The sequence below is a fragment of the Crotalus tigris genome, unplaced genomic scaffold (assembly GCF_016545835.1).
Source record: "Crotalus tigris isolate CLP2741 ecotype Arizona unplaced genomic scaffold, ASM1654583v1 scf7180000019553.37968852642:3898890, whole genome shotgun sequence".
In the NCBI taxonomy this organism is placed as follows: Eukaryota; Metazoa; Chordata; class Lepidosauria; order Squamata; family Viperidae; genus Crotalus; species Crotalus tigris.
Genome location: NW_024097591.1, coordinates 691,797 through 919,148, shown reverse-complemented (window position 1 = coordinate 919,148; position 227,352 = coordinate 691,797). Strand labels below are relative to the sequence as shown.

General features: G+C 47.9%; 16 protein-coding genes and 2 long non-coding RNA genes across 32 annotated transcripts in view; 7 read left to right on the top strand and 11 right to left on the bottom strand.

Moving 5' to 3' along the window:
- Positions 1–1,308: 1,308 nt before the first annotated feature.
- LOC120317093 (calmodulin-1-like) lies at positions 1,309–7,454 on the top strand. Its single transcript, XM_039363399.1, has 6 exons — positions 1,309–1,466; positions 2,155–2,185; positions 2,920–3,063; positions 4,261–4,367; positions 6,083–6,218; positions 6,753–7,454. Exons 1-6 carry the CDS (start codon positions 1,464–1,466, stop codon positions 6,779–6,781), a joined length of 450 nt encoding a protein of 149 aa, XP_039219333.1. The 5' UTR covers positions 1,309–1,463; the 3' UTR covers positions 6,782–7,454.
- A 707-nt stretch (positions 7,455–8,161) lies between these two features.
- Positions 8,162–12,873, top strand: LOC120317094. Its single transcript, XR_005559132.1, has 2 exons — positions 8,162–11,905; positions 12,095–12,873. It is a non-coding gene; the product is annotated as an uncharacterized LOC120317094 (long non-coding RNA).
- A 144-nt stretch (positions 12,874–13,017) lies between these two features.
- Positions 13,018–35,157, bottom strand: RPS6KA4 (ribosomal protein S6 kinase A4). Of its 2 annotated transcripts, none has more exons than XM_039363392.1 (17): positions 34,832–35,157; positions 30,020–30,094; positions 28,665–28,883; positions 28,447–28,562; positions 28,063–28,170; positions 27,291–27,371; positions 26,615–26,718; positions 25,858–26,008; positions 25,166–25,327; positions 23,079–23,204; positions 22,457–22,590; positions 21,114–21,207; positions 20,083–20,253; positions 18,861–19,052; positions 17,163–17,322; positions 14,789–14,952; positions 13,018–13,808 (listed from the first exon to the last, which is right to left on the bottom strand). In XM_039363392.1, the coding sequence occupies exons 1-17, from the start codon at positions 34,878–34,880 to the stop codon at positions 13,602–13,604; spliced, it is 2,313 nt and encodes a 770-aa protein (XP_039219326.1). In that variant the 5' UTR covers positions 34,881–35,157; the 3' UTR covers positions 13,018–13,601. The 2 variants fall into 2 exon arrangements, with proteins under 2 accessions (XP_039219326.1, XP_039219328.1); XM_039363394.1 differs by having other exon boundaries at positions 18,861–18,974.
- Positions 35,158–36,633: 1,476 nt separating this feature from the next.
- Positions 36,634–55,972, bottom strand: CCDC88B (coiled-coil domain containing 88B). Of its 4 annotated transcripts, XM_039363516.1 has the most exons (25): positions 55,605–55,972; positions 54,932–55,056; positions 54,099–54,201; positions 53,825–53,894; positions 53,062–53,120; positions 52,878–52,961; positions 51,341–51,472; positions 50,489–50,613; positions 49,826–49,907; positions 48,610–48,768; positions 47,675–47,821; positions 46,526–46,658; positions 46,262–46,407; positions 44,592–45,443; positions 43,167–43,270; positions 42,437–42,524; positions 42,053–42,214; positions 41,260–41,510; positions 41,001–41,144; positions 40,162–40,348; positions 39,898–40,043; positions 39,590–39,685; positions 39,157–39,293; positions 38,322–38,606; positions 36,634–37,366 (listed from the first exon to the last, which is right to left on the bottom strand). In XM_039363516.1, exons 1-25 carry the CDS (start codon positions 55,662–55,664, stop codon positions 37,320–37,322), a joined length of 3,924 nt encoding a protein of 1,307 aa, XP_039219450.1. In that variant the 5' UTR covers positions 55,665–55,972; the 3' UTR covers positions 36,634–37,319. The 4 variants fall into 4 exon arrangements, with proteins under 4 accessions (XP_039219450.1, XP_039219451.1, XP_039219453.1 ...); XM_039363517.1 differs by lacking the exon at positions 54,932–55,056; XM_039363519.1 differs by lacking the exon at positions 55,605–55,972 and having other exon boundaries at positions 54,711–55,040.
- A 1,126-nt stretch (positions 55,973–57,098) lies between these two features.
- Positions 57,099–62,831, bottom strand: PRDX5 (peroxiredoxin 5). 2 transcript variants are annotated; one of them, XM_039363419.1, is made up of 6 exons: positions 62,608–62,810; positions 61,299–61,433; positions 60,671–60,802; positions 58,611–58,649; positions 58,271–58,335; positions 57,099–57,761 (listed from the first exon to the last, which is right to left on the bottom strand). In XM_039363419.1, the coding sequence occupies exons 1-6, from the start codon at positions 62,767–62,769 to the stop codon at positions 57,656–57,658; spliced, it is 639 nt and encodes a 212-aa protein (XP_039219353.1). In that variant the 5' UTR covers positions 62,770–62,810; the 3' UTR covers positions 57,099–57,655. The 2 variants fall into 2 exon arrangements, with proteins under 2 accessions (XP_039219353.1, XP_039219354.1); XM_039363420.1 differs by lacking the exons at positions 58,271–58,335; positions 58,611–58,649 and having other exon boundaries at positions 62,608–62,831.
- An 11,625-nt stretch (positions 62,832–74,456) lies between these two features.
- Positions 74,457–77,967, bottom strand: LOC120317135. 2 transcript variants are annotated; one of them, XR_005559142.1, is made up of 4 exons: positions 77,842–77,967; positions 77,348–77,498; positions 76,628–76,729; positions 74,457–75,059 (listed from the first exon to the last, which is right to left on the bottom strand). XR_005559142.1 is itself a non-coding variant. In XM_039363473.1 (4 exons), the coding sequence occupies exons 1-4, from the start codon at positions 77,884–77,886 to the stop codon at positions 74,655–74,657; spliced, it is 777 nt and encodes a 258-aa protein (XP_039219407.1). In that variant the 5' UTR covers positions 77,887–77,901; the 3' UTR covers positions 74,457–74,654. The 2 variants fall into 2 exon arrangements, 1 of the variants encoding a protein (XP_039219407.1); XM_039363473.1 differs by having other exon boundaries at positions 77,768–77,901.
- A 73-nt stretch (positions 77,968–78,040) lies between these two features.
- On the top strand, positions 78,041–81,198 carry TRMT112 (tRNA methyltransferase subunit 11-2). Its single transcript, XM_039363474.1, has 4 exons — positions 78,041–78,429; positions 79,658–79,759; positions 80,165–80,257; positions 80,803–81,198. Exons 1-4 carry the CDS (start codon positions 78,217–78,219, stop codon positions 80,902–80,904), a joined length of 510 nt encoding a protein of 169 aa, XP_039219408.1. The 5' UTR covers positions 78,041–78,216; the 3' UTR covers positions 80,905–81,198.
- A 2,016-nt stretch (positions 81,199–83,214) lies between these two features.
- Positions 83,215–94,092, bottom strand: ESRRA (estrogen related receptor alpha). 3 transcript variants are annotated; one of them, XM_039363255.1, is made up of 7 exons: positions 93,886–94,092; positions 89,299–89,644; positions 87,845–87,961; positions 87,082–87,207; positions 85,960–86,127; positions 84,486–84,711; positions 83,215–84,016 (listed from the first exon to the last, which is right to left on the bottom strand). In XM_039363255.1, the coding sequence occupies exons 2-7, from the start codon at positions 89,630–89,632 to the stop codon at positions 83,806–83,808; spliced, it is 1,182 nt and encodes a 393-aa protein (XP_039219189.1). In that variant the 5' UTR covers positions 89,633–89,644; positions 93,886–94,092; the 3' UTR covers positions 83,215–83,805. The 3 variants fall into 3 exon arrangements, with proteins under 3 accessions (XP_039219189.1, XP_039219188.1, XP_039219187.1); XM_039363253.1 differs by having other exon boundaries at positions 83,769–84,016; positions 84,486–84,755; positions 93,886–94,091; XM_039363254.1 differs by lacking the exon at positions 93,886–94,092 and having other exon boundaries at positions 84,486–84,755; positions 89,299–89,632.
- A 2,350-nt stretch (positions 94,093–96,442) lies between these two features.
- On the top strand, positions 96,443–102,985 carry LOC120317025 (transforming growth factor beta-2 proprotein-like). The gene is made up of 7 exons (XM_039363256.1): positions 96,443–97,574; positions 98,544–98,707; positions 98,864–98,996; positions 99,114–99,224; positions 100,510–100,675; positions 101,362–101,515; positions 102,478–102,985. Exons 1-7 carry the CDS (start codon positions 97,220–97,222, stop codon positions 102,634–102,636), a joined length of 1,242 nt encoding a protein of 413 aa, XP_039219190.1. The 5' UTR covers positions 96,443–97,219; the 3' UTR covers positions 102,637–102,985.
- A 283-nt stretch (positions 102,986–103,268) lies between these two features.
- LOC120317021 (cilia- and flagella-associated protein 251-like) lies at positions 103,269–114,864 on the bottom strand. Its single transcript, XM_039363250.1, has 17 exons — positions 114,850–114,864; positions 114,487–114,557; positions 113,137–113,708; positions 112,740–112,785; positions 112,055–112,125; positions 111,597–111,642; positions 111,006–111,058; positions 110,386–110,431; positions 109,929–109,972; positions 109,082–109,127; positions 108,758–108,798; positions 108,314–108,344; positions 107,358–107,421; positions 105,831–105,919; positions 104,986–105,039; positions 104,344–104,410; positions 103,269–103,711 (listed from the first exon to the last, which is right to left on the bottom strand). The coding sequence occupies exons 2-17, from the start codon at positions 114,544–114,546 to the stop codon at positions 103,611–103,613; spliced, it is 1,431 nt and encodes a 476-aa protein (XP_039219184.1). The 5' UTR covers positions 114,547–114,557; positions 114,850–114,864; the 3' UTR covers positions 103,269–103,610.
- A 1,191-nt stretch (positions 114,865–116,055) lies between these two features.
- On the bottom strand, positions 116,056–131,704 carry KCNK4 (potassium two pore domain channel subfamily K member 4). Of its 3 annotated transcripts, XR_005559120.1 has the most exons (8): positions 131,571–131,704; positions 127,621–127,913; positions 126,555–126,675; positions 124,846–125,006; positions 124,180–124,366; positions 123,502–123,641; positions 118,416–119,142; positions 116,056–116,332 (listed from the first exon to the last, which is right to left on the bottom strand). XR_005559120.1 is itself a non-coding variant. In XM_039363251.1 (7 exons), coding segments are annotated over exons 1-7 (1,395 nt in total). In that variant the 5' UTR covers positions 131,572–131,704; the 3' UTR covers positions 116,476–118,650. The 3 variants fall into 3 exon arrangements, 2 of the variants coding, with proteins under 2 accessions (XP_039219185.1, XP_039219186.1); XM_039363251.1 differs by lacking the exon at positions 116,056–116,332 and having other exon boundaries at positions 116,476–119,142; XM_039363252.1 differs by lacking the exons at positions 116,056–116,332; positions 131,571–131,704 and adding an exon at positions 130,696–130,760 and having other exon boundaries at positions 116,476–119,142.
- A 2,720-nt stretch (positions 131,705–134,424) lies between these two features.
- GPR137 (G protein-coupled receptor 137) lies at positions 134,425–141,773 on the bottom strand. Of its 4 annotated transcripts, none has more exons than XM_039363414.1 (8): positions 141,716–141,773; positions 140,113–140,780; positions 138,325–138,374; positions 137,525–137,750; positions 136,752–136,901; positions 136,171–136,320; positions 135,347–135,441; positions 134,425–135,147 (listed from the first exon to the last, which is right to left on the bottom strand). In XM_039363414.1, the coding sequence occupies exons 2-8, from the start codon at positions 140,476–140,478 to the stop codon at positions 134,985–134,987; spliced, it is 1,200 nt and encodes a 399-aa protein (XP_039219348.1). In that variant the 5' UTR covers positions 140,479–140,780; positions 141,716–141,773; the 3' UTR covers positions 134,425–134,984. The 4 variants fall into 4 exon arrangements, with proteins under 4 accessions (XP_039219348.1, XP_039219347.1, XP_039219346.1 ...); XM_039363413.1 differs by lacking the exon at positions 141,716–141,773 and adding an exon at positions 141,575–141,709; XM_039363412.1 differs by lacking the exon at positions 141,716–141,773 and having other exon boundaries at positions 140,113–140,984.
- A 1,288-nt stretch (positions 141,774–143,061) lies between these two features.
- Positions 143,062–148,637, top strand: BAD (BCL2 associated agonist of cell death). Its single transcript, XM_039363457.1, has 4 exons — positions 143,062–143,166; positions 145,015–145,205; positions 146,853–147,016; positions 148,052–148,637. The coding sequence occupies exons 2-4, from the start codon at positions 145,085–145,087 to the stop codon at positions 148,172–148,174; spliced, it is 408 nt and encodes a 135-aa protein (XP_039219391.1). The 5' UTR covers positions 143,062–143,166; positions 145,015–145,084; the 3' UTR covers positions 148,175–148,637.
- On the bottom strand, positions 148,424–151,177 carry LOC120317123 (glyoxal reductase-like). The gene is made up of 2 exons (XM_039363456.1): positions 151,110–151,177; positions 148,424–149,791 (listed from the first exon to the last, which is right to left on the bottom strand). The coding sequence occupies exons 1-2, from the start codon at positions 151,142–151,144 to the stop codon at positions 148,927–148,929; spliced, it is 900 nt and encodes a 299-aa protein (XP_039219390.1). The 5' UTR covers positions 151,145–151,177; the 3' UTR covers positions 148,424–148,926.
- A 4,044-nt stretch (positions 151,178–155,221) lies between these two features.
- LOC120317178 (sodium/calcium exchanger 1-like) lies at positions 155,222–177,388 on the top strand. Of its 2 annotated transcripts, none has more exons than XR_005559148.1 (7): positions 155,222–155,368; positions 163,869–165,629; positions 170,423–170,529; positions 171,672–171,793; positions 172,418–172,507; positions 173,140–173,412; positions 176,203–176,337. XR_005559148.1 is itself a non-coding variant. In XM_039363536.1 (7 exons), exons 2-7 carry the CDS (start codon positions 163,885–163,887, stop codon positions 176,577–176,579), a joined length of 2,724 nt encoding a protein of 907 aa, XP_039219470.1. In that variant the 5' UTR covers positions 155,222–155,368; positions 163,869–163,884; the 3' UTR covers positions 176,580–177,388. The 2 variants fall into 2 exon arrangements, 1 of the variants encoding a protein (XP_039219470.1); XM_039363536.1 differs by having other exon boundaries at positions 172,418–172,517; positions 176,203–177,388.
- Positions 177,389–179,452: 2,064 nt separating this feature from the next.
- On the bottom strand, positions 179,453–218,713 carry PLCB3 (phospholipase C beta 3). Its single transcript, XM_039363535.1, has 33 exons — positions 218,525–218,713; positions 210,556–210,633; positions 206,729–206,797; positions 205,220–205,363; positions 202,914–202,993; positions 202,617–202,670; positions 202,033–202,108; positions 200,933–201,033; positions 199,663–199,829; positions 199,129–199,275; positions 196,978–197,135; positions 196,222–196,304; positions 196,045–196,129; positions 195,409–195,592; positions 194,377–194,484; positions 193,670–193,734; positions 192,869–192,965; positions 191,935–192,019; positions 190,852–190,976; positions 190,100–190,254; positions 189,296–189,457; positions 188,911–189,010; positions 188,058–188,162; positions 187,067–187,158; positions 186,701–186,836; positions 185,976–186,011; positions 185,183–185,357; positions 184,030–184,189; positions 183,709–183,785; positions 182,840–182,929; positions 182,676–182,733; positions 182,075–182,161; positions 179,453–180,487 (listed from the first exon to the last, which is right to left on the bottom strand). The coding sequence occupies exons 1-33, from the start codon at positions 218,621–218,623 to the stop codon at positions 180,323–180,325; spliced, it is 3,603 nt and encodes a 1,200-aa protein (XP_039219469.1). The 5' UTR covers positions 218,624–218,713; the 3' UTR covers positions 179,453–180,322.
- Positions 218,714–218,944: 231 nt separating this feature from the next.
- LOC120317182 lies at positions 218,945–220,818 on the top strand. Its single transcript, XR_005559149.1, has 2 exons — positions 218,945–219,760; positions 220,210–220,818. It is a non-coding gene; the product is annotated as an uncharacterized LOC120317182 (long non-coding RNA).
- Positions 220,819–223,928: 3,110 nt separating this feature from the next.
- FKBP2 (FKBP prolyl isomerase 2) overlaps positions 223,929–227,352 on the bottom strand; it is a 24,498-nt gene continuing 21,074 nt past the window's right edge. Inside the window, exon 5 of the mRNA XM_039363538.1 lies at positions 223,929–223,995. Coding sequence (XP_039219472.1) covers positions 223,944–223,995 — 52 coding nt within the window. The 3' untranslated portion in view covers positions 223,929–223,943. The remainder of the gene's footprint in view (positions 223,996–227,352) is intronic.

Genomic DNA, 227,352 nt, shown 5'->3' with positions numbered 1-227,352 from the left:
TTCCTTCCTGATTATGAGTATGGTTCTGCAAGGGATAAATATATACAGCATATATAAGCCACCTGGGAAAGCCAAGGGAAATCATCAAAACAATTAAAAAATGGAAGTTAGAATATTTCGGACATGTGATGCGACACCCAGAAAAATATGTTTGTGTGTAGGTGTGTGTGTGTGTGTTCAGCCATGTGGAGCCTAACATTAAGTTGCTTTGAAGTAGACATGTTTGGATCAGCACCTTCTCAAAAAGCTCTGGATTTGCAACAGATGGGAGTTGTAGTCCAATGTATCCCACCCATCACACATCCTGAAATACATTGTGTTGCTCCAGTGCAGCATTTCTCAACTTTCAATCATTACAAGCTGAGGGGACTTCAAATCCCAGAATTCCCCAGCCCCCCTGCAGGCATGCTGGATGGAGGATTTCTGGAAATTGGAAGTTCCCCCATCTTAATTCCCGCAGTTGTGAAACATCGCTCAGGTCGCATTTATTCTCAAGATCCTGTTGGATAAACTTAATGTATGCTTCAGTGGCTGTTTTAAATACTTAGTTGAATTATTGCTAAGCATTTATAATAATCATCATCTTTATTGATTAGCCGTGGGCCATATCAAGTTGCAGAGTTCCAAACACACGTTATATTAAAAGGCAGCGAAAACAATTTAGAATGCAATTAGTTAAACTATAATTCAGGATAAAAGAGAAATAAAATACAATGTAAAATGAAATTGGGGTCAAATACATTTTTAAAATGAAATGGGAATCAAATGCGGCAATTTAAGATGTGGATAGATAAAATAGGATAAAATTAGATTTCATTATATTTCGCTAAGCGTTTAAAATAAGTCAGGCCATTTCCCCCCCTCCCACAAGAATATTATGGGCTGTCTTCTTTTGTAAGTAGCGTTTTGCAAATTTAAGATTAGGGGATTTCAACTCCCAGAATTCCCCAGCGAGCTGGCTTTGGGAATTCTGGGAGATTCAGCTTATCCACCTTAAATATACTCCTCCCCTTTAATAACCACCTTGCTCCTTTGGGTGGCTTCCCCTTTAAATCTCCCTGTCTTTATTGACAGCCGATAGTATTTTCTTCCGGGTCGGACTTCCTTCTAGCCTAGCTCCGCCCTTTTTTTTTTTCTTTCTATCGACTTTTAAGCAGCCCCCTCGACGCAATGCAGGGGAGGCTGGACCAATGGGACCTCGTTCAGCGGGCCACGTGAAAGCAGAGGGGGCGGGGCCGCGCGCGCGGCAGAGGAAGGGCAGAGCCCGGATGTGGAACGGGGCGGCGCCAACGCAGCCGTTGCAAAGCCGGAACTCGTTGGCGGAGCGATTCGCTCGCGTGCGACGGCCGCCGCCTATCGTGGAAGGGCGCCAGGGCGCACGCGCGAGAGAGGCGGTGGCTCTTCGGCACGCGGCGGAATCCTAAAGCTGAGAGATCGCGGCGCTACTCCCTCGCTCGGTCACCATGGTGAGGGGCGACCGAATTGGGGTGGGGGGAGCGTTATCCCCCAGAAGGGGCGGGGCAAGAAAGGGGAGGGGAGGGGCGGGACTTGGAGAAGGGTCTGGCGGAGGCCCTACTTTGACCCCTCCTTCAACAAGAGGGGGCGTCTTGGAGGGCCCCCCGAGACAATAGAGGGGCTTTGATTGGGGGGGGGAGATAGACCCCGCCCTCTGAATTGGGGGGGGTTGAAGACTGGCGGAGAGGGGGGCTGTGCAGTGAGGAGCTCGTCAGAAAAAACAGGGGAATTCTGGGAGTTGAAGTCCACGCGTTTTAAAGTTGCTGAGGCCAAGAAACATTGATCTGTGCTTGCAGGGGTCTTCCAACTTGGCCCTTGTGGACTTCATCTCCCAGAATTCCTCAGCCAGGCATGCTGGCTGTGGAATTCTGGGAGTTGAAGTCCACTCCTCTTAAAGTCCATATCAGGCGTCTTCAAACGGCCCTTTTATGACTTGTGGACTTCAACTCCCAGAATTCCTCAGCCAGGCGTGCCTGGCTGAGGAATTCTGGGAGTTGAAGTCCACAAGTCATAAAAGGAACCCCTATTCTAGATACTCCACACAAGGAACTTTGCAAGCCCAGGAGATACACTAGATGCAAGAAACGGGCATGATTAAAAGGGGATTCAGACTTTTTGATTGTCTTGTTCCTTCCTCAGGCTGACCAACTGACCGAGGAGCAGATTGCAGGTGAGAATCTGTCGGTCCCTGGAAATGTGGCAGAACAGATCCAGGCAGCAGCAACAACTCGAGAACAAAGACCTGATGCTGGAAAACAGATCTCTAGTTGGATTTCTTGCAAACTCAACTGTCTTTTAGACCAGGGCTCTTCAAACCTGGTCCTTTTATGACTTGTGGACGCCTGGCTGAGGAATTCTGGGAGTTGAAGTCCACAAGTCATAAAAGGGCCAAGTTTGAAGACCCCCTGGCCAAGTCAGAAGACCTCTGACTTGTGAGTGCCACAAATCATAGTTGTTTTAAGCTTAACCAGCTTAGACAAAAGAGGCTGCAATTCGCATAATCAGCTACTCTCCATCTATAAAATGGGATCGTGTGTGGTCTCCTTTCTTGGTGGACTCTTCTTGGGAATATACAGAGCCTTGATCGCCCTGAAAGACACCCCCTTTGCTTATTTCTTTACCCTGTCTTTTGTGGCTGCTGTCATACAGTTTGATGCCCTCCAGAGGCATTAAGTATCTGTCCATGATGTCCACCCTGACTGGGTGGGGGAGAGATGGCAGACCTGTAGGGCATCTTGAAACTAGGGAAGGCTGCCGACTGAAGCCAGTAACCGGAACAACAGCTTGGGGAGCGTTTTTTTAAAATCCAACAAAATGGCCTCCTTGGCTTGGTTAAAAGTTTGGAGCGAGGGACGAAGTTGGATCTGACCTCGCCCTCTTTCCTTTTTTGTCTTTTTCTTTCAGAGTTCAAGGAAGCTTTCTCTCTCTTCGACAAAGATGGTGATGGCACCATCACCACCAAGGAGCTGGGCACCGTGATGCGCTCCCTGGGTCAGAACCCCACCGAGGCAGAGTTGCAAGACATGATCAACGAAGTGGATGCAGATGGTGAGCGGGGCTCTTCCTGAATGGCCCTGGAGAAAATAGCAGAATGAAAGAGTTGAAAGGGACCTCGGAGGTCTTCTAGTCCAACCCTGTGCTTTTGAGCACCAGGGACCGGTTCCGTGGAGAGAGTTTTTTTCCCGCAGACCAGAGGGGGCATGGTTTTGCACGCTGCCTACCTCCTGCAGATGGGGCTTCGCTTGTTTGCACGGACCAGTTTCTGGCATGTCATGGATCGGTGCCAGTCCATTAACCGGGGGATTGAGGACTCCTGCTCTTTACCATTTCAGACAAATGGTTGCCCAATCTCTTCTCAAAAGCCTCTAGTGTTGGAACACCCACAACCTCTGGTGGTTAGCAGTTCCGCTGATTAATTGTTCCCACTGTCAGGCTGTTTCTCCTTAGTTCCAGGTTGGATCTTGATGAGTTTCTATCTGTTGTTTCTTGTCCTGCCCTCTGGAGAAGAGGTTTACCCCCCCCCCCATCCCTGAGGCAGCCCCTTACACATTGCAACACTGCTATCATGTCCCCCCTCGTCCTTCTCTTCATTAAACTGGATGTACCCAATTCCAGCAACCGTTCCTTATATGCTTTAGCCTCCAGTCCCTAATCATCTTTGTTGCTCTTCTCTGCACTCTTTCTAGAGTCTCAACCTCTTTTTTACATCGTGGCAACCAAAACTGGATACACTATTCCAAGTGTGGCCTTACCAAGGCATTGTAAAGTGGTATTAACACTTCATGTGATCTTGATTTTATCCCTCTGTTAATGCAGCCCAGCACTGTGTTGGCTTTTTTGGCAGCTGCTGCACACGGCTGGCTCATGTTTTAACCTCAATTCTATCTAATTGGTAAAGCCCAAAGTCAAAGTTTGAGGTTGATAGTGCTATTTCACCGCACCAAAGAAATTAGGAAGTCAATGCCTTTTTTTTTTCTTCTCTCACTTTTCTATTCCGTTTTCCCTTCTCCATCTTTTCTGCTATTTACTTTTGAATGTTCGTTGTGTTGAATATTATAAATTCATAACAACTGACATGCGAGACTTTTCCAGACTTTCAAATTAGGGGAAATCTAGATTTATTTATTGGCAAATCTAGCATGGGGTATGTGTATGTATCTTCTCATGAATAGGTAGCAAAGAGCTGTGTTTTATTTTATTTTATTAGTTGGTTGATCTGACTAAAGAAGCTGGTTCTTTTCCCAGGGAATGGCACAATTGATTTCCCAGAATTCCTCACCATGATGGCCCGGAAAATGAAAGACACAGATAGTGAGGAAGAGATCCGTGAAGCCTTCCGGGTTTTTGACAAGGTGGGTTTGCTTAATTTAAGGGGGGGGGGACACACCCTTGTTGGAAAGTTGTGTCCACTAGTAAGAGGGGGAAGAGATAATAGAAGTAGTCTCCCACTTAGGACCTCAATGAGGACCAGAATTTCCACTGTTAAGGAGGGCGATTGTTAAGCGAGCCACAATTTTACAATCTTGTGTTTTTTTGCCACAATTGTTAAGCAAAACACTGCAGTTGTTAACATGAATCACACAGTCATTAAGTGACTGTGCTTGTCAGATGTCACAAAGGACGATCACGTGACCCCCGAGGTGCCGCAACCATCATCGCTACATGCTGGCCTAAGTAATCTGGGATTCAATCACGTGACCCCACAGATGCTAAAACAGTTTTAAGTGCAAGGACCTGTCCTAAATCCCTTCTTTCAGTGCCGTTGTAACTTCAGTCGCTAAACGGATGCTTGTAAGTTGAGGACTGCCTCTATTCTCAATCAGAATAGAGCTGGAAGGGACCTTGAAGGTCTGCTAGTCCAGCCCCCTGCTCAAGCAGGAGTCCTTCTATCATTTCAGAGGCTGTCCAGTCTCTTCAGTGAGGGAGCCCCCACCAGTTCTAGTGGCAAGCTGTTCCACTGGTTAATTGTCCTCACTGTTAGAAAGTTTCTCCTTAATTCCTGGTTGCTGCTCTCCTTGATCAGTTTCCAACCATTGTTTCTTGTCCTGCCTTCCGGTGCTTTGGAGAATAGGTTGAGCCTCTCAACATCTTTTTTGTAATGTGGTGAACAAAACTGGATGCAGTATTCTATGTGTGGCTTTACTAAGGCATTATAAAGTGGTGCTAATATTAATTCAGGGGCTTTGGAAAATAGGTTGATCCCTTCGTCTGTGTGACAACCCCTCAAAAACTGGAGGACTCCTATCACGTTCCCTCTGGTCCTTCTTTCCTCTAGACTAGCCATACCCAGTTCCTGCAAACTGTTCTTCATATGTTTTAGTGTCCAGGCCTTTAATCATCTTAGTTGCTCTTCTCTGCACTTTTTCCCCAAAGTCTCAACAACTTCTTTGTAACGTGGCGACCAAAACTGGACGCAGTGTTCCAGATGTGGCCTCCTGTTATTTGTTTTTGTTTTAAAAAAAGATTTTATTGCATTTTATAGGGTTAGGGATAGAATAGGGTCGGGATCGGGATTAAGGTTTAGGTTGGGGTTAGGATCAGGATTGGGATTGGATGAGGACAAGGTTGGGAACAACACTGGGGTTATCCCCCAATAACATTTTCAATCTTCACCAAACAGACTATTATTCAGGTACATAATGTTCGATTAACCATAGTTGATAATAGTAATAAATAATTGTAGTAAATGTAATAATCAATAATCCTGTTTTTTGTAAGGCCTGCGGGTCAGTTTGGAAAGTTACTTTGTGGTGCCCAAGTGGGAGACCCCCTATTTGGCCCGGTAGAAATGATTATTTTTTCCGAAAACAGTTGCGAGTTTTCGAAGAAGCGAGGAGGTATTCGTCTCTGTGGTTCCGTCTAGGTCAGTGTTTCCCAAACTTGACAATTTTAAGACGTGTGGACTTCAACTCCCAGAATTCCACAGCCAGCAATGCTGGCTGTGGAATTCTGGAAGTTGAAGTCCACATGCCTTAAAATTGTCAAGTTTGGGAAACACTGGTCTAGGTCCATCTTTGAGCTCACCTTGTCCCAGGTATCTCACCTCCCCGTTCCTTGCCCTATCCAGGATGGCAATGGGTACATTAGCTCTGCCGAGCTGCGCCACGTGATGACCAACCTCGGCGAGAAGCTGACGGACGAGGAGGTGGACGAAATGATCCGAGAAGCCGATGTAGACGGAGACGGACAAGTCAATTACGAAGGTAAAAGGCCAAAGGCCCACGGGCATCCTGGGGTTTGGGGAGGGGGTCGAAGAAGAGATTATTCCAGGCAGCTTTTTTGGGTAGCGAAGACCTTGTTTGGGTTTTTTTTTTTTTTTTTAATGGGCAACTAGAGAGAAGATTAGGTGAAGGAGAGGGAGGTTGGGAGCATCCTTTTCCGATCGGCATTACAGAGGAGATGGCTGTGTTGGTGTGATTTTGGTTCCCATTTGGGGGCTCGTGAACTGCAACGTTTCTCAGTTGGGGCAACTCTTAAGGGAATTCTGGGAGTTGAACTCCGCCCTCTTTGGCTAAGGGGGGACTCTCCTGTCTGTCAAGATGGCCTGGGGGATTCTGGGAGTTGAACTCTGCCCTTCTTCAACTGGCCAAGGTGGAGAGACCCCAATCTGCTGTATGTTCCCAGAAACAGTTGCTTGTCCAAAGGGATTCATGAACGGGGAGGGGGGGGTCCTTTCGCCGGCCCCCTTCCTCGGCCGCACCTGACGCCCTTCTCCGTCCTCTCTCCTTGCTCCGTAGAGTTTGTACAGATGATGACCGCCAAATAAGACAAGCCGCTGCCTCTCTTCCCCCCCGCCCACCCCCCACCCATTCAGGATGGAAGGATGGCCTGCTCCCCCCCACCGGGATCCTATCCAGACCCCACCTGTCTGTCTGTGTACGACTCCTGCCCCATCTGTGCTTTAGCAGTTTGTGGCTGTTCCCTGCTTGGCCTCCCTTTTCCCCCCCCCTCCTCATGTCCCAGGCCGGGGGCGGTGGTGACTGGGACTGTGCCTCAAAGCCCTCGTGGAGAGCGATGGGGCCAGAAGCTCGGAGCCTGGAATGCCTTGGACATGAGGTGGGTGGGAAGGGGAGGCTGCCCCCCGCCCCCTCCCTTGGTTCAGCCCCTGCCTTGCAACCCACGGTCTTCCCTGACCCCCCCCCTCCCTCTTCTGCCTTCACGGACTGTTCTGTTCTCGTATGCAGCAGCCTCCTTGCATACTTACGGCCCGCCATCTACCTTTGTCTTCCTAGGACTATCTGCATATCTTGGATATATTGTCATTCTTAAATCAATACCATCCCTCTCCCCCCCCCCCCCGCATCCCCACCCTCCAGACCCCTTCCATAGCTTCAGGGAATGCTTCTCTTCCATTCCAGTCGATGTAAGATTTCTTTATATTTTTATTTCTTTTTCCTGGTTTGGTTCTTCTTTTCAATAAACTTTGCGTTTCAAAACTGGTGGAGCCAATCTACTTACACGTAGAAATCGTGCCCTGCTTTTTTGGGGTGGGTGGGGGGATGAACGCGTGCGGGTGTTTGTATTTTTGCAGCAGCTTAGCAATTAAGTTCTCTCAAAATTGCCTCCTCCCACTTGAAAAGATTCCATTTTCACCGCCCGGACCGCAGATTCCTTGAAGTGGCCATTCCTGGTTTTTCCTTCGATCTGCCACTTCCCAGATAAAGGAAAACCTTAAGTTTTCAGCCAGCCTCTCTTCCTGGCAGTGGTGAGGTTAAAAGTCCAGCCCCACTGGACTTTAAGGGTTACTTAAAAGGAAGGGTTTTAATTTCTCTAAATGCAGAATGGCGAATGGAAAACCAGTTCTGGCGATTTGTCTGGGAATACTGGGGGGGGGGAGACATACTATTGATATAATTCGTGAAGCTTTGGGATTCCATCCAAACAAAATTCAAAGTAGATAAGTAAATGTGTAGATTTCAGCTTCGGGAAGACTCCACAGTTAGGTTTAGCGTATTTCACTACTCCTCTAAATTTCCAGAGAAGATACTGACTAGCATGAAAGAATGACCAGTTTTATTTGGACACGCTCGACAATCCCCACTCCCTCGTAGCCTGGATGAGGTCACCTAGTTGGGTAACGAAACGTCTGCCCAAACCCCCCCCCCGAGTTCAAAGGGCGCCAAGGACCCCACGTAAACCCGTAGAGCTGAATCTTTCCGAATTTGTACCATCGGCGTTTTGCGCCTTTGCATTAAGCCGTTTTCCCGCAGACAAACGAATCCGAGAAAGAGCATCTGGCTTCAGAGGCAATTTTTTATTTTCAAATAAAAAATACACGTGGTTTGGTGGCATGGGCCCAGGACACACACACACACACACACACACACACCCCGCCGGTAAGTTCTCGGCCTCTTGTGCTACTGAAAAGAAGGACGTGTTAAAAGGACCCCCTCCACTCGCTTCGTCTCCTCCTTGGCACAGAGTGGAGGGCATATATGGCAGTTAAGACATACATACGTATGTACAGACGCGCGCGCGCACACGGATATCCCTCGCCCCAGGGAAGGAGGCGCCTCTTGGCCCCCCCCAGGAAACAGCTGCCAAGTGCAAAAATACTGTAGGAGGGAAGCGGCTGGCCGAACCGCTGAGAAGGAACATTGGTACCCACAGCTAGTCCTCAACTTAACGACCACAACTGAGCCTAAAATTTCTGTTGCTAAACGAGACATTTAGTTCGGTGAGTTTTGCTCCGTTTTACGACCTCTCTTTTTTAACAGTCCTTATCGCCACTTGCAGGTGATAAGTTAACAACCCGGTTGTCCAGCCAATCTGGCTTCCCCGTTCAATTTGCTTTCTCCAAAGATCACAAAAAGGGGACGGCGCGGTGACGGTCACAAGCGTGAACCAGTGAATTTTGATTCGCACGGGCCCTGGGGGACGCTACCAAGATCGTCCTTTTTTTTCAGCGCCGTTATCACTTGGAACGGCCGTTAAATGGATTGTCGTAAATCGAGGACTACCTGTATTTTGAACAGGTTTAGAAACGGGGTGAAATTAGCGTGCCGTTGCTTCCCAAAGGGGGAAAGAGATTTTTTTTTCTCTTTAAATTAAAAAATAAGGGTGCAGAAGGTGCCTTGTGAAGTTGCCTGCCTTTCTTCCAGACTCTCGTGTGTCCGGTTCACACGATTCGGGTTAAAAGATGGCTTAAGGGAGCCCAGGGCTCAAGAATTCCTCCCTGGACATTGAAGCCAAGCGTGGATTTATTTATTTTTTCACGAGAAAAACGGACGGCACCCTTCCATCCCCTGCCAGATATTGTGATTTAAAAGCCTCGGCTCGCTTCTTCCGCCTTAATAGACCGGCGCAAAATATCTGGGAGCGTTTTGAGGAAGTCTCAATTCCATCTTTTGGAGAAAGACATTTGCCCCACGTCACGTTGTAGAAGCAGAAAAGTTCTAGATTGTCGGTCTATGGCAGCGGTTCTCAACCTGTGGTCCACAGACCCCTGGGGGGGGGTCCACGATGTCACGGGGGGGTCCACAAAGGCTTGAAGAAATCTTAAGATCGATATCTTAAGTCTTGGAGTCTGTGGCCACCAAGGATATTTAAAGAGGAGGTCCGTGGGGAAGCCAAGGTTGAGAAGCCCTGTCCTAGAGGAATGTTTTTCACTCTTGCTAGCTTTAAGATGGGTAGGCTTCAACTCCCAGAATTCCCAAGAATTGCCTGGAGAATTCTGGGAATTGAAATCTTAAAGGGTGAGAAACACCGATCTAGTGATCTGCGGTGGGCCTTTCTTATCCTCAACCTCAGCAGAAGGGGAAACACAAAATTTTCCTAGGCTGAGGTTTTTCTCTCTTAACGGGGCCCTGTCGTTATCCCAGTGCAGTCTACAAATGATCAGTTTTAAATGCTGATTTTAAGGTAACATCAAATGATTCCGGTAGCCATAATCTTCCCATTTAATGTCGATTAAGCAGGCAGCCTTTCATAAAACTGAACCCGTTCTTATTTTTTCCCCTTGCTGGGCCCTGCTTTCTCCACTTCCTTCCTAGTTCCCCCTTATCACAATATGTTCCTAATTGCACTTCCCTTTAAAAGTGTCTATATGACTCTCCCCCCCACACACACACCTTCCTCTCTTTTCTTCTTTGCGTAATGCTCTTTGTGCAATTATAACCTTTTTTGCCTCCGATTCAAGAATGGAAAAGGAACCACTCTCTCATTCATCCATCTACCTCTTCAATCGTTTCAGATCGAAATATTCCTTAAACGTGTGCTGCCTCCCACTCTTAAAAATAATAATAACAACCTTGTCAAATTCCCAGCCAGACATTCAGCAACTTACAGTCCTGACTTTCCTGAAAAGCCCCCTTTTTTTTCCCCTACATAAAATACATCGTCCTCAAAACGCTTAGGCAGCGCGTATCAAGTTTCCAAAAATCTGTGCAATAAAATTTCTCTTCGGGACACCAAGACGTAGCACGTTTACAGGGGATTAAACATTTGAAATCAACTTTTTTTTTTTTGCCCTGTTGTAGCTTAAGCAATAGGGAATTTTTAAAAAAAATAATGACAATTAATACTGCTCCAGGAAGATGACGGTTTCGTAGCCAGAGTTGGCGAATTGAATTGAATAAAACTTTAAAATGCTGGTGATAATCCACTTCTTAAGAATTCAACGTCTTTGATTTGATTCAGTTAAAGTAGAAGCCGAGTAGAATTCAGCGGGGTTCTTATTTTTTTTTTAAAAAAATGTGTTTCTTCCTATAAATAAGGGTTTAAATAAAAATCTGATCTCAGTAAGCAAGCCGGTGGACAGAATTCTATTTAATGACGTGATGCTTTTTCCTTCTGTTTTTATATTTCAACGTTGTTGTTTTTTCTATCTCCTACTGCTGGGAGAAAAAGCAACCTTCCACAAAAAAAATTTGAACGTGAAAGACGCTGTCTTGCACACTCACTCACTCCCATGCTTGCCTTCAATGTATATATTTAAACAGACAGACAGACAGACAAATTGCTCTCGCTTTCTTAAAAATATACTCTCCCTTTTCACACCCACCCCCAAACTGCCTGAGCTTATCAGGTTCACCCAGAAAAATAGATCTGACCGGGTCCTAAAACAGCCTACCCCCTCCATCTCTTAAACTTCGAGAGATGTAGAATCTCCCAAGATTCAATTCCATGATTTAAGGGGGGGGTGCCATTTAAGAGAAACTTGCTCTATCCCCGACCCCCCCAAAAAATAACAATTTTCCCGACAGATTTCCTATTTGGCTTCTTTCTCTGGACACAGAAAGAGATGGATGCATCTTATTCTGTGTTTTTGGTTTCTTTTAGGCATATATACCAGTGGGGTCTTCAAACTTGGCCCTTTTATGACTTGTGGACTTCATCTCCCAGAATTCCTCAGCCGGGCACGTGTGCCCGGCTGAGGAATTCTGGGAGTTGAAGTCTACAAGTCATAAAAAGGCCAAGTTTGAAGACCCCTGATATATACAGACAGGCAGTCCTTGACTTATAACCACAATTAGGACCTGGATTTGCACTGCAAAGCAAATCGGTGGTTAAGTAAGTTGCGCCCAATTTTTATGACTTTTTTTTGGGGGGGGGCACGGTTCTTAAGCGATTCGTTGCGGTTCTTAAGCGAATCACGTCACTAAGCGAATCTGGCTGCTTCCACCGTTGACTTTCTTTGTCAGGAAGTCTCAGATGGCAATTGGCGTGTTCCCGGGACGCCGCATCTGTCGTAAAGAGATGCCCATTGCCAAGCACCCGAATTCTGGATCATGTAACCGTGGGAGATGCTCAAAACAGTCGTAAGCATGAGGCTGGCTTTTTTTCAGGGGTGCTGTAAGTCTGAACGGTCCCTCAAAGAATGGCTGTAAGTCAAGGACTGCCTATGTATCCCTTAAACCAGGGGTAGGCAACCTTGGCTCTTTTATGACTGGTGGACTTCAACTCCCAGAATTCCTGAGCCAGCATGGCTCAGCTTGGAAACCTCTCCCTTTCTCCTCAGCATGGCTGGCTCAGGAATGCTGGGAGTTGAAGTCCACCAGTCATAAAGGAGGCCATAGTTTCCCCCATGCTGGCTCAGGAATTCTGGGAGTTGAAGTCCACCAGTCATAAAAGAGCCAAGGTGGCCTACCCCTGCCTTAAACCCTACCATCCTTCTCAGAATAAGATTTAGAGTTTTACCTGTTTTAAAAAATAAAATAAAATCACATTTTGTTTGCTCCTGTGTTTTTAAACAAAAGGTTTCACGAAGCTGCAGCCCCAGATGTAAGCATTGTACCAACCTCTCATGTAACCTGGTTGGTTAGTGTCTGAGTGCGACATGCAAACTAACCCTAAATCATAATTGGAACGGCTTCGTGTGACGTCTGAGCCTCAAAAACGTATCTTGAACGTCAAACTCTGCCGTTAAATTTCTGCACCAGGCACAGGAGTACGGGGATCCAAAAATAAAATACAGGCGGTCCTCGACTTACAGCTTCAGCTGAGGCCAGAATTTCTGTTTGCCACGTGAAACGTCTGTGAAGTGAATTTTGCCCCGTTTTACGACCTTTCCAGCCACAGTTAAGGGAATCGCGACAGTTGTTAAGTCAGCAACACGGTTATCAGAAGGTCGCAAAAGGGGATCACGTGACCCCGGGACACTGCGACCGTCATAAATAGGAGCCACTTGCCAAGCGTCGGAATCGTTAATCACGTGAACCTGGGGAGGCCGCAACGGTCTTAAAGATGAAAAACGGTCGCAAGTCATTCTTTTGAGTGCCGTTGTAGCTTCGGTCACTAACTGGATTGCTGTAAGTCGAGGACAGCCTATAAATCAGTATTCCATCGGAGACCCTATCCTCCCTTCTTCCCCAGAATACAGTTTTGGTCTCAGACTGAGCAAATCCCTTCCTGTTACACTTTTACCAAATAAAATAAAATAAAAAATAAAATGCTATCCATCGTGAATAAAAACAGCCCCTTCCCCACCCATCAGTGATTAGCTAAAATAATTCCTGTCCGGTTCGGATTGCAAAAACGCACTTCGCCACTAGAGGGAGGGCCAGGAGGACCGCGGCCCTCTGCTGGCCGTTTGGAAATCTGCAGCCCTGTCTCTGCAACAGCCTTATTCCGCTCCACCTGCCCCACCGAGGCCTGGAGGGAAGGGGGCCAGCAGCCCCACCCCACCCCACTCCCCGCACGCAGAAAAGCGGCAGACGAGTTGCAGGGGTTAAGAAATAAAATGGCGACGCTTCGCCCGTTTAAAAATGACCAGACGAGCAAAATCTCCCTGGCTTTTGCCCTTGTGGTGCAATCGGATGTCGATTTGGCTCGGAAATGTGGGGAGCCCTTCCAGCCATCAACCCTCCAGAGCCCCCCAGGATCTGCGCCCTAAATCTCTGCCTAACAACCCCCGGGTTTTCCTGGCCTTTCCGACAGAGAACGGTCGCTTTCAACTGGAAACACACACACCCCGCCTCATTCTAAATGAAGGTATCACATCATGGTGGGTGGGTGGGGTGGGGTGGGTGGAAATAAGGGGTGGGGGAGTGGAAGCTGGGCTCCCCGATGCTCCCCGAACAGCAACATAGACAATAAATACCCCTTTTCCCATCCAGCGCTTCAGTGCTCGGGCCCTCCCCCGGCTGCTACGAGGGAGGGTCGTGGCGAATGGTGGGGATCTTGGATTTGGGGGGGCGGGAGGAGGACCCCGAAGAGGAGGAGGAGGAGGAGCTGCTGCTGCTGCGGCGGCCCTCAGCACCGGTGCTGGACATCTTCAGCTTGCGCCGTTTAGCCAGAGGGGCATTTTCCACACTTTTCAGGAAAAACCCTTCGCGCTTCCCCTTGTTAAAGGCCTAGGCGAGAGAGAGAGACAGAGACAGAGAGAAAGAGAAACTGTGATTTGATCTGATCTTTAAATCAAAAGATGGAAATCATAATCGGAATAGACCTTGGAGGTCTTCTCCTGAAGCAGGAGACCCTAAACCGTTTCAGGCAAATGGCTGTCCAATCTCTTCTTGAAAACCTCCAAGGGAGGGAGGCAGGCAGGCAGGCAGGAAGGAAGGAAGGAAGGAAGAAGGGAGGGAGGGAGGAAGGAAGGAAGGAAGATGGGAGGGAGGGAGGAAAGGAAGATGGGAGGTAGAGAAGGAGGGAGGGAGGGAAGGAAGGAAGATGGGAGGGAGGGAGGAAAGGAAGATGGGAGGTAGAGAAGGAGGGAGGGAGGGAAGGAAGGGGAATGGAAGGAGGAAAGAAAGGAAGATAGGTAGAGAAGGAGGGAGGGAAGGAAGGTAGATAGATGGGAAGGAAGAAAGGCAGGCAGGCAGGAAGACAGGGAGGAAGGAAGATAGGGAGGAAAGGAAGAAAGACAGGGAAGGAGGAAGGAAGGAAGGAAAAGAAAGAAAGAAAGAAAGAAAGAAAGAAAGAAAGAAAGAAAGAAAGAAAGAAAGAAAGAAAGAAAGAGAAAATAGTAGAATAACAGTGGGAAGGGACCTCGGAGGTCTTCCAGCCCAATCCTGCTCAAGCAGGAAACTCTATACCATTTCAGGCAAGTGACTGCCCCGTCTTTTCTTAGGATCAGCTTCTATTTTCTAACGGGGATGTCCAACAGATTTAAGACGCAACCAATAATTTCTGCATTTTGGCCTCCTCCAAAGGGTCATTTCCAATCCAGAGGTTGCTTCTGTGTGTGTGTGTGTGTGTGTCCTGACAGTTTTCGATGACACTCAGCGGCCCCAAGGGCCTCCTTTCCCATATAACCGCACGTCATCCATCCCGTCTGTCCCCTGGGGGGGAGAGAAAAACCCGAATTTCCCAAGCTCAGAAGGGGCTCTCTCACCATAAACGTGACGTTCACGCCCGTTCGCACAGCGGGCCCGGAGCTCTCCAGGATGTCTGGCGTCATCAGCGGGGTGGAAGAGAGGGCGCTGCCGTCCTGGAGCCACTCATTATAGCGTAAGTTGGACATTTTCAGCCGTTTGGCAGGGTCCACCGTGAGAAGACCTGGCCGGAGACGGGGAGACGAGATTTAACCACAAAAAAAAAAAAACCCAGCCTCTCGACAAGCAAAACGCCCCCCCCCCCCAATTTTATTACAGGTCGTCTCAAATTTGGTTAACTGGTTGTTATCTTTCGCCTCAAATTTTTCTTCCATTTTTCTCCGCTTCTCTTAATTGTATCAAATTCAAGCAATTGAATTTAATATCTGGTAAAAGAATCTTTTCACTGTGTTATATTCTTGATCTGGTTCTTCCAGTCTTCCCATTTGCATATCTTGATTTTTATTTATTTTTTTAAATTTACTAACCCATTCTTTCCATTCAATCTTAGGGAATGTCTCCCATTTTTACCACCGGTGTTCAAAGAGAAACACTTGGTTTTAACCGATATCTCCGTTTATTCCATGGTTCTGTCAGATTTTTTTTAAAAAGGGGATTTTGAATCCTCTTTCACCATTTTTTTAAATACCCTTTTTAAGCCGATACGTTTCTACAGGATCACCTATTTCCCTTAATTCCTTCAATGCTATATCGCTCCATAATAAATCCCTTATTTAACTACGGTAGCAAGAAAGAGGGCGAAAACTCCCTTAACAGACGTCTCACAGTCACATAAATGTGGGGCTCCGTTGTGGTCTTAAGTCAAGGACCATCTGTATTTGCCAAGTGGCTGTCCAGTCTCTTCTCAAAAAGCTCCAGTGTTGGAGCACCCACAACTTCTGGAGGTAGGTTGTTCCACTGGTTAATTGATTTGGGATTATAGAATAACAGACGGACCTTGGAGATCTTCTACTCCAACCCCCTGCTCAAGCAGGAACCCTGTACCAGCTTAGACAAGTGGTTGTCCAGCTTTTTCTTAAAATCCTCCAGTATTGGAGCATCCACAACTTATGGAGGCAAACCACTGGTTAATTGTTCTCACTGTCAGGAAATTTCTCCTTAGTTCTAGGTTGCTTCTCTCCTTGGTTAGTTTCCATCCGTTGCTTCTTGTCCTGCCTTCAGGCGCTTTGGAGAATAGCTTGACTGCCTCTTCTTTGGGGACAGCCCCTCAAATATCGAAAGACTGCTATCATGTCACCCCTAGTCCTTCTTTTTATTAAACTACAGATACCCAATTCCTGCAACTGTTCTTCGTATGTTTTATCCCCCAGACCCCTAAAATGTAACGAGAAGCTTGGGATCCTCCGGGTTCAAAGCATCCTCTCTTCCTAAACCTCATCCAAAATAACGGCAGGTTACACCGGCCTTGGACGTAGCAGCTCTCCTTTGGGCTGTGCAAAGAAAGAAAGTTGGAAGAACGTTGCTTCTTAAATGCAGAAGCGGCCCAGCTGGCGAAACATCTGGTTCCTCCTTCGCTGTGGGATTTGAGGGGTTTTCCGCAAAACCAAAGGCTGCTTTTGCACAAGACGCTGAACCTAGTTTAACCCATTTTCTACATCTGCACCACACTTTCAGTCGGGCTCACCCAACAAGCACTGCGGGCTGCTCAGCGCGCGCTGAAGCATCAAACCCTTAACCGAGGTTAGCACAGGGTGTTGGGCCAAGGCAAGCCGAGCTAAGCACGTTGTGTGAACACAGCCAGAGGACCCACAATCAGAACACTTCGCTCTCCCTTGGAAGTCCCAAAGGTGCTTGTTTTCAGGAGGCAACTGGACTTTCTTGTTTCGTCTTTGAAGACGTTTTGCTTCTCATCCAAGAAGCTTCTTCAGCTCTGACTGGACGGTGGGGAAGGGAAGGATTTATACTCCTTGCAGACTGCTGGTCATTTGCCTTCTTTGAGAGAGTCGTTGAGGCCACTTGGAGGTTTGTCTGTGTCCTCAGGGCCGCCTGAGTGGTGCAAATGGGTGTGGAGCCTTCCTGGAACTGCTGAAAGGACTGTGTTCCACACCCATTTGCACCACTCAGGTGAGCCTGAGGACGCAGGTAAACCTCCAAGTGGCTTCAACAACTCTCCAAAAGAAGGCAAATGACCAGCTGTCTGCAAGGACTATAAATCCTTCCACTCGCCACCCTCCAGTCAGAGCTGAAGAAGCTTCTGGGATGAGAAGCGAAACGTCTTCAAAGAAAAAAACCAGAAAGTCCAGTTGCCTCTTGAAAAAGCATCGTTCAGACAACCAGGATCTAGATGACTTGAGAATCTCCACAGGCATCTCCCCTGAATGGGTCTCCCCCTCCCCACGCCCAACACATCCCGGGCTGTCCATTCCCCATCACCTCGAACCAGCTCCTTGGCTTCCTCAGACACGTTCCTCCAGGCTTCGCTCTCCAGGGAGAACTGCCCTTCCTTGATTTTGTGCATGATGTCCGCGGCGTGGCTGACTGCGCTTCCTTCCAGGCTACTATGGAAGGGGACCTGGCCGGACAGCATGGTGTACTGGAAGGAGGAGGAGAAGAAACGTGAGCCGAAGGGGAGCCAGCAATACCTCGTTCTCCCCCGTGTGACTGGCAGCCTGTCCTACCTTGAAGGGCGGCGGCTAAAGAGAGGAGGTCTGCCCAGAAGATTTTGCGCTTGGGCTGAACGGTGCCTTCAGCCCTTTCGAGTCTCCTGAACCCCTGGTTTCCCCCCCCCCCCCAATGCCCCCAAACAATTAGCAAAATCCGTGGGGTCCATGAGGCTCGGCTGTTTTCTTGGAGACGTTTCATGACCCAGCTAGGGAACATCCTCAGTGCTGGAAGGGAGGGGGGGAATTGCAAAATGGAGAAGGGTGAGAATGGGAGGAGGAGGAAGAGGACTGTGGGGTGCTTGGTGCTCTCTGAGCTGGGTGGTTTTCTAGCAGACGTTTCATGACCCAACTAGGGAACATCATCAGTGCTAGAAGGAGGAAGGAGGAGGGGGACTGTGGGGTCCTTGGTGCTCTCTGAGCTGGGTGGTTTTCTAGCAGACGTTTCATGACCCAACTAGGGAACATCATCAGTGCTAGAAGGAGGAAGGAGGAGGGGGACTGTGGGGTCCTTGGTGCTCTCTGAGCTTGGAGGTTTTCTTGCAGACCTTTCATGACCCAACTAGGTAGCATCATCAGTGCTAGAAGGAGGAGGAGGACTGTGGGGTCCTTAATGCTGTCTGAGCTTGGTGTTTTTCTTGCAGACATTTCATGACCCGACTAGGTAACACCATCAGTGCTAAAAGGGAGTGGGGTCGGCTGTCATGATCTTTTAATACTGATGATGTTACCTAGTTGGGTCATGAAATGTCTGCAAGAAAAACAAGCTCGGGCAGAAATCCAGTGTACTTTTTATCTAACCGAATTCCCAAAATCTCCCCACCTCCAGTTCTCCCGACAGTAGGAGTCTTAAGCCGTTTGGAGATTGTTAATAAGTAATTATTAGAATCTTGCTTCTTACGCTTTTTTTTTTCCCCAAACCACCCATTTGTATCTATAGTTACAAGCAGGTCTGAATCTTAACCGGGAATCAAATGACACATACAACCGCAAAGTAAAATGCCGCACGCGTGAACACACACACACACACACACACACACAAGCAACCAAGACGATCCAACTCCGCTGGATTTCAATTCCCACAATCGCCCTCCGCTCCCAGCCAACTTGGCATGGCCTTGCTAGCTGGGGGAACGCTGGGTCTTGAACCCCCATACTTCTTGATGGCAAAAAAGCCACACCTCAATGCTTTATACTTATATATCAGGGTTCTCCAACCCCCAGTCCATGGACCGGTACAGGGCCGCAGCATGCCAGCAATCGGTCCGCTCAAAAAAGCAAAGCTCCATCCGCAGGATGCAGGCCGCACACGAAACCACGCACCCTCCGGTCCGTGGAAAAACCTCTCTCCACGGAAGCGGTCCCCGGTGTCCCAAAGGTTGGGCACCTCTGCTGTACATCGTACACAAACTACAGTCCATCGGCTTGGTTGAAGGACAATCCCTTCTCCTTTGGAGCTCGGCTGACTTACCAAGATCACCCCCAGGCTCCAGAGATCGCAAGATTCATCGTAGCCGGCGTCCTGGAAAAGCTCGGGGGCCGCGTACTGGAGGGTGAAGCACGGGGTCTGCATGGGCTGCGAGTTCTGAGGGCAGAGGCGGGCAAAGCCGAAGTCAATCACCTTCACGGGGGCGCCCTCCGACTCGTCTGCGTACAGAATATTCTGGGAGTAAAGTCCCAATGAAGTATTGTTAACCCTTGTGGACAAAAGTCGGGAACCCCCGCTTTTCGTTGCCCCTGGCCTGCCCCGTGGGTTTAACGCGGTGCGCTGCAAGCCGGTTAACTGATTCGGGCACAGATGGTGGCAGTCCACAATGCGCAAAGGCCTGCCTCGTGAAGGGTCATCTCAGTAGGCCAAGTTCCCCTGAGAAAGCCAAGCACATCACAACAGTGGCCAGGGAGTCCTTGACTTAGGACCATAATTGGGATCGGAATTTCAATCGTTAAATGGAGGCAGTCATAAGTTGAATCCCACGTACCCGGGCCTAATTAAATAACAATTTTTGCCACAGTTGTTAAGCGAATCACGTGGTCAGCAGGTGAACTTGTCTGAAATGGTCTAGGGTTTCCTGCCTGAGCAGGGGGCTGGACTAGATGACCTCCAAGGTACCTTCCAACTTATTATTATTATTATTATTCATCGCACAGTCAGCCAGATGCTCAGACTGGATTGTTGTTATTATTGTTGTTGTTATTATTATTATTATTATTATTAATCACATGGTCATTAAGCGAATCCAGCTTCCCCCACTGGAGGGTTTTCTGCCAGAAAATGGCTGGGAAGGTCCCAAATCATGATCATACAACCACAGGACGCCACAACCGGTTGTTTTGAGGACCAAGTGCCCAAACTGCGATCCCATGACCAGGGGAGGGCGCGACAGTCATAAATATGAATACAGGTTGTGAAGCATTTTTTTCTGAGGCTGGCGTAACTTTGAATGCGGAAACAGGGCCCTCACAAGAAGAGCTTCAGACGAGGCACCTTCACTCAACCTAGCTTCTGAATTTCCCACCTTTGATCAGACCGCACAAAACAACCCACCACGTCTTAATCCCAAGAAGTTCGGTTCACAACACGCCCGAGACAAACACACCCCTCGGTTGATTGCACACTGGCCCAGCTTGCATAAATGCAACTTTGGGCCCTCGGAACCTCACTGGGAACCCAGCCTCCCCCGTTTTCCTAGTACCTCGGGCTTCAGGTCCCGGTGCACCACTCCCGAGTCGTGCATGAAGCTGACGGCGGACACCAGGCTCCGCATGATCTGGCTGGCTTCCGACTCGCTGAAGTGCTGCTTCTTCTTGATTCGGTCCAGGAGCTCCCCTCCCCTCAGCAATTCCATCACCAGGTAGGTATGATACTGCGGCGGAGGACAGAAAAAGGACATCTGGTGGTACCTTGACACTCAGCTGCTTTGAAACTCATCAAATTTGGCCCTGGATGCATTTAGACCCAATTTTGGGTTGTCCACCCGGTACTCATTGTTGGTTTGGTACTCAAGGCACAAGCTAGTACTTGTCGTTGTCGGCTTGTGACTCACTACATTATTCCTTAGGGGGAAAAAATGGGTATTTCTCGTTGTTGGTACTCTCGTGCCTCCCGGAACCAATTAATGATGAGTACCAAAGTACCCTGTAAATCTGATAAATTGTGATAAACCATATGTCATGATTCCGATTTGGGGGATATTTCAAAGAACCTTGAGGCATTGTTTACCTTAAAGTCTCTTTATTAGTACAGCACCCTTCTGCACAAACATGGTGGATGCCAAGATCTGAATTCCCCTCCCCTGAGCACATAATATTCAAGCACAATTCCCTCCTCCAATTAGCAGTCATTAAATCGTGTTTGCCAATAGTTTCTTATCTTAACTAATCCCCACATTTATTCTTTCCCCTCCCCTCCCAGCATCATCTAATTTAACTCTAAAAGTACCACACAGCTTATACAGAGAGTGGCTGCCTCTTCATATTTTGTCAAAGCAAGAACATCCAATGTTAGCATATACTAAGAATAATATCTTTTCCTAGTCTTCTCGCCCCTGCAAGGTAGGCTAGTCCTAGACTAAGAGGCTAGCCCCAGAGTCCCCTAACCAGCTTCCATGTCTGAGGTTGCACTTGAATTGGGGGGGGGTCTCTCCGATCTCGGGATCCAACCCTTTCATCCTTAACCAGGTTGGGTTTCTCGAGATGCTTCCTCTTCGAGAATTAGAATCCTCACCTGGTCATGATGAACATCGTGAAGCTTGACGATGTTCGGGTGGGTTTCGCAGATCTGCAAAGCCGCCACCTCCCTCTGGGTGTTCACTTCCATCCTGAATGGGGGTAAAGGAGGAGAAAGATGCCACCGCCCATCGCAGCCGATTCCGCAACAATGAAATCCTTCTTTTCATTTCATTGCCTTTGCAATCCAGCCCACCATGCCTCCCTCCGCTTTTTGCGCAGCACCAGTTTTAACCTCGTGACAGCCTCTTCAGGTAGTATCCAGCCCGAGAATCCAAATAAAACTCCAGGTTCATTCCGTTTCCGAAAATCTTAACTGTTTATTGAATACACTGCTTGGTTATGTTGAAGCGAAACTAACTCTGAGGTTCCACAATTCACAGACTTAAAACGAAAATTTTCCCAGCCAAACCCCCAACTCTTAAGTAACCAACAAGTTCACTTCTTTATGGGAACCTTCCCTTCTGGTGTCCTTCAGGCTCTCACGGTCTTCAGCTGAATCGAAGTAGTTTCGTTTCTCCCATCTACACACTTCAAAGTAACACTTTCCCCCCAATTAAAGCTGCCAAAATTTCATTCTTGACAGTAGCTTAGCGACACAGCTGACCTGACCTTCACAGCCAAAGGGAAAATTCTTAATTTTAAGAGTTTGAACACAAGCCCAATCAGGAGTGAAAAAGTTTTCTCGGTCTTCCCACGCTGTGTGTGGTGTTCTCACTAACGTGGAGGAGCGAGAGGATTGAAAATGGATTTTTCCTTGCTGGCTGATATTAATAGCCCAGGCCACCCACTTAAATCTGGCTCAAGATTTTTCCCAAGCCCTTAGCAGTATAGAAGAATGTCAGCTATTGCAGGCTTGAATAGCAAAACACGCCACTTTCCAGTTAGGGCCTTTCTCCCTTTAAAAGGCGGAGGAGCGTTAGAAGGCACTTCTGATTGGCTGCTTCCATCGGCCCCTCCTGATTGGCTGGGGCCGTGTGTATAAATGCCCCTGCTCACAGCCTCGCTGAGGCATTTTGTGTGCTGCATCCGACCTAGGAGTTTCTGGGTCAGAAATCCGAGATCGACTCGGCATAAAAAGAACCCAAAATAATTAAAATAAAATAAAAATAAGAAAATAAAATAAAATAGAACATTTCTGCGATGTGTACGACTCCAAAGTCCAGGGCTCTTCAAACCTGGCCTTTTTATGACTTGTGGACTTCAACTCCCAGAATGCCTCAGCCAGCATGCCTGGCTGAAGAATTCTGGGAGTTGAAGTCCACAAGTCACAAGAGGGCCAACTTTGGAAGACCCCCGCCAACGTCGTTTGGAGAAAGGGAATCAATTAAAAATGGCTACCTTTTGCTGATGATTTTGACCGCAAATTCCGTCCCATTTTGTCGATGTCGGCAACGGCGACAGACCGAGAAACTTCCCTCACCCAGGGGGGGCTCCACCAGGTCCATCTCATATTTTTGGAAGAACGACGAATCCTGAGAGAAAAAGAAAGAGCGCGAGAAGGAGGGAGTTAATGAGTGAGAATGTTGATCCTTGCTCTTAGTATTGCAAGGACAATCCCTTCATCGGGCTTCTGAATGATCTGGAATCCAAAGGTGCTTTTTTTTTTCACAAGGCAACTGAAGTTCCTTGTTTGGTTTTGCAGATTTATCAAAACAGAAAACGTGAAGAATTCAAAAACCTAACAAAACTAGGGGGAGGGAAGAGGGTGGGGGGGGGAAATTGTGCAAAGAAAAAAAAGGCAGCAACTTCCCGACTCCCTTTAGCGCAGTCGACGATAACATTGCAACGCAGCTTTTTACTTTTTACACCACAAGGCACAAGCCATTTCTATAACGCCAAACCTATCTGATTAACAGAGTTGAAACGAGTTGTGTGAACCAGGCCTTCTGAGTTGGAAAGCCAGGATTTCTTATCGTGGTCTTTACCCCACTGTCCTACAGCTTCCGGGAAGATTCCCTACCTTCATCATGGCACTTCGGGCCACTGCAGAGCTTCCGGGACGTTCCCCATCGAGCGCTGCCTCAAGGACGTCGGCAGTCACAGCGTTGCGGTTAAAGAGGATTGATGGGGCAATGAAGGAATATCCCTTTTGGGGGGAAAAAACAAAACAAAACAAGAGACGGCATGGCAATCGCCCAGCCTCAGAGAGAAATGCATCAAAGAGTTGTGGGAAAAGAGAAGAATTGGGGAGGGGGAGAATATGATAGCCTTCAAATAGTTGAGGGGCTGCCCCAAAGAAGAGCGGGTCAAGCTGTTCTCCAAAGGAGCTGAAGGCAGGACAAGAAGCAACAGATGGGAACTAATCCAGGGTAGAAGCAACCTAGAACTAATGAAGAATTTCCTGACAATTATAACAATCAGTGAAATGACTTGCCTTCAGAAGTTGTGGGTGCTCCAGTACTGGAACTTTTAAAGAAGAGATTGGACAGCCATTTTCTGAAATGGTATAGGGTCTCCTGCTTGAGCAGGGGGTTGGACTAGATGACCTCCAAGATCTCTTCCCCTCTGTTATTTTGACCTTCCTTTCTTCCCTCCTTCTCTCCTTCGTCACTGGAGGTTTTCAAGAAGAAACTGGACAACCGTTTGTCTGTAATGGTGTAGGCGTTCCTGCCTGAGCAGGGGGTTGGACTAGAGGACCTCCGAGGTCCCTTCCCACTGTTATTCTATACTCTGATTTGCACAAATCAGCAAGCAGAGCCACAAGGCACCTTGACACCAGGACGTGAATCTTCCATCTCTTCCCATAAACATACTTATTTTCCTGACCCACTTGCCTCTCAATTGGCTGAATCAAAATTTGTTGGGCGAGTCGAGCACCTGAATTTTGATCCCATGAGCCCAAGAACGATCCAACGGTCATCAGCCCCGTCGTAAGTCACGTTTTTCAGTGCCCACTGTAACTTTGAACGGTTGCTAAATAAATGCTTGTAAGTTGAGGACTTGCCCCTATTGGCATTTGCACACAGAAGGTGAACAATCAAGCATCTGTTTTTGAACTATTAAAAGAGCCCCAATTCTCGGGGTGTCGTTTCACCCAAATTTCAGCCCGGCTGCAAGAGAATCCACGCGAGGAAAAGGAGGAAGTTTGAAGCAGCATTCTGAAACTCGTAGCCAAAACGGCAGGCAAGCAAAACAAAAAAATCTAGTCCTCAAAGATGAAAAAAAAAAAAAAACACAAAAACCATTTTTATTCTGTTCCACCGTCTTTGGCAAAAGAGGAAGTTTGTGCGAGACACTTCCTGAAATGATTGAGATCGTGAAAGAAAGAAAGCTCTATCTGGTTTCTAAGCAAAAACCACAATTTTTTTTTTTTACAACTCAGAAAGATCTTTTCAAAGTCTCTCCGATCTTTTTTTCTTCTCCCTGCGGCTTCTGTTCATTTAAATACCCCTTGTTCCAATTATTTGTGGCCCCTTGCCCAAGAGGTTTGAATATGTGGAGAAACCCACAGCAGCAAAATGACAATTTTGACCGATTAATTTTAATTTGATTACCTTGAACTATGCTTCCCAGGGCACCTGCTCTGGGAGTGGGACCTGGGACTGTTAGCCTGATATTATAACACGCTAGCAACCATTAATCCTGGCAATAATGTCCTATTGGTAATAATATCCTTGGCAAAATGAACTTTAAGGGTAGGGAGAATATCAGGCTAATAGTCCCAGGTCCCACTCCCAGAACAGGCGTCCTGGGAAATGTAGTTCAAGTTCAACAGACTACTGCAAATATTAAAATCTTTCTGCCAGCGTTTCTGCAATTAACTGCCCCCTCCAATTTCAGGCAGTCCTTGAGTTACGACCGTAATGGCTCCTGCCCATTACCGTTGTCATGCTCACCCATTTTTATGACCCTTTTTGCGGCAGTTATTAAGCGAACCCAGTGGTCGTACATCTGAAGGCTGCAGTGGTTAAATGGACCCATTGTTTGTTATGAGGCAGTTCTGCCGTAATCCTACCCTTGGAAAGTGCTGACTTTAAAAAAAAAAAATCATAAAATGAGGTCTGTCACCTGCAATACCTGTGGAAATATGGCATGTGGGGGACGCACCTGGAAGACACGGTCTAGGCTGGGAGGGGTCCCAGCCGGAGAGTAAATGGGCTCCAAGCTGGTGAATTCTTCGGCAAAGTTTCGCACGTCCAACTCGTGGCGAATGAGGGGTTTAAACGGCGGCCTCACCTGGCGTGCTGCTAATTCAACCCAGTCCAGGCCCTGGAGAGGAAAAAAAAGTATTGGCAAGAAGAGATAACTAAACTGCAGAGACAAACCGGCTCAGCGTTTCTCAACTTTGGCAAAATGGATGGAATTCAGTTCCCAGAATCCCCCAGCCAGCAGGCTTTAAGATGCTTGATCTTTAACTCCCAGAATCCCCCAGCCAGCCAGGCTTTAAGATGGGTGGGCTTCAACTCCCAGAATTCCTCAGCCAACACGCTTTAAGATGGATGGATTTCAACTCCCAGAATTCCCCAGCCATCCTGCTTGAAGAGGGCTGGACTTCAACTCCCAGCGTCCTGGCTAGAGAATTCTGGGAGTTGAAGCCCAGGCACCTTAAAAGTCACTGAGGTTAAATATCCCTGCTCTGAACAAAAAGAAAACCTAACCAAACATAATAAAACCAGGCGTTGCGCAGTGGCAATGGGTTGTCCCGATCCGTGCGTTGCAGTTCTCCAGAAAAGGAATCCGGAACGAAAGGCTGGTCAGGAATGAACTCGGCTCCAAGTCTCGGCAGGTGCAGGACTTACCCTGAAAAAGGGGTGCTCCTTAATCTCCTGGGCCCCCGTTGGGCCGGACCCCAAGCGTTTCTTGGGGTCTTTGCACAGGAGCTTCTGCAGCAGGTCGCGAGCCTCGTGGCCAATGAGCGACGGGAACGGCGGGCTGCACTTCAGGATCCGTCTGGAAGTTTGGAAGCAAGCGGGGAAAAACTCATTTTATGTCTCATTTTGTGTCCAAGCCTCCATTTCAGACAAATGGCCGACCAATCTCTTCTTAAAAACCTCCAGCGTTGGAGCATTCACAACTTCCGGTGGCCAGTCGTTCCACTGACTAACTGTCCCCACTGTCAGGAAATTCCTCCTTAATTCTACGTTGCTTCTTTCCTTGATCAGTTTCCATCCATTGTTGCGTCTTGCCCCTGCCTTCATCTGCAGAGGGCCTCAGTATGGACCTGCTTCTGGCTTCATCCTAGCCAGCAAGGAGTCATTCAAATATTTTCTCCCCGGGAATCAAGTTATATGTCCACCAACTTCACGGCTCCCTCCCTCCTTCAGTCACTCCTGTACCTGGATGGATTTTTGCCCCTAGATCAGTGTTTCTCAACCTTGACAATTTTAAGGCATGTGGACTTCAACTCCCAGAATTCCACAGCTGTGGAATTCTGGGAGTTGAAGTCCACATGCCTTAAAATTGTCAAGGTTGAGAAACACTGCCCTAGATCATATCCTGCCCCCCCCCCCGTCTCTTTCTTCCCATTCCTGCTCTTCCGCATTGCCCCCACCTCACCTGGACACCTCCGCTTGCGAGTTCTTCTCCCCTTCCAGGGTGAAAGGAGACGCTCCGGTCAGGAGTTCGAAGACCAGGATTCCTAAACTCCACCAGTCCACAGACTGCAAGGGGGGGGGGGAGAAAAAGGCAAACCAGGACTGAACCAGTATGATACCAGTAATCCTCGACTTACGACTGTCTGTTTAACGACTGTTCGAAGTTGCAACAGCACTGAAAAAAGGGGACACACGAGCGGTCCCCACACTTAACGGCGGTCACAACAGCCTGAGGATCATGGGATGAAAATCTGGGCACAGTGCAACTAGCATGTCCGTTGAGAAGGAATCTGGATTCGCTGAACGACTGCACGGTTTACTTAACTGGGGTGTTGTTGGCAACAAGGTCATAAAACGGATGCTTCGCTTAACAGCTGCCTGGCTTAGCAACGGAAATGCTGGTCCAAGTTTTGGACCTAAATCAAGGCCTACTTCTGCTCCACTCCCTCTGCTTTCCTCCACTTTCTCCCCCTAAGATGTCTTCCCCCTCTGTTAGAAAAAGCTTTCCTTTTCCCACGCTGACTTTATCCAAAGCTTCTACACAGACAGCTAATGCCACCTTTTTTTCCCATACTTGAGAAATCTGCTTTCAGGGCTCTGGCTTGTTGCAGGGATTTTTTTTCCCCCAACCGTCTCACCTTGCCGTGTCCACTTTTGCTGCGGACAATCTCGGGAGCCATGTATTCGATGGTGCCGCAAAACGAGAAGGTCCGTTCTCTCTGTGGCAAGAGGAAAGAAAAAGGAAAGAAGGAAGGGAGAGAGAAAGGAAAGGAAGGAAAGAAAGGAAGGAAGGAAGGAAGGAAGGAAGGAAGGAAGGAAGGAAGGAAGGAAGGAAGGAAAGAAAAAGAAAGTAAGTGGAAGGAAGGAAAGAAGAAAGGAAAAAAGAAAGGAAGGAAGGAAAAATTGAGTTTTGATGACAATAAAGAGATACATTTTGTGCAGCTGTAAGACATAGAAGAAAAGAAACCAGCAACCAGATCAGAACCGATGATTATCTAATCCAGGGGACGCAAAACTTGGCAACTGTAAGATTTGTGGACTTCAATTCCCAGAATTCTCAGCCAACCATGGGGAATTCTGGGACCTGAAGTTCACAAGTCTTAAAGTTGCCAAGTTTTGAGGCACCCCAATCTAATCCTACGTTCTGGGATAACTGCAACTGGCTGAGGCATTCTGGGAGTTGAAGTCCACAAGTCATAAAAGCCCAAGTTTGAAGACCCCCTGTTCTAAATTGTTGGCAAAAGCTGGTCGCTGGAGCTGATTCTCCAAGCAATTCTGGCCTCCTCCACAGAGACGTAACTCTCCCCCCACCATTTCCACTCAGTTCTATCTAAACCCTGATCCCATGAACCAGACAATCCTGGACGCCGTTAGGGGAAGAAGCGAGCTTTCCTGGCAAACCAAACTCACATCCTCCGTCACAAATTCCTTGCTCAGGCCGAAATCGGTCAGCACCACGTGGCCCTCGTTGTCCAGCAGGATGTTTTCCAGCTTCACGTCCCGATAAATGATGCCGAGCTGAGGAACGAGAAAGGGACCTCTTTGGCCCTTGTGCCAGCAAGCCACGATAATCTGACAACTGTTTGATCGCAGGAGCGGAGGAAAGACCAGCCGACTCTTCCCCCTGTGCCTTTTGCGCTGGCTCAGAGGCCCTCTTGCTTTCCCTGATGGAGACCCCCTCTAGCTCCATGTCTTTCACCGTGCAGAAACTTGAGTTTTCATCCAGCTCCTTCCTTCCGTTCCGGGCAGACGGGCAGCCCGAGAGATTTAATAAGTCCTTAAATAAACCCTTACCTTGTGCAGGTGTTCGAGGGCCAGAATGATCTCCCCGCTGTAAAACCGTACTTCCTCCTCGGTGAAGTGGTCCCGCTGGTCCAAGTGGGTGAACAGCTCGCCTCCGCTAACGTAGTCTGGGAAGGACGAGGCTCAGGTTGAACCCTCCGCAGGACCAGCCAGCATCCCCTCCCAGCTCGCCATCCATTCTTCCTCCGGCCCCAATTCTCCCTTCCTACCCAGAATCAGATGGAGCTTGGAGTCCGTCTGGAAGGCGTAATGCAGCGTCACGAGGAAAGGCGACTGGCGCACATGTTCCAGGACGGTCCTCTCCGTCCGCGTGTGTTCGGTCGTCTTGGCTTTAGCGACGATGGCCGCTTTCCGGAGCACTTTCATGGCGTAAAGCTTGTTGGCGTCGTGGCCGGTGAGTTTACGGACCAGGAACACCTTCCCGTAGGCTGAAGCGCAAGAAAGGGGGCTGGATTCAAAGGCAGTCCTCCATTTACAACCATCCATTGAGTGACTGAAGTTACAACAGCAGCGAAACATGGCCGTTTTTCAGACTTAATGACCGTTGCAGCACCCCCAGGCTCACGTGATCAACATGCAGACACTTGGCGACCGACTCGTATTTATGACGGTCGCAGTATCCCAGGATCACGGGGCCCATTTTTGCCACGAGCAAAGACAATGGGGAAGGCAGATTCATTTAACAACCGGGTTATTAACTTAATGACAGTGGGGAAAAAGGTCATAAAACAGGGCAAAACCCACTTAGCAAGGGACATGTTTGACTCAATTGTGGCCGTAAGGCGAGGACTCCCCTGTATGCTCTCGATTAATGAGATTGGGTGGGGCACGTTTGAAATATTTTGCCGAAAGAGTGAACTTGCAAAAGGACAGGAAAGACGGAAGGCCCCCTTTCAAATTTTATTTTTTTTCCCTCCCTCCGTGCAGTTTAGCACATCCTGGATCCAGAGTTAAACGCTCCAGTGTCGCCCTGGGGTCACGTGATCCCCTTTGGCGACCGTCTGACCAGCCAAGTCAATGGGGGAGCCCGATTTGTTTAACAACCGTGTTGCTAGCTTAAAAACGGGAGTGATTCAGTTGACAACTGTGGCAAGAAGGATCGTTCAAATGGGGTGAAATTCACTTAACAAACGTCTCACTTAGCAAACGGAAATTTTGGGGGTCAATTATGGTCTCCTTATTTCTAGAGTGCTTCTCTCCTTGGTGAGTTTCCATCCGTTGCTTCTCGTCCTGCCTTCAACCATGTGACTAACTCAATAGCTGCAATTCGTGGAGCAACAACGGTCATAAAAACGGGGCAAAATGTCACCGGACCAACGTCTCGCTTAGTGACGGAAACTTGGTTTCCAGGGCTCACTTTGCAGTGTTCGTTCCGAGCTCTACTTTTCTCTCCCTCCCCCTGAATCAGAGGGGAAAATAGCTGCAATTTCACGATTCTTAATGTTTTATTTTTTTTGTAAAAAAAAAATGCTGTCTCTATCGTTAGACAGAGCGGAGAAGCAGAGAGAGAAAGGGACGGAGAGGAATGCTTGCTAAAAGCCTTGTAAACATGGTTTCCACTCACCTCCGGTGCCCAGGACTTTGAGCAATTCAAAATTTTCCATCCCCACCTTCTCCTCATCATGCCCGGTTAAATTGGCTAATCAGAGAAAGGGAGACAAAAAAAAAAAAATTAAAAATGCACGGGTTATTCTGCCATTAAAAGAATCCAAAATCCAGAGTTTTCATCCCAGCCCGAGATTTATATCCAAATTGTATTCCACGGACAAAAACCTAAACTTGGAAGGACACACACAGGTCGTGTAACCCAACCCTCTCCCCATTTTCACAGCAAGATCAGCTCTGAAACGCCCAGCCTGTGTTTGAGGACTAGAGTCTTGGCCAATGGTATTTGGACCCGGCTTCTTTTTTTCAGTCTGGGGCTGTTCCAAGTAGCAGTTCCAAGGGTGGGGAAAAAATGATTGGATCATTCTGGAGACAAAAGAACAAAAATGAAGTCCTCAAGCCTGTTTCAGGCTTCTGAGGAGAGCAGAGATAGCAAAATGACCAATTGCAAGGGGGGGGAAAAATGAAATGATTTAAAGGCACAGTTGTCTCCGTTTATCCCCCATGCACAAGGGTTTGCTTGGATGTATTTGAAAAAATGCCTTCAAGAGAATTGTAAAACCAAACATATCTGTGTCTTTTTTAAAAAAGCAACATTTTATTTACATAGGAGAAGAGTGCCAAACCAGGGGAAATAGCTTTCAAAAACAAGAGAAAAAAAGTTTCCTTAAAAACATCATGAAAACAGTTACTTAAGACAAAACACAATAGAAAAAATAATAATGAATAGAATAGAACGGAACAGAACAGAATAGAATAGAATACAGAATAGAATAGAATAGAAGATAGGATAGGATATGTGGAATAGAATAGAATGCAGAATAGAACAGAATATAGAATAGAATATAGGATAGGATAGGATAGAATAGAATAGAATAGAATAGAATAGAATAGAATAGAATAGAATAGAATTATTCTTTATTGGCCAAGTGTGATTGGACACACACGGAATTTGACTCTGGTGCAATAAGCTCTCAGTGTACATATAAACAACAAAGTGATAGGTCATAGAACATAAATCGTAGTTACGATCATTAATCGTAACTTACAAACAAGTGATAAAGATCACTTTATCAACAAGAGCTAGCACAAGCCTCTTGAAAAAAAATCAAAAGAATGGATTGGCTGCTAAAATAGCAATAACAATCGCCACAAATAAGAACAGTGTTATGCTCCTGATAGTCACGCCATTCCTACTGAATGGTGATCGAACCAGCCTATCAGTTTTGTAAATCAACTAAAGTAATATATACATTTGGTGTCCCAGACAACTTTCTAAAGAATCCCAGCAATTCTCAGTCTTTAGGGACATGTTAGTTAATGAATTAGTCAACTTACTGAATTTAGAGGCTACTTCAGTGCCCGATGTTGGCATTTTGGCTTCAGCAGACTGAATTTATTATACTGGCTCTATTTCAGCCATCTGGGGCCTTACTAGTTTTTTTCCTATAATCCTTACTTTCAGCATAATTTTTAAAAATATTAACTGCATCAGACCATCTTTTTCCAGCCTAGCGCAACCCTCTAACCCACTTCACTCATTTATTTGATTAATTTAATTTTCTGAACTAAAACAGACCTGGTCACACTAATTGGCAATGCGTGTGAGGCGACGTTTCTCAACTCAGCCATGTTAAGCTGTGTGGACATCAACTCCCAGAATTCCCCAGCCAGCATGCTTTAAAGATGGGTGGACTTCAACTCCCAGAATTCCCCAACTAGCCCACTTAAAGATATGTGACTGGGGAATTCTGGGAATGGAAGTCCACCCGTCTTAAAAGTTGCTGAGATTGAGAAACACTGGTGTAGGTTGAGCCAGGCACCCCCCCAAGGGATCAGCGCGGGAACCGTGGCCCTTTTATTCTATTCTATTCCTCATTGCTGAAATCTTTGATCACACACAGGTCACACTTCCCCACCCAATTCCCACCCCATTTCCAGGCAGGTGAATCACAGGTTAACCAACATGCAGTCAAGCGGGCCCACACTTGCCCAGGAGACTAGCAGCCCAAACGGCCTCTTTTCAGACCACACACACAACACACAACAGCCCATGCTTCAATCTTTCCCCGCAGATGAAATCCCAAAGGAAGTCGTGGGTTTTCCCCCCATATTTCTTCGATCGGCTTTCAGATCAACGGCCTTCCTTCCCGGCGTGCCACGTGCTTTTAAAATTTAAAAATAAAACCAAAACAACGGGCCCTCTAATCCACCATTTTAAAACCGTTCCCTTCTCCTTCGGGGTGTGTATGTGTGTGTGTGTGTCCCTCGAGTAAAAATCCCTCCACGCTAAAGGCAGTCAGAAGGAGAGACCCACGCAGGCACATTAAACACCCCTCCTGCAGCGGCGGCTGTTTTTTCGTGATTTGCAAAAGTGGGATTTTTTTTTTTACCAAAAAAAAAAAAAAAATCGTTCCGTCAAGTCAATGGAAAGGAGAAAAAAAAATCCTAAATCCAGAAGGATCCCGTTACTAGACCTAACCCAACTCCCTTTCCTTCTGCAATCCATCCCCTATCCAAACACTCAGCAAATCCTTCTCACAAACAAGGTCCTGTCCTTTTAATAACCTTCCCCAGCATGCTCTTCTCTAAGGTAGACTGCCCTGCTCTCTGGAGGCTCCATTTTTATTTTGTTTTTGTTTTGAAATCTGGAACTGACAAATGCGGATAACCAGTATTAAACTTCCTTAGCTTAAAGGGCACGTTCAAGTTGTGTTCGGGCCACAATTATCGCTCTGCGATCCAGAATTATGATAATGAAGGAGCAGAAAGAAAAATCCTGGGGGTGTTGATTGACAAGTGAAGCAAATGGGAGGGGTTGAGGTTAGGCTCTAGGTCAGTGGTTCTCAACCTGTGGGTCGGGACCCCATTTGGGGTCGAACGACCATTTCACGGGGGTCGCCAAACAACGCAGTCCGCCATTTTTTTCCCCTTTTCCTTAGCTGTGCTACTCCCTTTTATTCTATTGGCTTTTGAAAGCCAATAGAATAGACTCTCTTGAATAGAGTCTAATTCTATTGGCTTTCAAAAGCCAATAGGAATTGTCCAGGCTGTCTCTGCCCTGCTGAGCCCGCCAAAAGTCCCATTCTGCAAACGGTGCTCCACCAGTTGAGTAGTCGACTTAACGATCGGTTGAGTAGTCCTCGACTTACGACCGGTTGGGGGTCGCGGCATTAAAAAGGTTGAGAACCACTGCTCTAGGGGCTGAGGATGCATCCGCATGAACCTACAGCTGGATTCAGACATCGTACTTAACCTGGTCACCCAAAGATGAAGGAATTGCATTCACACCTGGGTCACTTTCATTAGGCTTTTGATAGCTGCACTCAGGAAGTGTCTCCGTTCCACGTTAAGTGTGCCGCTGGTCTCTATTTTTTTTTCAAACTTGGCAACTTTGGAGGTGTGTGGACTCCATCGCCCAGAATTCCCCAGCCAGCAAGCCCCCACCTCTCAAAGTTGCCAACTTTGGAAAACATGGACCTTTAGATAACTGCTGAGGAGACTCAGGTTTTCCAAATGGGCATAAGGCAATCTCCTTAATGTGCACCCCTTGACAGCCAGAAAAAAAAACCTGGGGGGCTGCTTTAAGGCTCAACCCCCCCAGCCCAGTGGGGGGGCTCCTTCCCCTGTTTGCACCAGCTCACCCCCACCCCAAATTTAAGGCCAGCCGTACCTTGATCACGCTTTCCAAACATACCGTACAGTTTAATAGTGCTTTGATGTAAGGATGCTTAACTGCTGAAGGCAGAGGGGGCGTTCAGCCCCGAAGCAGCCCCCCCCACCCCGAAACAGCCTTCTGCACCCCTCCCACCACCCACCTGCCGCCGCCTCCAGGCGCCACGGCTGCTTGCTCGCGCCCCCCCACCAGCCCGCCCCCACGTGCCAATCCCGGTGGGGGTGGGCTGGTGATTCAGCTGCACACATAGACCCCCTCCCCAGGACACAGACACATCCCCCGGGAGCCCCCCGGTTCCAGCTGGGCGGGGAGGCGGGGCTTGCATCCATTCAGGGGCGGCGCTTCCCCCACTTTGAAAAATAACACTCGGCCAGGCCTGGCCAGCTCGAGCCCCTTGCTCGCTCGGGACGGGGAAGGGTTAGGGTCGCCTGGGTGGGTGGTTGGGGGGTCTCAGGCCGGGGCTCCTGTCTTTGCCCGGCTCTGGATTCTACTCCTACCTTGCAAAGCTAGAAGTGGCGGGCGGGGGGGGGGATGTGCTCGAAAGAAGCAACTGGTGTCTCTCCGTTCCCCTTCCCGGGCGCCGCATCGCGGAGACGGGGAGAGGGTCCCCCGACGGGGAGAGGGTCCCAAGGGATGCCCGGCGCCTTTGCCCCCCGCCATCTCTTCTGCTACAGTGGCAGCGGGGTGGGGGGGGCACCAGATTCCCTTCCTCATCCCCTCCGATCCAGCTCGCAGCGTGCCCCCCAACTCCATTCCCTCCAGCGCCCCAAGAAGGAAGGGTGCTCCCCCGTCTCGGCCCGCGCTCCTTCCTCCCTGCGCCCCCCAACTCGGCGGGCCGCCGCGGCCGCCTTCCTCCCCGCCCTGCAGGATCTCGACGGTGGGGGTGGAGGGGAGGGGACCCCGTTGTCACCCTGCCATTCCACCCCCCCCCCAGCCCCTTCCCGGGGTCCCCTTTCCCGCGCGCCCCGGCTTGGAGAGGTTCCAAGGGCGCGCGGTGCGCCCTAGGCGCGGCTGGCGTCTCCAAGGTCCCCTTGCGCTCCAGCGGGGGAGACCCTCCGGAGGAGGGGGGATCGCCGCCCCGCGATCTTGGGGTACCGTTGGTAAGGGGCAGCTCCACCGTCTCCTCCTCGGTGCCGTCCCCCATGGCCGGGCCGCCGAGCCGTCGCCCTCCTCTTCTTCCTCCTCCTCCTCCTCCTCCTTCCTTCCTTCCTCGCCTGTCTAGCGCTGCCTCCGCTCGCCTTACATGCTGCGGGCCGCACACGCTTCCTGGTGCAGCGAGCGAGCGAGCGCCCGCCGCCGCCGCCGCCGCCGCCTTCTCCTCCAGGCCTGAGTCAAGCGGCAGGAATGCGGGAGCCCGGCGAGAGGAGGAGAGGAAGCGCAGGCAAAATCCGGGGAGCCGCCCCGGGGAGGGCTACGGGACCCCCTGGCTGCCACCCAGCCCACCCACCCATCCACTCCCCCAAAGTTGCCTGCGGTTGTCACCCGCTGGGCAGGCGGCTCCTAGAAGCCCTTCCCCCTTCGCCAACGCCGAAGGTTTGGGGGGGGCAGTCGGGGCGCCGGGCTTCCTTCCTTTCCCCCTCCCTTCCTCAGTGTGTATGTGGGGGGGGCAGTTTTGGGGCGCCAAGGGTTCGTTTGACCCCCCCCCCTGGAAACAGGCCGAAGAAACAGAACCCCCAAGATTTCTGTTCCTTTGGAAGGACACAGGGAATATAGAATAATAAAGAGGTGGAAGGGACCTCAGAGGTCTTCTAGTCCAACCCGCTGCTCAGGCAGGAGAGATCTAAACCATTTCAGATCAATGGCTGCCCAGTCTCTCTTTCTCTCTCTCTCTCTCTCTCTCTCTCTCTCTTTTGAAAGCCTTCTGTCATGGAGCGCCCACAATTTCTGAAGGCAAGCGATTGCTCAAAAAAGGTTGGGTTTTTTTTTCCAGATTTGGGGAGGCAGCTACTCCCAGAATCCCCTTCCTTTTTTCGGTTCAAAGTGGGAATACAAAATCATGCTTAAATCTCCAACGCCCCTAAGCCTTCCCGCCCTTGCATACCCACACCTTAAAAAAATCTGCTTTATGCAGTATTCAGCCAAACAAACAAATAAAAAGACAAGATGCCTTAGCTACAATCCAGTGAAACTGGCAGGCCAGAGAAAGCTACAGGGGAGGGGGTGTCATGGGGAGGGGGGAGCCAGGAGCTCAAATGAAATTAAATCAATCATTGGAACGATCCTGAAGTTCCAATGGATTTCCATAGATGGATTATCTATTTGCAAGGAGACTTGTTGAAAGCTTCATAGGCGAACGGGTAGTTCTGTTCTCCATCCAGAACTTGCAAGTGGCCACTATGATAAATAATTATTACTGTGCTGATAAAGCGGATTAAAATTGGGATTCCTGACTGCTCTCTGAGCTTGGTGGTTTTCTTGCAGACGTTTTGTGACCCAACTAGGTAACATCATCAGTGTTAGTTGGGTTTGCTGCAGATGTTCCTCGTTGTAGCACGGAAGATGTTACCTAGTTGGGTAAAGAAACATATGCAAGAAAACAACTGCGTTCCAGTCCCGCCTTTGTCATGAAAGCCAGCTGGGTGACTTTGGGCCAATCACCAGGTGATTCTGAGTTCTAGTTCCGCCTTAGCCACAAAAGCTGGCTGGGCGACTTTGGGCCAATTAGCAGGACATTGTGAATTCTAGTCCTGCCTTAGGCAGGCAGGCAGGCAGGAAGGCAGGCAGGCAGGAAGGCAGGCAGGAAGGAAGGAAGGAAGGAAGGAAGGAAGGAAGGAAGGAAGGAAGGAAGGAAGGAAAAAAAAGAATAGCAGAATAACAGAGTGGGATGGGACCTTGGAGGTCTTCTAGTCCAACCCCCTGCTCAAGGCAGGAGTTCTTATACCATTCCAGACAAACGGCTGTCCAGTCTCTTCTTGGAAGCTTCCGTGATGGAGCACCACCATCAACCATGGCCAAAAAAAAAACACAATAAAGGCCACAAAATCGGGCACAACAACCACCTCACTTACCAACATAAATTCTTGTCTCCATTGTGGTCGCAAATCAAGGGCTACCTTGCCTTCGCATGTCCATTGTGTCTTATTACTGTAACGTTTTATTTATTCATTTTTACATATTAAATTCATTCGCCCCCTCCCTCCATCTTGCCATAGGCGAGAGTTGCACCGACCCGCAAAAAAAAAAAAAAAAAAAAAAAGGTGGTTGATCTCTGGACTTTGAAACTCCCCGCCACAAGAAGGGAGACCCAATTAGCTAAAAATAATAATAATAATAAGTCTCAGAAGGGGGTTGAAAGTCCTCCAGGGTTTGCTTGTTTGGTTGTGAGTTGCAAAAAAAAAAAAAGGATCAAGTAGATTCCAGCTACTCTTGGTCTGGCACCAGCCCAGACCGGAAGAAGACCTGGGTTGTTGTTTTCGCGCAGGGTTTTCCCATATCTTCCAGGAAGTGAGTCTTTCCTTGGTGACTTGTGCATCTTTCCAAGGCGGCTTGTGGGTTTTTGTTGTGGGTTTTGCATTTGTTGTTCAGAGGTGGGAAGGGAACACAAGGGAGACTGTCTTTTCTGACCGTTTTTCCTCCAGAAACATCACAAGAGACATTTTGAAGTTTGATCCTCCTCGCCCAGCGGCCGTCCTAAAAAAAAATGCACACGCACACGCGATTCAGAATTATCAGAATAAAAAGAGCTGGAAGGGACCCTGGAGATCTTCTAGTCCAACCCCCTGCCCAGGCAGGAAACAGTCTACTATTGATGTAAACTAACCAAGGAGAGAAGCAACCTGGAATTAAGGAGAATCTTCCTAACAGGGAGAACATTCCAAGTTACAACGGCACTGAAGAAAGTGAATTATGACCATTTTTCACACTTACAACCATTGCAGCATTCCCCCGTGGTCACGTGATTTTACATTCGGATACTTGGCACCTGCCTCCTATTTACGACGGTCGCAGCGTCCCGGGATCACGCGATCCCCTTTTGCGACCTGACCAGTAAAGTCAGTGGGGGAAGTCAGACCCACTTAACCACCGTGTTACTAATTGAACAGTTGCAGCGATCCACTTAACAAGCGCGGCACGGAAGGTCGTAAAATGAAGCAAAATGCACTGAACATAAATTTTGCGCTCAGTTGTGGTCGTAAACCAGTGGTTCTCAACCTTTTTAATGCCGCGACCCCCAAACCAGTCGTAAGTCAAGGACTACTCAACCGGTCGTAAGTCGAGGACTACTCAACTGGTGCAGCACCGTTTGCAGAATGGGACTTTTGGCGGGCTCAGCAGGGCAGAGACAGCCTGGACAATTCCTATTGGCTTTTGAAAGCCAATAGAATTAGACTCTATTCAAGAGAGTCTATTCTATTGGCTTTCAAAAGCCAATAGAATAAAAGGGAGTAGCACAGCTAAGGAAAAGGGGGGAAAAAATGGCGGACTGCGTTGTTTGGCGACCCCCGTGAAATGGTCGTTCGACCCCAAATGGGGTCCCGACCCACAGGTTGAGAACCACTGTCGTAAACGGAGGACTGCCTGTATCTTCATTCTCATCACCAGCCAGGCTCAGCCTGGCTCAATCAATCAATCAATCAAGCCTCACCTCTCTTCTCCTCGCTGGTTGTGGACAATTGGCTTGGGGGTTCCGACTCTCCTGCAGAAGCCGCTGGGTCTTCCGCGGCCCCCCACAACACGCCCAATCGGCGTTGCCGGAAACGCCGCCTGGGGGTGTCCTCCTGGCCCTCTTCATCCCCGACGCCCGAAGGTTCTGTCGCCGGCATCCGGGAACTCAGCCGGGAATGGCAGAAGGGGACCGGCTGGCTCTCCGGGATGCTGAGGTTGCTGCTGGCTTTGCGGAGGAGAAACGGCGAGCTGGGAGCGCTGGAAGCTTTGGGGGGGAACCAAGAAAAAGAGGCAGAGCTGGTTAAAAAAAAACGGCATTCTGGGAATGGAGCAAGTTGTAATATTTCAGCAAGAAGCCAGGTGGATCTGAACATCAAGGAAGGTCCGTGTGTGAGAATAGCAGATTTAGAAGGGACCTTGGAGGTCATCTAGTCCAACCCCCTGCTTGAGCAAGAGACTATATTCCGTTTCAGACAAATGGTTGTCCAGTCTCTTCTTAAAAAGCTCCAGTGACGTAGGAGGGAAGGAGGGAAAACCCAAAACTGCTAGGAGGCAAGTCATTGTATCATTCTGGCCTACAAAGAAATCTTTCCCATGGAAATTAAATTGACTACTGACATAGCTCGTCCTCAACTTATAACAATTCATTTAGTGGCCATTTGCAGTTACAACGGCACTGAAAAAAACCTGACTTATCCCTAGTTTTTACCCTTCAGACTGTTGCAACACCCCCACGGACACGTGGTCAAAATTCAGACGGTTGGGAACTGGCTAGTGCACCCTCCATCCTTTGACCAAGTTGGCCCGGCCCTCACCTGTACTATCAAGCCCATGGTCCTCTGGTCCGGCCAGGCTCTCGCTGCTGCTGCCCGCTCCCTCCGCCATGGGGCGCGGCTGCTCTCTGCGAAGTTTCATCAGCCTCCTTATCTTGCCAGCAATCCAGTTACTCTTCCTGGCCCAGCAGAAGAAGAGGAGACAGGGACAAAAAAAAAAAAAGAAATTATAAACCTTTTCCCAAAGAAGCAGAAGTCTACGGACGTATCCACACGTGTTGTAGTGTACCTTGATCCAGGACGGAGTTGTTATTTTTAACCGTTTCCTAAGCTAGGTGACGCTGCAGGGCTTCTCTCTCTCTCTCTCTCTCTCTCTCCCCCTCCCCCCCGACTAGATTTAAACCTGGTTTTGGGGTCTGCAAAGAATGAGCACCGTACTTCTTTGCATGTACAAAGTTGTGTGTATCACACTTACTTGCCCCGGGGAATGGTGGGCTCCAGCACCCGGTATTGGTCCATAATTTTCTCCACCAGTTTCTGTTTCTCTCGACGCAATTCGCCTAATTTGTCGCTGTGGAAGAAAGAACCGGGGGGAGAGGTTATAATCTGGAGCAGAGAGTTGAAAAAAGCCACTCCCAGATTTTATCTGTTTATCTATCTATCTATCTATCTATCTATCTATCTATCTATCTATCTATCTATCTATCTATCTATCTATCTATCTATCTATCTAGTTGAATTGCTGCTTTTTTGCTTAAGCGACGGCCATTTTCAGCCACTCACTGGTACTGACGCTGCTCCTCCTGAAATTGTTCTCGGTTCTCCATGCTGCGTTCCAACAGCTGTCTGTTCTCCCTGCTCAACAGCTGGATCTCCTGAAGCAGATGCCGGTTCTCTTCCTCCTGTTTGCCCTTCAACTGGACGAGCAGCTGCCGAGAAGAACAGAGGTGCCGTCACTGAAAGGACTATCAGCAAGGCCTCTTGGATATCCAGGTGAGGGCAAACTCACAGGGTGTGTGTGTACGTGTGTGTGTGTGTGTGTGTTACCTCACATTGGGTGCTCAGGCGCCCCAAGGCTGTGTCCAGCTGCTGGTTCTGCTCTTTCAAGGCGGCGTTTTCAGCTTCCAGCTTTGCCTGCTCCAATTGCAAGCCGGTCAGCCGGTTCTGTGTTCCTTGAAGCTCACCTTGGAGGTCATCCTGGGCCCGTTCAGCCTGGACCAATGCTTGTTTGACCCTGCAGGATTTGGGAAGGGCCGTCCTGTTACGAAAGGCGTCCTCCCCTCCTTGACGGCTTGAATAAATCTTAATTACCCCAGTATAATAATATGAAGAAGAAAAGAAAGGGAGGACCAGTGGTGATAGGCGCCTTGGGTGCCACCCCAAAACATATGAAGCAGCCCTTGAACTCTGTCGGCATTGACGCAATCCCCATCGGTCAATTGCAAAAGGCAGCTTGACTGGGAACAGTTGAAATCCTACCAGACCTTTTAACCCCATCAAACCACAACCTCTGCCTGTCCCAGGTCCTTGGGAAGGACTCAGAAGTGGACAAAAAGGGGCCCAGTCCAGGTCTAAACATCTGTCTAACTGTGTGTGACAAACCATAACAATTAGCAATTGAACACTGTCGGCATTGACACAATCCCCGTCAGTCAGTTGCAAAAGGCAGCTTGATTCGAAGCAGCTGACATCCTGCGGACGAGACTTTGAACAGCCAGTTCTTTCAGTCTTGTCGTGACTTCCGACGGTCACTAAACAAATCGTTCTAAGTTGAAGACTGCCTTATTTATCGTCAAATGCACAGGAAGCCCAGGGTTCAAGTCACCATTGAAGGACTTACAAACGGCTTGATAAGTCTGTTGGCTTCCCAATTTCCCCAGCCTTACCGCTCATGTTCTTCTTTTAAATTGGCGTGTTGCTCAGCCAAATCCCGGTGCTGTTGCTTGGCTACTTCAAGCCGTTCCTTCTGGGCCTGCAGTGCCACCTCTTGTAGCTCTAGGCTGTTCTTCTGCCCCAAGAATTGGTTGCACCTGCGGTCATAATTTGAGGACTCCCCGTCAGGGTTTAATTCAACGGCTGGCCACCCTCGATGGGCAATCGCGTCCTAGGCGCGGATTTCCCACAATCCCCCTGCTGCTGCGGCACCTGCTCTCCAGTTCCCGCTGCTCCTTCTCCAGGCCGCGCAGCGCAGCCTTGAGGCCAGCTTGCTCGCTTAGCGTCCTCTCCAGCTCCTCTCCCTGCTGTCGATGTAGCAGCGCCAAGCGGTCGTGATCCAGGCGGAGGTGCTCATAGCGTCTCCGCCAGGCCTCCGCCTCCAGCCGGACCGTCTGAACTTCGGCCTCGTGGCGGCCCGACCTCTGCCGGACCTCGGACAACTGCCTTGCCAGGAGAGAGCGCTGGGGACGTAGAGAGGCAGGCAGGTGAGAAAAGCCCAGGATTAAAGTGGAAGACCCCAGCACAGAGGGGAGGAGAGGACAGCAGCCCCAGTGCAGGCAGTTACAATTGGAAGCAGAATTTCCATCACTAAGCAAGGCAGTTGTAACAGGGAGAAGGACAGCATATGAATTTAATTATCTATCTATCTATCTATCTATCTATCTATCTATCTATCTATCTATCTTTATAAAATGTATAGGCCACCCATCTTACCTCAAGCTAACTCTGGGCTGAGTTTATAAAGAAATAAACAAACAAACCAGCACATTTATTTAAAATGTATTGATTTATCTATAAAATTGACATGCTGCCCATCTCACTGTTAGAACCGCCTGGCTTAGCAAGGGAAATTTGGCTCCCCAAAGTGGTCATAAGTCAAGGACCGCCCCTAATTTATTTACAAGGTTTGAGTCGCCCCCCAATTTAGCGATCTCTTCGTGGCCCCGGTTGTTAAGTGGATCCCGCCGGCCCCTCCCATTGGCCTCGCTTGTCTGAACCTCACCTGCGACGTGCTGTTCCCAGGTTGTGGGTGCCCGTCTCCTTCTCTGCCTTCTGCCTTTTGCCGGGCCAGGCCCAGCAGCACCGTCTCCAGGCTGCTGGCCAGGGACTCCAGTTGGGTCAGGCGCCCGGTGAGCGCCGAATCCTCACCTTGGAGAAGCGTATTCTGGCAGGAAAAAACAACCCAGCGCGCCAAATTTTGAAAAGCTGTCCTAACGTTTAGAGAAAGGGGTCTTACAGGCATCACAGGCCATCCTCGACTTACAACATTTCATTTAGTGACCGTTCCAAGTTACAAAAGCCCTGAAAAAAGGGACCCAGGGCCGCTTTTCACACTTAACGGCCGTCGTAGCATGCCCCACGATCACGGGATTGAGACGGGTCTCACCTGAGGCTGAACCGGCGGTTCCTTGGGGAGGTGCAGTTCCTCGAACTGCCCGATGGGGGCGCTCTTGGGCTGGCCTTTGGGACTGTTCCTGGTTTTTGGGTGGTTGCCAAGACAGAGGGAGCCATCAGCAGAGAAGAGGGCCAGGTGTTTGCCCCCCCCCCGAATCTCTGGGTTGGGGGTCAGCTCATTCCTTCCTTCCTTCCTTCCTTCCTTCCTTCCTTCCTTCCTTCCTTCCTTCCTTCCTTCCTTCCTGTTCTCTCTCTGTCCTTCTTCCACTCTGTTCTCTCTGTCTCTGTCTCTCTTTCTTTTTTCTTTCTTTCTTTTTTCTACCTTTACTTTCCCTGTCTTTTCCTCCTTCCCTCCCTCCCTCCCTTCCTTCTTCTCTGTTCTCTCTCTCTTTCTTTTTCTTTCTACCTTTCCTTTTCCTCCCTCCCTCGCTTCCTCTCTGTTCGTTCTTTCGTTTTCTTTTTTTCTTTTTCTTTTATTTCTACCTTTCCTTTCCCTCTGTCTTTCCCTCCCTCCCTCTGATATAGCTGCCCATTTTATATGCCAGGACCCTCGGCAGTTCACAGAAGAACAACACAACCACCCCCAAGCCATAAAACCATAACAAAAAATCTCCAGCCCTATATATATATATCCCTGTGAAGTTTCCCTGGCTCCAGCCACACACACACACACACCACACCCGCAACTAGCATAACCCCTCCTGTGCAGGGCCCAGCCTGACCTGGTGCTGGTCTCCGGCTGAGGATTTTGTTGCTTCTTCCAGGGCTGGTCCTGGAGCTCGTCCGGATTCTCTCTGGAGGGCCCAGCCTTTTTTCTCACCAGCTCCTGCGGCACAATCAGACATCCTGTGAGCAAAGGGCCTTGTCCTTCCTTTACACCCCCCCCCCGCAACTCCAGTGCAGGCCGTCCTCGACTTACAACAGTTCATTTAGTGACCGTTCAAAGTTACAACGGCACTGAAAACAAATGAGTTACGGCCCTTTTTTTTTCACAGTTACCACCGTTGGTCACGTGATCAAAATTTGGCGGCTTGGCAACCGACTCACATTTATGACGGCCGCAGTCACGTGACATATATTCATGGCTTTGAGTTGACTGCAGACAACAAATAACAACAACAACAACAATACAGGTTAAATGCAACACTTGTTCTTCCAACCCAGTTAAATATTAGGAGTCATCTTTGGCTGTCCTGTAGCACCCCCTGGTGGATGAAGCTGAAATATACTGATAGACCTTCTCTTAACGACTGTAATTGTAATGGCAGTACTGCCATTAAGCGAAGCTTATTCTTCTGCAATCTCTTCCACTCCAATCTGTGCTCTGTGAGGTGTGTGTGTGTGTAAGTGTAAGTCAGTGATTTCTGTCTCTCTCTCCTTTGCCTGGGTCCTCTCCCCCTTGTAGTACAAAGAGATCGGAGAGGAAGGGACTGCAAGAGAATAAGCTATTTGTTCCCACGCCTCTAGAGCAATGCCGTTGCACCAGCAGTGGGAAAGATTCATTGCTGCAAACAGGTCAAAAGTTGAGTGATCACAATTTCTCCTCTTTATACACACACATGCACACACACTCTCCTATACACACATACGATGGGAAATAGCTCATTTGTCACTCTCACTTTCTCTTGCTTTTTTCTCTTCCCTCCACTTCCCTTTTTCCTTTAATGCTGACTCCGATGAGATTGTTAGGGGAGGAGAGGCCCCCCAAAAAAAAAATGCTGCAGGAAAACTCTGGGCGCTTTTACAGCTGAACAACTGGCACTCCCCCCCCAAAAAATTCCAGCTGTTGACCTCAGGACCTTTCTCAGCCGTGCTGTTTATATCCCAGTACAGGTAGTTCTCAACTTACAACCATTTTTTTTTTCCCACACTGACAACCTTTTAACCGCATCCCCACGATCACACGCTCAAAATTCAGGCTGTATTTGTGTATTTGTGACGGTTGCCTTACCCTCCCCGATCTCCTTTTGCGACCTTCCAATAAGTCAGTGGGGAAGCCTTAACAACCCTGTTACTTAACAACTGTGGCAATTCATTGAGCGACTGCAAAAGGAGGCAAAATTCACCCAACACCGGTCTCGTTTAGCAACGGAAACGTTGGGCTCGGTTGCCGTCGTAAGCCGGGGACTGTATCCCGTCCCAGTTACCTGTTCCAGCAAGGCGGCGACTTTCTCCTGGTCGTCCAGTCGCTTTCTCAAGCTCGCGTTCTCCTGTTCCAGCTGGCCAAGACTTTGGAGAACCTCTTGTAGGCTGTTGAGTTCCGCTGCCTGCTGGCACGTTTGAGCCTCTAGGAGGGCCAGGTGGCGGCCCTGCTCTGCCAGGGCCTCCTCTTGTGCCTGGCTTTTGGCCTTCAGCCGCCAACTCTCCTTGTCCCCTTGTCGCCGGCAGCTCTCCGCTTGGCCCAGCGCCTCTTCCAAAGCCCCTTTCTCAGCCCCCAGCTGGGCCAAGGAGACCCTGTGGTGCTCTAAGCTCCGTTGCAGGTTCTGGAGCTCCTGCTGAGCTTCCCCCAACTCTTCCTCTCTCTGTTGGAGTTTCTGGGCTAGCTGGGTGCTTCGAAGATGTTCCTTGCGAAGACTTTGCTGCGCCTGGCTTAGGTGGACCTCGGCCCGGGTGGCCGCGTCTTGCAACACCTGCGATCCGGCTTTTAAAGTCTCCTTCTTATGCTCCAGAGCCTGGATCTCTTCAACCAGGCGCTCCGTCTCCGAGTGCCACCGGTCGCACTCCTCCTGGGCTTCGGCGTAGGCTTCTTGAACGCGCCTCAGTTTCTCCTGGAGACTCGCCACCTGTCCGGATTCCGCCTCCCGCTTCTGCTCAGCCTCCCGCAGTTGAGTCTGCGCTCTGGACAAGGTGGCCTTCGTTTCAGCGAGCGAGGTCTCGGATTCCGGCGGGGGCGCCCGGCCTTCCGCTGTTTGGCTCTTTCGATGCGTCAAAATCCCTGGCTTGTGTTCTTGCGCGTCTGTCAGGTTCTCCTCTTCGGCCTGGCTGGGCCGCCGTTCTGGCTAAGTGGGAGAAAAATGAGAGCTGGAAGGGTGCATACGAAGGGCTGCTTATAGGTTGCCCCCAAAAGATATGCATTTTCAAAAAAAAAAAGTATAGGTTTGCAAAGAGAAGCAACTGGCCTTCAGAAATGGTGGGTGCTCCCTTACTGGACGTTATTAAGAAGAGGCTAAACAGTCACTTATCTGAAATGGTATAGGTTGAGCAGGGGGTTGGACTAGATGACCTCCAAGGTTCTATTCTATTCTATTCTATTCTATTCTATTCTATTCTATTCTATTCTATTGTTTCCTTATTCTGTTCTGTTCTGTGTTTCCTTATTCTACTCTACTCTACTCTACTCTACTCCACTCCAATCCACTCTATTCCATATTTTCTTATTCTATTTTATTTCTATCCTATTCTGTTCTGTTCCGTTCCATTTCCTTATTCTGTTCTATTCTGTTCTGTTCTGTTCTATTCTATTCTATTCTATTCTGTTCTGTTTCCTTATTCTGTTCTATTCTGTTCTGTTCTGGTCTGTGTTTCCTTATTCTACTCTACTCTACTCTACTCTACTCTACTCTATTCTACTCTACTCTACTCCACTCCATTCCATTCCACTCCACTCCACTCCACTCCATGTTTCCTTATTCTATTCTATTTCTGTTCTATTCTATTCTGTTCTGTTCTGTTCCGTTCCATGTTTCCTTATTCTGTTCTATTCTATTCTATTCTATTGACTGCAGCTCTTCCTCCTGTTCCTCAAGGTTATTCTCACCACCCATAACACCCATTTCCCTAATGAGAGGATCGGGTCCCAGAGCTCTTTCTTCCATACCAGCCCATCAGGGTTAGCCTTCTTCAGATCTGCTTCTATATTCTTTGATTTCGACCTGCGACGTTCCCGATTCTCCTTCTCTAAGGCTGGCAGTCGATTGGCCTCCTTCATCTCCGAGACCAGCAGAAGGGGAACTTCAGGGAATTCTGCAACCAGGAGGGAGAAAAAATATATATATAATTTTTGCTTGCAAATGTGCAGGAAACAAGGGCCAGGAGATTTGGGAGAAGAAAATTGAATATCGGGGGGCGGGTAAAACTTAACCATTTGCGTCCCAGTGAGAATCTTCGGAGCACGATTCCGTCCGGGAATTCTTTAAAGTTTCTTGCAGCTGCTTCTTCAGGACCAAATTCTCTCTCAGAAGCTCCTCCGATCGGTAAGAAAGCTGCTCCCGTTCCTGGGGAATTGAAATTTGAACGATGAGGTTGAGTCTGACATTCTCCGCCTCATCCCTTTGCTTTCCACCATTCTCAAAATGTGGAGAACTTAAGAAATTGCAAGATTTCGCCTCCATACATTTTTCCGTCGAGAAAACAAACACCTTTGATTGTCTAATTCAGAGCCACGGGCTGCTTCCAGGAATCTATCCACTCCTGCAAATTTAATTTCTTTTTAAAGAGAATTGTAGTACCAGGTGAGGCCATCACAGCTAAACCTGTATGTGCAGCAAAGTAGACTGTAAACCCCAGTAAGTCCCTCAGTTGTTCTCTAGCCAGTTTCACAACCTGATTTTAGTCAATTGCATAACCTGAGCTAGTCAATTTCACAACCGGAAGCTAGTCAATTTCATAACCTGATCTAGTCAGTCTCACAACAGAGGTGGAAAAAAATCCATCAACTGATTTCCCCCCTTTTTTTTTATTAACATAAGTAGCATTTACTTTAGGGTTAGGTTTTATTTCCAGAGATGCATGTGGGCTCTTAATTTTAAGTCAAGGCTGTGGTTGTGTAAAAGCTTTTTTTTTCTATCCAGCCAGTTTGGATCGTGAAACTTTGTTCCCAATGAAGGGAGGGGCAAAAGGATCCCTTTGCCCCTTTTAATTGCCCGGGAAATGAAAAATTAATTCTTTTCTTCAGCGAATTAAAACCTCAGATTGCTTTCCCAGACTCCAAGTGCAAAGAAAGCTAAAAGGCAACTCTCCGATGTTCTGATTTTATTAAATCAGAATTACGTGTACTTCAAGAACATAAGGCAACTATAAACAGCCCAATTTCTCCAGGGATGTTTTTCCCAACTATGTCTCTTCTGGTCTCTTCTTCTCACCCACTCCCCAAATAGCCCCCCCCCAATATTCCAAGCTTGCCCTCTTTAACGAAGTTTCTCCAGCACGAAAGGGGACAGAGAGGTGTTGGGAATGAAAAAATAAAAATAAAAAATAGCTTAGAAGGAGCCATCTCCTTTTTCAACCTGACCTCTTGGATTTGGTTCAAGTGGTTTTGCAGATTCAAGTTTTCTTTCTCCGCTCGACTCAGGCGCTGGCCCCGGGCGTAAGCGGCATCTAGTTCTTCCTCCATCGTGGCTTTTGCTTCCAACAGGGCCTTGGAGAAGTCGCGCTCCTCCTGAGAATCAAAAGGACTGATTTAAGCCCCAAGGACAGGTCTCGGCTCTCTTCTGCAAAAACCTGTTAATGCAACCTTGCAATAAAAGTTATCCCAAAGATGCCTTTTCAGGAGGCAACTGGACTTTCTTGTTTTTCTTTGAAGACGTTTCACTTCTCCTCCAAAGAGCTTCTTCGGCTCTGACTGGAGGGTGGGGAGTGGAAGGATTTATACTCCTTGCAGACCGCTGGTCATTTGCCTTCTTTTAGAGGGTCGTTGAGGCCACTTGGAGGTTTACCTGTGTCCTCAGGGTTTACCTGAGTGGTGCAAATGGGTGTGGAGCCTTCTTGGAATTGCTGAAAGGACTGTGTTCCACACCCATTTGCACCACTCAGGTGAGCCTGAGGACGCAGGTAAACCTCCAAGTGGCTTCAACGACTCTCCAAAAGAAGGCAAATGACCAGCAGTCTGCAAGGAGTATAAATCCTTCCACTCCCCACCCTCCAGTCAGGGCTGAAGAAGCTTTCCTGGATGAGAAGGATTTATACTCCTTGCAGACAGCTGGTCATTTGCATTCTTTTAGAGAGTCGTTGAGGCCACTTGGAGGTTTGTCCGTGACCTGAGTGGTGCAAATGGCTGTGGAGCCTTCTTGGAATTGCTGAAAGGACTGTGTTCCACACCCATTTGCACCACTCAGGTGACCCTGAGGAGGCAGGTAAACCTCCAGGTGGCCTCAACGGCTCTCTAAAAGGAGGCAAATGACCAGCTGTCTGCAAGGAGTTCCCACCTACCAGATCCGACATTCCCACCTTGAGCTGCGCCCGGCATCGTTCCAAAGCTGGCATCCTTTCCCGCAGGGCCGTCAGCTCCGACTGAAGCCGCTCTGCCCGAAGTGCCTTCTCTCGCAAGGCATCCAATTCATCCTGGTATAGCCTGGCTTGGCGCGCTTCACCCGCCAACGTGCGGTTCTGGGTAAGAAGGGGCAAATTTAGAGACTGCCTGTCAGAATGAGGTTCACACTTGCTGATGACGTCAGGACACGCCTGTCGTTTGGGCATCAGCCTAGAAATTCAAGATTCAAACCTAGAAAGAAGGAGAAATTTTCTGACAGTGGGAACAACCAACGAATGGAACAGATTGCCTTCATCCCTGGAAGCTTCCAAGAACAGGCCGGACTGCCCTCTGTCAGAAATGGTGTAGGGTCTCCAGCTTGGGTGGGGGGTTGGACTAGATGACCTGCAAGGTCCCTTCTAACTTTGCTATTCTATTCTATTCTATTCTATTCTATTCTATTCTATTCTATTCTATTCTTTCCTATTTCTATTCTATTTTTCCTTATTCTGTTCTATTCTATTCTATTCCTATTATTATTCTATTCTAGTCTAATTTCTCTTCTCTTCTCCTATTCTATTCTATTCTATTCTATTCTATTCTATTCTATTCTATTCTATTCTATTCTATTCTTTCCTATTTCTATTCTATTTTTCCTAATTCTATTCTATTTTTCCTAATTCTGTTCTATTTTTCCTTATTCTATTCTATTCTATTCTATTCTATTCTATTCTATTCTTTCCTATTTCTATTCTATTCTATTCGTCCTAATTCTATTCTATTTTTCCTAATTCTATTCTATTTTTCCTAATTCTGTTCTATTTTTCCTTATTCTATTCTATTCTATTCTATTCTATTCTATTCTATTCTATTCTTTCCTATTTCTATTCTATTCTATTCGTCCTAATTCTATTCTATTTTTCCTAATTCTATTCTATTTTTCCTTATTCTATTCTATCCTATCCTATCCTATCCTATTCTATTCTATTCTGTCACTTTGGTTGTTTACAAATTCCCGCACTCAATCCACAAATAGTTGAACTGGCGCTAGAAGATACAGGTGGTCCTCGACCTTACGACCACAATTGAGCCCAAAAATTTCTGTTGCTAAGTGAAACATTTGTTAAGAGAGTTAACACCGAAATAATTGAATCCAGGGCTTCTAACGTCAGATTTAACTAGAGAGGAAAGCACCTCTTGCTGCAACTTTCGAAGCCCTTTCTCCAAATTCCTTGATTCCTCTTGCTGGTCCAGCAGCTCCTCCATCTTCATCTCCCTGAAACAAGAGACTGGAAGGTCACCTCATCGAAATAATGAGTTTAGGGGACAACTGCGTATTGAAACCTCTAGAAGCCACGCCACGAGGAAGCCTCAAGGGGATGTCCTGAAGGAGGTTGATGATAGACAACAGAAAGGCCCGAGTTCAAGTTCCACCTCAGTCAAAGATGGGTGGACTTCAACTCCCAGAATTCCCCAGCCCACAAGACTTTAAGAGAGAATTGGAGGCAAGGGCAAGAAGACAGGAAGAAGGAAAGAAAAAGAATTGGAGAGGAAAGAAGGAAAGAGAAAGAAGGGGGGAGGGGAAGGGAGAGAAAGAGGGAAGGAAGAAAGGAAGGAAGGAAGGAATTGGGGAAAGGCAAGAAGACAGGAAGAAGGAAAAATTGGAGAGGAAAGAAGGAAAGAAAGGAGGGGAAGGGAGAGAAAGAGAAGGAAGGAAGGAAGGAAGGAAGGAAGGAAGGAAGGAAGGAAGGAAGGAAGGAGAGTGGTAGAAGGAAGCAGAATCTCTTCCAGTGACTTCTGTTACCCCAAACCCCCTTCCAGCCCCCCCACATTCCCCACCTCGGCCCCACAACTCACAGCTCGCCTTGTAAGCGCCGCACTTGGGCTTGACGTTCGGCAAGCTGAACCCCGAGGTGGGACTGGTTACTCTCCAGCTGGGCCGCTAAAGGGGGTCCCTCTTTCTGCTGCAGCTCCCACAATTGCTGTGCAGGAAGGCATAGTAATAATAATAATAATAATAATAATAATAATAATAATAATAATAATAATAATAATAATAATAATAGAGGTGGGAGGTCCAAAGATGGCCTCCCTCCCTCTGAGGTACTAAGGACCACGATGGACGGTGAGAATCATTCCAAGGGCCTTTTCTTGCACAGATACTCCTCGAGTTACAACTTACAAATTTGTTTAGCAAGCACGCAACATTTCAACGGGACTGAAAAAAGCGACCCAGGGCAAGTCCTCACCTTTTGCGACCGTCACAGCATCCTCGTGGTCATGCGACCAGAATCCGGTTGCTAGGTAACCGGCATGTACTTATTATGATGGTGGTAGCAGCATCCCGGGCTCAAGTGATTGCCGCTTATGACCTGCCCCGCCAGCTTCCTACGAGCAAAGTCAACGGGGCAATCTGGATTCGCTTAACATCCGCATGTTTCACTAAACAGCCGCGGAGATTCGCTTAGCAACGGTGGCAAAAAGGGGATAAAATCAGGCCTGGCTCTCTGAACTTGCTGAGGAACGGTTACAACTCAAGGACTACTGTAAGATAGAGCTTGCGTTCCTGGTTGTGTTTATCGTCTGGTCTACCTCGCAAGGCTGACGTTGCCTGTGCCAAAGCTAGGATCTGATCTGATGGCTGCACTGGGGATCTGAAGGCCGTCCTTGTGAGAAGAAGGCGGGACAGGGAACGGTCACGACTCTCACCTCCAATCCTGCATCTCGCTCAGAAACCAGCTTTTGAACTCGGACCCCAAGATCCCACAGGAGCTGCTGCATGCTGGCTGGGTCCATCTCCCTCCACTGCAATCCCAGCACATTTTCCGGCTCCTGGCTAACCTGGAAAGAACAGCCAGGAGTTTATTGCTAGAAACCAGATATTTATTTGCACTTCCGTTTGTTGATGTTTAGGCAAGAAAAATGAAACGCACAGGTATAGTATAGGTGGTACCTTGCTCAATAGTAGCAACTGTGAGAGGGATCTCGGAGTCCTAGTGGGCAATCCCTTAAATAGGAGCCAGCCGTGTGTGGCAGCTGCCAAAAAAGCCAACACAGTGCTAGGCTGCATCAACAGAGGGATAGAATCAAGATCCCGTGAAATGTTAATACCACTTTATAACACTTTGATAAGGCCACACCTGGAATACTGCACCCAGTTTTGGTCACCACGATGTAAAAAAGATGTTGAGACTCTAGAAAGAGTACAGAGAAGAGCAGCAAAGATGATCAGAGGACTGGAGGCCAAAACATATAAGGAACGGTTGCAGGAATTGGGTATGTCTAGTTTGATGAAGAGAAGGATGAGGGGGGACATGATAGCAGGGTTCCAGTATCTCAGGGGTGGCCCCAAAGAAGAGGGAGTCAAGCTATTCTCCAAAGCACCTGAAGGCAGGACAAGAAGCATCGGATGGAAACTAACCAAGGAGAGAAGCAACTGAGAATTAGGAGAAATTTCCTGACAGTTAGAACAATTAACCAGTGGAACAACCTGCCTCCTGAAGCGGTGAATGCTCCAACACCGGGAGTCTTTAAAAGCCACGATTGATGGCTTTGGTTGTTTGTATGTACACTGAGAGCTTCTGCACCGGAGACAAACTCTCCGTGTGTCCAGCCACGCTTGGCCACTAAAGAATTTTTAAAAAAGTTTTTCAACCCCCGGCAAAAAATCAAGAAAGTCCAGTTGCCTTTTGGAAAAGCAGCTTTGGGACCTGGAACCTCAATTTTCTCCTTTGCATCTCTCCGGCAATTTTTGTTTTCCAACTGCAGCAAACTCATTTGCAGGGGAGGAATAATTAACAGGAAGCGCAGCGAGAAAGCATATTTCTCCCTTTTTTGCTGCAGCGAAGAATAGAAGGTTTTATGGAACAGCGAGTCAGCTGCTTCATTCACCCTATAACTAAGCAACTGCAGTTCACACATGCCAACCATCTTAATTCTTTCCTTTTCGTCCGCATGCATTTCGTTCAACACCAGCTCCGTTCAGTTCAAGATCTTCTAGGATTTAAGCTGTTCCGAGTCAAGCTGCCATTTGCAATTGACCGACAGTGGATTTGTCCATGCCGACGGTATTCAAACAGTACTCCAGATGTTTTTATTATTATTATCATTTGCATTCCATCTCACTCCCAGCAATTCTGGGCAGTTTACACGTGAAACATTGAAAACATTTAGGAGTAGCCCGGCCTTTCCGCTCCTCCCCTTGGAGATGGAAATAATTACATTTCTTAATTGTCTGATCGTTTACCTCTCTGATCGCCGAAGCCAAAGCTGCTTGCACGCTAATGTCCAGCGACTGGATTCGGCCAATGAACACATCTCGCTCTTCACACTATTGGAAGTTCAAAGAAAAGAGTCAACATCTGCATAAGCCCAGGAAACTGCAAACCGATTAAAGATCTCACCCCTGTTGTTGGATTCCCACAACCTACCTGAACGGCGCTTCCTAGCAAGAGCTGCACCAATTTCTTCATCTCCTGAACGGCCTGAACTGAAACAGGAAGACCAAGGTTAAAACCCTCGTTGCAAATATTGTTTTTTTTCTCTGTCTTTTTTTCCCCTTCAAACCGCTCCTATTTCTCCCCTAACAAAACGGGTTTGCAGCCCTCTTCTTTGGGGCAGCCCCTCAAATACTGGAACTCTGCTATCATGTCACCCCTGGTCCTTCTTTTCATTAAAAGATTTTAATGAAAAGAAGGATTTTAATGAAAAGAAGGACCAGGGGTGACATGATTGCAGAGTTCCAATATTTGAGGGGCTGCCCCAAAGAAGAGGGGGGTCCACCTATTCTCCAAAGCGCCGGAAGGCAGGACAAGAAGCAACGGATGGAGACTAATCAAGGAGAGAAGCAACCTAGAACTAAGGAGAAATTTCCTAACAATTAACCAGTGGAACGACCTGCCTCCAGAAGTTGTGAATGCTCCAACACTGCAGGTTTTTAAGAAGAGACTGGACAGTCCCTGGTCTGAAATGGTATGGGGTCTCCTGCTTGAGCAGGGGGCTGGACTAGAAGACCTCCAAGGTCGCTCCCAACTCTTGTTACTCTGTTAGATTTGGACGAAGGACCCCTAGACTGGCAGCCGTAAAACCAGGCTGAAGGATGTTGCTTGTGAAGTTTTTTGAGTAAGGGAACACAAAGTCTTTTATCCGACTATCTATCACAGCCTAAATTCCTCCCGTGTCCCCGGGCCTTACCTGTGAAGGGCTGTCTGACCATTAGATGGAGATTTGGAGGTGAGGAAAGGATCACCTGGTGGAGCTCATCCTGGGACAAGAAAAAAAAAGTAATCCGTTTTTTTTAGTGACCGTTCCAGGTCACTAAACCTTACTACCGTTTTATCCTTGGTGTGTTACCACCTGTCTTAAAATTGCCAAGGTGGAAAAACAGGACCCTCCATCAAATTTCTATCCTGCTTGAAGAGATCCTTCCAGCTAGGGGGCCCAATCCTAAAATCCCAGTTCTACTCACCCTGTAGAAATTCTGCAGCCTTTTAAGGACGAGTTGGAGCGTCTGCAAGCTGTCTTCCTCCCCGCCTTCATCTCTCCAAGGAGAAGGAGTAGGAATCAAGTCACTAGGGAAGGCACAATGGAGAATTAAAGATGGGTGGACTTCAACTCCCAGAATCCCCCAGCCAGCAGGCATAAAGATGGATGGATTTCAACTCCCAGAATCCCCCAGCCAGCAGGCATAAAGATGGATGGATTTCAACTCCCAGAATTCCCTAGCCAGCATGCTTGAAGATGGGTGGACTGCATCTCCCAGAATCCCCCAGTTAGCAATGTAAAGATTTGCGTTCTCCCTTTCAACGTGTATCTAAAATCTGTACGTTGCTCACCTTGAATTAAGCATCGTTCACGCTGTGCATTCTAACAATGCACTGAACCTGCTAGTTTTGCAGGAAACATACAATTTCTACACACGTATTTATTTAGTTAAACTATCAAACAACAAACCGTGTACACGGCCGGCCAGCCGGCCAGCCAGCCTCCAAAACTTGCTTTTCTAATTTTTATTTTTATTTAAAAAAAAAAGGCACAGGTTTTTTCATCCTGGCAACTCCACACCCCTCCTCGTCTTTACCGGTGGTGAAAATGTCTGGTTTGGCTTTGTCTTGTTTAAAGAAAACGGTGGGTCTTTGAAGGGCAAGCCTCCCATAAAAATGGGATTTTTAATTTTAGAAATTCTGCACAAGAGACGTAAACGTTGGATAATCCTGCCGGAAGCTGCGAGGGTTCAGCCACACTAGGAAACCAAGATCTGCTGTCGTGTTGTGTCTTAGCGCCGGCAAACGCGTGACTCACATCATTTGCATGACTTGGTGGAGGAAATCTCCATTAACCAGTTTTCGGAAATATTTGCTCGCCTCTTCTTCCCGCTGGGGACGTTGGTTGAAGCTCCGGCCCACCAGATCCTCCAGCGTCTGCATCTGTGGGACCAAGACATCAAGGCGACTTCTTGATGGTGGGAAGTCAAAATGTGGTGATACAAGGAAGAAGGGAGGACAGATGGGATGGGGGCTCAAAAATAGGAGGTTGGGTTGCCCAACCTTGGTGGATCTCCAGGCCTCCAAAACTCTTCAGCCCCCCAGACCCAAATCCAAAATAAGTTCCCCCCCCCCCAATCAAGCTTGTTGATCTACGCAATGGACAGAGTTAAGGATATCATCAACCAAGTTCAAGGATTTAGATCAATGTTTATCAATGTTGACAACTTGAAGATGGGTGGACTTCAACTCTCAGAATCCCCCAGCCAGCATGCTGGCTGGGGGATTCTGGGAATTGAAGTCCAACCGTCTTAAAGCATGCTGGCTGGGGGATTCTGGGAGTTGAAGTCCACCCATCTTCAAGTTGACAAGGTGAAGACATGTTGGTTAGATGGAGTCCTAGCAAGGTTTCTGTCGAGAGAATTCTCTGAACAGCCTATCTCTGAACACTTCCTCTCCCCCCCCCACACACACACACAAGTGAGGCTCACCCAGGTGACCAAGGGCCCAGATACGAATTCCTCCATCGCTTCAAGCCCATCTTCATCCATGGTGTGGTCAAGACAATGTCTCCTCCATCTAGGGCTCCTGGAGGCCTTAGGTATGGCTGCAATCGACCGGCATCGCTGGGGTGTTTTACGACTTCCTTCCGTAATCTGGGTTTTTTGGGGGGGGGGGTTAAACGGTTGAGGAGGAAGCTTGGGTTGCTCAGTCAAAGCTCTAAATTACATCCTTCGTGGTGTGGTCTTTCCCAACACGGTAGACAGGAAGTCCTCAAAATGAAACTTATCTTGCTGAAACTTCTGCAGGACTCAAAAGAGACGTTAATTTTCACGAGCGACGGCATCAAAGAGAATTTGCTAGGACTAGTTTTCTGAAGCTGGGCTGACTTTTTTCTTGACTCGCTGCTGGAAAAATGACACAAATTGTGGTCAGGGCCCACACGGAGATGCTCACAAGAAGTTTTCCATCACCTTGAATAGCGTCATCACAAGCGTGGTCTCCTGTTTGTCAGCAGATGTTTTATTTATTGAGTTTGGCTTTCCACCACAAACAAATTCAATTTCTCAGTGCGCTTCACCCTGCGTCAAAAAAACCCCTGGAATTGAACTAGGACACGGGCGCAAATCCATGTTCAGGGAAGATTTGAAACACGGTTAAAGAATAGCAGTTAGAAGACATCACAACGCAGCCGAAGTGATCTCTTTTTAAATTTTTAACAGCATCGGATGTCTTTGTGAGAGCCCTTTCTTTGCAGACGACAAAGCTATGGGTAATCTAAGCCCAACAGCAAGGATGAAACTCTGTGCATGCTCCAGAGCTCTCTCCACCGCAGGACTGCTTTGAAGCTTTCTTCAATGGAAAAGTGTTTTGCGAAGTGAATAGAAATGTAATTTTTAAAATCATAGCATTGGAAGGGACCTTGGAGGTCTTCTAGCTCAACCCCCTTTTCTCAAGCAGGCCTGTTCTTGAAATGCAGCAGTTTAGAGCAGGCTCGATTTGTCAATCCGTCAGAACTTGGCTGTTATCTTTTGGGGGTTCCATTGTAACTCGAGTCTCTGCACACACAATGATCTTGCCGCAGTTGTCATCTACAGAAAATTAATTTCCCCCGTTTCTTGTCTAGCTCAACATCTGTAAAGCCCGATGAGAATAATTCTAGGGAAGCTTTTGCGTCATTATACGAAGTTGTGCCCAAAATGTTTCTTGCTTTTTCACACGTCCACTACCCGTGGTTCCAACCCTCTCACCAAAATAGAACGAGGTGTGTTTCTCCTTTCCCCCCATCAGAGACAGGAACACGTGTGAATAATCCCTCTCGTTCATACATTGAATTCGACACGTTTGCAGTTGCAATAAATTATGATTCTTTTTTAAAGAATGGATGGAAGAGTGTGGCTGGATTGTTATGGGGTTCACCACCTTACTCCCTAGCCAGCGTGAGCCCTTTGATGTAACCCCAAGAAACAGGCTGAGACCTCAGCTTTATTTCAGACTATTTATTTGCAATCCAAGGAACAGAGAAGAAGCGAAAACAATTGTGTAAACCAACAGAAGATAATCTTTCCAGCTCAGGTTTAAACGACGCGGTCTTTGGTGCTCTCTCAGCCTGGTGGTTTTCTGGCAGACGTTTCGTGACCTAACTAGATAACATCATCAGTGCTAGAAGAGAGTGGGGTTTACTCTTTTTTTTTGTAGACAAAGGAACTTGCTGCTATCAGCTACGACAATCAAACAATGAACAGCCTAATCAAGGATCTATCGAAACGAAAACACTCTCCCCAACACTGACAGGGCAAGCTACTAATATATAAACAGAGAGCAATGATGATGTTAGCTAGTTGGGTCATGAAACGTCTTGAAGCTCAGAGAGCACCAAGGACGCCACAATTATGTAAAGACGCACAACTCCCTCTCTGGTGCGTCCCCCCGAGCCAATTCCAAAATCCCGCAAGGGCCATCCATCTGGTAGGAACCAACTGGTTGCGTAGGGTGGATTCCCACTAGGGCTAAGATCAGCAATAGGGGGGGTGTCTGGGCCTCAGAGCTGGGAGACGATGTTGCTGGCCAGGCTGCAGGTCAGTCCCGTCCCGTCCTCTTCCACGTTGAGGGACTTCACCATGCTGTCCTCCACCACCATGGAGAACCTGGAAGAAAGGGAGAAGAGGGTGAAACTGGGAGGGCGATGGGAAGAAAAATAATGGCTGGAAAAGATTTTAAGATTTTTCCATTTATTTTCCGGATTGAGAGACTGCAGGAAGACCTCAAGGTAGAGCCGAGAAGATTCAACCAGGGTTCAGTTCAACGGAGGTGCCCTTGAAGAGAGCCCTTGACTTACAACGGTTCATTTAGTGACCGTTCGAAGTTACAACGGCACTGAAATGAGGGACGTAGGACTGCTTTTCACACCACCGTTGCAGCCTCCCCTCACGGTCATGTGATCCAAATTCAGAAGCGTGCGTGCCTGGCTGAGGAATTCTGAGAGTTGAAGTCCATAAGTCAAGTTTGAAGATCCCTGCTGTAAAGGTTTTGGAAGGGAAGAAATCACACACACACACACACACACACACACACACACACACACACACACGTATATACAGCACACACAAACACACCCATACAGACAGACACAAAATGCAATTTGCGGTTCTCAGACCTTTTGGATCGATTTGTCCCAAACAACTGCCGGAGAGAGTCCTTGTCAAGCAAGAGATTGGTGGCCTGTGGGAAGAAGCAAAATTGGGGCTGATTTGAGGCAGTTTGGTCTAGTGGTTAAGGCACCAGACGAGAAAGCAGGAGACGGTGAGTTCTAGTTCTGCCTTAGGCACGGAAGCCAGCTGGGTGACTTTGGGCCAATCACCAGGAGACGGTGAGTTCTAGTCCCGCCTTAGGCATGGAAGCCAGCTGGGTGACTTTGGGCCAGTCCATAATTCCCACCCCTGGGGCTCTCCTAGCTGAGTGCCCGAACCCCCACACTGCGCCGGGTATTTCCGTACCTTCCCAAAAGCCCCCGTTGGATCAGCCAGCATCCGCACCTGTGAAGAGAAAACAAACCCCATTTTTTAAAAAAATAAAAAATAAATCACAACATGGAGCAATTCCTAGCTTCTCCTTTTCCCCAGTGGAAAACGGGCCAAATTATTTGCAGAAAAGTTTTAAAGGCAAAGAAACAGAAAAACAGGGAATGCCTGGGCATGATTATACGGCACACCTGGGCAAGATTTCCTAAGGTTGGGAGTAGCTAAGGGGCAAACCACATGCCACGGCATAATTTGAAAATCAAATCATTTTGCCTTTGGGAAGGGCGGGCAGAGAAATCAGTGTTGTTCAGTTGCTGAGTTGTGTTGGGCAACTTCTGGGAAACTCCACCGGGAGCTGAAAGCAACAAGCAGCCTCAAAAGCTGTGCCAATTATCCGTAAAAATCTCTTTTCTCCTGGGGTTCGGCCTCTGCCCAGCCCTCTTGGTTCATTAACTCACATTCTTTGCAATTAAGAAGCAACTTGGGCTAGTTAAGAGCCTCCACCTACAGGGACGTGGCCCCGCTGCTATTACTACTACAGCTAGTCCTCGAGTTAACGACGGTTGCTCATTCGTTAAGTGAGCCTTGCCCCATTTTACAAACTTCCTTGCCGCAGGTGTTAAGCTTGTAACACAGCTGTTAAGTGAATCTGACTTCCCCACTGACTTGGCTGATCCCATGACACAGGAACACTGCAACCGTCATCAAGTACAAGTCAGTTGCCAAGCGTCTGGATTTTGATCACGTGACTCTGGGGATGCGGCAATGGTCTTCAGTCTGAAAAAGTCGCTTTTTTCAGTGCTGTTGTAACTTCGGCGACTAAACTATTGTAAGTCAAGAACTTCCTCTCGTCTCCAAGGTGATTCTCACACACCATTACACCACCCTAACCAACGTGACAGCAGAGAAATAAGAAAGTTGTGGCCAATATCTCTGAAAAACATGGAAAAAAAATAAGATGTTTTTCTCCCTCTGTGGCGCATAAAGAATTGTAATTTGGCAGCAACTTTGGTAGACTTCTGTTGGGTTCCCGCTTTGAAGGAAGGAAATAAATCTTGCTGCAAATAAATTCCAGAATGTGTACATAAAGAGAACGAAAAGAACGGGTGGGTGGGTGGGTAGCCAGGTTGTATAAACCAAGATGCCAAGATCGGCAATTCCCTGTGTCTTCCCATCTGTGACATCTGGCAACTGCACGATGAATTATGAATCATGTTCAGTTATATAAACGAATCTTGCATAATCTTGCAAAGAGCAAAAGGTGAAAATGAGTTATTTCTGGCTAATATTTCCATTTCAGGCTCCCTGTATGATCTTCCCAGGTGTTACTCGAAGTCTTCAAAACAAGGTGTAGCTCAGACCTGGCAACTTGAAGATGGGTGGACTTCAATCCCAGAATTCCCCAGCCAGCCAGCTTTAAGATGGATGGACTTCAACTCCCAGAATCCCCCAGCCAGCATGCTTAAACTAAGTGGACCTCAACTCCCAGAATTCTCCAGCCAGCATGCTTTAAGGTAGGTGGACTGCATCTCCCAGAATTCCCCAGCCAGCATGCTTTAAGTTGGGTGGACTGCAACTCCCAGAATCCCCCAGCCGGCATGCTTAAACTAAGTGGACTTCAACTCCCAGAATTCTCCAGCCAGTCTGTTTTAAGAGGGGTGGATTTCAATTCCCAGAATCCCCCAGCCAGCATGCTTTAAGGTCAGTGGGCTTCAACTCCCAGAATCCCCCAGCCAGCCTGCTTTAAACTAAGTGGACTTCAACTCCCAGAAACCCCCAAATAACATGCTTTCCCCTCTATTTGTCTTCATCCACCATTTCTCGGCACGCTGCAGAATTCTGGGACTTGGGGTCCGCTCTTCTCAAAATCGCCAAAGTTAAGAAACACCGATATAAATTTTTGTCCTAATCTTTGTGTCTTGGAAAAATTAAAAAGAGGTGGGGGGGAATTTCCTATCCCCCTCCTTCTCTCTCTCTCTCTCTCTCTCTCTCTCTCTCACACACACACACACACACACAAACACACACTATTTTACCTTTCCTTCCGCTTGGTGAGCCTTTCCCCATTCATTCATGACAAAAATATCGTTGACCGACAGGCAAGCAATGATCTCGACCCCCTTGCCTTTCAGTTGTCCTGCTTTCTCCACGTAGCCGGGCAGATGCGTCTGTCATCAGGCACAAAACGAAAAAAAAAAAAAATTACAGAAAGGTCTTCACCTTAAGACCACAATCCCCCACATTCCTATTGCTAAGGGACAAATGTTGGTTAAGTGGGTTTTGCCCCCTTTTAGGACCTGACTTGCCCCCGTTGTTATGTGAACCATTTCAGTTATCAGGTTAGCAATACGGTTGGTAAACGAATCGGGTTTTTTCCCCACTGACTTTGCTTGACAGACGGTCGCAAAAGGACAACCCCCTGGAAACGCTGCGACCGTTGTAAATAGGAGTCAGTTGCCGAGCATCTGATGTGGCCCACGGTGGTAAGCGTAAAAACGCCATCAGTCCCTTGTTTTTCAGTGCCGTTGTAACTTGGGACGGTCACTAAACGAAGCGTGGTCCACCTTGAGCCAAGTTCTCAAAACTGTGTTTCAGGTGTTATGGTGCTCAGAGCATTCAGATTCTCAACTCCGTGGTGGGTTATAAAAATAGGCTCTTACTCACTTGGGAACAACCAGGGGTGAAGGCACCGGGCACCCCAAAAAGAATGCCCTTTTTCCCCTTGAAGAGGCTGGACAGGTTGACTTTGTTCGAAGGGTCTCCCTCGTAGACTTCCACGTTGGGCAGCTTGTCACCAATCTGTCCCCCCAAAAAACAAAAAAACCAGCCTGACTTCATTTCCCAGAATCCCGTGGCCAGCACACCCTGCCTATCGGGTAGCAAAAGGGGATCACGTGACCCAGGGACACCAATCTTTCTTCTGTTCTGTTTACACTCTTTTCCATTTTGCAAGTGGTCCTCACTTAACGGCCACCACTGAGCCCCCAGTTTGTGTCGCTAAGCGAAACATTTGTTAAGTGTGTTTGGCCCCATTTTTTTTCAATCTATCTTGTTAAGGGAGTCCCTGCCCGGTTGTTTTAAGTGAATCTGACTTCTCCACTGACTTTGCTTGTCAGAAAAGGTGGTCACGTGACCCCAGGACAATGCGACCGTCGTAAATAGGAGTCAGTTTCCAAGGGTTCGAATGTGGATCGCGTGACCCATGGCGGATGCTGCAATGGTCTGTAAATGTGAAAAACTGGTTATAATTCACTTTTTTTTTCAGTGCTGTTATAACTTCGGTCACTCAGTGGACTGTTGTAAGTTGAGGACTGCCTGTCTTATAGATTACATTTTGAAATGTGTTCATTCGTGAGAACTGAATAAGTGTTCTGTATACGGTATTAATATCGAACGAAAGAAACCAAGCTACATTCCAGCTTAGCTAGGGTGAGGGTCCAACATATGGCACGTTTTGTAACCCTGCTTGTGCAACAGCCTAGCATTGCATCAAACATATCCAGTATTGCATGCATCTCTATCACTCATTCACCACGGCCATTTTGGGGGTTCTCGCACCCAGCTGTTGGCACATCGGGAGGCCAAAATACCCCCCCAAGTGTGCAAATTGGACAATTATTAGTGTCCTTTTGCACTGACTCCCTTGTATAGCGGTGATTTTGCAAGGCCAGTTCAAGGTCATTGCAAGGGGGTCCCTGCCCCCAGCTGCTGGCACATCAGGAGGCGAAACCCCCCTCCCTCCCCAAATGTGTAAACTGCACAATTATTACTGTCCTTTTGCACTGACCTCTTACACGTCGGTGACTTTGCAAACGGAGGGCCCTTCCTAACCCCCCCCCTTTGGGGATTCTTGCACCCTTAGCTATTTGCAAATCGGGCCAAAACCCCCACCCCCCGCACCCCCAAAGTGTGCAAATTGCACGATTCGCAACGTCCTTTTGCACGGAGTTTTCTTTCTTTTTTTTGCACTCACCTTAAGGGCCGCCATGGCCGCGGCTCCCGAGGCAAAGGCCCGGCGGGTCGCCCCACAGTTTGCAAGCAGAGAAGACGGGCCGGCCCCCCAACAGGCTCGCCCCAGCGCCCCCGCCCGGTTCCACCCCGTTGCCATGGAAATCCCGGGAGTGACAGCCGCCATGGCAACGCGCAACCTTTTTGAAGTTTTTCGCCCGCTGCGCCGGCCCGGGCTTGCTTGGGCGCGCGCCCTCGACCGTGCACGTGCCCTGGGAGTTGGGTGGGAGGGCTTTTTCTTTCCCCGTGGGGTGGGGGGGAAAGGGGAAGAGAAGAGAGTAGGAATGCAATACATTTGACTTTATTATTGCATTCGTAAACATGATTTGTTTCTTTTTTCTTTTTTTGCAAAAAAAGAAAAAAACATGGGATTGGATTTAGCTTTGCATCCGTTTGGGAATTGCATCACTCAAGAGAAAACATATAAGTTGCAAGCTTGGTCCTCTTTTAGTTGATTGATTGATTGATTCAAATAATAATAATAAAGTTGGAAGGGACCTTGGCGGTCATCTAGTTGATTGATTGATTGATTGCTAAATGGTTTGGCGTCTTGTCAAATCCCCCCCATTCCCAGCCTTTGGAGGTACAGCCTGGTGTAAGATGGGGCTTGTAGTCCAAGATTGTAAGTGGTCTTTGGTGCTCTCTGAGCTTGACTGCTCTCTTGCAGAGGTTTTTGTGACCCAAACTACGTAACATCATTAGTGCTAATAATAATAGAGCTTCTGGGAGTTGAAGTCCATAAGTGCCCTCCTGTGTTATTTTGGGCATAGCAGCCTGAAAGGGACTACAAAGACCATATATAACACAGGGCATGAAAAGAGTGCCCTCCTGTGGTTATTTTGGATATAACAGCCTCAAGGGGACTACAAAGAGCATATATAACAAAGGGCATGCAAAGAGTGCCATCCTGTGGTTATTTTGGGCATAGCAGCCTGAGAGGGACTACAAAGACCATATATAACAGGGCATGAAAAGAGTGCCCTCCTGTGGTTATTTTGGGCATAGCGGCCAGAAAGGGACTACAAAGACCATCTATAGCACAGGGCATGCAAAGAGTGTCCTCCTGTGGGTTTTTTGGCATAACAGCCTGAAGAGGAGTACAGAGCATATATAACCACAGGTGGGCACTCTTTTCATGTCCTGTGCTATAGATGGTCTTTGTAGTCCTGTCAGGCCGCTATGCCCAAAATAACCACGGGTGGGCACTCTTTTCATGCCCTGTGTTATATATGCTCTTTGTACTCCCCTTCAGTGTTAAATGATGTTGGGTGCAGAGACACTCATGATTAGATTTTCCAAAACAGGACAAGTACTGTATTCTACGTTGGCTTATAAAATTCTCCATGGGTGTAGGTGGATGCATTAAGATTGTTTGGTGGGATATTTATTGTCATCCGTTCAGACTAGAAAATGCTCGTGGCTGGGAGAGGGTGAAGTCAAGACTGGACAGGGCAGAGGTTGGACTACGTTTAATAGTTGGGATCTCTGGTTTAAAAATGCTAGATCCTTGCATTCCAAGGGGAAACTGTTTCTCTTCACTTGGTTTTGTGGAATTGGAAACATCTCATTTTATGCAAACAACGCCCTGAACTTGATCCATATTTATTACTGGAAAAATAACTAAAAATGCTTTTTGAAGAGTGGTATTGCCTCCCTTTCTGCCTGTAGGAATGAGTATGGAACAAGTAAATTCCACATTCTTTAAGTTCAGCTTATGAATTTGTGCATATCTGCATTATTTTTGACAGCAATTGTTGGGGCAGATGCCTTAACTTTTCAATTTCGCTTAGAGTCCGGGCTTGTCTCAGAATTCACCAACCAGCTGAAAAAAAAACCCACCTTTATTACTGGCGAAATTAAAAAGAAAAAGAAATCCATGCTGGTTGGGGAATTCTGGGAGTTTCAAAAGTTGCCAAGGTTGGCAATCTCTGCCATACAGCGACCAAAGAAGCGGAAGCTTTAGAGGCAGCTTCCTGTTTCCTCCAGCGGGGGACTGCTTTACGCGGCGTACCGCGCTAAACCGGAAGCAGCCTCGGAGCGGCTTTCACGGAAGTGGAGTTTTTCGGGCAGACGTGGCCATGTGACCAGCCGCAAAAAACAACAACAACCCACTTCCGGCTTCTCTCCAAGTCACGTGGCTACAAAGGCTTGTTTTTGGTCGCGGTTTTTCATGTCTAACAGTAAGTATCCTTTCTGAATTAGTTGGTTTTTGTGAACACTGGTTAAATAAACATTCATACCTGGGGGAATTACCTGTATGTAGCCATTCGTGTTAAAATTAAGAATTAAGTCCCACTTGAATAACTGCGCCTGCTTTTAATTAAACAGCCAGTTGCATTTAAACATGGAGACATTGTTAAAGAGCTCTGGGGCTCCCTTTTTTTCCAGGCACTCAGTGGCAAGGGTTTTTTAATAATAATAATAATAATAATAAAATAATAATAAAACTCCTAGGGTTTTCTTTGCATTTTGTTCCAATTTACTGTACATTTGAATAACTGCACCTGCTTTTAATTAAGCAGTCAGTTGCATTTAAACATGGAGACCTTGTTGAAGAGCCACTGAGGGACTCTGGGGCTCTCCTTTTTTCCCGGGCACCCAGTGGAAAGGTTTTTTTCAATAAAACAAAATGAAATAAATCCCTAGGGTTTCCTTTTCATTTGTTCCAATTTACTGTGCACTTGAATAACTGCACCTGCTTTTAATTAAACAGCCAGTTGCATTTAAACATGGAGACATTGTTAAAGAGCCACTGATAGACTCTGGGGCTTTCCCAGCGTTACTAAGAAAGTCCTGGTTTTTATTATGCCCCCTTAGTGACAGGATAGAGAAACACCTTCAGGAACTGAACTGTGGGTGCTCTGTACAATTGTCCCTTCAGAGCACCCCTCCTCTTTAATTCAAAAAGCGGGAGATGTCAGGACTCACTCTAAAGGGTTACTTCAACCCTCAGGGCTTCACCAGTAAGCCACGGGCAAGGAAAGAGGAATTATCTGCATTACGCGAGCTTCCAGTCCATGCAATGCAACTCTTGATACGTAGGCTGGCTCAGAATCTCTCCTGCCTCTCTCTGTGTCCTTCTAGGGCACGGCAAAGGAGCGGAGCTTTGGCGAGGTGAAGTTCAAGCAGTGTGCTGCTGAAAACATGGCACGGGAGCATTTTAAGAAACACAGCACTGAGCATTATTGGGATCTAGGCTCTGAGCGAGTCAGTCCTAGAACCCACAGACTGACGGCCTTTTCTGAAGCCCCTTCTCACATTTCTGGGCGTTTGACATAAAGGGCAAGAACTGAGCAGAAACATTAAGACTCTAAGCCCCGCCCCCCGCCCCCCTCATTCCCACAAATTCCTCACCGTACAATGCACACAATTAAAGGAAATATTTTTCAGATCCAAAGAATGGCTTTTGATTTTAATGTTTGGCTTTGGACTAACGCGTGAGAGAGATCTTCAGCTTCCCCACTGCCACAAGTACACCTTCACTCAGTCTTGGGGTTTTATTATTCCTGCCCTGCAGGAGTGCCAAGGAGAGGATATTAAAATGGCTCTGGCTCTAAAAAATGCTATTCTACTCTTAGGAAAGCTCAGGTCTTTCAGATACCTTGCTGGTCCCCACACACCCCATTTAATCCATTTTCTTGCTGCAGAGAGAGATTCTGTTAAGCTCTAGCTGGAACTCCACGTCTCTTATTCTGTTGGTAGCCACTTTGCTTGGGTTGGTCGTAGCCGAGGGATATTTAAAAAGAGCGAGGAAAGTGCACAGGAGGCCCGCTTAGGATCCCATCGCCTGTTTCTGGGAGAGGGGAAGTTATTTATTGAGACTAAAGCGGTCAAGTCCTCTGGGAAGAATGGAGTCCTATGGTTAAAGAAGGAATAGCAGCCACAAAAGGAAATAAACCCTATTAACATGATTTTAAGATTATTATTATTTTTTATTTATCTATTGAAGCTATTGGACGCTATTAAGGGTCAAAAAACAGTGCCATCCCGTGGTTGAAGCAGGTATAGCAGCCATTACAAAACTTTCCAATGGCATTTTAAGGCTATTCTTTATTATTAAAACCTTATTAATATGAATAGGGCATCATAGCCCTCCGTAACTAGGTTGAAGACAGAATATCGTAATTTTAAAATGCCATTAAAAGGGTTTCTTTGGGTGGCCGCAATACCCGTTTTTGGCCACAGGAGGGCAGAGTTTTCCGTACCGTAGCATTAACGTTGAGGCCTTTTGCCCAGCATTGGGACACCGAGAAGCTAAGCCCCAAAGCGCAGAGCGTCGCCACTCTATGCTCCTCCGAAAGGGACGGGCCGCTTCCCTCGGCCTTCGACGCATGTCCGCCGGCTGGATTTTCACCCGCAATTCAGCAATCATCCAGAGGCCTTCTCGGCAATTTGGGACTTCCTGTCCCTCGATATCGGCCGTTCCCCGCGTCCTGTGAGAAAAGCGCCTTTCCAAGATGGCCGACTTCCGTTCCGTCCTTAGTGATCCTCCAACTTCCTTTTGCCGCGGCCTTCTGGGCATGGCGGACTTCCCGTCCGAGCAACGAGTTGGGCCGTAAACTTAAAACCCCATTAAAAAGGCTTCTGCCTGTTGGCGGCCATGCCGAGAAGGTCGTGCTGTTATTCCTGCCTGAGGCCGCATTCTGATGCCTTTGGCCCTGAAAGAACAAGCGTAGGCTTTCACCTCTCGGGAAAGCCTGACTTTTTTGCCCTCTTTTGGGCAAGGAGAGAGGAGGGAGGGCCTGACGTTTGACCCATTTTGCGGAGTGAAAAGAGTGAGGTCGACGTAATGCCGCATTCTAATGACTTTGTCCCCAAAATGACCAACCCAGTTTGTGATAGGATAGAAAAGCCTGACTTTTTTGCCCTCTTTGGGGTAAGTCTTGTTTCCTTGGGTGGCTGCTATTCCAAAATAACCACAGGAGGGCCCTCTTTTCATGCCCTGTGTTATATATGGTCTTTGTAGTCCCTTTCAGGCTGCTATTCGCAAAATAACCACAGGTGGGTACTCTTTACATGCCCTGTGCTATAGATGGTCTTTGTAGTCCCCTTCAGCCCAAAATAACCACGGGAGGGCCCTCTTTTCATGCCCTGTGTTATATATGGTCTTTGTAGTCCCTTTCAGGCTGCTATTCGCAAAATAACCACAGGTGGGTACTCTTTACATGCCCTGTGCTATAGATGGTCTTTGTAGTCCCCTTCAGCCCAAAATAACCACAGGAGGGCTCTCTTTGCATGCCCTGTGGTATATATGGTCTTTGTAGTCCCTGTCAGGCTGCTATGCCCAAAATAATGACAGAAGGGTATCCTTTCCATGCCCTGTGCTATAGATGGGTTTTGTAGTCCTGTCAGACTGCTATGCCCAAAATAACCACAGGAGAGCACAATTTGCATTCCCTTTGCTATAGATGGTCTTTGTAGTCCCTTTCTGGCCACTGTGCCCAAAATAACCACAGGAGGGCACTCTTTTCATGCTCTGTGTTATATATGGTCTATGTAGTCCCATTCAGGCTATCACGCCTAAAATAACCACAGGAGGGCTCTCTTTGCAGGCCCTGTGCTATAGGTGGTCTTTGTAGTCCCTGTCAGGCTGCTAAAAGCTCCGGCAAAGCAAAAGCAAAAGAGAGCTTGCAAAATTCACCCAATCTGCTTCGGCCACGTGACCAGGCACCAAAAAAACCCACTTCCGGCTTCTTCTATCTAAGCCACGTGGCTGCAGAGGCCCGTTTTTGGTCGCGGTTTTGCACGTCTAACAGTAAGGATCCTTTCTGGATTAGTTCGTTTTTGGGAACACTGGCTAAACAGTGATTACGTGTATATAGCTATTCGTGTTAAAATTAAGAATTCCCAATTGAATAACTGCCCCCTGCTTTTAATTAAATAGCCAGTTGCATGTCCGCTGCCTTTAAACATGGCGACATTGTTAAAGAGCCACTAGATAGACCCGGGGGCGCCCTTTTTCTTCCAGGCACCCAGTGGAAAGGTTTTTTTAAATTAAAATAAAATAAAATAAACTCCTAGGGTTTTACTTTGCATTTTTTCTAATCTACTGTGCACTTGAATAATTGCACCTGCTTTTAATTAAACAGCCAGTTGCATTCAAACATGGAGACCGTCTTGAAGAGCCACTGAAGGACTCTGTGGCTCCCTTTTTTTTTTCAGGCACCCGGTGGAAAGGTTTTTTTAAAAAATAAAATAAAATAAACTCCTAGGGTTTTCTCCTCAGATCGACCAGGCGATGGACCAGCAACATGCTGAACCTGCTGTTGTTTTGTTCTTTGTATTCATTCTATCATCCATCCATCCAACTCTATTTCATCTATATCTTTATCCACCTTTTCTCTCTTTCATCTTTGTGTCTCTCTTTTGTCTATATCTTCCCATTTTGTATCTCTTTAGCTCATGTATAGTTCACCTGCTTATCCATTTGTCTATCCATCTCTCTCTATATCTCTTCTCTGATTCCTCTTTCCCTCCCTGCAATATCTTTTTTTTTCTTGTAATCTATGGAGAGAGGTGGGGATACTATATGTATCATAAATAGAAAAAAACACTTTTTGTAACATAACTGCTGTTAAAAGTGAAATGAATGCAGTAGAGCCATCATATACCAACTGTAGTAAAAATACTCATCGTATGATATCTCACTGGTTGAATAATTTAAGTTATCCAGTGTGTTAAGTTTTCCTTCTCCCTCCTTGCCTCTTTTTCCTTATGTCATGTCATGCTGACTATAAATGTACAGGCCAAATGGTATAAAAAAGACTTTTGCAGAAATATTAGCAACTTTATTAATAAAAGTTAACAACGCAATCCTTCATGCAACCCATGTAAAAAACAGGCAGGCTTTGACTTTTTTGTGACTTTTTCCCCCCCTTTCAAGACCCCCTGGAGTCTTGTGTAAAGAAAAAAAAATACAGCTTCTTTTATCCCTTTTTCTAATTAATAAATACAAAAAAAGAAAGCACCAATTCTAAAGGGACAAGCTAAAAAAAGAAATGAAAACATGCAGGATATATATTTACAGAACATATCCATAAGCGGAAGTGATGATTCATTGCAGACATTCAGAGCTAATCTATATTCATTAATTGTGCAAACCACAGAATAGTTGCAGCCATATGTTTGTCTTTCCAGGGCTGCCCTTGTGGCTTCTCAAGCATAGGAGCCAGAAGGGAAGATGGGAATCCCAACTATTTTCAGCTTTGTAGGGGTAGACAACCCTGGTGCCTGTTTGCTTAGTGGTCTATTTCAACTCAACTTGAAATTGGAGAAAGGTGTTATAAACTTTACAAGGGTGGTAGGGTTAGGTTAACTGACCCAAGGAAAGCAGAAAAGAATCCTCCTTAAGGGAGGTGGGCAAAAGGTTCATAAGAGGAAGCCACCTCACGCAGGACCAAGGAAAGGTAGGGAAGTCCATGCATCCTCTTTGGAGTGAATCTCTCTCCCACCAGCTATTTTTTGGGAAAAACCTAAGGCCAAGTCAACTGTGAGTCAGCATTCTGGAATGTAACATTTGCTCCTTTCTGAAGTACGACTGAAGATTTGCAAGATCAGAAATTGTCTTCTCCTCTAATTCTGTTTTTTCTTTCCTTCCGACGCCAGATATAGGAAGGAATCGACAGACCATGATGCCCATCTGCTTCCTGACGCTGGAACCCATGGCGTTCTGCTACTGACGGCGGCGGAGTAGCTGCAACCGGGTGGTGGGAGGCTTTGGAGACGGCTGAGCTTGTTTGGGTGGGTGGGAGGGCCACATGTCTCTTGGAGCAACTGCCATGGATCCACGAAGTTCAGACTCATCTGGATCAGCCACATGGATTCCCGTCTTGAATTGAAGACCAACCTTCCAGTGTCCAGTAAAAGGACTGATGCAATGTTGTAGTGTTTGATATATTTGTGTAGTTGTTATGTGTTTTACTTCTAGCTTCCTGGGCTGTGATAAGTCCCCAAACACCAAAAGGACCCCCCACTCCCATGTCATGAGTGACGGGGTGCCCATGGTAAGCTAGCTTTCGGGGCGAATGGTATATATATTACAGGTAGTCCTTGACTTAATGGCCACATTTGAGTCCAGAGCTCCTGTTGCTAAGTGAGGCATTTTGTTAAGTTGGTTTTGCCCAATTTAATGACTTTCTTTGCTACATTTGTTAACTGCAAATGTTGAGTTAGTAACATGGTTCTTAAGTGAATGTTGCTTCCCCATTAACTTCGCTTGTCAGGTCACAAAATGCGATCACCTGAGCCCAGGACACTGCAGCCATAAGTATGAGTCAGTTGTCAAGCTTCTGAACTTTAATCACATGCCACGAGGATGTTGCAATTGTAAGCTGCTTCCTTCAGTGCTGTTGTACCTTCAAATAGTCACTAAATGAACTGTTTTAACTCAAGGGCTACCTATACCAGTTTTTATGTAGTAATATATATAGGCATTCTTCTATGTACATATTAGCTTTTCGTACAGATAGTTCTGTTTACTAAAATATGCTAATATGCACATATATGTGTATGTATATATATGCACGCAGAGAGACATAATTTGTCTATTCCTGGAATAAACTCATTATGCCAACAAGTCTCTGCATGTGTACATATGTATATATACATGCCCCAACGTTTCGCTTCTCATCCAAGAAGCTTCTTCAGTTCTGACTGAATGGTGGGGAATGGAATGATTTATATTCTTTGCAGTCATCTGGTCCTTAGTACCCCAAAGGTAAGTCGTTGGCTTTCTGAGAGTCGTTGAGGCCTCTTGGGGGTTTATCTGTATCCTCGGGGTCACCTGGACCAGTGTGGAGATGGGCCTGGGACCTTCTTGGGACGGCTGCAAGGACCGTGTTGGAGACAGGAGGTAAGTGGTGGCGTATCCCTCCCCCTCTGTTGAGAGAGGCCTGTTCGGTTTAACACAGATGGCCTCTTTGACCCCTCTTTCAAACCAGCGGTCCTCTCTATCCAGAACATGGACTTTGCTGTCTTCGAAAGAGTGGCCTTCGTCTTTCAAATGCAGATGGACTGCTAAACCTTGTCCTGGTGTGCTAGTTCTAGGTTGTGCCATGCAGTTTTGCTTCTCCAATGTGCAGTTCTGTACATGTCTCACTACATTCTACTGCACATTGCTCAGTTTGTGTGTAGGCATTTTATTCTTGGGGGGGTGGACAAGCTTCTGCCTTAGTGCAGTTTCTCAATCTTGGCAACTTTTTAAGATGTGTGAACTTCAGCTCCCAGAATTCCTGAATGAGCATGCTGGCTGAGGAATTCTGGGAGCCGAAGTCCACACATCTTAAACGTCAAGATTTTGAGGTGTGCATGTATGTTGAATTAGTTGAAAATCCTAAGCTTTTCAGATATTCCTGCACTTCATGGATTGATGTTGCTTCGTTTGTTGTTTTGTCCTTATTGGGGGCAGGAGGGGACAAAGGATCCTACTGGATCTTTGTCTGGATTTGATGAAGGCCCAATTAGGATAGCCATAGGTTCTGAGGACTTCTTCAATGTGTTTTAGTCTTTCTTTTCCCTCTGCTGGTAGGTAAACCTTCAGCTCAGCGGTGTAGGATTCTGACGACTTGTATGTTTTTGGTCCAGTGAAGGTAAACACTGTGGGTTTTCTGTATACTTCAGTTTTGAAGTATGAATCTTGTCCTGATGTGTTTGTTCTATGTTGTGCCATGCACTTGTGAAGTAGTTGTTTTGTTCACAAACGTGGCACAACATAGAACAAACCCATCAGGACAAGATTCAGCAGTCCATCTGTCTGTGGAGATTCTTAATCAGCCAGATCATGGTTTACTCCAAAGGTCCTTTCCCAAGAAGCAACTAGACTTCCTTTGTTTTTTCTTGAAGACTTTCACTTCTCATCCAAGAAGCTTGATGGATGAGAAGTGAAACATCTTCAAGGAAAAACAAAGTCCAGTTGCCTCTTGGAAAAGCACATTTGGAACAGCGGTCCATCTGCATTTGAGAGATGAAGGCCACTCTGGAAGACAGCAAAGTCCACGTTCTGGATGGAGGATCCCTGGGGGCTTGAAAGAGAGGTCAAAGAGACCATCTGTGTTAAAACTGAACAGCCCTCTGTTGACAGGTGGAGGGATACGACACCACCTCTCCCACCTCTCCCGTCTCCAACACGGTCCTTGCAGCAGTCCCAAGAAGGTCCCAGGCCCATTTCCACACTGGTCCAGGTGACTCCGGAGATACAGATAAACCCCCAAGAGGCCTCAACGATTCTCAGAGCTAATGACTGGCCTTTGGAATACTAATGACCAGATGACTGCAAAGAATATAAATCGTTCCATTCCCCCCCATTCAGCCAGAACTGAAGAAACTTTTTGGATGAGAAGCGAGGCAGCAAAAAAAAAAAAAAAAAAAAAAAAAAACATAAGCACCTCCCCCACACAGATTCATGTATATAGTTAAGTCAGATTCACGTATATAGTTAAGTCACAGAGTGTCCGGTTCACTCCAATATATTGGGACACCCCCCCCCCAATTACTGTATGTGCCTGTGTACTTTAACATAGATGCACACAGTCATCTAAGATCTATTGGGACCTTTTTTTCCCCAATAGACCTTAGCCTATATTGCTCTGTGCGTCTGTGTTAAGATACAGACACATAGAGCAATATAGGCTAAGATCTATTAGAAAAAAAGGTCCCAATAGATCTTAGCCTACATGACTGTATGCAACTGTGTTAATGTACACAGGCACATACATTAATATTCCCTAATATATGGTATGTTTATACATCTACATATTACCATATATTAAGGTGTACCATACTAAGGTTACCAGCTCTCGGCTGAAAAATAGCCACTAGAGGGCAGCAAATTACATTTGGCACCATCTAGTGGCCTAGCATATTTTTGCAGCCCAGATCTGGTAACTAAGCTTAGAGCAGTCTTTTTCAAACTTAGCCACCTTTAGATGGCTTTCAACTCCCAGAATTACTTGGGAGTTGAAGTCCCCCACATCTGACAAGTTTGCAAAACACTGCCCTGGCACAATATACATCCAGCTGCATGTGTGCATCTTTCTTCTGCAGCTCTACTGCATAGATATATGGACAACCCAGGGACCCTCTATCGTGTCAGTTTGCCTCTTTGGCAAGAGTTTTCAAGAAGGAAGTTCCTAGAAAAGGAAGTGTATTGATAGGGATATCAGGATACCTCCAGAATACCAAAACCATCTTCCTGTTCTGGAAAGATTCCTTTGGGGAAACTGCTTGGATTAGCCCAATCGGCGTGAGGAAAACAAGGACATTTAAAGTTGTCCAGAAAAGACCCTTTTGCCCATATATACCAGTCACTTTTCTCCTGATTGCACAAGGGCTGCAAACTCTCGGGTGCTGAGGCCTTGCCAAGCCGAGTTCTCTCTGGCCACCAAGTCCCATCATCCTCAGTCCATGCTGCAACGGCTGAGGAGAGGAATAACTGTGGTGCTCTCCCTGCTGGTTTGGCAGCTGCCCTAGCCCACCCAGCAGGAAGGCCCCACAAGATGACTTGTGACCAAGCCAGCAAAAACTGGATCAGGCAAAGATCCCCATGCTGCACCAAGTTAGAGATGTACTACAACTCCCAGCAGCCCCAGGCAGCACAGTTAAGGAGGGGTGCTGCTTCAGCAGTCCTGGTGCGATCAGGCAAAGTGCCAGTGGAGCTGGAGAAGAAAGGATACTTACACACATGCTTGACTTACCTGTGGCAGGGTTTTCTCCAACTGGGATGGCCTCTGGATTTTCTCCAATGTGAGATTTCAAAAACCAGCACCCCTGACAATAAAACAGCCATTTTCAAGCACACCAACCCCTCATCCCGAGACCAACGCTTAATAAAGATATTTTATTTACAAGAAAAACGCTCCCAAAGTCTCTTCTTCTTCTTAAGATCTCCAGATGTTGCAGGTAGCATCGGCGCCTGTTCCAGAAAGGCAGCACTGAACTATTTTAGCTAGGTGCAAGGAATGGAAGCCCTCCCTTCTCCCAGAATGATCTCTGCACACTATCTTACTACCTGTCTTACTACCTCCTGATTCTTGGGCTAAAGCCTTTATTATCATCTCCTGATTCTTGCCTATCTATCATGGTCCCTGTTAGCCACCATCTCTTCTTCGTTCCCACAGCACTGTTATTAAAGCTTTGGGGAGACCATGTGCCCCTCCTTATTCTGCTGCCTACTTGGCCAACCCGTGGCTTCCGAGCCCTCCAAAGAGGTCTGCAGGAACACCATCCTTGGGGTTCTCTTTCTCCAGGGTCCAGCTCAGCTGGACTTCTCTTCTTCCCACCCTGCCTAGATGTTGTCATAGGGGACCACAGGGCCAATGTTGTAGCTGTAGCCGGCCACTTTGTTGTAAGAGGAGCGGCAGATAGGAAGGACGCTCTCTGCCACCAGCTTGTCCATGGAGAATTCGTAGGCGTAGATATTGCCTGGTCAGAGAGAAGCAAGGGGAGAAAAGGGAAAAGAAAATTAAGCAGGGCGCTTTTCAACCAGCCTGGTTCCCAGCAGTTCAAAACCCTCTGGAGCAACTTTCCAACCTTGGCAACGTTAAGATGTCTGCACTTCAAATTCAAGCTGGCTGTGGAATTCTGGGAATTGGCCCTCACGTCTTAAAGTTGCCCAGATTGAAGAACGTTGCTCCAGACCAGGGGCCTTCAAACATGGCCCTTTTATGACTGGTGGACTTCAAGTCCACAAGTCATAAAAGGGCCAAGTTTGAGGACCCCTGCTCCAGACTCTGGTTCCTCTCTAGGGCCAAGGAGATGTTAAAATGCAAGCACATCAATTCAGAGTAGGCCCGTGTGCTTGAAGGAGCACCCTGACCGGTTCTGGGATTGAAGTTCAGTCCTCTTAAAGCTGGCATGTCAAACTGCTGGTCCGTGGGCCAGATGCGTCACACCGAAACCATGCCCACCCCATTGCTGGCAATGGGGAACAAGTCACGATACGTCGCGCGACATCACATGATGTTGTGAGTTTGACCTGCCTGTCCTAAAAGTAATGAAGGCTGAGAAACACTGCTCTAGATACCTCAACTGTCTTGTATTCACCTTCTTGGAAGTCAGCTCAGAGTATGAGGAAGGGAGAAGGGGAGCAGAGAGGAGATAAGAGAGGGAAGGGAAGTGGGAGGAAGAGGGGAGGGGAGGGAAGAGAAGGGAAAAGGAGGGGAGAGGGGAAAGGAGGGGAGAAGAGAGGGGAGGAGGGAAAGGAAGGGGAGAGGAGGAAAGGGAAGGGGAGAAGAGGGAAGGGAAAGATAAGATTTAAAACAGGATTTGGATAAGCTAAACTACTCTGTATTCCAAGAAGAGGCGAGGCCAATAGCCATCCAGAAACAATTGGATTTCCCATCAACCTTAGCCAACCCAACCCAACCCATAATAATGGGTGCTGGAACCCATCAGCCATCCCGCTGGGTTTGTTCTTCCAAGCCACTTGCTGCTCACCAGAGCTTGCTTATGACTTATAGCTGGCTACCTTCCTATCCTAAACCCCTGCCTGGCTTGGCCACAACATCCCGGTTCTCTGCCACCATAAGCTCCCAAACGCTCCTCTATTGTGGCTTCTCCTCTTTTCCTGTTTAAACCAGGGGTCTTCAAACTTGGCCCTTTTATGATTTGTGGACTTCAATTCCCAGAATTCCTCAGCCAGGCACGCTGAGTCCACAAGTCATAAAAGGGCCATGTTTGAAGACCCCTGCTCTAAAGCAGCATTTCTCAAACTTGACAACTCTTAAGACCCGTGGACTTCAACTCCCAGAATTCCCTAGCAAGGGCTGAGGAATTCTGGGAGTTGAAGTCCACAAGTCATAACAGGGCCACGTTTGAAGACCCTTGGTTTAAACTGAGGAAGGTCCACTTGGGGGAATGCCTCCCAGTTTCCCGCAACATTGTCTAGCTAAGGCTGCTGGGAATTGTAGTGTAGCAACCCTGAGTGTGGTGTCACAGGGTGCCTTCTGCTGATTAAGATCAAAAGTACCACTGTGGGGGTCAGCTCTCACCTTCGGCGAGTGGTCAAGTTGTCGTCCATGATGCTGGCCCCATTGGGGATGTTGGCCATGATGAGGCTGTGGTAGCTGAAGCGGAGGTGGCGAACTGGGTGCCTGGAAAAAAAGGGAGCCCCAGAGTCCATCAGTGGCTTTTCAATAATCTCTCCATGTTTAAATTCAGCGGACGTGCAACTGGCTGTTTAATTAAAAGCAGGGGGCAGTTATTCAAATGCGCAGTAAATTGGAACAAATGCAAAGTAAAACCCTAGGAGTTTATTTTATTTTATTTAAAAAAAAACCTTTCCACTGGGTGCCTGGAAGAAAAAGGGCGCCCCCGGGTCTATCTAGAGGCGTTTTAACAATGTCGCCATGTTTAAAGGCAGCGGACATGCAATTGGCTGTTTAATTAAAAGCAGGGGGCAGTTATTCAAATGCGCAGTAAATTGGAACAAATGCAAAGTAAAACCCTAGGAGTTTATTTTATTTTATTTAAAAAAAAACCTTTCCACTGGGTGCCTGGAAGAAAAAGGGCGCCCCCGGGTCTATCTAGAGGCGTTTTAACAATGTCGCCATGTTTAAAGGCAGCGGACATGCAATTGGCTGTTTAATTAAAAGCAGGGGGCAGTTATTCAAGTGGGACTTATTCTTAATTTTAACACGAATAGCTATATACACGTAATCACTGTTTAGCCAGTGTTCCCAAAAACGAACTAATCCAGAAAGGATCCTTACTGTTAGACGTGCAAAACCGCGACCAAAAACGGGCCTCTGCAGCCACGTGGCTTGGAGAGAAGCCGGAAGTGGGCTTTTTGATGCCTGGTCACGTGGCCGAAGCAGATTGGCTGAGTTTTGCAAGATCTCTTTTGCTTTTGCTTTGCTGGAGCTGCGTGGAAGATTAGAAGCCTTAATATTAATCACAATAGAGCAACGGGAGGCCCAAGGGCTGCAGAACAGGCACAGAAGAAGGAAACCTGCTTCAAAACACTTAAACCGAGTTAAAAAGGCCTATGATGGCCTAAGTACTAATGCTGTAGGACAGACAGCAGTGCCCTCCAGTGGACAAGGCAGGAATAGCAGCTACACAAGGAAATAAACCTTACCCCAAAGAGGGCAAAAAAGTCAGGCTTTCCCAAGATATGAAAGACTATTTACCTTATTTTAGAGGCAAAGGCCTCAGAATGCAGCCTTAGGCAGGAGTAGCAGCCATACAAGGAAATAAACTTTACCTGCCGACTTCCTGTCACACATGCGCAGTAGTCCTCCACTGCCATACACGCCAACCTCTCCGGGACGGCCAACTTCCTGTCCGTTTCTTTGGCCGTCCTTCCACTTCTATTCAGGACGACCTACTCGGCATGGTCGACTTTCTGTCCCTGAGGAGGCGGCTGGACCACGTGACCCCCTTCAGCGACCTTCTGGCACGTCGGGGGGGGGGAAGCCAGATTCACTTAACGACCGTGTTACTAGCTTAACAATTGCAGTGACTCGCAAGAAAGGTCGTAAGACGGGGCAAAGCTCATTCGACACAAGTCTTTGCAGCCAGGAACCCTCAGAGCCCGGAACTTTTATCGCGCGCGGGTCGCGTTTCCCGGAGGACTCAAATGAGCGTTGCACAAACTCGCCGGAAGTGGAGAGGAAAGGCCGGCGGCTTTTGTTTACCCCATACCGGAAGCAGACCGGAAGGGACCCCCGCGCGCACGTGTCCTTCCCTGCTCGCTCGGCGGACCGAAAACATGAAACTCCTGACCCACAACATGCTCACTTCTCACGTGCGGGGCGTGCGAGCCGGAGGAGGGTTTCCCCTTCTCATAAAGGTAAAGCGAGGCTGGCAAAGCCTTCCCCCTCTCCCTTCATAGCCCATCGCTTTAGTGCTGCACTCCAGCTCCCCATTCCCCCAGCCAAGCTCCCCCAGTTTTGCATTCTCCAGATTACAGCTCCCATCATCCCCAACTCCCCCTCCTTTAGGTTCCTTAGATTTAGGTGGAGAGAAGATGGGCTGGATAGTCCCAAATCTGACATTGGAGCCTTGGTTGAAGGAACTGCATCGTCGTGCTTGTGATCCCATCATCCCCTGCCTGGCTGCTTGTTTATTTGATTTGATTTCTATAGCCCACCCCTCTGAGCCGTTCAATCTGGGTGGTTTATTTATATCGTAAAACATTTTTAAAAAGGTAATTAAGATGGTACAAAATAAATTGGCCCGACCCACCTCACAGGGTTGTTGTTGTGGGGAAAAGAGCATTATATGCTGTATGTTTGCTGCCTTGAAATATGTATTTATTTGTATTCTGTCTCTTATTATTTTTAGAAATTACTCCAGGTGGCAGACATACAGTATACAGTGCTCCTTCCTCCTCCTCTTCCCCACGACAACCCTGTGAGGTGGATCCGACTAAAAGTCACTGGCCCAAAGTCACCCTGCTGGCTTTCATGCCTATGGTGGGACTAGAACTCACCGCCTCCTGCTTTCTAGCCTGGTGGTTTAACCATTAGACCAAACAGTCTCCTGCTTGAGCAAGGGGCTGGACTAGAAGACCTCTAAGGTTCCTCCTCCCAACTCTGTTTTACTGTTATTTTTATTTATACAAATAATAAAGGTGGGATAAACAAAATTATAACAAAATAAAAATAGATGGCCCCAAGTAGAATTGTTACTATGCAGCCAGGAAATGAGACCATTAACCCACTTGGGGTCCGAGGCCTGGACCCTTAATCAAGTCTTCATAGTCTTACAAAAAAACCAAGAGGCAGAACAGTCTAATAGGTAAGGCCCGTGACAGAGAAGGCACTTCTCCTGGTGCCCACAGCTGACAACATGCCTCGGCTGATGGGACCCACAACGTGCCCGACCTGCTTGAGCAAGCTGGACAGGCAGAAACAAACGGGAGGATTCCCAAGGTAGCCCAGCCCCAAACCGCGAAGGTCTGTGGATCGATCTACCTAGGAAGACGGGGAGTAAGAATTTCAGCCTGCTTAGCTGCGCCGTAATCCTTGTTTTAAGGGTTTCCTGAGTCTTAACCTTTCGGTCTTTCCTGCCCATAGGCTACAGAGGTGAAGGTGAACAACATCGACTTCAACCCGGAGTTCACGGCACGGATGGTGCCCAAAATAGAATGGGCAGCTCTGGTGGGCGCTGCAGAAAGTGTAAGTCCTGGTCAGGTGTCGGGGGGACAGGAAAAAGATGGAGAAAGCAGGGATCCAGGCTCCTCCCATCTTCTTCTAGTCAGCTGGTAGTTATTAACATTTTCAAACATGTGCATCTTCCTTCCCGCTATTCCTTCCTTTCCCCTTTCCTTCTATCTTCCTTTCCTTTCCTTCTTTCCTCTTCTCTCCTCCCCTTTTTTAAGTTGCGTTTATCTTTCTCGTGCTGTCCTTTCTTGCAAGTTGCCTAGGAAGTGTGTGTGTTGGGGGGCATCTACATAGAAAAGCCAGATGGCCCTTGGAAGCTTATTGGTAGGAAACAAGCACAGCCTGCAGTCGAGGAGGGAAATATCGGCCTAGGATGATGAGCTGGTGAAAAATAATAACCTGATCTTCTTCCCTTTACAGTTGGGCCACCGCTCAGACCTTCCGTCCGAGGTTATGCCCGATTATGAGCAAAATGAAGATTTTCTTCGGAAAGTGCATCATGTCTTGATGGAGGTTTGAAACTTTACTTCATTTTCCCGTACTTCGTGGAATGCATCCAGCCAAGTCAGGAGAATTCCGTCTGTGCCAAAACAGCAGCTTTGTGTTCTTCTTCCTCTCCCTCCCCTCTATTCCTTTCTCCCTCTCATCTTCCTTCTGTCCCTCTATTCCTTCCTCCTCTCCTCTTTCCTCTCCTTTTTTAAGTTGTGTTTATTTTTCCTTCTCCTTTCCTTTCCTTCTTTCCTCTCCTTTTTTTAAGTTGCGTTTTTCTTTCTCCTTTCCTTTCCTTCTTCTTCCCTCTCCGATTTTTAAGTTGCGTTTTTCTTTTTCTCCTCCTTTCCTTTCCTCTTTTTAAGTTGTTTTTCTTTCTCCTTTCCTTTCTTTCCTCTCCTCCTTTTAAGTTGCATTTTTCTTTCTCCTTTCCTTTCCTTTCCCTTTTCTTTCCTCCTTTCCTTTCTTTCTCCTTTCCTCTCCTCTCCTTTTTTAAGTTGCATTTATTTTTTCTCTCTCTTCCTCTCCTTTCCTTCTTTCCCTCCTGATTCCATTTTTGCCCTCTTTAGGTGGAGGTGATCGAAGGGGTCTTGAAGTGTCCGGATACTGGGCGGGAATTCCCCATTACCAAAGGCATCCCGAATATGTTGCTGAGCGAAGACGAGACGTGAGCTGCCCTACTATCAAAACGCCGCCAGAACGAGTCCAGAGGGACGGAGGAGAAACAGTTAACCTCCCAGCCAGGTTTTTTTTTTTTTTTTGCATTATTGTTGTTGGTTTTGTGTCTGTAAATAAATCTGAATGCTTGAAACCGACTTTGTGACATTGATAAGAGAATCCTAGGGTTGGGGTGTAGGAGATCTGTTTGGAAATTGAATACCTGTACACAACAGCTGGGTTCTAACAACTGTAGCTCTTCATTTAACGACTGTGGCAAGCAAAGTCATAAAATGGGTCAAAACTCACTTAACCGCTCACTGTCTTGCTTACCGACGGAATATTTGGGCTCAGGTGTGGTTGTAAGTCAAAACTTACCTGTTGTTTTTTTTAATGCTGTGTTTTTAATTTCTGTTCCCTGCCCTGGACTCATGACCTGGAGATGAATGAAGCTTATAAATAAATGATGATGATAATAATAATAATGTTGGAAGGGACCTTGGAGGTCATCTAGTCCAACCCCCTGCTCAGGCAGGAAACCCTATACCATTTCAGACAAATGGCTGTCCAGTCTCTTCTTAAAAACCTCCAGTGTTGGAGCATTCACCGCTTCTGGAGGCAGGTTGTTCCACCGGTTAATTATTCACACTGTCAGGAAGTTTCTCCTTAGTTCTAGGTTGCTTCTCTCCTTGATTAGTTTCCATCCATTGCTTCTTGTTCTGCCTTATCTGGCTGCATCTCCTGCTTCTCTGGCTGGCCTAGAGTTCAAGTTCAGCGCAAGACGCTGCCACCAAACAAAGACAGAGGTTAAATGTCGGCAGAGGCTGCATCGGCCTTCTTTTTTAATTCTTTCCATAATAGAGCTCTCTATGAATGTATAACCGCCTATACACAGATCAAAGTATTTATAATATGTACACACACATATAATTTAATTAAAAAAAAAAAGTCCAGCGTCTGTTTTTCCCCACCTTCCTTTATTCCACCCCCCCTCCACACACACACACACACACACACACACACATCAGGGAGAAGATCACACCTGCCTCCTTAGGGAAGAGGCAGGTGTGCCAAAGATGGGCTAAGACCTTTTTTTTTTCCCCCTTCCTTTAAAACTTTTCCTGCGACAAATATACAGTAAAATATATTGCTATGTACACGGCTCTCCCGTTCAAGCCACAGGGGACCTTCCTTCCAAATCTGAGTGGGAAGGAAGGGAATTGAGAGGGAATATATGGTGTGTTGTTTTTTTTATTGCTTTGGGCACAGGTTGGGTCTTGGATTGAAGTTGGGAAAGGAAGCAAGTCACCTGTTCGGCTGAGGGGAGACAGGGCGTCACACCTGAAAACAAAAGCAAAACTGCCTTTTGAACTATTGCTATATGGGACTCGGGTGAAGGACGCAGAACGAAAGGACCGGCCTTTTATTTTTATTTTTATTATTCTGTCTCAGAGGGAAAGGGGCTCGCTCCTTCAACGCAGCCCACCTCTTTCCTGGCTTTTAAGGAAGGTTGCGTGCGAGCGAGGCAATCCCCCTCGGAGACCCCCAGCTCTCCACATCCCGTTTTTTATTATTATTATTATTATTAAAGTTATTGCTTCAAAGGGATAATTCAGGGAAGGAGGAGAGGAGGAGGGAGATGGCAGGAACGGGGCAGAGAATGGCGGAAGAGCGTCCCTCCCCTGAGGTTGCACGGAGACTGGCATGCCAAGGCAAAACGAGGAGGGGGTCCCGTGCCCTCCCTTTTCCCCTCCCCGGCCTCTGCACCCCCAATTCCTGGAACCGTGACTCCCCACAGTGTCTTAAGGTGCTTTGGATCGAGGCGTAGCCCAAACGTGGGAACAAAGAGACCCTGGGAAGGAAACCTAGGCAGCAGGAAAGGAGACCCACCCGAAATAGACCCCCAGGGACGTGCGGCTTGAGCCCCCCCACCCAAATGAGGCTTTCTCGCCACTTCTGGGGTGGGACAGCTCCAATTCCCGCCCCCCCCACCCCATATGCTAAAGAGCTCTATGTCCTTTGTACACAACACTTAAACCCAGGCAATTGCTGGTACTACATTATCTAATCTATTCTGTCTCAACCTTGGCAGCTAAAAAAGGTGGACTACAACTCCCAGAATTCCTCAGCCCACGTGAATTCTGGGAGGTGAAGTCCACCCAGCTGGAATTGTGCTGGCTGGGGAATTCTGGGAGGTGAAGTTCGCCCATGCCAAAGAATGCTAGCTGGGGAATTCTGGGAATTGAAGTCCACCCCTCTTAAAGCACGCTGGCTGGGGGATTCTGGGAGCTGAAGTCCACCCCTCTTAAAGCACGCTGGCTGGGGGATTCTGGGAATTGAAGTCCACCCTTCTTAAAGCACGCTGGCTGGGGGATTCTGGGAGCTGAAGTCCACCCCTCTGAAAGCACGCTGACTGGGGGATTCTGGGAGCTGAAGTCCACCCCCCTTCCTGCTGCCGAGGAGCACAAGCCTTGCTCTAATCTCCTTCCCTGCCCCCCCCCCCAAGTCCCAATCAATAAATTAAAGTATGGCTTCTAAAACATTTGTCCCTGTCTCCACCAACCGGCCCCGGGTGTCAAATCCAATCTGGGGAGGATTGCCGTGGCGATCTGCGTTGCGGTGGGTGTGTCGTTCTCCACTGTGCACGAAGGTTGGGGGGGGGGGAGGCGAGGCGCTGACCGCAAGGTTTGCATATGGTGAAATGCATGTTAGTTTAGCACGATAGCCGTGGCGGGGATTCAGAGGGTGGCAGAATCCGCATCCGGGCCTCTGCGGCGGCTGGTCTCCGATCGCGGGCTTGGCACCCCACCCCGTCCTGGATGCCCGGGTTCCCCCACCCTCCTGAATCCTGGACCCCAATTCTCAGCCTGTCCTGCCTTCAGTCCATCATGGCTTCCAACATCTCCAGGAACAGCTTATGCATGGGGATTTTGCCCTCCAGTTTCAAGCTGTAGAAGTGGTGCAGCACCCGGGTGGCGGTTTGGCGCAGCAGCGGGAGGGTTAGCAAGAGGCGGCCGGCCCGGCGCGGCTCCTCCGGGCGCCGCGAGGCTTCGTACTCCAGCAATGCCTCGTGAAGGACGTCCCGGAGGCGTTGGACGGCCGCCATGTCCTCGATGTGAACGGAGTCTGGGGGGCAGAAGGGAAAGCAACGGGATTACAGAGAGTCCTCCACGGATTCACTTCAGCACTGTGTGCTTTGCTTACGACATTTGGCAAAAAATGTCCTAAAATCAGGCGCAACTCGCTTAACCCCTGTTTTAAGGCAGAACTACAACTCACCGTCTCCTGGCGTTTGGCCAAAGTCATCCAGCCAGTTTTCATGCCCAAGGCAGGACTACAACTCACTGTCTCCTGGTGATTGGCCCAAATTAACCCAGTGGGTTTTCATACCTAAGGCGGGACTAGAACTCACTGTCTCCTGGTGATTGGCCAAAGTTACCTATCCAGTTTTTATGCCTAAGGCGGGACTAGAATTCTCCATCTCCTGGTGATTAGTCCAAATTAACCCAGCGGGCTTCCGTGCCTAAAGTGGAACTGGAACTCACCGTCTCCTCATTCCTTCGCGAGAAGACCAAGCCTTTTCGCTGAGCCTCACCTGAGTTGGCAAGGGCCAACGCCTTCAGCAGCACATATTCCTCCCGCTCCAGGCGCAGCGCCCGGTATTTGCGCACCAGCTGGAGGACCACGCTGCTCAGCTCCAGCAGTCCTGCCGTCCGGGCCGCCTCTTCGTCCAGCGCGAAATCTTCCGCAAACACAATCTCGTCCTCGCAAGGCAGGGAGCGCCAGGCGACGCCGAGGAGCAAAACCTCCAGCCAGACGCTCTGCAGAACAGACATCTGATCGGCCAAGGACAAGGCTGGGAATCCTAGCCAGAGGAAGCAAACCAGGAATGGGGGTTGTGTGAATGCAAGGGCTGATATTTGCCCGGTCACTACAGGCAGTGCTTGAACTTACGACCACGACTGAGCCCAAATTTCTGATCCTGAGTGAGACGGTTACTAAGCGAGTTTTGCCCATTTTACAGCCCTTGCCGCCGCGGTTAAATGAATCACTTGCAGGCCCACGGTCGTTAAATTAATCTGGCCTCCGCATTGACTCTGTCAGAAGGTCGCAGAAGGGGATCACAGGAGCCCTACGACCGTCGTAAATACGAGTCCGTTGCCAAGTGTCTGAATGTTGATCCTGTGACCTTGGTGGCGTAAGCGTGGGAAAGCAGTCCTAAGTAATTTTTTTTCCAGCGCCGTTGTAACTTGGGTCACTAAGCAAACGGTTGTAAGTTGAGGATCCTGCCCAGAAAATGCCAGTGGTCTACAGGCAGTCTTCTAAGGATATATTGAAATAATATATTTTTCCCTGATTTGTAAGATGCCAGGGAATAAAACAGAACAAAAGAAGGCAAAGCTTTTTTTTTTAACGGAAGGTCTCTTTCAGGGGGCAAGATCTGAGGGCAGGAGCTAATAAAATAGAATAATTAAGAGAATATGAGGAAATTAGAAAATAGGGCAGCTCAGCCCACATTTCCAAGATCTGAACTCCTTTTCACTGCATTAATGGCCTTTTGGGAAGGCTCAGATGCGGGCACAAGGGACTTATGAACACAAATGAGGGCAGAACCCCACGGCTAAAGGATGCAGTTTTTTTTTTTTTTTGCTCTGAGTGTTAAGCGAATCACTCCAGTCGTTAAGCGAGTCAGGTGGTCATTAAGCAAATCCGGCTTCCCCCGTTGACTTTCCTCGTCCGAAGTCAACGCAAGTAGTCGCAAAAACGGCGACCCTGTAAGCCATCATAAATACAGGCCGGTTGCCAGGCGCCCAATTGTTGAACCCTTGGCCCTGTGGGGATGCTGTGACGGTCGTAAGTGCGAGGACTGGTCGCAAGTCCCTTTTTTGGGGCGCCATTTGCAGGGGTGCTAAGCGAAAAGTCATCAGCCGAGGACCGCCTGTGTTGGGTCCTCCTCAGAAAAACGGCCCTGGGACGGCTGTTCTAGGAGAACAGAAAACCATCGAGGAGAAAGCAACGGGCACAAATTGGGGCGGGGGGGGGGGCAGATGGGAAATGTCAGGCTGTACCTGGTATATTTTTGGCCCAGCCAATGATGACCACAATCTCTCGGTCGGCCAGATCACACAAAGTGCTTGCGGCTTTCACGGGACCCTCGGGAAGCGCCGGGTCCGGCATGGCGTAGAGTTTTTCCGGTTCGGCTACCAACAAATGGGACACCATCGTGTTCATCGGGGCTGGGCAGGAAGGGAGAGAAAGGAAAAGGGGGCTGGGTGTGGGTTTTTTTTGCTTTTTTGGGTTTGTTTTTTTTGCAACCCGAAAGAGAAAACGAAAATGGATTGAAACGAATCCGAAGGGAGGAGAAAGGAAAAAAAAAAATAAAGGAAGAGAACAAAGACCAAAGTCTCTTTTTGGGATGTGTGTGTGTATGTGTGTGTGTGTGTGAGAGAGAGGGGGGGGGAAATGGAATTATGATAGATGGGTTTGATGATTAGAAAAACAGATGGTAGAGAAAAATGAAAGTAATGTTGATGTAAAAGAAAACCAGAAGTTATTTCGTGATTTTTTTATGCACTTTAGTTTTTTCTTTCTTTTTCTTTCTTTTCCTTCCTTTCCTCCCTTTTATATCTTTCTTTTCCTTCCTTCCTTCCTTCCTTCCTTCCTTCCTTTCTTTCTTTCTTTCCTTCCTTCCTTTTCTTTTTTCTTTCCTTCCTTCCCTTTTTCCTTCCTTCCTTCTTTTTCTTTCTTTCCTTCCCTCCTTTCTTTCTCTTTCCTTTCTTCCTTCCTTCCTTTCTTTCTTTCTTTCCTTCCCTCCTTTCTTTCCTTCCTTCCTTCCTTTTCTTTTCTTTCCTTCTTTCCTTCCTCCCTTCCTTTCTTTTCCTTCCTTCCTTTTCTCTTTCTTCTTTCTTTTTCTTTCTTTCCTTCCTCCCTTCCTTCCCTCCCTCCTTTCTTTCTCCTTCCTTCCTTCCTTCCTTCCTTCCTTCCTTCCTCCCTCCCTTCCTTCCTTCCTTTCTTTCTCCTTCCTTCCTTCCTTCCTTCCTTCCTTCCTTCCTTCCTTCCTTCCTTCCTTCCTTCCTTCCTTTTAAAAGAAAGAAAAGAAAGAGACAATCCAAGGCAAAGAAGTGGAATCCCAAGCTGAGATTTCTGCACCCTGAAATTATGGAGGTTCTCCATTAGTCAAGGCTACTTACCTGACTTCTTGGCGGTAGCTGTGGCGATCTGTGGGGTCACAAAAGTGCTGGGGTAGGGGGCACCCTCCACCTCTGGCCGGCGCTTATATTTCTGTCGACCCCCACGTACCCGATCGAGGCGAACCCCTAAAAATTGGCAGGAGAGGGAAGAAAGGAAGAAAAATTATAACGGGGAAGAAAACATGGAGTTTCAGCCATTGCTAAAGACTTGTGCATTTCTCAAACCATCCAAATTTAGCCTCAAATCTTTGACCCTCCCTAAATCCATCCATCCTTCCTTCCTTCCTCCCTCCCTCCCTCCCTTCCTTCAAAGCACCTGGGATTCAACTGTGGCATGGAAGAGGGAAAAGCAACTCTTGTTATGCTCAGAGGCACTGTCTTCAGAATTCAGCACCCAGCTGGGGCGAAGCACAATTGAAAACTCTGCAGCCTGGGAAAATTTGCCAGCTGAGACTTTCCCTTCTTCAGCAAAATGAGACTAACGAGTGTGGGTGGATTGCAACTCCCATCATCCCCACCCATGGCAGCTGTGGAGGATGGGGATGGTTTTTCATCAGCTGCTTGTGAAAGCCATGTTTGGAAAGGTTGCGGAGAAGAAGGAGAGAAGGCAAAAGGAAGGAAGGAAGGAAGGAAGGAAGGAAGGAAGGAAGGAAGGAAGGAAGGAAGGAAGGAAGGAAGGAAGCTGGGAAGTGAAGTTCAGCAACAATCAATCCATTTGTCATCCCCTCGGTGAGACTGAAGCCCCTTCCCCAAAACAAACTACCTTCCTTCAGCATGCCCACGCGGAGGCACTTGGTAAAACGACACGCCTGGCACGCTTTCCGGCGACGTTTGGTGATTTCACACTCGTTGGTGGCCGGGCAGCTGTATTCAATGCTTCCTGCAGGACAGAGCAAAGGCAGGCACGTTCATCCATTGCAAACGCTCCTCGCTTTACAACCGTTCGTTTAGCGTCCACTCAAAGTTACAACGGCACTGAAAAAAGCGACCTAGGACCCGTTTTTCACACTTACAACCGTTCGTTGCAGCCTCCCCGCGGTCATGTGATCGAAATTCAAACGGTTGGAAATTGACTCGTATTTATGACGGTCGCAGTGTCCCCCAGGGTCACGTGATCCCCTTTGGCGACCGTCTGACGAGCAATGGGGAAGCCAGGTTGACTTAACAACCGAGTTACTAGCTTAAGAACCACAATGATCCACTTAACAACAGTGGGAAAAAAGGCCGCAAAACGGGGCAAACAACTGTCTTGCTTAGTAACCAAAATTTCCGGCTCAATTCTGGCCGTGAAGTCGGGGACTACCTGTAGTTTACTCAAAGGATCAAAAGCAGCATAAATTTAATTACTGAATAGGCCGACAACTGGATGAAGCAGTTGTAACTCGCTTGTAGGCATCTTAACTCTCCCAGGACGGGGCAAATAAAGTTTACACTCCCAATTCAGACAGCTTTTATTGTTCCCTATTTTATATTCCCCTCTAGCAGTAGGGAACAGCGTTAAGAAAACTGGTTCCCTCAAGGCTGACAGGTTTTTAAGGAAGTCTTCCTTTGGATAAATCACATTTAAGTCCTGGAATTCCCCTCCCAGCTCGTGAAGGAACCGGATTTACAATTGGGGAATTTCGAAAGATTCCCAGTTATTTGTCATCGTGCAGACAGGTATAAAGTTAGAGAACAGCCTGGATTTCAAGCCGAGGTGTGCGAATCTAAAGCGATTTAATGTCTTCGGTTTGAGAGAGCATATTTCAACCCTAACAGGAGCAGATTTCCTGCTTGGGTTTCCACAAATCAAGGGGCTTTTAAGAGATTTCAGTCTTGCTTTTTTCTGATTTATTTCTGACGTTTGTATCTGCAGAAATTCAGGAAAACAACTTCGGCTGGAAGTAGGCAAGTGGCATTTAATAAGACAATTTAAAACACAGGTAGTGCTCGACTTACAAGCCTTTGTCGCTCAGCTTGGAAACCTCTCCCTTTCCCCTCAGCATGGCCGGCTCAGGAATTCTGGGAGTTGAAGTCCACGCGTCATAAAAGAGCCCAAGTTGCCTACCCCTGGCATAGAGCAAGGGTCTTCAAACTTGGCCCCTTTTAGGACTCGTGGACTGCAACTCCCAGAATTCCTGCGCAGGCTGAGGAATTCTGGGAGTTGAAGTCCACAAGTCTTAAAAGGGGCCGAGTTTGAAGACCCCGGGCATAGAGCCAGAAAAAGGAAGAACTGACCTTGGATCGTCCGTTTGAAGAACGCTTTGCAGGCTTCGCAGGAGGCCACCCCATAGTGGTACCCCGAGGCGATGTCCCCACACACCAGGCACAGACGCTTGGGCATGGTGTTCAGCATATACTTTCCCCGGCCAGGAGCTTCGTCGGGGTCCTCATCGTGGCGTCGGCGGGAGGCCCCCGTCCCGGCGGGCAAGGTGCTGGCGGTCTCGAGTTCAGCGGGGGCCCCGCTGGTGCTGGTGTCGGAGGACCCGCTGGGGCTGTGTTGCACGAGGCTATCGGGGGAAGCCGGCTCGGTTTTAATGAAGAATTCCGTCCGGCGTTCCCGGGAGGACATGGCTGGACAGCTCTGCAGGAAGGGGGGGGGCAAAGAGAAAACGGGGTACAGTCAGAAGAGTTGGAGTCGGGTGGGGGGGAGGTGTTCACACAACCTGTTTAGCGGGTAAAGGAGAATGTTTGTAGCCCAGGGTTAAGATGTGGGGTCCTTGGTGCTCTCTGAGCTGGGTGGTTTTCTTGCAGACGTTTCATGGCCCAACTAAATTACATCATCAGTGCTAGAAGGGAGGGGGTTTGCAGGGAGGAGGAGGAGGAGGAGAACGACGATGACTATGGGGTCCTTGGTGCTCTTGGTTATTTCTTGCAGACGTTTCATGATCCAACTAGGTAACATCATCAGTGCTAGAAGGGGGTGGGATTTGTGGTGAGGAGGAGGAGGATTGTGGGGTCCTTGGTCTTCTCTAAGCTCAGTTGTTTCCTTGCAAACATTTCATTAACAAGCTAGCTAACATCGTCACTTGCTAGCAAGGAGCTGGGTTTGCTTTATCCAGGTTAAAGACCAAGTTGCATTCACACAACCAATTCAGTTCGGTTCATTCGTGTCTTGGGCAAAAAAGCTAGTCAACCTGAGTGTCTCACCCTAGTTCCTTCTCTTGTGGGAAACCCAAAAAGCCAGTGTAGTAACTGGACCAGCCGACTGGATTACATCGCTCCAGTTCCTTGTGTGAATGCAAAAAAACAAACAAAAAAAACCAAACCAGTTTAGAAATTGGGCTTAGGTTGTGTTGTGTGACCAACCCTACAAAGCTTTTAAATCAAAAGGTAAGCCCTGTAGAGCAGGAATATCTCGGATCACTCAAGACTCCACGATGGTGGAAGGCAAATATTTTCTCCCTCCATTTTAAAATTTGGGGTACAAAATTGAAGAGGTCGCAAAAAGGGATCACGTGACCCCGGGACTCTGCGACTGTCATAACTGTGCGTCAGTTGCCAAGCATCCAAATTTTGACCAGATGACCGTGGGGATGCTTCAACGGTCGTTAAAGTATGAAAAACGGTCATTAAGTGCCTTTTTTCCAGTGCCGTTGTAACTTTGAACAGTCACTAAACGAATCGCCGTAAGTCGAGCACGGCCTGTATTCCTCAATTCCCCCAATTGCATGGCTTGTTCGAGCTGGCGAAGGGGGGGGGGCATATGTCAAGATTCGAACTCAGGTTCCAGGAGTAACTTTGGAGAGCTGAACACCCCCCCTACACACAAAAACGGGGCGATGGGCCCAGCGTCCCTGCAGCCCCCTCCCAGAAAAACTTACGATCGTTAAGCCAACAAGACTCGGTCCTCCCTCTCAAAATTAACCGTGACTTTAAATTTCTAGATCTCAAGACGCACGGTCTCCGCAGTTCAGGAGGGAGGGGGGGTTCTCCGCAGTTCAGGAGGGAGGGGGGAGAGGGGGCGGACGAAAGCAAAGAAGCTGCAGGTTTTTTTTGGGGGGGAGAGTGAATTGGAATGAGCCCCCCCTGCACCTTACAGCTTACTTCTATGACCCCCCCACTTCTTCAGCTATTGGATCAATCTGTAGATCCCGGCACCCAGCCAGGAGAATGAAGCTGTTTCAAGGTCACTCCAGGGAGATCCAATCAGGCATGGCGTGGAGAACGGAGGGGGGGCGGGAGAGGCAGGAATGGAAGCAGACTCGATCTCCTTGGGTGCCCCCCCCTTCTATTCCTCCAAACTTCCAAGGATGCGCTCCCCCCCCTCCCTGGAAATTTAGGGATTCGATCTATCCAATCTATGGTTAAAAACCGCCCTCTTTTCTTCCTGCCTTCCGTAGCTACGAAGTGTCCTTCTTCTCAAGCCGTGGTCTAGACAGACCACGATCAGTCGCAAAAGCATAACTCTGGTTTGGCCCCCACCTGGCCCTTTTCTCAGCCAAGCTCCCTCAGAATCCCTGGGATGGGGGGGGAGAAGGGGCTAGAAATAGGGGTGTCCCGGAAACTTCCAAACAGATTTGGGGAACCCGTTCCCGTATCTAACCAGGGTTTGTTTTGTTTTCGAGCAGGTAAATGCTCCCAGCCCTTTACGGAACTCTTAACCATGCACACAACCTGTAAAACCGATTTCACCTTTTTTTTCCTTTTTTTTTTTTTTTTTTTGCATTTTTGGGTTATGCAGCCGGATGGATCTTTGTCCTCTTCCACATGGGCCAAACTGTTGCCTTATCCGACAGGAGGGCCAAAGTGGAATTGACGCAAGAAGTGTGTGTGTGTGTGCAAAAATTAGGAGCCTTTGGTCAACTTTCTCCCACCCTTAGGGGAGCTCAAGCGTTTGCCAAGTCTTTCTCCAACTTTGCACTTAGAGGGAAAGGGACATTACATAATTCTCCCCCCCCCCCGCATGCAGTCTCCAATCCATGACTCAGGGAAGCTGCAGGGCCTATGTTCCACTCCCCCACCCCCACCCCCACCCAAGCAGTTCCTCCATGGCTGCGCAAAAACTCCCTGCACCCAGAGGGCATGTGAGTTTTGCAAAAGATCATTTCTCCTCTAAAGTCAGCCTCGGCGACCTTTGACCTCCCTGGGAGTTGATTCCCGATAGGCAGGGTGGAGACTGGGTTCTTCCCCCCCCCCAACATGGGCGTGCATGCGCACACACACACACACACACAAGCCACAGTGCCTCTTAGCATGTCGAAATTAAATTAAATTAAATTTCCGAGGTCCCTCTGCACCAAGCCTGCATTCACACGTGTCTTGGTGCCAAAGAGGCCCAATTGGGAGGGGGGGGCTTAGAGGTCACGTCCAGTGGGTGTGGGAAGCTGCCCTCTCCCAGGTAATCCAGGTACACTGGGGATGTGTGTTTCCCCACGCACACATGCTCTCCCACCATGTGCTTTTGGGAAAGAGCAAGCTGGGAGTATAGGCAAATGTGGGAATGAATGCCTGTCTGATCCTCCCATGGACCCCCCTCCCTTGCAAGGAATGGTCCCCTCTTCTTGCCTGCGCCCCCCCCCTCGAACCCCCAGACCTGAAAAGTGACAGTCTGTTTTCACATATGTCCAGGAATGTTCTCTCTCTCTCTCTTTCACACACACACACACTCTCTTTCTCAATCTCTCCCTCTCCTTCTCAATCTCTTTCTCTCTCTCTCTCTTTTTCTCTCTCTCAATCACTTTCTCAATCTCTCCCTCTTTCTCTTTTTCTCAATCTCCTTCTCTTTCTCACTCTCTCTCTTTCTCAATGTCTCTCTCAATGTCTTTCCCTCTCTCAATCTCTCCCTCTTTCCCTCTCTCAATCTTTCTCTCCTTCTCAATCTTTCTCTCTCTCTCTCTCAATCTCTTTCTCTTTTTCTCAATCTCCTTCTCTTTCTCACTCTCTCTCTTTCTCAATGTCTCTCTCAATGTCTCTTTCCCTCTCTCAATCTTTCTCTCCTTCTCAATCTTTCTCTCTCTCTCTCAATCTCTTTCTCTTTTTCTCAATCTCCTCTTTCTCACTCTCTCTCTTTCTCAATGTCTCTCTCAATGTCTCTTTCCCTCTCTCAATCTTTCTCTCCTTCTCAATCTTTCTCTCTCTCTCAATCTTTCTCTTTTTCTCAATCTCCTCTTTCTCACTCTCTCTTTCTCAATGTCTCTCTCAATGTCTCTTTCCCTCTCTCAATCTTTCTCTCCTTCTCAATCTTTCTCTCTCTCTCTCTCAATCTCTTTCTCTTTTTCTCAATCTCCTCTTTCTCACTCTCTCTCTTTCTCAATGTCTCTCTCAATGTCTCTTTCCCTCTCTCAATCTTTCTCTCCTTCTCAATCTTTCTCTCGCAATCTCTCCCTCTTTTTCTCCATCTTTCTTTCTCCCTCCCTCTCTTTTTCTCAATCTCTCTCTCAATGTCCCTCTCTTTCCCTCTCTCTTTCTTAATCCCTCTCTCAATCTCTCCCTCTATCTCTCCTTCCCTCTCTCAATCTCTCCCCCTCTCTCTCCTTGCGCCAGAGGGCGCCCCCCTCTCCGCCTCCCTACCGGCAACCCCCCCCCATTGGGCCCTGACATTCCCCCCCCCCCGAGAGAGAGACGGAGGCGACCCTCCCTCACCCCCTGCTTGCTGGGCAGAGAGAGGGGCGGAGGGGGCAGGGAAGGCGCTCCGGCTCCCCCCTTCCTCTCGCCTGGCGCCCCCACGTGTCCTCCTCCCCCCCCCGGGGCCCTGGGACCCCCGTGTCCCCTCCCGGGTCTGCCCCCCCCCGCCGCTGTCCCGGGGCCGGCCCCACGGAGGCGGTGGGGGCGCTCCGGCCGCCGGCCAGCCTCCCCGCCCGCCGGCTTCGGGTTCGCACTGACCTTGGAGCGGCGGCGCAAGGGCTCTGCGCGGGGGCGGCGGGGCGGGGGCGGGCGGGGGTCGCCGGCGCTGGGCCGCCTCCGGCCGGCTGGCTCAGTGGCCCCGCGGGCCGGGCCCCGGGCGGGCCATGAGCTGGCGGAGCTACGCGCGGGGCCCCGGCTCGAGGACACAAAAGGACATCGCAGCCCACTTCCTACTCTACTCGGCTTCCTCCAGCTGGCGGGGGCGGGGACGGGGGAGGGGTATGCAGAGCAGGGGGCGGGGACACGGAGCAGTCCCGCCCCCCCCCCCAGCCCGGCTCTCCTGCGCGCCGCCGCTTCGGCAGCCTCCCCCTCCTCCTCCCCCCCCCCGCCCGCCCGCACGCGCGCGTGTCCCCGAGCCTGGAGCTGCCGGCCAAGACGCGGCGCTTCCCGCCCGGGATTGCAGCTGCGTTTCTCTTTAGAGGGATGGATGGATAGATTCATGATAGATAGATAGATAGATAGACAGACAGACAGACAGACAGACAGATAGAGATGGATGGATTAATGGATGGATAGATAGATATAAAGATGGATGGATGGATGGATAGATAGATAGATATGGATGGATGGATGGATAGACAGATAGACAATACATAGATTCATGATAGATAGACAGACAGACAGACAGGTACGTAGGTAGATAGATATAGATGGATTCATATGACAGATAAATAGATAAGAGACAGATATAGCTAGACAGGCAGGCAGGCAAGCAGACAGAGAGAGATAATAGGTAGATTCATATGACAGATACACAGAAATTAGATAGATATAGATGGATTCATATGACAGATAAGAGATAGACAGATAGATATAGCTAGACAGATAGATAGAGATAGATAGGTACATAGAGATAGATAGATATCGATTCGTATGACAGAGAACTTCCTTCCTTCCTTCCTTCCTCCCTCCCTCCCTCCCTCCCTCCCTCCTTTTTTCTAGTGATTCTGCTGAGATTCTAAATTCTAGATCTCTGCAAAAAGAATTCCCCGCTGGCTGGGGAACTCTGGGAATCTTTGAGATTGAGCAACACTAGCTTCGATGATTCAGACCGAAAAGCGGCTCTTCGTTTGTTACAGAGCAGGCCCTCCTAGCTGAGGATGATGGGATTTGTAACCATCACCCCTGAACATTCCCAGCTGGTCTCCCGTCTCTAGGCTCTTTGCAGTCCCGACCCTGGCCAGTAGAGGCCGCACCTCCCTCAAAATGGACGGCTCCCTATCTCAGCCAATGGCGGACCCAGTTATTTAGCCCACATTCTCATGATCATAAATTGAGGATTATCTGAAGTGGCTTATGAGCTTGTAGGCATCCTGTTGGCCATTATCTGACCCAGAACGGTGGCCTACATGAGTCTTTGGCTTGATGGCCTTTTCTGAATCGTTTATCAGATATAATGTTTAATTTTAACACCTTCAATCAGAATAGAGCTGGAAGGGACCTTGGAGGTCATCTAGTCCAACCCCCTGCTCAAGCAGGAGACCCTGCAGCAATTGAGACAGCTGGCTGTCCAGTCTCTTCTTAAAAGCCTCCAGTGTTGGAGCACCCACAACTTCTGGTGGCAGGCTGTTCCACTGGTTAATTGTCCTCGCTGCCAGCAAATTTCTCCTTAATTCCAGGCTGCTTCCCTCCTTGATTAGTTTCCATCTGTTGTTTCTCGTCCTACCGTTCTGGTGCTTTGGAAAATAGGTTGACCCCCCTCTTCTTTGTGGCAGCCCCTCAAATACTGGAAGACTTCAACCATGTCACCCCTAAGTTCTTCTTTTCTCTAGACGAGCCAAACCCAATCCCTGCAACCGTTCTTCGTTATGTTTTAGTCTCCAGGCCTTTGATCATCTTAGTTTTTTTTTTTTATTATTATTATTATTATTTTACTTTATTCTTCTTTATTCTATGTTATAATAATAATAATAGTAAAGTTGGAAGGGACCTTGGAGGTCATCTAGTCCAACTCCCTGCTCAGGCAGGAAACCCTACACCATTTCGGACAAATGGCTGTCCAGTCTCTTCTTAAAAACTTCCAGTGTTGGAGCATTTACTGCTTCTGGAGGCAAGCTGTTCCACAGATTAATTGTTCTCACTGTCAGGAAGTTTCTCCTTAGTTCTAGGTTGCTTCTCTCCTTGATTAGTTTCCACCCGTTGCTTCTTGTCCTGCCTTCAGGTGCTTTGGAAAATAGCTTAACCCAGGGGTTTCTAGCTTCCCTCATTCCTGGCCAAACTGGCTGGGGCTGATGGGCTTTGTAGTTCTGAAAACCCCTCCGGGAACCTGGACTCAGAGGAATGCTAGCTGGCTCCATCGGCGTATTTGCTTATTTTCTGCCTCCCGTGAAAAACAGAAGATCTATTTTTCGCCCCGAAACACGCCGGTGTTTGTTCTCACATAAACTGGAAATCCCCCAAAGACGGACGGCGTAATCCAAGGTCTAAAATTATCCAAAAGGCTGGCAAAGAGCAGCCATCAATGGTGGCTCTGTGTGGCCATGTCATGTGGCAGGAAGGAGGTGGAGATAAAATTGGAAGGCTGAAGGGGAGATGTTTTGCAAAGGCGGCTGATGGACGCTGACCAGCCGTGGAGATCCAGGGCAAGAACAATTGAGGGTCCAGGGGGCCACTGAGGGCCCTCAAAAGGTGCTCCTAAGCCTTCCATCTTGGCACAAGAAGTTGCGGTGGTCCTACAAAACCCACAGCTGTCCCTGGAAGAAGCTTTGGAGAACCTTCAGAAAGTCCTCAGCTCCTGCTGGGAAGAGGCAAGGAATCCGGTCATCTAGAGGTGGACAGAGAAACAATTTGGAGAACTTGAGAAGGTCCCTCAACTTCTCCTGGGGAAGAGTCAAGGGTTTGGGTCATCAGCTGGTGGATGTCAGAAGAAACTTTCTGGGAAAACGTCAGAAGGTCCCCAACTCCTTGCTGAGAGGAGGCAAGGAATCCGGTCATCCGGAAGTGGACAGAGAAACAGTCTGGAGAACTTGAGAAGGTCCCCCAACCCCTGCCGGAGAAGAATCAAGGATTTGGGTCATCGGGTGGTGGATGTAAAAAATAATTTGGGGGTGAACTTCAGGAGATCCCCAACTCCTGCTGGGAAGAGTAAAGGAATCCGGTCATCTGGTAGTGGACAGACAAACAGTCTGGAGAACTTCAGAACGTTCCCAAACAGGAACAGGCGAGGACCAGGTTGAGGACAATCCCATCGGAAGAGCCGATACTATTTCCGAAGGGGCAGATTGGGGGGGGTCTAACTGGTCCTGGGTTAGCAAGGGCTCTGGAAGGACTGGAGGAGGGGGGATCTGTGCCCCCCAGCCCCACACCTCTAAGCATGTTCTTCTTCTCTGTGGTGGTGGTGGTGGTGGTCCCATGGATCTTTGCTCCTCACGGTGCTGATTCTGAATTTTCCATGTGCCAGAGTTTGGACCTTGAGGTGGCACGAGCCAGAAGGATTCAGGCAATCCGAGGCCAGATCCTAAGCAAGCTGCAACTGGAGACGCCCCCCAAGGACGACGGGGCGCCCCATCCTTTGCCCCCCGAGGTGATGCTCCTCTTCAACAACACGCAGGAGCTGGTGAGGCAGCTGGCGACCGGCGAGGGACGACGCAAGGCGCTGCGCCAGGATAAGGAATATTACGCCAAAGAAGTCCGGCGGGTGGATATGTTGACTCTCGGGCACGCTGACAGTAAGGGGGGGGGTTTCTTACAAAAGGGGGGGGGTGTTGACCATTGGCAAAGAGAGGAGAAACGGGGAGCACCTTGTAAGGCAGGAAGAGAGAGAGAGAGTGGAACGATGGGGATCAAGAACGGATGGGAGGAGTGGAAATGAAGTCCCGCGAACCTCCACAGCCAGGAGCAGTCTACCAGGTGAGGGGACCAAGCAGAGGAAAAGAGGAAGAATTGCTTCCCTGTTCTGCTTTGCTAGGCTTTTGACCTAGAGGTAGTCCTTGCCTTACCGCAGTTCGTTCCGTGACCGTTTGAAGTTACGACGGCACTGAAAAAGGACCATTTGTCACACTTAACGACCATTGCAGCCTTTCCCAGGGTCACGTGACCAAAATTCGAATGCTTGGCAACTGACTCACGTTTACGACGGTTGCAGCGTCCCGGGGGGACCTTCTGACAAGCAAAGTCAATGGCGAAACCGGATTCACTTTGCAACCGTCCTCCTAACTTAACAACTGCAGTGATGTGCTTAGTAACCGTAGCAAGAAAGGTTGCAAAATGGAGTAAAATTCACTTAAAAACTGTCTAGCTTAGCGACAAACATTTTTGGACTCGACTGTGATCGTAAGTCAAGGACTTCTGTATTCTAGATCATCCTTTTTGCAGCCACAACAGGGATCTGTAGATTTTAAACGGTTGGGTCATTTAAACCAGGGCTCTCCAAACCAGGCCACTTTGAAGACTTGTGGACTTCAACTCCTAGAATTCCCCAGCCAGAAAACATGGCCACTTTGAAGACTTGTGGACTTCAACTCCCAGAATTCTCCAGCCAGCATGTACTAGCTGGGGAATTCTGGGAGTTGAAGTCCACAAGTCTTCACGTGGCCAAGTTTGGAGAGCCCTGGTTTCAACCAATAAACTGAAGATTATATATATATACAGTACATCCTCAAGAATAAAAATTGGTGATGGAGTCTCTTACCCCACAGATTCCATCCCCGGCCCCTTCTCCACTCCTTTCCTCCGATTCCTGCACTTTGATCTCTCCGTTGCGCCCCACAACTTCAGCCACCTCGTCCAGGCGGAGTTGAGGATCTACAAGGTCCCAAATCCTGGATCCCACACCACCGAGCAGCACGTGGAACTCTACCAGGTTAGGACACTTTTGAACTCTGCGGTCACCGATTTGTGCACGGATGCTAAATCTCCTGTTTGGGATTTAGGCTGAGAAACTGACTAGGACAGCGGGCTTAGGAGCTTCAAATAATAATAATATTAATAACAAAAGCCTGAACTCTCTCCTTTCTAGGTGATGCAAGGCAGGGAGCCTTCTGCCCCAACCCAGCGTTACGTGGGAAGCCGAAGTTTACTCCCCAGGCATCGGGCCGAGTGGGTGTCGTTTGAGGTCACTGACAGCGTCCGTCGGTGGCTGCGGACCAGAGGTAAGGGCGTCGCTCAGCGGGAAGACAGCAACAACAGGATGTAAGAACCAGAGGGAAAAGAGATGTTTTTTTTTTCTCTTGTAACTTTTGCTGTGTTTTTTTTCCCCACCCCATCAGGAAAAAAACTCAGCTTCACGCTGGGGTTGGGCTGTCCCTGTTGTAGTTCCACCCCGGCCTGGAACACCATCAATTCCCAGCACAGTGAGCCGCTGGAAGCTCTCTTTGCAGGTATGTGGAGTGCTGGTCTTGGATTATTGTAACTGTTTTACAGAAGAACAGAGCTGGAAGGGACCTTGGTGGTCTTCTAGTCCAGCCCCCTGCTCAGGCAGGAGATCCTAGACCGTTTCAGACAAATGGCAGGCCAATCTCTTCTTGAAAACCTCCAGTGATGAGGGAGGAAGGGAAGGGAAGGGAAAGGAAGGGAAGGGAAGGGAAGGGAAGGAAGGAAGGAAGGAAGGAAGGAAGGAAGGAAGGAAGGAAGGAAGGAAGGAAGGAAGGGAGATGGGAGGGAGAGAGGGAGAGAGGAAAGAAGGAAGGAAGATAGGGAGGGAGGGAGGGAGAGAGAGGAAGGAAGGAAGATAGGGAGGGAGGGAGGGAAGAAAGAAAGAAGGAAGGAAGGAAGAGAGAGAGAAAGGAAGGAAGAAAGTTTAGGGAGGGAGGGAGGGAGGGAGGGAGGGAGGGAGGAAGGAAGGAAGGAAGGAAGGAAGGAAGGAAGGAAGGAAGGAAGGAAGGAAGGAAGGAAGGAAGGAAGGAAGGAAGGAAAATCCCCTTGCAAAAGGGGATCATGTGACCCTGGGACACTGCAACCGTCATAAATGTGAGTCAGTTGTCAAGCATCTGAATTGTGATCCTGTGATTGTGAGGAATGCTGCCAGGGTTTTAAGTGTGAAGTCACAGTTGTAAGTCAACTTTTTTCAGTGCCATTGTAAAGTATAGAACGGAATATGGAATGTGGAATGTGGAATATGGAACATGGAATATGGAACATAGAACATGGAAAGGAGGAGGAGGAGCAGGAGGAGGATTGTGGGATCCTTAGTGCTCTCTGACCTTGGTTGTTTTGTTGCAGACGTTTCATGACCCAACTAGATAACATCATCGGTGCTAGAAGGAGGTGGAGGAGGGAGAGAGGAGGAGGAGGAGGATTACGGCATTCTTGATTCTCTTTGAGCTTAATGGTTCTCTTGCAGACATTTCTTGACCCAACCATATAACACCACCAGTACTAGAAAGATCATTTGCAGCAACTCCCCCCACCCTCTAGCACTGATGACATCACATAGTTTGGCTCATGAAACCTCTGCCAGAAAACCAGCAAGCCCAGAGACCACCAAGGACCCCTCAAAGTAGAAATAACCGTGTCTCCCCTCACATCCACCCGGTAAAGCTGACCGTGAGGATAACTCTTGTTAGTCCAGCATCCTCCCCCTGCTTCACCCTGGCTGTGGATCAGCGACTTTGTCCAACTCTTCCTCCAGACCCCAAATGCAGAGTGTTTTCGGAACCTTTACAGGTCTGGATGACGCCCACATCAAGGAAGCATGGAAAGGCTGGTCCAGACCCCCGGATCTCACCCACAAAGACCCACACCTGATCCTCACATTGCTGCCCCCAAACCAGGTAGACCCTGCTCCGAAGGGCCGGCATCGTCGGGCAGCTAAGCCCCCCAGCTGTCCCAGGTGAGGAACCTTGGTTTTCTCAAAGCATCCAGCACAGAGGCACGGATTCCAACAATTTGCACAATCCTGCTTGATTTGCAAAAAACCCCCCAGAACCTGGAGATTTGGGGATACGTCGTCCTTGATATACAATCGTTTGTTTAGTGACCGTTCAGAGTTACGACGGTACTGAAAAAAGCGGACTTGCGGCCATTTCCCTCCGCAACCTTTGCGGCATCCCCAAGGTCACGTGATCGAAATCCGGATGCTTTGGCAACTGACTCGTATTTATGACGGTTGTGACCTTCTCCTAAGCGAAGCTAGGATGGTGAAGTGAGTCCCTGCAGTTGTTAAGTGAGTAACAAAGTTGTGAAGTGAATCGGGCTTCCCCCATGGACTGTGCCTGTCAGAAAATTGCAGGAAGGGGGTCACGTGGCCCCGGGCGGCTGCGAGCATCGTAAATACGAGTCGGTGGCCAAGCGTCTGGATTTTGATCGCGTAGGGATGCTGCAACGGTCGTAAGGGTGGAAAAACGGTCGTAAGTCGCCTTTTTTTCAGTGCCGTTGTAACTTTGAACAGTCACTAAAGGAGCTGTTGTGAGTCAAGGGCTGCCTGTGTGTCGCTCTAGTCTTGTGGCTGTGAGTTCCACTGAGTAATGCCATGTGATTCAGCCCGCCTGAAATTATCCTTCTTCTGGCTTCATGCAGGAATGCGGATAAAGACTGCTGCCTTCACCCGCTATTCATAGATTTCCGGAAGGATCTGAAGTGGAAGTGGATCCATCAGCCCAAAGGATACAAAGCGAATTTCTGTGCTGGCAGCTGCCAATATAGCCTAACTACCAACATACGTCATAACATGGTGAGAATCAGCCTGCAATCCGCAGGCTGGCTGGGGAATTCTGGGAGTTGAAGTCCACCCATCTGAAATGGTGTAGTAGGTTCTCCTGCAGGGGGCTGGACTAGAAGATCTCCAAGGTCCCTTCCAGCTTCTATTCTATTCTATTCTATTCTGTTCTGTTCTGTTCTATTCTATTCTATTCTATTCTATTCTATTCTATTCTATTCTATTCTAATTTCCTTATTCCATTCTATTCTATTCTATTCTATTCTATTCTATTCTATTCTATTCTTCATTCTTCTCTTCCATTCCATATTCTATTCTATTCTATTCTATTCTATTCTATTCTAATTTCCTTATTCTATTCTATTCTATTCTATTCTATTCTATTCTATTCTATTCTATTCTATTCTATTCTATTCTATTTTCTATTCTATTTTCTATTCTATTCTGTTCTGTTCTATCCTATCCTATTCTATCCTATCCTATCCTATCCTATCCTATCCTATCCTATCCTATCCTATCATGCTGGAATTCTGGGAGTTGAAATCCACAAATTTTAAACTTGCCAAGTTTGGAATCCTCTGTTTTAAAAGAATCTTTTAAAGCCGAAGCTTCCAACATTTTCAGACCAGGGAATCTGTTAGCTAAGAAAACAACAACAAATTCCCAGGACTTTGAATCCAGAGGTAAAACTCTATAGAGTTTAAAATTGGCTGCATTCAGATTTTTGGGGGCCTTTTTTCCTTTCTGACTTTAGGCCGCTGTGCAACTCAAGTTTGCAAACTCTTGTTTCAAAACAAGGGGAGAATTTTTAAAAGAAGGCTTGACGTCTATTTCAGGGAGACCTTTTTAATTCCGGGGTGTGGTGGGGGGTGGCTTAAAGGGGCTTTGAAACCAATGATGGGCTGTTGGGCAGGCTATTGCAATTGAGGTGGGGGAGGTAACTTGGTGCCTCACCTTCTGCACCCCCTTTTCTGCAGGTGCTTCCCCAGTACATCAAGCTGAACCCCGAAGGCTCGGCCACTCCTTGTTGTGTTGCCCGCAAACTGGAACCTTTGACCATCCTATATTATGTCGGCCGCCAGCCCAAAGTCCAGCAACTGAGCAATATGATTGTGAAATCCTGCCGTTGCCGTTAAAATGGGAGGGGGGGGACTGGCAAGGAGCCCCCCTTCCACTTCCATCAGAAGAAAGACCTCCTAAGAATCCCATTTTTTGCTCTCGTCTTCCTTCTTCCCTCTTCAAAATCAGGAGGACTTTTCCCTCGAGTGCAGAAGCCTCCCTAGTATGGAGACCCAAGGAGCTAGTCCTCATGGCCGAGAAAATTCCTCTTTTAGAGCTGGGGATCGGAGCACAAGACTGGCGGTCTGCACATGATCGGAGGGATGGCAGATGAGGAGGGAGAGAAGGAGAAGGAGAAAGTAGCAGAAGGAGAAGGAGGAGGAGAAGAAGGGATGGCAGATGAAGAGGGATAGAAGGAGGAAGAGGAAGAGGAGAAGGATGGCAGATGAGGGAGAGAAGAGGAGAAGAAGGGATGGTAGATGAGGGAGAGGAGGAGAAGGAGGAGAAGGAAGGATGGCAGAGAAGGAGGGAGAGGAGGAGAAGAAGGAGAAGAAGGGATGGAGGATGAGGAGGGAAAGGAGGAGAAGGAGAAGAAGGGATGGTGGATGAGGAGAAGAGAAGGAAGAGGAGAGGAGAAAGAAGGAGAAGGAAGGCAGAGAAGGAGGGAGAGAAGGAGAAGGAGATAGGAGGAGAAGCAAGAGAAGGAGAAGGGATGGTGCATGAGGAGGAAGAGGAAGAGGAAGAGGAGGAAGAGGAAGAGGAAGAGGAGGAGGAGAAGTCCACCCCTCTTAAAGCCTGCTGACTGGGGAATCCTGGGAACTAAAGTCTGCCATCTTTGAGCCGCCAAGCTTGAAAAACGCTGGGATAAAACGGAGAGACTTTTATTGACCAAAAAGAGAACAGGTTGCAATTTAAGAAAAAAAAAAAAAAGCTAAATTTACTCCTTTACTTCCCAGTTTGGGGGAGCTGGCAAGAGCGGAGACCGGGGGCTTCCCGAGACGGACAGACGGAGAAGGGGGAGGCGGGACCCTCCCGGGCCTGGTGGGGGGGCTCAGACGATTCCTCTTCCTTGCAACAGCAGGTGCAGCTTGTCCACCTGCTGCTCCATCTGCCCGGTGAGGGGGTGATGCGCCCCGAGTTTTTTCTGGTAATCTTGAGTAGGGAAGGAGAAGAAAACAAGGACCGGTTGTAATTCAAGGACCGGTTGTAAATTGAGAACCGGTTATAATTCGAGAACTGGTTATAATTGAAGGACCGGTTGTAATTCGAGAACCGGTTGTAATTCGAGAACCGGTTGTAAATTGAGAACCGGTTGTAAATTAAGAACCGGTTGTAATTTGAGAACTGGTTATAATTGAAGGACCGGTTGTAATTCGAGAACCGGTTGTAAATTGAGAACCGGTTGTAATTCAAGGACCAGTTGTAAGTTGAGAACTGGTTGTAATTCAAGAGCCGGTTGCAATTTAAGGACCACTTGTAATTTGAGAACCGGTTGTAATTCGAGAACCGGTTGTAATTCAAGGACCGGTTGTAAGTTGAGAACCAGTTGTAATTCAAGAGCCGGTTGTAATTTAAGGACCAGTTGTAAGTTGAGAACCGGTTGTAATTCGGGGACCAGTTGTAATTCAAGGACTGGTTGTAAGTCCCTTTTTCCAGTGCCGTGGTAACTTTGGATGGACACTAAACAAACGGTGCTAAGTCAAGGACTGCCCACCCTGGCTTTTCGGTTGTACCTTTGATTTCTGCTTTTTGCTAATAAAGATCCGCTCGTTTAGTCAACTCACCCAGCAGCGTCGCCTTTAAAATGGCCAAGATTTCCTCCTCCATCAGTTCTTGCAGAGGCAGAGGTACCTGAGAGAGAGCAAGGCAGTTAGGGTCAAAAAAGTCAAAATGGCAGCCCTCAGCCTCGGGTCAAAGCCAAGTTCTACATTTTGACCCCTGTTCCTCTGCAGACACCCGTTGCGGGGTTAGGAACATCACCCAAGGTTTGACCGACTTAAAATCCCAACATTTCTCCCAAATGGGCACTCCGAATTCTGCAAATTTCAGATTGCGGATCACCGGCCACTTTTAATTTCCAGCCGCAGGTGGGAGAATCGCATTTCCACTTTGCTGTGGGCGATGGGCACTGGGGTGTTTCCCGGGAACTGTCTTTTGCAGGGAAAGGACGAGCGCGTTCAATGGCTGCATCGGATTTGCAAAAGGAATGAAAATAAACTGAAAATATGAATTAATATTCCAATCCCAGCCAGATCCAGAGCTGGGTCTGATTGCGCTACGGATAAAATTGGGGAAGAAAGAAAGCAGAGAGGAAGGAAACTCTATGGCCCCTGGAGGAGCCTTTCGACTGAATCAGGCACGGGGATAGGAAACATCACCAAGAGGAGATGCGGAAAGTATAAATCAGGAGGACACCAAAAACTCACCGACACTTTAGAGTCCCGCTCGTGCTTGGCAAATTTCTGTTTATACGCTTTTTCCTAGAAAAAAGAAAAGAAAAAAACAAATGAAAGCTAATTTTGTATTTGTATTTATATTTATTCAATTCAGCACCTTCCCTGCCTGGTTAAATTCACCACTTTTTCCTCTTAACTCACTATGCTCGTCTATCATTCTAACCTTTTCAAAACACCCAATATCCCATATTTGGGGGGCACTGAAAATAAAAAACAACACAAAAAGAAATTAGCACAATTCGAGTTAAGACCCAACCAAGCTATCCCATCAACTGCCAAATAAAGTCACCAGGCAGATGACTTGGTGTGTGGACTTCAACTCCCAGAATTCTTAAGCCAGGCAGACTGGATGGAGAATTCTGGGAGTTGTAGTCAAGCACGCTGGCTGGGGAATTCTGGGAGTGGAAGTCCACCCATCTTAAAGGATGCTGGCTGGGGGATTCTGGGAGTTGAAATCCATCCCTCTTAAAGCAAGCTGGCTGAGGAATTCCAGAAGTCCACCCATCTTAAAGGATGCTGGCTGGGGAATTCTGCGGGCTAAAGTCTATCCATCTTAAAACAGGCTTCCTGGAGGATTCTGGGAGTTGCAGTCCACCCATCTTAAAAGTTGCCAAGGCTGAGAAACACCTTGAATCTGAAGTATTATATAAATAAAAAATAGCTAAGATCCTTCCAGCTGGAGAAAAATCCCCAGTGAGATAAAATATGTATATATCCATATTTGCCGACTTTCAGAAATGTTCCTCCCAAACCTGCCCCAGTTTTGCCCAAATGTTTTGAAGTCAGGTGCTCTTCTTTTCCCGCTTCACACTCACCTTAAAAACGGACTCTGGAAACTCCCGGGAGTGGCCCATTTGCCTGGGACTGATTCCCTGTCCCATGAACCACGAAGAACTAGGAACATCTGGACAGGAGAGAAGGAGGAGAAAAACTAAGCAAGTTCAAGGGTTCAGTATCATTGGAAGACTTAGGTGTTCCCTTCTCTAAAATGGGCATAAGGCGTCCACGGATTTTAAGGGGGGATTGCGATCGTCCTTGACTTACTGCCTCGTTTAGCAACAGAAAGTTCGGGCTCAGCTGTGGCCTGGAAAAAGAGAAGAGACCCTCCCTAGTGTCTTGGCCTGTAAAGGGGGAGGGGGCAGGGAAGAGGTGCACTTTTAGGCCTGCAAAATCCTGTTAATGTGTTCGCGTCTCCGGTTTGTTTCACCTGGGAAGGCTTACCGGAATGCGGGCCGCGAGCCTTTCCAGGTGAACAGTGCCTGGAAGTCTCTAGCGCATTATGTTGAGTGCAAGAAGTGAGTCAATTTGCAATCGGCCGGCTCTCTCCGCCTTGGGATTTTGTCTGCCCGTATTATGCGTCTCGACATGACGTGTGCAGTTGGCAGACGGGCGCAGAAGCCAGGGAGGACGCTGGCGGCCAAAAGTTAAGAACGAATCGGAATTGGATATTTCTAAATTTTTTGATGCTGGTTTGTTGGTGACTTCATACTTTTATGAAAGCTGCAAGGAGCAGATCTGCTTTGAGAGCTGGAGAATAGAATAGAATAGAATAGAATAGAATAGAATAGAATAGAATAGAATAGAATAGAATAGAATAGAATAGAAATAGGAAATTAGAATAGGAATAGAAATAGAAATAGAAATACGAAATTAGATTAGAATAGAATAGAATAGAAATAGAAATAGGAAATTAGAATAGAATAGAATAGAAATAGAAAATTAGAATAGAATAGAATAGAATATAGAATATAGAACAGAATAAGGAATGAATGGAATAGAATAGAATAGAATAACAGAGTTGGAAGGGACCCTGGAGGTCATCTAGTCCAACCCACTCCTTAAGCAGGAGACTTTGTACCATTTCTGAGAGACGGCTGTTTAGAATTAGCTGAGAATTAGCTGACAAGCCAATTCAGGCGGTCCTCCATTTACGACCGCAACCGAACGCAAAATTTCTGTCGCTAGGCAAGATAATGGTGAATTCCTCCCCCGTTTATGACCCTTCTAACCACAGTTGCTAAGGGGATCACGGCAGTTGTTAAAGTTGTGAAGCGAATCTGGCTTCCCCATTGACTTTGCTTTCCAGAAGATCGCAAAAGGGGATCACGTGATCCCGGGACTCTGGGACCGTCATAAATGTGAGTCAGTCGCCGAGCGTCTGAATTTTGATCACATGGGGAGGCTGCAACGGTCGCAAGTGTGAAAAACGGTCACAAGTCCCTTTTTTCAGAGCCTGTCCTTAAACGAACCGTGGTAAATCAAGGGCTCCTTGTAATTGCGCCGGCAATCATTTCAGCAATATTTTAAATTCTCCGGCATTTATTCACAGATGTTTCTGTTACCTGGATAGGAAAAAATAGACTCATCCTCCTGTTTTTTGGTCTCCTCCTGTGTTTGTTTCAACTCCTAGGAAAATGGGGAAATAAGAAAAGACATAGAAAAAGCATTCAGAAAGAAAAAATTTAAAAAAATATTTAGTATATATACCGTAATGGTAAGGCATGGGGTACTGGGGGAGAGCTCAAGGCTCAGAAAAACGAAATGCAGTTGTAAAAAGGATGGCCCAGTGATAAGATAAAGCTAGTCCTCATTTAACAACCCTAATAGGAACTGGTCATTTGGTCATTAAGTGAAGCAGTTGCTAAGCGAAACCTCGACTGTGTCTTGCCATCTGACTTCAGCTCCACAGACCTGCCCAGGTCCTTAATGAAGGACTGGTGGAAAAGTTCCATTATCATCCCCGTCGCAACGGCGAACGGTCACTGAACGAGGACTCTCTATACCATCGTTAATTTACGCAAGCAGGAATCAGAGAAGGCAGATAATTTGGGAGAGATAATTTTGCAAATTCCGCTGAGAGTTTCACAAAAAGGTCTGACTCTCTTTCTCAATCTCTCTCTCAATCTCTCTTTCAATCTCTTCAATCTCTTTCTCGCTCTCTCTCTCTCAATCTCTCTCTTTCTCAATCTCTCAATCTCTCTTCAATCTTTCTCTGTCTTTCTCAATCTTTCTCAATCTCTCTCTCAATCTCTCTCTTTCTCAATCTCTCTCTCAATCTCTCTTTCTCAATCTCTCAATCTCTTCAATCTCTTTCTCTCTCTCTTTCTCAATCTCTCTCTTAATCTCTTTCTCAATCTCTCAATCTCTTTCTCTCTTTCTCAATCTCTCTCTTAATCTCTCTTTCTCAATCTCTCAATCTCTTTCTCTCTTTCTCAATCTCTCTCTCTCTCTCTCTCTCTCACACACACACACACACACACACACACTCTTTTGGTGGGGGGGCTGGCACTTTTCCTACCTCTTCATTTTGCTGTGGAAAATCCTCAGGACTCGTAGAAAGAGGAGGAGAACAGAGACAAAATTAAAGCTAGATTCTTTAGCTAACGGAAAAGCAGATTAGCAGAATAACAGAGCTGGAAGGGACCTTGGAGGTCTTCTAGTCCAACCCCTGGCTCAAGCAGGAGACCCTACTCCATTCTAGTCTCTTAAAGTGAGGGAGCACCCACAATTTCTGGTGGCAAGGCGTTCCACTGGTTAATTGTCCTCCTGGTCAGGAAACCTGTCCTTAGTTCTGGCTTGTAAGCAGAACCATTCCGTGTCCTAATTAATGGAGTTCGTTAATGCTCGTCAGAACAAACCAGGATGGCCAGTTTCTTCTCCCTCCCTCCCCCCCAACCCCAATTTCTTTTGCCCCCACGAGTGATTCAGGCCCCGAACGCTGTTTGGAGAAAGGTTTGGGTACCTCAGGGGAAGATCTTCATCAAGAACATCTTCAGAGCCCCTCTGCAAGAACACAAAACAGATGAGAAAGACCTTCCCTTGGCTCCTCGTTCTGGGGGGGCGCGCGTCCAGCCTCCCCCCCACAATCTCTTCCCGCATCGACCAGCTTTGCACATTGCAAGGAATTTTGGGGAGGAGAATCTGCAAAATGCAGGACCGGAAGTCGGAAATATTTGGGTGGTGTGCAGTCCTCCCTTTAAATCCCGCAAGAGGACAAATGGAATGGAATAAGAAGAGATGAATAAACAAATAAAAGAAAATAACGCCCACCGCCAGCAAAACATACCTGATCTTGGCTCCTGAAGAAATCCTCGCTGAAGATTTTAGACAATCTTGGAAGAAAAGAAAAGCTGGTTCAAAGTAGCTGGAGAAAGCTGGGTTGTTTTTTTTTTTTAAACCTACAGTGAAAAGTTTTCTCTGCCCATTTTTGTTAAAATATTGAAGTTACTGAAGCGGTTAACAGGAGTAAAAAAAGTGAGTGATAAAGTCACTAACTAGTAGCAGTTAAAACAATGTTTCTCAACAATAGCCCCTTTAAGATGGGTGGACTTCAGCTCCCAGAATTCCCCAGCCAGCATGCTGGCTGGGGGATTCTGGGAGTTGAAGTCCAGCTGTCTGAAAGCATGCTGGATGGGGAATTCTGGGAGTTGAAGTCCAGCCGTCTGAAAGCATGCTGGATGGGAAATTCTGGGAGCTGAAGTCCAGCTGTCTGAAAGCATGCTGGATGGGGAATTCTGGGAGTTGAAGTCCAGCTGTCTGAAAGCATGCTGGCTGGGGGATTCTGGGAGTTGAAGTCCAGCTGTCTGAAAGCATGCTGGCTGGGGGATTCTGGGAGTTGAAGTCCAGCTGTCTGAAAGCATACTGGCTGGGGGATTCTGGGAGTTGAAGTCCAGCCCTCTTAAAACATGCCGGATGGGGGATTCTGGGAATTGGTCCAGCCATCTTAAAGCATGCTGGCTGGGGAAATTACCAATTTTCTGTTTGGTCTGCACCATTAAGTGGATGTTCCAGGCCCTTTGGGTGAATTCCTGGCTTTGCTTAAAAATAAACTTTTCTTAAGGTTTATTTTTGCTTTTTCAAAGACGAAGGAAGGGGGATCCTTCTTGTTTTTTTTTCTTTCAGAGAGGACATACTCTGTCACCTGGTCTCTTTCCAGCTGCGATTTCTTCAAGGATTTCTACAAAATACAAACACATACACACAAAGACAAACACACGCACATACACACAACATAGATGTAAGGAGGACAGATCAGACAGGCAGAGCACCCCAAAAATTAGTCCTGCTAGGAAACTCACTTACGCCAAGTCAGCTTTCCCCAATCTGACGTCCTCCTGGACTACAATAACCATCACCCCCAGGCAGAAGAGTCCTCGAGAACAGCTCAGTCCCATATAACCCCCCCTCTCTTTGCAAAACTCACGTTTATTACTATGAGATTGGGGGAGAGGGGGTGTTACACATCACGCAAACGGTTGAACAGCAATATAGAGATTTACAAACATAATTCCGCTCGCTGTCCAGGAAGTTTCCAGAAACCAAAAATAATTACACCCAAAATAAAATAAAATAAAATAAATCACATCTTACTGTGCGGAAGCCGACCATCCTTTTGGTTTTCGACTTCTTCATAAATCTTCAAGAGAAAAACAGAGGAACGTTTTAAGGGTTCGTTTTCCGGCACGATGCAAAAAAAATGTCCATTCGGGCATTTCAAAGCCCCTTACAGATCCTCCTCGACTTACGACCCAAAAGGTGAGCCCCAAATTCATGTTACTAAGCGAGACATTTGTTTGGTGAGTATTGCCCCATTTTATGACCTTCCCCCTCTTGACTTGGCTTGTCAGAAATGTCGCAAAAGGGGATGACGGGACCCAGCCGGGACACGGCAACCGTCATACATACGAGTCAGTTGCCAAGCGGTTGACTTTGGATCACGTGACCATGGGGAGGCTGCAACGGTCGTAAGTGTGAAAAACTGTCCTCTTTTTTCAGTGTCCTTGTAAGTTTGAACGGTCACTAAATGAACCGTTATAAGCCGAGGACTGCCAATAACTTCTAAAAGGGTTTGGGGAAAGGCTGATGAAGCCCTCTCCCATCAGATAACCCCCACAGCCATCCACATATTCCCAGGGAAGAATGAAACTCGCACACAGGACACTTTTCTGGGTGAAAATCCGAGCACAGCCCGTGGTCAAGCAGTTTCGTACCGTGGCATCCAGTCCCGTGGCTGATCCCGTGGCTCTGCGTCCTCAGAGGTTTGCTGCAATGGAATGGGACAGTTAAAGGAGAAGGAGAAGGGATGGCGGATGGGAGGAGGAGGAGGAGGAAGGAGGAGAAGGAAAAGATGGACAAGAAGAGGAAGAGAAGAAGAAGGAGGTGGAGAGGAAGGAGGGAAAAAAGGAGGGAGAGGAGAACGAAAAGTAGAAGAAAGTGTAAGAGGGGAGGAAAAGTGGAGAAGAGAAAGAGAAAAGAGTGGTGAAGAGGAGGAGGAAGAGGATGGGAAGGAGAAGGGATGGTGAAGGAGGAGAAGAAGAAGGAAAAGATGGATGAGAAGAGGAAGAGAAGAAGAAGGAGGTGGAGAGGAAGGAGGGAAAAAAAAGAGGGAGAATGAAAAGTAGAAGAAAGTCTAAGAGGGGAGGAAAAGTGGAGAAGAGAAAGAGAAAGAGTGGTGAAGAGGAAGAGAAGGAAGAAAGGAGGAGGAGGAGGAGAAGGAGAAGGAAAAGGAGAAGGAGAAAGAGAATGATGCACCCTGTTAAAAAACAAACTGAGGGTTCCAGTCAAGGAATTCCGGCACCCACCTCTTCTTTTTCAGCAGCCCCACTCCTGGTGAAGCATTTGGACAACCTTTAAAGGAGAGACGAAAGTCTCCGGGTCAATTAATGCACAGCGGCTTTGGCTGGACCGTTCCTGTCCAGCGCCTCCGGCTTGGGCTTGGGCATGGGATGGGCAGCCATTCAAGGGCGCCCAAGTCGGATAAAGGAACGGCAAGAAGCGGGAAAAGGAAATAATCCCTGCCAAGTATAAATCCCGATCTTCTGTTTATAAGAAGTTCAAGGTTCCCTCTTTGGCTCTGTGGCAAAGGGCCTGGCAGGTGGGAGAGAAACTGCTGAAGGAGCTTGCACAATGCAGGCCGTCCTCGGCCGGCGACCCCATTTGGGCTCAGTTGTGGCCGTAAGCCGAGGACAGTGCCGCTAAGGGAGACATTGGTGAATTAAAAAATTGCAAAATGCTGCGTCCGGGCTGTGGAGGAACTTACTTGGTGAAATAACCAAGTGGTAGCGTGGTTATGCTTTTCTTCTGGATGGTGTCCTTCAGGTCTTGCAAATGCTGAGGGGGGGGAAAGACATTTGCAAGGATCCATGGCCCTCCCCTCCCTTCCCCTCTTCTCTCCTCTCCCCTCCCCTCTTTCCTCCCCTCTCCTCTCCTCCCCTCTCCTCTCCCCTCCCCTCCCTTCTCCAATCTATCCCATCCTATTTTTCCTTCCTCTCATCTCTTCTGTTTCCTTCCTTCACCCCTCTTCCTTCCTTCCTTCCTTCCTTCATCCCTCTTCCTTCCTTTCTTCATCCCTTCCTTTCTTTTTCTTCCTTCCTTCCTTCCTTTTTTCTCTTTCTTTCTTTCTTTCTTTCTTTCTTTCTTTCTTTCTTTCTTTCTCTTCCTTCCTTCCTCCCACTCTCCCTTCAATGCCCTTATTTTTTCCTCCTTTCACCTCTTCTGTCCTTCCTTCCCTCCTTCATCCCTTCCTTCCTTCCTTCCTTCCTTCCTTTCTCTCTCTCTTCCTTCCTCCCACCCTCCCTTCCTTGCCCTTATGTTGTCCCCTCCATCCCTTTCCTTTCCTCCAGCCTTCCTTACCTTTCTCTTTCTTTTCCTTCCATCCATCCACCCACCCACCCATCCATCCATCCCTATTTTTTTTCCTCCCTCCCTTCTTTTTCCCTCCTTACCTGAATTTTATGCTCAAAGATTGCCCCGATGTTGCTTCGCATGGACCTGGAAGGACAGCAAAGCAGAGGGGGGGGGGAAACCCCCAAAACTCAGCTTCTTAAGGGAATCGCTGCAGTTGGATAAGTCAGTGACCCGGTTGTTAAGTGGATCCGGCTTCCCCCATGGGGGAAGGTCGCAAAAGGGGAATCACGTGACCCGCAACTGTCTTAAGTACATGCCAGTTTCCGAGCATCTCCATTTTGATCATGTGACCCCGGGGATACCCCAAGGGTTGTAAGTGCAAAAAAGGCTCGTTAAGTCACCTTTTTCCTGTTGTAACTTCGAACAGTCACTAAATGAATTGTTGTTCAGTCTGAGGACTAGCTGGATTTTTTTTGTCCCCCTCCTTCTACTCACCACAAGCTGTGCTTGGATCCGTCCTTCAAGTTATCCTCTTCCTCCAGGTAATCTAAGAAGACGGGCTTCAGGAGGTGTTGTCCCCCCTTGGCCGACATCTTGACCAGGCGTTCCTCCTTCTCCTCGCCTCCTGTCTTCTTCTCCTCCTCCTCCTCCTCCGCTGAGATCTTCGCCGCCTCCTCTTGCCTTGAAGGACCTACCTCTATCTCCTTGGTCTTCAGTTCCAGCATTGATTCATCCAACATGGATAAATTGTCCCACTGATTCTCCAACTCGCCCCCGGTGGGCTCCTTGAGGAGGTCCCACGGCTCATCCAGCAAGGTCAGGAGGTCTTCGTCGACCCCCGTTTTCTCCAGCCTGCTGGGTTGCTCCACACCAACCTTGGTCCTCTTGGGAGGTCCCCTGGCTTTCTCACTAGCCTTGGATTCCTGGCTTGTTTTCCTGGGCAGCTGCTCAGCTTCTTCTTCGGGGGTTTCGTTTTCGGCCAAGAGTTTATCTAATTCTTCCTGAAGAAAAAGCTCGACTTCCTTCCTCAAGTTTGCCTCTTCTTCAGCCAGGCCGTCCGCTGCCTCCTGCAAGACGACAAGGGCTCAGAGTTACCTCCGGCGAATTTGGATTTGAAATAAAGAACGTTGGCGGCTCAGGGCTGAAATGACGGGGTCCTGGGTGCTCTCTGAACCGGGTGGTTTTCTTGCAGATGTTTCGGGACCCCCAACTAGGGAACGTCATCAGTGCTAGAAGGGAGAGGGGTTTGCAGAGAGGAGGAGGAGGAGGAGGATTGTGTGGTCCTTGGTGCTCTCTTGGTTGTTTTCTTGCAGACGTTTTATGACCCAACTAGGGAACATCATCAGTACTAGAAAGGAATGGGGTTTGTGGCGAGGAGGGGGGGGAGGAGGAGGAGGAGGAAGAGGAAGAAGAAGAAGGAGAAGGAGAAGAAGAGGAAAAAGAAGAAGAAGAAGAAGGAGGAGGAGGAGGAGGAGGAAAGGAAGAAGGAAGAAGGAGGAAAAGGAGAAGGAGAAGAAGAAGAGGAGGAGGAGGAAGAGGAGGAGGAAAGGAAGAAGGAAGGAGAAGGAGAAGGAGAAGGAGAAGGAGGAGAAGGAGAAGGAGAGGAGGAGGAATGTGAGTCCTTGGTGCCCTCTGAGCTTGGTGGTTTTCTTGCAGACGTTTCATGACCCAACTAGGGAACATCATCAGTGTTGGAAGGGAGTGGAGGAGGACAGTGGGGTCCTTGGTGCTCTCTGAGCTTGGTTGTTTTCTTGCAGACATTTCATGACCCTCCCAACTTTGTTGTTCTGTTAATTTTGTTAATTGGATTTTGGCAGCCCAGAATCATGGAATTCCATCTCTTACCTGAGTTTTGATCCCATCGGAGGCAGACGGCAGTTTTGATTTACTCTCATCTTTTTCCATTTCGAAATCACCTGAGGGGAGACAGGAAGGGGAGTTTGCTGTGATTTTCCAACGTAATATTCCTACCTTGAAGCTGCCACTCCAATTTCCAGACCCTGGCTTCGCTGAGTGGTGCTCGCTCCAAAGAGCAACAATTGGGTTGGATATTTATGCTGCTTGTTTTCGTGAACATTCAGCCTATTTCCTGCCATTCCAGATGTGTCTTTGGTAGTCCTGTTTGGGACTACACGACCCACTTATTCCAGGGCAGGGGGCCACCCTGCCCTGTTCGTCTCAGCCTGGCTAATCAAAATGATTACTTACTGGATGCCTGCACGGCTCTTTCAACGCCACCCCTGCAGAGTAGGTCAGGCTGAGGGGGTAGCAGCTAATCAATAAAGATAACCCACTCCACACAAAGTGTGTTTCTCTCAACCCCATGGCAACAGAATTCCGCAGAACCCGGAATTCCATTTATCGCTCCGTCTTCCATGAGGCTGACTTCCCTTTTTTTTTCTCTTAATCTTCCTGTTCTGCTGTCTTTCCCATCAGCTGAATGTTACTTTAATAATGATGATGATGGTGGTAATAATAATAATAATAATAATAATAATAATAATAATAATAATAATAATAATAATAAAGTTGGAAGGGACCTTGGGGTTCATCCAACCCCCCTGCTCAGGCAGGAAACCCTAGACCATTTCAGACAAATGGCTGTCCAGTCTCTTCTAAAAAACTTCCAGTGTTGGAAATGATAATGATAACAATGATAATAATATGATGATGATGATGATGATGATGATGATGATGATGATAAGGATACTACTAATAATAATAATAAAGATGGAAGGGACCCTGGAGGTCATCTAGTCCAACCTCCTGCTCAGGCAGGAAACCCTATAGGGGGTTGGGCTAGATGACCTCTATGGTCCCTTCCGACTTTATTGTTGTTGTTGTTGTTGTTTCCAACACTGGAGGTTTTGAATGGTATACCATTTCAGACAAATGCCTATCCAGTCTCTCCTTAAAAAGTGTTGGAAACAACAACAACAACAACAAAATTGAGCGCTCTGGTTACAGCAGCAGAGCGCTTCATGTGCCAATTCTTTGAGTGGCATTATTTTAGCCAAAGGCCCCAAGGGAGAAGAATTACAGGTCTAAATAATCAAGAGTCCATTTGGTGGCTGCTGAGTATTCATTATCTCTCTGCAAAACGGGCCTTTGATCTACAGGTGTATGTTTTAATCAATGTGAACCTTGTGCAAATTAAGAAGTTCACGGGGCAGATTCTGAACTAACAGGAAGGCGGTGTAGATGCAAAGGTAGAAGATAAAACAGATTTTTGCTAATTTAACCTCACAAATCAATAAAGGCAGCCTAACGCTTCCATTTTATCTTGGCTGCCTAAGCAGGAGTTCCCGTCAAACCTAAGGGCATTCTTTCTTTCTTTGAGTTTTTAACAACGGTTAAGACCTACGTGAGGTATTATTTCAACGCAGTAATAGTTATATTGTACGGACCACGTCATCCAACTGGCTCTAGACAATTTCACAGGACCATTGCACAAACTGGATCTAGCGAATTTCACGGAACCATTTCGTCCCACCGGATCAAGTCAGTTTCAGAGGATCATGTCACGAACCGGATCCGGTCAATTTCACAGGACCGTTTCATCCGGATGGATCTAGTCAGTTTCACCCTACCTGCTATCAGTTTCAGAACGCAATTGCAACAAGCCGGGGGCCTCTTTCCCACCACTGCAATCTCAGAATTGACAGCCCTGAGACGCACTGGATTTGAAACTCTGTTAAAGACAAGATTAAAAAAAACAAAACAAAACAGTTATATATAAAGAGAATAATAAGTCGGGATAAAAGTAAGCAAATAAATAAATAAATAGAAAACCACCCCCACCCTCCCAAAATCAGGTAAACGAGGGAGGAGAAAATAATGGAAGTTTGAAGGCAAAAGGAATTAAGGCACCATTTGGTCTGAATTTTGAATGAGCGAAGGAAGCGATGCCGGACACAAACACACACAAAAGGCCAGAAGAGCTGTTGTGTTGTCTTAATTTCTTTAATTTTCATCACAGCCCTACTTGATAAAATACACAAGATAAGAACAGGCACATTTGTGAAGTGAAGGATGGAAGACAGGAATGAAAAAGATGTTTGTCTCCTTGTAATCTTTCTCTTTCTTTCCTTTCTCCTCTTTCTTTCACTTTTTCTTTCATTCCTTTTTTCTTTCTTTTTCACTTTTTCTTTCCCTTTTTCTTTCCCTCTTTTTCTTTCTTTCCTTTATTGCTTGCTTGCTTTTCTTTCTTTTTTTCCTTTCTTTCTTTCTTTCTTTCTTTTTCTTTCTTTCTCTCTCTCTCTCTCTCTCTCTCTCTCTTTCTCAGAAGATCCTGGTGCTCTACAATTTTATCAAGTCCACAAAACGATACAGGTAGTCCTCAACACACAACCTACAATGGGGACCCAGAATTTCCTTTCCTTAGCGAACTGGTTACTAAGCGAGTCACACCCAATTTTAAGTTTGTCCTTAAGCAAGTCCCTGCAGTTCTTAAGTGAACCATGTGCTCGTTAGGCGATTCCAACTTCCCCCATTGACTTTGCTCATCAGGAACCAAAAGGACACACTCACACCACCCTGGGGATGCTGTGACGGTCATAAGTGCGTAGACTGGCCGTAAATCTCTTTTTTTCAGTGCCGCTGCAACTCTGAACGGTTGCTAAGCAAATGGTCGTAAGCTGAGGACTACCTGGGGCGCTGAATGAGCCTGTTTTACTCCGAGTCTTGGACAACGTCTTTCGTAAAGAGACCGCTTTCTCCCCCTTTCTTCTCGGAACTACATGACCCAGAATTCCTTGGGGGAGAGGCAGAGAGGGACCGAGGACTGACCCCCCCTTCTTCCTGTTGTGTAGATATGCTCCCAAACCTGACGCCCAAGAGAGGAAAGGGTTGTGTGTATGTGCAGAAGAACATGCAAAGAGAGACTAAACCAACGCTCAGAGCTGGGCTGGGTGGCAGCGGTGCCAATGTGCCAAGATGTTCAATTTCAAAAGCCTGGAAAAGACCCTATTACAGCTACCACAGGCACATAGGTGGAGATGCCCCCCCCTGTAAATTTTAGAAGCGCAAGGTGTGTGTGGGGGGGTCCTCAGGGGGTGCTGAGAAAGAGTAGCCATTGTGCAGAAAGGATCCTGTCATGGTTTGCGGGAAAGACCTTGGGAGAAGGATGAAAGGAGACTGCCTGGGGAACAGTCAAATAAGAGAGGCACTTCCAACCTCCGGCAACTTTAGACTAGTGGACTTCAATTCCCAGAATCCCTCAGTGAGGTGAGTTTTGCCCCATTTCACGACCTTTCTTGCTGCATCGATTGAGTCACACAGTTGCAAAATGAATCTGACTTCCCCACTGGAGGTCGCAAAAGGGGATCCCATGAATCCTGGACGCTGCAACCGCCATCAATAGGAGTCAGCTGCCAAGCGTCCGAATTCTGCTCACGTGATCATGGGGAGGCCGCAACAGCGTGAAAAATGTTGTCATTTTCAACGGTCGCTCAATAAACGGTTGTAAATCGAGGACCGCTGACAGTAGCTGAGGCAAGGGGCTCAGAAGGGACCCTCCCTAGTTTCTCTGGCTGAAAAAGAGACGGGGAGGAAGAATTGGACTTTCAGAGAAAGTAGAATTTCTTCTACTTGGGACATGATAGCAGCGTTCCAGTATCTCAGGGGCTGCCCCAAAGAAGAGGCAGTCAAGCTATTCTCCAAAGTGAATCTTCTGAGCCTGTCCACTATGCAGCCAATGGCTCAGCTGCCTCTTATCAGACTGTTCCCTAGGCAGTACCTCTTCACCCTGTCTTCCGGGGTTCTTTCCCACTTACCATTCCAGAGAGGGGGAAATGCTAAGAACGTGGGCACAGCCCAGTCACTGCCAGGAGGCCCCCGTTGTCGCCGCAAAGAGGATAGACACATGCCAGAGCAGTAAACTCTCGTGCAAAGAAGGACAGAATTGCTTAGGATTTCGCTCCGCCAGGAGGCGAGGGAGAGAATGAATGGATGGATCGGCACCACGGCTCAGACAATCCCTCCGAGTTATGCACGGACCCGCTCCTGTCTTCACACCGATTCGCCTTTGTCCCGGGTCCGGCTCAGAACAACCATGGGTAACCCCGTGGGCACGGCGGGGTCCGTGCGATGCCGTGCCCGTGGGCGCCAGCGACGAGGCAGACGGGTGGAAGGGGGCCCTCCTTCGCTGAGAGTGTCGGAGCTCTCGTCAATGAAAGCCAGATTTTCTCCCGTGTAGTCTATCGGCCGTGGGGAAGCAGCACGGCGGGCGTTCGGTGGAGGGGTGTTTTGTGGAGGGGATGAGGAACGTCCCGGGCAGAGCATCGGGACAGGTGGCGTTACATCCGGGTGCTGCAAGAGAAATGGAGGCGGCGACAAAGACAGCGGGTTTTCCCCTTGTGGCAGGATGGCGGAAGGCGACAACGGCTTCCCTTTTATGGAGGTGACACGGTGCGACTTATCCGGGAAAGCTACGCTCGGGACACGGAGCTGCGATGCCACGTTGCCGGTCCAGGAGGCGGCGTGAGCTGTGAAATCTCCCATCTGTGGAAAAGCAGGAAAATCAAGGTGCAAAAGGGGCCAGGCCACCCAGGCCTCCGCGAACTCCAGAATGCCCAGAATTCCTCGGGGCTGGTTGTCCATGGAGATGCTCCATCCTCCCAGTCAGGGATTGTCCCAAAGGCGCTTTTGCAGGAGGCCCCTGGACTTTCTTTGTTTCTCTTTGAAGAGGTTTCTCTACTCATCTGGGAAGCTTCTTCCAATTCTGGGGAAGCAACTTGGAGGAGAACGCCAGAACCCGAAGAAGCTTCTGGGATGGGAAGCGAAACGTCTTCAAAGAAAAACTAGGAAGTCCGGCGGCCTCGCAAAAAAGCACCTTTGGGATCCCCAGGCCTGGGTTTTCCCAATAATAAAATTAACCCTAACGAAAACTCGATGCAAGCTAATGCTCAGGCTCAAAATGGGAAGGAGAATCTGTCGGGATCAAGTTAAGTTTGAATCTGATGGTTACACATAGTCCTTGACCTACAATAGTTATAACAGTTCAGTGACTTGAAAGTTACAATAAGGTACTGGAAAAGGTGACTTATTGTCCTTTTCACCGTTGTGGCAGCCCCGTGCTCATCTAATCAAAATTCAGACGCTTGGTTAGAGATGGTAGTTTATGAGAGAGGTGCTGCTTGGGCATCTCCCCTATGCTGCGTTCATGTGTGTGAGAGGGATGAGAGGGGAGGAAGGAGTAGGGAGGAAGTAGGATGGTTAGAGGAGAAGGGGAGGGGAAGAGAGTAGGAGGGGAGGAGAGAAAGAGGAGGGAAGTAGGGAAGGTTTAGAGAGGGTGGACGCAGCCTGGGGGGAATGGGCAGGCGGTACCAATGGTCCTGAATTTATTTTATTTTGTTAATTGTATTTTGTATTTTGTACGATGAATAAATGGAAAATTAAAAAAAAAGCAGGAGACCTTAAAAAAAAAATTCAGATGCTTGGCAACTGACTCATACTTATGACAGCTGTAGTGTCCTGGGGTCACGTGATCCCCTTTTGTGAGTTTCTGACAAAGCCAGATTGACTTAACAAGTACTGCGTGTTAGTAGCTTAACAACTGCAGTGATTCCCTTAACAGCTGCAGCCAAGATCGTAAAAAGGGGGCAAAAACTCACTTGACAAATGTCTCGCTTAACGATGAAAAAATGGGGGCTCAGTTTTGGTCGTAAGGCGAGGACTGCCTGTACTGGGGAGACTTTGCGTTGTAGGCTGACTTTATTGCAATTTTAGGGATTGCTTTGTTTCTAAATATTGTGCTGGGTAGAAACGTCAAACCAGTCCTCAATTTACAGACATTTGTTTAGCGACAGTTTAAAGTTCTGACAGTGCTGAATAAAAGTGATTTAATAATCAATCCGTGCTTTTATTTCTTTATTAAATTTAGATCCCACCCCCGTCTCGTTTTCTCGTATCGATGACGGTTGCAGCGTCCCTACGGTCACGCAATTGTGATTCGGGCCTTTGCCAGAGGTCTGAATTTTGATTACATGATGCTGCGACGGGCGTTAAGTGTGAAAAACGGTCGTAAGTCCCTCTTTTTTTTCCCAACGCAGTTGTAACTTCCAGCGGTCACTAAACGAACAATGGTGTAAGTTGAGGAGCACCTGTATTTTAAAAAATGCAATGGGGTAACCCAAATCTGCCTTTTTTCAAACAGGAATTCCATCCCGGATGAATTGTAGGGCAGATGGGGCTTGTAGTCCAAGCCATCCCAAAGGGGCCTGCAGAAAACTAGAGCCGGCTTCTAGTTTTCTAGTTTTAGTTCTAACTTGGTTTGTTTCTCTGTGCTTGCCCTTTGCCCATCAAGCATCAGCAGGAGAGAAACAGCTTTCAATTAAGGCTGCTGATGAACGAGCGGGCGTGGGAACAAAATTAACACCATCTGGTTTTTTTGGAGTGGCAAAATGGCCTGGTGCCCAGCCAGAAGTGTCTCAGTGTGTCTCTCCCCGTGCGTGCGTGCATGTGTGTGTGTGTGTGTGTGTGTGTCAACTCTCCAGCTAGGAAATTGCCAGCTGCAGTTTAAATTAATTCCTCCTTCCACAACGAGTTTGGGATATCGGGCAGATTAGAACAAACGCTCATGATCGTTAAGTGGGCCGAATGCAACAATTAGAGCCAGTAATCCAGTTTTAGCGCCAAAGCATCAATCACTAGAAAACAAAACATTAAAAAAAAAAGAAAAGGATTTGAGATTCCAATAAAGGAGAATGCTTGTAGCTTGGGGATGGAATGAGAGGTGCTTGGTGCTCTGTGAGCTGAGTTGTTTTCGGGTGGCCCTTTCATGATCCAGCTAGGGAACATCATCAGTGGCAGAAGGAAATGGGAATTGAGGAGGAGGAGGAGGAGAAGTAGAAGGAAGTAGAAGGAAGAAGAAGAAGAAGAAGAAGAAGAAGAAGAAGAAGAAGAAGAAGAAGAAGAAGAAGAAGAAGAAGAAGAAGAAGAAGAGGAGGAGGAGGAGGAGGAGGAGGAGGAGGAGGAGGAGGAGGAGGAGGAGGAGGAGGAGGAGGAGGAGGAGGAGGAGAGGAGGAAGAAGAAGAGGAGAAGAAGAAGAGGAGAAGGAGGAGAAGAGGAAGAAGTAGAAGAAAGAAGAAGAGGAGGAGGAGGAGGAGAACGAGGAGTAAGAGGAAGAAGATCAGTGCTAGAAGGGAACGAGGATTGTGGAGAGGAGAACTGTGGGGTCCTTGGTGCTCTCTGAGCTTGGCAATTTGCTTGCAGGCGTCTCATGACCCAACTAGGTAACACCATCAGTGCTCCAAGGGAGGGGGGTTTGCAGAATGGAGAAGGAAGAGGAAGACTGTGGGGTCCTTGGTGCTCTCTGAGCTTGGTGGTTTCCTTGCAGGCATCTCATGACCCAACTAGGTAACACCTTGTTACCCCTGATGATGTTACCTTGATGTTACTATCAAGACCCCCTCAGGATTTGCAATTCTTTTATCTCTCTGTTCTTTCCCGGATCAATGTTTTAAGAGGCGGGCAAGGTGAGGTCAGGGTTTGGCTGAATTTGGCCTGAGGTTTTTGGCTTGGGAACGCTGGACGTTTTCACCAGGCCAAAGCTTCCGTCGGCTTAATGAAACTATTGACTTGATAAACATTTTAGATACCTTGAGGTTGGTTCGTTTGCTTCCCTTCGATGGCCAAATGCAACGGACCTCTTCTAAGGGTTGCAAAATCGAACTGGCGTCCTGAGCGTTTTCCAATGTTCCAGATTAAAACGGAGACGCTTTAAGTGCGGCCTCTGAAACCGGCGTTCCGGTTTTTATGGCTTTTACGATCCTTCTGAAGGCATCGTTTTGGGAGTGCAATCTTGGGGCTGATCCCAGAACTACCCAGTTTCAAATCTGGATTTGAAAACTGCCTACAAAGATTCTCCTTTTCTGGGGAAAAAAAAGATTAAGAGTCGATGGGAGAATCTACTTGATTTATATTTAGATTTTTATATAAAGCAAGCTGATTTTAGTTATGAGAAACCAAGTAATTTTAGGCAATAAAGTAACGGCTTTGGTTTAGCCAGGGCTTAAAGACACAAAAACGTGCCTCTGGAAAATAGGCAAGGTTTACTGGATTTTAACCATGGTCTGTTGCGGAAGGGCTCAACTCCTAACTATGATAGTTATCCAAATCCAGCAACTGGTTTCATTTATCTAACCAAAGTGGTTTGCTGTAATGTGAGGACATTTTCCTGGCTAGGGTGGGTGAGGATTTTTTTTACGTGCACTTAAACCAACTTATTTTCTTTTCAGTTAACTTGGGAAACTTTCAAACGGGGTGGAAAGTTTTGATAGGGTCGTGTGGATCTGCTCTTCAGCCACAATCATACTTTTTAGGAAATAGTTTCCTAAATAGATCCTAAATAGATCGAGGGGTGCACAAGGGACTGCAGCTAGTCCTCAACGTACGACTGCAAGTTGGGAAGAGGGCTGTTAAATGAGTCATGCCTGATTTTACGACCTCTTTGCCGCGGTTGTTAAGCAAATCCTTTCGGTCTTTAACTGAATCATCTAGTCGTTAAGCGAACCTGGCTTTTCCCCTGGACTTTGCTTGTCGGAAGCAGGCTGGGAAAGTCACAAATGATAATCCCATTGTAAAATTCAGGCTGGTTGCCAAGCGCTCAAATTTTGATCTTGGGACTGCGGGGGTGATGTAATCGTCGTAAGCGTGAGGATCGGTGGCAAGTCCCTTTTTCAGTATCGTTGTAACTCTGAGCAGTCACTAAGCCAGTGGTCGTAAGCTAAGGACTTACCTATGCAGTCCTCTCCTTTGTTGGAAATTCTGTGGTAGGGGCACGTCTCCAACACAACCAGGCGGAAAAAACCCTCCCACTTTTAAATAAGGGGGAGGGGGGGTTGCTTGTGGCATGCTCACCTCGGCTCTTGTGCGTCTGGACAACACCCGCAGCCAGTTGCCAATCATGGTCAGAACGGAAGCGAAATACGCCATTCCCAGGAGAATCCAGACTATCACCAGCGGTTGGTACCAGAAGTAAGAGTTGCGTCCCTTGTCACCTGGCAGGTAGAAGGCAGTGGGAGCTGGAGGCTCGCAACCCTTGCTCAACGTCTCGCAACCTGCCAGAGAGGGCCCATCGCCCGCCTGCCTGCCTGCCTTCCTTCCTTCCTTCCTTCCTTCCTTCCTTCCTCCCACCCTCATCTTCCTTCCTTCCTCCCTCCATCCCTCATCTTCCTTCCTTCCTTCCTCTCTCTCCCTCCCATCTTCCTTCCTTCCTTCCTTCCTTCCTTCCTTCCTTCCTTCCTTCCTTCCTTCCTTCCTTCCCTTCCCTTCCCTTCCCTTCCCTTCCTTTCCTTTCCTTTCCTTTCCTTTCCTTTCCTCCCTCCCTCATCACTGGAGGTTTTCAAGAAGAGACTGGACCACCATTTGCCTGAAATGGTCTAGGATCTCCTTCCTGAGCCGGGGGTTAGACTAGAAGACCTCCAAGGTCCCTTCCATCTCTGTTCTTCTGTTGTTAACTTCCCCCAAGAGGACTAAATGCTGCAATCCTGCCTGGCCCGCTTTGCCAAACACGTCCCTCTCTCCTCCGGGCCTCACCTGCCACGTAGTCCCCAAAGCCCACCGTGGTTAGCGTGATGACCACAAAGTAGATGCTCTCCAAGAGGCTCCAGCCTTCCACGTACTGGAAGATGAGGGTGGGCAAGGAGACGAAGATCAAGCAGCCGACCAGGATGAACAGCAGGGCCGAAAGGACGCGGACGATGGTGGGGCTGACCTGCCACTTCTGCGGAGGAGAACAGAACCCAGACTGAGAGGCAGGTCCTATGCAGGGAGTCCTCGACTTTACGACCACTTGTTTAGTCACAACAAGCATTGGGAAAAAAAAGTGACTGTTTTCACACTTGTGACCGTTAGAGCGTGATCAAAATTCGGATGCTTGGCAACTGACTCGTACTTACGACGGTCGCAGTGTCTCCCGGGGTCACGTGATCCCCTTTTGCGGCCTTCCGACCAGCCAAATCCATGGGGGAAACCAGATTCGCTTAAACGACCGTGTGACTTACTTAACAGCCGCAGTGTTCCCTTAACGACGGGGGCAAGAAAGGCCGTGGAACGGGGCAAACAACAATCGCCTCGCTTAGTAACCAAAATGTCGGGCTCGGCTTGACGTCGTAAGTCGAGGACCGCCTGTATAGCACGCTTCCAATGAGTTGCTATTAAAAACGGGTAATTCCTGGAAGAGGATCGCCAGCGAGAGCTCACCAGGAAAATATCTTCTATTTTTCCGATGCCTATTCGGAGAGAGGAACCCAGTTGATCACCGACCCCGGCAAGCAGCATCCCAAAAAGAGGGATTCCAAACAAGGCGTAGAAGATGCAGAAGAGCTGGCCGTATCGGGTCTTGGGAGAGATATTGCCAAATCCTATTTGGATCATGGAGAGACAAGACGAGACGTCGGAAAAAGAAGGGGGGGGGGAAAAAACCAAGAATCCGTAGCTGAATAAGGGTTTCCATCAGAGCAATGGAACGAAGCCTCCAGATTCAGTGGCAGTCTACTTGAAGCCATTTTTTTTTTCGAACTCGCAATTACAACTCCTACAGAATTCCCACGGTCACGTGAGATCAAAAAATCCTGCGGCTTGGCAACGTGGCACGTACTTATGACCGCTGCGTGCGTCATGTGACTACCATTTTTTATTTTATTTTTTTAACCTTTCCAGATGGCCTCGGAGAAGGAAAGTCAATGGGGGTGGGGGGGAAAGCTGGGCTCGCTTAACAACCGCGTGCTTCACTTAAGAACTGCAGTGATCGACGTAACAGCCGTGGGGAAAAAGAATCCTAAAAAATCACTATTTGCCTAGTGTGGGAAATCGGGAACCGTAAGAAGAAAGGAAAGATTTGATGGTTCTAATATTGGACCTAATATCAAAGAAGTTAATATAGATCCCTGAATTACTAATGGACCCAGACAACACGCTGTCTGTGAAATATTTGACTGTAAAACTAGAAAATTAATAAAATATTTATATGTATATATATATAAAAAAGAATCATAAAATCACTATTCGCCTAGTGTGGGAAATTGGGAACAACCGTAAGAAGAGAGGAAAGATTTGATGATATAATATTGGATCTAATATTGAAGACGTTAATATAAATCCCTGAATTACTAATGGACCCAGACAACACGTTGTCGGTTAAGTATTTGATTGTAAAGCTAGAAAATTAATAATATATATATATATATATGTGTGTGTGTGTGTGTAGGTCTTTGGTTGTTCGGGTTTTCTCCCGCGTAAAATTGGAAGTGTCTTGCCGATGTTTCGACGAAGTCCCATTCGTCATCTTCAGGCTGGTGCTTTCAGCTTCGTGCTTCGAGGAGCAATGTGTGGTCTTAGCTGTTTCTTCCACACATTGCTCCTCGAAGCACGAAGCTGAAAGCACCAGCCTGAAGATGACGAATGGGACTTCGTCAAAACGTCACCAAGACACTTCCAATTTTACGCGGGAGAAAACCTGAAACAACCAAAGACCTACATACAAACACCCGCGAAAACCTCAGAAAACACACACACACACACACACACACACACACACACACACACACATATATATATATATATATATATATATATATATATATATATGAATCATAAAATCAGATGTGACACACTTAGCTTAGCTAAGTAATCATAATTCAAGGATGACCTGTATTTGCCTTTCTTTAGGGGAGGGCGTTAAGGGGGAGGCCCTCTCCACTCACTTAAAAATGTGATTTTTCCATTTGAGTCCCGAATTTATCTCTTTTATACAACGTAGCCCAAGCCAAGCTCCTAAACTATAAACTAAGCTAGGTCAGGGTTTCGTTTAACCGTTTTAAATCAAACAATTAGAGCCATTGCACATTCATCAAACTACCCGCCCAGCATGTTTATGCGATCAGCCCAACTTTCAAACAAGGCCTGGGTACCAATTGTGGTGATCACAGTGCCGGCGAAGAAAAAGGCATTGTCCATATCCCAGCGGGAGATGTTGGCATTGCTACCGTTGACCGCCGGATTCACGCCAGCTCCCGTAGCCTCGTTTACTTGCTAGGAAGAAGGATGGAAAGAGGAATTACTGGCGCTTTGGTGTAAATTTCCCAGCAATGCGACATAACTTGCTTTCTTCCACCAAGTTCTTTTTCACCCCCTCCACAATACCTTCCTGGTATAGCCACATGGTGGATTTCCTGGTGGTGTCCCATCCAACGATTAAGCAGGTCCCAATTTTACGTTTTGAGCTCGGCCCAGGTTGGTGAAAAGAATACTTACACTCATTTAATGACAGCTCAAAGTTATGACGGCACTGAAAAGTGAAGGACTACCTGTATAAAACTTAAATGGGGGTTCTTGCTGACGATTCCCTGGCTGGGGAATTCTGGGAGTTGAAATCCACCCATCTAAAAATGGCAAAGTTTGAGGAAAAACTCTGAGCTAAGGCTGGGGGATTCTGAGTTTTGAAGTCCATCCATCTGGAATTTTATACGGCTGAGAAACACTGATCTAGAAGCTAGGGGATTCTGGGAGCTGAAGTCTCTAAAAATGGCTGAAGTTGAGAAAAATGCAAATCTACAGGATGAAGAATTCTGGGAGTTGAAGCCCACCCATCTAAAAATGGCTGAAGCTGAGGAAAAACTCTAACCTACAGATTGTGGGAATCGAAGTCTGCCCATCTAAAAATGGCTGAAGCTGAGGAAAAACTCTAATCTACAGACTGGGGGATTCTGGCAGTTGAAGTCCATCCATCCAAAAATGGCTGAAGCTGTGGAAAAACTCTAATGTACAGACTGAGGGATTCTGGGAGTTGAAGTCCACTCATCTAAAAATGGCTGAAGCTGAGGAAAAACTCTAATCTACAGACTGGGGGATTCTGGGAGTCGAAGTCCACCCATCTAAAAATGGCTGAAGCTGAGGAAAAACTCTAATCTACAGACTGGGGGATTCTGGGAGTTGAAGTCCACCCATCTGAAAGTAACCCACTTGCCCTCCCCTTACCTGGATCAGCTCCGCCAGGTCCTCCAGCGCCACACACTCGTGAGTCTTCAGAAAGTGCTCCAGGTAGGCCTGGATCTTCACCTGTTGGAGAGCTTCCTGAGGCTGCTCCAGCAGACGGAAGACGAAGGCGCCCATCATCAGGTAAAGCACGACGACAGAGACCAGGGTCAAAACCGTCGTCCAGCGCATTACCGTACGGGCTCCCGCGGGCGGCTGGCTCAAGATGGAGTCCTTGGAGACGTAGGAGACTATGGGCAGAGAGCTGTGCTGGTCAGCGGCTGACGGATAACTCACTGCCAGAGGATGGGCAAAGAAGACGGGTAAGCAGGACCGACAGGATCCGAAAAGGTTGGCCTTTGCCGAAAAGCCAAGCCACCCGGTCTTGAGAAGGACCGAATGGGCTGCACGGAGCTTCCCTGTTCAGGAGCAGTCTACCTTCAAAACTCAAAAGACGCCAGAATGGGAGATACGATTGCTCTTTTTTTTTTTTTTTGGAGTTCTCTCTTGGCTCTTTTCTCTCTGGTTTGCTAAGAGGAGCAGCGTTTATCCATCCGTCCGAATAGAATTGGAAGGGGCCTTGGAGGTCTTCCAGTCCAGCCCCCTAGTTCAATACGAATCTAGCTGAGAAATTTCGGCTTGGGGAATAAAGTGGGTGTTTGTTTTGAGGACACCCCCTGACCTTTCCCTTTAAGCCTGAGAAAAATATTCCTTTCCAGCTATGCACCCCGAACTCTTTGTACCAGTTACCCTCCACGGACAATTGGAAAAGCCAGGACCCCCCCCCAACTCGAAAAAAAGCAAGAAAGTAGTCCTCAATTTACCACAACTGGGACTAGAATTTCTGTTGCTAAGCAAGGAGGGTTAATGAAATGATCCGGGCCTGATTTTCGGGCCACTTTTTCCCTTTTGGCTGTTAAGCAAACCACTGCCGTCGTAAAGTGAAACAGGCAGTCATTAAGTGAATCCGTCTTCCCCCTTTGAGTTTATTCGTCAAAGGCCGCCAATGGTGATCGTGTGACCCCAGGTCACGGCGACCGTCATAAATACGAGTCCTTTGCCAAGCCTCTGGATTTTGATCACAGGACCTTGGGGGACGCCGCGACCGTCATTAAGCGTGAAAAACGGTCGTGGGTCACTTTTTCCAGTGCCGTTGTATAACTTCGGTCGCTAAACGAAAGGTTGTAAGACGAGGACTACCTGGAAGTTTTTAAGAAGAGACTGGACAGCCCTTTGTCTGAAATGGGATGGGGTTTCCTGCCTAAGCAGGAGGTTGGACTAGATGATCTCCGAGGTCCCTTCCAACTTTATTTATTTATTTATTATTACTATTACTATTATTATTATTATCATCATCATATCACTCTCAACATCTCCTTACCTTCTAATCTGTGCCGGTTCAGAGTTCAAGAATAAAGCGAAGAGTTGTTATTATTATTATTATTTGCAATGCTGAAGAACAATTTTGCGGTTGAGGCGGGCCTCGGCCGCCTTTGCCAGCAACGAGGAGAGCTTTGCGGCAAAGTGGGAGCCCTGCCAGACCCCCAAACTGAAGCCCAGTTCCGATCAAGAGGAGAGGATGCAATTAAATGCCATCAACGGCATCAAATGTCTTTCTCTTTGGCTCCGGATGAGCGGATCAAATATATCTCCAATTCTCCCTTTGGAGAGCAGGAGATCTGAAGCCCAGGGGCCGGTGCCTGGATTGAGCAGGCAGCAATTCAACAGGGGCTTCTCCCTCTAGAGCTAAGGGCGACTTTTTCCAGTGAAAAAGCTGGCTCCCAACCCTTCGGTGCAGCCAGCTTGTGGATCCGACAGAACGCTTCAGCCGGAAGGAAAGCCCCCGCTCGGACTGGGCAGCCTGAAAGAGGGAGGTTGAGTTGTCAATCAAATCAAAGCTTTAGACCAGCGTAAGGAAGGTAAACTACGAAGCATGAATAATTTCAAAAGCCAACTATCTGAAATACACCAAGTTAAGAAATCTTTCTCTCTCTTCTCTCTCTAACAATCCGTCTATCCCTCCATCAATCTATCCATCCCTCCATCTACCTGTCTCTCTCTCTCTCCATCTTTCCACCTATCCAGGTGTCTCCATGTGTCTATCCCTCCATCAATCTATCTATCCATCCATCCGTATCCCTCTATCCATCCATCTATCCCTCCATCCATCAATTTAGCTGTCTATCCACCTCTCTCTCCATCTTTCCAGCTATCCCTCCATGTGTCTCCATCCATATGCCTCCATTTTATCCATCCATGCATCCCTCCATCTATCTATCCATCTGTTTATCTCTCTCTCTCTGTCCGTCTCTTTTAAAATTATTGGCATGCCACTTTTCTTACGCCGGCGTACACTTGTTACAAAGATTTGGTCTGATTTGAACTGGAATCCTGCGAGGTTGCCTCTTCTAGGCTGCAAGCAGCGTTCTGTGCGATCCAAAAGCTTGCTCGGTTGGGTCTCATGGACCTGATCGGAGCTTTGGGAGGGTCGCCCTTTTTCTGCTCAGACAGCATTCCTGTTCTGAGCCCCTAATTTTGATCCCTCAATCCCATTTCTACAAGCAAGAGGCGTGCAACGGCTGTTCACCTGCTCCCCTCTTCCGGCTATGCGCCCTCAAAGTGCACACTGATAAATCCTGCACTTTTTTCCTTCTTCAGTCGCACGCATGCTCATGCACACCTATTTCTCTCCCACCCAGCCCCCCCCTCCCAGATCATATTGGGGTCTCGGGATCGGCCGGCATTGGGGAAAGTTGGTCCTAATCACCCCTCGGGATGAGTTCGGCCCAATCACCCCCTCTTGGCCCAGCCTACCTCGCAGAGTTGTTTTCCAGGGGAAATTTGCAGAATAGGTTTTAAGAGTCATTTGTCCAAAATGGTACAGGGTTTCCTGCCTGAGCAGGGGGTTGGACTAGATGACCTGCAAGGTCCCTTCCAACTTCGTATTATTATTAATATATTTCTAGAGACAAGGCAAATTTCCCTGGAAAGCCTGGTGGGACACGAAGGTGAAATGCAGGCGAGGGGTGTGTAAATTAAAATACACATGCCAAACTCAAACAAAGCAACATTACGGACCTCTTCACACAACATACGTGATCTTCTGGTTTGACACTTGTGCTTGTCAAACCCCTCACAAGCTCGCGCTAGCTTCACCTACCTGCAAAGCAAAGTTTTTGATTTCAAACTCACTTACCCACTTACAAACCGTGGGGTTTGTCTCTTTTGGGGGCAACCTGACTTCTAAAAATGCAGGTATTTCCTTACAGATCCTGGCTCCGTCTCCGATTTTGCCCCTTATCGTGTGCACCCCCAATTTGTGTTAACACACACACACACACAAACACCCTCTTTTTTGACCAAGAACCAGGATGCCATGTGCTTTGGGACTGGCGTGTCCGTCACTCATTTTTCACAATCCCTGAGTTTTTTTTTCCTCATCCCCTAGCCCACAACTGCCTGCACAGGAACCCACACAGAGACCCACGCACACAGGTGTGCTGTCCTATCCCGTCGCACGGCCAGGTCAGATCGCGCAAACCTTGCATCCAGAGTCCCCAAGCCATTTTAACGTGCGAGCCCCTCGCCCTGTCACTCCTCCCAGGTGTGCACACCTGCCCTGCCCTCTGTCCCCCCCAAACCTCTTTATGCTCCCCCCTCTTTTGAAAGAAAATATAAACCCCACAATAACAACAAAGCAGCTACATACTTACCTGGAGGTGGGGAAGCAGGCTAAGAGGCTGTGTGGCTGAGTGATAAAACGCTTGTGCACATTTAATGCTGTTTTACCATCTCTTAGTCCCAGTCTGGGCTCCTAAGTCCTCCCTCCCCCCAAAAATAAATCACACAGGAGCCCCTTTCCAAAGAGCCCTGGGAAGGGGCAGTGATGCCTAGGGGGTGGGGAGGGGCGGTGGGGAGAGCTCAGGCACCCCCCCTCCTTTGGGTGTACTCACTCGCTTCGGTTGCAGCAGCTGTGGATTAGGATGGACGGTGGCTCTCGCTGGCCTCGGGCAGGGGGGAGCCTCCTTTATCTGCCTTTGCCCCCCCTTCCCCTTCAGGCAGGACTGTCTCACCCATCACCCCCAGCCTGGCCAGCCCCCAGATCCAGCCCCACCGGTGTGGAGGCGAGCGAAGCGTTGTGGGTTAACTCTTTGGGTGACGCGAGCCAGGGATGACAAGGGGAAAATAAGCAGAAAGCCACACAACTCCACAACGGACGCAGCATGGATTTCCTCCCCCCACCAGGGGCTTTCTCACCCCCTTCCTCAATCAAAGGTGGGAGGATTGGGGGGGGGAAACAGGGAAGGAAGACTAGGAAAATAGCATCCTTGGTGGCAGGGGAATTTAGCAGGGAGAAAAGGGGGGGGGGTTGGGCAACGGATGCCCACAAGCTCTGGGGAGGATTGATGGGCAGGCAGGGACCCCCCCCAGGAAGGGGGGGCAAGCAGAGAGATGCCAGAGGAGAGGGAGCTGAAGGCGCCTGGGTCAGTCTCGGAGCCCCAGAATGGCAGGCCAAATTTTGTTCCGGCTATTAGAAGTCGCCTCCCCCCCCTTTTGCAAAAAATGAAGAGAAGGAAACAGGATCCGTTCACACAACCCGTTTCACTCTGTTGAGGAATGGACCTCTAAGTGAGTGGGATTTGCACAGAATGCAGAGGGGGGGAAGGAGGGAAGAAAGGAAGGATAACAAAGGAAGAGAAAAAGAAGGAAGGAAGGAAGGTAGGAGAGGGAGGGAGGGAGGGAGGGAGGAAAGAAAAGAAAGAAGAAAGAAAAAGTAAACATTTGGCTCCTTAAATGAATATGATTCAGCAGCCTCGTCATATTTACTGCCCTCAATGTGGACTAGTGTCCTGTATAGGATTTGACTTTAATCCGTTAATGTATGGTGCAAACCCGTTTTACCCTCTGCAACCACATTGCACACAACAGCTGGACATGGGTGAATTGTAGCCACAATTGAATTGTAGTTGAACAGTACCTTGGCTTGTATCTTGTATTTTGCAATAACCCAATTTTGCATTAACTGGATTTGATACGCATTGTTATTTTTTTAACTGCTTAAGACTTTTTTGCTTGATTTTAATTATCCTTAAATATGAAAGAGACTAATGATTGCTTACCAGCTCGATAGAATTCAGACCGGCATATTGGCTTGGTAAAATAAAATAAAAAAAAAATTGTCTTTTTCTCTGAAGAAGTGGATCAGGCTTCAGCCAGGGAGCCCTCTGTATTTTAATTAACTCAACGACACTCATCTGCAACTGAATAACATTGGCTCAAAATTAAAGAAACAGACAGGAAAACCCCAGGAGACTCAGATTTGTTTCTTTTTGCAGGCCTCAAATTCAAATGGCCTACCGCGCAGGGTTGTTTGCCGAAATCAACGAGGTAATTCCCAATTTTGTATTGTTGTAGTGATGGACAGACTGCAAGTCCTCAAGAACCACCTGGAGAAAATCTTTGGATGGGGTTGCTAAGAGATGTGGAAGACTTGACGACACATGTACCTGATCGATCAATCAATAAATCAGTCAAAGATGGGAAGCAATTTGCGTGGTTCTGAAGTTTGTTAAAAAAGGCAGGCCAAAGAATTCTTCAAATCAGGTTTGTTCCAACAGATCCAGACCTTGAATTATCCCGACCCAGAGACCCCCACCCAAACTTCGGGGGGGGGGGTGTACAAATTCTGAATCCCCAATCAGAATTTCCCAAAGGCCTGTTGAAAGCTTGGATCCCATCCAGATTCTCAAGGCCAGGCAAAAGGTGATGATTGAATTGCCTCTAAATGGATTATATAAATCGTCTGTCTTTATTTCGTAATGGTTTCCCGATGCTCTAGGGCAGTGGTTCTCAACCTGTGGGTCGGGACCCCATTTGGGGTCGAACGACCATTTCACGGGGGTCGCCAAACAACACAACCCGCCATTTTTTTCCCCCTTTTCCTTAGCTGTGCTAATCCCTTTTATTCTCTTGGCTTTTGAAAGCCAATAGAAGAGACTCTCTTGAATAGAGTCTAATTCTATTGGCTTTCCAAAGCCAATAGGAATTGTACAGGCTGTCTCTGCCCTGCTGAGCCCGCCAAAAGTCCCATTCTGCAACTGATGCTGCACCAGTTGGGTAGTCCTCGACTTACGACCGGTTGAGTAGTCCTCGTCTTACGACCGGTTGGGGAGTCATGGCATTAAAAAGGTTGAGAACCACTGCTCTAGGACTCCATGTTACAATTTAGCTGGATCAGAGTTATTGGTAGCTTTCAGATGTCTGGACTTCAACACCCAGAATTCCCCAGTCAACATGTTTTAAGATGGGTGGGCTTCAAGTCCCAGAATTTACCAGGAGGCGTTGAGTTCTAGTCCCGCCTTAGGTATGAAAGCCGGCTGAGTGACTTTGGGCCAATCACCAGGAGACGGTGAATTCTAGTCCCGCCTTAGGCAGGAAAAGTGGCTGGGTGACTTTGGGCCAATCACCCGGACACAGTGAGTTCTAGTCCCGCCTTAGGCACGAAAGCTCGCTAGGTGTCTTTGGGCCAATAAACAGGAGACGGTGAGTTCTAGTCCCGCCTTAGGCATGAAAGCCAGCTGAGTGACTTTGGGCCAATCACCAGGAGACGGTGAGTTCTAGTCCCGCCTTAGCCATGAAAGCCAGCTGAGTGACTTTGGGCCAAAAACTGATTTCAACATTCCTAAAGGAAGCATTTTTTTTTTTTAAAAAAAAGCATTCTTTATCCAAAATTTCACCCGTGGGACGGCAGAATCCCAGGAAAGAAAAAAAAAGGGGGGTGTGTGTAAAAAAAGTGGCCACGCATCCTGTCGCTAACACAAAAATCCATTTATTGGAAGGGGAGGGGCAAGCGATGAGATAGCACCAATAACGGCAAAGTGGTTAGCGAAGGAACACAGAAGCTTATTCCGAATCCTACGGCTTTGTGGGGAAGAAGGGGAGGGGAAGGAGGGAGAGAAAGAGAGTGCCCCTCTACCCAGTTCACAGAATCCGTTTCAACAACATCGAAGATAAAACCAGGCCCCCCCCGCCTCCCGAGTCATTTAAAGTGCTAGTGTTCTCAAATAGACTATGGGTTAAATATCTAGGGAATATTTAAGTAGGAACGGGGAGGTTTGAGGTTCCAGCAAAATAATAACCAGCCAGCTCCGGAAGGAAAAGGATGGAGCTGAAGGTTTTCAGGCTAAAATCCAGGGAAGGGTGGGATAAGGGGAGGGGGGTTTGTGTGGATCTAAATACCCTGTTCGCATGCCGGTCGTCTTCCCCCCCCCCCGTCCGCACTCATTTATACACACAGGAAACCTTTAGCAGCAGCAAGTGTGTGTGTGGGGGGGGGGAAGGTCTTCCTCCCGTCCAGCATCCGTGTCTCAGTTCTGCGGGGTGGAGTAAAGGCTGTGGTGGTGGCTGCCGGAGACCGCAGCCTGTGAGAACAGGAGGGGGGCGGTGGGTGGGTGGCCCCCGAACCAGTCGTGCTCCCCGTTACGATTGATCGAACCGTAGTAGCTCCCGCAGCTGGATCGCCCGGCCAGGCTGGAAAAGGAGAACAGGAAAACAAGCAGGTGGGAATTATACCACTGGGCCTCCGAGCAGTTTTTCCTTCTCCCTCCTCGCTCCTCTTTCCTCGTGTGTCGTTATCTCTCTTCTTCTTTTTTTTTTTCTTTTTGTAAGTGTGTGCATTACTGGAAGGTTTTTGCTGGATATTTTGAAGGATTAAAAAGGAGGGTTTTACCTGCTGGTCAGTCCTTCGTTTTCACGCTGCCCAGGATAGTCGAAGAAATAAGATCGGGAGACCCCCAGCTGCCGATGGAAGACGCGGCTGGCACTCTGTGGCAAGGGAAAAGACAATTAAAATATATAGAATGGAATGGAATGGAATAGGATAGAATAGAATAGAATAATGAAGTAGAATAGAATAGAAATAGGAAATATAGAATAGAATAGAATAGAATAGAATAGAATTAGAATTAGAATTAGAATATAGAATGGAGTGGAGTGGAGTAGAATAGAATAGAATAGAATGGAATAGAGCTGGAAGGGACCTTGGAGGTCTTCTAGTCCAGCCCCCTGCTTGAGCAGGAGAAAGTAGTTTAATTGAACCTTCATGCATGGACCTGGTCTTTTGAACCTGATGGTTGACATCCAGCTCAAGAATCCAAATCCGAGAATCTGAACTGTTTATTGAATACACTGCGCGGTAATCTCGAGGCAAAACTAACTCTGAGGTTCCCAAACACCAGTTCATAGAATGAAACCACGGTTTTTTCCCAGCCAAAGTCTCAACCTCGTACGTAGCCCATGTAAACAAGACCACTTTGTTATGGGAACCATCCGCTTCAATTCCACACCGGTTATGGTGTCCTTGAAAAGATCTCAGGCTCTCATTTCCTTCAGTTGAATTGTAGAAGTTTCGCTTCTCCATCTAGCCCTCTCGAAAGTAACGCCTCCCTCGCCTTTACTCTTAAAGGCAAATTGAAACGCAGAGGCATGGAGCTGCCCAGGTTTCGGCCTTGACACAGATATTTGAGACTGATCCTCTCCGAACGTCCTACTCACCGTATCCTGCGCCGGCCGATGCACCCGGAAAAAGCCCACCAGCAGCGTGGTGGGCAGTAACTCCCAAACGAAGAGGATGAGTCCAAAGACGATGTAACCTTGATCCCCGAGATCTGTTATTAGGTCAGCCTGGAAGGGGGGGGGGAGAGACTGGGAGGTAAAAGCCCACCCCTTTACTCCCAAATCTTTACAAGAAGTCCCCGACTTAGGACAGGCCCTTCAGCAAACATTCAAAGTTACGACGCACCACCCTGAGGGTTACTCGGGCCCACGTTGACGGCTGTTTGCCTTGCCCGCCCCCCAGTCAAAATATCATCAAACCAAGTCGGTCGTGTGGGTTATCCGCTTTACGACCATGATGGTCACAACTTGAGGACGGCCTATAAAGTATGCCAGCTAACCAGCTTTGTCAGAGTTGGGTAGTACAAGCTCGGGTGTTGAGTGTTACTCTTTTCGGGGCCTGGGGGAAACCGCCCCACGCTCCCTTGTTCAAGGGAGGGGAGGATGGGAACTGGAGTCCAAGACGCTGGAGCTCCCCTGCCCCAGCTGCTCTCCAGCCACCACCGTCCCCGAGGATTCACCTGGTCGGAGACGTTGTACCAGTCGTAATCGAAGGAGTCTAGCCGGGTGCGGGAGGAGAGCGCCAAGGCAGCCAGGTTGTAGCAGGCGCGGCTGGCGTAGAGCAGGACGATTGTGCCTCCCATGGCCGCCGTCTGGCACAGGGTGGTGCCCTGTTTGGGAAAGAGGCGATTAATCTGCAGGTGGGCTACTGGGAGATTAAAACCCGAGGCCGGGTTGGTGCGTCCTCATACATTTTTGTTATGGTGCTCAAGCAGCACGAGAAAGGCAGAAGGTGAACCGTGAATAATTTTACAAGCTAAATAAAATCCAAAATACACAAACTTTATATCTATCTATATATCTATATCTATGTAGGTCTTTGGTTGTTCGGGTTTTCTCCCGCGTAAAATTGGAAGTGTCTTGGCGATGTTTCGACAAAGTCCCATTCGTCATCTTCAGGCTGGTGTTTTCAGCTTCGTGCTTCGAAGATGGAAGGTGCCACCACTACTGACTGTATATAAGCAGAGAGCAAGCCCCACTCCTTTCTAGCACTGACGATATAATCTAGCTGGGTCATCAAACGTCTGCAAGAAAACCACCCAGCTCAGAGAACATCAAGGACCCCACATTCCTCCTCCTCCCCTCTGCAAACCCCCCTCCCTTCTAGCATTGATGATGTTACCTAGCTGGGTCATGAGACGTCTGCAAGAAAACCACCCAGCTCAGAGAGCCCCCCCAGGACCCCACATACTTATACAAATATTCTGCATTGTGCAGACACGAGAAGGCGCACCTTGGCTTCCAGGTAGATGCGTGTTGAGGGAGAGCCACGGGCCACGAGGAAGAGGCAGAGGGCGAGGGAGACGGCTCCCAGCACGAAGAGCGAGTCGCTGATGAGAACGCGTGCCAGGACCACGGCCCAGGGTTCCGCCTGGCGTGCCCGCACCAGCACGGCACACGCCACGTTCACCGCCAGGAAGAGGACGCTGGCCCCGAAGCACACCCCTCGCACCAGCAACCTGGGGGGGGGGAGGGAAAAACCCCACCCTGAGAAGCGAGACCCTCAAGATCCCAAAACTATTTCTTCGGGATCAACAAAACCTGGAGCTGTTCCTTCCCACCCAGCAACTTTGCCCTGAGGCTGCAACATTTCAGATACAGAGAAGAAGTCCCCGACTTACGGCCGCAAACCGAGTCCAAAAGTTCGGCTGCCAGGCCAGACAGTTGTTAAGTGGGTTTCCTCCCGTTTTACGACCTTTCTTGCTGCAGTAGCTAAGTGAATCACTGCAGTTAAGCTAGCAACACGGTCGTTGAGTGAAACCGGCTTCCCCCATTGATTTGGCTTGTCAGAAAATCGCAAAACGGGATGTAAATACAAGCCGGTCGCCAAGCGCCCGGATTTGGATCACGTGACCTGCGGGGAATGCCGCAACGGCCATAAGTGTGAAAAATGGTCCTAAGTCACATTTTTCTCAGTACCGTTCGGAACTTTGAACAATCACTAAACGAACAGTTGTAAATCGAGGACTGAGTGTAATTTTGTGCGAGAAATCCCACTAGCCACAGACCGCTGGAGAAATAGGGATTACTCACAGGCCTTTGATCAATTCAGGACGATATTTCGCTTTAGCTTTGAAAACCACCTGAAAAGGAGCAGAAAACTGACCATTACTATTATTATTATTATTTCAGCGGCCTGGTTCCATTGTTTTGATGGGCAGGCGTGGCCTGCATTGGCTAGAAATGGGCGTAACAATTAAACATTGCATCAGAAGCCGTAAACAGGCTCGGCTCTCTTTGCTCCAGCCTCCAAACATTAAGACTGCATTCCCCATCATCCCAACCCACCCACGTGGCTGGGAATGATGGGAGCTAGGGAAAGAGAAGGCTTGGGCTGGGGGAAATCCTAGCTTGCTATGGTAAATGAGGGGAGGAACAGGATCAATTTACTGCCCAAGCCACTGAATGACCTTGGGGGACTGTCTAATGCACAGCACAGAGATGCATCAATGCTATTATTAGGTTAAGAAAAGTTGGACTGCAAAGCACAATTCCGCTAAACCAGAACAATTTTGCACACACACACACACACACACACACACACACACACACACACACTCTCTCCCTTTATCTGGTTTAGGGTGCCTCCCCTTGACCACATACTTATTAGCAAGACGTACCCCATATATACCAGAAATGCTAAGGTAACAGAGTTACTACTCAGCTGCAATTAGGAAAGTCAGGTTTTGCACCCCCCTTTTCAGCCACAAAGCAACAGGACAATTTCCACACGTTGCTGCCACCGGTATCAACGGAATATACAAACCAAAGCAATCTGCGCCAGGCATTTTTAAGCCACTAGCTACTCTCCTATCGTAATTCACCGATAAGGCTTCCTGTGGTTTTGATACGGTCATGAGTACATTATTTTTGTCCTTTTTCAAAATACAGAGGTGCTAATGTTGCAAAACATTAGTGCACTATTGTGGGGTGTTTCCCCCCCCCCCCCGTGGTTTTTAAAAAATTGCATCCTGGATGGAAAGGAAGCTAATCCTGTTACTTTTAATCCTCCACTAAATTTGACCCCTGTTATAGGCCTTTGTTGTGAATTGGGATAAACTACCAACATGATGAGTTAAAAATACTCAGGATTCTTATCTTTATTCTGATCTTCTTACCTAAATGAACAGAAAATACCCAATGAAAAAAAATCGGTCTCATCTACAGAAAGAACCAGCCTATCAAGATATATGCCAGCTGGGGGAATTCTGGGAGTTTTAAGTCCACAGATTTTAAAGTGCCCAAGGATGAGAAACACTGATTTGAAGGAAGACAATAAGTCAAAATAAAATAGATATTTAAGATCTCCTTAAGCCAAAACATACACAAAGCAGATAGAACCAAGTTGTCATTTGTGACAGATCGGTCTTTGATGCCAATTGAGCTAGCCTCTTTACAACGAGTCCTTGGTGCTCTCTGAGCTGGCTGGTTTTCTTGCAGATATTTCATAACCCAAACTAGGTGAAATCATCACAGCCCTGATGATGTTACCTAGCTGGGTCATGAAATGTCTGCAAAAAAACCAGCCAGCTCAGAGAGCACCAAGGACCTCACAGTCTTCTTCCTCCATTCTGCAAATCTCACTCCCTTCTAGCACTGATGATGTTACCTAGTTGGGTCAAGAAATGTCTGCAAGAAAACCACCCAGCTCAAAGAGCACCAAGGAGCCCTCATTTCAGCCCTGACTGAATATACTTTCTTGGTTTCCACTTTACCCAGAAGTCCCCAGCTACCAGGTGGCGAGTTCAGCCTTTACCCAGAAGTCCTAGGGACCATGGCTTCCATCTTGGCATTTACCCACAACCCCAGCACTGCATTTACCTGGGCAAAATAGAGATTCATGAGGGTCAAGGTGAAGAACTGGAGGCAGACAGGGCAGCAATACAGCAGCCAGAAGAAGAAGGGGTGCAAGCGGTTGGCCTTGAGGGTGTTCCGGAAGTAGAAGGAGAAGAGGGTGGTGCGCAGGGCGGCCCAGAAGAGGCAGAGGAAGAGGAAGACGGTCTGGTAGCTGAACTTTTTGTGGCGGTAGAGGAGGACCAGCCAGAGCTGGGCGTAGACAGAGAAAAAAAGCAAGGCGTACAAGGCCGTGTAGAGCGTCGTCAGGCCCACCTTGACGGCGGGCGGGAAGGCCGGCGTGAGCCGCGAGGCTGGCACAATGGCGCTCAGATTGCTCATGGCCTTCTCCATCTTCGCCAGCTAGGAAGCCATCATCCCCCCAGACTGCGGAGAGAGGGGGAGGGGGGTGTCGAACCACCGCGGCCCCCTCTCTTGGCCAGAGCAGTTGCCCCCGCACGGAGAGGGCGTTACATCCTTTGGGGAGGTGGGGGGCTGGCCCCTCTGGTGGAAAAATCAAAGGGGGCCTGCCCGTTCCATGGGAGAGCCTGGCTGGAGGGGCAGGGGACAGCTGCGGATCAGCTATCTTCCTCTCGGGAGCCCGTTGTGGGGCGTGGTGCCCCCCTTTTTGTCCCAATGCGGAGCCTCTCCAGGAGCTGCAAAAGAGACAAAAATTGGGGTGCTTCTTTTGAGCCGCGATCCCTATCTCCCTGTTGCCCCCTCCCCAATCCTCAGAGGTCTGGGACCCCCACCTTGCAGGCCCAGAATCCTGGACAACCTCCATCCTCCCTACTCCCAGCTCTCCAATGTCTCGGTCCCTTAGAGCCCCTCCCCATTCTCCTTGAAGCTCTGCCTCCCTCAGACCCCCCCACCCCTATTCCCGTTACCCCAATTCTGGGTCTCCCTCCCCAATCCTCCCTTCTCCCATCCTTGCAATATCTCAGTCCCTAGGAGACCCCTCCCCGTTCTCCTTGAAGCCCTGCCTCCCTCGGACCCCCCCACCCCTATTCCCCTGCTACGCCAATTCTAGGTCCCCCAATGAAAAAAAATCCTCAGAGGTCCGGGACCCCCCACCCATCCCTTCTCCCATCCTTGCAATATCTGGGTCCCTAGGAGACCCCTCCCCATTCTCCTTGAAGCCCTGCCTCCTCGGGGACCCCCCACCCCTATTTCCCTGCTGTCCCACTTTCACTTCTGGGGCCCCCTCCCCAATCCTCAGAGGTCTGAGACCCCCCCACTCCATCCTCCCTCCTTCAACCCTTGCAATATCTGGGTCCCTTAGGAGACCCCTCCCCATTCGCATTGAAGCCCTACCTCTTTGCGCCCCTTCCCCCTCCGTCCGTCCCCAGCCTTATTCTAGGGCCTGGGACCCTTAAATGCTCCCCCCCTCCTTCTCGGCCCCCTTTGCCCCCCCCCGGACACCTGGGTCCCTTGTCGCCTCCCCAGATACCTGGGTCCCTTAACCCTCCCCTGCTCTCTCGGGCCCCCGAGTCCCCGGGCTGCCTCTCTGGCCCCACTGCCTCAAATCTGGGGTGGGGGGGAGAGAAGACGCCCCCTCCCCACAAGTCCCAGGCAGCCGCAAGCGCGCGACCTCCCAGTTGCTGCCAGCTGCGCCAAGTGCGCTCGCCCCGCCCCCTTTCCTTGGCCGCGCCGGCTCGGCGTGCCGGAAATGACGTTTAGCGTCTCGTTTGAGTTGCGCCAAGGGCGTAGAGCGCGTTTCTGAATGGTAAAAGGCGGGGAGCGGGGAGGCTGACTCTAGAGCGGCGGCGGTCTTTTTTTTTTTTTTATGGTCCGCCATCTTAACGACGGGCATTTGTGCTCGCTTAGTAATGGAAAAGGGGAGGGGGAGGAAATCCACAGCCCGGAAGTGCTTCGTGCTAAAGGTTCCCCCTCCCCTCGGTTCCGTCCTCGGCTTCCGAGTGTAACTCTTCTCTCTGGGTCCTTCGTTCCGTTACATTCGTTTTACACTTATACGTTCACACGTTCCTGCTTGTACAGTTTAAGAGACAAAAATGACGAACAATGGACTGTGTGGATGCAAGAGCTCTGGGTCGGAGTCGGGCGGGATCTAAATCGAATAAAATAATTGTAATTTGGCAACAGCCTGACCTCCAGCTGTGTAATGCTTAGAATGAAGGCAACTTTTAATATAAGCCGTGTGGACTGCAACTCCCAGAATTCCCCAGCCAGCAATGACCAATGCTGGTTGGGGAATTCTGGGAATTGTAGTCCACACAGCTTAAAGTTGCCAAAGCCGAGATGCAGCAAAACCAAAACGTCCTTTTAACACTTACAAATTGTGGCATAAAATATGATGCTACCCAAGAGCCAAAAGGAAGCCTACCCAGTTTTTATGCACTTTTTAAAAAAGACAAGAGGCAAATGTAGCCCCAGAGGGAAGGAAGGCAGAAAGAAAGAGGGAGGGGAGGCGACTGAAGAATGGAGGAAGATGGAAAGGGAAGAAGAAGGAGAAGCAAAAGGGGGAGGGAAGGAAGGAGGAAAAGAAGTGGGGGAGGAAGGCAAAGAAGGAAGGAAGGAAAGAAAAAGAATGGGAAGGGAAGGGGAGAGAAAGGAAGGGAAAGAAGGAGGGAAGGGCGAGGAGGGAAGGGACAAAGGGAAGAAGAGGGGGAGGAAAGATGGAAGGAAAATGAGAAAAAAAGAGAGGAAGGAAGGAGAGGGAGGAGGGAAAGTAGAAGAAGACGGGAGGAGGAGAAAAGAAGGAGAGGGGAAGAGGAGAAAAAAGAAGGGAGAAAAGAAAAGAAGGAGGAAAAGGAAAGAAGGAAGGCAAAACTGTAATGGCAAACGCCCCCTCCCCCCTGGGGAAAGAGGACGAGGGGGCGGAGCCAGGCCAAAGACCGCGAGGGGGGGTTGCCTTGATGTGCCCAAGGGGGCGGAGCCTCCCCCGCTTCTCCGCCCTCTCTGACGTAGCCACTCCTGATTGGGCCCCGCCGGTGGCAGTTCTTTATCGCCTTGGCGACTCCGGCTGTCTCTCCGCTCGCGGTAAACAGGAGGAAGGGCGCGCAGGCAGCGTTCCGTCCGCAGGTAGCCGCATCGGGCAGCCCCGGGGAGGGGGGAGAGAGGCAGGAGGAGACGGATTTAGAGCTGGGCGGGGGCTGCAATTCCCCCCCTCCCCAATCTGGGCAGGGGGAAAGCCTGGGGGGGGGAGACAGCTTTGCAAAAAGGGAGCATCCCCTCCCCAGATCAGGAAGCGAATGCAAAAACTGGGGGGTCGGCATGGGGAGGGGGCGCTTGGCTGGGCATGCAGGGACACCCCCCCCCACTGTTTGCAATTTGGAAGGGGAGGGCAGGAGGCAAAGCGGGAAGCGTGCAAGACGTGGGGGGGGGGGTGGAGGGGCGAATGGTTGGATTTGCAAAAAAAGGAAAAAAGGGGAGTGGGCTTGCATCTGCAACCTTGCGCACGCATCTCCGGGGCTAAGCTGCGGTGGACGGAGTGGGGGTGGTGGTGGAGGGAGAGCTTTGCTTAGCCCCGCGGGGTGAGGGGAGGAAGGAAAGGAAGCCTTTGCCCCGGGAAGCTTGAGTGCATATTGGCTTGCGGAACTGCCTGCCACTAGATGAAAAGAATTGCAGGGAACTGAGCCAATGGGCCAAGAAGGCAGAAGAGAATCGGGGTGGTGGTGGGGTGGGGAGGCTTGCCCAGAGCATCTGTCTAGCCAGAGGTTTTGTTGCGTGATTTGCTGAAGCGAGCCAGGCCAGAATCTTTTGCCAACCCGGGTCTGCCCGAACGTGGGAACCAGATCCATCCCTCTGATGGCAGCCCGACCATTTTGGGTTTCTACTGCTAAGAGGAGTGGCAGGAGGAGAGTTCCTGGGTTTTGTGAGCTCATCTTTTGTGAGTCAAGATTGTGAAGTTTGAACTGGACGTTTCCTGGTGTGTAACTCGGCCCTTTCGGCTGCCAGCCTAGCTTTGCTCACTGGGAAGTTGGGTTCACACAACACCAGGCTAAGTTAGGACTGGGTAAGGGAGATTCGGTCCGTTGTGGGAAGCCTACCCTTGTGGCGTGAGTTTGCCCAGCTGTTATGCCAGGAAATGGGGATTTGGTTTTTTTTGGTTGGGACCTGCTTGGTGAACATTGTCATGTGGTGTTAACCGGGTTTAGTTTGTCTGATAAACGCTGGCATCTCAGCCACTTTTAAGATGGGTGGACTTCAACTCCCAGAATTCCCCAGCCAGCCAGCCATGCTAGGGGAACAGTAGGCTGGGGAGACAAAAAATATCCTGCCGGAAACTTGCAAGGATGCTACTGGCCTGTGTCAAAAGCAACACATCGGACAAGATAATAATCAAAATCTGAAGGTTGGGATATTATATGGGGGAGTTTATGTTGCTTTTGATTGCTGGGGCGCACAGAATCAGGGAGATGGGTGGCGTAATATATTTAATTAATTATACACCTACGCAAATATAAATATTATAAATGCCTTTCTCCTTCCTTCCCTATTTCACTCCTTTTCCTTCATCACTTCTCTCCCTTCCTTTCTCCTTTTGCTTCCTCACTACCTTCCTGTCCTCCTCCCCTTCTCCAATTCATCTTCCTCCTTTCCCTCCCTCCCTATTCTATCCTTTTCCTTCCTCCCTCCTTCTCCAATCTTCCTTCTTCCCTTCTCTAAATCCCTTCCTTTCCCTCCCTCCCTATTCTCTTCTTTTCCTTCCTCCCTTTCTCCAATCTTCCTTCCTTCTTCCCTTTCGCCTCTAATTGGCCTCCTTTCCCTCCTTTCCTATCCTTTCCTTTTCCTTCCTCTTCTCCAATCTTCCTTCTTCCCCCTTCTCCTCCCTCCTTCCTATCCTTTCCTTTTCCTTCCTCTTCTCCAATCTTCCTTTCTTCTTCCCTCTTCTCTTCTTCAACCTTCCTTCCTTCCCCCCCCCCCCAGGCAGCCACTACGTCTAAGCCTTCTGGAAAACACGGAGTCAAGAGGCAGGGGCAATGCCAGCCCCCTGATCATGTTCCAGATTTCCGAATTTCAAGACGAAACCTTCGCCGCCGCTGAAAAGGACCCCGCGGATCTCAAACTGAGTGTCGGGGCCCCCAAGGATCTCAACAGCCCCTATCATGAGAACCCAGGTGAGCGGGAACGGGGTAGGGCTTCCTCCCAGCGCTCTTATCTCCACAATTCCTCCGCTCTTTTGACCCAGGCGCGTGAGAAAATGGCCCTGGTTAAATCCTGGTTTGCTTTGTTACGGTGCGATGGGTTCACGCAAGGTGCGAACAGGAACCTGTTGTTGGGCTGGAGCGCAGGGGAAGTTTGAAAAGAGGTCAAATAAAAGCAGTTCTCCATTTATGACCTTTTTTTTTTTTGCCTTGGCTGTTAAGCGACTTAAGTCCATCTGGCTTTCCTACTGATTTGTCAGAAACTGGATGAGATGGTCATAAATGGGGATCCGAGGAGCCTGGGATATTGAAACCGTTGTAAATACATGCCGGTTGCCAAAGCATTTGAGTTTTCATCATGTGATTGCAGAGACATTACGACGGTCTTAAGCGCGAGGATCGGTCGTCGCTTTTTCAGCACCATCGCAACTTTGAGCAGTTGCTGAACGAAGCGTCTGAAGTCTCAAATCAGATAAATCAGAACTTCAGTTTCAGGCCAGCTAAGCTTTCCTAGGTGATCTTGGAAAAGATAATAATTCAGCAACATATACATGTCCCTTTGCCACATGAATTAATATATACATTAATTTATTTTTTGTTGATGAGGTCCATAAATCTTTTCTAGCAGGCCACGATTCCAAATTATTCACTGAATTAATCCCTTTCCGAACTTTTAATTTTAGCTTGGGCTAAATTTAAGTTAGCTTTCGACAGAGGAGATTCAAAAGGAGTTTGGGGATATGTTGTCTTTAAACCCCCCCTCCGCCACCTTCGGTATAAGACTTTATTCAAAATCTGAGCCTTGCAGTTGAAAAGAGTTAATGACACTGCTAGCAAGACTGATAGGATGCGTCTTCTGATAAGCTAAATCCCATTAAGTGACGTAAAAATTGCTGCTGTCCAGCTGAGCGTGCAATTGGGACCTCACCCTAATTCAGTGATCTTAAATCCACACCCTCTGGAGTCCACCAAAGGGAAGGGAACAGAAGCCTCAAATGTATTTTTCTCAGTGAAGAAAAATGTCAGTAAGATTTCGTAACGTGTTGAAAATCGTCCGATAAATGCCTGGCTCTCCAGACATGACAAACTACAAGCCCCAGAATCCCTTGCAGTCTTTTCAGCAATTTGGGGAGGATCACAGAGTCCCAACTGATAGTCTGGGATTCTCACCTGGTGGGAGGGTTGGAGATGTGGGGTCCAGAAGCAAATCCAGCTACGAGGAAAGCGCGTCGTCTCCAGAATTCTCCAGTTCTTACTCCAAGGCCATGTTCTCAACCTGGGCCACTAGAAGAAGGGTGAACTTCAACTCCCAGAATTCTTGGTGCCCTCTGACCTTGGAGGTTTTCTTGCAGACATTTCATGACCCAACTAGGTAACATCATCAGTGTTAGGAGGGAATGGGGTTTATGGAGGGGGAGAAGAAAGAAGGAAGGAAGGAAGGAAGGAAGGAAGGAAGGAAGGAAGGATCTTTTGTGCTGAGTTTGGTTATTTTCTTGCTTAGCGATGGAAATTCTGACCTCTGCTGTGGTCGTAAAGTGAGGACTAACCGTAATTTTTGTTAGTGCATTGTAACATCCACTTCGTTTCACTGAGATTTCTTTGCTTTGCCTTCGTCGGCAGAACTGAGACGTCGAATTGGGTCGGACCAACTAGATTCGGAGACCTCAGATGAGGTGGGGGCTTTCCGGGCACGTTCACGCTCCGCCCCTCCCATCCTGTGGGCCGCGCAGCGATACGGGCGGGAGCTACGCAGGATGAGCGATGAATTTCACGGTGCCCTGCAGGTAAGGGTGGCGCCGTGCAGGGATACGAGCCTTGCAAACTCTGAGCAATGCTTATATTTAGGGAATTCTGTTCCAAATGAGCTTTACTAGGGGAGTATAACCCACCCCAAAACTGGGTTTGTATTAAACCACTGTTTGCAGAATCCCTTGTACACCTGGATTCTCCTGCTGGCCACCTTTAGATACAATGGCTAATTCCAAATCGAATGGAATGGAATCAAATAGTATAGAGGAATGAAGAATAGAATCGAATAGAATATGGAATGGAAGAGAAGAATGAAGAAAAGAATAGAATAGAATAGAATATGGAATGGAAGAGAAGAATGAAGAATAGAATAGAATAGAATAGAATATGGAATGGAAGAGAAGAATGAAGAATAGAATAGAATAGAATAGAATAGAATAGAATAGAATAGAATAGAATAGAATATGGAATGGAAGAGAAGAATGAAGAAAAGAATAGAATAGAATAGAATAGAATAGAATATGGAATGGAAGAGAAGAATGAAGAATAGAATAGAATATGGAATGGAAGAGAAGAATGAAGAATAGAATAGAATAGAATAGAATAGAATATGGAATGGAAGAGAAGAATGAAGAATAGAATAGAATATGGAATGGAAAAGAATGAAGAATAGAATAGAATAGAATAGAATAGAATTAGGAATAGAATAGAATTAGGAATGAATAGAACAGAACAGAATAAGGAATGAATAGAATTAGGAATAGAATTACGAATAGAATAGAATTAGGAATGAATAGAATAGAATAAGGAATAGAATAACAGAGTTGGAAGGGACCTTGGGGGTCATCTAGTCCAACCCCCTGCTCAGGCAGGAAACCCTATATCATTTCAAACAAAGGACTGTCCAGTCTTTTCTTAAAAACGTCCAGTGTTGGACCATTCACCGCTTCTGGAGGCAGGTTGTCCCACTGGTTAATTGTCCCATCAGGAAATTCCTTCTTAGTTTTACCGATTGATAACGTGCTAATCAGCCGAGTACGTCACTCTCCGCTTTCCCCACTCTTTTTCAGAAGCTGCCGCGCCCCAAAAGCGCAGGGACCTGTTCCCACATGGACCACCCTCCCAGCTGGAAGGACACTCTGCGGTCATGGTGGCGCCGAAGTTGCCCGGAGAACGGACCCTCCGGTTCTTAACCGGGTTTTGCTGCTATCTGTTATGGGGGTGAAGGGGTGGTGGGAGGGAGAAATTCGGTGGGGTCTCAGCGGCACCCTTTTCCCTCTGTGATGTCTCAAAATTATTCCCGGTGCCAAGTTTGTTCCCTAGCACTTCCATTCTTTACGCCACCTACAAGAAGTTTACTCTGGATCTGACATTGTGGCACCGTCCAGATTTTTTACCCTCTGCCCCTTTAACCCTAAATTAAATTCTGGGTTTTTTTTTTCCTTCTCAGTATCCAACACCCCCCAATTTTCCAGAATCTCCATCTTCTTCTTTCTACAAAACCAAGCAAATTTACCTGGATTTTATTTTAACAAGGCCAAAAAAAACCACCATTGGATTTTTTCTCTCTCTCATGTTCACCCTCTGTATCGTTGCTGTTTATTTGTCCAATTCCTAAAGAAAAATGTATATATAAAGGTTGTTATTTCTGGCTTCTCATTGGCCTTTTTCCAGTTTTTTCACCCCACAATCTCACAGCTGGCTGGGAGGCTGGGATCCCCCCCCCCCGAAACGAGCAACTAAAATAGCCTGACATTCCTAAACCTGGCTAATTTAGGGTTGACTCAGCCCTAAATGACTCAAGTTTTTGGTAAGGCACTCAACCAACAATTAAAACCACCAGCATTGGGACTTGATAAGACAACAAGCGTCGAAATGGGAAATCAACTTCGTGAACAGGGTGACCTTCTCAAGAGTTGGAGGAATCCCGGTGGAAGCTGGCTTCTTACACGACCCCAGTGGGATCCCAGCAGTACCGTTTCCCGGAATCCAGATGTCGTAGTTGTTCCATGTCGGCTGGACTCAAGTCCCACGACCACAGCTGGCCATTTTCAGCCACACGGTGTGGCGACGCCGACTTGGGAATCACGCTGACGCCTTGGTGCAGAGCCCAGCGCAGCAAAACCTGGGCGCCCGTGCGACCACGCCGCTGGGCTACGGCCCGTATTTCGGGATGCTCTACCAGCGGTCCGGTCCCCAGCGAGGAATAAGCTTGCAAATGGATGCCCTTCCGGGTGCAAAATTCCAGCAGCTCCGTCTGGGCGAGTTCGGGGTGGAATTCCACCTGCAGCACGGCAGGCGTCACCCGGCAGTTGTCCAGCAGTTCCTGAAGGTGACGGACGGTGTAGTTGGAGACGCCAATCGCCCGGAGCTTGCCGGCTTCGTGCAAGCGCTCCAGGGCGCGCCAACTCTGCAGGCGACGTTCCGGGTTCCCAGCGTCGTCCTGAGGCTGGCCTTGAGTCCCCGGCCAGTGGATCAGGTACAGATCCAGGTAATCAGAGTCTAGCTGTTGCAAGCTGTGGAGGCAAGCCTTGTGGGCAGCTTCCTCTCCGTGGTCTCTCGGGCTCAGCTTGCTGGTCAGAAAAACGTCCTCGCGAGCAAGATGGTGGCGAGGCAGCAAATCCTTCAGGGCCCGCCCGAGCGCAGCTTCGTTGCCGTAGACGGCAGCCGTGTCCACCAAGCGGTAGCCGTTCTCCAGGGCCGCATCCAGGCTGGCCCAGACGGCCTCGTCCCCCTTGAGACGAAAGGTGCCGAGGCCCAGAAGTGGCATGGGGGCGCCGGTGTTTAACCAGACGGTCCGTTCTGGGACCCTAAAAGAGAATTGGATACTCGTGTGTGCTGTACAGGCTGGTCCTTAATCCTCAGCTCTACACAGTTCTTGAACGGTAAGAATTCATTTAGTGGCCAAAGTTACAGATGAAAAAAGTGACTTAGGACCGTTTTTCACACTCACGACCGTTGCAGGATCTCATGATTGAAATTCAGACACTTAGCAACTGACTCGTATTGAGGACGGTCGCAGTGTCCCCGGGATCTTGTGATCCCCTTTTGCGACCTTCTGACAAGTTAATGGGGAAGATGGATTCACTTAACAACCGGGGGACCAATATAACTATTTGCTGCGATTCATTTAACCGCGGTGGCCCGGGAGGCCGTAAAAGAAGGCAAACATTTATTTCACCACTGTCTTGCTTAGCGACAGAAATCCGGGGCTCCAGAGTGTGACTGTGCGAGGAGGACTGCCTGAATGCATTGCACAACTCACTGCGGGAAAGGGGGGAGGGGAAAAACCACACACAACACTGGCCATTCCTTTACACAGTCACACTGGGAGGCACATGGGTGCATTTGGATTCCCGAGGTATTTTTCAGCCTGACTTTGGGATCACCAGATGGTGCCCCATCCGAGCAGGGCTCAGATGTGGCTGCAGCTTTTTCAAAACTGGATTAAATGACAGGAAGGCCGAAGCCAAATCTCCAAGTCCCTTCGGCTTTGATGGGGTTGCGCAACGCCATGTACACAGGTCACACTTTCCAATGGGCAGCAAGGAGCCCTCTAGCGGCTCCTTTGCGCCATGCACCCTGCAGGTAGCTGAAACGTCCGCCCTCTAGCGGCTGGCTTTTACTACTGCACCCCTTCCAGCAGCCGCTTTGCAGAGGAACCCCTTTTAGGAAAAAGAATTGCAAGCTTTCGGGAACTGCAGCACGTTTCGTCACTGCAAAAACAAAGAGGGGAGGGGGCGCTGCAAAGGACTTCAAAACGTCCTGCTCTCTTGGGGGGGGGGGAGAAGCATTGCATTAGGAAAGGAAGCGCTGCTTCTCACGAGCCAAGGGGCTTTGCAAGGGGCTGGGCCACGATCAAAAGCCCCCCTTTTGGGGGCGCCGTTTTGCAACCCCAGGGGACCCCCCACCCCCACTTTAGGCCGGTTTGGACGTGGGTTTCGCCGGCCCAGCACGCAATCCTAAGCATGGCTTAGCTAGCAAGCTGGGTTTAAGCCAGCATTAAACCCAAACTGGGCCTTGCTTTTTTTTCTTTTTTGCAGACCCGCTATAGCCTGCCTCCTTCCCTCTTTATTTTGAAAAAAAGGGGGCGAGAAGACCCCCGCCCACAGCCCGCCCCCGGCTTACCAAGACACAGGAAGGGCCCGCTCGGTTGACTGCATGGCTGATCAACAAGGGGAGGAGGCGGGACCAGAGCCCGGATGAGAGGCGGGGCGGCCGCCCAATCGGCGCTAGAGGAAGAGAAGGAGAACCCGGGAAAAGGGAAGGAATTTAAAAAGAGAGAGAGAAGAGAGGGAGGGGTGAGAGAGAGAAGAGAAGCTAGCAAGAAGAGAGAGAGAGAGAAAAGAGGAGAGAAAGAGAAAAGAGAGAGGAGAGAGAAGTGAAAAGAGAGAGAGGAAAAAAAAGAGAAGAAAGAGAGAGAAAAGAGAGAGAGAAAGAGGGACCTCTCGTGTGGACTTAAGTTTCCATCGCTCACAGCCAGCGCTGGGTGGGCAACATGAGATTTGTAGTCAGTCCACAGACACACCCACCTCCCAATCAATCAGTCCGGATTGGGGTTGCCTTCAATTCGGGGTGTTCTCTGCACGTACAAATACACGGAGTGTTACAAAAGTCACCATTAACCTGGTTCACACCTGTCTTTTTTTTTTTTACATATAAATGATCCTCCACTTACGAATGATAAAGTGGAATTAGAATAAGAATAGAATAGAGAATACAGAGAATAGAATAGATTCTATTCTATATTCTATTATACTGTTTTCTATTCTATTCTATATTATATATTCTACTCTATTCTATTCCTGTATTATATATTATATATTCTATTTAGATAGAATATATAATACAGGAATAGAATAGAATAGAATATAGAATAGAATAGAATAGAATAGAATAGAATAGAATAGAAAATAGAATAGAATAGAATAGAATAGAAAATAGAATAGAATAGAAAATAGAATAGAATAGAATAGAATAGAATAGAATAGAAAATAGAATAGAATAGAAAATAGAATAGAATAGAAAATAGAATAGAATAGAAAATAGAATAGAATAGAATAGAATAGAATAGAATAGAATAGAAAATAGAATAGAATAGGAGAAAGTAAAGATGTTTTTCAGATAGCTTTCATTGCAAAACTGAGTTTTGTTTTCCATTCTGTGGCTTCTCTTTCCAAAGAAATTTCTCCTTCACTACTTCCTGTAATAAACCCTCATCTGCCTCAGTCTGCTTCAGTCATCCTGGATGCTGCCAGACATCTCTGCTGCCCCCAGGAACCTGGACAAACGACCGCTGGTCCAGAGTCCTCGGTGTGCAGGTTTGTGACCATCTCCATCTGTCGCTTTGCCACTCGGCCCTCGCTGCAGAACTCAACGAATTGGGTTCAGTTTAGAGGGGATTTGTAGATGGGGATGGTAACAAACTATCAGAGTTGGAAGGGACTTTGAAGGTCATCTAGGCCAACCCCCTATTCAAGCAGGAAGTCCTATAGCATTCCAGACAAATGGCTGCCCAATCTATAACAAGGTAGTTATAGCTGGCTTGTGTGTAGTCATAAATCAAGAATTATCTGCCTCTAGCTTAACAAGCCACCATTTGGGATAGAGTCCCAAGCATTTCTGCTTCTTCACTGTCAGCTGCAGCTCTTTTGCATTTCCGCACCCCAAACTTCTCTTGCATTTCCGCACCCCAAACCCCTCTTCCATTTCCGCACCCCAAAACCTCTCTTCCATTTCTGCACCCAGAATCCTGCATTTCCCAGTTCAGTCCTCGCGTAATTATTTTCCATCCTGACTCCCATGATTAAACTTCAATCACAACCGTCTCCCTAGAGCCACGCCAAGAAAGCTCAATAAAAAACACACCCTTGACAGCCGCCGGGAGAGTTGGCTGATCAGTCCAAATATTTTTGGTCCAAATTTCCATTTCTTGCCAATAAAAAAAGAACCAGCTTCAAACCGGGGGGGGGGGACTTTGCTAGATAGGAAAAAGCACCGCTTCGCGGGCAGAGGAGAGTAGCGCGGGATGGCCGGCAGGGGGCGCCAGACGCCGCTTTTGGGGGGGCGAGAAAAGCAGCTTTTGGGGGTGAAAATCGACGCGCAATACCGGCTCGGCTTACACGCTTGAGACGAAGAGTGCGGAAAAAAAAAAAAAAAGACACGGATCTTCTTTTTCATCACTTCCCCTTTTTTTTGGTTATTGTCCTGATCCCACCAGCTGGGGGGGGAAACCTGACTAATGAGGGGTCGAGCTCCTAGCCTGCGGGGGGGCTTCTTCCAGGCACCCCCCACCCGAAAAAGCCCCTTCCCCAATTCGGCTATAGAGGAGTAGAGTTCTCCGTTTTTGCTTAAGTCCCGTTTCCACTGGATCGGAAGCGTGGAAAGTGGTTTTGCTGGACCAGGTCGTTTCTTACCCCCCCCTCTTCTAGATAGGCAGTGGGGGGGGAGTCCCAGCTGTCAGGGAAGGGGGGAGCCGGACCCCCCTCCCTCCCCCCCCAATGTCTCTGTCTCTGCTGGCCTCTCCGTGCCAAGATTTGGGGGGCTGGAAGGGGGAGGGGAGAGGAGGACCGGGGGGGCAACTTCTTCTTCAGCTGCACCCTCTCGCCCTCCCCCCCTCAAATCCCAAGCCCCCCAGTGGGTTTTTTTTCTTTGCAGTTGCAAAAATGGACAACAGATGCAATGCACTTGGGGGGGGGGCTTGGGATTTGAGGGGGTGAGGGAGGGAGGGCGAGGGGGTGTAGCTGAAGGAGAAGTTGGCCTCCCAGCTTCCTCCTCCCCCCACCTCCGCCTTCCAGCCCCCCAAATCTTGGCACGGAGACGCCGGCACAGACGCCGACACCGCAGCCAGAAGCGAAGAATTCAAGCTGCGTGCGCGGAATGCAGAAGCCACCCCGGCGGCGAAGCGCCCCCTAGCGGCAGCCAAGCGGAATTTACAACGATGGGTTTTGGGGGAGGGGGAGAAAGAGCGGGGGGGGTGTTTCTCCCTCCTGCATCTTGATTCGTCCTCTGCTCCCTTCATCCTCATCGCCTGATAGAAAGAGAGGGTTCAAAAGAGTCTGGCTTTGGGGAGAGGGGGGGGGGAAGGAAGTACAGTAGCAGGGAGTTCCGCAGGCCCCATCTGCGCGCCAAGTTAGATCTTGATTCTTCCTTGAGGAGCGGGGGGGGATAGACGAAGCTCTCCCTCTACCACCCCTTCCTTGATGGGGGGGGGAGCGAGGAAAAACCTCTCCTCTCCTGCTCCCCTGCCTTTTGTAGCTCGCCTTTCCTCCGGTCTAAAGCGCTGGAGGCGGCGCACAAAAGTCGCCCTCCGGGCGCCCGCTTTCCCTCTCGCCGCAGCCCCGCTTCCCAGTCCGAAGCCCCAATCGAAACACCAAGCTTGCCGTTGGACTGAGCACAAGCCCCAGCAGCCCCGGCTGGCGGGCTAAAGGACTACAAGCCCCATTGTCCCCAGCCCAGGGAAGCAAAGGAACCAGGTGGCGTTGGCGCGCGCCGTTTGGCGACCCCATTCCACCCCCCGCAACCCCTTTTGCACAATCTCCAACCCGATCCGGGTCAGAGGCTTCGTGCGAATGCACGCCTCGCGCCGATCGGGTTAAAAGCACCGCGCGGATGCGGGGAAGCCGGTTTCTTTCCTTTATTCTCTCTCTCTCTCTCTCTCCTTCCCTCCCTACCTTCTGCCGTCTTTCCCGACGGGGTCTGTTGGGGGGGGGTGAGGTGAAGGCTGCTGCAAATTTAGCTCTCCCTCCTTCCATCGGGGGTGGGTAGGGGGCAGGCTGGGAGGGGCTGATGGATCCCGGGGTACCTGCCTGAAAGAGAGAAGGGGACGCAAGCTGGAAGCCACCAAAGCTTAGTTGATCGGGAGCAGCAGGATTCCCCCCCCTCTTTTTCGCCTCCCCCCCCCCGCTGTATTGCAGAAGCGGCGAGCGGTGCCCCCCTCTCCTTTTAACAAAGCTCTCGGGGTGGAGCGGCCAACCAGGCACAGATTGAGCATCTTCGGGGCCAGAAATCCAGCCGCTTTGCCAGCCTACATTGGCTGTATCACCCCCCCCCTTCTACGGCCCGCCGCTTGATCTATGGGATCCGTTCTTGCTTTGTAAGCAAAACCGGTGGGGGGGGGGCAGCGAGAGAGCGAAAGGAGAGCCGGAGGGGGGGGAAGAGAGAGAGAGAGAGAGAGAGAGAGAGAGAGAGAGAGAGAAGCAAAGCCACGCCAGGCAGCTAAAGCGAGAATTCATTGCAACGCGTCCCCCCCCCCGCCTCGGTCATTCAAGCTTTGCCTCCCCAGCTGGGCGAGGGGGCACCGATCCCTAGGGGGAAAGCGGCTAGACGACAGCCCCGCCACCCCACCCCACGGCCTCCGTCGCCTCTCTCCGACTCATCACCGCCAGGTAAGCAAATTAGGAAATTAAAAAAAAATAAGAAGTGCCGGGTGGCGGAAGGAAGGAAGGGAAGAGAAGGGAAGGAGAGAAGGAAGGGAAGGGAAGGAGAGAAGGAAGGAAGGAATGGAAGGGAAGGGAAGGAGAGAAGGAAGGAAGGAAGGAAGGAAGGAAGGAAGGAAGGAAGGAAGGAAGGAAGGAAGGAAGGAAGGAAAAAAAGCCAATTGCGGATGAATCCGCTTCAAAGGTGTCTTCCTCTTTCCTTCCCCCCCTCTACTTTTCCCAGCAGACCGAGAAAGTTGACGGATGAGCTGTTTGGGAGGGGGAACCCGCACTACAAATTTTAAAAGAAGGGGTGGGGGGGAACCGACCCCCACCGACAGGGAAAAGGAGATTTAACAGGAGCCAGGAAAGAAACAGACGATAAAACTCTGCATGAATGTCTCCAGTGAGGAGAAACGAAGTGGGGGGGGGACTATAGATAAAGGGGAGGCCAGGTGAAGCTTATTTTGGAGGTGGGGGCAGCCAAGAGGAGAAAAAAAACCCCAAGAGAAATTGACCCAGCCCAGAATAGGGGTATTAGGATGGAAGAGCTGGTTTGGGTTGGGGGGGGGGGCGTCCTCTCGCTGCCCCCTCCCAAATGTGGGTCACGCACCTCAGTCTCCACCCCCACACCCGGGAAGAAGTTTGAGGAGGGGGCACTGCAGATTTTTAGGCTGGGCTTTCCCATTGGAGGATTCCTTCCCCCCCCCATCACTTTTTTTGCAGTCAAAACAACTGCTAGGGTCAAAAGGATTCAAGTGGATATTTTTCCCCTGCAGGAGCACTAAAAGGTGTGTGTGTGTTTGTGTGATGCTGGACTCCTTCATGGGTTAGGGATGAGCAACAGGGTTTGAGAAAGAAGGACACCCCCCCCCCAGAAGGAAGTGGACCAAGGGGGAGAGCACCGCCTAGCACTACACCATGAATTAAACCATTCTCATTCCTTTGCCCAGCTGCTTTGCGGGACAAGCTGTGTGAGCACGGTGCCCAAGGGAAGGGCTAGTTGAGTATGAGGGTACGTGTGTGTGTGTGTGTGTGTGTGTGTGTGTGTGTGTGTGTGCACCTCCCTGCTCTATGGGCACCTGCCAGCGCACCACTCTGGGTGCTGCAGATCCAGCAGGCGTTGTGGGACGTTGGGGTTTGCAGCATAGCACATGTGGAACGACACAAACAAGCCGAGGCCGGACCGTGTAGCTTTGGGGGAATGGGGTGGGATGGCTGGAGTCCTTCCCCCCCACACACACCCCTAGCAGGTTGGGAGAAAACCCAGCCACACGTGTGCCCGCATAGATATGTGCAGGCACGTCCCGTGGACCGAGCGCCCGTGTTTTGAAACTGTACATGTGGGGCAGAACCCTGGCATCGAGGGCTGAGCCGGGCAAAGATGGGTCTGGGGTTTTGTGAGGATGCCACATGCTTGGGAGACGCTGGCGATGTGCCAGCCAGGAGCTCCCTTGGCTTGTGGCGGGGCTTCCCACCGAGCCAGTGGCTGGCACCGAATGGGTCTGTGGATCTCCAAGGAGCCTGGTCGAACTCGCATCCAAGAATGGAGAATCCTAGATGGTTTTATCCGGTGAGCCAGAGGGTGCCTGGGCATGCGAGGAGCGCCGAGGGCCAGGCCTTCTCCCTGGTACCAGTGTCTCCCCATCGGCTGCTTCAAGCTGGGATGTGCAGCTGGGCATCCCAGCGCAAGAGCCCTCTTGAGCACGTGCAAAGAGCAGCCCTTTGGAAGGGCCTGCGGCTCTTGGCGCAACCGCCAGGCAGCTCTGTCTGTGTGCCTGCGCATTTCCAGGTGCTTCTAAACCTCCCCCAGATTGCTCAGACCTGACGCTGATATGGGGTGGCCCCATGGCTGCTGGCCCCGTCTTCCCTATTCCAAACTAGACTTTTATTTTCCTTTGCAAGGCTCTGGCTGTCTCCACGTGTTCACTGCAGCAGTGTGCTGATGCTACAATGACACTTTCTTATTCTTGCCTTTAAAACCCGAGGCCGGCTTAGTAGAGAGGCTTAGAGCCTCAGCTGCAAAGAGAAGAGTGCCTTTTTTAAGAAAAAAAAGGGGGGGCTTAATGGGGTCAGTAAGGGGGGGGTGGAGATAGGGGGGAACAATCCAGGAGGCTGCTCAGGCAGAGGGGATATGGTGCCTGTAACTTTCAAGGCTGGCTTCTCCCGTGCTCTGTCAGGAGGAGCGTGGGAATTTGGGAACGGTTTAAAAGAGGACGGAAGAAATGCGTTTAAAATCACTCTGGTGGAGGCTGCAGATTTTTCCAAGAGCACAGCTCTGTGTGTGGGGGGGAAACTGGAGGGTTTGGGGTGCAGAAAAGTCCCTGCAGAAAAAGAAAATGCAGCAGGACTGGATTTATTATATGGCAGATTGCCACCCAGGGGCTGTTTTAGGACAGGGGATTGGAATTTGGCCCTTTTGCTCCCGGGAAGTGAAAAGGGTGGGGGGGTCTTCAGACCTCACGGCATCTACCTTCCTTTAAGAGACCAAATGCCTTTATGGATCTTCCGCAGTAGCTTTAGAAATCGGGTGAAGGGGAGAGACGGCTTTCAAAACTACGTACTACGTGGAGGAAGGTGTGAGTATTTAGGGGTAGTGCTGCTTCTCTGGACTGCCTCGAAGGGCTGGCATCAGCTAGGCGAGTCTGAAAGGACACGGCCACAAAATTAAGCCCCCCAACCTTTCTGTGGCCAAGCAAGACAGTCGTTAAAGGGAGCTTTTTCCTACCCTCTCTCTCTCTCCCCTGTTACTAAGTGAATCACTGCAGGTGTTTAGTTACTCAGTCGTTACGTGAACTGGGCTTCCCCTCTCACCTGACACACACACACCCCGGGACACACTGCAAGTGTCGTAAATAGGAATCGGTTGCCGAGCGTCTGATCCCGCCACCCCTGGGGATGCTGCAACAACGGTCGTAAGTGCGAAATACGGGTCATAGGTCACTTCGAAGGATTGCTTAAAAAATGGTTTTAAGTCGAGGACTATCTGTACCTCTTTCCCCACCCCCCAGTTTATACGGTGCAAAAAACTAGGGAGGGTTTATTTTGAGATGCTTCCTACACCCCATTGCTTCCACAGGCTAAGCTAATAATAATAATAACAACAACAACAATAATAATAGTAAAGTTGGAAGGGACCTCAGAGGTCATCTAGTCCATCCCCCTGCTCAGGCAGGAAACCCTACACCATTTCGGACAAATGGCTGTCCAGTCTCTTCTTAAAAACTTCCAGTGTTGGAGCATTTACTGCTTCTGGAGGCAGGTTGTTCCACTGATTAATTGTATAATAATAATAATAATAATGTTGGAAGGGACCTTGGAGATCATCTAGTCCAACCCCCTGCTCAGGCAGGAAACCCTATATACCATTTCAGACAAATGGCTGCCTCGTCTCTAAATGTTGCCTACTTCTGCAACATACTCCGCCTAGTAGTGTTTCTTTCGCCTCCCATGGAGAGTCTCACAGACCATTAGGCCAAACTGCCTCTTCAGAAGCACCCCACCATCTTGAGCTAGCCAGCTGCCCCCCCCCCGTACCCCCTATTCAGTTCCCACTTGGCTCCGTTCCTAACATGTGCAGAGGTGAGACTCACTCTGATGTTTACTACTCATAGTTCTCGACTTAATGGCAGTTTGCTTAGTGACTGTTCGAAGACTTACGGCTGTTTTTCACACTTACGGCTGTCGCGGCGTCCCCTGTGGTCACATGATCAAAATTCGGACGTTTGGCAACTGACTCACACTTAACAACGGTCGCAGCATTCCCGGGAGATCACGCGGATCCCCTTTTGCGACCGTCTGACCAGGAAAGTCAATGGATTCCCAGATTCCCTTCAAACCGTGTAACCTCACAACTGTGGCAGGAAAGGTCAAACGTTTGACCAATGTTTCACTTAGCGACACTAGGTATGAACGCCAACTGGGTGCATGGGCCAGTCCATCTCTCTCTCTAAGCCCAGCCCACCTCACAGAGTTGTTGTGGGCAAAATAAGAGGACCGGGTCTTTGGCATCTTTGCTATCTTGAGTTATTTTACAAATATTAATAATAAAGGCGGGATATGAATTAAACAAAGTTGGCCAACAATTGGGATTCCTTTTTCCAAAGCAACAAAATTCCAGAGACCTCAAAAAGCAGCCCTTTGAATCCCACACAGACCCATCCAGAGCCTAGTTGATCAAACGCAAGGCTGATTAATAATTAAACTAATATTTATTACCCAGATTTGGCACCCGGTGCTGGACAACTGTTGAGCTTAAAGAAATGGCCCAGCCAGAAGATTTACAATTTATAATTTACGGTCCAACCAATCTAATTTTTTTTTTTTTAATCCCCCTGCTCAGTTTTAACTCTTAATCTCTCGGAAGCAAATTTGCACGACTCCAATCGCAGGTCGCCTCTCCTGGAGTAAAACCAAGGGAACTGATACAGCTCGGAAAATAAAAATTTGTCCTCCTTAATCTGATTTTTTTATTTTTGGGAAGGTGAAGACGTGAATCCAATAGTCAACATTAAGAATCGCTAAAAGAATATTTGGCCTGTATTTGCAGAATTGGCAGGATGGATGCCAGAACAATCAAATGGCTTCGGCAGCACTTACTGTCTAATGAGAAAGGATGCACAGTGTTGACACAGGAAGGTTTTTGAGTATACAGAAATGCTGGGGTTAAAATTATAACTGCCAGCCTTGCCTTTCTGTAACCATCAGCTGGGGATGATGGGAACTAGAATCTGCAGTAGCCCAGGTGTGTTAAAATACCAATTATCGTAAAGGAATAATCAATCAATAGATAATTAGACCCTATGTACTAGATAAATAAACAATAATAAATAATAAATAGACAATGAATGGATAATAAGTAAATAATAAATAGAAAATGGACAATTCGCCACTAAATCAATAACCAATAGACAATAAATACTTAATAAATAGAAATCGATAATTAGATAAGTAAATAATAGAACTGATCATGAGATTCTGGATAAATAACCAAGAGAGGATCGATATTTAGATAAGTAAATAGAAATCAATGAGATACTAGATAAATAAATAACAATAATGAGACAAATAATAGAAATCGATAATGAGATACTAGATAAATAAATAACAAGTGATAATTAGACAAATAGCAAAGGGAAATCGATAAGGAGATCTTAGATAAATAAACCATTGATAATTAGATGATAAATAATAAAAATCAATAGATACTAGATGGACAATTAATAAAGAGTAGATAATAAAATAGTTGATAATAATTGATCAGTAAGTAATTGAATGACCTCTATAAAGGCCCTATGCTAAATAAATAGTCAACAAATTGTCATAAATAAACTCAGAGCTCTGGATTCTAAGAAAAGAGGGGAAACGCCCTTCTTTCGTCTGCGTGGTGGAAGTCGGGGGGAAAAACAGAGCGAAGCGGAGTGGCGGTTAATCTGAATTAATGATGGGCTGGTGGGGCTGGCTGAGAACATGTTTTTGCACTTCCATGTCCTCGTTGTGCGCTGGGAAAGAGGTGCCTTAATAGCTTAATTGCTCTGGCATCCTATTCCTGCCTCTACGCAGTAACGTCAAAAAACGGTGAGATTTTTATTTAGGTAAACATGATTGCTGCTGGGTGAATCCGTATACGGCTGTGAGGAAGAGGTTAACGTAAGGCAGCAATTTAAGACATCCGAGATTTACATTTTATTTCATTTATTTGCCTCCCTCTGATATGGTTCTACAATTAGCTCTAGGCGGCGAACGTAGACTGGAAGTTTTTAAGAAGAGATTGGATGCCATTTGTCTGAAATGGGGCATAGGGTTTCCTGCCTGAGCGGGGGTTGGACTAGATGACCTCTAAGGTCCCTTCCAACTCTGATATTCTATATCCAGCAAACTTTCATCCTCCTTTCCCCCCCCCAAAAAAACAATAACCCTGTGGGGTGGGTTGGACTGAGACAGAGAGACTGGTCCAAATTCACTCAGTTGGCTTTCATGGCTAAGGTGGGACTAGAACTCACCGTCTCCTGGTGATTGGTCCAAAGTCGCCCAGCTGGTTTTCATGCCTAAGGCGGGACTAGAACTCTCATTCCCCTGGTGATTGGCCCAAAGTCACCCAACTGGCTGTCATGTCTAAGGTGGGACTAGAATTCACCATCACCTGGTGATTGGCCTAAAGTCACCCAACTGGCTTTCATGCCTAAGGCAGGACTAGAATTCACCATCACCTGGTGATTGGCCTAAAGTCACCCAACTGGCTTTCATGCCTAAGGCGGCACTAGAACTCACCGTCTCCTGGTGATTGGCCCAAAGTTGCCCAACCAGCTATGGAAAAGATCCATATCAAAATCAAGATGCTTTAAAGTTCAGATTCCCCATCCTCCATCTCTGGTTTCGAAAGTACTTTAAGAGGGTTCCCTGGTACTAAAACCAGAGAGAGAATTCACACGTGCAAAAGCGAGTCTTAGCTTGCATTGTGCAGTTAGCCCATTGTTAAATTAGTCGGTTGTTAGGTGAATCCGCCCTCCCCATTGCTCGTCAGAAAGTCGCAAAAGGGGATCACCTGATCCCGGGAACCTGCAACCATCATAAATATGTACCAGTTGACAAGGATTTGAATTTTGATCCCGTGACCCTGGGGAGGCTGCAACGGTCCCAGGTGCGAAAAACGGTCGCAAGTCCCTGTTGCAACTTGGAACGGTCACTAAGCGAACTTTTGTAAATTGAGGGAGCCCAGTATATCCCTCCCCATGTCTCCTTACCTGCAAATCTGGGCCAGTTCAGAGTTCAGGAATGTAGCCAAGTGTTCCCCACTATCCAGTCAGAGCGGAAGTAGCTTCTGGGAGGAGAAGTGACACGTCTTCAAAGAAAAACGAGGTCCAGTTGGGATAAGTGAGACCTGGATGATGGAGAATCTCCAAGGATACAGCAAAACGTTCTTACGATGAACGGGCGTTAAGGGGAGGGAGTCTCTTTCTACGTGTGTCCCCTGTCCCGAGAGTTTTGCAGGAAGTTCTCGCCTCCAAGGTCACCTCCCCGAGAAGTTCTCACACTAGTTATTATTCAGCCGGAGTGTAATTATGGCCCTGATCAGGATGTGAGGCACACAATGGTTTGCATTGGCTGTCAAGAGGGCAGAGCAGAAAGGCAGCTTCAGGTCTAGATAAAGCTGACCGCCTTCCAAATTCTCCTGGACAACATCCAGGCGAGACTCTTCACGTTCCTGCAGGCAGAAGAAGCTTCAGTGGGGGAAGTTGCTGGTCTCCGTCCAAACACCGCTGGCAGAAAACCAGCCCCCTTGGGAAGCAGGCCTTACTCCCAAGTAGGCCGTTGCTCTCCTGTAGACGATTAGGATGCGTTTTCCAAGCAAGCTTGTGCGCCTCTACAGACGGAGAGTCCTCGGGTTCTGATCACAATTGGCAACCCGAGTGTATTTCTGATGGTTATAGTATCCTGGCATAATGCGATCCCCATCGGTGACTTTTCTAGGCAGCTTCCGACAACCAAAGTCAATGGGGGAAGTTGGGTTCGTTTAACGACTACACAACTTGCTTAACAACCATGAGAAAAAAAGTTGTAAAACAGTACGTGGCTCAGTTAACAACTGCCTCGCTTAGCAATAATTTGGGCTAGTGCTTAAGGCAGCAGGCTAGAAAGCCGGGCACTGTGTGTTCAAGTCCTGCGTTAGGCATGAAAACTAGCTGGGTGACTTTGAGCCAATTACCAGGAGATGGTGAGTTCTAGTAGTAGCTTAGGCATGAAAGCCAACTGGGTGACTTTGGGCCAATCGCCAGGAGACGGGTCATTGTAGTCCAATAAAGGTTACTCCAGGGCAGTGTTCCCCAAGTTCAACAACTATCAACGCTGCAAATATTGTATATTCTTGCTTTTGACAATATGTAGAATTGTCTGGTAATTATGGGGTTAATACAGAGCAGAAGGGGGGTCGGGGGTAAAGCCCTGGAAAGAAAGAGGAAGAAAACATTTGACCTTCACACTAATTGGGTAATATGAGATATGACAGCTAATTTAGGGAGGGAACATGCTGATAATTTAACTGCTCAGAGGAAGAGAACTTAGATCCTAGCATCCCTCTGTTGTGCCTGTGCCGACATTTTGTAACAATAAAAGACTTTTAGGAAAATAAATGCCTGGAAGTTCTTTGGAATGTTTTATTAGCCAGAACCACAACAACCACAACCTCAGCTCCCAGAATTCTCCACTCAGTGTGTTTTAAGATGGGTGGACCAACTCCCAGAATTCCAGTATGCCTGGCTGGGGAATTCTGGGAGTTGAAGTCCACCCATCTTAAAGTTGCCAAGGTTTGAGAAACACTGAAAGGATAACTTTGTGAGCCGTGTGGAGTGTTTGTCATTCATCTCCTGGTGGTCCTCAAAAGTCTCCACCAATGATCCCACCATGTCAAATCTTCTGAGAGGCCCAACTCTCCGTCCTGGTCTCTGTTATCCTTTCTTTCCTCTCTTCCCAGAGTCACCTTCTCTATCATGTCTCCGCTGAAGACCTCGCTCCTGTTCTTGGCAATCTTCCTCCCGTCGCTGCTTGCTACAGTGGACGACGCCTTGGGCCCACCCAGGATTGGGTCATCTACTCCAGATGATGGCAACCGTAGCGCCAAATGTCAGGAAAACACCGAGTGCCAGGAAGGTGTGATCTTACCTGTGTGGCTCCCTCAGAATCCTTCCGTCGGAGATAAGGTGGCCCGGGCCATCGTTTACTTTGTGGCCCTCATCTATATGTTCCTGGGCATGTCCATCATTGCCGACCGCTTCATGGCCTCCATCGAAGTGATCACCTCACAGGAAAAAGAGATCACCATTAAGAAACCCAACGGGGAGACCACCACCACCACCATCCGCATCTGGAACGAGACGGTCTCCAACCTCACCTTAATGGCCCTGGGGTCCTCTGCCCCCGAGATCCTCCTTTCCATCATTGAGATCGTGGGTCACGGCTTTCAAGCAGGCGACATGGGTCCCAGCACCATCGTGGGCAGCGCCGCTTTTAACATGTTCATCATCATCGCCATCTGCATCCACGTGGTCCCTCAAGGGGAGATACGGCGCATCAAACATTTGCGGGTATTCTTCGTCACGGCGGCCTGGAGCATCTTTGCTTACATCTGGTTATATCTTATCCTGGCCTGGTTCTCTCCCGGCGAGGTAGAACTATGGGAAGGTCTTCTCACCTTCCTGTTTTTCCCAGTCTGTGTACTCCAGGCTTGGGTGGCTGACCGAAGACTCCTCTTCTACAAATACGTCCACAAAAAGTACCGGGCCGATAAATCGCGGGGTCTCATCATTGAGAGCGAGGGCGAAGTCGGTTACCCGAAAATGGACATCGAGATGGATAATTCGCTAAAGGAAGGCTCTGAAGGTCTGGGGGATACGGGTAAGGATCAAGACGAGGAGGCCCGCCGGGATATGGCTCGGACCTTGCGGGATCTGAAACAAAAGCATCCCGAAAAGGACATGGAACAACTGATCGAAATGGCCAACTATCACGTACTCGTTCAGCAGCAGAAGAGCCGAGCTTTCTACCGCATCCAGGCGACTCGTATGATGATCGGAGCAGGGAACATCCTCAAGAAACACGCGGCCGATCAGGCCCGCAAAGCCATCAGCATGCAGGAGGTCCAGACAGAGGAAGACGAGTCGGTGACAAAAGTCGGCTTCGAGCCAGCCCATTATCAGTGCTTCGAGAACTGTGGTTCGGTGGTCCTGACCGTGGTCCGCCGAGGAGGGGACCTGGCCTGCGTCACTGTGCGAGTGGACTTCCGTACAGAGGACGGAACGGCGAACGCCGGTTCCGACTACGAATTTGCAGAGGGGACCCTGCTCTTCAAGCCGGGAGAGACACACAAGGAACTGCGGGTGGGGATCATTGACGACGATATTTTTGAAGAGGACGAGTATTTTTACGTCCATCTCAGCAACGTCAGGGCCACCTGGGCCGAGCCGGGTCTGGAGCCTCCTCCGAAAGCTTGTCTTGCACCTTCCAAGATGGCCACCGTGACGATCTTCGACGATGACCACGCGGGTATCTTTACCTTTGAGGGACCCTCCATGCGAGTGAGCGAAAGCGTAGGCGTGGTGCACATCAAAGTGTTGCGGACTTCGGGGGCCCGCGGGCGAGTGGCCATCCCCTACCACACCATCGAGGGCACGGCAAAAGCTGGGGAGGATTACGAGGAAGTCGCTGGCAAAGTGGAATTTCAGAACGACGAGACGGTGTAAGAGCACGGTGTGGGGAGCCTGATGGAAAAGGGTGGGGAGGGGAGGGAAGGACGGTGAATGTGTGGGGAAGGAGGGAGAATGGGTATGGACACAGGTGGTCCTCGACTTATTTCACTTATTTCTAAAATTTGTTTGCTACCCGTCTTTTTTCAAAAAAAGTTTGAAAAAATATTAAAACCGTGACTCGTCAAAAGACAGCGGGTAGAAAGGTGAACGAATGACTTACAATCACCGTTGGCTCCAAAGCTTCCATTGCTAAGCGAGGCAGGGGTGAAGTGATTTGGCGCCTCATTTTATGATCCCTTTTAACCATGGTTGTAAAGCAAATCCTTGCAGTTCTTAAGTGAATCGTGGTCGCTAAGCAAATCTGGCTTCGTGGGAAGCTGGCTGGGAAAGTTGCAAGTGGTAATCAGGTCCACGCATGGCAAATACATGCTGCTTGCAACCACCCCGATTTTGGCCACAGGACCCTTGTGATGTGGCGACAGTTGTAAGTGCGAGGACTGATCCTAGGATCACTTTTTTCAGGGCTGGGGTAACTTTGGATCATTCAGGGGTAGGCAACCTTGGCTCTTTTATGACTCGTGGACTTCAACTCCCAGAATTCCTAAGCCAGCATGGCTCAGCTTGGAAACCTCTCCCTTTCCCCTCAGCATGGCTGGCTCAGGAATTCTGGGAGTTGAAGTCCACGAGTCATAAAAGAGCCAAGGTAGCCTACCCCTGAGCTAGTCACACGGTTGTTAAGTGAATCTGGCTTCCCCATTGGTTTGGCTTGCCAGAAGGTCCCCAAAGAGGATCACATGACCCATCTCCCCTCCCTGGGAAACCATCACCTTTTTCCAGGGATGTTATAACTTTGGTTGCTAAATGAACTGTTATAAGTCAAGGACCCTGAAAAGGAAGAGATACAGCTTACAGCAGCTCACAACAAGGAGCGTGGCCTCCTTAGTGGTGGCGCCATAGTTGAGTTTCAGTGGCTTTTCTTTGTGGCTAAGATTTCTAAACCGCATCAAAACACAGACCAGAAATTACAAACACCATAATCCAATTCCCAAACAATTACAGGTTTTGTTTTCTTTTTCCCTAGTTCCTTTAGGAAGGTCTTAAATATCAGACACATCCCCGCTTCCGTGCTTCAAATTGCTCCATTTTTATCTCCGCTCAGAGCATTAGTGGTTTGCTATTAAAATTTTCCAGCTTTCGGTACACCGTTTGTCAGATTTAACTGTTTTTAATTTGTTTTAATGTGTTTTTCCGGCAGGAAAGAGTCAGCTACTATGGGAATTAGGTGGTGGTAGATGATAAATGTTTATAATAATCCAGAAAAGATATAAGCCACAGGAGCAGGGCAGCCACGGATCTGTTTTTGCTACGTTTTGGTACAAAATGTTCGGGTTTTTATTTTTATTATTATTTTATAGCGCAAACTCCAAAAACTTCTGTGCACCTTTAAAAAACTGTTTTCCAGTTTTACTTCCTTTTTTCAAGATGGCGAACAAAGCATTTTTTTAAAAAAAATATCAGGAAATAGGCAGGTTTATGTTCACGTAATGACTATGGTGCCTCTCGTTCTCCCCAGTCCAGCCCACCTCACAGGGCTGTTGTGGAAAAACTTTAGGAGAGAAAAACGAAGATTAAAAAAAAAACACAGGAAAGAATTAGACTTCATGCTTACGACCACAACGGGGGCCAGAATTTTTATTGCTAAGCAAGGCGGTTGTTAAGCAAGTGGCACCCAAATTTATAACCTTTTCTGCCACAGCTGTTAAACGAATTGCTGCAGATGTTCAGGGCCTTGCAGATTTTGCAGACTGCATTAAAACATGGCTCACCCAGGTGTTGCTTCGTTTTATTGCTATTTCTGACAACAGCTTCTCTACTGCTGAATTGTATTGACCCTCTGTGGCTTACAGGATCATAAAACAGCCATAAAATCAACATACATCATTCGTAATCAAATAATATTTAAAAAGAACAAGTACAGGTAGTCCTCAGTTACAGGCTGCCTGGTGCAAGAATCAGATAGATAGATAGATAGATAGATAGATAGACAGACAGACAGACAGACAGACAGACAGACAGACAGATAGATAGATAGATATAGATAGATAAAGAGATGATATAGATAGATGATTGAAAGGATAGATAGATGAGATGAGATGAGATGAGATAGACAAACAGACAGACAGATAGATGGTGGATGGATGGATGGATGGATGGACAGACGGACGGATACATAGACATACAGATAGATGGATAGATAGATGGGTGGATGGATAGATAGATGGATTAGGACATAGATTGTTAGAGGAATGGATAGATGGATTAAGATATAAATAGATAGATAGTTGGATTGATGGATGCCTAGATAGAGATAAATAGATAACGTGGATGGACAGACCAACAGGTGATGGATGGATTTAATAGACAGACAAACAGACAGGCTGGTTGGCAGGCAGACAGACAGTCAGACATAGAATGATTGAGATAGATTGAGAGAGAATGAGATAGATGGAATAGATATATAGATGAGATGAGATAGAAATAGAGATGAGATAGAGAGATCATATATATATATATGTGTGAGAGAGACAGAGACAGAGAGAGACAGAGAGAGAAGCAGGATGAGGTAGGTAGAATGAGATAGGTTGAAAGATTAAATATAGAATGAAATAGATTGATAGAATGATAGAGATTGGATGAGATTGATATGTAGAATGAGAGAGAGAATGAAAGAGAATCTCTTTATTAAGATCATGTTTTGTGTTGACACTATAGTCTGCTATTAAAAGTATGCAAGGGGGTCCCAAGAGTTAGTTCAATCCATGGCACTTTACCCACGCTCAGGGGTACCATGGTTTCATGCTAAAAACACAACCGTTCCAGCAGCAGAAGGGCTGGGGGGGGAGGGGAGGGCTTGGAGAGGCATCTCCCCATCTCAAACCATTTTCCACCCTGGCTCCCTTCAACTCAGCCAGCTTCTCCACCCCTCCAGCCTCTGACACATGGCATTAATGTCTGGAAACATTTAATCTTCCCTCTATCAAGCATCTCCTCGCATAGCCTCCCCATTTGACAGGCATTGACCTATTTGGCGAGAGCGGGGAGGGAGGGGACACTGGGTCAACAGGAGGGTGTGAAAACACGGGGAGGGGGAGACCCACAAGCCGGCCCAGAACGAAGAGGGGACGGCATGAAACACGGCCACCCTGGCATGTGGGGAGGGTGCCACGCAGAGCGAGAGGAAGGTGCCAGACACGACTGAGGAGGCGCAGAAAGTTTGAAGCTAGCAACAGGCCCATCCATCCAAAATAACCCAGCGTTTTTTCTCCTTTAACCCAGTTTGGGTTTCTTTCGGCAGACCGGAATGAAACCCTGTAAGTTTTCTGTATCTGTTGATCACGTTTGTGAGAGAAAAAAAATCATAAGGACCGGAGAAAGAAATATAAAGTAATAGCTGAAAAAAATGTTCTTTCTGTGGTCCGGGCTGAAAGTCACAAAGCTGAACTTTGTGACTTTCCTCGACTTTGATGTGCAGGCAGTCCTGGACTTACAACCATTCGCTTCTTGACTGTTCCAAGTTACAACGGCCCTGAAAAAAATTACTTAGGGCCATTTTCACAGTTACGACTTTGGCCGTATCCCCACGGTCTCGTGATCAAAATTCAGACGCTCGGCAACTGGTTTGTACGCATGACGGTTGCAACGTCCCGGGATACCGTGATTCCCTTCCCCCCACCTTGTGACGTGCAAAGTCCAAGGGGGAAGCCGTTTAACAACTGCGTGGCTAAGTTAGCAATGGCAGTGATTCGCATGGCGAGAAAGATGGTGCAATGGGGCAAAGTTTAACTGTCTCGCTTAGTCCCAGAAATGTTCGGCTCCATTGTGGTTGTAAGCCAAAGACTACCTTAACAATCTATCAAAGTGGTCTAGTTGCACGGATTTCCCCCCCCCATCCCCTGCGCCTCTAGTCTTATCTATAAGCTGATTTTCGAACTGATTTTCCTGAGGTTTTGGCAGTGCAGAGAGATTGAATAGGGCAGCTGTCACTGGGGGTCCTGGCTATAAATCCCTTGCCTATCTTAATTCTCTTGGGCTATCCATCTTTTTTTTTTTTTTCTTGCTCATCCTGTTCATTGAAAAGGACCTCAAGGACAAATACATCTGCCTTGTCCTCTTTCCGAAGCCTGGCGGTCAAATGGCTGCCAACAGATGTTCCACCCCTGGGAAGCGGAGTAAAGTTTTGTGGCCTCTGGAGAAAGTGAAAAAAAAATAAAAATAAAATCAGAAACGGTTTTCTTCACATGATCCGGAGGCCACGAGTGGAAAAATGGCAGAGAAAATATTATCAGCGCCGAGTTGTGGGTTTGTTTATAACTGCCGGGGAACATTCAAGTGGTCCTCAACTTAGGACAGCTGTAAGGGTGAGGACTAGCCATAAGTCACCTTTTTTTCAGTGCCGTTGTAACTTCGAATGACGGCTAAACAAAAAGGTTGTAAGTCCAGGAGTATTTGTAGTTTGGCATGCTGAGCCAAAAAAATGGGGTTTCTAAGACTTCACGAATTCTTTGTTGTTGTGTCAAAGTTGCTTTTATCAGCGCTGGAAAAGCTTTGTAGACCCCGTTTTTTTTTTTTCCCAGAAAGTTGGAAAACTGAGAAGCAATTTTTTTTTTTTAAAAAAAGAAAGTTGCAAACATTTTAAAGTGTTTGTCCTGCCTACCTTTGACGACGTTGAAGTTTTACTTTGAACTGGTTTTTCTCTCTCTCTCTCTCTTTCTCTCTCTCTTAGAAGATACATCGAGATTAAAATTATTGACGATGAGGAGTATGAAAAAAACAAGAATTTTCACCTGGAATTGGGACCCCCAGTCATCTTGGACATTGGAGTCCGGCACGGTAAGGATAGGAAGACAAAAAGGGAAAGGAATAGAAGCCTCAGAAATGTATTTATCTCAGTAAAGAAAAATGTCAATAAGATTTGTAACAAGTTGAAAGTCGTCAGATAAATGCCTGGCTCTCCAGACATGACAAACTACAAGCCCCAGAATCCCTTGCAGTCTTTTCAGCAATTTGGGGAGGATCACAGGGTCCCAACTGATAGTTTAGGATTCTCACCTGGTGGGAGGGTTGGAGATGTGGGGTCCAGAAGCAAATCCAGCCATGAGAAAAAAGCTTCGTCTCCAGAATTCTCCACTTTTTACTCCAAGCCCATGTTTTCAACCTGCGCCACTTGAAGAGGGGTGAACTTCAACTCCCAGAATTCCCCAGCCAGTATAGTTGGGGTCCTTGGTGCCATCTGAGCTTGGTGGTTTTCTTGCAGACGTTTCATTACCAACTAGTTAAGATCATCAGTGCTAGAAGGGAATGGGGTGTGCGGAAAAGAGGAGGAGGAGGAGTCCTACAAATTTAGGCCCCAACTTCTTAGAGGGCTGCAAGGATTGTAAGTATTGTAAATATTTTGTAGATAGAAGCACGAAGCCGAAAACACCAGCCTAAAGATGACGAATGAGACTTCGTCGAAACGTCGCCAAGACACTTCCAATTTGACGCGGGAGAAAACCCGAATAACTAAAGACCCAGATAGATAGATAGATAGATAGATAGATAGATAGATAGATAGATAGATAGATAGATAGATAGATAGATAGATAGATAGGGATAGATGGATGATAGATAGATAGATAGATAGATAGATAGATAGATAGATAGATAGATAGATAGATAGATAGATAGATAGAAAGATAGATAGGGATGGATGATAGATAGATAGATAGAGGAGAAGGAGGAGACTGTGGGGTCCTTGGTGCTCTCAAACCTTAGTTGTTTTCTTGCAGACATTTCATTACCCAACTAGGTAACACCATCAGTGTTAGAAAGGGAGTGGACTTTATAAACAGCACAAACCCCACTCCCTTTTAGCATAGCTGGCTGAGGAATTCTGGGAGCTGAAGTCCACAAGTCTTAAAAGTTGTCAAGGTTGCAGACCCCTGGCCTAGGCCCCTCCATCACCCATCTGCTTTCCCCCCATCCCATCCTAGGTGACACCAACGAGAATCAACTGCCTGCAGGGGAGGAGGAAAAAATTGCTAAGATGGGGTACCCCAGTTTGGGAGAAAACGCCAAACTTGAAGTCATTATCGAAGAGTCTTACGAGTTCAAGGTAAATAAGAGACTTTCTCTTTCCCTCACCCAAACCTTTTCATGTCTTCTTCGGAGTCCGTCCATCCCCAGTTCGCTTCTGTTTCAAATTCAGGTAGTCCTCGCCTTACAACCGTTCATTTAGTGACTCTTTGACATTTCAACGGCACTGAAAAAAAGTGACCCAGGACCATTTTTCACCCTTACGACTGTGTGAAAGCAGGATCCCCCCCAGGTTCACGTGATCCAGATTCAAACCCTTGGCAATTTATTTGTATTTATGACCGTCAACGTTATCACGGAGGAAGCCAGATTCCCTTCACACACGTGTGACCGACTTGAGAGCTGCGGCGATTCCCTTAACGGCCGTGGCGAGAAAGGTCGTAAAGTGGGGCAAAACTGACTTAACAGCTGTCTCACTTAGCAACATACATTTTGGGTTCAGCGGTGGCTGTAAATCGAGGACTACCTGTATTTTTTTTTAAAACCTCCCTCTTGTAGTCCAGGCTGGGCTGTGCTCAGTGAGCTTCCATCGGGGGCGACACCAAAGGGAAAAAAATCATCTTTAGATTGCTATGGGGGGGAGGGAAGGAAGGGAGCCCCCCCCTTTCCCCCATTTCACTTCTACCAACCTCTTCCCCTCCAGAGCACTGTGGACAAATTAATCAAGAAAACTAACCTGGCTCTCGTGGTGGGAAGCAGCAGCTGGAGGGAGCAATTTGTAAGCGCCGTGACGGTCAGTGCCGGTAAGGGAACTGAATTGAATTAAATCGAATTGAGCTGAACTGAATCTAACTGAATTGAATTGAATCGAATTGAATTGAATCTAGTTGAATCAATCAAATCGAATCAATCGAATTGAATTGAACTGGATCTAGTTCTGAATTGAACTGAATCGAATTGAATCAAATTGAGTTGAATTGAATAGAATCAAATTGAAGCTAACTGAATTGAATTGAATTGAATCTAGCTGAATCGAATTGAATCTAATTGAACCGAATCGAATTGAATCAAATTGAACTGAATCTAGTTGAATTGAATTGAATCTAATTGAATCGAATTTAGTTGAATTGAATTTAATTGAGATGAATTGAATCAAACTGAATCGAATCGAATTGAATCTAGTTGAATTGAACTGAATCCAGTTGAACTGAATTGAATCTAATTGAATACTTTATTTGGGGAAGTGTGATTCAGCGCACAAGGAGGCTTTTAAAAAGAGACCGGGTGGCCATCCATGGATCAGAAATAGTATCAGTCTCCCGCAAGAGCGGGGGGTTGGACTGGATGACCTCCCAAGGTCCCTTCCAACTCGGCCGCTGTTCCTGAGAGAGGCTGAATCCCTGTTTTGAATGACCCCCCCGACAGGTGACGACGAGGATGAAGACTCGGGCGAGGACCGCCTCCCTTCCTGCTTCGATTACATCATGCACTTCCTCACCGTCTTCTGGAAAGTTCTTTTCGCCTTTGTACCGCCCACCGAGTACTGGTGCGGCTGGGCCTGCTTCCTGGTCTCCATCTGCCTCATCGGGGTGCTGACGGCCCTCACCGGGGACCTGGCCTCTCACTTCGGCTGCACCATCGGCCTCAAGGACTCGGTCACCGCGGTGGTGTTCGTGGCGCTGGGGACCTCCGTGCCCGGTCAGTGACGGGTGGCAGAGAAGATCTCTCTCTCACACACAAACACATACACACAACAACACACAGAGTGGGTCGTGGGGATGGCTGGGCATTCTTCGGTGAGGAATCTGACCTGGGTTCCTGGAATACCGTCCTCAACTTATAACCACTCTTTAGTGACCGTTTGAAGTTTGCAACGGCACGGCAAAAAGTCCACAGGTATCTTAAAGTTGTTGCGTTTGACAAACACTGGTGGAATCAATGGCCAGGAATTCAGCACCATGGACAAAGGCACATTTCTCCCTGCCTTCCATGGGCGCCCCTGGAGCAATGATGGGGATCCCCAACTTTTTAAGAAGTTACCCCAAAGGAAAGATTTAAAGATTTCAATGCATGTGCTTGGGTGAAGAGTGGGGGCCCCCCAAACTAAGTTTAGTTTAATTGACCCACCCATACTAGTAGTCCTTGACTTAATGACCATTTGTTTAGTGACTGCTCAGAGATAATAATAATAATAATGATGATGATGATGATGATGAAGAAGAAGAAAAGGAAGAAGAAAAGGAAGAAGAAGAAGAAGAAGTAGTTGTTGTTGGAAGGGACCTTGGAGGTCATCTAGTCCAACCCCCTGCTCCCAATTGTGTTCATAAGTCGAGGACTAGGAGTTAAGTTGGGCTCTGCAGGCTGAACGAAACGCAGCCTCTTTGCACCTTTAACAAAATAAAAAGAAAACAGAAATTGAATTGCCCCAGAGAATTAGCAGTTAGACCGCTCCGTTGTGCAGAGGCTCTCTTAAAATAATCACTGGTGTCCCCAGATACACCCCCTGCGCACCAGTGCTTTGACAGCCCCCCCCCCCCCTTCAAGAGCAAATCCTAAATTTGCTTTTGCTATTTTTAAGGCATCTTGACTCACTGGAAGGCAACATCAGGACTCGTGGCTGAGAGAGCCGAAAAGTCAACCGGCTAAACACGCAGCTGACAAAAACTCAACGAGACGTAGAAGCGGCTGGGTGAATTTTAAAGCAGGCTTGTGCAAAACGCCCTTTCGCTGAACCGACAACAGGAAAACACAATCCTTGCAATTAAAACCAAACAAACAAAAAAAAAACCCAAGTCCCCGAATCTTTTTTAAGCTGATAGCAATAAGATCACATCTCCGAATCGGTGAGCGGTGACGTGCAAATGTTCACTTGCTCGCCTCTGCCAACTCGTCGTTCCCCCCCCCCCCCGAATTCTGATCAGTGACTGGGAAGTTTGTGCTCTGTTATTAGGGCAAACCCACTCATTCCCCCAAAAAGAAGATTTGGGAGTTAAATCCCTTTTTGGAAAAAGCTGGGCTGAAGAGCTTGGGTGGCTTTGCGCCAGCTGAGCTGCAAGCGTCTCTTGCTGGACCTCAAGTGCTTTCCAGAGACGCCAAGCAGCCACTAGTATTGGCTAAATTGCCCGATATAATTGAGATCAAAAGGCTGGAGAGCTTGTTTAATTGAAGTGTTAATCAAAATCGGGCTGAGAATGCGGTCCTCTTGACAACGTCAAATAAATTCAACTTTATTTAGGAGGATTAAAATCCCTCGAAATAAATGGAAGGTTTTTTTTTTTCCCTAGACAAAGCTGATGCTTTTCCTAGAAGCCTTTTGTCAAAGACAGTTCCAAAATCCCTCCCCCCCCCAAACACACATCTTCCTATCCTGAAACAGATATAAAGTATAATCTTACCTCTTCAGAGGGGGCCGCACTACAACACCCATGTGCCCCAGCCTGTCTGGTTAAAGTTGAGGGGTGCTGGGAAACGAACTTCAGCCCCGATCTGGGTGGCTCCAGGCCAAATGCTTTGAGGATGCTCCAGATGCTGCTTCTTTGGGTTGAGAAGCTACAGGCCTGCTTAACAAATTGCTTCTAATGAGTAACATTTGCTCAATTAATCCAAGCCAAATCATGTTAGTTAATTGCTTGGCACTAACGTGAAACTGTGGCTTAATTTGTGGAGCTTGCGCAAAACTCTTTAACTGTGGTTTATACGATTATTCGTTTAGTGGCCTACGTTACGAGATTGCTGAAAAACGGCGGCTTGCAGCCAGTCCTCACACTTACGACCGTGGCAGCTTCCCCATGGTCATCTGATCAGCATTGGTGCATTGGCAACTGGCTTGTATTTATGACGGGGTCACGCGATAGCTATTTGCAACCTTCCTATCTGTCTTCTGACAATCAGAGTCGGTGGATCCACTTAGTGGCCAAAGCAAAAAAAGGTTACAAGATCGGATGGGTGATCTGATGACTTGTTTAACGACTGCATTGTTTAGCAATAGAGGTTCCGGTCCTCATTGTGGCTGTTAAATCAAGGATTAAGTTAAGTCAAGAAGCGTTTCTCAACGTTGGCCATTTTAAGACGGGTGGACTTCAACTCCCCAAGTTCCTCAGCTAGGGAATTCTGGGAGTTGAAGTCCACACACCCCTTAAAGCAGGCCAGCTGGGGAATTCCATCCAGCAGTGAATGGAAACTAATCAAGGAGAGAAGCAACGTGGAACTACCTGCCCCCAGAAGCGGTGAATGCTCCAACACTGGAGGTTTTTAAGAAGAGACTGGACAGCCATTTGTCCGAAATGGTATAGGGTTTTCTGCCTGAGCAGGGGGTTGGACTAGATGACCTCCAAGGTCCCTTCCAACTTTATTATTATTATTATTAACCTTGCTATCCTCCGCCCGGAAAAAAAGGTGTCCCTTTGCCCCTTGAATTCCAGACCAGTCCCACAAACCCACATTCGTGGCTTGTCTCACGTTGAGCATGCTGTCTGTCTCTTTTTCCAGATACCTTTGCCAGCAAGGTGGCTGCCATCCAAGACCAGTATGCCGACGCTTCCATTGGTAACGTGACGGGCAGCAACGCGGTGAATGTCTTTCTGGGCATTGGCGTGGCCTGGACCATCGCCGCCAGCTACTGGGCCAGCCAGGGGAAGCCCTTCAAGGTGCAGCCGGGCAGCCTGGCGTTCTCCGTCACCCTCTTCACCATCTTTGCCTTCATCAGCATCGCGGTGCTGCTGTACCGGCGCCGGCCTCCCGTGGGGGGAGAACTGGGTGGTCCCCGAACCCCAAAACTTCTAGCCACCCTGCTTTTCATTAGCCTCTGGCTGGTCTACATCCTGTTAGCGGCTTTGGAAGCCTATTGCCATATCGAGGGCTTCTGAAGCGGCGGGTTCGAATCGAGACGCTTCTTTGGGGGGGGGGGGGAGGAACGAATCCAGAAAGGACCTCACACCACTCGGAGAAGCCCTCCTGGTGGAAATATGCAGGATGCCTGCTCCACGCCCTTTTATTTTCCTCTCTCTCCATCCGTCTCGCCACTTCGGCGGCCGATTTGGGGCGTGCTCAAGTGTCCGTTTCAGCAGGGGCCAAGTGGGACACTTCCCTCCCACACACACACCCCTCAGTTTTGGAGCACCCCAAGTCACGAGTTCGAGATGGTGTCTTGGAGAAGAGTTGGGGGAAAGAGAACTTTTTGGGGAAAGCTAAGCCTGAATGAGGGGGTGGAAGAGATGGATTCGCTCCTGTCCAATTTCTCTGTTATTCCTGCATTAATTGAGCAGTTTGGACCTCGGGCGAAAGAAAGCACGCCTTTTGGGCCAATGCTGATGAATTTAAAAAAGGGGAGCAGGACACGTTATCTCTCTCCTCTACTCTGCCCCTCCTTCAAGCCACGGTTTAATGGAAGGAAGCTGGCTTGTACCTGGACATGAGGAGCGCCTTCCAAACCCAGGTTTTTGGAACAAAGGAACGGAATTTGCACAAAATGCTCTCCTCTTGGTCCCCCATCCATGATGGGGAGAAGGGAAGCGACCAGGCCAGGCTAAAAAAAGGGACAATCTCAAAACTGCCAATTTGTCTGAAGCACAGTCGTCTCTCTTAAAAGCCAACCTTTGCGCTCTTCCGGAAAACAGCACAAAACATCTCTCCAAACAGCCAAAAAAAAAAAAAAAGAAATAGTAACAGAAGAGTAGCTGCATTTCTTAGTATATAGCTTCCTCCCCCCCCCCCAGGGTTCTGCGTTTCTGTCGTCCATTTTGGGGTGGGACACTCTCTACGGAACCCCAATTTTTTATTTTTTAGCCTTGATTTTTACATGCCGGCCAAACCCAGACCCCTCCCCCCAGAGAGGACATTTATATTTTTGTGTGTCATTTCAAAACTGAGCCAAGGCGGAGGCAGTCCTCGACTTACGACTACTGTTGGGACTAGAACTTCGGTCGCTAAGCAGGGCATTGAATTTTCCCCTTTTTTTTTGCTGCAGTCGTTAATAGTCACGAGTTGAACAGTGCCCAATTTTCCCACCTGTTTTGCTCCGGGGGTGAAGCTAGTCACGTCACTGAGCCTGGCCCGATTTTATAACCTTTTTTTTTTTGCTGACGTCGTTAAGCGAATCACGTGGTCCTTAAGTAAACCCAGCTCTCCCCACTGCTTGTGAAGCTTGCCGGGAAGATCGCGAACGGCCACCATCGTCAACGTCTGCCTGAAGTTTTGAGTCACATGATCACAGGGACACAGCCACGGGTCGTTAAGCGAGACAACCCCCAAAGTCAGTCACTTTGTTCAGCAGTGTCCTCACTTTGAGCGGTCACTAAACAAATTGTCGTAAGTTGAGGACTTCCTGTACTCAGAGTCACTTAGTCAAACTGGCGTGTCTCCGTGTATTTTTCACCCCACTGTTCCCTCTCCCCACCAAAATGGGGGTGCATTGGGAAACCCCCCCCCCCGTTTGCATGGCAGCTCCTGTGCCCCCCACCCCACCCCACAGCCGGTCTCTCGCCTCTCTGTCACTTTGTCCTGACGCCCGAATGTCCGTCGTCTGCCTTTCCCTGTCGCCTGGTTCCTGACCGTGCACCGGGTTACGTCTCCTGCCTGCCTGTGCTAACTTCGGATCTGTTTCCTGTTTCGTGCGTGTTTTATTTGTGAGTTTGTGATTTTTTTCTAAAAAAAAAACAACAAAAACAACAAAAAAAAACAGAATATCAACAAGACTGTTGTGCATTGAACTGTAAATGATTTTAGCTTTGTTAAATGGTGCTTGAAAAATCTCGTCCCTTCGTGGCTGGGAAGGAAAAGGTGGATCTGCGAAAGGGATCGGTCGAAAGAGGGGGATTTATAAACGGGATCTTTTTAAAAAGATGACTCTGTAAGAGGGATCTATCAAAAGGGGGGTTTCCTATAAACCAGACTTATAATGAGGGAACTGTATAAAAGGGATCCATCCACAGAGGATTTCTACAAATCAAACATGTAACGAGGGTGGATCTATAAAAGGGATCTATCGGGCTTACAGCAAGAGTGGATCTGTACAAAGGATCCATCAACAGGATTTCTAAAAATCGAACATATGACGGGTGGATCCATAAAAGGGATCTATCAAAAGGGGGTTCTACCAATCAGACTTACAGCAAGAGTGGATCTGTACAAAGAATCTATCAACAGGATTGCTATTAAATCGAACATATAATGGGTGGATCTATAAAAGGGATCTATCAAAAGGGGGTTCTATCAATCAGACTTACAGCAAGAGCGGATCTGTACAAAGAATCCACCAATAAGATTTCTATAAATCAAACACATAAGGCTGGATCTATAAAAGGGATCCATCGAAAGGGGATTTCTATAACCTGACATAAAAAGGGGGTTTATAAACAGGATCTTTTTGAAAGGGTGGATCTATAAAAAGAATCTATCAAAGGGGAGGGGTAGTTCTATAAACCAGATCTATTAAAAGGGTGACCTTATAAATGAACTTGAAAATGAACCTGGCTGCAGCTCATTCTCCCCACTCACTTTCGGTTGACATCAGACTTGTGAAAAAGGGTGTTTTGCAAAACAGTCTTTCCAGGTTGGTAGCCCTCCAAGGGGTTGGACTACAACACCCATCATAACCCAGCCGGCTCAGCCAATATTTGGGGGCAGCGGAATAAAGCAAACTCGGCAACTTTTTAAGATTGGTGGACTTCAACTCCCAGAATCCCCCAGCCGTTCTTTGCCATCAGGAGAGGTGGAGGCAAGAACCCAACGGGAGTCCACGCTGAATTACAAGTTTATTACTCACGTTAAAAACAACAACAACAACAATAGAGAAAGAACAGCAAACGATGCCATTCAGGAGAAAAAGAGGCACGGTTGATCGGCCGATGGCCCGCCTGGACCCTCTCCTCTTTGTACCCATCCCGAAAGCAACGACGGACGGACCTGCCTACACCGTTGACTTTTTTTGTCCCTTTTCCCTCACGGTCCTTGGTACCCGGACAGCCTTCCACCCTACCCAGTGGTTCCGCCCCCCTCCCAATGCAGCTGGCAAAGCCCATCCAGCTGCAGGGAAGGTGAAAAATTACATTTCCCTTTTTTTTTCCTTCCCAGTGGTTGTGCTTTAAAAGGAAAAAAAAAGGGGGGGGTGCATTTAAAATAGCCCTTTGCCCCCCCCTCCTCAAAGTCGCAACGAAAAGATTGCCTTTGTCTCTAATCATGCATTCAACAGGGACATGCAGCGTGCGTATTTTTCCACTGCGAACAATGGCGTGCAAATACACGGGTTGGGGTGCAGGTGCGTGCATACACTTCGGGGAGGGGGGGGCGGCGAGTGGATTGTCCAACTGTTGCCCCCCCCCTCTGCCAAAAGGCTCCCCCCCCTCCCCGAGTCTTTCCCCAGTCTCAATGCACCACTGGGAATTGGGAGACACATTACACGGTTAGCAATAAAATTAAAAAGTTAAAAAAATAAAACTTTAAAAAGGAAAGGAAACGAGAAGTGCCTTTAGTGTGTGTGTGTGTGTGTGTGTTTTTGGGCCGGTCCTGCCCCCCCACCTTCTCCCACGTGGGGTGTTTTTAACTGCCCTCCCCCATGTTTCTCGTTCGTGGCTGGCCGGCCGTCAGCGACGTCCCTTGCTCTGTGTTGGCTTCACAGGACCGTCAGCTCTTCTTCGGGGGCCAAGGAGCTGACGCTGGGGCCGTGGGAGTGTCCGTTGCTGACTCCCCCGTCGAGTTCTTCCTGCAGGAAACGGCCGATTTCTTGGGTCAGGGACGAGCCCTCCAGCTGCCACTCTTGCTCCAGCTGAGCTATTAGCTAGGGAAGAGGAAGAGGAGGAGTGAGTGGAGGAAGCAAGCGGAAAACATCTGGCTCTCAAAGACACCTGAGTTATGCAACCGTCAGCCCTGCCGGGTAGATCAGGCGGGGGGGACACAAGCAGAGAAGCTAATTCTGCATGAAGAAGAGGCTGAAAATGCAAGCCTCCCGCTGTCTCTTTTCCAGCTGGAGAGACTGAGGCCTCTTGCCTCGCCTATCATGCAGCCGAGGGCTCAGCTGCCTCTTATCGGGCTGTTCCCTTAGCAGCATCTCTTCACCCTGAAGTCTTTCCCACGTTCCAGCTTTCTCCTTCACAGGCCGAGAAACTAGGGAGGGTCCCTTGTGAGCCCCTTGCCCTGCCTGTTGTACATCTGAGGGCTCTGCTGTCTCTTATTTGACCGTTGCTAGGCAGGGCTCTTTGCTCCGTCTCCCAAGGTCTTCCCCAGATATCATTACGCATACCTGCACACACTCTGAACTGTTTTCCATAGATCTAGATTCTCCCCCCTCCCCCCCCAGCTTTACAGCCTGAGAAATTAGGGAGGGTCCCTTCTCGCCCTCTTTCTCCACCCATTGTGCAGCGGAGGGCTCAGCTGTCTCTTATCTATTCCCTTAGCAGCATCTCTTCACCCTGAAGTCTTTCCCACATTCTAGCTCTCTCTTTTACTGCCTGAGAAATTAGGGAGGGTCTCTTGTGACCCTCTTTCTCCATCCATTATACATCTGAGGGCTATGCTGACTCTTATCTGACCATTCCTGGGTAAGGTCTCTTTGCTCCGTTTCCAAAAGTCTTTCCCACGTACCTGCACAACTCTGAACTCTTTCCACAGATCTAGATTCTCTCACCCCCTTCCTTTACAGCAGTGGTTCTCCACCTGTGGGTCGGGACCCCATTTGGGGTCGAACGACCATTTCACGAGGGTCGCCAAACAACGCAATCCGCCATTTTTCCCCCCTTTTCCTTAGCGTGCTACTCCCTTTTATTCTATTGGCTTTTGAAAGCCAATAGAATAGACTCTCTTGAATACAATCTAATTCTATTGGCTTTCAAAAGCCAATAGGAATTGTCCAGGCTGTCTCTGCCCTGCTGAGCCCGCCAAAAGTCCCAGTCTGCAAACGGTGCTGCACCAGTTGAGTAGTCCTCGACTTACGACCGGTTGAGTAGTCCTCGACTTACGACTGGTTGCGGGGTTGCGGCATTAAAAAGGTTGAGAACCACTGCTTTACAGCCTAAAGGAACTAGGGAGAGTCCCATCCATTACGCAGCCGAGGGCTCAGCGGTCTCTTATCTGGCTGTTCCCTTAGAACAGTGGTTCTCAACCTTTCTAATGCCGCGACCCCATAATACAGTTCCCCATGTTGTGGTGACCCCTAACCACTTATACATCACCAGGTGCCAGGGGCGTGGCCAAAGAAAAGGGGGAAAAAATGGCAGACAGCCTTGTTTGGCGACCCCCATGAAATGGTCGTTCGACCCCAAATGGGGTCCCGACCCACAGGTTGAGAACCACTGCCTTAGCAGCATCTCTTCGCCCTGTCTCCCGAGGTCCAAGATTGTTCTCGGTGACCCTTGTAAAAATCACCCACCCGGGGTTCTTCGTCCTCAATCAATTGCACCATTTCCTGGTGTCCCAAAAGTAGCTTTTCCTGGCGTCGCTTCTGGGCCTCTTCAAGCTGGAGGAATTGAAGGGAAAAAAAAAACACACACGAGAAAATAAGCAAAGGAGGAGAAGAGCAGCCTTCCAAATTCATCAGCTGGTTCACCACCCATCCTCTTTTCCAGGGGAATCAAAGTTGCCCCTGTTTTGTTTACTCCAGTCTAGACGACTGCCATGTGATTGTCTTGGGGCCACCCCTTGAAGGCCACACAGAAATATTCTCGGGTTCAGAATCTGGGCGCAGATTTAATCCTAAATATGGATTTTTTCACATTTTTGGAGGAGCTGTCTGTGTGCGTGCTCAACTCAAAGCATCACTCCAATAAATTAAGATTCATCCAGAATTGTATCCTTCTTGCCTGTCCTGGAAAGCTTTATAAGTTTGTAAACTTTTAACTTAGTTTCCTATTTATTTATTTTTTTGTGACGCTGATTTACAGTGGTGTTGCGGTGTGCGAGAACGATAGGCGTTAGAAAAAAGAAAACTGAACATTGACAATTAGGAAAATGCTAGATTGTTAGAGGCTTACCCTCCGGATGGAGTTTACGGATTCAGTGATGTGCCTTCTGTTTATCTCGGTTAACTCCCTGGGAGAGACAAAGCAGGTTAAGGACAATCCCTGATCATTCCTTCGTTCGCCCATACCAATCACCCGACATTTTTGCTCTTTCTTCCGGCCCCGCTCTAACTCACATGTCCTTTTTGCTCATCTCGCGAGATTTCGCTTCCGTGATGCTGTTGTGCCGTTTTCGATCCAGAATTCTCTGCAGTTCCTTCTTCTCTCTAACACGCAAAGGGACGACAAGCCACCTTAGTGCTCATCCCACAATGTGTGAATGATCTTTTTATCCCAAATCCTCAAAAAACTTGACCGGGCAGTGTGAGATGCCAAACGGGAGCTAAACGTTTATTATTGAAATTACAACTGGTTTTTGTTTTGTTTTTTTCCTCAACCAAATTTAAAAACGTTGCTCGAGGCTGACGAGAAGCCTTGTAGAGATCGTCCCCGACTTACGACAATTTGTTTAGTGACCGTTCGAAGTGACAACGGCACTGGAAAAAGGGACTGACGACCATTTTTCGCGCTTACGACCGTTGCAGTGTCCCCCCACGGTCACATGATCGAAATTCGGACGCTTGGCAACAGATTCGCATTTATGACGGTCGTAGTCTGCCGGGGTCACTTGATTCCCTTTTGCGAACTTCTGACAGGCAAAGTCAATGGGGAAAGCCAGATTCACTTAACAACGGAGTTACTCATTTAAAAACGGCAGCGATTCACTTAACAACTGTGGCAAGAAAAGTCGTAAAATGGGGCAAAACTCATTTCGCAAATGTCTCAGTTCACAACAGAAATTGTGGTCGTTAAGTCAAGGATTACGTGTATAAGGCTCCCACATAGGGGAGAAGAGGAATTAACAGCCTGATCAGGAAAAAAAAATGCTTTTCTGAAGTCCCAAAAGCCACACCCCGAGGGTGACGACAGGCGGCGGGATGAAGCGAAAGGCAAAATTCCCAACGCTCCTCATCGCCGGAAGCTTCTCGTCGCGTTACGAACTCACTTCTCGCTCGTTTCTTTCAGCTTCTTCAACTGAGCCGTCTGATAATCTTGAGCGATGTCTCTTAAACGCTGCTGAGCCTGGGGGAAGAAGCCAGAGGAAAGCAGAGCACAGGAACTTAACAACAACAACAATAATAATAAATTTGGGAGGGACCTTGGAGGTCATCTAGTCCAACCTCCTGCCTTTTTGCCACGAGGACTAGAAACAGGGATCTCCGCAGTCACCAATCGGGCTGTGCCTGGCCAGAGGACTGGGGAGAGCAGGGGTTGGTCCACAAGTCATAAAAGGGCCACATTTGAAGACCCCTGGTGTAGATGATACCTGGTGCAGGTGATCTCGCTTCATCTCCCTCTCCACCTGGTGCTGAGCCTCGCGTAGCCGTAGCAGACCCTCCTGCATTTGCCATTCCTGAAGATCCAGCTTCCGTTGAGGTTCCTCATGGTCCTGTCCTGGCCGGGCTCCCTCTAAAGAGCTTTGAGACCTGCCAAAAAAGAGGGCATGTTAGCAACCTTCCAGTATTTGAGGGGCAGCCACAGAGAATAATAATAATAATAAAGTTGGAAGGGGCCTTGGAGGACTTCTAGTCCAACCCCCTGCTCAGGCAGGAAACCCTAGACCATTTCAGACAAATGGCTGTCCAGTCTCTTCTTAAAAACTTCCAGTGTTGGAGCATTCACCGCTTCTGGAGGCAGGATTGTTCCACTGCTTAATTGTCAGGAAATTTTTCTTTAGTTCCAGGTTGCTTCTCTCCTGGATGAGTTTCCATCCGTTGCTTCTTGTCCTGCCTTTTAGTGCTTTGGAGAAGAGGGAGTCAACCTATTCCCCCAAAGCGCCCGAAGGCAGGACAAGAAGCAACGGATGGAAACTAATGCAGGAGCAGCCTGGAATTAAGGAGGAATTTCCTGAAAGTGAGAACAATTAACCAGTGGAACGGCTTGCCACCAGAAGTTGTGGGTACTCCAACACTGGAGGTTTTCAAGACGACACTGGCTAACTACTGGTCATCCTTGACTTACCACCACAAGGGAGCATAAACTTTCTGTTGCTAAAGGAGACAGCTGTTAAGTGAATTTTGCCCCATTTTACGACCTTTCTTTTCTCCGTTGTTAAGGGAATCACTGAAGTTGTTAAGTTAGTATCGCCGTCGTTTAAGTGCATCTGCCTGGAAAACCTGCTGTTAATCTCCTTCTAGGCCTAAAAAAAATTGCTCTAAATCTTCTTTTCTGCCTAGTAAATTGGCTTTAAAGTCTGTCTTTCTGCATGACGAATCTGCTGTAAATCTCCTTTTTGGCATGGAGAATCTGTCCTACTTCTCATTTTCAGCATGGAAAAATTGCTCTCAATCTCTCTTTCTCAGCAGCAGAAAACCTGCTGTAATTCTCTTTTCCCCCTGCATGGCAAATCTCATCCAAACGTCCTTTTTCTGGGCTTCTTGTGGGACACACTTGGCTAAAAAATCTGATATTATTCTCACCCTTCCCGGCTACGCAGCCGGCTTTTTTCCAGCTGCGCGTTCTGCTTTTTGTTGAGGCTGCAAATTTTTTTCATGTGTTTGCGACGGAGCTCCTTCAGCTCCCGATACTGCTTCTTCAGCAACTTCACAAAAGCCTTTTGCTGCTTCAGTTCTTCCACAGAAGGCGGGGACACCTCTGGAAGGGAAGAGCAAAGCATGAGGGTTTGCGGAGTCCAAGTCTCCGGTGAGAAGGAAACGGGAAGGGAAGGGAGACGGCGAGACGGCGAGAAAGAATAACAGATCGTGCCGTCCCCGGCTTCTCCGTTCTCAAGTTTTTTTTTTCTCCGCGTCAATATGGACTAGGAACTTGAGTGGCTGGTTTTTTAAAAAAAATATTTATTAAATTTTTATGCTGCCCGTCTGATGGATCAAGCGACTCTCGGCGGCTTGTAAAACCGGAAATGTAAATAGGCACGTAATCCTCGGGAATTTCCAAGGTGGTTATTAAAGGAGTTGCTTCTGATTTTACGATCTTACGGTCGTGAAGCAAATCACCACCGTTCTTAAGTGAAGTGTGTGGTCTTTAAGTGAATTGGCTCCCCCCCCCCTTGGGAAGGTCGTGAATATGGATCGCATGACCCCGGACGCTGCAACCGTTGTAAATACGTGCCGCTTGCAAAGTGCTGATCACGCAAATCGTGAGGATGCTGCAACGGTCGTGAGCACGAGGACCCGTCGTAAGTCGTAACTTTCCACTGCTGTCAACGGGCACCCTTTGGGGTTAAGGGGGCTGGCAAAACATCCCCATCCTTACCTGCCAGGACGCTTGCAATCAGGTCATCTCTCTGGCCTAGAGAATACAGGAAGAGAAGGAATGCAGAGTTTGGGAGGAAAAACGGACTTCAGAGCTTCTAACATTCCAATCTCAAAACTGGGCTGGGCAGAAAAATGTGGGGCCCCGTTCTTTCTCCCCCAACATTCCCACGGTGGGCAAAAAGACCCCACTCCCCCTCATTCCAGCAGCCAATAGGAATGTTATACAGGCTGAGGAAATTTCTCCATGCAGCATGTTCTTTCAGCCTTTGTGGCGCAGTGGTTAAGAATGCAGCATTGCAGGCTGACTCTGCCGACTGCCAGCAGTTCGATCCTGGGCGGTTCAAGGTTGACTCAGCCTTCCGTCCTTCTGAGGTCGGTAAAAACGAGGACCCAGATTGTTGGGGGACAAGAGGCTGACTCTGTAAGCCACTGAGAGAAGGGCTGTAAAGCACTGTGAAGCGGTATATAAGTCTAAGTGCTATTGTCCTTCCTTCCTTCCTTCCTTCCTTCCTTCCTTCCTTCCTTCCTTCCTTCCTTCCTTCCTTCCTTCCTTCCTTTGTATGATTAGAATGCAGTATTGCAGGATAACTCTGCCGACTGCCAGCAGTTTGATCCTGACCAGCTCAAACAGCCTTCCGTTCTTGCGAGGTCGGTAAAAACAAGGACCCAGATAAAGCACCGTGAAGCGGTCTAAAAGTCTAAGTGCTATTGCTATTGCTTCACCTTGACTGGGGATGATGCTGGGGGTCCGAGTTGGGGGCAACACATCCGGGAGGGGTTTCTGGACCTCCCGGGCCGGCCCCGTGGTGGTGCAAGACGGACTCCTCAATAGGGACTCCTTTGGCTTCTCCATGTTCTCCTGCCAAACGGGGGGGGGGGAGGGAATAGGGGGAAATGAAGGTGGGCATTCCAACCCTTTTAAATGCCCGCCCTCTCTCTCTCTGCCACCCCAAATTGCTCTGTGACACCCGCCGGGCCGTCTCGTCGCAAAAACGGACCCCTCAATTTAATGCAAAAATGACGCGGGCATCTCCACCCTCCGTAACCTGTCCGCCTCATTGCGCGTCGTCTCACTCCGGAAGTCCTCACCTCCCTCTCCCCAATCAGGGCAGCCAGCTGTTTGGCCCGCTGGTCCATTAAGCTGACGTGCTTAATTGGGTTAATCAACGCCTCGGCATAATCTGGGGAGAGAAGAAAGAGAGCCTTAAGGCCCGCCGCTTTCCTAAGAAAACATGGATTGGGATTAGACGGGGATTAGACAAGAGATGGCCGGAGAATCTGGTCCCGATGCTCAGAGCCTGGCTTTCTCTATCGCACGTCCGTATGCTACCGCGTCTATCCTACCGCGAGACGGAGATTACAGGGAGTCCTCAATTAACAACGGTTCGTTTAGTGACCATTCAAAGTTACAACGGCACGGGGAAAAAGAGACTCAGGTCCCTCCAGTGACCAGGGGGATGCTGCCCCATTTTGCGACCTTTCTCCGTTATATATCTACGTGTATTTACACGCTTTATTTCGGTTTTATTCAATGTATGATCCCTATAAGCCAGGGGTCTTCAAACTTGGCCACTTTTAAGACTTGTGGACTTCAACTCCCAGAATTCCTCAGGCTGGCTGAGGAATTCTGGGAGTTGAAGTCCACAAGTCTTAAAAGTGGCCAGGTTTGAAGACCCCTTGCAGTAAGCGGACTGCTGAAGTTGTTAAGTTAGCAACACAGTTGTTAAGTGGACCTGCCTTCCCCATTGGGCTTTGCTTGTCAGAAGGTCACAAAAGCAGACCACCACACACACACACACACACACACACACACACACACACACACAGGGACACTGCAAGCGTCATCAATAGGAGTGACCCTGAAAATGCCACAACGGTCGTTAAAATTGAAAAACGTTCAGAAGTCCCCCCCTTTTTTTGTGTGTGTAACTTTGATCGGTCGCTGAAGATAGGGTTGTAAATGGAGGATTGCCTGCGTGGTTTTGGTGGGCTAATCCGGTCTACCTTGCAGGGCCGACGGCATCAGAGTGTCCCCACCCACCCAGGAAGGACCCGCCCCCTTTCCACAAGCCATTATTACTTTGATGATCGTCGGGAATGTAGTCGCAAGCTTCCGTGTAGACCAGCAAGGCCGGGAGACAGAGGGGCTGGTTGCTTTCACTGCGCAGGGAAATGTAGTGGTATCCTGAGAAAGAGAAAATCACACACACACACACACAGACACACAACATTAGCACAGAAGTGTTAAGTCCTGATCTCCAGGATCTCCAGATAATTATAATATTGGAAGCGATCTTCTAATTGCATTTCCTGCCCAAAGAGATAAATAAAAACATGGAATATGATGCGCTGGGATTATTTGTATAGAGTCAGTTTGGTCTAATGATTAAGGCGACAGGTAGAAACCAGGAGACGGTGAGTTCTAGTCCCGCCTTAGATATGAAAGCCAACTCGGTGACTTTGGGCCAATCATCAGGAGATTTGAGAGTTCTAGTCCCGCCTTAGGCATGAAAGCCAGCTGGGTGACTTTGGGCCAATCACCAGGAGATGGAGAGTTCTAGTCCCGCCTTAGGCACAAATGCCAGCTGGGTGACTTTGGGCCAATCACCAGGAGATGGAGAGTTCTAGTCCTGCCTTAGGCACGAATGCCAGCTGGGTGACTTTGGGCCAATCACCAGGAGACGGTGAGTTTTAGTCCGCCTTAGGCACAAATGCAAGCTGGGTGACTTTGGGCCAATCACCAGGAGATGGTGAGTTCTAGTCCCGCGTTAGGCACGAATGCGAGCTGGGTGACATTGGGCCAATCACCAGGAGACGGTGAGTTCTAGTCCTTCCTCAAGCATGAAAATCCCATTATTCTGCAGAAGGGGGACGAGGGAACCAACTCTGCAATAACTTTGCCGCTGGGGGGGGGGGGGAATAGAGGAACTCACCTGCACAGATGGCAGAGACGGGCAAGATCCGATGCCCCACAAATTTGCCACCCTCCTCAAAAACCGCGATGCGCAGCGAGGCAAGGGTTGGCAGCACGACCTGGGCAAACAGAGAGTAGAAAGAACTGCTGGAGGGAAGAGCCGAGTTCAGATTGTGCCATGGATGCTCCACAAACACACACTCGTACACACACATAACACAACCTTTGTGAATGGAGCGGAACAAAACGAAAGGCCATTCACCTCAAAGAGACAAAATTTAATTTGGGGGCAGATCAGCAAAAGCTGAGATTCCGGGCGAGAAAGAGACGCACTCTGCACATGCTCAGAAGTACCCTGCTCCATGGCCTCAAGGAACGTCAATGCTGCCCACCTCCATGCTCACCTTCTGGAAGACAAAGGGCTCCTCATCCCAAACGGGGTTGAAGGAGTTGCCCTGGGAGGTCCGAGTGCGAAATTTGCGCTTGGTGTCCACCGGCAGCCCAAACATGTCCACCTCGACGTAGATGCCGATCCTCTTATCCGAGAGAAACTGACCGGAGATAATCTGAGAAGATGCGTTTCCCGTCTTAGTTCTAAAACTCTGGTGGAATTCGCTTGCCAGTTTCTGACACAGCTCTCTGTATATGCTCAGAAGAACTCTCTTCCACTCAGATTGCTGGCTCAAATAGGTTTGCTTGTCGATTTTCCTCCCTCCCTCCCTCCCTTCTTTCTTCCTTCCTTCCTTCCCATCTTCCTTCCTTCTCTTTTCCTTCTTTCCTTTTTTCTTTTCTTTTCCTTCTTCTTTTCTTCCTCCCTCCTTCCCTTTTTATTCCTTCTCTTTTCCTTCCTTTTTTTCTTCCTTTTCCTTCCTTCCTGCTTGCCTTCTACTTTCCTTCCCTTTCTGTCAATCTTTCTTCTCCTTCCTTCTTTCCTTTCCTTCTTCCGTCCTTTTCTCCCTCCCTTCTTTCCCTTTTTCTTCCTTTCTTCCTTTCTTTCCTTCCCTTTTCTTTCTCCCTCTTGTTCCCTTTTTCCTTCCTCCCTTTTCCTTTCCTTTCTCCCTCCCTTCTTCCCTTTTTCCTTTCTCCCTCCCTTCTTCCTTCCTTCCTTCCTTCCCTCCCTCCCCGCTCCCCTCAAAGTCACAACCGACAGGTATCTACACAGTTTCCACCCAATTTTACGCCCCGTCCACCTCGCCATGCCTCCCAACCTTCACTCTGACGGTGTTCGCCACGATGCCATCAACAATGTCTTCGGTGAACGGGTCGAAAAACTTGTCCGACCGTCGCATAAATTCGGGCTTGAGCAAGTAGCCGCTCCGGCGGTTGTATTCGAAGGTGCCCAGATTCAGCTGCATTGGCAAGTCTGCGTGGAGGGGGGGGGGAATACCGAAAATGCAAACCAAGTTCCTAGTCCTCATTATACTAGCAGAGGCCAAGCTGACGGCAACCCGCAAAGCCGCTGGGTACGCGCTGGGCAGCCCACAGCTCTCTTTCTCCCTTGTATTTAGAGGCGAAGATTATTTATCTAGAGGGGCTCGTGTTTTTATTGAGAATTTAAAGCGTCGAGGCATATTTTAGGGGCAGACAGGACGCTACAAAATGGTAGGGAAATTCATTTATCAAAGTCGCCCGCTTTTTGGCCAAGGCACCAAAAACCGTTTAAAAAAAATAAAGGTGAATTTTAGCACCCTGCGTAAAGCACAGAAACTTCTGTTTTAGCGGCCACTCAGTCGTCAGAGGGACGGCCCATAAATTTAATGAATTTAATAAATCATCGCCATTGTCCTTCCAAATTCCTCTGGGTTGACATTTTGAGGGTCAGCTAAACTACAAGCGATCTCATTCAACCGATCTAAACAAGGCTGCAGCGAAAAGTTCCAGGGAAACGGCTGCCCTTTGTAAACGCGTACACGCCTGGGCAAGTTCCTAGTCCTCATGGGCCTCCAGAAGGGGAACTCACCCAGGCTTTGAAAATTAAGGGCCACCATCTGACAGCCGGCGTTCCAGAAGAGCTGTGGCATGTAGTTGGAGGAATCCACGCGTGTCCCTTTGGGGTAGATTCGGCTGAGCTGTTTCTTGTTGTATCTGGGAGGGATCCGTGTCAAGGCCGCAAAGCTGGTAAGGGTGGTCAGCTGTCCAGCTGGCTATCAACGTGTGTCTCGCCGCGCAAAGCCATCCCATCCAACCTATTCCTCACCTTTCCTTTCAATTCAGCCTTCCTTCTTAACATTAGAATTATGAACCACACCATGGGGTGGGATCCGAGAGGTCATTTATTCCAACCCCTACTCCAGGCAGGATCCCTTAGAGCAGGGGTAGGCAACCTTGGCTCTTTTATGACTGGTGGACTTCAACTCCCAGAATTCCTGAGCCAGCCATGCTGAGGGGAAAGGGAGAGGTTTCCAAGCTGAGCCATGCTGGCCCAGAAATTCTGGGAGTTGAAGTCCACGAGTCATAAAAGGGCCAAAATTGCCTACCCCTGGCCTAGAGCAACGAGGTCCTAATATCCCTGGGGTTGACCCCAAAATTCTCTCAGGAGTCGTCAAAATTGACGCTGCAAGCAGTTCTCAATTTAGTGACCATTCAAAGTTATGACGGTACTTAAAAAGTGACGGTTTTTCACCCTTAACGACCGTTGCAGGATCCCCGTGGTCATGTGATCAAAATTCAGACGCTTAGCGACTGACTCACATTTATGACGGTCACTGTGTCCTCGGGGTTATGCGATCCCCTTTTTGTGTCCTTCCGATGAGCAAAACCGGGTCACTAACTTAACAATTGCAGTGATTCATTTAACAACTGTGGCAAAGAAAGCTTATAAAACGAGGCAAAAACTCCCTTAACATCAGATTCGAATCCCACCCCACCATCGTGATCACTTGGACCAGAGTGAAAACATCAATTTAAACGTTTAATGCAGGAAATACTGATAAATATCAGCCGTGCCAAAGCCTGATCATTTTAAAAAGAGGGAAGGGGCGTCTGAGAGACGAGAGACATGGGTTCGAGAGCTCCATGTTGGTTTGGGAACTATCCAGGATACTCAACAAACTCCATGGGGCTGTTTGTCAGCTGCTCCAGTCCTTTGGTCTCCACGAAGGAAGACATTTCATAACATTTGTTGCCTTCTAGAAGAGCAGAAAGGAAAGAAAAAGCAGGTCAGTTTTCTGCACGCGCCTAGGGCCCCGTTTTTCCCATAACGACAACCCTGCGAGGTAAAGGCTGGTTAGAAAGAGAGAGACTAGCCCTCCATCACTAAGGGAATTTGCCCCACCAAGTTTGCTTTAAATCTGGCTAGTGGAATTTTGGACACGCAAAGGAACCGGCTATCATTCAAATGAAACATCCTGAATTTGATGACTGTCCAGCCGCGTATTTAAGCACTCAAGACAAGTCTCTTCTCAAGGATCAGGGTTTTTGCAAGGAAGGAGGGAGAGTCCAAAATAAAAAAAAAAATCACAATGGTAGCCTCTACAAAGGAATGAAAACCCTGTTTTGATTATGGTTATGATTAGAGTTATCATACACGCTTTCTCATAGAGCAGGGGTCTGCAAACTTGGCAACTTTTAAGACTTGTGGACTTCCAGAATTCCTTAGCCGGCTAGATTGCTGAAAATCAGGGGTCTTAAAATTGGCAACTTTAAAACTTGTGGACTTCAACTCCCAGAATTCCCCAGCCAGCCAGCCCCCCCCCCAAAAGGCTGTAAAATGGGGTGCAGTCTCACGTTGCCTCAATTAATCACTGTGACAAATTTTCTGGCTGTTTTAAGTCGAGGACTCCCTGTATTTCCCTCCCCCCCCCCCGAGAAAATATGGCCACTGTAATTAAGAGTCACATTAATAACCAGGCACCCCCCGGGACACATTTCTACACCCCAAAAGGTCCCCGATTCAAAAGGCAGAAGCTGTCAATTCAGCCGCCATTGAGCTGGGCACCATCGCTCGTCCGTGTCTCCCCCCCACCCCCCCAACTCACTGCTGGCTGCTTCGAAGGACTTGAACTTGACCGGTTCGATGTAATTGACCAACGTTGACATCTCCTCTGTGGCGTTGACTTCGCTGCTGGCGGTGCCCTGCGGGCGATCGGGGAGTTGGGGAAAAAAAATGGGAAAAAGCAGTGACACAATGCAAAACTTTGAAAGCTGTCCGAATTGTCTTAAAACTCCATTTCCCAGAATCCCCTCTGGCTCCAGGCTGGTGAGAAAACCTGGGAAATGGAATCTTTACTCATCGGAGCTCTTGCGATGACTCCTGGGAGTTACAGAAATAAAACACAGGTAGTCCTCGACTTATAACTGTTCCAAGTTACCACGCCACTGAAAAAAAGGACTTATGGCCGTTGTTCACACTTACGACCTTTGCGGCTTCCCCCACTTTACACTTATGACCGTTGCCACATCAGGTGATCAAAATTCGGACACTTGGCAAGCGGTTCGTATTTATGACGGTCGCGGTGTCCCAGGGTCATGTGACCCGCTTTTGAGACCCTCCGACAAGCAATGTCAGTGGGGAAGCTGGATTCGTTTAACGACCGTGTGACTAAGTTAACAGCTGCAATGATTCACTTAACAACTCTGGCAGGAAAAGCCGTAAAGTGGGGCACTTAAAAAGTTTTCTGTTAGCAACATAAATCTTGGGCTCAATGGTGGCCATAACTTGAGGACTAGCTGTAACTCCACGGTTTTCTTTTGTTTCCTCTCCAAGGCCTCTTTGAAAGTCATTGGTGCACCCCAAAATATTCCGGATGTGCCTGGCCAAAGTTCCCCCTTGCACGTACCTCATCGGTGGTAGGTTTTTTAGGGTCTGGCTGTTCTTCTTCCTCCTCACTTTCAGCTTCCCGGTCTGGAGGTGGGGAGAAAGGAAGGGGTTAGGGGGGGATCTGTGGGATGGGTAAAACGCCACTTTGTCAGCTGAACCCCCAAAGAACTACAGTTCCCAGGTGAGTTAACTGTTAAAAATTACATAAAGATTCTATCTGGGCTATCATTTAAAAGAGAATTTTTTTTAAACTTAGCAAGTTTAAGATGTTTAGATGTCAGCTCCCAGAATTCCCCAGCCAGTAGACTTTAAGATGTTGGACTTCAACTCCCAGAAGTCCCCAGCCAGCATGCTTCAAAAGGGATGGACCCCCAGAATTCCTTTAAGTAGACTTCAACTCCCAGAATCCCCCAGCCAGCCTGCTTTAAGATAGGTGGACTTCAACTCCCAGAATCCCCCAGCCAGCCTGCTTTAAGGTGGATGGACTAACTCCCAGAATCCCCCAGCCAGCCTGCTTTAAGGTGGGTGGACTTCAACTCCCAGAATCCCCTAGCCAGCCTGCTTTAAGGCGGGTGGATTCAATTCCCAGAATCCCCCAGCCAGCCTGCTTTAAGGTGGGTGGACTTCAACTCCCAGAATTCCATAGCTGGCTTATTGGGAAAACCTTTTCTTCACCTTAGTTTGGACATGCAGCTGTCTGGGGATGTTTTCCCAGGGAAGTCTCACCAATAGATTTGCGGGGTTCCCCTAGTTTTGCCATCCTGTCGGGGGTCTTCTCCTCCCCGTTGGTCAGGATCAAGGAAAGGATCTCGGGCTGTTCAGCGAAGGGAGACCCTGCAGGAGAGGAAGACATGAGGAAGAAAAATCAACCGGCTTTTGGGTTTGCTTTCCCCTCCTCGGCTATTTTGCATTGCGTGCTGTGGCCGCTCAGACCGGGACGATATCATCAGCTTCTTGTTCCCGCTGAGCTGTCACGGATGGCTGGCCTGAGGTTAAATTTCCTGTGCGACATGAAATGATGGCTTGTGATTATAGATAGATTATGGAAAGAAGAGGGCTTGTTGTAAGCCTCGAGCGAGAGGCAAATTTAGAATTATATGTGCGGTAAAGAAGGTGGGAAGCGACGTCTTTGTATTGAATCTTTTTCTTTCTTTCCTGCCTTTTTTCAACTTTCCTTCTTTGCTTTCTTACACTGTTTTTTCTTTGACTCCTTCCCTTTCCTCCCCTCCCTCCCTCCCCTTCCTTTCTTCCTTCCTTGTTTAATTCCTTCCTTCCCTTTCTCCCTCCCTCCTCCCTTTCTTTCCTCTCCTTTCTTCCTCCCCTTCCCCTTCCCTCTTTCCCTCCCCTCCTCCCCTTCCCCTTCCTTCCTTCCTTCCTCCCTCACTGGAGGTTTTCAAGAAGACCGGATAGCCATGTGGAATAGGGTTTCCTGGCTGAGCAGGGGGATGGTCTAGATGATCTCCAGGGTCCCTTCCAACTCTATTATTCTGATATTCCTTCCTTCCTCCCTCTCTTCCTTCCTTTCTACCTTCCTCCCCCCTTCCTTTCTTCCTTCTTTCGTTCCCTCCTTCTTCGCTATTTTCCCTCCCTTCAGCCCCTGGACTTTGCATGGAGCAAAGATTCGGCTTCTTGGCTAACCAAGACTGAATCTTCCCCCCAAAAGAAAAGCCACCATCCAGAGTCGCTTTGGATGGTGTGATGGGCTGCATGTGGATTTAATAAATAAATAAACAAACAAAAAAACTTTGGGGCACCTACCCAGGGCGGGAGACCCCGGCTCGCCCACCCCAGAAGAGTCACTATAGGAGCTGGGCGTCTGCTCCAGAACCCGTTTGCGGACGCTGCCTTCCGTCCCCTTGGCGTGGGTGCGGCGCTTCTTGTTTTTCACCAGAATGCGCCCCAATAATTCCTGGGGGCTCGGTAAGGGTACGCCGGGCTGGAGCTGCAGGAAGAGGGGGAAAGACAAATTGGGAAACCAGCTGAGCCAAAAGACAAAAAGAAAAACCCTTAATTTGGAAAAAGAGGCAGACGTGGAGGACTATCAAAGATCATCTGTTCTTCCCATGTCTCTTATATATACAGACGGTCCTCAATTTACAACAGTTTGTAAACAATTGGTAAACAGCAAGGTCCATCGAGAGCAGGGGTCTTCAAACTTGGCCCTTTGATGACTTGTGGACTTCAACTCCCAGAATTCCTCAGCCAGGATGTGTGCCTGGCTGAGGTATTCTGGGAGTTGAAGTCCACAAGCTGGGATCTTCAAACTTGGCCCTTTGATGACTTGTGAAGTTCAACTCCCAGAATTCCTCATCCAGGCACGAGGAATTCTGGGAACTGAAGTCCACAAGTCATCAAAGGGCCAAGTTTGAAGAGCCCTGATCAAGAGTTACTCACCGGATATTTTTCAAAGGGATCGATCAGAAGGGCGTCCCCGAAGATGCTTCGGCAGTACTCGGCCATCTTAGCCTGCTGCTTCGCTCTGGAAAAGGGAAAATCAGTACAAGCCTCCGTAAAACAAGATACGAGAAAAAAAACGACGTCTCTCACGCAGGCTGCGAGTAGCTTACTCACGAATCAACGTGGTTCTCAAACGACAGGATGACGGGGTAGGGCGATGTCTTGAAGGCGCTTTCCGCAATGGCCTCAATGACCTCCTGCAACAGAGCCGAGATGAGAGCGAAGGGATTTAACATTGGCTGGGGGATTCTGGGAGTTGAAGTCCAGAAATTTTAAAGCATGTTGGCTGGGGAATTCTGGGAGTTGAAGTCCACCCCTCTTAAAGCATGCTGGTTGGGAAATTCTGGGAGCTGAAGTCCACCCATCCTATACTATATGGGTTGGGGAATTCTGGGAGTTGAAGTCCACCCATCCTATACTATATGGGTTGGGGAATTCTGGGAGTTGAAGTCCACCCATCCTATACTATATGGGTTGGGGAATTCTGGGAGTTGAAGTCCACCCATCCTATACTATATGGGTTGGGGAATTCTGGGAGTTGAAGTCCATCCATCTTAAAGCAGGCTGGCTGGGGAACACTGGGACCTGAACCCCGCCCATCTTCAAGTTGCCAAGTCTGAGGAGCACCGCGATAGAGCTTTATTTTATTTATATTTCCTATTTTTAACCGCCCATCTCCCTCAAGGCACCTGCCTGGAGAGGAGGGGGGGTTGGACTAAATGACCTCTTAGGTCCCATCCCATGTCCTGATTCCCAGATTCTAGGCTTAAGAAGAAAGGCTGGATTGAAGAGGTGAAGGAGGGGGAGGGTCTCTTGCCCTCCAGGAAGACAAACTAGCCAGAGGGGGACCCCCCCCCCCGCAACGGGTACCTTGAAGGGGATCTCCGTCGTCATGGTGAAGCCGTGGGTGATAAAGGGTTCTTCGTCCTGGGGACGCCCCTTCCAGCAATCAAGTTCGATACAGCGGCACCCGCTTAAGAGTACCTGCCGGTACATTTCCACGGAGGAATTGCCCGTCAGCTGCCCGGCTGGAGGGAGAAAGGAGGAGAGGGTGAGAAAAAAGCCTTCGGAGGGAAAAAAAAAAAAAAGAAGAAGAAGAAGAGGAAGAGTTAGATAAGAGTTAAAGTCCATCACCGATTTGTTGCGTACAGCATTAAGCTTGTGAACGCTCAAGCTTCCTCTTCCCGCTATGGATTCACGAGGAACCGGTATTAATATTGATATGTTCTTTGTAGGGGAGGGGGTTTTATTCATAGGGTTGCACGTAGCATGCTTAAATGTGTGTTTTGTATCTTCCCTACTTTACAAGCTTTTCACTTCACAAACCCGAGGCCACAAATGTTACACTCCAGTTCTCCTCTGGGGACGCTAGGAAATTGCAAGCTATTATCCAAGAGAGAATTTTTTTCCTTCTTTGGCGCCGGCTAATTGGAGTGACGTCTCCAGAGGCTGCATCACAAAAGATTCCCACCTTCCATTATTTGAATTATTCTGCCATTGTCTTGCTTTTATTCGCCTGCTGGCTTCGTTTCCACGCAGGCCTCTTAAGTGTCTGGATTCACACCCGTGCCCGGGTCTTGTGCAACTAAGCCATAAACGGCAAAGGGTGGGTTTACGGGCCACTCTTAAGCCAAGATCAAGCCAGTCGTATCAGGGTTTGCCACAGTGTTCAAACCATCTCCAGTCAGTTCTGGCCCCAGTTGTTGCAAAACTCCAATTCTCAACATCCCTCACTTTTGACCAAGTTTGCAAAGGCTGCTGGGAACTGCACTTCACATAAGAATTGAGCACTGTTCCTCGAACTCGGAACTTTAAGATGTGCAAACTTTTGGCCGGAAAATTCTGGGAGTTGAAGTCCACAAATCTTAAAGCATTGCTTGCTGGGGAATTCTGGGAGTTGCAATGCACATATCTTAACCTTGCTAAGGTTGAGAAATGCTGATTTAGAGCAAACGTTCCCCATCTCTGTGGTAAAGGGTGAAAAAAATGTACCAATAGATAAAGAACTGGGTGGAGTCCCCTCTGCCGGTGCTGGAATGTCAATAAAATGTTCAGTGCGAGCCATAAAAAATGAGTCATTAAATTCTTCTCTCAGCTGCAAACTCAGTTTAATGCTTCAATCTTCAAATGCTTCTGCAAATCGTCTTGAATTAAAGAGCTCACTAGCAATATCATTTACCGTGGGATGCTCCAATTTTGCGACACCACAACCCTCTAAAACACTCGACCTCAATAAATTTAAGACAGGTGGACCTCAACTCTCAGAATTCTCCAGCCAGCGTACTGGCTAGGGAAGTCTGGGAGTTGATGCCCACACAGCACATAGTGGCCAGGACTGAGAAACATTGCTTTATGTTATCTCAGGGGTCTTCAAACCTGGCCCTTTTAGGACTTGTGGACTTCAACAGATATATAGATGTATAGATATAGATATAGATAGATAGAAATAGAGATAGATAGAGAGGTAGAGATAGATAGATAGATAGATAGATAGATAGATAGATAGATAGATAGATAGATAGACAGAGATAGACAGAGACAGACATAGAGATAGAGATAGATAGATATAATAATAGATAGATATAGAGATAGATATATAGATAGATATATAGAGAGATAGATAGATAGATAGATAGATAGATAGACAGACAGATAGATACCGACAGACAGATAGAGATAGAAAGATATATATATATAACGCAGAACAGACTGATTTATGTTTGGTAGACAGGAGCCAACAAAAGCTAGGTCTGCTTTTTATTAAAAACTTTTAATGTTTTATATTTAAAACTTTTAAATGTTTTACTCTTTCCTGGTGCTCACGTTTTTATTTCTTAACATGCATACACCCAGGAATCATTCCTCTTTTTTAGTACCATCTTTAATATATGTATATATATGTATACGTATATGTAGATGTAGATGTAGATAGATAGATAGATAGATAGATAGAAAAATAGATATAGATATATATAGAGAGACAGATGCCTTCACAGCTGCCCAGTCTGTATCTATAGGTACCTGTGAGGTAGGTATTATGTGAAGAATTAATGAAGTAGCTGCTTAGTGGATGTGTCATGTCGTCACATAGGTCCAGCTTTTCGGGGGGCACGATGGTGTTCTCTTCACCCCCCAGGTAGCGCCCAAAACCCTCCAGGGACATCTGATCTGGGAAAGGAAGAGAAAAACTTGAGACTCCCTTGGCAAATCCAAGAACTTCAAATAAAAGAGAATGGATTGAAAAAAAAACAGGAAAATTTCAACCACAGCTTCAATTCAAGAACTAGCCCTATATTATTACTACCATTATTAGGGATATTATTACTATTTTCTGCCCCCTAACCGCTACACAAATAGGTCCAAATCTTTTTTTTTTTTTTTTTTTTTGCATTTGGCTTTTCTCCTCTCCGTCCACAGTTTTTGTTCAGTTGCTCGCAGACTGCGCGAGAACGGGTTTGTAAAGGCGGACGGTGCCGAGTTCAGGGGACGCGCGAATCCAAGCAGGCCCCGTGTTTCTCCTGGCTCATCCTTGGGGCAAAAGAAAGGGCATCTTACCCCTTTGCTGGAACTGCTGGTTGGGCTCGTACTTGGCGATCAGTTGGCGCACTTGCGCCCGAGTGAGGGGGGGGTACAAGACCTCATTCAGGCGGGGGTCTCGTTGCTTCTGGTTGATAAACTCCATCAGCTGGTCGAGGCTGAGATACGGCTTCCCCTTGGCTCCACTGATGGGATTAGGACAGAAAAGAAAAAAGGAATTGGATACAGGGAGTCCTCGACTTACGACCACCACAGTTTCTGTTGTTAAGTGAGACATTTGGTCGTGACTTTTGCTCCATTTTACAGCCTTCCCTGCTGGAGCTGCTAAAGGAATCAACTGCGGTTGTTAAGAGAGGAACACGGTTGTTAAGTGAATCTGGCTTCCCCATGGAAGGTCGCAAAAGGGGGTCATGTGACTCCGGGAGACACGGTCGATGGTCATCAATACGAGTCAGTCGCCAAGCATCTGAGTTTTGATCATGTGACACTGGGGAGGCGGCAACGGTCATAAGTGTGAAAAACGGTCCTCAGTCCTTTTTCAGTGACGTCGTAACTCTGAATGGTCGCTAAACGAATTGTTGTAAGTCGAGGACTGCCTGTATTGTATGGGGTATTGGGGCTATAAACCTACAGGCCACAGGTAGTCCTTCACTTAGGACCGCAACGGAGCCCCAAATTTCCGTTGCTAAGTAAGACAGTTGTTCAATGAACATTGTCCCGTTTTATGACCTTTCTTGCCGCAGTTGTTAAGGGAATTGCTGCTTGGTGAAAAGGTTGCCTAGCCCACAGGGGCGCCCTGGAACGGCTGAGGTGATTCGCTTAACGGCCGCTGCAAAAAAGGTCAAAAATGGTCATATGGGTGACCCAATTTATGACTGTCAAAACCAGAGGTAGGCAACCTTGGCCCTTTTATGACTTGTGGACTTCAACTCCCAGAATTCCTCAGCCAGCATGAGGGAAACTTTGGCCCCCTCATGACTCATGGACTTCAACTCCCAGAATTCCTGAGCCAGCATGGCTCAGCTTGGAAACCTCTCCCTTTCCCCTCAGCATGGCTGGCTCAGGAATTCTGGGAGTTGAAGTCCACGAGTGATGAAGGGGCCAAAGTTTCCCTCATGCTAGCTCAGGAATTCTGGGAGTTGAAGACCACGAGTCATAAAAGAGCACAAGTTGCCTAACCCTGGTCAAGACTTACGACCTTAACCCAACAGGCTCCGTTATGGTCGTATGTTGAGGCGTCTCCCTTTCGGTCTCACAACGGCGTCCGATCCACAAAAATGTGACTTACATCTCCAGCAAGATTTTGTCGATGTCGGGACGGAGGCAAAGTTTGTTGAGGAAACGCTCGAAAATCTCCAGGGTGAACTCTTCCGGCTTGATCGACTCGCTCTGGGGAGGAAGCATAAAAGAGTGCAAACGGGAGAGAAATCTGAATTATTTCTTGAAATTCGGGGGGGGGGCTGGAAAGAGGGGCATAAAGGGAGGCTGGGCAGGGCTGGAGAACCAAATTGCCTTGAAAAAGGGGGGATTTAGCAATAGGCCTAAAAAACTAATCCTAACCGTGATTCTCAACTTTAGCAACTTTTGAGACGGGTGGACTTCAACTCCCAGAATTCTGCCTGGGGGATTCTGGGAGTGGAAGTCCCTCCATGTTACGAGGCGCCAAGGTTTGAGAAACATTGCTCTAGATAATGGGGGGCTTTTCTTCCCAGCATCCTTCAGGACTGGCCCTGCTGGCTGGGGAGGCTGGAAGCATAATTGGTGGGGTCACTTCTGAAAATCAAAATGGCATTTGATGGGCCAAAAGCCCAATTCAGTATAGTAGAGATTCTTCTCGTGATATCAAAAAGGTCTTGCTTTTCTAGGAGCTCCTCCTCCATCACCTCTCCTTCTTTCCTTCCTTCCTTCCTTCTCCTCCTCCCTCCCTTCCATTCCTTCCTTCCTTCCTTCCTTCCTTCCTCCCTCCCATTCCTTCCTTTCCTTCCTCCCTTTTCCTCCTTCCTCACTGCCATTCCCTCCCTCTCTCTCCTTCCTTCCTTCCTTCCTCCCATTCACTCCTTCCTTCCTTCTTTCCTTCCTCCCTTTTCCTCCTTCCTCACTGCCATTCCTTCCTTCCTTTTCCTCCTCCCTCCCTCCCTCCCTCCCTCCCTCACTCCCATTCCTTCCTTCCTTCTTTCCTTCCTCCCTTTTCCTCCTTCCTCCCTGCATTCCCTCCCTCTCTCCCTCTCCTTCCTTCCTTCCTTCCTTCCTTGCTCCCTTCCTTCCTTCTTCAAGTAAGGCAGATGTTATTGGGGATCCTGGGCACACTCAAAAGTTTTGGGGTGATGCTAGGGAAAAGCACTGGGCAACTGAATCTGAAGCATCAGCAACCAGCCCGGAGGAACTGACCCTGTTGAAGTTCAGGCCGCAGGATTCCAGGGCCGTCTCCACTCGCTTCTTGTCAGCCGAGAACATTTTGAGAATACTGCAAGAAGGAAACCAAAAAATAAAAAATAAAAATTGAATTGAATCGGGCTGGCCCCACCGAGACTCAGTTTCCCTCCACCAAGCTGTCTCCAGGCCTTCGGATTGCTCCTCCCATCGTTCCCAGCCCATGCTCCAGGGGAACAGGGCGATGGGAGATGCGGGCAAACCAACTCGGAGCTCGCAAAGCAAAAACACAATTTGCAACAGGCCAGAATTTGCCAGAAACGGAGGTGCAAAAAAATATATATTGCTTGCTCGTTAGCCTTCTTGACCAGACAGGAAACACAAGCAGATAAGCTTATTTTATTGTAAAGTTTTGCTAACAGAAAGTCTCAAAGCACAAGTCCACATTGTAAAATATTAGGGGGTGGTCCTATCCCCCACCCATTATGCAGCTTATGTTGTCTCTTGCCTAACCGTTTCCTTGACCCTGCCTCTTTTCTCTTAGTCATTCCCAGATACCAGATCACCAACCCAAAAGAACCTAGGAAGGGAAACCGTCTTACTTCTTGACAGGGATCCGCCCATCTTGGTTAACCTGGAGTTTCAGCCGGGTGTAGCTGTAAGCACACAATTGGGAGAGTGAGTCCACCGGAAGGAAAGGTGGAGCTGCTTATCGTGGTCAAAAGATAAGCTGGAAAAGGTGTTTGTTTTTTTTTCCTCCCACCCCATCGAAAATTTAATTCAATTCTCCTTTTTTAAAAAAAGGCTGGCTTGGGTCAGTCTAGATCGCAAATGCAAGTCAGGTCAGCTTTGGATGAATCAGGAAGTCCCCGTCTTTATTGCCGGAAAAAGCCACTTACGCTTTTTGCAAAAAAGTATTCCGAGAAGCGTTTTGGGCAAGGATGTTGGTAGCCAGCTTGAACAGTTCCTCGGCCCAAATCTGGAAGCAGAAGAAAGGAGGGAAAACGCTGTAATTCCTTTACGCCCAAGAAACTGGATTTGAAAGCAGGTGGCCCAGAATCACACACCAAAATAGGAAGGAGATTGTGGGTGTCTGTGCTTGGCTGATGGCAAAAGGAGGCCTGGAGGCTTGCAACAATCTGTTTAGTGACCGTCCTGAGCTACCATGGCACTGAAACAAGTGACTTGTGAGCCGGTCCTCACAGTTACGACCCTCTCAAATAATAACCTGATCAAAATTCGGACGTCATGTATTTATGACGACTGCCGTGTCCTGAGGTCACGCGATCACAGTTTGCGGCCGTCCAGTCAGCCAAATCAATGGGGGAAGCCGGGTTTGCTTAACGACCGGGTGATTCACTTAACAGCCGCAATGATTCATTTAACAACCATGGCTACAGCTGTCGTAAAATCAGGCACAGCTCATTTAAGAGGCTGCCTCGCTTAGCAATGTGAATGGCTAAATGAGGTGGCAAGGCAAGGACTTGTTTTTCCCAATCTTCGCTCCAAATATTCTCTTAATGCCATTTGTTCCTTTTGCCACAACTCAACAATGCAACCCAACACACACACACACCAGCCTGCTCTGGAACGCCCGCAAAACAGGGCAGAACCAGAATAAAGTTGCTGCCTTCCTAGATTTCAGCCACTTTTTTAAACAATAAGGCTAATTTGATTTGGAGAGCGAGCAGATGCCATTTAAGGATGTGGCGAACACAAAAGCGGTTGATTTTTCACCCATGGGTAGATCTGTTTTTGAGCCAAAACAGCTTTAAAAAAGACAGCAAATACATATAACCCACAGGATGAACAAGCCTTGGACTTCTTTGCAAATCTGAAATATAGATTCCGGGCTATTTAACCCCGTGGGGTAAAAAGAAAGCCCTGTTTACTGCACAGTTCAATTAAATGGAGGTTTTAAAACACTTTGTTTTTTAATGTTATGGCTTTTTGCATTTGGGTGCCCGGAAGTTGCCTAGAGACAAGATTTTTTTAGGAGATGAGGTTTTAGAAAAGTTTCCCAAAGCGTTTTTAAAAAAGTTTTTAAGAGGCGTTCAGAAAGCATTACTTTGGAAGAGTGTGTGAGAGACGCAACACTCACAACCATCACGATGCGTGCAAATGAGAACAGGGCCATTAGCTGCTTGCCACTGTGCCCAAGACATTCCCCAAAGCTTATTTAGCTTAATCAGTAATCCAGAACTAAAAGGAACAGTTCCATAACAGGAAAACTTGAAGCAATGCATTTCCATCTGAACAATTTTATAACCGCTAAAATCAAGATGGGAAAAGATATTCTGGAGTCTTGGGCTCCCCAAGGAAATCAATTCCCTGTGTGTGTGTGTGTGTGTGTGTGTGTGTGTGTGTGTGTGTGCATGCGTGCGTGTGTGTGTATGTGTATAAATAAATAAAAATTTGGTATTTTAGGCCTAAGCTACTACAGGTTTCAAACTGAAGGAATGGGAATAATAATAATAATAATAATAATAATAATAATAATAATAATAAGAAGAAGAAGAAGAAGAAGAAGAAGAAGAAGAAGAGGAAGAGGAAGAGGAAGAGGAAGAAGAAGAAGAAGAAGAAGAAGAAGAAGAAGAAGAAGAAGAAGAAGAAGAAGAAGAAGAAGAAGAAGAAGAAGAAGAAGAAGAAGAAGAAGAAGAAGAAGAAGAAGAAGAAGAAGAAGAAGAAGAAGAAGAAGAAGAAGAAGAAGAAGAAGAAGAGGTACCAATAGTCATAGGCGCCTTGGGTGCAATCCCAAAACAACTGGAGCACCACTTGAACACCATTGGCATTGACAAATTCGCTATTAGTCAATTGCAAAAGGCGGCCTTACTAGGAACTGCTTCCATCCTGCGACGATATCTGTAATACCATCAAACATCCACATCTGCCTATCCCAGGTCCTGGGTAAGGACTCGATAGGTAGACAAAATGCCAAATCCAGTCTGAACATCTGGCTGACTGTGCGATGATCAATAATAATAATACTGTTGGAAGGGACCTTGGAGGTCATCTAGTCCAACCCCCTGCTCAGGCAGGAAACCCTATCCCATTTCAGACAAATGGCTGTCCAGTCTCTTCTTAAAAACTCCTAGTGTTGGCGCGTTCACTGCTTCTGGAGGCAGGTGGTTCCACTGGTTAATTGTTCTCACTGTCAGGAAGTTTCTCCTTAGTTCTAGGTGGCTTCTCTCTTTGGCCTCCTTACCTTTGCTGTATTGTCCTGGACCACTGCCATGAAGTTCAGGAAACTCACGTTGACCAGGTCAGGCCCATGAACCACTGTCAAAAGTTTATCCTCGGGTTGTTGTTCGGGACTTCCAAAGCCCAGGGTTTCCCGAATTTTGGGGTCCTTCAAAAGACAGGAGAAGACATAGAAGAGTTGAGAGAAACCATCTTTACTGGACGGAGGCTATGAAGAAGCGTGGTTTTTGTTAAGCGGTGTTTCTCAACCGTGGCAACTTTAAGACGTGTGGGTGTCAACTCCCAGAATTCTCCAACCAGCATGCTTTCGAATGGGTGGACTTCAATACCCAGAATTCTCCAACCAGTATTTTCATTTTCATTACTGGTTTGCAACGTAAAATTGTGCGCGTCAGCTTTCCCTAAACTGGATACTCTCTAGAGCAGGGGTAGGCAACCTTGGCTCTTTTATGACGCGTGGACTTCAACTCCCAGAATTCCTGAGCCAGCATGAGGGAAACTTTGGCCCCCTCATGACTCGTGGACTTCAACTCCCAAAATTCCTCAGCCAGCATGGCTCAGCTTGGAAACCTCTCCCTTTCCCCTCAGCATGGCTGGCTCAGGGATTCTGGGAGTTGAAGTCCACGAGTTATAAAAGAGCCAAGGTTGCCTACTCCTGGCCTAGGCCTAGGCCGCTTTATGACTCGTGGACTTCAACTCCCAGAATTCCTCAGCCAGCATGGCTCAGCTTGGAAACCTCTCCCTTTCCCCTCAGCATGGCTGGCTCAGGGATTCTGGGAGTTGAAGTCCACGAGTCATAAAAGAGCCAAGGTTGCCTACCCCTGCTCTAAACATGTGAATGTCAACTTCCAGATTTCTCAGCAATGCCCATGCTACCTGAGGAATTCTGGGAACTGAGATCCACCCACTTGAGAAGAAGCCTTCAATTCCCAGAATTCTCCACAAGGGTCACGCAGGAATACTGAGAATTGAGACTTGAAGGATGGAGAGGTTATCAATCTCAATAATTCGATAAATCACTGTATCTAGCCCAGAAAAACAGAGTTAAAAACAAATCCAAGCTTAATGCAATGAGACAATGCTACGACGGGGTCCTTCCAGCAGGCTAAGCTATTACCCTGGTTATCAAATTATTTTAATTTTATTTCCTCATTTTATTTCATTAATGGAGAGACTGGCTGACTCCACAAATTCCAGGTAGCTTACTTATTAAAAAGTAGAAAGCAAGGAAAAAAAAGAAAAGAAAAACAACGGACTTTCGAAAACAAAAACCTATATACCCACAAATCAAGAGTTTTGCATGCAGAATGGAGAGAGCTGAGGTTTGCATTCTGGAAACAAACCACGGTTTGTACACAACAAACCACAGCTTGTACTCTGGAAAATGGCAGACATTTGTTAAGTGAATTTTGCTCACTTTTGCGACCTCTCTTGTGCCCATAATTAAGCAAACCGCTTAACACGTGACTCCCTTAAGTCAGTCACACGGTTCCACCTATAAACCGGGATTTACCTTCGGCAGCTTGGCATAGCGTCCCGTCCGAGTGTCCCGGATGTAGCTGATATCCAAAACGTCCACTTCCTGTCAATTTGGGGAGGTGGGGGGGAGAAACAGGCAAAAAAAAAAAAAAAGGGAGGTAAAGGGTTATGAAGTGAGATAAGGAAAATCTTGGTTACCCAAAGCCTGAAAAATTATAAATATCAAAGGTTAAATTGGAATATTGGTGAGAAATTAAAAATTGGGCAAAAATTAGTAACGGGATATGGATTGTTTAGGAAAATCGAATGTCATTAAGATATGTATAAGCTAAAAATGTATGGATCGATGTAATAACGATGTTCTTATTGAGTTGGTATCATTAGAAATGTACAACCTTGAATAGGAGACAGTAAAGGTTAAGGCAAAAAGAGAAGAAATATCTGATGTTGTAACTTGAGTTTTGCACTAAAGACTTTGTTATTGAACTATGGGTTAACCCAGTCCCCACGTTGCTTTTTAAATATTCAAATGGAAAATTGATAAAACATTATTTTAAAAAAAAGGAGAGCAAAATAAAAAAAGACGTTTCTTCAATTTAACGTGCTTTATTAGCACCGTGGCCCATTTCTGCCACCTTTTCCTGCTGTGACAAGAACCGCAAAATGTGTTAATTAGGCTAGCTAACGAGGTTTCTCTCTTCCTTGCCCCCACGACAAGGAACATATTAATTTTAGATTGGGGGTTTGTTTTTTGGTGTTTTTTTTTTTAACTGCCAGAAACCTCCTTGGTAAAGTCTCAATAGCTGCCTTTTGCATAATTCAAGGAAGGAGAAAAGAAACAACCGGCAGCCAACAAAGATTAGTGTCTATGATAGTCTGTTGGCGGCTACCTATTAGCCGGCTTTGATCCGTTCACACACACTTCCCTGCACAAAAAGCACACACTCCAACGCCCTCCTATTTGCTAGGGTTTCCAGTCCCTGCCGTAGTTTGTTGCGAAAAATAAATCCTCTGCTTAAGGCTGAAATTACAGGGGGTCCCCTACTTACGTCCGCAAGGGAGCCCCAAATTTCTGGCGTTCAGCGAAACATTGGCTAACTGCGGTTTTGCCCCATTGCACAAACTTTCTCGCTACAAGCCACGTTGTTCAGGGCCGTTGTACCTTCAAACGGTCACTAAATGAACTGTCGTGAGCCGAGGGCTGCACCGTGAAGGAGACACGGGTAAATAGGTAAATATAATGTAGTTTAAAACCAATTTTTTTTTAATCTGGAGGCTTTTTAGGAATATATCTATATCATCTGTCTATCTATCCATCCATCCATCACCTTCTATTCCTGCCTGCCTGCCTCTATCTATCTATCTATCTATCTATCTATCTATCTATCTATCTATCTATCTATCTATCTATCTATCTACCTACTATCTGTCTATCTATCTATCTATCTATCTATCTATCTATCTATCTATCTATCTATCTACTATCTGTCTATCTATCTATATCTAGCTAGCTAGCTACTATCTGTCTATCTATCTGCTTATCTATCTACTATCTATCTATCAGCTATCTATCTATCTATCTATCTATCTATCTATCTATCTATCTATCTATCTATCTATCTACCCATCTATCCCCACTGGGAATCGTGCCAAAGGCATGCACACACACACACACACATACACACCCCGTCCTTTCACCCCTCTTGGGCTGGGCCAAGCGCCTGCCCCTAGAGAAAAAAACAAAAAAGGCAAATTAGAGGCTGTAGTAGTGATTGTCGAATGCCAAAGAACTCCCAACCGCAAAGAAATTGTGCAGGGAAATCATGCGGTAACAAGGGGCAAAAAAAAAAAAGAATTGAAAGCTATTGAAAACCTCACCGGCTTTTTAAAAAATTGCTTTTTGAAAGAAAACACACACACACACACAAACACACACTCAAACACCTGAAGGCAAAGAACTGGCAAATTAAGGGTTGGTAATGTTTTTTTTAATTTGGATTTTTTTCACCCTGTGTTTCCAAAGCTGACATTCCTTTGCAAGGTGTGGCTTTCTTTCTTTCTTTCTTTCTTTCTTTCTTTCTTTCTTTCTTTCTTTCTTTCTTTCTTTCTTTCTTTCTTTCTTTCTTTCTTTTTGCAGGGACAAAAAGAAAGAGGTTGCAACCTGAACTTATTTTTGATATATTTTTTTAAAGGAGAGAAATTTCCCCATTGAAAGGTTGGGAACTAGAGAAAAGAAGGCTATTTCTATTTTTTTTAATTTTCGCTTCTTTTCTTTTTGCATTTTTTACTCATTTATATTTTATTCTAATCACCATTCTGATATTATATTTTATTAGGTTTCTATCTAGATCGGCCTTATTTTTTTATTATCTAATTATATTTTTTTATTCATATTTTTATTTTGCATCGCTATTTTTCTTTCTTTTTTATTCAGGAAGATTTCCTTTTCGCTCTTATTTATACTTTTTATTAGTATGTTATTGTGTGTTGTTATGTTTCATTCATATTGTCAATAATAATAATAAAAATAAAGTTGGAAGGGATCTTGGAGGTCATCTAGTCCAACCCCCTGCTCAGGCAGGAAACTCTATAAACCCTTTATTACTTTTTTTTATCATATTCCTATTTTTATTTTATACCTAGATTTTCCTTCGTTTCTCATCTTTGGAAACTGTAGACTTTCATAGCATGGTTATGAAAAACAAAAAAAAGCAAAAATGCCACCCTTGCATAACAGGGAAGCCGTGCCCAGCAGAGGCACCCCCAAACCTTCCCAGTCACTGCTCCCCAATTTTTTCCTTGCAAACTTTAGCACAGATCCTCCTGCTCCCCGAAATCCTAAGCCAAAGTCAGAAGTCTCCCAAAGGCTTAAAAACGTCCTTAAAATTCTCCAGTTTCCCTTTGGGAGAACTCAGCCTGTTCACACACACACTCACACACACACAAAATTAGTGAATCCAGGAAATTGCTTAATTCTGCCCTCGGAGTGTGATTGTGCCAACATGCCCACAGAGAGGAAAACAAGACATTTGCACCCGGTTAGACTCAAAGTCGGAGAAACCCAGCCTAACCAGCAAAACGAATCGGCCCGAATTTCCGTGAAAATTCAAAATTAGCTACTCGTGGACCTTCTAAAATGCAGACTCCACGCGTGGGACTGGCAGCGTCCAACCTGGGAATGCAGATGGGGAGAGAACGGCTGGCCAATCATCCTGGCCGTCCCCCACTGCGTTTTTCTTAAAATCGAAGACTTCCCGTCACTTTGCGTTAATAAATAAAATTAGGAAGACGAGGAGGAGGAGGAGGCGGAGGAGGAGGAGGAGGAGGAGGAGAAAAAGCCACAGTTTAAATCCCTTTCCTTGGCTTCTTAAGCATGACCAACTCCCAGCCAGCCTCTCTAGCAACACCCTGCCTCTCACCCCAGATTTCTTGACAAACCAGCTTAGCGGCTTCAGTGCCCTGACAGGAGAACACAAACACCTCAACCCAAAGTCTGCTACGCAACCCGCCTTCCCCTGGGGTGGCAGCTATGTGGGTCTGTTTGTGTGTGGATTGGCACTGTGTTGAAAGGAACACCTACGCATGGCCCCCTCCACAGCTGCCCGGAGGAGACCCCGCTGCAGAAGCATGCAGGGTGGAAGTGGGCCTGCCCCCCCAAAAAAACCCACACCGCTGGCTCCTGTGATAAACAAAATGCACCCACAGCCTTTCTGAGCTCCCACATCCATCCACCACGATAAAAAAGGCCGGCAGCATAAAACGCTTGTAAAAAGAGGGGAGGGAGCTGGGGAAGAATGCACGGGGTGGGGGTGGGGCTGGGGAGGGGTGCAGAGGTTGAAGAAGGCAAAATGCAAAGAGTACCAAACTCGGCCCGGTCCAGTAGAGGAAGAAGCCTTGGGGATCCACGCGGAGAGTCACCAGGGCCCGGCTGGTCGGTTCCTAGAAAGGGAGGTGGGAAAAACAGAGAAGTCAACAATCTGGCTTTCTTTTTCTTGCAAATTAGGGATTATTGCTAATATTGTGGTAGAGAAACAGAGGGATGGATGGATGGATGGATGGATGGATGGATGGGTGGGTGGATAGGTGGATAGATAGATAAGAGATAGATAGATAGATAGATAGATAGATAGATAGATAGATAGATAGATGATTGAAAGTATAGAGATACATAGAGATAGATAGATAGATAGATAGATAGATAGATAGATAGATAGATAGATAGATTGAAAGTATAGAGATAGATAGAGATATGATTGAAAAGAAAGATAGATAGATACATAGATAGATACATAGATAGATGATTGAAAGGATAGATAGATTTGAAAGTATGGATATAGAGATAGATGATATATATATATAGAGAGAGAGATGATTGAAAGTATAGATAGATAGATAGATAGATAGATAGATAGATAGATAGATAGATAGACAGACAGACAGACATACAGACAGATAGATAGATGACAGGCAGAGAGACAGAATTGGATTCGCTTAACAACCATGGGAGAAAAGGTCACAGAATTGGGGACAACTCATTGAACGCCTGCATCACTTAGTGATAAGACATTCCAGTCCCTACAGTGGTTGTAAGTTGAGGACTGCGTGTACTTCTTGTCATCTATACAAGGGCTCTCCAAACGTTGCAACTCTGAGCAGACTTCAACTCCCAGAATTCCCCAGCCAGCAGGCTTTCACCAGGAATTCTGGGAGCTGTCCAGACAAGAGCTCACACGTCTTCAAGTTGCCAAGCTTGACAAAGACTTCTCTAAATTCTTCTGCATTGCTTTAGAGATGTGTCTGGCTTCTGCCCTGAAGCTATTCTAAAAGTCCTTGAAAATCTGGCTTTTCTCCCAGGCCTTGGCATCAGATAGTGGCTGAGCCCGTTAGTTTTTTGGGGTTTTTTTTTTTGTTTTGCCTATTTTCGCAAAAGTTGTGTAAATGTTATTTTTTCTTCTAGACATTTGTGGCTTTTTTTTCCCCTCTGTTTTATCAACTTTACTTTTCAAAGTTCTAGGCTGCCCAGAGACGTTTGGAATCGGGCAGCCTTTAAATTGAATAAATGGCAAAAATATATAAGTCTTAGAAAGACTTTAGCGAGTGGCATCCTTTGCTTTGCCACCCTGGGAAATCTCTAAGTGTAGAGAAGTGCGAGTCTAAGCTTTTTTTCCGCAAAAGCTGCGCTAATCTCTTTTACTTTCGACTTTCCTTCATCATTGCAATTTTAAACACCCCTTTCTAGCCTTGCTGGCGATGCTGTTCCTCCGTCCACTCCGGATCCCTAGGGGATTTTAGCCGGCGTGCAATTTCTCAGCTCTTGTTTTCCATTTCGCCTCTTATACATTTTCCTTGCTAAAGCAATAATGAGTCAAAAGTGGAAATTCTTGGATAATGTTATCAGTGGGCGGTTGGCAGGCAAAAACAGGGTCAGTTGTCCTTCTTAAAAAAAAAAGTCATGGATGAAGTTGGAAAACTAAGTTCACAGAGGGACGAACCCCACTGTTTATGGGAGCTGTAAAGATTCTGTTGATTACCTTAACGATAATCACAGCTGTAATCTTGAGGAATCTTTGCGCTAGGTGGGAAATTATGGTTGAATTTTGAAATACAGCAGGCTGTTTTAAAGATTAAAAATCAGGGTGAATCTGCTAACTCTTTTTCCTGCTAGCAAATTTTATTCAGAGGACAATCTTCCATAGATAGATAGATAGATAGATAGATAGATAGATAGATAGATAGATAGATAGATAGATAGATAGATAGATAGATAGATAGATAGATAGATAGATAGGTGGATAGGGATAGGGGTAGTAGGGATAGGGATAGGGGTAGGTAGGTAGGTAGGTAGGTAGGTAGATAGATAGATAGACAGACAGACAGACAGACGGATAGGGATACAGAGATAGATAGATAGATAGATAGATAGATAGATAGATAGATAGATAGATAGATAGATAGATAGATAGATAGATAGATAGCAGTCTTCCAATATTTGAGGGCTGCCCCAAAGAAGAGGGGGTCAAACTATTCTCCAAAGCACCTGAAGGCAGGACAAGAAGCAACGGGTGGAAACTAACCAAGGAGAGAAGCAACCTAGAACTAAGGAGAAATTTCCTGACAGTGAGAACAATTAACCAGTGGAAAGACCTGCCTCCAGAAGTTTTGGGCTCCATCACTGAATCTTTTCAAAAAGAGACAAGAGAAGAGAAAGAGAGAGAGAGCGGAGAGAGAGAGAAGAGAGACAAAGAGAGAGAGAGGAGAGTGGAGAGAAAAGAGAGAGAGGAGAGAGAAGAGAGAGAAAGAGAGGAGAGAGAAAAGAGAGAGAGAGAAAACAGAGGAGAGAAAAGAGATGCAGAGAAGAGAGAGAGAGAGGAGAGAGAGAAAAGAGAGAAAGGAAAAGAGAGAGAGAGAGAAAAGAGAAACAGAAAGAGAAGAGAGAAAGAGAGAGGAGAGAGAGAGAGAGAGAGACGCCATCAAGGCCTAGGAGCATCCCCAGGGCAGATACAATCCCTTTCTCAGCCAAGATTTTTAATGCAAACCTCCTGTCATCCTCTGACTTAGCACGCATGATGGGGGGGGCGAGGGGGGGGAGAACAGGGCAGCAAGTTGAGGAAAAGATTCAAAAAGGGAGGATTTGCCCATTAAAGACAGGAAAAGTGATTTGAATTGGTCTCTTTGCAAAACAAAAACACAAAAACACGACCCTTTCCACCAGATTCCACTTGCCGGCTCCCATCGGACACACCCAGAGCGTGACCTCGCACTCACTCCCTGCCCTCTGGACCGTTATCTCTGTGGGAATATTGGCAGGGGAGACCGAATCTCTAGCGCGGGCAATAAAATGATAACTAAAGGGACAAAAGGGTGTCAGAGTCTATTGGCCCAGGCTAAAAGGGAGGGGCGGGGTCTCTCTGTTGTGCCCCCCCCCCTTCTCTAAAGACAGGAATAGGAGTGGGAGGAAAGGAGACCACCAAGCAGCCTATGTAATTCCCAACAGGAGTGGAAGGAGTTAGCAAAACAAGAGGGACCTTGAAAGCTCTTGAAACCCCCCAAAGGGTTAACTTCGTGCTGTAAATAGCCCCAAGACCCCGTTTTCAGGACCCCCACAAAAACACCCGTCTATGGATTAAGAGTCTATTTTGGCTATTAGCTTCCAGCAAGAAATTCTGGGAATTGAAGTCCACCCCTCTTAAAGCATGCTAGCTGGGGGATTCTGGGAGTTGAAGTCCACCCCTCTTAAAGCAGGCTGGCTGGGGGATTCTGGGAGTTGAAGTCCACCCCTCTTAAAGCATGCTGGCTGGGGGATTCTGGCAGTCCACCCATCTTAAAATTGTCAAGATGGAGAAACACTGTTCTAAGTCAACGCAGGCTTGCTTTGAACGGGGCAATTTCAGACATGTAGACTTCAACTCCCAGAACTCACTGAGACAGCGCTGGTGGGGAATTCTGGGAGTTTCCCCCCCCCTTAAAGTTGAGAAGGTTGGAGAAACACTGCTTGAACTGCTTAAATCAGGAGCCAACGCTAGTTTCCCAGCATGGGACCAAATCCCCTTGGAGAGAGAGACGACACGGTGTGCGTGCAGACTTCACCCTCGGCGACCTGTAAAATCCCGGATTTTACTTCATTTTGGATTCCCTGGGAGAATCCGCCTTGTAGCTGTCTGAGAAGGAGTTTGAAGCCAAGATTGGAAGGATCCTTGGCAGAGAATCCGGGAATATGTTTCTTTCGACTTATGCAAATATTTGCTAGGGTGTTTTTTTTTTTTCTTGACATCCTTGGAGCAGCAAAAGGGGAAGGGACTCAGATAAGAGACAGGCAGAGAGGTAGGATCCTCGCTCATCCCCAGTTGGCCCTGCCTGTTACTTAGGGGTCCTCAGCCCCCCTGAATACCTTTCCATCCCATCCCATCCCACCCCAGCCCCCACTCCCCTTGCAACGAGGCCTGCAGCTGGCGGCTGTTTAATGAAAAGGATTAGGGGTGACATGGTAGCAGTCTCCCAATATTTGAAGGGCTGCCACAAATAAGAGGGGTGTGTGTGTCAACCTGTTCTCCAAAGCGCCTGAAGGCAGGACAAGAAGCAATGGATGGAAACTGATCAAGGAGAGAAGCAGCCTAGAACTAAGGAGAACTTTCCTAAGAGTGACAACAATTGATCAGTGGAAGGGCTTTGCCTTCAGAAGTTGTGGATGAAATGGTATAGGGCAGGGGTCTTCAAACGTGGCCCTTTTATGACTTGTGGACTTCTGGGAGTTGAAGTTCACAAGTCCACTAAGTCATAAAAGGGCCAAGTTTGAAGACCCCTGGTAAGGCTTTCCTGCTTGAGCAGAAGGGTGGATTAACAGAACAACACAGTTGGAAGGGACCTTGGAGGTCATCTAGTCCAACCCCCTGCTCAGGCAGGAAACCCTATACCACTACAGACAAATGGCTGTCTAATCTGAAGGCAGGACCAGAAGCAATGGATGGAAACTAACCAAGGAGAGAAGCAACCTAGAACTGAGGAGAAACTTCCTGACAGTGAGAACAATTAGCCAGTGGAACAACCTGCCTCCAGAAGCGGTGAATGCTCCGACACTGGAAGTTTTTAAGAAGAGACTGGACAGCCCTTTGTCCAAAATGGTATATAGGGTTTCCTGCCTGAGCAGGGGGGTTGGACTCGATGACCTCCAAGGACCCCCCCTTACGGAGTGACTCTTTTGAGACTCATAAATAGGGAGACTGTATTTGCAAACCTCAACCGAGTCTCTCGCAGTGCCAGAATGTGCAAACTTCCTTTGGTTCCTTTAACGGTTGAAGATGGTGTGAGATAGTTGAGATATGATTTGAAGGGGGTTCAGCCAAAGAGAGGAAAAAAAATATTCTCAGTATTCTAAACTTTTTCTCTCCCCCTTTCTCTGCATCCCCCCCCCCCAATTTGTCCGGGTCCACAGCAGCATCAGAGGCTCAGTTGGATAAGATTTCTCTTTATATTACTGCTTTTCTTTCTTTTATGTTCATTTCTAGCCTCAACTTGGCTACTTCCTTTTTTGGAATTGGAGAGAAGGAAGTCAACCCACCCCAGAGCGGGTTGCAAGAGGCTGTGGGAGGTTGTGAGGTTGTGAAACCCTCAGCATGAACCAGAGGTGGGGAGTGGGAGACGAAAGGAAGGATTAGAAAAGGCAGCCGGAGGAGGCTTTAAGGAAAGAAAGGAAAAAATGTGAATTTTGGGGATCCCGTTGGGACATTGGCGGGAGATACACTGCGGGGAAGATTTCAGAAAAGGACCAATGTGAGGAATTGGCGCAATAACACAGCCCTGCGGTTTAGCAATGCACCTCAAGCTATGTTTCTCAACTTTAGCAACTTTTAAGAGGGGTAGACTTCAACTCCCAGAATTCCCCAGCCAGCCAGCCAGCCAGCCAGCCAGCCAGCATTGCTGGCTGTGAAGATTTCTGGGAGTTGAAGTCCCCTCCTTTTAAAGTTGCCATGTTCTAAATCAGGGGTCTTCAAACTTGGCCCTTTGATGACTTGTGGACTTCAACTCCCAGAATTCCTCAGCCAGGCACGAGGAATTCTGGGAGTTGAAGTCCACAAGTCATCAAAGGGCCAAGTTTGAAGATCCCTGTTCTAAACCAAAGAGGTTTTTCGGAGTGGGGCAATTCCAGTTGGGTGGACTTCAACTCCCAGAAACCTCTACCGCGGCCATGCTTGTTAGGGAATTCTGGGAACTGAAGTCCACCCGTCTTAAAATGGCCAAGGTTTAAGAAACACCAAAGTTATTTCTCATCAGATCACACGGTGTCTTCCTTCTGGGCTCCGATTCCCACCTGCCCGCGTCTCCAGCTTCAGGACAGGGGAAAGGGGACCCACCAAGGAGACCCCCCCCAAATTGACAAGGTCACCCCCAAACACCAGGAAACCGTCGGATCATCTGGGTAGACTGGTGAAGAAGTGTGCTTGCAAAGCTAGCTTGGATGGGCCATCAGAAAGCATATGGATCACAATTTTGAGGGGGGGGGGAGAAGCAGGGAAATCCATTTAAAAAGGCCCAATGAGAATGGAGAAACTCCAGAATGGATTGGGGGGGGTTGCATACCCATTTCAGCAAGCTTCCCCCTCCTCTGCAGGTTTTTTTTTTTTTTTTTTTTTTTTTGGACTTCTTGCAGCCTGGAAAATTTTGGGAGCTGAGGATGGAGGAGGGGAAAGGAGGGGAAGGGGCTGCGTTCTGAAAAGACCCAGCGAACCTCAAGCAAGAGGGGAGGGTCTTTCTAAGGGGAAGGGGCTGTTGGAGAAGGGGGCGAGGTTAGGGTCTTTCCAAGGGGAGGGGCTCACGGAGAAGAGGGGTGGGGTGGGGGGGATTAAAGCCAACTAACGGAGAGGGGGTCCTTTCTGCAACTCCCCCCACCAAAAGAATCACAGCCTCAGCCAATACAGCGAAGCTTGCAACCTGGCGAATTGGCAGGCAGAGAAGGAGCAAAGGATGAGTGACAGGTTTGAAAAAGAGGGAGGGGGTCTTGGGGGGGAGGAAGAGATGAGGAAGGAGAAATTTTGCATAAGGAAAGAGGAGAAAGTTTTCTCTCTCTCCCACATCATGGACCCCACCCTTTTTTTTTTAAATTCCTGCTGTTCAAAAATACAAAGAATTGGGAAGTTTGGAAGGAGAGGAATTTAAGAGCGTCTTACGAAATAAAAGGAATGAGGCACAGAGAGAGAGAAAGAAAGAGAGAAAGAAAAAACAGAAAGAGCCCAGCTGGGGGGTGGTATCCTTCGCCCCCTCCCTTCCCTACAGCGGCAGACAAGGGGGGGGGAGCATAATGGAAAGTGAAAGGACTTCCAGGGAGGACGCCCTCTCTCTTTCTCCCTCCCCCCCCAAAGAGGCAGCGAGAAAAGAAAAAAATAATAATCCAGAAACGCGTTTGTCTCTCACTCTCTCTCTCCCCCCCCCCCATACGCGTTCTTAAGAAAGCAGGCGGTTCCCCCACCTCCCCCGGACGGAAGCCGCGGGGTGCAAAGAAAGGAAAACTGGGCGAGGGTCTCCGAAAGGACTTGCAAGAAAAGGGAGGCCAGGAAAGGGGGGGGGGGAGCAAGGAAACTTTGCGCCTCCCCGAGGCGTGCAAACAAGGGAGGGAAGAAAAGGGAGGGAGGGAGGGAAGGAAAAGGGTGGGAGGCAGAGAGCAAAAGAAGGAAGGAAGAAAGGAAAGAAAGAAAGAAAAGGGAGGGAGGGAGGGAGGAAAGGGGTAGACAGGGAAGGAAGGAAGGAAGGAAAAGAGGGAGAGCAAAAGAAAGAAGGAAAGAAAGAAATAGAGATGGAGGGAGGGAAGGAAGGAAGGGGTAGAGAGGGAAGGGAAAGAGAGAGCAAAAGAAAGGAAGGAAGGAAGGAAAGAAAGAAAGTGGGAAGGAAGGAAGGAGAAGGGAGGGAGAGAGTAAAAGGAAAGAAAAGAGGGAGGGACGGAGGGAGAGAAGGAAGGAAGGAAAGAAGGAAAAAAGAACCGGAAGGAAGGAGGGAGGGAAGGAATAGAGAGGGAAGGAAGGAAAAGAGAGAAAGAGCGAAGGAAGGGAGGGAGGGAGGGGAAAGGGAGGAGGAAAGGAACGGGGGAGGAAGGGAAGGAGGGAAAGAAGGAGGGAAAGAGGGAAGGAAGGAAGAGGGAGGGAGGGAGTAAAAGAAGGAAGGAAAGAAAGAAAAGAGAGGGAGGGAGGGACGGAGGGAGAGAAGGAAGGAAGGAAGGAAAAAAGAACACGAAGGAAGGAAGGAGTAGAGAGGGAAGGAAGAGAAAGAGCGAAGGAAGGAAAGAAGGAGAAAAAAAAGGGGGCTTCTGCCCTGGTGCGGGGGGGGGGAGCCCCGCTCGACTCACCTCGTCCCATTTCATGAACTTGCTGCCCTTGAGGAGGGTCTCCGGCACGCGCAGGGGCTCCAGCTGGAGCGCGTGCACCCCCGGGCGCGCCCCGGCCATAGCTGCGCGCTGTTGGGCCGGGAGCCCCGCCGCCGCCGCCGCCGCCCCTCGCCTCTGCCCGCCTCTGCCCGCCTTCCCCAGGGCCGGAGCGGAGGCAGCGAGGCGGGGACTGGGCGGGGGTGGGCCCGGGCAGGGGAGGAGAAGCTTCAAGAGGCCGCCCCGGTTCCCTCGGGGAGGAGCGGAAGAGTCGAAGCGCAGCCAAGAAAAGTTGGCCAACTCCGGAGCGAGGCGCCTTGCTATGCGCCCGGCTTCCCACGGGGGGGGGGGAAGGAGGTAGCAGGACTGCAGGGCCCATGGTCCCCCGCCCGCCCTGGGCTCTAGAGGGAGAGGGCTTGGGGGAAGGACCCCCGCAGGGTTTTGGGGGGGAGAGAGGGAGGGTTGAAAGTGAGCGGGTGGGGGGGGGGCGCTCAGGAAAGTTTAACTAAACTAATCCTGGAGCTGCTGCGGAAAGACTCCGGATCCAAAAGAGAAGCGGGGATACAGGGTGTCCAAAGGCCGAACTGTACAGGAGGTCCTCGACTTACAACCGTCGTTCGTTTAGCGACGGCTGGAAGTTATAACAGCCCTGGGAAACAGTGGCTCAGGACCCTTTTTCACCCTTAACGACCGGGATCAGCATCCCGAAGGTCACGGGATCAAAATTCAGACAGGCTTGGCAACTGACTCGCACTTATGATGGTTGCGGCGTCCCCGGGGGGGGGGAGGTCACGTGATCCCCTTTGGCGATTCACTTAACTGTGGCAAGAAAGGTCGTAAAACGGGGCAAAGCTCACTTAAGAACGGTCCCCCCGCTTAGCCATTTTGGGGGCTCGGTTGTGGTTGTAAGTTTGAGGACTCCCTGTGTGGAGGGGTAAAATTACTTTTCGATGAAACGGGTGAGTCTGCAAAGAGGCCGCCAAGTCTCCAGATTCACACCGCCATCCCGCAGGGAGTCCTCGACTTAGTGAGCAGAATTGGTTCTGGAGAACGTCCAGTCGCAGAGTGAGACGGTTGTTAAATGAGTCGGATCCAATTTTGCAGCATTTTTTTGCTACAGTCGTTTGGTCGTGTGGAGGTTCCGCTCCGGATTTCTGCAAACTTCGGGAACAGCTTTTTCAAACAACAATGAACCAGTGGAACCACCTGCATCCAGAAGCGGTGAATGCTCCAACACTGGAAGTTTTTAAGAAAAGACTGGACAGCCATTTGTTCAAAATAGTACTATAGGGTTTCCTGCCTGAGCAGGGGGTCGGACTAGATGACCTCCAAGGTCCCTTCCATCTCTGTTATTCTGTGATTCTGTTATTCTGCTATTCTGTCTTCCTTCCTTCCTTCCTTCCTTCCTTCCTTCCTTCCTTCCTTCCTTCCTTCCCTTTCTCATCACTAGAGATTTTTAAGAAGAGACTGGACAGCCATTTGTCTGAAATGGTGTAGGGTTTCCTGCCTGAGCAGGGGGTTGGACTAGATGACCTCCAAGATCCCTTCCAACTTTATTATTATTGTTGTTGTCGTTGTTGTTAAAATGTCACTCCGGCTTCTGCTACTTGCACGGGTCAGGTTTATTTTTTATTTTTTTGATGGGTTTTTTGCTTTTGTTTTCCTTCCAGGCTCTTGTTTACTTCCTTTGGATCCTAGCTGACCTTCTCCGCTAACCCTCTGGAAGTTTGGAAGTGAAATCAGCTTCCTCTTTGGATCCATGCCAAGCTGGCTTAAAATTGCTCCGATGCTGTTAAATATGCTCGGCCAAAGCCAAATAAATCTCCTGGAGATTTTCCTTGGGAAATCCTAGCCTTCCAAGGAACAACATTGCCTCGTTTCGTTTTGGTTTTTTTTTAATTATTATTTTTTTAAAACTTCGTGCAAATGACCCTCGTTATCTCTCCGAGAATCGGCAAAGCCCTTTCCCGTTGGCTTGTGGACTAGCAGCTTGCTCAACCGTTCAGACCTTGCAACAGACCAGAAGGTGAAAGCCACAAAAAAGGTCAAGCTGAGACTTTTGAAAGAGCTGCTAACTGGGATTCTGGAACTGAGTTTTTCTCTCTTTTATTTCCATCGTTCTCGGCCTCTGAAAGGACACAGACCCCATTTTTTTTTTTTTGCAACTCGCTACTGCATAGAAAACCACCCCTGCAGGGCCTGGAGAGTCATCAAACATGGAGCGCTGTTTTCCTTTCGTTTGGCAAAACGAATAAAAGACGCCGGCAAATTTGTCGGGATTCTTTGGCTGCGGAATCCAGTCCTTGATTTAGGACCACAGCTGGGAATAGAATTTCTGCTGCTAAGCAAGGCGGTTGTTAACAGAATTGCGCTTGATCTTAGGACTTTTTTGGTCATGGCTGTTAAGCGAATCACTACAATCACAAGGTCATTAAGCAGATCCGGCTTCCCCCATTGACTCGGCTTGTCGGAAGCCGGCTGGGAAGCTTGCAAAATGGAGATCACGTGACCCCGTTGTAAACACACGCCGGTTGTCAAATGTCCGAATTTTGATCACAAGACCGTGGGGATGCTGCGCGAGGGCTGATCATCCGCCCCCTTTTTCTTGAACGGTCACTAAATAAAATGGTTGTTAAGTCGCAGTTTGGAAGCTGCAGTACCGCCTTTGAACCACTTGGAATGCCCAGGCGGGGTGGTGAGAATCCACGACAGCGCCCTCTACTGGTGAGGAAGTGATGCTGCGGCGTCTGAAGACGCTGATTTGAAGCTGCTTCCCGAGGGAGCCGAACACACATAAAGCAGCAATTCAGGGTGGATTTCTTTAGAAAAAGGAGTCAAAGGCCTCTTGTCTCTGGGGGAACAAAGCCTCACTCCCCCCCCCCCAGTCCTTCTGGGCAGAAGCCTTTTTTATTTCAATGAGGTCTTGCAAAGAGCTTGGATGGTTTTCCTTTCCTGTTGCCTGGGGGGATTGTTAATTCCTAAAGGGTTGCTTTAAGAAAAAAGAGAAAGAGAACGGGAGTTTCTTTCTTTCTTTCTTTTTCTTTCTTTCCTTCTTTCTTTCTTTCTTCCTTCCTTCCTTCCTTCCTTTCCTTCCTCACTCCTTTTTCCTTACTTATTTCCCCCACCCCTTTTCTTTCTTTCTTTCTTTCTTTCTTTCTTTCTTTCTTTCTTTCTTTCTTTCCTTCCTTCCTTCCTTCCCCACTTTTTCCTTATTTATTTCTCCCACCCCTTTTCTTTCTTTCTCTTTCTTTCTTTCTTTCTTTCTTTCTTCTTTCCCACTCCTTTTTCCTTCCTTCCTTCCTTCCTTCCCCCACTCGTTCTTTTTTCTTTCCTTCCCCACTTTTTCTTATTTATTTCCCCACCCCTTTTCTTTCTTTCTTTCCTTCCTTCCTTCCTTCCCCACTTTTTCCTTATTTATTTCTCCCACCCCTTTTCTTTCTTTCTCTTTCTTTCTTTCTTTCTTCTTTCCCACTCCTTTTTCCTTCCTTCCTTCCTTCCTTCCCCCACTCTCTTTCTTTTTCTTTTTCTCTTTCCTTTCTTTTCCCCTTCCTTCCTTTCCTCCTTCCTTCCTCCCTCCCTATCTTTTCTTTTTCTTTCATTCCTATCTTTTCTTTCCTTCCTTCTTTCCTTCCTCTGCTTTTTTTTTCCTCCCTCCCTCCCTCATCTTTTTTCTCTTTCCTTCCTTTGAATTACCCTCAAAAACGCCTGTTCACTCTCTGTTCTGCTGGTTGGCAGTTTGGGATTTTCAGGCAAACAAACCCAGGAATGAAGGTCCAAAAAATGTTTTTTTTTTTAGCTGGGGTGGTGGCTGGCTGGCTGGCTGCTGGGGACCCTGTAAACAAGCCCTTGGATGTGTCTCCCTCAAGGATACACCGCATTCCTTAATATTTTTTTCAATATAAACAAGGGTTCTTTAACTCCCACAATAGTGCTTGGACAATATTTCAGAACTTGGCTCCTTTTATGGTGAAAAACTTTGCTACAGGTCCCTAAATCCAAGTTTTATTAACGGGGAGTTTATTTTTAAGATGGCAACATTTGCGCCCGGAACGCCCAGTATTCCTTCCTTCCTTCCTTCCTTCCTTCCTTCCTTCCTTCCTTCCTTCCTTCCTTTCTTCCTTTCTTCCCTACCTTCTCTATCTTTCTCTCCATCCCTCCCTCCCCCCACCCTCCTTTCTTCTATCCTTCTCTATCTGGAAGTTTTTAAGAAGAAACTGGACAGCCATTTGTCTGAAATGGTATAGGGTTTCCTGCCTGAGCAGGGGGTTGGACTAGATGACCTCCAAGGTCCCTTCCAACTTTATCATCATCATCATCATCATCATCATTATTATTTTCCTTGCTTCCTTCTCTACCATCTCAATGTTTTCCTCTCTTCCCTCCCTCCTTTCCCTCTCTCAAATTTTCTTTCTTTCCATCCTTCCTTTCTTTGTTTTTTTGTTCCTTCCTCTCTGTTCTTGTTGTTTTTCTCTTTCTTTTACCTTTTCTTTCCTTCTGTCCCTCCCTCCCTTCCCTCTCTCAAATTTTCTTTCCTTCCTTTATGTTTTCTTTCTTTCCTTCCTCTCTGTCCTCGCTGTGTCTTTCTTTCTCTTTCTTTTCCCTTTTCTTTCCTTCTCTCCCCCCTTCCCTCTTTCATTCTGAACTGCCCTGCAGCCCAGTTCAGTTGCAACAGGCCCCAATCCCAAGGATCCAGTCCCCAGGCGAGAAACCTTAATGAAATGAACAGGAGGCTCTCCACGTTCCCTCAAAAAACAGGTCCCCAAACTCTGCCAAGTGGAAAAGGAGCAGATCAGTGGGAAAAAAAACTAAATTATCCTGAAATTTAACGCCTGCAGCGGCTCGGTTCATTTTGTTTTCCGCAAATTGGGCACCAACGATTGAAAGCAAGGGATAATATTTTGTCAGGCGGGTGGCTATTTTTAAAAAGACAAAAGAAAACACTGTGTGAAAGTTGGAGGCGATGTTGCAAATTATTTGTGGTTAATTTAAGATGCCTTTCGGAGAGTGAACAGTAAGCCACGAGCAGTCCCTGACTTACGACTACAATTGGGACTGGATCTCCCGTCGCTCAGTGATGACCGGGGTCCCCCCCATGCCAATCTGATCATTGCCTAGGCAACATCACTTCCTCCCCCCCACCCCATTCACCAGGTCGTTCCCATGCACCATTACACATTTGCACAGTGATGAAAAAGTTCTGCCACCGGTTCTTGCCTGGGGTGGCCTTTACAGGTCTGGAAAGCCCAGGAAAGCTGAAGTCAGGTCATAAAACAGCGACGTTTCGCTTAGCGACCGCTTCGCTCAACGACCAAATGGCTGCTTTCCCCCTTTGAAGTGGCTCAACGAGGCCTACCTGTAATGCAGTGGAGGAAATTGGGTTCGTGCAACGCTAGCTTTGGGTGGCTCAGCGTGCAAGCAGTCCAGCCTGCCGAGGAGACTTTGATGTCCTGGCAAATCTGGAAAAAAAAAACAGGTGAATTCATTTAAGCCAAAGAAGAAGGTTGTGTGAATGTACCTGTGTTTTCATCTTTCGGCTGTAAGGTGTTTTTTTTGGGGGGGGGGACACCTGTGGATGTCACTTGTCCTGGGAAGATCCTGCCATCTGCTGGAGGGTGTGCAGAACTACAGTCAGACTAAGCAACTTGGATCCAGGTTATTATTTGAAGGACAGCCCAACAAACAAGAGGAATACAAATCAAGAACAACTAATAACAGGTTTAAAAACTATGACTCAAGAGCCAGAGTTGGTAAAGGAAAAGAAAAACAAAAAGTTATATAATAAGCTTGAATGGCCCTCCTCCTCTTCCTCCCAAACATCTTTCGCTTCTAGCCCTGATGATGTTGCCTAGTTGGGTCATGAAATGTCTGCAAGAAAACAACCAAGCTCAGAGAGCACCAAGGATCCCACAGTCCTCTTTCTCCTCCTCCTCCTCCTCCTCCTCCTCCTCCTCCTCCTCCTCCTCCTCCTCCTCCTCCTCCCTTCTAGCCCTGATGATGTTACCTAGTTGGGTCATGAAATGTCTGCAAGAAAACAACCAAGCTCAGAGAGCACCAGGAACCTTGCAGTTCCTCCCCCTCTTCCTCCTCCTCCTCCTCCTCCCCCCATTCTAGCACTGATATTGTTACCTAGTTGGGTCATGAAACATCTGCAAGGAAACCACCAGGCTCAAGTGCCAAATTTTGGGAATGCTGCAACAGTTGTAAATGTGAGGACTGGTCGTAAGTTATTTTTTTGAGTGCCCTTATACCTTTGAACAGTCATTAAATGAAAAGACAGAAAAAAAAAGGAAGGAAAAGAGAGAGGAAGGAAGGAAGGAAGGAGTAAGTAAGGAAAGAAACAAGGAAGGGAGGAAGGAGGGAAGGAAGGAAGAAAAAAGAAAAAAGAGAAGGAAGGAGGGAGGGAGGAAGGAAAGAAGCAAGGGAGGGAAGGAGGAGGGAAGGAAGGAAGAAAAAAGAGGAGAAGAAGGAAGGGAGGAGGGAGGGAGGAAGTAGAGAAGCAAGGAAGGGAGGGAGGGAGGAGGGAAGGAAAGAAGGAAGAAAAGAAGAAAAAAAGGAGAAAAAAAAGGTGTGCAGGTTCTGCACATGCTCAAAAATACCTTCGTCTTTCTCTCCCTTAACTAAAGCTAGAGATCTTAATCAACAAAAGCTTCTAAATGGTCCCTAATGAAAAAGAAAATCAACCTCAGATTAATAGACTTTGAAACGCTCCAGACTTTCTCCGGAATTCTCCCTTGGGACAAAATTCTGGCTTGGCTGATGGAGCGATGGATTTAATCTCCTTTTTTTCCCAAAAGCCAGCAAATTACAGTCTCTGGATTTCATGGGTGGATCCCCTTTGTCCTTTCAAAAAATCTTCCCCAACGTGATTTCACAGTGGATCCAGAAGGGGGAAGGCGTGAGCTGAGTGTGTGTTTGCACTCCCATGTGGAGATGCGCTCTTTAACCAGACCGGCTGTTTTCCGATGTTCTTTTTTCCTTCCTTCCTTCCTTCCTTCCTTCCTTCCTTCCTTCCTTCCTTCCTTCCTTCCTTCCTTCCTTCCTCCCTCCCTCTTATCTTTTTTCTTTCATTCCTATTTTTCTTGCCCTTCCTTCCATCTTTCCTTCCTTTCTTTTCCTTCCTTCCTTTTCTTTCTTCCTCCCTCCCCCTTATCTTTTTTCTTTCCTTCCTTCTTTCCTCCCTCTTTTCCTTCCTTCCTTCCTTCCTTCCTTCCTTCCTTCCTTCCTTCCTTCCTTCCTCCCTTCTCTCTTTTCCTTTCTGTTTAATGACTGTTCAATAATGAACGAAGCAGAGGCTGGTAGGTGCTGCTTTCAAAGCAGACCAGCTGACCTGGGGAATGAATGAATGAATGAATGAATGGGATATTCCAGGAAAAGTTGTGGTGGAATAAAATGGTTGCTTTTTCAGAACCATTGTTAAAATCTAGGATCTGTAATAACAAAGACGAGAGAGTTGAGAAAGAGACCCACACAAACAGACATACTGTATGTATTACCCTGTCTACATCATGATTTGTTTCGCTCTGTTCATTGGGCAAGATCGGACAACCATTGGATGGGATGGAATAAGGACACCTGCTTTAGCCGGGGGGATGGACTAGAAGACCTCTAAGGTCCCTTGTTGCCCTATGTTACCTTATCCTTCATACCAGGGTCTCCAATCTAGGCAACTTTAAGACTTGCAGACTTCAAATCTCAGAATTCCCCAGCCAGCTATGCGGAATTCTGGGATTTGAAGTCTACAGGTCTTCAAGTTGCCTATAAACTGCAGATGGGATCTTTGGTCTGGTTTATGAACTCAGTTTCTAGAAGTGAGGCACCCAGTCTAGAGACAAGTCCCCCCCCTTTCTAGAAGGCTGTTCCAGAATCAAAATCCTGGGGCAGGGGGGGAATTCCAGAGAAGCAGAATGCTGGCAATTATTGTGGAATTTTACTCAGGCTCATAACAGGCTTTGCCTTGTAGATCTGAGATTCCTATTTAAAAAAAAAAAAATAACAATAATCACAGTGCACGTGGTAATTAGGATGGTGGTGTTGAGGAGGAATTTAGGAAGTCAATTTGTCAGTTTCTATAGGTGATCAGATCCAGGCTAACAAATGTTTGGCTGTGGTACAGCAGGGGCATAATCCCTCCACAACCTCCAGCCTCAAAATGTGGATATTGGTGGGAGAATTCAAATAGAAAAGGGGGAGTGAGGGAGGGATGGAGGGAGGAAGGAAGGAAAAAAGGGAGGGAAAAGGGAGGGAGGAAGAAATGGATGGGAAGAGAGGAGGAAGAAAAGAAGGAAAGGGAGAGAGAACAGAGGGAAGGGGAGAAAGGAGGGTGGAGAGAGAAGGAAGGAGGAAAGAGAAAAGGAAAGGAAAGGGGAGGAAAGAAAAAGACAGACGAAGGAAGGAAGGAAGGAAGGAAGGAAGGAAGGAAGGGGAGGGAGGAAGGAATGGATGGGAAGAGGAAGGGAGGCAGGAAGGAGAGAGGGAAGAAGGAGGGGAAGAAAGGAAGGAAGGAAGGAAGGAAGAAAGAAAGAAAGTGGGGGAAGGAAGGAAAAAGGAGTGTGGAAGGAAGAAAGGTAAGAAAGAAAGAAAGAAAGAAAGAGGGAAGAAAGAAAGAAAGTGGGGGAAGGAAGGAAAAAGGAGTGGGGAAGGAAGAAAGGAAAGAAAGAAAGAAAGAGGGAACTTTCCTGCTAAGTTTAAGCAAGAAACATCTTGCTTTCTTTGCATCTCCTTCCAAGGCAGAGTCCTTCCCCTTTTCCTAGGATTCCCCCCCCCCCCCAAAAAAAAAAAATTACCCTCGCATTTCACAGCAGGGCTGCTTCTCC

What these genes read in the sequence shown, in the direction of transcription:
- LOC120317093 (XM_039363399.1), top strand. An exon ending in GACCGAGGAGCAGATTGCAG is followed by an intron (nt 2,186 to 2,919) that starts GTGAGAATCTGT and finishes TTTTTCTTTCAG; the next exon opens with AGTTCAAGGAAGCTTTCTCT. An exon ending in CAACGAAGTGGATGCAGATG is followed by an intron (nt 3,064 to 4,260) that starts GTGAGCGGGGCT and finishes TTCTTTTCCCAG; the next exon opens with GGAATGGCACAATTGATTTC.
- RPS6KA4 (XM_039363392.1), bottom strand. Translation starts at nt 34,880, where the DNA reads ATGGGGGACGGCACCGAGGAGGAGACGGTGGAGCTGCCCCTTACCAAC. An exon ending in GGAGCTGCCCCTTACCAACG is followed by an intron (nt 30,095 to 34,831) that starts GTACCCCAAGAT and finishes TTCTCTGATTAG; the next exon opens with CCAATTTAACCGGGCATGAT. An exon ending in GCCTAGACCGTGTCTTCCAG is followed by an intron (nt 23,205 to 25,165) that starts GTGCGTCCCCCA and finishes TCCCCCCAAAAG; the next exon opens with GGATATTCCTTCATTGCCCC.
- CCDC88B (XM_039363516.1), bottom strand. Translation starts at nt 55,664, where the DNA reads ATGGATGAAGATGGGCTTGAAGCGATGGAGGAATTCGTATCTGGGCCC. An exon ending in AGCGAGATGCAGGATTGGAG is followed by an intron (nt 50,614 to 51,340) that starts GTGAGAGTCGTG and finishes CTTCCTGCACAG; the next exon opens with CAATTGTGGGAGCTGCAGCA. An exon ending in CAGCGGGAACTGGAGAGCAG is followed by an intron (nt 41,145 to 41,259) that starts GTGCCGCAGCAG and finishes TTATGACCGCAG; the next exon opens with GTGCAACCAATTCTTGGGGC.
- PRDX5 (XM_039363419.1), bottom strand. Translation starts at nt 62,769, where the DNA reads ATGGCGGCTGTCACTCCCGGGATTTCCATGGCAACGGGGTGGAACCGG. An exon ending in TCACCCCTGGTTGTTCCCAA is followed by an intron (nt 60,803 to 61,298) that starts GTGAGTAAGAGC and finishes GCCTGATGACAG; the next exon opens with ACGCATCTGCCCGGCTACGT. An exon ending in CTCACCAAGCGGAAGGAAAG is followed by an intron (nt 58,650 to 60,670) that starts GTAAAATAGTGT and finishes TTCTCTTCACAG; the next exon opens with GTGCGGATGCTGGCTGATCC.
- LOC120317135 (XM_039363473.1), bottom strand. Translation starts at nt 77,886, where the DNA reads ATGGCAGTGGAGGACTACTGCGCATGTGTGACAGGAAGTCGGCAGGTA. An exon ending in GCGGTTTTGCACGTCTAACA is followed by an intron (nt 76,730 to 77,347) that starts GTAAGGATCCTT and finishes CTTTTTTTCCAG; the next exon opens with GCACCCAGTTCGCCACCTCC. An exon ending in AACTTGACCACTCGCCGAAG is followed by an intron (nt 75,060 to 76,627) that starts GTGAGAGCTGAC and finishes CTCTCTGACCAG; the next exon opens with GCAATATCTACGCCTACGAA.
- TRMT112 (XM_039363474.1), top strand. Translation starts at nt 78,217, where the DNA reads ATGAGCGTTGCACAAACTCGCCGGAAGTGGAGAGGAAAGGCCGGCGGC. An exon ending in TGGTGGGCGCTGCAGAAAGT is followed by an intron (nt 79,760 to 80,164) that starts GTAAGTCCTGGT and finishes TTCCCTTTACAG; the next exon opens with TTGGGCCACCGCTCAGACCT. An exon ending in TGCATCATGTCTTGATGGAG is followed by an intron (nt 80,258 to 80,802) that starts GTTTGAAACTTT and finishes TGCCCTCTTTAG; the next exon opens with GTGGAGGTGATCGAAGGGGT.
- ESRRA (XM_039363253.1), bottom strand. Translation starts at nt 89,632, where the DNA reads ATGTCCTCCCGGGAACGCCGGACGGAATTCTTCATTAAAACCGAGCCG. An exon ending in CTGGGCCAAAAATATACCAG is followed by an intron (nt 84,756 to 85,959) that starts GTACAGCCTGAC and finishes TCCTCTGGCTAG; the next exon opens with GATTCCCAGCCTTGTCCTTG. An exon ending in GTTGGCCCTTGCCAACTCAG is followed by an intron (nt 84,017 to 84,485) that starts GTGAGGCTCAGC and finishes TCTGCCCCCCAG; the next exon opens with ACTCCGTTCACATCGAGGAC.
- LOC120317025 (XM_039363256.1), top strand. Translation starts at nt 97,220, where the DNA reads ATGTTCTTCTTCTCTGTGGTGGTGGTGGTGGTGGTCCCATGGATCTTT. An exon ending in AGCACGTGGAACTCTACCAG is followed by an intron (nt 98,708 to 98,863) that starts GTTAGGACACTT and finishes TCTCCTTTCTAG; the next exon opens with GTGATGCAAGGCAGGGAGCC. An exon ending in CCAACATACGTCATAACATG is followed by an intron (nt 101,516 to 102,477) that starts GTGAGAATCAGC and finishes CCTTTTCTGCAG; the next exon opens with GTGCTTCCCCAGTACATCAA.
- LOC120317021 (XM_039363250.1), bottom strand. Translation starts at nt 114,546, where the DNA reads ATGGAAAAAGATGAGAGTAAATCAAAACTGCCGTCTGCCTCCGATGGG. An exon ending in GGATCCAAGCACAGCTTGTG is followed by an intron (nt 112,786 to 113,136) that starts GTGAGTAGAAGG and finishes CTGTCCTTCCAG; the next exon opens with GTCCATGCGAAGCAACATCG. An exon ending in TTCCAGAGTCCGTTTTTAAG is followed by an intron (nt 105,040 to 105,830) that starts GTGAGTGTGAAG and finishes TCTTTTTTCTAG; the next exon opens with GAAAAAGCGTATAAACAGAA.
- KCNK4 (XM_039363251.1), bottom strand. An exon ending in ACCTGGCGGAGCTGATCCAG is followed by an intron (nt 126,676 to 127,620) that starts GTAAGGGGAGGG and finishes CCTTCTTCCTAG; the next exon opens with CAAGTAAACGAGGCTACGGG. An exon ending in AAATAGAAGATATTTTCCTG is followed by an intron (nt 124,367 to 124,845) that starts GTGAGCTCTCGC and finishes TCTCCTCCGCAG; the next exon opens with AAGTGGCAGGTCAGCCCCAC.
- GPR137 (XM_039363414.1), bottom strand. Translation starts at nt 140,478, where the DNA reads ATGGAGAAGGCCATGAGCAATCTGAGCGCCATTGTGCCAGCCTCGCGG. An exon ending in CCTGAATTGATCAAAGGCCT is followed by an intron (nt 137,751 to 138,324) that starts GTGAGTAATCCC and finishes CCCCCCCCCCAG; the next exon opens with GTTGCTGGTGCGAGGGGTGT. An exon ending in ATCGGCCGGCGCAGGATACG is followed by an intron (nt 135,442 to 136,170) that starts GTGAGTAGGACG and finishes CCCTTGCCACAG; the next exon opens with AGTGCCAGCCGCGTCTTCCA.
- BAD (XM_039363457.1), top strand. Translation starts at nt 145,085, where the DNA reads ATGTTCCAGATTTCCGAATTTCAAGACGAAACCTTCGCCGCCGCTGAA. An exon ending in CCCCTATCATGAGAACCCAG is followed by an intron (nt 145,206 to 146,852) that starts GTGAGCGGGAAC and finishes CTTCGTCGGCAG; the next exon opens with AACTGAGACGTCGAATTGGG. An exon ending in AATTTCACGGTGCCCTGCAG is followed by an intron (nt 147,017 to 148,051) that starts GTAAGGGTGGCG and finishes ACTCTTTTTCAG; the next exon opens with AAGCTGCCGCGCCCCAAAAG.
- LOC120317123 (XM_039363456.1), bottom strand. Translation starts at nt 151,144, where the DNA reads ATGCAGTCAACCGAGCGGGCCCTTCCTGTGTCTTG. An exon ending in CGGGCCCTTCCTGTGTCTTG is followed by an intron (nt 149,792 to 151,109) that starts GTAAGCCGGGGG and finishes ATTCTCTTTTAG; the next exon opens with GGTCCCAGAACGGACCGTCT.
- LOC120317178 (XM_039363536.1), top strand. Translation starts at nt 163,885, where the DNA reads ATGTCTCCGCTGAAGACCTCGCTCCTGTTCTTGGCAATCTTCCTCCCG. An exon ending in CGCCGTGACGGTCAGTGCCG is followed by an intron (nt 172,518 to 173,139) that starts GTAAGGGAACTG and finishes CCCCCCCGACAG; the next exon opens with GTGACGACGAGGATGAAGAC. An exon ending in GCTGGGGACCTCCGTGCCCG is followed by an intron (nt 173,413 to 176,202) that starts GTCAGTGACGGG and finishes CTCTTTTTCCAG; the next exon opens with ATACCTTTGCCAGCAAGGTG.
- PLCB3 (XM_039363535.1), bottom strand. Translation starts at nt 218,623, where the DNA reads ATGGCCGGGGCGCGCCCGGGGGTGCACGCGCTCCAGCTGGAGCCCCTG. An exon ending in CGACGGAGATCCCCTTCAAG is followed by an intron (nt 196,305 to 196,977) that starts GTACCCGTTGCG and finishes GCTCTGTTGCAG; the next exon opens with GAGGTCATTGAGGCCATTGC. An exon ending in CCTTAATTTTCAAAGCCTGG is followed by an intron (nt 190,255 to 190,851) that starts GTGAGTTCCCCT and finishes CCCTCCACGCAG; the next exon opens with ACTTGCCAATGCAGCTGAAT.